At 41.4% G+C, this 288,358-nt stretch overlaps 3 protein-coding genes, 2 long non-coding RNA genes and 2 other non-coding genes across 26 annotated transcripts in view; 2 read left to right on the top strand and 5 right to left on the bottom strand.

The window, feature by feature from the left end:
- Positions 1-85,050: 85,050 nt before the first annotated feature.
- Positions 85,051-183,457, top strand: COL8A1 (collagen type VIII alpha 1 chain). Of its 3 annotated transcripts, none has more exons than XM_027799663.2 (5): positions 85,051-85,123; positions 100,705-100,837; positions 142,584-142,687; positions 177,756-178,071; positions 179,942-183,457. In XM_027799663.2, exons 4-5 carry the CDS (start codon positions 177,759-177,761, stop codon positions 181,846-181,848), a joined length of 2,220 nt encoding a protein of 739 aa, XP_027655464.2. In that variant the 5' UTR covers positions 85,051-85,123; positions 100,705-100,837; positions 142,584-142,687; positions 177,756-177,758; the 3' UTR covers positions 181,849-183,457. The 3 variants fall into 3 exon arrangements, with proteins under 3 accessions (XP_027655464.2, XP_055558005.1, XP_027655465.2); XM_027799664.2 differs by having other exon boundaries at positions 85,097-85,123; positions 100,711-100,837; XM_055702030.1 differs by lacking the exon at positions 100,705-100,837 and having other exon boundaries at positions 85,066-85,123.
- A 1,227-nt stretch (positions 183,458-184,684) lies between these two features.
- ST3GAL6 (ST3 beta-galactoside alpha-2,3-sialyltransferase 6) lies at positions 184,685-233,608 on the bottom strand. 17 transcript variants are annotated; one of them, XM_027799669.2, is made up of 12 exons: positions 233,548-233,608; positions 230,882-231,058; positions 210,985-211,084; positions 210,159-210,227; positions 208,849-208,926; positions 205,900-206,003; positions 204,501-204,564; positions 197,916-198,011; positions 195,671-195,857; positions 194,473-194,610; positions 190,824-190,976; positions 184,685-189,135 (listed from the first exon to the last, which is right to left on the bottom strand). In XM_027799669.2, the coding sequence occupies exons 3-12, from the start codon at positions 211,071-211,073 to the stop codon at positions 189,055-189,057; spliced, it is 1,059 nt and encodes a 352-aa protein (XP_027655470.1). In that variant the 5' UTR covers positions 211,074-211,084; positions 230,882-231,058; positions 233,548-233,608; the 3' UTR covers positions 184,685-189,054. The 17 variants fall into 17 exon arrangements, with proteins under 17 accessions (XP_027655470.1, XP_027655471.1, XP_027655468.1 ...); XM_027799670.2 differs by lacking the exon at positions 233,548-233,608 and adding an exon at positions 231,351-231,412; XM_027799667.2 differs by lacking the exon at positions 233,548-233,608 and adding an exon at positions 231,149-231,273.
- Positions 233,609-271,449: 37,841 nt separating this feature from the next.
- Positions 271,450-273,028, bottom strand: LOC129735358 (uncharacterized). The gene is made up of 2 exons (XR_008730906.1): positions 272,926-273,028; positions 271,450-271,864 (listed from the first exon to the last, which is right to left on the bottom strand). It is a non-coding gene; the product is annotated as an uncharacterized LOC129735358 (long non-coding RNA).
- Positions 273,029-273,097: 69 nt separating this feature from the next.
- CPOX (coproporphyrinogen oxidase) lies at positions 273,098-282,732 on the top strand. The gene is made up of 7 exons (XM_055702031.1): positions 273,098-273,557; positions 273,642-273,785; positions 274,421-274,531; positions 275,465-275,606; positions 277,928-278,146; positions 280,171-280,275; positions 282,198-282,732. Exons 1-7 carry the CDS (start codon positions 273,152-273,154, stop codon positions 282,283-282,285), a joined length of 1,215 nt encoding a protein of 404 aa, XP_055558006.1. The 5' UTR covers positions 273,098-273,151; the 3' UTR covers positions 282,286-282,732.
- Positions 280,282-288,358, bottom strand: part of LOC106630883 (uncharacterized) — an 11,510-nt gene continuing 3,433 nt past the window's right edge. Inside the window, exons 2-4 of one of the 2 annotated variants that reach the window (XR_003558427.2) lie at positions 287,521-287,597; positions 284,406-284,537; positions 280,282-281,600 (exon numbers count right to left, since the gene is read on the bottom strand). This is a non-coding gene — a long non-coding RNA (uncharacterized LOC106630883). The remainder of the gene's footprint in view (positions 281,601-284,405; positions 284,538-287,520; positions 287,598-288,358) is intronic. The other variant, XR_003558428.2, reaches the window with a different exon arrangement.
- Positions 283,497-283,570, bottom strand: TRNAI-AAU (transfer RNA isoleucine (anticodon AAU)). Its single transcript has one exon. It is a non-coding gene; the product is annotated as a tRNA-Ile (tRNA).
- Positions 283,913-283,984, bottom strand: TRNAD-GUC (transfer RNA aspartic acid (anticodon GUC)). Its single transcript has one exon. It is a non-coding gene; the product is annotated as a tRNA-Asp (tRNA).

Genomic DNA, 288,358 nt, shown 5'->3' on the forward strand with positions numbered 1-288,358 from the left:
AGAGTCCAAGGAACACTGCAATGGCAGCTAAATGCCCTCTGGGGAAGCACACACTGCAGAGCAAGCCCTGAGGTACCATGTCACACACTGCTGTGGGTTCTTTCTGTGTCAAGCCTCCCCAAGACAAGCATACATCCTTCACATAGATACTGTGTATTTTGATTTTCGTCCTGCATAAATTCTCAATATACAGTCAAGAAACCATGTATATGCATTACCCAAATTCTTATAGGCTATTTCATTTCTTGGGGGTAAAAAAAAACCAACAAAGCAACCACAATCTGAAATGGGGATTATTTGGTTTTTTAATGGTCTCTCCCTTTTCTCAGTGACTTCAGCTGGATTGAGGAAAAGGCTCGTTTTACAAGGTCAAGATTTTATGCTAACCTGTCAAACAAGGCGTAAATTATGTAAATGTTGTTCCACAGCAGCTGTGGAACTTCAGAAGCTGTTAATTCCAATAATGTCACTGTCTAAGACCTGGTCAAAACTTACAGATTGCCCACAGTGAAAGCCCATGGGAAACTCACACCAGAAGAGGGGCTGCTGGTACAGCAATGCTCTTTTCAAAACAGAATTGGGAGCCAGTAGGTTGACGGGATCTGTTCTTGACTTAAGACAAGTTTATTATTTTAAACTGCTTTTGAGAATTTCCCTGCATTTTAGATGGTAAAAATAGCAAGCTCTGCAAAGACACAATGTAAGAATTACAATAAATAACCCCTTTGTAAATCATTGGTCTTACTGTTCCTTCACAAGTCTAAAATCTGAAGAGAAATTTGCTTAGAGCTATGGTATCACTCACACTAATATCCAAAGCATTAGCAAAATAACTATGTTTGTGCGTTCATAAGTAATTTAGCCTTAGTCTGAGAAACCAGCTCTTGACTGCAAGAGGTTCAGGAAAAGGCGGTCAAAAAGTTACTGCCAAAGACTCACATGCAACAAATGCCCCTCTGTGTAAAAAGTGTACTAAGTAACAAAGCAATACTTTTCTGCTTTGGAAACTGTAATTTTCATGTAGCTATCAGTTCCTAAGAGATTATTACAGATTATCTTTGGCCCACTCAGTGAGACTAATAGTATGTGCCTGTGCCATCAGAAATGCCACTATAATAAAAGCTGTGCCTTGAACTGAAGTTACAAGCAAGCCAGGGTCTCTTCAAACTGCAAGGAAAGCACTGCTGTAGATTTCACAGTCATTGACACTGAACCTCACATAAAATATCACTGCATCCAGAAGGATTCTATAAAGAGGTTCACAAATCTCATTTGTACTGTGTATTTACAATTGCTGTATATGGTAAAGGTGTTAGGTGATGAAGATCCTGCAGTGAGATACTCTGCTGTTAGCTAAGTCAATCAGATAATGTCCTTCTAGCTCCTACACCAGAATGCACAAGTCCTTCTACAACCTTGTCAAGGCTTTTATGCAGCAGAAGTATTAGGAGCCAAGGACAGAAAAGCATTTGAAAAAAATGCTCAGGAGAAAACATAGCTGATGTGCTTCCCTGTGGTGAATCCAGTTGTATAACAACTTCTGAACACAACTGCCATGCCATTTCTGCATGCCAAGAAAGAACAGCAGAGTGGACACAGGTGGGCAAAGGAAGAACTAATAGACCTATTACTGTGCAGGTCACACATGCAAGAGCAAGGGATGTTGTTCTTGCCTTTTAGCAGGAGGAATAAGTGCAGCTCCCACTTCTGCTTCACTGACAGCAGTTAATGGGTATTATTCTTTATAGATTGCTTTGGTGTCTAGATGAGACACCCATGCAGAGCTCCAAGGAAATTTGTGCGTTCATAAGTAATTTAGCCTTAGTCTGAGAAACCAGCTCTTGACTGCAAGAGGTTCAGGAAAAGGCGGTCAAAAAGTTACTGCCAAAGACTCTTTGCCAAGTTACTTTGCCAAGGCAAACCCCTTATGCTTTGTCCTCCCTAGTGAGGACAAAGACAGTTATCACACTGCAGCGCTGGGATTATCATATGAGGTAGGAAGGCCTAGCTCAAGATCATGCTAATTGAGCAGGACCTGGAACAGAGAGGTAAGAAGAAAAAAAGAGGACCAGGGAAAAACTGGCCAGACTCAGGATTCATTGCTTCAACTTACTGAGTCTCATGTATTTGTAACTACACAATGGTGCCAACTAGACACCAGAATCAGAAGTACGAGGGGTGCGGCTGACTGCAGCCATCTGCAGACCCACAATTAAGTGCAAGTTCTCATACTTGCTACCAAAAGCATCCTGGTATAGCTTTAGTCTACACAGCTGCACCATCTTTCTTCTTCAGGCAGAGAAAGCAGACAAGTTACTTGATTCCTAAGAGCTACGAGGCATGTGAGAATCCAGTCCTAAATATTTTGATGACGCTCAGGCAATACGAAGAACCCCTAAAGTTAATTTAACTTATGTTGATTCTCTGTGGTCCTTCACTCTACCAAAGGAGAATTAAGTCCCCTAGGTAAACTAAGAATTAAGCCCACAGTGGCTCTGAATTGCTTCTGGTGTATTGGTTTTTGAAATCTTAGGAGGGCAAAGAATGTTCATGATCACTACTGGCAGGACTATAGGGCAAAACAGACTGAACAGTCCAGTACCTAGCAATATGGTGGATGAAGCTAGCTTTTTCTCCTATATCATATATTCAAGGCAAAAGGCAAACCTCTGAATGTATCAGCTGAAAGAAGAAAGAGTTTTAGGTCTGTATTATAAACAGTAAAAATATTCACAAAATATGTGAAGGAAAGTTATGATTATGCATGATTTTATACATCACATAAAAAACTTCAGATAAGTCTACTTCTTATTCAAAGGCAGAGCACAGGTAGCAAGCAACAAGAGGTAGTCAATACTTGTATCCAGACTTCAAACATGAATTGCCAAAATAATACCTGGGGAGCTTTCTTACCTCTTTCCCACCTCTCCTCTCAGAAAAACAATACATTCTCAACCTAATGTCAATGTTACTTACATCGAGGAATTTGAATCAAGTAGAAAATAAGTATTTTTAATGTCAACATCAGTAAAGATAGGTACTTTTCCGTTAAAAAATAGGTGCCTTGCAGTTTGTAAAGACTTACCAGTCGTTGCCTGGAGGACTATACTATGATGAGTTAACTTTATCACAGCTTGAGTGAAGCAAATCTAAGTCTAGTAGTTTCATGGGATTTGTCAGCTTTGCCAATATACTACAAATGTGATGCACTAAAGTGCTGCCAGAGCTATAGCCTTTTGTGTGAACGATTCACATTAAAAGGACCTGGAAACAAAGCTGCGTTTTGCTGCTGTATCTCTGACACCATTAAAGCCAGAGAAAAAGTGAGGGAGAATTTATTCCCAGGCTAAATGAGCTGGATGATTAGCTCCTTTGACTGCTGAAATCCCAAACCAACTCTTTGACTGAAACGCAACAAATTATTTGGAAGGGATCCTGGCTTGGAATCCAATTTCCCTCCTGGAATTACATGATACTGAAGAGATATCAGGAGTGGTAAAATTCTTTATGTTATGTGAGAAATCAACCCAAACATTTAGAAAATCTAAAATACTTTTCAGTCTGAGCTTCAGAAAGAAATTGATAAGAAAAAACTTTCACAGTTGCCCAGAGTATCAGTGGTTGATTAGACACCACTTGATAAGTCTGTGATTTAAAGAAAATCACAAACCTCTATAATTAATCAACTGGAAGAGGCCACTTAGGCAAAAGCAGAGAAGGTTACGTGCCCTTCTATTAAGCAAGAAAACAAAAGAAACCATCAGGATTTGGAGATGGATTTGGCCCTAGGTGCATACTGTAAACAGCAAGGAGGAAAACAGAAAGGAGGAGACAAACAGCATGGCAGAGCACCAGCTGTTTAGATTGCAGCTTGCCAGAAAGACAGGAGTGGAGCTACAGGCCAAGTAACTGCTTTTGTTCAAATCTGGTCCAATGAACACAATTTGTGTACATCTATGTATAAGCAGGATTGCATCAAATGTGTACCCTACCATCATCAGGTTGTTTCTTCCAAGTGGAAATAACGTGTAACAACTTTTTATTGCCTAATTTCTGGCATTTAAAATGAGATACCAACTTTCCTTACAAAAGGAAGTAACTCCGTTAATTCTCATTTTCCCTACAAGAAACCAATTGTAAGATTATATGGTTAGCTATTTGGTTAAATGCCTACATTATAAAAGGGGTATGAATTCAGACAGCTAACATGCTAATATATTACAGTCTGTACTGAGCATATGTAAAAGTGAAAATCCTCCTCAAAAGCCTGCAGATTACAGTCAGAGCAAGGCTGTTGAGCTCCGCCCCCAAAACAGTTTGCAAATAGTGATATCCACAGAGCTAGTAAAAGCTGTTAGCAAACATACCAAATTGCACCTAATTATCCTCCTACCAGGAGCAATTAAAGTGAGAACATAATAACAAACCAAAATCAGCCACTATATTTGACTGGAATACAAGCGAAAGGCATCACATCACACGACTAACAACTCACAGTAAGGGTAAATTTTCATGCATGCCACATAAAGCAAGCATTTGGAACTTGAGCGTGGCGAACACTATAAAAACCATATTCAGTAGCCGGTCTGTTGGAGCTTTGACCTGGAAATTAATGAGATGCAATAAAGGACCCTCAGTATCATTTTGCTGTCACTTTTTGGAGCCGGAACTGGGAATTGCTAACCAAGAGAAAGCCTGCCCCTTCAGATGACCATTGGGTTGCTCAAAATATAGTGTAATTATTTATAGGATAGCTTTCTTAGATGTTTGCAAAGTTCGGTATAGACCATTAAGAAACAGAGAATGCTTTAATTGCTATAGTGGTAGCTCTACTATAAAAGGGGCCAACCACTTATCACTAACACAGTGCCAAAAGGTAAGGATAAAAGGCGGTTGTGGCCAATTTTTGTGAAACAGAGTTATTGATAATGTGGAAGTGAAATGATGGAAAAGGCTTTCCCTGCTACTTCTTCTTCCACAGTGCTTTGAGATTCAAGTCTTCTTAGTTTCCTATATCGTGCTGTGCAGATGGGTTTGGGTTTTGTTGGGGTTTTTTTTGTTTATCCTCTTTCCATGTTCCCCAGAGAGAACAGAGAGGTAGACCTTCTCACCCACTATCAATGGATTCCCTCGACAATAACATTTTAAACAGGTATAATTTCTTTCAGATGTTGACTCTTCCTCATTTTTTCAGTTACAAAAGGCATATCCTGTTATGACTACATTCTACTTATTCTATCCTTTTCAACTTTCCCTAAACCTTCCTTTCTAGGGAAATTTTTAAACGTGTGTGTGGCAGGTTCTTTAATTCATTTTTAGCTGTAGCACAATATTATATTTGGCTGCCTGATTAAGACTAACATTTACATGACATTTAGGGCTCACTGTTTTCTAGACTGTCTGTCATGAGTTGATGGACGGCAAAAAAAAAAGGATGTGAAGTCTTGTATATTCATCTGGAAGGAAGGAGTGGGGACTGCTTGGATTGGAGGGGGGAAGAATCTGGGGCTTTGACAGCCCCATTCTCCTGCATGTGAATGTGTGTAGGAAAAACATCTGAAAAAAACTCACATTACCACCCTACACCCAGAGCCTTTATCATTTTAGATGAATACATCTTTCTTTAAAACTTTGGAGTATCTTCTAACATTTACAGATTAAAACAATATATTTAAGAACTGTGGCTGGGAATCACATTGAGTTTAAGGTATTCAAATCTCACCAAAATGGGCATTGGCACCCATTTCCCTTTGCAAATTTCAGTTTTCATTCACTCACTAACAGTACCTGCACACTACAACAAATCACATAAAAATTATTCCCTATAAACAAATTATTGCAGCCTCAAATTCTTCATGTTGTTTTAACAAATTATTGTATTTGATAGATGCTAATGTTAAAACAAAAAGGCAACGATGTATTTAAACACTATATTCTATGTGGACTTGTTAATTTGCAATCTGATTTTCCCGTAAGAAGTTGAGAACTGCTTCTGAACTGACCCACAGAAAGCTCTATGTGTTTGTGAAAGGATACTGTCTGGTATTCATTTTAGCAAGTTTCAAAGAGAAAAAAGGAGACAGAAGGAAAAGGGAGGGGGGAATGGGCTGGCATTTTATCTTATTCCTTGTAACAGACCTATAGCGTTCTGTGCTGAATAGATAAATCTGATTTAAAAGCAAAACCTGCCCAATGATTTTGAACTCTATGAGGAGTTAAATTCTTAGCCCATCTAGCTAGCTAGTTAAACCAATACCGAAACAGGCAAGAGAACTGATCTGGAGATAAGCAGGAATAGTCCTTACCTCTGCCTTTTCTTGGTTACTCAACTAGAGTGAGAGCAGAACAGCAGCAGGTTATGCAGCTTTATAGGACATGTACATGACTGACTTAGTATTTTGAGACTTAAAACTAACCCTGATCCATGCCAGATTGCCAGATGGACAAGATGGAAATAGCAAACAGGGTGGCCCTAATAGCTTGTCTTCTCCTTCACTTCCAGCATATCCCCATTGTGCTTTTTACCCAGGTACATTCTCCTTCAGATGGTAAGTTACGCCTAACCATTGCACTCAGAAATCTTTCCTGCTTGCCATACTGGAAGTTTTTTTTTTAACATGGATTCAGCTTATTTTGTCCTTTTGCAGAGCACAGGGAAGAACATGCAGATGTACACAAAAAAAAAAGATACACTCCTGCTGCAGTCACAACAAATCACCTTATCTTCCACCTCTGCCACTTTATGTCTGTTCAAATCTTCCATCTGAAAATGCGTATTACAATGACTTGCATGTGCAAGTATGTCAACTCAAAGCAACATGCACCCTTCCACACACTCTATGGAAAGTTTGATTCATGTGTATATAGTTCCAAATTAAAAAAAAAAAACAAACCAAACAACAACAAACTTTAAAAAAAAGTAATAGAGTAGGACACTCAAAAACTGGGAAATGTCAAAGGCAAGGTTAAGGTAGTCTAGTTCTGCACACGCATGATGACAGCATGCTTAGATATGTGATTCAGTCTTTTTTTCTTGGGACCATTACAGGGTCTTTGCCATATCTCCTCAATCTTCCTGCCTTCTGCCTCATCTTTCTCAGTAAGATCTCTTCCCAGCCTTTTCACTTTCCTTCTTTTCAGCTTTTTCAGGCTTGTCCTTTTCATTGTATATAATATATGACCTTATTTAGGTCAGCAATAAGCCTTCATCTATGCTTAGGCTGCAAATGAGAACAGCTGCTCTACTGCCACCGTGGGACACAACTAGTTTGGGTAGCAGTGTGATGCTGTTAGCGCTGCAGGTCCAGTCTCTTGATCTGACCCAGTAAATTGTGTTCAGTGGATACGAACCCTGACTTCCATGTGTTCCTGAGCCTTCTCCAGACTCAGAGACCTTCCTCACAAGAAATACAAGTTTTACTGATCTTTGGCTATGCTTTGTGGCAATGCAGACCTGTGAAATATGCTGGACTACATGAAGGGGAAATGTTTCCTAAGCATCAGTTCTCTTCCCCACAGTCATGTAAGACTATGATAGCCAAGGATGCAGAAAGTGTTAGCAGAGGTGTGTAACAACAATAAAGTTCCTTGTTCTAAAAAAAAAAAAAAAAAAAAAAAAAAAAGGTACCCTGAGTTGTTGTTGTAGTATTGATCTGCTTAGATCTGTGAAACAATTTTCTTTTGACAAATTTTCATTACATTATCTGTCCTAAAAATTGACCTACAGAACAGGGTTGCTCCCCCCCACCTCTTACACAGTATCTTATCTGTTTCCTGGCTAATGCTTTGACATTTATTTTGGAAGGAGACTCTAATTAGCGAATGGTGCAAGACTGAACTGTGTGAGTCACTCAGAGTTGCCAGGGAAAAATACCACGCTATGCAGACAAGTGGTATTCTGTGACTAGCACATGTGATATGTTGCAAGATACAGTATCTTCCTGCAAAGGAATAATGACTATGTGTTCTGTAAAGACTGAAAACTCCATGTGACAAAATGTCCCTCATGAAAATAATACACACTGAAGTTTGTTATCATAGCATAAGTCAGCGTTAAGTCAAAGCTTAAAAAAGAATTATTTTTTTTTCAGAGATGGATGCAGGAATTATAAAGACATTACAATCTTTTATACTAGCAAGAGCATCTGAAAACCAGTTCCCATATAAGCCCTATTTTTCTTTGATTTTCCTTAGAGTCTCTAACTATGTAATAGCTTAATATTAAAAAAAACTAAAATTTTTTATGTACCTCCATTGTTTAGCTTTGTACTGCCCTTGTCTCTTGCGCTGCTATTCTTCCTATGTTGTGTCAGGCCTTGCACTAAAATATGAGCTCTCTATGGAGGTGCATTTCTTCCTTGAACTTTGCATTGCATTGCATTAACTGCATTTGGAATACCCTCATGATATAAACTACATGCATACCCACACAAAAGGAAAAAAGGTTAAAATCATGTTAGTTATAATCCAGCACATTAAAAAACCACCAAGAAATGCCAGAATGAAGACTGATCAAGTGACACCAGCATGCCCCTAAAAAAGGGTAGTAATAATTTTCCAAAACATCTAAGAACTAATTGCTGAGAGCAAAGGAAAAGAAACACTTGGGACTCATGGGTTCAGAGCAGCATTCAGGAGAGCATTGTTTAGATAGACCATTTGATTCCTTAGGGCTTGTTTCCATCTCATTTCTTCTTGCACCTCCCTTCATGGCTTTCCTCTTATTCTAATGCTTCAAATCTTTGCTCCAGAGAATGAAAGACTCTAGAGATTCATGATGAACTTATGAAAAAAATCCGCAATGGAGAAAAACAATGCAGTTTTCCCTAATCTTGTTCTTGGAAACATCTGTACCATTTAATCTGAAACATTAAAACAAAAAATTCAGGCTAAGACATACATGGAAAATATCAGTATAAACAGTTCAAATTTGGCAAAGTTAACTCAAATGAAAATAGTCTTATAAAGGGATCTCTCAGGAAACCTTGAATTTAAGAGGAGAGCATTTAACAGCTTTGCATGTAATAAAAGACTATATAAAAACCAGTATAATGACTCTACATAACACACATCACAGCAATTTACAATGCATTTTTTGCGGATGGTATAGCTTTTCTAAACTCAATTTACATGCAAGTAAAAAAATAAAAGATTCTCCAGATGCAGAAAAAAACAGATTAGTAATGAATTAGTAATATGACAATAAAAAAATAAATGAATTAGTAATAAAGACAAATCTGATTAAAACCTCAGAAAACCCAAGACAACCATTACTTTAAAAAGTAAAGGAATTCAAGGAGCGAGTTGGTTTTTAATTACTGGCAGTAATCTGCACAAGTGAAAATTTCAGTCTAGAAGAAAATAATGCCACAAACTGGCAATGCACCAGCTGTGCTTGTCAGCTTAGAAGCATTTTATTGTCATTGAAAACCTACAAGTAGGACTCGCCAGCTCAAATGCTATTTCCATCAAACATGCAACTTCAAAATTTTCAGATACACAGATGACTAAAAATCTTCACAGTGAAATCACTTAGAAATGCATTAGGTATTAGGGGGAATGCATCTGCAACAAATGCCAGTATCTGTCACAGCTAAATGTTTCCTTATCTTTTTGTTTATGCACAAAAGAAGAAAATATTTAGAGCAGACAGAAGTATGAGCCCAGAACATGTGCCATGGGAAACCTAAACCTGAACACAGCCGAAGAATCATCCAGAAGGGACCAATCCAAAGAATCCCTCCATCACACAGTAGTTGAAGGGGAAAAACAGATGTGACTTACTGACATAAAAGAAGTCTACTGAGTGACCTGGGAGACACAAAGAATAGTGACACACCTTAAGGAAACCCCTGTGTTACAGGAATATTCCAGAAAATTTCTATTTTATTTCTAACACAGCCTCTGTTCTGGTACCCAGCACATAGCCTAAGCAGTGGGACATGCTGTCAAGCTAACTAGCACTGGGGAATTAAAGCACTGCGGAGATGCTCTTCATTCTTAAGACGGTAACACACCCTGCACGTTTGGCACGGCGAGCAGGTCACCCCAGACACACCATTTCTCCCTCTGCAGTTGCATGCAGGAGGCTCATAAGGAACTTCACTCTTCCATAGGGCACCAGCAGCAACAAAACCGAAGCAGTCTCTGCCTACCATCTGCTACCCTGGAATAGCAAAACATCACTGACCTGCTCCTCTCAAGAAAACAGCAATCCCTAAATCCCATCCCTGACAATTATTAGACTGGTTTGCTCATGGGAGAGCCATTTAGCCAAGGCACTACGATTTCTCTCACTACAGCTAAAGCAGATATAAAAATCCCAGATCAATCTCGCCTGAAGCCAGTAAGAATCTACTGGCCCCAGTTTAAGTAGTTCAGAGGAGTAATTCTTTACATGAGCAGCACTTGGACAACATCAAATGCCTGTCAGCTGCATCTATGTGGAGAGAGGTCCCTGAAAAAATTCAGTGCTGACCTGCTGAACAAAACTCTGAGCCTAAATGAGGGGAAATACATCTGCCAATATAAGCCCCGTAACAAACAGGTTAAGTGCAGACCCTTAAACCTGCTAGCCAGAGTTCCCTGCTGTTCTTCAGTATTGGTTAATTTTTGCTGTTTCCATACGCTATTTGGTTGGGAAATTAAAGGAAGGTAACAAAACAAGGAAGGTAAATTAATTTTCCTGTGTAAACTGTGCTCATTTGTTTATCTGTGCTGGCATCCAGGCATTCATCCAGCTCCCATATGATTCAGATCCACTGAATCTCCCAGAATGGGATCTGTAAGTAGATTCCCCACTGGACCAGGGAAGAGTCAGTGTTCCCATTTATTCAACAAATGCTGGTCTCTGTCAGAGCATGGAAGTCCTAGGGATCCAGTGGAATATACTTCCTTCAAATGGGTTCCTGAAAGTCTGTTTTTGTCATAAGTCTCTGGCAGTGCAACTTGGAAAATCCAAATCAAATTTCCTCTCACTTAATTCCTAACAAAAGCAAAAACCAAAGCCACTGTGAAGTCCAATAGAAAGTCGTCTTAACTCTCGTCAAGTGACAGGCTTTCCCCTCACCTTATCAAGTGTGTGAAGTTTCATTTTTATGAGATTCTTTTTCATCTTCACAGAAAAAAAATATGTCTGAAGTTATTGCTCATTTAATCACAGTACTTAATTTGCAGTAAGGTCATACATAGTGTCTTTCTTACAATTCCTGGAGAACCACACAGCTTTGAAGCAGAGACTGAAAGAGTATTAGTGTCTGTTTTCACTTATCCCATTCTAAAGTTCCTTTTTACTTAAGCTGTGGCTGGCTTGCTTGGCGTAAAACTTCCTACTCACAGTGCTCATCAGTGTTTTCAGCCAAATACTGAAGGTGGGGTACAGTTAGCAGGCTTGGCATCTGAGTAAGTACTCTAGGCTAAAAAGCAAAATTTAGCTACCAGTTTGGGGTCCATCTTTTTTTTTTTCCTCTCGTATTAAGACCAGACATTAGTCACTTTGTATGAGAAACTATTCATGTCCTTAAAGCTAAGCATGGTTTTGAGGAACCTGCTGTTTGGCACGTAAAATTTTTTTGCAATATGACTTTGTAAGACACATTTACACTGTATCGCCTCTACCTTTCCCTCAGCAACTCCTCTGGTCAGACCTCACAGAACAAAATGTGGAAGTTACCCAGGCAACAAAACCAATGAATTCAACCTCATATGTTTTATATGTGAACCAAAGAACATGTACGTGTGGTTGGATCCTGTGTTTGCATGGATCTCCACTGGAAACATAGTGGATGCGTACCTCTCAAATCCTTGTGGAAAAGGGAGGTTCAGATTAAAAAAAATGGGTACATGAGACTACACTCTAGGTCATTATACCACTGTGTTAGTTGTAGCACTTTCATTACTACCTTATGAGTGCTTTCAGGGAGACTACGTAATTTTTTGTGTCAATACTAAGCATGCTAAATTGAGTACTACAATGAATATTACTCTTAGTATCTGTTTATTTTCAGACTGTGAGCTTAGGGCCACGGCTGCAAAAGGTGAAAAGGAAACTTACAGACACTTATAGACACAGTAAACTGCACCACAATCTCAATACAGACAGCTTAAAAAAAAATCAGAATGTTGAAAGCAATGGCTTGAAATTAATAAATGGTTGCAGACCACAAAAGCTAGACATCCACCCTTACCATGGTGTTTTGGAAGAAGGCTCTTCAAGTGTGGCAAATTTAACAATTTACATTCCTGTTGAGATATAAGCATTCTAACATTTTATTTTTAAAATAAAACCATAGTTTGCTATCCTAAAACTTGTATTCTTAGTTTCACTGTTTTAAAAAGTACAAACCAGATTAGATGAAATGTATTTTTCATTTTGTTCTGCAATTAGATCTTACCAAAATTAACTAATTTCTAATACACCAAGCTGCTCTTTCTTGGATATGCTGCTGTCAGTTTCCCTTTTTCTTGAAAGTATTTTGGGAAAATATTATTTTTTGCAAATATTAAACACAATTGCAAAAAAGAATTTTTTATGGTTTGCAGGAAACACAAAACAAACTGAAAAAAATAATAAAACAAGACCTGAAGCATTGTCAGCTTTGTTTGCAAGATTTTTAAAAATAATTAAGTTTTATTTCCAAATATGTTGTCACTTTGTGTTAGAAGAATATTAAACTTTTAATTTCAAAATTTAAAAATAATTATTTTATAATTATCTTATATATTATATCTTAACTTATTAATCTGGAGTACCTTAATTAGCATTTTTTGGCAATAATAATATTTTTAAAAGTGATATCCTGAACTTTTTTAATGCGCCTTTGAGTAGTGTGTGAGACTGCATGTGCATAAAGGTGCGTTCTGCATAGCTGGTGTAAAGAATTACTCTGCATGAAAGCTATGCTGTTTATAGCACAGTTCCTCAGAGGAAGGCATTAACAAGAAAGCAGTTACCAATGATTCTCACAACTAGCACAGCCCTCGGTACCACTTGCAGGATACCTCGTGCAGCATCAGAATTCAAAAGCACTTAAATTTGCTTGTGGAAACAAATGAAAGCTCTGAATTGTGATTTATTTCTGCTTCACTCCAGCTTACATTGCTGAACATTTTACAGAAAGCAGGAGAACTAAACTGAGAGAAGCCTGAAATTATCGATACACAATCTGACCAAACCACGATTAGGGTGCTAATTTTGGTCTCCTTGCAGAAGTGAACGTAGTTCTGGTCTGATGATGTGTGCTGTGTATCTGTGCAGCCACTTCTGTGCCAGCTAACAGAGTATGCGCTCAGTACAGGACATCACGAAGAGCAGCAGGATGTGGCCATCACTTTCTTAGCACTGCTCCCTGACCAGTGCGTATACCTGAAAATCCGCCACTTTAGTGGACTTACTCCTCAGGCAGCCATTGCAGCTCTTAAACAGTATGGTAAACTCAGCAAAATCACAAAAGCTCTCTTATCTTTCTTTCAAGAAGGAGGTATTGTTTGTAAAGAGCAAAGAACGTTTCTAATGCTCAGTGTTGTGTGGCCTCATTGTGCATCTAAACCTAGACAGCTAAGAGACTTCATAGCAAAAGTATTTCCCATATTCTTTGTTGTAAGGTAGGACTTTTGCAACACTGTAGTAAGTATTGCAAGCCAGTGCTCTTTAACAGGCTACATACACAGTATGAAATCTGTATATCCCCACCTGCAGTTCACACACAGTGCTAATATCAGATTTAACCAGGGCAAATTGGAAAAGCCATTAAGCAATATAAAACAGTGACTACAATTTGAAATAGAGCTTCGTAAGACCCTAAAAAAGCACATACAATTATCAGGTTGTAAAAGAGACTGAAATGCAATTGGTGTTGATATTTCTTCTGAAATGGTAGGTTTATAGAAGTGCTTAAATGTGTGTTTGCTGGAAGGATCCCAAAAGGAGACAGCAGTGGAACAGAAGTCCCCCTTCCTTCCAATTTTTTTCTTATGCTCATCTACCCAATAGTGACTGGCCCCTAGCTTGTAGATGAGATGCATACTTTTTCATTGTAAATATTAAAAATTTGATAAGAAGAAAACGCAAGTTCTTTACCATACACAAACCGATTTTCCACTTAAAACTGATGAACAGATTAGCCAAGCTTCTTGGCAGATAAATATAATGGGATGATATACAGAGAGGTCTTCGATCATCTGATGGTTTAATGAAAGGCATGAGGTCATTCACAGCTATTAGACTGTCACTTAATTTAGCTCATCTGGTACATAAATTTCCACTGTATCCCTCTCTTGTGAATGCTGAAAAGGGATACAAAAGCTGAATTAGGAGTTCCCGCTGTTAGCACATAACTTTGTGGCCTTCTATAGTATTTTTGTAAAGAGTATAAAGTCTGTATCGTGTGCTCCGACCTCTCCTGTTGCAAACGGTAACATCTATTGCTACTTCTAAGTAGTTTAATCTGGGAAAGATAACACAGCACCAGTGCCTGTTCTGTCTTTTGATTATCTTCTCTTGAATTCTTGCCAGTGAACATACATAATGTGAAATCAATCAAACATATGGAAAGAAATAAGGGAAAACATCAGAAAAGCAGAGCACTTAAGTTCTAGATCTTAGTCTTTCCATCTGAACCTTGGTTGAAACCATAACAGATTAAAGCTATGCTACTGGCCTCTGCACTCAATTTGCTGTTATGTCTGAGGATATTTGAAGCAATAACCCAGTGTGGATGAGGTGTTGGTTTGGGGTGTGTTTTTTAAGGGGACTGACTTTTCAAACAGTGGTTTCAGACCCAGATCAAACCAAAGTATATTAACTTATATGCACTTTTCTCAGGATTCCCAAACCAGAAACGCAGATGCTGCAGTAACAACATGTATTTTTATGTTTCTACACAATGAGATGTAAGGGTAGAATAGTGTGTTCAGGCATTCAGAGATAACAGCAAGCGCTAGACTTCAAATCTGTCAGTTTTTCTGGCTTCCAATATAACACTCCTACACTATACAAGTACCTCTGTCTTTCTGCTTTCTCAAAGGCTGCCCTGTTAAATTCAGCACATTCAGGTCTCTTTCTGTATACTTAACGCTGGTACTCCAGGAGTCAGTCTCTCTCTGTGCATGTGTTGTCCTACACACCTATAGCCATGCCCATCATGATGGTTTGGGTAGATTCAACTATGTTGATGCCTGTACTTGTAATCAATTGCCCGGTTTTTTATCAAGGTAAGAAGACAATAACACTTAGACACACAAACTGCACGAATACAGTCTATCCATGATTTCTCGTACAGGATCTGAATGAATTTAGTGGAGGGTTTTTTTGATGGTGACAGCAGTGTTGCAAAGACCAGACTTGCTCAGTTCTCCCTGACCTTATCCATAGCACCTTGACTACTATGTGGAGACTACCTGACATATAGTTTGTCTGTGTATCCAGCAGGCATCTTCCTGATGTCTTCACGGATGACAGACAAGAAAAAGTCGATGTGGCCTTGATAAATTCCTGAGCTATATATCCTTTTCGGCAATTCTCATTTGCAAGTGGAAAAAACCATACCCTCAATTGATATACCACCATTCTCGATATTCTTAGCAGGCCACCCAATGGAAATCAATGAGGGTGGTTGAATAATCAAGCTCATTATTCCATTTTGTTCCTATTTTATGTGTGAACTGTTCTCACATACCCCCTTCCCTGACTGTGCCCCTTCCTCAGGATGGTAACTACAGCACTACATTCCACTGAGTGGGGAGTATAATAAGATGTCAATTTTCCAAATGCTTGCAACAACTCTTGCACATGGTCCTGGGACTGACAACAAGGAAACCGATTTAGTGATTTGTCAATGCTGACACATATGATAGGGCTACACAGAGTCACACAGAGTACTGATGTGCAGTCCCCTTGGAAAGGATTTAGTTAAGAGACCAAGGCGACAATGTCACCTGACTTAACAGTCTACAAGTATTGAAAGATATTTTTCCTTAAAACAAGGATATACGAACAAAAGTCTCCAAGGCACCTATCTTCCTGCACCCTCACTTCATGCCTGGCTCCTGTGGGCCAACAGCTACAAACATCAATTGGCCATCCAAATCTAATTTTATTTGTTTGGCGCATCTCTCTGATACCAACACTTTGTGAAACAACACACTTAAAAACTCAAACCTTGACTTGTTACTGATATTTTTTTTCTGATACAGCGTGCCCTTCCGCTGTCACTATCAACAGAAAGATCAGAGATACCATGTCCCTCAAAAGCCTAGTCTTTCCTCTTACACAAGACTTTTTGCCCCAAATTATTTGAATCCACTTTCAATCTCTTTTCTTTGAAACTAGTCTCTGAGCCACCCACTGCCCTTTGGACAGTGGCACTTATCCATTAACATGCTGAGAAAACTCTTCTTTTATTCATCTATAGCCTCCCTGATGCTGTTCTTCCACCTACTAAAGCCGTTGGCAAAACTCCAGATAACTTCAATGGAAGCGTAATCAGGTTGCTGATTGATAACTCCACTTCTTCCACCAAATTCCCACAGATACAGAGCTGGTAGCTGTGTAGGCCAGTTATTTTTCTCTATTGTATTATAAGAACACTGCAAAAGTATCGTAACTGTATAATGCTGTACGCGGCCCTAACACTATTTTTTGAATCTTACATGAAGTACTTGGCTTCTTCCATTTTTTTTCTTTTGATTTCAGGTTCACATGCCAACAACCACTTACTGAAATAAAAAGGACCGACTCTCCTGGCCAAATGAAAAAGTACATTCCTGATATGGCATCCAGTTGAGAACTTGAATAGGAAGTGATATACTCAACAGGCATTCTGTGTCTTCCTCCAACCCATCATCCCACCAATTTTCTGTTCTCTCAACACTCTCAGAGACTAAGCATCAGCAGTTCCTTCACAGGATAAGCTTAGTTCAAGATATTTTATTACTTTAACCATTTGTTTGTACCGGTGGTTGCTGAACGCAATGCTACAAAGGCATGGATGAAAAGAGAGGAAAAGATTTGAATACAATAAGCTGCCCTGAATGTCAGCCTAGAATAAGGGCTGAACTGTTGGGTTTTTTATAATTAGAGATTTATGAAGTGTCTCTGCATCCTTCTTAGTGCATTGCTTGGTTGCCTTTGTTTGTTTACCTAATTCTGTGTGGTTAATATCAGGTGCTGGTCTGCCCACCAGAACTTCCTTGTTGTTGGCCTCTGAAGTAACAGCCCCTTTCTGCAATTCTTCTCACTTTTCCTGCTGCAATAACAGGCACTCCTGATGAGACCAAATACAGCACTCCTTGCAGGAACATGTGTCTGTGATACACCTACAATGTCTAAGGGTCTTGCAGGCCTTTCTGAAAATTTCAGACATTTATCTTGCTATGATTGACAAACTTTGTTGAAAAGGGAAATTTTTTAAAGAGAGTCATATAGGCTCAAGATCAATAGGATATAATCAAAATGGCCATCAAAGTAAACTCTAGAAGTGAGCATAAGCCATGATAGTTAAGACCTGTGGTGTGAGCCTCCACCAGAACACAGAGACCTTGGATCAGAGAGTTCTCCTTGATCTGTTGTGGAGCCAGCCAGTCAAACAAGGGAAGTTTGACCACTCCCATCAGAATTTTGGTATGCCTTTAATCATCCCAAAGTGCATTAATTATGGAGACAAAAACCAAGTTTACTTGCCAAAATGTCATTATGGAAAACTTAAAATATGATGAAAGGTAGACTGACATTCCTGTAGACTTGCTTAATCACATCTAAGTATTTTATTTACCACTGAATTCCAATGAACGTGTTTTGATGTCAAGGGCACATTTTAATGGGAACTATCATCCAACCAATATTTGTGAATTTGCAATGTTGCGTAATTCTCACTGTTGGTTTTTATTAGTAACATCCTGTTGCAGAAGAGGCAACAGATCAGTCTGTGCTCTACTCATTTTCAACTTGGGCCAAAACTGTTTTCATTTATTCCATGTCCAAATGAAGTGAACTCTTTAGTCAGTCAGACAAGATACCATTACCACTCCCAGCACATCTGCCACATTTAAGTATAGTTACATAAAAACAAATGTTCCTTTTAATATATTATCATAAGTCAAAGAGAATTAAAACTACTTGGGGTTTATTATTTTTATTATATTAAAACTATTATCTTATATGGCTTTTTTCTTGCAAAATAATCACTGTAGGGCACAGTTTGGAGTTTGGAAGTAACAGCTACAAATGCTATCTGGAGTTCTAATAAAGCCCAGAAGTAAACAAACCCCAAATTAAAACAAACAAACAAAAACAAAAAAGGTCTTAATGATTTTAAGAAAATTCCAGCTGTGACAGACATTTTGTGTCTGGGGTTCATTTTCATACAGGACTCCATAGGAACCTTAGCAGACCTAAAGTCAGGGATCCTAGAGATTGTACACACAAGAGCTCTGTCATGGCCCACAAAGAAATCAAAAACCCACATGTCTTTCTTCTTCAGCTTCACTGCCAGCCAGCTTGGCATCCACAATAACTAAGCTTACCAAAAAGTCTGCAGGGATATATCTGCCAGGGATGTGGCACTGCAGTACAAGAGCAGCAAAACATTACATGTGTCTTTGTCAGACCCACAGTCTCTGTGAGACGTTCAGGTATCACATCTCAGTTTCTTTTCTTCGGAAGCCTTGATAATTCAAGCGCAAACCTCCTCAGGTTGACCGCATATCTTTTTTTGCCTGCTTAACATTAACAGAGCAAGATATGTTTTTAAAAATCTCACCATAATTCTTCTTGGCTTTTTCCATTGCACTATCCCAATCCCACAGGAGACCCAGAAAGAATCTTACCCTACAGTCATAACAGTAACAAAAATAATTACACTTTATCAGGACTTCTCCCTATGGGGAAAAATCCTTTTTTATGCATTCTTTGACACCGAAGTAAAACTTCCAGCTGCTTCAAGCAGCCCGGGAAGTCACTCCTGTTTTTGTAGAGAAAACTGGTGTTACTGAAAGGCTATAAAGAAAGCCCAAACAACAAATACAAAAGAGTGAGTGTGAGAGAAAGAGTAGTTTGACCAGTGAGAAAACATGTGATATAGCATTTGAAGCCAGAACTATTTTTCCCTCATGATAGAAGGGCACCAGCCACACTGTTACACTCAAGCAGTATCAATAGCAATGCCAAAGGATATGCGATAATGAGGAACAGGAATATGTGCTTTTCTGTGTTTCACAATGGGGCAAGAGTTTCCAAAACAAATGTTTCAAAGACAGAAATGCCCATGCAAACCACTGATGTATAACTCAGCATGCTGTGACAAATAACCATCTGGGAATTTGCTCTGCAGCGTTTATTTCTCTACAAGCTTTTTTATATTATAATCAAAACCTAAATTCAGATGCTTAAAATTTCCTTTAGAACTAGATAACTATCTTAATACAGCTGATTCCACAACACTGCACTGGGAGTGCCTTAGGAACTGTAATGGCAGCATCAGCTGAGCATCCTCACAGACTCTCACAGACTAAGTGATTTGGGACTGGAAAAGTTGTTTTGACTATAGTCCTTTGAGTCTCTCTGCTTGCTGTCTTTCTCTCCTTAACCCTAAGAAAGCCAGAAAAAATGGCAGAGATTGCTATTCAAGCAGAAAGGCAAAGATCCTGAACAGTGCAGTAATTAGTGTAGTGAAATCCCACTGTAGTATCTGCATGTTTCTAAAGCATTTTACAGCAGGGCTGCTACCTGTGAACTACAACATGGTGATTTTGCACAGCCATGGCTATGTAAGGAATCTTTTACTCATACAAATGTCACTCCATTACATCATGAAGGGAAAATTAATGGGGTATGTGAATGGCTGGGTAAGGGAAAGAAACAGCTGGACATCATGTGATGAGATGTAAAATGGCTGGACCACACTACTGTAGGCATAAAGTAGTTTCAACAGGACTACATCCTATCAACCTCTAAACCTCTGCCAGACACCACAAAGGAAATGAATCACATTTAAAAAAGTTAAAAACAAACCACACTCCTTGCAGCATTTTGATGCTCAGGAAGCTAATGACAGACTATTTCGTGTAAAATGGGGTCCCCCTGAATGATGTTAATGTGACATAAACCACTCTTAACACAGTACGATGATGGGCTTCAAGTAAAACTGAAAAACAGACATTACCACTCAGGGAAACATGGGAAAAGTACAAATACTAGCTAGTCCTGGAATGCTAAGAAATTGGCTACTCCGTTTCAGTAGTTCACAAATGTCCTGGTTTTGGCTGAGAGAGAGTTTATTTTCTTCTCAGTAGGTGGTACAATGCTGTGTTAGGATTCAGTATGAGAATAATGTTGGTAACACTTGGATGCGTTCAGTTGTTGCTAAGTAATGTTTATACTACATTAAAGACTTCTCAGTTTCTTAGGCCCTGCCAGCCAGATGGCTGGAGGGACACAAGAAATTGGGAGGAGATACAGCCAGGACAGCTGACCCAAACTAGCCAAAGGGATATTCTATACCACAGAACATCATGCTCAGTATATAAACCAGGGGGAGTTGGCCAGAGGCTGCTGATAGCTGCTTGGGGACTGGCTGGGCATTGGTCAGTGGGTGGTGAGCACTGTATTGTGCATCACTTGGGGATTTTTTCCCTTTTGGATTTTATTCCTCTCTCCCTATCTCTCCTTCTCATTACAATTATGATGATGATGATGATGTTATACTTTATTTATTGAATTGTTCTTACTTCAACCCGCGAGTTTTACTTTTCCCAAATCTCCTTCCCATCCCTCTGCACAGGGAGTGAGTGAGTGACTGGTGGTACTTAGTTACCCTCTGGGGTTAAACCATGACAACAAACTAATTGCAATGCATCATTAGAGAGGTGTGAAAGAGAGGAAAATCAAAACTACACAGAGGACCTACTATAAACAGTGAGTAAGCAGCAATGGTTTCCAGTATGATTTTATCAGCCTGCACCAATGAGGCCAAACATTGGTCTTCATTCAGATGTATTGACTATTCACAATGGACTATGAATTCAACCAAGTTAGCACTTTTCATCTGTTACAGGTTGTACAGGCCTTCACTGCCATGAAATACATTAGACAAACTAATTTTGACCTGTAATCTAGATCCAGTGTATTGAAATAACTACTGCTTTACATTTTCATTACTCCTACTGTGATGGTTGCTTGAGTCACATGGTTTCACCCTACTGCTTGAGCAGGTAACCCTTCCAAACAAACACATGTGAAAGTGGGATCTCAATGCTTCTGGTGAGAATTTTGATACACGTGTACATTCACAATTCAATATACTAATAGGGAACATTAACAGGGGGCATCATGACTTCTGTGTAAAATTTTGTGTTTTGTTTAAACAGATACTAAAAATATTTTTTGCACAGTCTGCCTGTTTCTACTTCTAATGAAATTTGGTTCCAATAGAAGTAGTAGGAATCACCAAATTAGAATCCCACTTACCAAACTATTTAAACACTCTCTAATCTTTTTCCAAATTCTTCTGTGATGTGCTTTCATCTTTCAGGAAATGAAAGAAGAAACAAAAATAGATTTATGAGCAGAGTTGCTATGTGAAAAAAATTGCTCACCTTTTTACTTAGTTAACAGAATGATCCTACATGAGCAAAACACGGTATTTTTCAAAATCATATGAAATAATTTGACTTTTTTTTAACATAGTCTGCTTAATTTCACTTTGACTACTTAATGTTGAAGCATTTTGAAAGATAAAGGAGTATAATCTTTAGCACCATGTTCTATAATAATGATATAAAACATTAATAGGAATGATGCTGAGTAATTATATAGCACAGTGTAACTTTTTTTTCAGAGAAAAAAAGAAAAAGTTAATAGGACATGGGGCATTTTATGGGAATGATGAGCTTCTTCAAATCAACCCAAAATCAAGTAGCTCTCTGTACATCATTGGGAAGTTACTACTGATTGCTGTTTCTTCGTGTATCCTCTTACTTCCACTCAAACTATAAATAGTCAGTAGGAATGAGCAAATAATTACTTCTCATTTGACAAGACATTTTAAAAATATTAGACTGAACCAATTTTTTTTTGTTTCCTTTCTTTACTTTAGAGGAAAAACTGGGGAAAATAAGTACTTTCCTGCACACAGGACATTCCATTTGAGCATTAACAGAATACTGCAACATACTGCAACAGTTGTACAAAAAGCAAAAAAAAAGCCAAAGCAAGAATACTCCTCCTTTAACTCAGAGCCTCAAAGCCCCCTCACTGGTTTTGTCCACATTCCTCAAGTCAAGTCATTCATCTCCGCTTATCTGTTCTTTATAAATGCCAAAATGTTAATTTGACCTACAAAAACCCTGTCATTTATTCATATTAGGCAGGAATAGAAAATTCAATTTCGATCTGACTTTTTAAATGTTGAGCTATTGAATGAAAAATCAGTTTTTATAAAATCAGTGCAGGAAATCTGGGTTGAAGTTAGTATTTTTATTTGACACGACCTAACTTTGTGAGGGTTTACACTGGGAATCTGTATGTACTACAAATGCATATACACTGTATTTGGAGAAGAGTGGAAAGACCATCTATCTACAAAGAATAACAAAATATTTCTACTTTCAACCATGAAGTTTTACACTTGCATCTCAATCTAAGAGAAATGTTTCCCATTTAGACAAGAAAATGCTTTTGGAATGATAAGGACAAAAGTTAGTTTCCTGAGTGACCAAAACTGAACTCGCAGTTGGACTGTTCAAAGTTTGCATTTTCTTCAATTGTAATTTTATAATCTCACAGGTTATAAATCATCATTAATGCGACAGTTTGGCTTTAGGTAAGTTTAGTTTACTATGTTGGCATGCTGTATTTGACTCAGGAGTTAAAATAAATTATAACAAAGCTCCAAATTCAAACAAGTTTCCCTCATATTATCAAATCTTAGCGTGTTTTTACAAATCTGCTTACCAGATTTAGAAGATCAGCTCTCTTGACTTCCCTTATGTTATTGTCTCCTCTGGAGTTCACACTTTGTTCATGCTCCTGGCATGAGTATTAGCAGGATATGATTTAAAGGTCTCACTCCTGTGAACTTACAAAGTCTTTGGAAAGGGCAAATAACACTCATATTTTCAGACTGGAGACTAGATTGAAGAGAGAAAATGAAATGCTGAAATACGTTATAGCAATGGATGTAAAGGTAAACCTGAACTTTACAACTTAGTGTTTGACACCCTTGTTGCACCAATGTGTTCTGCACCCTGTAACGCCACTTTTAGCAAAGTTCTGTTATCAAAGCTCCCTTCGGTGTTTTTTGTCAGCATAGGAGTAATTTCTAGGATCTGGATACTATTTTCCCTGTGCTCCCCAAATGAACTTCAAATTTCTGCCTCTGTCCAGAGGGCTGCAGTAACCTGCTCTATGTAAACAACGACCCATGTCCCATACCTCTCTATCAAGAAGACGCCTGACCTTATTCCCCTCTAAGCTATTTGCCTTTCTGTCTAGAGCTCCTTTTCTCCAGAAAAGGCTTTCTTCTGGCACCACTTCCCTTTCCCCAGCTTCAAGCCAGTACTAAGCTGAATACTGAGTTCAACGGCCTGTCAGCACTGTCAGAAAAGTCCAGGAGAGAGCTCCCACCCATGCTCCCCCTGTTCCCCTCCCTGAAAAATACACTTTTGTCTTGGGGCACTTGTCTCCCAAGCACAGGCTTATGACTCCAGGTGGCCTCATCTTGTAGTCAGCCAGTACTTCTTAGGGCTTTTTCACTGCAGTGGCCCTCTCGCTGTCTTACATTTGGTATGATAACCAGCAGAGGGGAAAAAAAGAAAGAGGAGGATCTTATCAAGGGAAAGGGGGGATCTTATCTGTATATATAAATACCTGAGGGGAGGAGATGATGGATCTAGGTGGAGCCAAACTTTTCTCAGAGGTACACACTGACAGAACAAGAGGGGATGCGTACAAACTGACATATGGAAAGTTCCATTTAAATGTTAAGAAAAATCTTTTTTTTTTTTTTCTTTTACTCTGTGGGTAGTCAGGCATTGGGAAAGGTGCCCAGAGATGCTGCAGAGTCTCCATACTTGGGTATATTCAAAACCCAAATGGATACAGCCCTAAGCAGCCTCTTCTAGCTCACCCACTTTGAACATACGGACCGGTCTAGAGACCTACAGAAAGGTTCAACCTCAGCTACTTGATGCCACTTCGTGATTCAGTGACAAAGATGGGTAGGAATGGATGCAGGTGCACCATCGGAAGGAGAGATGAGATCCACAATGAGAATGAATGAAAATAAAGATTTAAATTATGCAGGATGAAGGATAAAAATACACTTTAGGAAGCTGGAGAGAGAAAAAGGAGGCGATACAGAGGAAAAAAAGTGGAGAGAAGCATGGCAGGAGATCCTACCAGGCAAATCTAGAACGACAAGGTACCAATATTTATTTAATCATCTATGCCAGAGTTGCTGCTGAACTGGCATCTCAACATGGGAGGACTGTAAAGTTTTGTTTGGGCATTTCTTAAGCTACCAATCAGGGGGTAACAACCCAAACATCAGCTAGGCAGATGCTAAGGTACACCGTGAACTAATTTGTTAGTGTGAAATGTCTATAAACATGGAAGAAATGCCAAATTCCAGAAAGTAAAGAGATCTGTATGAGGTCTGAAAAAGACTGCACATGTTCTCACTCTTGCTTTCATCTGCTCTAACCCGTACTTCCCCATCTTACTCCTCTCCCTGCCAACTCTGACAAGTAGGTAACACTGCCACCTCAGTGCTTTCCTGTAGGGACAACACTCCATTCAGAAGGACAGGGATGCTCTGAGCCTACACAGCCGCTCTCTGCCTGGTACAGAGATGCTGACCCTTCCCTCCCAAGTTCCTTCCCTGAACATTCATTCATTACCTTGTTGTGTTACTGAAGTTTCATCTAAGTTTTGAAGCTCTAACACAGAGTTCCTCTTAGCCATCACCAAAGAAGCCTCCACCAACTTCTCTTCCCTCCCTAGCGGTTTCTGAAGTCACCAGTTTGTGAATGCTCAGACCAATCCAAGAAAAAGGTGGCATGTAAACAGATGAGAACATGTGTTTCCAAATGGGAAACGGGGTAATGCAGACAGTGAAATTAGTACAGCTAGGCCTGAGCTAGCAGCTGTGCTAAGAGAGGAGTGGGAGGGTTGCCAAGGTATTGGAAGGAGCTGACAAGGGAGTACAAGGTAAAACTCAGATACCAGATGATCGCTTTATTTCCCAGAAGCAGGCAGGCCTGGATTTTGATTTATTTCCCTTTAATGCAGCTAATGCGGATTTTTCTGTCTTCTAGTGGGTATTTGTTTAACTAAAAAAGCAGTTGTATGGGAATGATTTCCACTCTTGTTCACAACCAGCAGGACCAGAATGGCAAGTGGTTGCAGGGATGGGCTGAGAAGCATGGGAAGAATCAAAGGCAGCACCTGCCTGGTGAAATATTGTTTCTACTTTTTTGATTTCCATCCATATTTAAACAATTTTTTAAGGGCATGCTCATGGTACGCATGCTTTAGTCATTCAAAAACTAAGCCTAAAGCATAATTAGTTTCTGAGGGACTAATATCAGTACATCTCTAAACTGCCCCTAGAAACAAACAACTTTTCCCCTCTGAGCAAGCGCAGCATGAGAGAAGCATGGAATATAATATTTTCAGATACATAGACCCTTTTAGTTATATAGCTGGTCCTAAAGGGGTGCTTACTCAGTGACTGTTTAACATCTGATTACAGCATACACCTTACAGACTGTGGTTTCTACTTAGGTGACAGCCAGATAAATTATATACCACGCAGGAGAGCAAGACTTAGCATTTGCTTCGCAGCATTTTTCCTCTCTTGATATCAGAGAGCTCTTGGAAGGAGAGTAATGTCAAAACCCCGCTTTAAAGCAAGGAAAAATGAGGCAGCAATAAACTGAGCTATTGATGCACCTGAAATCAAAGAGCAAGCCAGAGTTAGTGTAAGCAGCAGGACCCAGATCTCCTGAGTCCCAGGTTGCACCCTCCCACACTTCCTTTGGCAGCTTAAATCTACTAACTACCCTACCTATGTTGCCGAGCACCACTCAGGGTTTGTAAGATTTTGATGGGTTAATTAGCACCAAAGAATTTTTTCTTCTGTGGTCTAGACATAGAAATATCCAGATTTTGTTTCCCTTGAAAGGCAGCCCATCCTGGAAACTACTCAATCACCCATTTCCATGTTTTTCTAGGGCCAGATGGGGCTAAACATGATTTGAAGGTTTTTTTCCTTTCCTTTCTTTAATATTTCTTTTCCTTTCTTTCACTGACTAGCAGCTTGTTTGTTTTCTTTTGAGGATGATGCCAACTATAAAATAAAAAATGCAGTTTCCAAGGTGGGGAAATTAGAGAATGATGAATTTGCTGTTGCCAAGAAGTAATAATTCCTGGACCTAACGAATAAGACTGAAAATAAAGAAAGGATTATTAAATGTTATATAATTTCAATAGTATAAAAGCAGAGAGAACTTTCAAGAGACTGCCCTAATTTATTTTTTTTTTAACACTCTGGAGACCACGGACCATACTGTTCACTTAATCATGCAGCTGTAAATACATGGTTCTGCCTACTCCACTTGAATTACCCCAGATATCTCTGGTGTAACAAAACAGGACCTCCCTTTCACCTTTCTCTCCTATGTGTACAAGCTTGCAGGCAAATACTATGTTGTAGGCCTAGGCCTCACCCGAGACTATGGAATTATATTTTAACTTTCCCAGAGGATAGGGGCTTCATGTTTGGACTTTTTTGCCTCTAAACTGAGCGATCTCCACATACTTCGAAATCGGGCTACATACCAACTCCAACCTAATTCTGAATGTTAATGTCACTGTTATTCTATTTATTTCTTAAAATTTAATTTTAAATTGCAAATACAATTTTAAAACACATTCCTGGAGTAGTTTTGCTAGTATACATACAATAAATACAAAACTGTAAGTTTGATAAAAGGTTTCACTAGCACGTATTTGCAATTATCTATGTGCAATTCTTCCCTGCTGTTCCCATTAGATGCAATGTTCCACACCCGTACTTACAAACTGTGTATGCCACACCACACAACCTCCTATTCTCTTCTTCCTACATTATAAGCCACCACCTGCCATAAACTGTTGTATTCCAGTTGTTTAAATTCTTCTACTTACAGGGACACTGTCAAATACATCCTACCCACCTATGGAGTCATTTTGCCAGTACTCAGAAAAGCACTTGGCCATCTGAACATCAAAGCTGGTTGATCAACACAATAGCATATAGCAGAGGTGCGTTGTGCTTTTTTTTTTTCTAAATCAGCGACACACTTGTTGACACAAACTGACCTCTGGATTTATTAAATTATTTTATTTTTTAAATTTTTTTAATGTCAAACTTAGGTTACTGCATAACATAATCACCTAATGTACTGTGAGAACCAAATTACTTCCAAGCATTACAATATGACTGTACAATGTCAGGATTCACTCCGGACAATAATGCCTTGGGCACTCCGCTCATATTTATTGGAGATAAACACTGTATTGTGTTTCTATTGAAAACAAGTTTGTGAATGCTGACACACAGTAGTGACATTTACATTCTTAATCAGGACTTGAAAAACCTGCTTTAATGGTAAAGTAAGTATCAATGTGATAAATTGTTATGCAAACTTACTATTTTTACCCCTAAAAAAGTAGGATAAATGTTCAGAAATGTAGTTAATTTTAGCCACATTAAGAACACTCCCTACTGATCTGCCAAGGCTTAATTCCAGTTCTTTGTTAGTATTACTGCCACAACTACAGTAGTGTAAAACTAAAGTAATGAAGTGTCAAATCAAGCCAAAGGGGTTACCCAGCAAGGAAAACCATGTAATTTTATGGTTCTGCATTCTGATTTCATTTGTCAAGACACCCCCAACCCCTTCCTTTCCAATTCCTCTCAAGACAGACTCACAGTCTGTCCTATCAAAAATACCTAATTAAAATGTAAAGGTCAAAGACCACTTGGAAATGGTGGGTATTTCAGATGATGAAATTTTTTATATCTCTGACTGTTGTCAGTGTGATCCATATATAACCTAGAAAACATGGATTACAATTTGGTTTTTCAGCTGCCTTGATGTTGATTATTTCATGTCTTTGCACCTCCCATCTTCTTCCCTCCTATCTTTTGTTTTGTTTACTGAGATTGCATTTCCACAGGCAAGAACACACAGCACTTAGCACACTGGGCTCCAACCTCATCACAGAATCACAGAACGGTCAGGTGGGAAGGGACCCCTGGAGATCACCCAGCCCAACCCCCTGCTACAGCAGGCTCTCCGCCATGTCCAGGTGGGTTCTGAATGTCTCCAGAGAAGGAGACTCCACAGCCTCTCTGGGCAGCCTGTCCCAGGGCTCCATCACCCTCAAGGCAAGGAAGCTCTTCCTCACATGCAGACGGAACTCCCTGTGCTGCAGTTTGTGCCCGTTGCCCCTTGTCCTGTTGCTGGGCTCCACTGAACAGAGCCTGGCCCCGTCCTCTTGGCACCCGCCCTTAAGATACTTGTAGACATTGATAAGATCCCCGCCCGCAGGCTAATCAGGCCCAGCCCTCTCAGTCTTCCCTCATGAGGGAGATGCTCCCATCCCCCCATCATCTTCGCAGCCCCCACTGGACCCTCCCCGCTGGACCCTGTCTCTCTTCAGCTGGGGAGCCCAGAACTGGACCCAGCACTCCAGATGCAGCCTCCCCAGGGCAGAGCAGAGGGGGAGGATCACCTCCCTCGACCTGCTGGCCACGCTCCTTCTTGTGCCCCCACCGGCCCCTTGGCCACGAGGGCACACTGCTGGCCCACAGGCAGCTTGGTGCCCACCAGCACTCCCAAGTCCTCCACAGAGCTGCCTCCCAGCAGGCCAGCCCCAGCCTGTACTGGTGCATGGGGCTGTCCCTCCCCAGGGGCAGGACCTTACGCTTGCCTCGGTTGAACTTCATGAGGTCCCTCCCTGCCCAACCCTCCAGCCTGCCCAGGTCTGGCTGAACGGCAGCGCAGCCTCTGGGGTATCCGCCGCTCCTCCCGGTTTTGCATCATCGGCAGACTTGCTGAGGGTACGCTCTGTCCCCTCACCCAGGTCATTGATGAGGAAGTTGAACAGAACCGGACCCAGCACTGACCCTGGGGAACCCCGCTAGCTACAGCCTCCAGCTCAACTCTGTGCCGCTGATCACAGCCCTCTGAGCTCTGCCATTCAGCCAGTTCTCAACCCACCTCGCTGTCCACTCATCTAACCCACCCTTCCTGAGCTTACCTGTGAGGGTGTTATGGGAGACCGTGCCAAAAGCCTTGCTGAGGTCAAGGTAGACAACACCCACCACCCTCCCCTCATCTACCCAGCCAGCCATTCCATCGCAGACGGCTGTTAGGTTGGTCAGGCATGATTTCCCCTTGGTGAATCCATGCTGACAGTTCCTGATGACCTTTTCCACCACACACTTTGAGATGACCTCGAGGATGAGCTGAACATCACCTTTCCAGGCATGGAGGTGAGGCTGACCAGCCTGTAGTTGCCTGGGTCCTCCTTCTTGCCCTTTTTGAAGGCTGGAGGGACACTGGCTTTCCTCCGGTCCTCAAGCACCTCTCCTGTCCACCGTGATGTCTCAGTGATGTTGGGAAGTGGCTTAGCAATAACATCTGCCAGCTCCCTCAGCACTGCGGGGTGCATCCCACCAGGGGCCAAGGATTTGTGGGTGTCGAGTTCCCTTAAGTGATCTCTAACCCGATCCTACTTGACCAAGGGAAAGTCTGCCTTTCTCCAGACTTCCTCTCTTGCATCCAGGGTCTGGGAAACCTGAGGGCCGGCCTTGGCAGTGAAAACTGAAGCAAAGGCAGCATTCAATAACTCTGCCTTCTCTGTGTCCTTCGTCACCAGGGCACCCACCTCATTCAGCAGCAGGCTCCCATTTTCCCTAGTCATCCTTTTCCTGCTGATGTACTTAAAGAGGCCAACGCTTCACTCATGTGTGAGCTTTGTCTGCTGGATTGGTACAAACAAGATCAAGGCTTTACTTATAGGTTCTGTTTCCTACCCTATTTAAGCTGATGTGCTTTTTGTATTTGTAGTTCAGAGGTGGTGTTCTATAGACACCTGAACAGCACCCTTCCTACCGTGAATAACTAACAAGCAGCAATAAAGTAACAGCTTATGTTACTATATATCCGCAGTGTTATAAACATTAATTCTCCAAAGGAAAAGCAGTATTTGCATTTCTGCTAGGATTTCCATTTCATGGTAAAAAAAAAAAAAAATAATCAGAAAAGTTAGTGCATTTCACGGGTAGCTGCTGACAGCAGAGGAATTTAAGCCTCCAGTATTAGTACCACCTCAGGCTCTCAAAGAGCCTATGCCTAGGCACAGCCTCTGCCTATCTTCCCTGAATGTGTTTACATAAGTCCTATTTCCTCTAATACCCTCCATGATGTCCAAAGCCATCTGAAGATTCCTCAAAACTGTCAGGAAGTAACAGGAGTGGTGCTGCTTCATAAAGGAAGGGGAGCCAGGAGCTGGAGTGGTAGAAAGGCAAGCAGGCATAGTCTCCTCACCAGGAAAGGGTGTAGTCCTATAGCATGCAAACAGGAGCAGAACAGGTCTGATGATAGCAGCCAGGTTCTGCCAAGAGCCCAGACTGCCAGACAAGTCCATTGTGATGAGGCAGGTCTGAGGTCAAGCCAGGATGTCAAGTGAGCAAGAGACATGGTCAGGCATGGGCATAGCTGTAATGCAACGCAGACAAGAACCAAGGGCAAAATCCTCAGCTTAAAAGCAGCTCCTGAGGAAAGCAGGCAAGACCTCGTCAAGGCTCTTCGATTCAAGACCAGCTGTGGACACTGCACTAGCAAAGTACGATGTACACAGATCCTGAGCCCAGGCAGACAAATGCACTGAAAAGATGAAGATGTGCTTAGGGCTCTGACCAAATCTGCCTGTTGCCACCCTAGGGATAATGCATGCTGTTGCTTGTTCAGGGCTGGCCTGGGAACAAATGGTCAGATTGTCAAAATGAATGCTTAGCCATTCCTGACCAACCAGGAGTGGGACATCCTGATCACACAGAGACTGAGAGACTAGAGATTTAGGAGAAGCACATGCTTCCTTGCATATCCCATCTCCTCCTTCAACATCAGAAGCCTGTCAACCTTTCAGGGCTTTGGCATAGGCAAAATAAGCAGCAAGTAAATGGGCTTTGCTCTCCTAAGTATTTTGCATATGTCTAGGGCCAGGTCTGCAGAGTTCCTCTTCCTTCTCTAGTCCATTCCCTGAAGCCATTCCCCAAGACTCCAAACCTAGCATCCATCTTCTGGTTCAGGAGCTCACAGTTTTGTTCCTTTAGATCTTCTTTCCTTACTCCTGCCCCCTGGACTAGGCACAGATAATTACTTTATCCCAGCTCCATCTCTGAATATAATTCATATTTGCCTCCTTGTTCAGTTCCCTATCTAGTCCCTTCTGCTGTCATGGCCCCCACTTTTAAGTGTCTCTTTCCCCCTTCATCTCCATTACCCTTATTCAGTCTCTTTTTCCCAGCAATCTCAATTCATATCTCAAAGAACATCTTACTACCAAATCTGCCTCCTCATTTGCAGCAGTTCTGCTCCAGTGTCCTTCTGCACCAGTGCTAACTTCTCCCTTCACATTTCACGTAACTGTTAGATGTCAGGTCTCTGTCCACTTCCCTGTTTCTGCCCTTGACTGAGTCACAAGTTCAGCCAGTTCTGTTCTCTCTGCCCTGCTATTCTTCCCCTCTTTGCTCTGAATCTTCTTCTCTTGTCCCCATACAGGTTCAACTCTCTGTTTGCCTTGCCCTTACCTAGATCAGACATAGCACACATCTGTAGTTGCAAAGAAAGTCCTGCCAAACCCCAAGGTGCAAAGTGGCCTGTATAGAGATAGATTTTGGGAACATTAAACTGTTGTGTTCAAGCAGGTCTTTTCAGAGCCCATGCAAAATGTGCGCTCTTAGAGGTTTATAACTTGAACATATGTGTTCAGCATTGAGTGGCACAACAGAAGTTATATTACTGACATGAAGCTTTTCCTCTCTGCTTTCAGCCTCATCACCCCAGAAAATGCTACATCTGTGCCTTAAGGCACTGGAGTTCTAGAGCTTTTCAAGGAAAAGTTTGCCACAGCTTTTTAGACATGGTCAGAACCAACATATTTTCCTATAGTCTTATTTTTGGAAATGGCTGAACGGAGTTTTCCAAAATAATCAGCCCTGGGCAGACAACTGACATGGAAATGTTTAGCCCAAACTGTGTACATTTGACAAAGCTGAAAAGCAAGGTTTTATTATGGGAAGAGTGGGGGCAGATAGACAGTGCTACCAACCACACATGTGACACCGACATGTTGACATCATTAATATCCATTTTAGCACAGGTTATCAAGTAATTTCCATGATAAACCCTTAACTTCATAAAATATTAGTCTTTTTGGCCAAAGTCTTTCATTCTTGGTATTTGACCAAAGACAAATTTTTTGAGAATGTTTGGAAAAAAAGAAAAAAAATCTACTGAGACACTTTCTGAGTTATGTGTGTGAGAAAGAAATGTACTGAACATTTTGCCCATTGTTAGAAAGTTTTTCCAGGACAGCTATTGAAGGATGGCTAAACAACAAACATGAAACTTGGTATTTGAATAGCCTGTAATGAGCAATACTTGTCTTGGATAAACTGGAAAGGAGGGGGAGGAGAGAGGGGGAAGATCACCACATATAGGTTGTCCCCCCAAAACCTGACAACTAGGGTGAGGGAATTTTCTGCAGTTTCAGAACTTCTGACCGTGTGTGAATCCACGTTTGCCTCTCCTCTGCCACTAAGTGAGAATGAACTCACACCCTCGGTTACTCTTCTGAATTCCAACTGATTCTCCACTGTTTAGGAAACTCCTGGATCCTGTATTTATAAATGGGTGATGATTATAAACGAGTTACTGTAGGTTGTGGTCCCTGAGGTGATGATTATAGCCGGAGGACAGATTCACCAGATACTCCCCAATCAGCCACCGAGAAGAGTATTTTCCATACACAAACAAACCAGTGCCTCACTCTCTGCTTGGCTGCTGTGAGTACTATGGACCTTAGCCATTCCTTCAAACTGTTGTTTTGTATTACTTTCTAACTACTTGTGGCTTTGTTAGGCCAGTGTTACTGGTTTTCCTTTATCTTTAAATCTCACCCCTGAGCCTTCTTTGGAACTGCCCACTTAACACAAATTAAAAACCAGTCTTATAAAATCTCTACTGTTTCACCCCCTTTGGGGCTCTTGCTGCTCCTGACATTATTTCAGACATAACCTGATGCCATTTTGAAGCATGAAATTTGGATTCCTAAGTCTGCCTTATTGTTTCATCTCCAGTGAGAACAAAAAAAACCCAGATAAGTCAATGCCATTTCTCTCAGTTCTGTGAGAAAAAACAAACAAACAAAAACACAAACAAAAACACAAACAAACCACACACTGCCTGCATCTTCAGTGGTTTTCTTCCGTTCTTTTAGCTAGCAGGTACTGTATAATAAATTGCTTTTTGTTCAATTTAGAAGAAATTTTGAGGGAGGTTACAAAATACAGTGGAAGAGGAATCTAGAAGACCAGGCTATATTCACTAACTATATTGGACTAACTATAGCATAGCTTGGACATCATTCTCTTAGTCAGGAGTTACACAGTTTTCATTTATCACCAAATATACAATCCAAGAAATAGCTGGGTAAAAATGCTGGAGCCTGTAGTGTGGGTAGACCTCAATGGTCCATTTCCCCTCTTCTGCATCTGTTCTTCCCTTTCCTTTTTCTTTCCTCACAGCGTAGAACATATGCCTTTACAGTATTCGGCCCTATGCAAAATCCTTGGCTTGCAGCACAAATGCAGATCAAAAAAATTGCAAGGAAAATTGCCTAGAGAGGGACTTGTAACTTTTTTTAGGTAGCAATCCCTCTGCCTGCCAGATACAGGTTATTCAACTCAGCATTTGCCACCACCTAAGTTCTTAAGGGCCACAGTCCACCATAGCTCATTTGAGTGGAATTGAGCACTTTCTTCTAGTTCTAGGACAGTCAGAGATCCAAGAAATTCAGATTATGAAATTTTATGGAGATAAGGTTAATTTTTCATCAGTTCTGGTTTGGTTCTATTTCAGAAGGAAGTTTTCCTGTACCTCAGAATCCTGTGCAACCAACTTTTTTCTGCAAAAGCAACCAGAATTTCAGCAGACTACCCAAAACAGTCTGTGGAAAACACTGTGACATTTGGAGAACATGTTTTCTGAAACAGATGCAGTGTGATCAAAGAGTAACTTAGCATGAGTTTGGGGCATGACTGGTAATATCCAAGTGTACACACAAATTTTCTGTATCACACAGCAGATGAAACAACTGTCACTGATGTGTGAGGGTGCGTATGTGGTTAAAAGTTACACTCCACTTTGGGAAGCCAGGTTCTAGGCTGCAGAAATGGGACAAATCTGGGATAAGCCACAGCTGACAGGAAGTTGTCTGTATGCTGTGTAAAACAATAAAGCTTCTAAGCCACACCACATCACACCACTTTGCATTCTCTGTGCTCTCCAAGTTTTCTGTGCTGCATATGTACGTATACTCACAGTATCAGGTGAATTTATCACAGGTAACTGTAGTCACTTAGGCATCTAGATTATGCTGATTGTATAGGCTTCCTCTGTAGTCAGTGAAGGGAGACAGACACCTCAGGGAAATTCACAGGAAAAGCAAAGATGTCAAAGGTAAGCAGAATTATTGCCTTCTGGAACTTTTGATCTTGCTGACTACACAAAAAGCCTATATAAGGAGCTAGACTAATTATCTGTATTGTAAGAGATCTCATATTAGCTGAAATAAATACTCCCCAGCATGCTGGCATGTACATAAACACACTATAGAAACCTTCTTGATAAATTTTCACTTAAATCTGTATCCTTGATGATCAGGATACATCCAGCTTTCTAATTCATTCTGAAAGACAACCATCACCCAATGATTTCTTTTTCCAGGAACATCTTTACTGTAGCTTAGAGTGGAATCAGACTAACAGTGAGCAGTAAGTGGCAGAAATATTTATTTTGGCTCCTAAATATGAAATTTAGCTCATTCAGCATTCAGAGATGTTGGCAGGAGAAATGGTATAGTGAAAGCTTTGATTTTTGAAGAGTGTCTGCCCTACCTGACACAATGGAAAATATTAAGGATTTTGCTTGTACCTACAAGCTTTGAGCAAGAATGCTGCTAAGTACAGAAATGATTTAATGGAATCTGAGCTGTGAATGTATGTAGTACCTGTATAATGACTGACATTGATAAAGAACACTACAGAGTAAGTACAAACAATTGCTTTTGCATGAAAAAATATATTGTCAATGACAGGATAGTACCTATGTCTCTGCCAGCTTAGTTCTCAGATTCACTGAGGCTTTTGCTGAAGACATTTCACTAAATATTTCTTTCTTACATCTTACCTGGCAAATACCAAAATAATATGAATACTCTCTATGAGACAAGCTCCCAGATTACAGTTGAATAATTCAGACACAAGGAAAAGATTCTGCTATGGTCACACCACCATCAGTGAAAGTCAGTGTTCTCAATTTCATGGCTGTGCATCTTGCAGAGAGCACTCTCCCCTTCTCTGCAGTGCTCCTATCAATGCCATTCATATGCTTGATTCAAAGTCTCATGGTTTTTTTTCTCTGCTACTATCATCCCTCACTACCCACATGACAGGGCCCCTTCTAGCTTCAGCACCTTCAGTTTGTCTTTGGACCTTTCCCTGAGCCTCACTGCCACTTTGTTCTCCCTTCCTTACATAGAGCTGCTGGTGGCAGCTTTGTCCCTTCACTGGGATGACCAGGTGGACTGCTCCCTTCCTGAGATTACTTCCAGATTACTGTGGAGGGCTTAACGTTTATAATTGTGCTCAGCCTCACTTACAGAATGCCTTCAGTTCTGTGGCAACCTGAATGCCACCAGTTATGAACCTCTGCCCTTTCGGACTGTGAAGACCTCGGAGATTTCTTTTGCCTTTGATGAGTTCCTTTCTACCTTTTAAGACGTAAAACCCACCTTGCTTACAATGACATAAAGATATTTTTTCTTCAAATGTTTGCCTTTGAAAAGCATCAAGTTTCTGCTGAGTAGCAGACCACATTTTCCAAAGTAGGATATTGCTCTCAGCACTAATTTTGCACAAAAGTATACATAGTACACATTGCAATATTGTATCATACTGTTTCAGGAACAGAGACTACACCATTTGTGGAACATCACAATACAACAGGTAATTGCTTTGTGGAAGAACAGAAAACATTTTCCAACTCCTTACCTACTCTGGCCTCCTAAGGTTGATCACACAAACCTGGATCAGGCTCCAGAAACAGAAGGTATATTACCGAAAGCAGCAGAGGATCAAGTAAACTGGACTCTGGGACAGCTGAAGGGCTTAAACAGCATCTTTATAAAGTCCTAAGCTGATAATAGGCTACTTATTTTTTTGTCAGATTTTTTCATTAAATAGGAGCTACACTGAAAGCTCTGCTGAGCAGTGGGGAGGCAGGAAGCACAGTTTGTGTAACAAGGAGCAGCACATGTTTTGTATTCAGACCTTTGCCTGACTCAACAGCAGTGCTGAATGGCCCTGCTGGGACCCACATCCAGAACTTTTTGGCCAGGAAGAATCGTTAGCAGAGTGGCAAGGTCTGCAAAGGTAAAGCAAAAGGGAACAGAGGGGGCTCTCAGAGACCCAGGAGTTTGCAGAGAAATATCCTGTGAAGGGAGAGGGTGAATTACCCACTTCCAAAGAACTGTACCGAGTGTTCAGGCTGAGGAAGGCTCAGAGAAGTAATGTAAACAGAACAGTGGAACTCTTTCGTAGATGGAAAATTAAGCTAATATCTCTCACTTTGGATCAAACCACATCCTATTTTCAGGATCGTTGAGCCTAGCCACATTAGACATGCATCTGGCCTACCGTGTTTTTCTGAGCCCAGTAGTACCATAGCAGACACACAGATGCTATTACATTCCAGTTTTCTACCATTAGGGACTGAAAAATTAGCATCACAGTATAGCCTAAAGTGTCCAGAGAGGGCTTAAAAGCACAAAAACGCTTTAAGTCTCAAACAGGCTTGATCTTTAATCACCTAGATACTTTAAATCCCACCCTAAAAGATATCGGGGACGCAGATCACAGACTGAGCAACTGCAAACTGTTTCTGCAGTTTTTATGCCTTCCCCACTTTGATTTATTTTTGAGAGTGAATACCAATGATATCTCACTTGAGTGGTTTTTTGTTTTGTTTTGTTTTTTTGACTAAAAGCAAAGAAGAAGCCTCTCCTCTGTAACAGATTGGGACCCACCCATGATAATTCCTGAATCCTAAGTATTGACTTGATGTGTTGTTCACTGTACAGAGATACTGAACCAATATAACAGCAGGACAATCAGGCTGGAAAATGGAGGTGAGGCTAGAATAACACTCTTCACCATGCACCTGAAAAATAAGGCAAGAACATTTTTTCTTTTTCTTTTTGATAAGAACCTGTAATAGACAAACTGGAGGGTTTTCTAAACAATTTTAATATTCTGCTTCTCTAATGTTATGTTTTGCCTATTCTTAGAATTAAACAGCGGTTTAGCTTAAACAGATTAGCCTCTGTTCCCACTCAGTCACAAATTTGCTAGTCCAAGGCAACAATAGTTACCAGAAATACATGACAGCCTGCTGGGTAAGCCCAACTTATTGACAGGTTGCTGTTCTGTGAGAAAACAAAAAAAGATGAAGGCATGAGGCCTTGTACATGCCTAGGGGGTTACTCACAGAGATCCAGAAGGGAACAGCTATGTCCCATCTCCTTGAACTTACCAAGCTTTTTGCACTCTGTAAGAGCAAACTGATGGCAAATTAAGTAGGAAGCACAGGAAACCTGATCCTTCATCAGCAAGTTTTTGTTACATGGCCAAAGTCCAAGAAGTAAGAGGAAATAACGGGGAAATCTACATATAAATACTTAAATCCCCTCACCTGTTACCCTATAAACTGACTTCAGAAGTCACAAGAAGTTGCTTGCATGAGTGAATCATGCTTCTGCTACTGATACACCAGCTTTTCCTGTCTTACATCAGACAAGGCCCTTCACAATCTAGGACTGCAGCTTTTTAAATCAGTTATTATTGTCCTAATATAAAACCTCATCTGTGCAAATCACAGAATCAGAGAATGGTTTGGGTTGGAAGGGACCTTAATGATCATCTAGTCCCAAGCCACCTGCCAGGGACAAGGACCCCTTCCCCCAGCCCTGGCTGCTCCCAGCCCTGTCCAGCCTGGCCTTGAGCCCTGCCAGGGATGGGGCACCCACAGCTGCTCTGGGCAGCCTCTGCTGCCAGCACCTCACCACCCCCACACTGAACCATTTCCTCCTCACAGCTGATCTAAATCTCTGCTCTTTCAGTTTAAAGCCACCACCCCTGGCCCTATCACTACATGCCCCTGTACAAAGCCCCTCTCCATCCTTCCTGTTGGCCCCTTCAGGTACTGGCAGGCTGGTAAGGTCTCCCTGGAGCCTTGTCTTCTCCAGGCTGAACCACCCCAACTCTCTCAGCCAGTCTCACAGGAGAAGTGCTCCAGCCCTCTGACCATCTTTATGGCCCCTCCTCTGGACTCGCTGCAACAGGTCCGTGTCCTTCTTAGGCTGGGGTCCCCAGAGCTGAACGCAGCACTCCAGGTGGGGCCTCACAAGAGCCAAGTACAGGGGGAGAATCCCCTCCCTCGACCCAACCTGCTGATCACGTTTCTTTTGACGCAGCCCGGGATTTGGTTGGCTTTCTGGGCTGCAAGCACACACTGCTGGGCCACGCTGAGCTTCTCGTCCACCAGCACCCCCAAGTCTTTCTCTTCAGGGCGGCTCTCAGTTCATTCTCTGCACAGCCTGTATTTGTGCTTGGGATTGCTGCCACCCACGTGCAGGACCTGGCACTTGGCCTTGTTGAACTTCATGAGGTTCGCACGGGCCCACCTCGCCAGCCTGTCAAGGTCCCTCTGGATGGCAGATGTACACATCTGCAAACAGCAGTTAGTTACTGCAGTCAGTTTTGCAAAATGGCGCATGAAGCTCCCTGCTTACTGCATTCAGTGATTCAGAACTGAACATAATCATTTGCAGAGTGTGCAAACACAGCCCATGCTATTCAAATTATGTGAAGTACTTACTTTCTCATATATTGCCCACAGTACCAGAGGGACTGGGCACAGAAACCAATATTCCTAGTGTGACTCAAGTGACACTTGCTAAATCTCTAGCAGTGGGTTTGCTTCTGTATTGTGAAAGCTAAAAATTTAGTAAACAGCTTTGATGCTGCCTGTGACACAACATAACTTGAATCTGTCTTTCAGGGCAATAATAGCTCTAAACAGCAACAGAAGCAAAAGACAGTAAAAGGTTATTTTTTTCCACTGTGCCTTTGATAAACACAAGCTAAAGCTCTGTTGAATAAAATGGAGGTAATATTTTTGTGTTTCAAAGCTGAATCACAATTGAAAAGGTTTCTAAGGAAATGAAGGAAAGAGGCCAGAAGAAAACTGTGTTTTCTTTTTTCCTTTAAATGGACAAGTTTTGAAGTGGTTATATAATATTTAAGTTACTGAATATGGAACATTACTCTGTTCAAAAGTAAATGATTCACATATGCAGAATGATTCAGCCAAATTTATATTCTGTGAATAGATGTTTATTTATGAAATTATACATGCTGTACAACCAAAATGAAGCAGGGACAGGCTATGACAGCTCTCCTAGGGTACCAAATCTTTCATGGAGCTACTAAACTGGCACATACATATTCACTATGTAGCTAAATTCACAGGAAGTAGACTAACAGACCAGAAACAAGCTTCTCACTTTCCTGCTTCATCTTCTGCAGGCCATGGAAAAACAAGGTGGACCTGCAGAGATGGTATACTAAAAAAGATTTTTTGAGACATTGTAGATACAGCAGAAGGAAAACAAAGAAATAGGATAAATGTTCAAGAGAGTCACCTTCTAGCTCAGCAGTTAGCAATCTGCGGGATCTGAGAGGGCAGCCTTCTAATTCAGACCAGAAGGAAAAGCAATGATTAACAACTTTAATAATGTTAATGTCAATACAAGTGGAACCTACATGAAGAGTTTCAAAAGAATGGCTTTCTAACCTGCTGGAAAGGTTGAATAAGTTTCTCAGTGTGAAAGCTCAAAAAAAAAAAAAAAAATCTTCGAATTTGGCTTCCATGTGTGTTTCTGTGAAACTTGAAGACAGAGCCACATATGAAAAATACATGAGCTGTACTGAAACTTACTGCACTTGAACTTTGCATTATATAATGTGTTAACTTACAATTTACCACTGTGTCTGCCTTAGGCATCTTCATACAGTCAACAAATAAAAAAGCTAATAAGCAAAGGAAGAATTCTATATTAAACAACTGAGTGTTACTATCTTTCAATCATTCTTTTTTCCTTTCCGTTTTCAGGTAAGAAAGCAGAGACTGTCAAAGTAATCTGCCTAGAGACAAAGAAAGAGTTGACATAAGGAAGTTAAAAGTTTGCTTATGGTAGAGCCTCATCCTGTTTAAGATGCTGATTCCTTCCTCACCCATACCCCTGTGAACCTGTATCCTCCCCTGAACTTCAGTCCTCCCACCTGTGAAATGTTAATGGTTGTAAGAGCCAGTCCAAAGGGATGCCTATTTATCTGTGTTATGGAAATATTTGTGTGGCCAGATGACAACCAAATGGGAAACAGAACTTGAGAGCCTTCATACTAACACTTGTTCTTGTTCTTGTAAGCCTGAGTACAGCAGCAGCACCAAAACTCACAGCTTTCCTAAAGCGTTTGTGAAATCATGTCAGTTTTAAAGAACCTGTAAACTTTAACACTGCACTAAAGCTTTTCTCTGCACTCTGAAAATCAGAGCTAAATATTACAGAAGGAAGACTAACATCAAAACACATGAGAGGTGGGGGATATATTTTGAAAGTTATATTTGTTCCTTCCGTTTTGCAGTTTGCCAGCCCCACCCTGGTAAAACAAATACAGAGATGCTGCTGAAGTATAGTATTTCCTATGTCCTTGACACTACTTGCAAATAATATGGTATTTACAAATCTAGGTAAGTGGTCATAACTTTATAATCTATTCTTCAAAGTTTTGAGACTCAGTAAGAGCCACAAAAAAAGACGAGTTATAGTATATGCAGCTGTTGAGACAGGCACGTGCACATTTATGTTTTGGTAAAAGCACTAGAAGCATTCTTCACTGTGACTGTGGTTTCTAATACTTGGACCAGTGTGACTTAAAAAGGGTGGATACATTCTGTTAAAAGTTTCCTGATAATATTTTTGCTTGTCTGTAAACAAGAACATAATAATTCTGCCTGAAAGCTGTGAAAGTTCTGAGTATCTGAAAGCAGCAGCTTGACAAGTTACAACAATTGCACCTTCAAATGAAAACCATCATCACCACCTTTGTTCTCATAACAAAAATCCTGTGGAAACAACAAGAGTCTATTTAAATCTACTGCTATAGAAATTACTGTTAGCCAAATAATTTGGTCATCATCACCTATGTTCTTCACATGGAATTTTGATTAAAGGATGTTTATAGTGTGTGAGTGCTTTAATGGGAAAAATTAGCATGTACAAATAAAAGTTTTTCTTTCTTTTTGGAGTACTGAGAGGAAGGAAATAATTTTTATAAACACCATACAGTGACAATTTAATGCATGATAAACATTTTTGTGCAGGGATACAAAAAATTCAGTGTTGCCAGTGGAAGGAAAATAATAATTTTCCAAAGTGCTCTTGGAATCTTGCACATATTTAGTGAGCTTGGTCCATCTGACACTTTACAAGCTTGGATAGCCTTCGTGTAGGTTTCTGTACACGTGAAATACTTCAGTTCTATTCCAAAAGGCTTCAGAGAAACAGGATCAATCTCCACAAAAGGGTGGGGGTTTCATTCTATTTCTCTAGACAGAGTAAGGCACATTCATCTGTTCCTAAAGTCTGAACTTACAGTCACATTTTTCACCTATGAGTCCTGACCTCTCTCACAGATAAATAATGTGATTCCCATTTTACAGCTGAGCCCACCGTAAGGCACAAAGAAACAACTTTCTCACAGTCCTATGGGGAGTCATTCTGACAGGTCCCCAGGAATTTGTTCAAGCTTCTAATCTTAGAAGAAAGTAACAAGAACATATATTAATAGCGCAGAGTACTAACAAGTCTCCTACCTATGAATGGTTACAAGAAAGATAACCCCAGCAATGAAAAGAATTTTGCAAACATTCCAGAGGAATCCACTGAACTAAAGAGAGCCTATATTCGACGCTGCATTACACATTTGCATCTGTGTTTGCCATCAAGTTCAAAATCATCAAAAGTCTGCGAAACTGAGTTGTTTTGCCACTACAATACCTCAGACATTTCTGGGAAGTTCAGATTTTTCTAAGAAATACAACAGAGTGCTTATCAGTCACTGTAAAACTAGTGCAAACTGAAACACGAGCCTGCAACATTCAGCAGAGCTTCTTCTCTCCCTCGGGGCCTTAGACCCAAATAGTGAAGTGAAACATAGATGTTTTACACATACATGATAGTATTTGGTAAAAATTATGAAAAGTGCATGTAAGCAATGGTCAAGGAATCGAGCTATTTACTTCAGCTTTTATGGTGACTAGCAAATAATAAAACAGATATAGAACATACATAAATATAGCAGCCTGATAAACTAGAGGCCACTCACCATGATTAGGATAAAATGCAATCAATTGCCATGAGAGCTGACAGAAGGACAAGGTTCCATTTCATGGCAGCCTTCTAGATTACTAAGTTAAAATTTGCTTCATATATAAAGCCAAGTGACGTTTCATAAAAAACAGACGTTATCAAAATGTCTTACTGCAACTCTGACAGGATTTGAAATTTTACTGTAATTTTTAAAATTTGACGTTCAGGTTTGTGTCCCCACTCCCGATCCCGAGCAGGCTGACCTGCGGCGGCACCGGGCTGTGAACCTGGCCGCCGCCCGCAGGCCCTCACGAAGCGCCACTCTTCCCCCCCAAAGCCTTCCCGGTGGAAACATTCACGGCTCTGCAGAGCATCCCTTCCTAGCCGCAGGGACGCATTTCGTCTGGCTGAGAACGTTCCTTCCCCAGCTCCGACGGCACAGCTGCCGCGAGAGACACGCAGCCCCGCCGCTGCCGCGCCACCAGCCCCTGCGACCGTCCCACGGGCACCCAGCCAGCGCGGGTGGCCAAGAGCCGCCGCCGCGCACGCCCGCCGCGCTGAGCGGGCCGCACGGCACGGCCTGCCCCGGGCGGGCCGCCCGCCGGCCACGGAAGGCGGCGCGGGAGCAGGGTAGCAAGGCCCGCGTTCCGCCGCCGCCCTGCCCGGGTCCCGGCCGGGCGCGGAGGCTCCCCGAGGGGTCCGCACCCGCGCCCACCCGCCGGCGGAGAGGGGCGGCGGCCGCCGAGCGCCCCGCGCCGCCTGCGGCCGGGGGAAGGCGCCACCTGGCGGGGCGGCACTGCCGCCTGGCGCGGGGCCCGGGGCCGGCGGCGTCGCAGCTCTGGGGGGGGCGGCCCCGCGCACCGCCGCCCGGCGCGCGCAGAACGGCGCCCCGCGCTGCTCGGCTTCGCCGCACCGCCCTCTGCGGGCAGGTGCTTCCGCCCGCGGCCCCTCGGCGGGCGGCCCGGTGGCAGCGGGGCGGCCGGGTGGCGCGGCCCCGTGCCCAGCCCGGTGCGGGGCAGGGTGAGACACGCCGAGCCTGCCTCACCCGCGCGGCCCCGGCGCAGCTCGGAGGCGCGGGCAGCCGCTAACGGCGGGGCGCCCTCCTTGCGCCCCGCTGGTGACCCAGCCTGCGCGGGGGCCACCCCAGGCCGCTGGCTGCCGACCGGCCAACGACTTCCAGACCAGCCGGGCCTTCCTCCGCCTCTCTCTTGCGCCCAGCCGCTGCTGCACTGCAGCCTAACAGATGCTCCACTACTGCACGTATAGGAAAGAAGGGTTTCCATTCCAGTGCCACCGCGTTATGTATCCGTACGCCACAGCCTCCTTTTTAGAGCCCTGCGCAGCCAACTGCTGTTAATAAGCTGGCAAGCCTGTCTGCAGTTGATGTTAAGTCAAAGTTAAGTCAGCATGCTTTGATTCCCCTAAAAGTAGTTGCAAACTTTTAATGACGAGCTGCTAAGCTCCGCTGAAACGGGGAAATGTTGAGGCTATGAAAGCATCAGAGGGGATGTTTATGCACTCAGGTGCGGACAAGTGTGAATTTGCTCTGCCTCCGTTTCCAAACGCCTGGATGTGCATGGCTCTAGAAGTGGCTGGGATGCACTAGCATGGGATCAGTGCCCACGCTAAAGCACGGGCATGCATCGGAATGTCTGCGAGTCTAAGCTGTCACCAGCCCCTGTAGCTTGGGGGTTGCATGAAGCTATAATCACTATGCAGATACACCCCAAAAACACTGTAACTTAGTTGTGGTTTTAAAACATGCACATTAGGGTTAAAATCCTGAGCCTTTTTATTTTGGTTACTGAAACAGCTACTAGCACTTGGGTGGAGGGGGGACGAGAAACAACCTTTGACCAAGTGGCTACACTTGTTTACACCATGAGAGTTCTACAGACCTTACTGATTATTCAGTTTGGACTCTTAACAAGAGGATGGGTCCCCAAGTTCTCATTTTACAGAAACCTGCAGGTAAGTGCATGGATCACTGCTTTATCTCCCCTCTTCTTCCCCATGTTCAACTTTGACTGGAATGAGTAATGTTTTAGTCTTTTTAACATTACTTTTGTCTGTCATGAAGCAAAAATTGTTGCTTACCGTGCAACAAGAATACCTAAACTGCCAGGACAGGTAACCTTCTTTAATGAATTTGTTTATCAGGATCAATTAAGGAAAGCCTTTCAGTTTTCTTCATTGGGTCTGGGAACCAGGCCCTAAACCATTAATCCAGCCAGAAATGAGTACATTTTAAAGTTAATTCTCACCGTGGTTAGGCCTTTGAGGGGTGGGTAAGGAAAGGTTAGAAATTATGAATATGAATTTGACCCCTCAACACCTCCCTCAAGTTTTGGTTTGGTTTTATCCCCCTTTTTATCTCTCAGAGAGCACAGTTCTAAGGGAGAAGAAATAGGAGACTACAAGAAGACGCACTTTGCTTATGCCATCCTGATAATGGCGTAAACCCATACGTAAACAATGAGGGTAGAAATTTTCTGTTCTCAGAGTTCAGGTTTTGCTGCTCTAAGGACAATGCATCCTCTCGTTTTACACAACAGCTTACACATTTGCAGGCTAAAGGAGCTGTATGTGCCAGAAGATGGCATTCTTTGGGAAACATGGTGCACAGGACAGCATGGGAACCAGGCTTTTCTTTCTCTGAGGATTCAGAACAGTTCTAGCTTTGTTGCTGATGGAAGAACAAAATAATTTCTCCCTTTAATACACACAAGGTAAATTTTGCCACATCCCAAGTGGCATGTATAAACTGTAATTATACAATAATCTGTTTTATTGTCTAAGTGAGACCATCACTTTAAAACAAAAACAACTGAAGTAGGTTTAAAATTTACAGTAGCCCCTAGGTCTACAAAACATAACGCCATCTGGGCCATAAGGTTTCCAAGAATACAGTTCAGAAAGCATATCTTAAAAAAGCATACGGTATAAGAATTAAGGGGAAGATTAATTAAGAGCAGGATATTCAGTACCTCTTTGCAACTATACATTTAATTCAAAGTTATGGGTTCAGTTAATCCACTACCTAGTAAGTATCAAATTTTCCCACTGTAGCATCAGCTTTGGACAGAGGAGCTTTCTGCCTGCCTGCCTTGCCATTCCCAGTGACATAGCAGCTTGTAAAATTCCAGGAACTTCTCACTCGCTCTCTGTGCTTTTATTTTTTTTTCGTCTCCCCAGTCTGAACATGTGCGCCAGATGCAATGATAGTTAAACAAAACCACCACATACACACAAAAAACCCCAAAAACAAACAAACAAAAAAACCCACCAAAGATAGGTCTAGCTAGATACAGTATTTCCCAGTGGCTTGTTTTCTAGTGGGTTATCCTTGCTGAAGTGAGTATGTAACGAACTGCTCACCAGTGGAAATTCCAGGGATAAATTCATACTGGAGATACTCAGCTCAATGTAGTTTGGGGCAACTATTGTGCAACAGTCAATCTAAACATTCACTTGAATGAAGAACTACTAAATTTACTTAATGGCTTTTTTTGTGTCTCATTTTCTTGTTATTCATGACAGTTCATAGGAACAAATGTGTGTGCAAGAGAACATTTGCAATAGTAAGGTTTTGTAGATGTTTACAATAAGGTCTACCTGCAATGGAAACATTCACATACCCACACTGAAAATTAATTTTAAGTTTGAGAGTTATCCAGTCAAGACCAAGAACCCATATTGTCTGGCAATGAACCTAATAGGAGACTAAAGAAACAAACTTTCACAGCTCTCTGAAGAAATGATTCAGAAGCAACTTAGAGGCTGGAAGGTACATACCCACCTGAACCACTCACTGAACCCTTCAGAATAACCAGTTCATCCTGAACCACATTTCTGTACTGCTAAGTTTGAGCAGTGGGTTGAGCGAAGTGACCAACCAGGGTTGAGTTGTGAAGGATATCTATCTGCCTGGAGATAATGTACATGATGGGAGGATGAAGCTGAAGGATGCCCCCAGCCTCCCCATTCATTGAAAAATTTAAGTAGGGGCATTGTCAGCAACCATGCTCCCCTAAAGGAAGTCGCTGAGGTGAGAAACAGACTGGAGACCACAACAGAAACAAAAGCTGGACTACAAAAGGGGAACAGGTAGGAACTGTCATGTAACTACTTTTCTGTGAGACCTGTCACTCATCCAAGGCTCAGAAGTATTTCTGTCAGATTCCTATGTGATGTATTTAACATCAGCTCTGCAGAATTGCCAAATCATATGATGAAACCATGGAAAACACAAGCTAAGGGAATAATCTCACATCAGTCCAAGCTGCATTTCAGGCTATTTCCATGCTCCGCTCCTCTTCTAGCATGCTTTTTTTTTGAACAGTTGTTTCTCAGTCTAAACCCATACGACCTTGATATGCTGGCCAGGAACTGATACGTTGTGTATCTGTAAGACGCATGCCTTGTAGCCCCTTATTCAAAGGGTGGTGTTTCATTAGCAACAGCTTAAAAATTGATTTAAACATTATGTTCATTGCCCACAAAACAAACACTTCTCACAAAGCCTTCTGTTCCCATTGAGGCTAAAAAATTCCATTGTATGCGTAATCTTTTACGAGTGCATTCTTTGAATACTTTATTTCTTAGAACTGTAACAGTTCTGTTTATAAAAAAGGAATGATACTGATAGCAATGTTAGGAACTTTCAGAAGGGACTATTTAGATCTTTAAATTTCCATATTAGTCCTGTTTCAAGAAAAATACAAAACAAAACAAAGAGCCTCAACTACATAGTTTAAATTCTTTAAGAAACAGTTTCACATGCCAAGCTAAGAGGACAGAAAAACCACTCTTTACCCCCTTGATCAGATCTTACAGCCCTCTGAGGACAGCTTTACATTGGAGCTTTTAATTGGGCACAGTTGCAAACTGGTCTATCACTACCAAATCAGATGTCCCAGGTTATCATGTTGGACTGGGATATTTGGAGAAGATAGCAAGGTGAGTGATGAGAGACCTGAGGAAGCACAGAGCTGACTGCTTTCTAAGTTGCACAGGGAGTGGGGGGGAAAAAGCCAAGGATCTTGTCTATGTCAGGATCTGTGTCCAAGAGACAGGTGAATGGGATGCCCATTGTCCTCCTCTTAATATCCAGGCACCTTTTAACATGGGTTGCTGCTACTGAAACAACTGCAGTGCAGTACTTCAGGACAAGACCTTGGAGACTATTCTGACCACATGAGTGCTGTTCAAAAACCCTTCCCACTGAATCCCCTCACTTCCAGCACTGTAGGAGTCCAGCAGGTGAGCAGCTGGTCTGATTTACAATTTCTTTTAACTTAGAAGAAACATTCCTCTTTTTAATCAACATCCTGTCTCTCAGTTTAATGAAGAATAATGTTAAACGCATATAGGTTTAACTGTTACAGTTACCAACTAATCAATCTCAAGTAAATATTCCTTTAGGGTATTATTCACACTGCCACGATGTCACGTGTTCCAAACAGGGCAGTGAGCCATGCCATGGGTGACCCATTTTAGTGGGCTTCGCTGTACTCCTAGTAACAGCTTTAGTCTTCCACAAATCTGCTGAAAAACAAGGACACATGGGAGCACAGGGATAATGTTCTGCTATGCTTTTTCTGCAGAGGTCATTATCCAGTGACTGAAAAGTATCATATCACTGGACACGTAGACATCTAATTTCAGAATTCAGTAATTCAATAACCAGGGCAGAGAAACAGATCTGTCTTAACATCCTTCTTTACAAAAATCTCTTCAATGCCTCAGTACAACTTGTCAGAATTAAGTGCAGATTTAAGAGTTCACTTCCCACAGAGGCATTGCACCAGATTAGAAAGAAGGAGGGGCATTAAAAGTTTTCAGTGCTCAAAGCCTCAGTTGTTACAGATCAGCACTTTGTGGCCATATTAAGAGATTTCTCTACTCTACCTGAGTTCCTTCTACAGCCTTGCTTTTTTAATACTTTCTTCGTACTTGCTGAGACACTGTTTTAAAGTCAAGCAGCAAAATATGCTGCCTTAAACCCTTGGAAAGAGCATGCTAGACAAGTACCCACGGTGACCTTGTAGCATAACATTTGAAGAGCTTTGCTAAAGTTGCAGCTTGGAAAATACAGGGGCCCCTTTTTGGCTAAAATGCAAATGTGTAAGTAATGGCAAAGTGAATACACCTTCCATAACAGAAAAGAAAAATAAGTCTTATGACCACTTGGTTCCCTTGATCTTCTTCAGCTCCGTCTCTAATCCTCACTCTACCTTCTGCTTCTTTCCACATCAAGCTAGCCAAAACAAGTTTATTCCAAGTTAGAAAAAAACACATCTGAATTAACAGCTGTATGACGCATATTGGTCTCATGTTAGAGGAAACAACTGAATTGTAGATCTAACAGCAAGGCACAGCCTTTTAATCTAAAGTTGCTTGATCTTTCTGTTTCCTTTAGCTGAGAGAATCTCACTTTGATGGTCTTTCTCTTGTCATTTTCCTGGTTCTCCTCTTATACTGCTTCTGTGGGAGGAAATCACTCCTTATTCCCAGCTCCTGTTAAGCTCAGTAGCAGCCCAGGTCTAGCCTATTTTCCCCCCTTTCACTTTGGTTCTTAGTCTGAATTTGAATGAGTAAGTTTGGTTTATTTGCAAAAGCACTTGCTTCTCTTTCCTCACATAAAACTAGTGCAAACAAAAACCATACCAGAATACATAAAGTACTTGGAATACATGAAGTAGCCCTTCAGACTCTAGGTGAGGTGCAGCTAAAGCCTCAAGTGCAGTGTATGAATGAGAGAGGAACTTGTAGAAACAGTCTGGAAGACAGCAACAAGAACAAGTGGAGATCTACGCAGCAAGACCTATCAGGAAAGACTGAGTAAGCCGAAACTGTTTTCTTCAGTGAAGACAAAAAAAAACCAAAGGGAGAAGCAATATTTCAATATGTAAAGGACTGCTGCAGAGTGGAGAGGATTCCACTGATTTTTATGTTCATGGGAAACAGCACAGGTAGAGGGACAGGCTATTTGTTGAGGGAAGGGAAAGGAACCATCTGGTTTAGCTGGTTTTCTGTGATTCCACCAGAACTTCATTCAACCTTGGCAAATTCTGCCCTTTTAACTACAGACACTCTCACTAGATTTAATGCAGGTTCTTTGATTCTATACTAGCAGTCGTCACTATTTTGAAACATCCATGTTGCTAATGCTCTGAACAGTGAGCCAGCTAACCCCATTTTACTGGATTAATTTTGATTTTAACTGTAGTTAAACTTCTCCTTCACTTTCAGGCATCTTCTCCACTCACTCTTTCCTTCCGAATACACTGGCTACGACTACTCTCCTGCAAGCTGGAAACCCAATTAAAAGGTTCAGTGAGGGTGACTATTCCAAATCTCTTGCAATCCTCACCTAGGAACCTTTGTATTCAATGTCTACACTGTATATTCTGGCCTGCTGTGCCAGCACTCCTAGAGGTAGCCAGGTTACTGTGCAGCATAAGTGACTATGTTAGGACAGTGCTACATCTTGGAAAAACAGGCATATGAACTTGGACTCATCTCTACGGCAATGCAACCACCTAACTTTGAACTGGCTTGAAGAACTGGAAGAGTAGTCTCATTACTGCCCACAACATATAACAGAGAGGTTATCAGAGTTTCAGCACCTTTGCTCCCATTCTTGAGCCATTTTCCTTAATGATTGCTTTAAGAACTTGCACGTTTAGCAATAAAAAGTAACATTTAGCACTTGCAGGGGCATGGCACCTGTTACCTGATGGTTTCAACTGTGAGACATGCTTTATAGCATGTCTATGTGCATAGAGAGAGCAAATGGTGACACATTAGTGATTCCACTAAGGCTGCATACTGGTTCCTTTACAGAACAGCTTGCACAAAACTGCAAAAAACCTAAATTCCTTAGGATTTCTGAAGAGTCTCAAAGAGTATTTTGTAACTGCAGGTTTTATGGGAGAAGTTACAGTTTCACTTTTATTTGGCATCTCTGGGTTTTCTTCCAGCCATTTGAAAATCAGGCAGCTATCAGCAATGTTTGAGATATATTTTAGAAAACAAAGAGAATGTGGTATCAGCAAACAGCTCCTTGCCCTTACAGGGGACAAAAACAACCAAAAGACCAGAAATCCTGCGTCTCTTTTAGTGGTACAGGCTGACCATATAGTGACCAGGGTGAACAGATCTTTCAAGAAGGTATTCTTTAACTCAGATGTAATGACAGGCATGAAGGAAGGGTCAGGGAACACAGTAAGAAAAAATAAAAAGCTTATTTTTCACCCAGTAATTATATGTCCAAAAGTAAATTAAATTTAGAAAGGGGAGGGGGGGGGGGGGAAAGGGCAGGGGGGCAACACATAACAAAGCTGTATTTTATATTAAATTTATTGAGTTACTTGGAGAATGCTATGAAAGCAAAATTGCTGCAATTTCCCAGAGCACTCCGGAAACTACAAATCTTTGTATAGGACAAACAGCTAACACCAGCAACCCTTCATTGACGAGAGCAGAGCTGACTAACTACTGCATTTTTACCCTTGTAAGTCTTGTGCCAACCTTGCACAGGGGATTCCTATCCAGTGAACTTAATCAGCTACACTGTAACTATTCTGTTATAGCTATTTCTGCATAACTCCCTCCTGTGGACACTTTATTCTGGAACAATTAGTAAGAGTAATTATTTCAAAATGAAGTCAGTTTTATTCCACAGCACAATGTCCACATGGGGGAGTTACACTGAAGTAAAGTTCTGCTATAGTGATGCTGGTCGATTTCCCCAGGTCAACAAGCCCTATGACTCTGATATAAAATTAATACAGGTGTCTCTTGAGATTAAAGTTTTGGAGTCCAAGAGAATAAAACTTCCAAACATAAGAGTATGGCTTCAAAAAACTGACCCTAGAAGGACCTATAACACACTAATTCACTGGTTTATTCATCATAACTCAAATTCTAATTGTGTGAAATGTAATAGAAGTAACTCTGGTAATAAGCAGTCATGGTCCCTGTCCCTGTCCCCCCACACACACTTTGGAATGTCTTTGCTAGGTACTAGAAAGCTCAGAGCAGCACCACCATAAATGTTCCTCTGGAAGATTTAATGTCAGTCTAAATGGGTGACAGGAGGGAAGGCTAACAGAGGATAGATAAATACTACATGAAGATGTATTAAAGCTTCAACAGCTGGTATGCCGTGCTACAGAAGTGCAGTGGCAGAAATTTAATGTCATAACATGTTGTAGTCAATTCATGATTGTCATAAAATCCTTAGAAGAATCTCAGAAGGAAGTATTAATCCTTGTTTCTACATTCCTACTCGTTCTGTACGATGAGCATGGGGATAAAGTAAGAAGAAGCATCTCTTCTAGGGCTTGGCCAAAGCATAAAAAGCATTCTTCTCTCTAAACTCAGAAGAGTAGAACAGCAGTATCCTAATTCTTTTAACTGAAACTTGCTGTAAAACAAAAAGGGCAGAGAGCAGGCTCTGGACTGTGTGCAAGTGCCATGTGCAACAATGGGGTGCAGGAGTTTCTGTGGCGCTCTCTTCATGTGTTAGACGACTCCTGAAGGCATCAGGAGTCCAGAAAGAGAACAGCCTCTGTTGTTCCCTCAAAGGCAGGTTGACTTTGCACTGTTCACAGACCTGAATCAAGCCAAAGGATTTACCTTATGAGGAAAAAAACCTATTCAGAATATTCTTCTTTAGTCACCACTCCACCCCCACAAAAAATATAAGTAATTCAGAGCTGTTTTTTTCTAAGCACATTCCAACTCACAAAGCCCTTTCTGGCAACTTTCCCACCAGACTTCGACATTCTACCCACACCCACCTCAGCAGTACAGCTGTTCAAAAAGACTGCAAACTTTTTCTTTAATAATGGAAAAATTACTTTCTTTCATTCTCAAAAGTTATTTGTTACTTGAGCTGAACCTTATTAAACGGGTTCATAGACAAGCAGAGACAAGAAGAAGTTTTCCTCCTCCACCTAGCCACAAACAGAAGTTTGGGGAAATCTGAGGCCCTATGATATGACGCTACAGCAGAGAGGTTTTAACCAACATACATACAGCTGTCTGCAGTTTTGTATCTATAAAATAACTTTAAATGACAGCTGCAACAAACTCACACATGCAAGAAAATGGCATTCAGTTTAAAATCGCATACAGCAAAAACATCTGATGTAGTGATACAACATATGCAGGTTTCCTTTGTAAGATTCATTTCATCAAATTCCTGCAGTTTTTCTCTGGTTTGAAAAAAAGATGCACCTTAGCCTTAGAAACAGTGTGATGGTGTAAAGGATACTTCATTTGCAGAAGCTGCAGTAGTGATGCCAGTAAGTCTTACTGCTGTTTTGTAACACTGAAGACAAGTTACGTCTACAGACACTGAGTGAAACTTTCACTAGAGCCAAATGGCTTCATAAGAGATTATCGTAAACAGGTTGTGAAATTGAAGAGATTTCTATGAAAACATTTGAAAAGTGTTCAAGGACTGTATATATGAAGTCAATCTTGATCAATTCAACAAAGCTGTCAAAATAATTTATACAGTGGAAGATGCATACAAGAATATTTGCCATGACTTTCATCCTTACATAACACAAACTTACAGGCACTTAAAAGCACCACACAGAATGTGTCTACCCAATAGGTGCGGATTGACCCAACCTCATTGTGCTCATGCTCTGTCCCAGTCCCTGTCTGAAATCCAAATACCCTTCAAAAATTGTGCTGTATACCATAATTTGGGGTGGGGTGGGAGGGTTGCCCCATAAAAATAAAATACAAAACAGTATAAAGCAAGTCATCTAAAAAAGAAGAATATTCTTCTGTAGAGGAATGAAGGCAATGGGTTCAATACTATTGATAATATGCAGATGTGGCCTTGCCTCGAGGCAGTGGGTTGATTGACATGGACGATGCGCAGCCTGCAAAGTGGTTAAATAGCTCTGAGGAGTGTAGGAGAGGGAGGCTGGATGGAGGAGAAGCCCTGAAAAGGAAGAACCCCAAAGTGGCAGAGAGAAGCAGCAGTGTGACCTGGCCTCTGGAGGATGGAAAAACAGCATGGACAGTAGAATCTGACCAACAGCAAAGCTTTTGTTGCAGCTTGCTAGTTTTGCTTGTGCTGCAGCAATTGGTGCCCTGTGTGAGGCAAACTGATTTGGACTCAAAGTGTGACATTCTTCCTTCCATCATTTCCTACAGAAGCCTACCACCTCAAACCTACATTTCTTGCTCATGAATGCATCTACAGAAATACTAAGTAAAGCAACATTTTATTGGTAATTCTTATAAATCTTTGAGCGGTTGTGCGGTGCTCTGCCGTTTTCTGGTACTACTATCTGATAGACCATTTCCTACCTTATCTCCCAGTAGGGATGGTATAATGGCTGCAAAGCAAAATAGATCAACAGCTGAAAGTTTATTCTTATGTGGGTCTGGCTTCTTCTTATTTGACTCTAAGTACAGAATTCTGATTTTGTTTAGCACCATTATTTCTTCTGACATATCTAACCTGAAGAATATTGCCAGCATGTTTTGGATCATACAGAGAAAGCAGATCAGACAACACATTTCTGACATACTTTAACACATGCTATCAGCCTTAGATGCAAAACATGTACCTATGAAAGCCTTTGCTGACAGAGATTCTATTTGGCTCCATGTGGGGAAAGGAATTACAGCAATCACAATAAAATCTGCTGATTTGCTATCTTATTAATATGTTTGCAAGCTGCTTAAATAACTCACAGATTAAATGTATAGGCTTTTTCCCAAAAAGGAAATAAAACAGGCAGAGAACACCCTTGATTTTCTCCTTTACCTTCAATTTGACACTCAAGAGGGTTCTACGTGGATTTTCTGACTCTTAACCTCTATAATGTTGAGCCCCTGTGTAAGAATGTAAGGATGCTGAAGTAGAGTTCTTGATTACTGAGGACTTTGTAATCAAAGTTACTAATCTCCTCAAAGTGTTTTAAATAGTTGAACATCCATCAAGCAATACAATGAAAGTCCAGACGACACAGAGAAAGCAAAAAGAGCAGGGTAGCAATTTCATCCCTTAGGGATGTAAACCTAAGACTGTTTAGGGTGCCAACCTAAGAGATGAAAATGTAGCTAATGATTTTCACTGCTTCTTTCAAATTGTCCAAATCCAAATATGATCATGGAGTTCAAGAGCCTTAGGGCAGCAAGGAGGGTGCACAGCAAGATCACTACTCTAGACTTCAGGAGAGCTGACTTTGGCCTCTTCAGGGATCTGCTTAGCAGAGCACCATGCAATAAAGCCCTGGAGGGAAGAGGCACCCCAGAAAGCTGGTCAATATTCAAGGATCACCTCCTTCAAGCTCAGGAGTGATGTATCCCAACAAAGAGGAAGTCAGATAAAAACACTAGGAGACTCACATGGGTTAACAAGGAGTTCCTGGACAAAATCAAACCAAAAAGGAAGCCTACAGTGGGTGGAAGCAAGGACAGGTAGCCTGGGAAGAGTACACAGAAAGTGAGCAGCCAGGGACCAGGTTAGGAAAGCTAAAGCCCTGATAGAATTAAATATAGTCAGGGACATCAAGGTCAACAAAAAAAGTTTCTATAGGTACGTCAGTGTGGAAGAGAAGACAGGGGAAAACATGGGCCGTTTCCAGAAGGAAATGGGAAACCTGGCTACCTGGGACACAGAGACGGCTGAGGTACTCAATGACTTTTCTGCTTCAGTCTTCATTGGCAAAGGCTCCAGCCATACCACCCAGGCGGCAGAAGGCAAAGGTAGGGAGTGGAGAATGAAGAACTACCAACTGTAGGAGAAGATGAGATTTGAGACCAGCTAAGGAACCTGAAGGTGGGCAAGTCCATGGAACCTGGCAAGGTGCGTCTGTAGTTCCTGAGGGAACTGGTGGGCTAAGTGGCTAAGGCACCATCTATCATAATTGAGAAGTCATGGCAATCTGGCAAAGTTCCCACTGACTGGAAAGGGGGAAATGTAACCCCCATTTTTTAAAAGGGATAAAAAAGGAAATAAGGAAGACCCAGGAAACTACAGGCTGGTCAGTCTCACCTCTGTGCCCAGCAAGATCATGGTGCAGATCCTCCTCAAAACTATGCTGAGGGACATGGAAGATAAGGAGGTGATTGGGGACAGCAAATATGGCTTCACTACAGGCAAGTCATGCCTGACAAATTTGGTGGCCTTCTACATCTGGTGTTACAGCACTGGCATGTGAGGGAAGAGCAACTGATGTAATCTCCCTGGACTTGCGCAAAGCATTTGACACAGTCCCACATGACATCCTTGTCTCTAAAATGAGGAGACACGGAATGGATGGGCTACTCAGTGGATAAGTAATTGGCTGAATGCTTGCACTCAAAGAGTTACAGTCAGTGGCTCAATGTCCAAGTGGAGACCAGTGATGAGTGGCATACTTCAGGGGTCAGTACTGGAACCAGCGCTGTTTAACATCTTTTGTCAGCAAGATGGACAGCGGGATTGAGTGCACCCTCAGCAAGTCTGCTGATGACGCCAAGCTGTGTGGTGCGGTCAACATGCCGGAGGGAAGGGATGCCATCCAGAGGGACCTTGACAGGCTGGCGAGGTAGGCCTGTGCGAACCTCATGAAGTTCAACAAGGCCAAGTGCCAGGTCCTGCACGTGGGTGGCAGCAATCCCAAGCACAAATACAGGCTGTGCAGAGAATGAACTGAGAGCCGCCCTGAAGAGAAAGACTTGGGGGTGCTGGTGGACGAGAAGCTCAGCGTGGCCCAGCAGTGTGCGCTTGCAGCCCAGAAAGCCAACCAAATCCCGGGCTGCGTCAAAAGAAACGTGATCAGCAGGTTGGGTCGAGGGAGGGGATTCTCCCCCTGTACTTGGCTCTTGTGAGGCCCCACCTGGAGTGCTGCGTTCAGCTCTGGGGACCCCAGCCTAAGAAGGACACGGACCTGTTGCAGCAAGTCCAGAGGAGGGGCCATAAAGATGGTCAGAGGGCTGGAGCACCTCTCCTGTGAGACTGGCTGAGAGAGTTGGGGTGGTTCAGCCTGGAGAAGACAAGGCTCCAGGGAGACCTTACCAGCCTGCCAGTACCTGAAGGGGCCAACAGGAAGGATGGAGAGGGGCTTTGTACAGGGGCATGTAGTGATAGGGCCAGGGGTGGTGGCTTTAAACTGAAAGAGCAGAGATTTAGATCAGGTGTGAGGAGGAAATGGTTCAGTGTGGGGGCGGTGAGGTGCTGGCAGCAGAAGCTGCCCAGAGCAGCTGTGGGTGCCCCATCCCTGGCAGGGCTCAAGGCCAGGCTGGACAGGGCTGGGAGCAGCCAGGGCTGGGGGAAGGGGTCCTTGTCCCTGGCAGGTGGCTTGGGACTAGATGATCATTAAGGTCCCTTCCAACCCAAACCATTCTCTGATTCTGTGGTATCTCAGAATCACCAATTTCATCAAATAATAAAGATTTGTGACCTCTGCAAGAAGAAAACTTTAAGGCCAAAAGAGGTGAAATCAAAGTTCCTTCCATGACAACAGATTTGATTTCTTTCACAAATGGTTACACTTCATATGTTTCCATTATCGCTTTGCATGCATTTCCTTAAATAGGCAGATTTTAATTCCTCCAAAACTTCACTTCAGTGAATATATCCTTCAAAATAAAGAGAAAAAGCGCCAGCAAGTTTTGGAATCTAGGATTCCCACAGACACAAAACACTTGCTACCTTAAATGTGAAGAAAAAAAAGGAGAAAATTGTTAAGTGAAATTCAAAATGACTTGCACTGGCAAAGGGACCATGGCAGATCCAGTATATAGTTATAAAGACAAAATTAAAGAAAATAAAGTTGCCCAGAATATTCACTGAAATTCCCTCCAGAGCAAATGACAGTATTCAAACATATACTATGTTTTCTATTTCCCTATGCTGTTAATTCCTTATCCCTGACAGTCCTGTGAAGATAAATAAACAGCAGTACAGATTACTGAGCATTTTTAAATGGTAAATAAGAGCATGAACAGCATAAAGCAAGGAGGCTGTCCTGCCACCTCTCACAGGTAGACAGTCTTGCCTTTGCCCATATTCTCTGCACAAACAAAGCTGATCTGATATTCATGAATTCAGTTCTACTTACTAGAAGATCAAGACAATCTGCATTTCTAAAACGTTTCACCACCTGAATTTAAGTCACTTGCAGGTTGTCATCTGTACAGACAAAATTGAGAAGAATTCAAGTAAAAGAGCTGCATGTCAGGTGCCGCATGATAATGAAAGACACTTCAGCTTCCACGTGACAGCTAAAGGGCAGCAGGAGTTCCAAACTTGCTTTGGGTAAAATTTCTCTCTTTTCCATTCACAGGCAAAGCTCGGAGTAGAAAGGCATTTGTAGAGGTTTGAAAAATCTATGGCCACCTCTTGCCCTGTGCCTGATGAGAGCTGCAGCTTTTTTCACACAAACTGGTTCTTAGTCTGCGCATGTCACAGACTAGTGGTTGTGCCTTAGACTCCCAGAGATAAGGTACCCACCTACCTTCTGCAGTGCAGAATAGCAGCATTATGGATTTTACATTGGTTTAATAATCAAGATTGAATTTAACAACTTTTTAACAATGGTACAAATCATGTCAAAGGCAGAGGTTTGCTTCAATAATGTATTTTTTAACATGTAACAAAATTCTAAGGTTATTGATTCCAGTATCCAGAATACAAGGAAATACACCATTTTCGGTACAAAGTCAAAGAAAAACACTGCCAAAGAAAAATGCCAGAACCCCTTCCTTTCCTCTCAGGATGGAGAGAGAAGAAAATTTCAATCATCTTTATTCAGAATTTAATGCTAGCTTGTATTCCTTTCAGGCCCTGGTACCATACTTCCCTCTTGGCAGAGGGTGCCTACCAGTCAAACCCAGTATGACTGCTGGTATGAGCAAATGGTCCTGGGATTGCTTCAGAAGTTTTGGAGATCGTGACTTTCATACAGCAAGCTAGCAAACAGTAAGAACTGCTGTGGTTATTGTCATTGGTGAACTTCCCTGGGAAAACAGCATGTTAGAGAATCACTGAACAATTGAAATCAGTAACTCAAGTTGTCAGGCTTTGTTACCAACCACCCCAAATTAGTGGGAATCATTCCATTCCCATCTGTCATCACAGCAAGTAAGAACTTCCAATGCAATCTTTAATTTCTAGGAAAGATCTTTATCATAATAATATCATAATAATTTACAAGTAGGACTTTCTGGATCAGAGACTCCAGGCATCCCTTGCAAATCTTTTCGGTCCTCAGCACACTGGACTAAATTATAGGTGAAGTAATAGAGGCAGAAACGGCCAGGTTATCCTGCATAAAGGAAAGACTTGAGCAAGTATTTTGAATTGATCACAAGTGATAAGGTAAGAATCCAATCTCAAAAATTACTGCATTACAGAGCACCATAAAGGGCATGAAAAATCTGTGCGATTGTCCATGATGCTACCAGATCAAGAACTTTGTTTTCAGAAGGTCCCACTACAATTTTTTTCCTCACAAATATTGGAAGCTTAGGCTACCTTAACATTCACCCACTGATCCTATGAGAAGTATGTGTTTAAAGTTTCATGGCGCAAGACCTGACCTGTGGTGATGAAAGGTATAATGTTGGTTCAAGGGACAGAAAAACCACTGAAATGCTCCACCTGCACTGATTTCAATGACAAGGGCACTCAGGCCTTGGCAACAGGTACTCTGCACATAAAAGTATTTCCTGCCATATGGATTTTAATTATAAATGTTTGATTTATTAGCATTTAAATAATTCTTCAAGAAGAAAAGTTACCTTCAAAAGGAAAATGAAACAATGAAGAGAAGGGAGTTTCACAGATCGAAACAGCAGCTGTATGCAAAACGAAGAAGGAAAACAGAAGCCAGAGAATTTTCTTCTGGGATCACAATCCCTCCCTGGAATTTGATCCAAGAATCCATATCACCTACATGTCAGTGGGGATCTGCAGATCTGCAGGGACTTCAGTGGGAAGTTACAGAAATAAAAGGATCCTCTTGCAGGAACAGGCTGGAGGCTAGGAGAGCTCCCATGATACTCATATATCTAATTAAGAACAGCAGATTGGAAGGGACTCTTGGGTCACTGAGTTCAGTCCCTTGTTTTTGCAGGCAGCCATGCCATATAATCTTTTTCATATGCCGCTCAGGCTCTGCTTATAATCAATTAGAGTTTTTTGATTTGGGGGCTGGGTTTTTTTGCTCCTAGTACTCTTAGTAGAAAGTTGTCACAGATTCTCATTTCTTTTAGAATTATACACATTCTAAAATCTGAATACCTGTACACAGTTGGATTTACCCATCTGTTCTTGTGTCAGCATTTCCCTTAGCTTAAATAGCATTTATTTTTCTAATATATTTATAGACTACAATCATATCCCTTTGTTTTGCCTGACTATGCTGGCTAAACTTTCTTATTCTCCCTTATAGTATCCTTCCAACCCCAGACAATCTAAGCATGTTTTTTTACACCTGTTCCTTTTTGATTTAAAATTTCTTAAGTAACAGGTAATCTGGCTGTACCCAGTATTCCTGATGAAAACCATCAGCAACAATATTCACCCAGCAGTGTTTTTGGAAATACCTTGACTGAAGTAGCATAATGCATTTAAGCCCATTTCTGTCAGACACACGAAATGGAAATTTCTGAAACAGTCCCACTGACTTCAATGGGTGAGCCCTGTCTGCTTTCTGTTTTCCAATATCCAGACGTCATTTTCCAGTAAAAATATCATTTTCCCAACATCAAAAATCTGGATAGTAACAAAAGCTAGCAATATGTATTTGAAAATACTTGTGAAATTAAAAGCAGTAGTACTTGTAAGCAGTATTGGTAAGAGAGTTTTCTGAGAATGCCTGTTAAGTTGGTTGAATTAAAAAGCAACAACAGTATTTTCAAATTATTTGAGGAATAAATTATTTGACCAGCTTTGATAACAATATATACAGAATATTTAGCACAAATACATTTTTTTTAAAACCCACTGTAGCTCACATGAAAGAATTCAGATCTATCTCATTGCTGGATGCTGTATTTGGCATGAATTCCAAATTTGCAACAGGGTGGAGGATTTGATCAAAAGATCCAGAAAATTTATGTGGGTATCCAAAGCCAATCTGTTTGGCAAAACATACAGATGATGTTTCCCTCATAGTGCTTCAGTATTTTGGAGTGCTTCAGTATTTTGGAATACTTGCAATATCAAAGAAAAAGTTTGTATTCAGTATACTGGAAGCAGCAAGTCAAAAATGTATTTTCTGTAGGAATGAGTAAGCATAGAAGACACAGAATTTGAGGCTGCAAAGAATATTTTTAGTACACTAATGGTATAAATTCTGGAATTCAAAAATTGTGCCTCCATCTGCCACACTGTCCACTCTTTCACAAGTGACAGCTAATACTTTGTACCAACTTGATACCTCCCGAAGTGACATGGTACCTTCCTGATTCTTCTGAAAACTATGCTCTCTGGAGTATGTCCTAAACTGGGGCGTCTCAAAGCACTAATAACACCAGAAGAAGTTGGTAAGCATGCTTAATACCTTCATGTAGAAGGAAATACCTTCATTTATTAATCAACCATTATTTCCTAGTCAAGAACAGTACAAGAATAATCCAGCTACAGAATGCTGGTAATGATGAATTCTCATTTATAAGAATTTTTCCTTTTTAACAAGCAGCAACCTACAGGGTTGGACTTAATTGATTTCTAACATTTTTATGGACAACTTATGCTTCCAGAGTAATGGCACTAATCATACTGTAAATCAGAACTGGTCCTGTATTTAATAAATATGCTTGCAAAAAGCTTTGAACACTTTTTAAAGACACATTCTTAAGCTGGAAGTGTCCCCACATTTCCTTCTTGGACAGTCACCCTATCTAATCAACAGGCAGGATTAAAAGCTCCACACTTTCTTCTAAAATCAAGCTGGTATTTAGTATTGGTGCAGTTGCCAATGTTAACTAACATTTCTGTCAGCTGTGGGGAGTCTTTGCTTAACTGGAGTGATGCTCTCTTGATCCTGGAAAAGTGCTGAGGTAAATTAGCTGTCGAGATAAAACAGACATGCTTTCAACAAAGAGGGGTTGACAGTTTCTGATCTTAGAATATCTTTTCACTTCAATTACCAATACTGCAAGACATCAATTTTGTATTTTGTTTTCCAACATGGAAAAGGAAGGATATGTAGACATATGGCTACTGTCAAATATCAGACAATTTAAAAAAATCATACAAAGAAACCCATTTGAATGCAATTACTGAATGTCATATGAAATTCCCAGTATCATCTGCAACCAAGTCTATTCCTTCTCTAAAGACTTCCTCTGAAGTGTGGCTGAACCAGGAGGATTAGGAAGGAGGCAGCCTACTGCCTTTGTCCTGGTTGTCGGTGTGTCTCAGCAGAGCTTTGATTTAAAGCAAGCCAGCTCTAACCCCAGCTTTCAGGCACTGGGCAGTAAACGCAGAACGAATAGTTTCAGCTACAGCTTATCCAGGAACTCAGGAGGAATTAGTTATGCTGTCAGTGAAAACTGTTCAAGCCAAACAAATTTAATTTTTCGTCTGTATTTGAATGCAGACATGCACAAACTTGGCACACACAAGGCACAGGAAGTGTATGTTATTTCACAAATTTATCGTCGGCAGTAGCAGCAAGGTACTCCTAAATGTAATTTGTGGGTACATTAAATACACTCCAGTATTTTCATCAGAACTTGACGGAAAGGTAGGATGATATAAAAGCAATAAGCAGTAGCCTAAGCCTTCTCCCCCTCCTTGAAGTCTGATTGCAGTGGGATCAGAGTTAAGCCAGTGCATGGCGTAGTTGAAATCTGTCCTAAGATTCAGATCTGTCTGGACTACTGCTGTGTTAGTCATGGATCTCTTGGGCTCCCTTCTTTCCCCCTCTTCCATGCCCATCCCATCAGACCTCATGTTACCAGATGCTCCTGCTTTTAAGACAGTCCTCTGAGGTCTACTCGCTTTTCCACAGTCATGAGTCTTACTGTAATCAAACCCTCCAAACCCAGTAGAACAGAATTGATTCTCTGGGAGGCCAAACAATACTCCTGAATTTTCCTGGTACCCTGAAGCAAGCACCAGAGCCCAGCAAAGTAACAATTTTCTTCCCAAAGGAACTGGCCAAGGAAGGGAAACCCAAGTCCCACAACATGTGAGAAGAATCAAAAGCCTGTAGTAATTGTACTATGGGAGGAAGAGAGGAAGGAGGGAAGGAGGAGCAAACCACTTCCTAGCATGACAGGATGATCAGAGGTACGCAGTAGGGAGAAGGGAGGGCTTGATGCTCAGATAAGATGCTCTAGTTACAAAACATAGTCAAACTAAGTCTCTGAGTGGGTCTATCCATTTGTATATACATCTCTGCATTAAAGTAGCATCAGTTTAGCACAACTATGCAGTGGAAACTATGCTGCACTGCAATAATACACATGGAAAGCCACTTAGCTTTATAGTCACTTGGGCCAAGTGTGCCAGTTCCTAATCAGAAATAAATAGGCCCATTTTGCATGGGGGATTGTGCATGAATTTCACGTATTAACAGGTCATATCTCACACTTCATAAGGTTGTAAAATAATGTTACTAGTTTTTTCCCTTTAGGGTGCGATGATATTTTAATTAAAGAAAAAAATAATTTTCATTCTATTTATGTAATTTTTTGTTTAGTGGTAGACTGAGTATCATTAAACAAAGAACCAAATTATTCTCAGACCAAAAATAATGAACTAGGACTTCCTTTTTGATGAAAATCACCTTCTGTTGCCAAATGCTTCACATCTGAAATAATGACTTAAATCTTGGCCACCCTTACTATGTAAGTCTTTTCTCATAACCTCTTCACAGAGTATTTCCAATCAATCCATTTACTCTATTAAAACTTCATGTGTAATTGTGAGCCCAGATATTTGATGTTGGGCTATGGAGAAACTGGAGCATAACCAGAGCCACAAAATTCAAGGTCTTGTTCTGGACTCTCTAGAAACTCATTGTGAGGGTGCATTTGAATTCAGGGTTTTGGTTTGGCAACCCCTTCCTTTTTTCTTTTTTTTGTAAATCAGTTGTCTTGCGTGGTTTATTTTAAAGTCATTTTGCTCCTTTTATTTTTGTAGGCACAGGGTAAAGCAAAATGGAAATTAAATACTGTCAGAAATAATGAAGGATGCAATCAAACACTGTCAGGAGAAAAAAATGAAGCAACTGTGTTTCAACATAATACAGCCAGGCTTTCTCTTTCCTTTCATATTTAAACTGAAAATACTTGTTGGTTGGATAGTTCTGTTAATGTCAGTTACCAGAAACAGCTGAGTACTGCATGCAGTAAAGTAATTAATGTAAAGTAAAGCTGACTTCCATGCAAAACAACCAGCAAAACCCATATTCCACTTAAGCTCTTAGAACAGGACTTTGGTAAAATTCAAAGAGTACATGTTTGTGGGAATCTTTTAATAGCTGTCTAATTTCTTTTAAAAAAAAACAAACAGGAAAAAATATCAAAATCCTATTGTATTTCCTTTCCCATTTATAATCTAACTACTATATGAGCTTCAACTTCAGACAGATGAACAGCCAAGCTAGGGTCAGCAACTGTAGGTAGCATCATTGCAGTAATAAAAACATGGTCAATCATAGAGGTATTAACTTGAAAGAGATCACTATCAGGGAGCTCTCACACTGATCTAAGAACTGCTGATCAAGGCTGTACAGATACCTTTTGCAATTGCTACAATTGTGAAAGTTACAGCATGACAATATAAACCAATGTATGTCTTCAGGTTTTAGCAAAACAAAAGGGATGATATATTTCTTTTTATTTTTGTTTTGGTCTAATCAAAGGAGCTTTTTAAATTACAATGGTTTTGAAAACACACTTCCAAATATTTAGCTGGGGTTTTGCTGTCTGAAATGCCTTGTTTCAAAGTGTTTGATTTGCAAACCTTCAGAAATAAGAGGCTACCATATCTATGTCACTTTTCCTTAGGGACTTATTTTGACCAGAAAACTTTACCTATACTAACATGTATCTATGACGTTTTCTTTCACAGGTTTTGTGAGCAAAGTTCTTTCACAGGTTGTGAGCAGATTTTAAAGTCTCTGCTATCAGAGAAAGGATAAATGGTGGTAGCATACACTGAAGAAGAAATTTTGAAAGACAGAAGAACTAGATTCCTATGTGTCATTTATGCATTTAAAGAAACTACCTCACTCATACCATATCCTACTCGATTTCTAATACTGGGATTAAACAGGTAATTGCACCAAGATGTTTGCCCAGTTCTGTTTCAAACTTACTCATTCCTTTCTGTAGACACTGTATCAAAGCGTCAACATTTAGATCCAAAAGCCATACAAGAGTGCTTCGATGAAAGGATTCCACTTTATGACTTGGCAAGTCACTTGCCTCTGTCCACATTTCTGTTTAATGGGGCAAATATTTGCTTTCTTGCATCACACCCAGGGTCTGAATAGGCACTTTGGGTCTGCATAGGCACTTTGGGTCTGCAGCACCAAACTGAGAAGTGGAAAACTGTCAGAGCAATTAGATGCCTTTGGCAGATTTTAAAGTCTCTGCTATCAGAGAAAGGATAAATGGTGGTAGCATACACTGAAGAAGAAATTTTGAAAGACAGAAGAACTAGATTCCTATGTGTCATTTATGCATTTAAAGAAACTACCTCACTCATACCATGCCCTACTCGATTTCTAAATCTAAACCTGGGATTAAACAGGTAATTGCACTGTATTTTGTTAAGTGTAACCATCTCACAGCAAAACTGAAGGGTAGTTATACTCATTGTTACCACATGCCTTTTACTTTCTTGGACAAAACTGGTTTGTCTAACAAAAAGAGACTCATGCTATTACTTTTTTTGGTTTCAATTACCTGCTGCTTCCCTCCATGGCTACCAGCATTTAGCTGAATACACAGCACTTTATCTTTGGCTTCATTCACTGAAAAGACACTGAAGTGAAAGATACCAATTACTTTTTGCTGTAACTGACATGACCCCTACTTCAAGCTAGATTTCTAAAAACATTTTGTGCTCCCTCTGCACTGAGGAGACAACTTACATGGAGGCTCTGTAAATGTTACCCAGTAAAACCGAGGTGATAATTTGTTTTCATTAGTAGGATTTTAAAAAGAAATCAACTGGGTTTAGAGCACAAACCCCACTGACTGTCACTGGAATTTAGACAAAAATGCATTTTGGGAGAATTCCACCTAGAAAGATTTTTCTGCTATGCTACAGAGTAATTATGATATTTTTTTTGGGGGGTGGGAGTGGAGGGCCAGGGTGGGCGGCACCACGACGGATGTGATTTGGGCATTCAAGCAAACAGATGAACAAAAGCCCCAGGAGATTTTTAAAGAAAGCAAGCTTCTTTTGGAATAGCTATTCTGAATAATTAGTTATTTATTTGAAAGGGTTTGAATATAATGTTCAAAATACATAATTTAAATGTGTTTCCTTCTAGTTCTAAGAAAACAAATGCCTGCATCACAACACCCACCAAATTAGCCCACCAGACATGGCAGGGACTGCTTATGTTTTCCCTTCCTGGAGAGGCTGTTGCACAATTGGGGTAATGCATACAGGAAGCATTTCCGTCAGCATCTGCCTCTTTGCTGGCAGAAAACCCCCAATGCCCTACTGCTGTTTTCAGCTGAGTACATTCCAGTGTGGGTTCTGCAGCATCCCACAGTGGTACCTTACAACGGCTGAAAGCTCCCCCAGGAAGATACTCAGATCTGTGAAATATGTCATCATGCCTGCTTGTAATCAGTTTTCAGGTAAGTGACAGGCCCTGATCCACTTCATTACCTCTTTGGGGAAAAAAACCAAACAAAACCAACAACAACAAAAAACGACAAAACCCCCAACAAACTTAGAAATTAACCCCATTAGCATCACTTGCTATCCATGTTTTGTGAGGTTTCGATGAATCTTGCAAGTCACCAACATCATATGGCTGACTTAGCAGAAAAAAACCCCAACAACACAACTCTGGCTTGTTTAACATTTTAATTTCTCTGTTAAAAAGGGAAAAGATATTTATGCCCAAATTAGGACACTGCTGAATCTAAAGATAACATCTGTGGGAAATTCAAGCAGAAAGTAGCACGTGTCTGTCAGAAAATGAGTGACTTGTAATAGATTTTTTTAGCAGAAGCTCAGACACACTTTATACATTTTAATAGGACACTTATTTAAACATGCAATAAATTACTCTAAACAACAATACATGTACACCCCTTCTTAGCTAATGGAATCTTGTTTGTAATCAGCAGGTTTACGTCCTCTCTACCCTCTTCGCACTATCATTTTCATTATTTGAGTCTACTGATTGCTTACATATGTGAAAAAACTATTGTAAGTATGAGGGCCACATTACTCATTTCCATGTTTTACACTTTACACATGCAACAGTCTGACACTGTAATGCTGCTGCTGAGTATTTACTTGTGCAGTTTCTCAAAATAGCATGCTCTGATAGACAGCAGGGCTTGTCTATCTTTCCTTCCACAAGTGGTAAAGGGCTACAGATTCCATTCCTGCAACGCTACAGGTCATAGGAAATCTAACCCTAAAAGGCAAAGAGAACTCAAGCAAAGAAACTTTGCATCCACTGCTCACCCTTGGATCTTTCAAAACCAAAGCTTCCATGTGAAATTTGGCAACTGACCCAACGGATGACTTTATCCCTATTTTTAAGGTTACCATTGGTGATATGCAGGGACTATACATAGTCCAGTGACATGCACCTTCATCACCATCTAGTATTTTGTTAACAGAAATCTCTAAATGCTGGCTCTCTTATTTCAATCCTTCCTCTTATCCTTCCACAACTAAAAGAAAACAGTGGCTGGGATGTAGGTGTTTTACTTTATTCTGTAGCAAATCTCTAACAAAGAGTGCAATTGCTGTGTTCTTAGCTATTTAGATTACTAAATTTGTCAAGATTTTGAACTTCCCAGGAGACGGCTTGTTTCACATTACATTTTTTTGTACAAGGCAAAGAATGAAGAGGACTTGATCTAGATTGAGGAATCTAGGCATTATTGTAAAATCAAAAACCAAAACATAACTCTCACCTTTGCCACAGGCACATACCAAGCCTGAAGATGCAGCTATTATAACAGCTGCAACCTATGCCCACTGAGGGCTTTGAATTTGATGGTTTTGAGTTTTGACAGATGGCCAAAGTAGTGACCAAAACACTGGAATGAAAGGGTTACACCACCCTATGCTGTTTACTGGACCAGCTGCTCTTCCCATGTGAGTAAACAGCAATGAGGCCAGCAAGCCTTGAACAGTGCCACTTCCTTCCACCAGAGACCTTGGGAAGGAGTCCTGTGAATGGTCTGGGGATGGAGCATTGCCAGAATTTGGTTGGGACGAAGTCTTACATATCACTAAGGTCTTTCTATGTGATATTCCTACATACTGTATGTATACAAACAACTAGACAGAAGAAAATCTACAGCAGACATATAAAAATCAGAATTTGGTTTGAATGCAATTATTAGTCCTAAGTGCTAAATAAACATTATCATATATCATTCTGTTTTTATCATGATAAGCCTGGTAATCTTTTCCCTCTCTCAATAGATACCCTTTCAGTCTTTTTTTTAAAGAAACATTTCTTGCCTGAAGTTCTCGTGTTTGGTCTGTAGCCAGAGGAAATTATTTTGGGAAAGTGTGAGTCCAGTTGGACAAGACATCCCTGGGAAACCGAACTGGAAAAAAAAGAGGTGTTGTCACTTGTCACTTCAGAAGAAAGATTGCTTTCCCTCCTCCTTTTCTTGCAGACAGGCATATCCTCAAAATCTGGGCTAGAAGACAAACTCTAATAATTACCTTTTTTATTATGTAAGAATGCACAGGATTTTCTCTCCTAAGACAAAGCACAACTTTTGGAGATAATCACCAAACAATCAAGACTACAACTTAGCCATCACATAGAGCTTAGCACCTATCATGGCACTCCTGTATATATAATTTGGTATTAACATGACAAGATGTTTTCACTCAGAGAGGGTTTACTATGCATCGGGAAACAGCCTGCATCAATACCCAGCTATCAAGATGACAAAAACTGCCCAAAGACATCTTCCACATTTATCACTATATTGCAATTCTATCACACAGGAGAAAGAAGTTCCACGATTTGTCCAACTCATTTAAAAAAAAACAACAAGGTGAGAGGAATTACATGTCCCTGAAAACTATTTGCAATTCCCCAGACTAAACACAAGCCTTATATCACATCTTTGCCCCTATCACATGTAGCCTAGAGTTTCAGCTACAGTCACATACAAGGTAATTCAAATTTACCTTGACTGTGCAAGATAACAGCTTTCAAGAACCATCTAAAGATTTAAGTACCACTCAGTCCTCTCCAGGGTTTTATAAACACTATGTCTGGAGGCTATTTTAGACCAACATGGAAAAAAAAGTGTGTAACATTTATAGTTCTTACCTAAAAGACACAGCATGGCCTTTTCTGCAAGAAGGATGATCTTGACGCCTTCTCTTGGCAGCACCTCTGGCATTCAGACAGGAGAAGGTTCTATTTTCCCTCTAGCCATTTACAGCAGTTTGTTATACTGGGGCTAGGAAATTGCAGCTCAGCATAGATGAGGGAATCAGGTTTTCATAGAAATAGACAGGAAGAACCTGTCCAACATCATAATCTCTGACATGAAAGGGATTTACAGTGCAGGCAAGGAAAGCTGAAGGTACAAGACAGACACAAGCTACCTTACTCCTTCTACCCTTTTTCCTACACATGACAAAAGGATAAAACAAAGACCATTTCCTGAGGTATTTTCCTAATTACAGGCCTACATCCTCCCATGGTGAAGGGGCCCACAGGTGCCAAACCAAGCAAGCCAATACAGCTGGGAAACAAGCATGGCAAGGCTGCCCTGTTATCCCAAATGTCCCCACCAACTGGTACACATGGTTCTGTCCAGAGCAAGGCTCAGTGAGAAGCCAGGATACACTCAGAGAAGTGTAAAGCACTGTTTATTCTGTAACTGTGCCACAATATTACATCATCACCCTTACTAATAATATTATTTTGCCCCTAAATATCATTCCCTCACAAGCTCAATTTTGTGGTTCAGACTCAGCAGTGAGCATCCATATCTAGGTGTTACTGCACTACAGCTGTGATAGAAGCTCTGCAAATGCCCCAAACAGTCAGAAGGCCCAAGTAATTTTTTCTCTCATAAATACTCATTGGTTTAACTATATTTTCAGTGACATTGTCATTAGTGTGACAATTCCATAAACACATTTTTAAGATTCCTGCCAGGGATTTTCTTATGCTAAGTGGTTGCATGTGTGTATTTGTGTGTATATTTGTTTTTATAATAAACTTTCCGGTGCACTGTTCTTTCCGACTGCCTGATGGTCCGGAATGACTGCCCTGCACAGAGTTGTCTCCTCTATGAGCCTTTTCAGTAGCACTCAAAATTATGTCTGGATGACTTAATTGCCCCAATGCTTGTTTTGTCAGCTAGTGCCCTACCCTAATCAGGCCTCCATATGCATCACTGTGTACAAACATAAACTTCAGGCTGAAGTCAGAATACATGGCACAGGCCATTTCACAAGCCTGCAATTATGGATGCAAACAGGTACCCTGCACTTTGGTTCACAGACCAGGATATTTCACCCAGACAGCAGTGGGTATTGGGCAAGGCCCACAGATTTTGTCTAGAAAAAAGACAGCCTAGAGAGGGTATAGTAGTGGTCCAAAAAATCATGACTTTTACAGGGAAATTATGACTGTTCATTGTCTCTTCCGCACAAGAACTATGGGGCCATAGTTGTTCAAATTAAAATCCTTTGGGTAGCTCTGTCAAGAAAAGTTAAAAGCATTTGGGAAAACCAAAGTCTGTTTCAAACACACATGCATGGATGCATGGTGTGCTAGAAGCCACCTGGAGAAAACTGATAAAAGTTTCTGTCAGTCATAACAGTAGAAATGCTTTCTTACAGGTTTTTTTTACTGAGTGGGATGAGTAGGACTCCAAGCAACAGGTGGCATTACAGAATTAGACTCAAGCCTCTAACAGATACAAAAACTTGACTTTGGAGAAAGAGTTTGAAAATGGCTTATCAGGTAGGAAGACTGCACAGCACAGAAAAATGTATGAGAAAGTTATGAGAGAAAGCTGGAGGAAGCAATAGCCATATTTGGGATCAGTTAAAAACAAGAATGGCAAAAACCATCTTATTGCCTCATGTACATCTTGAAAATAGTTGGGCAAAAATCATCAGATTATGATGAGCAAGCATTGAGTTCACACAAGAAAAACCAGGAAGGCCCCTCATCCCAGATGTTCTGCTCATTGACAGACTGAGCAGGTAGTCCAGTAAGATATCTGGAAGGTCGCTACAGCAGTTAAAGCTCCCTTGTACACCTGGGCATGTACAAGTAGATCTGGCCCACATCTCCAAAGTCATCTACAGAGAGACTTTTTTCCCCTCTCTTTTCCCCCATTTAACCACTATTTCAAACATTTTAGGAACTTAGTTCAGATTGTGCTCCATTGTTGTCCAAAAATAATTCAAACACAATGCAAAAACAAAAACAAAAACAACAAAAACTTTTGAACATTCACTGCAGTTACTGGCAAGGGATCATTCTTAAAACACTTGAAGTAGGTGGTGTTGTAACAGCAAACAATGTTTTCTTTGTGTTCTCAGGTAGCACAAAATATCTTTGTGATGTGTGTCAGAGAGAAAAAAGCAGTAATAATGGGAGGAAGAGAGAAGAGGAGAAGGAAGATAAAGAACAAGAAAAAAAACTAATAGCTGGACAGACCATTGGAATTAACAGCCTTTTCCCTAGCATTTATTCAGCTCTCTCTTCACTGCAGATTCTAGAATTATCATTGCTTCCATTTCTGTGTGTTTATTCCCCACCTTCCTCTCCCTGTATTTTGTATGAAAAATTCTTCCACTTTAAGAAGAACTGTTAAAGAAGTAACTGACCTAGTCTTTTAAAAGATCTAGAACTGTGACTTTCAGTCACAGTCCCCATCACATGGTCAGTAATAAGCTAGATTTGCCTGTTGGTGGTCCTGAAACGCATACAGCATGCAACATTCTCCCCTTTGCCCCCCTTTATTCCCTCTGCAGAGGCACCTTCTGGATGCTGCGGAGCAGGTTCAGTCTCACAGAATTTGACATGCAGCCTCCTCTGTATGTCCTGCATGTCTCCCTTAGCCCACAATGATTCTTCTGAACCCCTGCAGCATAGAAGAACATTCCACCACCACGGAGAGAAAATGGAAAACACATGCGCAGCTCAAATCCCTCAACAATTCTTCATTGCTTATTTTACTGTACCTACACTCATTTAATTTGCTAGCTATTTTCTTGTATGTACCACCTCTCCCTAATAAAATGACAAAGAATCAGTTGTAAGTCAATAGAAAACTGAATTGCAGACACAACTGAAACTTCAAATATACTTCCAAATACCCTAAGTTTGAACATGGATTGAGTTACATACTCCAGAGTCATAAATCGAAATTTATGACATAAATAAAGGTGCAGCAAATTTTACTTTTTCAAAAATGTTTTCCTTGCTAATGTTTGATTACCTTGCTACTGAGCAAGGAACAGACAAACCATCTGATAGTTCAATTAAACAAAAAAACTGGCTAACTTACATTGCTCTGAGATCTCTACAGTCACACACAGGCACACAGTAGCTCTAAGTTGCAGCAGTTTATCATTTATTCTACTAAATGGGAGTACTGGGTGATGTTTCAGAAACAAATGCAGCAAATATTTTTTTAATTGTTTACTACCTGCTGATACTGATCCCGAATACCCATTTTACAGCTGGATTTCTCACAATTTGGATATTAAGATCATACATGAAAACCATAGTTTTGCAGTATTCCACTCATCCACTGGAAGTCTTCACATTTAAGACACAAGACTCATACATCAAGCCTGCTTTCTTCTCTTATTAAAAGCAGCAATGTGCCATCATTAAACTCAAAGTTATTATCTAGAAGTCTAGTAATTTTCTCTCATAACATCTATCCTATTAATTTGCCATGAATATTAATCAGATTTGGGGGAGACGGTGAAATTGTTTCAGGAAGAGGAAGGAAACGGTAAGGGAGGAGAGAGAGCCACTTAGAAATTGCAACAATATTTTTTTTTGCTTCCCAGTTTTCCGGAATTTAGCAGATTCCTGTGACACTGAAAGACAATTGTAAGTAGGCCAATGTTTCTGAAGTATCTTAAGATAAAATCTGGAAAAGATGTTCAGCATATATTTTCTTTTTCCAAGCAACACATAACCCTTTATTAACAGTTCTACCAACAAGGACCAAGAAATAAAGACATAGCAGACTGGAAACATTAGCAGAAAATAACCATATTATTTTTAACAAAATTAATGCAAGCTAGTACTAGGAGGGGAAAATAATCTGAAACATACAGATTGAATACACAGGAAAACCTGGAAACAGTAATCCTGAATGATTCACAAGTGAAAATAAATACTGAGAGTGCTTGGACTGTTCATGGGAATAATTTAGCCCCTAAAAGGTTCAGAATCAGTCACTGAACAGACTATCAGCATTCAAAATTATTTAAGTACCTTTTTATGTGTGCATATTCCACTTTATGGACCGCACACAAAGTTTTCATAGTCACAATGGCCTTAAGTACCTGCTATTCAAAGCATGCAATCAGTAATTTAAAGTGTTTGATACCGATTCTCACACTGTCTGGGTAACTCCCAGTGCAAAACAGAAGTTGGCTGTACAAATGTTCCAATGTAAACAGACTAGTTGAGATCCTTCTGCAAATAAAAAATTTATATGATGGCAAACTCTGCTCTTTGTTGATCCAAATTTTGTCTTTTTATTTGTTTGACTCTTTGCCATGCTTCTGAAGGCTGTTAACATTTCCCCTAAATTTCCTCTTTCAACTAAACAACCCAAGCTCTCCTACATTTCCTTGTAAGAAGTCACAGATCTTTGATCATTCTTCTTGGTGTATTCTGATTTCCCTGTTATTTGTACACACATTTTTAGAAGCAGGGTGCCTGAAGCGGACCCTTGTCAGCACTGTGGAGAATATGAGTATTTGCTTATGTAGGTGGACACCTTTTTGCAGAAATTGTCATGCTCTAAAAGCATTGTATGTTATGTGAACAAACAAATGTGAACAGAGAGAAGGTGATACTCCAAATATCCAGACAGTGAAAGCCAGAACTGATCTTTTTTCAGTTTAAAGAAAATAATTTTCTTTCTCTGAATATCCATAACCTATGCTTTTATTTTATTCAACCTGTATTGTTAAGCACCAGCTGAATGACAATTAACGAATAATTGATCAAAAGGAATGCACTGAACCCATTTCACCACTATGATCGTATCAGTCAATGCCAGTTTCATTGGAAGCTGTTCAACTAAACTTTAAATGCTCCACCTAAAGAATAGGAGGGTGTTTTAATACTTGGGGAGGTAAATTACAAGCTCTGAGCCACCTCTCTAATGACTCACTATTAAGCCATTTTGCATAAACCCAGTACAGGACGGCTGCGTATGTATATGCATACATGAAATACACACACACAGAGCCCCGAATGCTAAATCAAACAGTTACACAGAGACAATACTCAAAACCACATATTTGTCCTTATAAAAAGTCACAGATTCTTTCCTCACACATATAATCATGTATTCTCAATTATCTTCAGAAATGTGGAAAATATCATGCCATGAAATGTTATTTGGGAGCACTGAGAAAGTTAAATGTTTGTACTCGGTAAATGCCCTTGATCCTCCTTCTGTAGCCAGTGTGCACAGCGCATATATTTTACAATGCCAGGTTTAAACAGAACTGCATTCCCATTTTACTTACTAACCAATCTACAGATTGTAACTGGTTCTCAAGCCTTGTTTTTAAGTAAATAAATTAACACATATGCTGGAATTTTCTCCACCAGTCAGTCACACTTGGGATACACCGTTCTCTTTCCTAAAGATCCTAAGTTCAGTCAAACAAGAAAAAAAATCTCTTGAGGACCCTCCTATTCCCTGCTTCTCACAAGTCTGGAAAAAAAATATGTTGAAGTAACATGAGCTCAGATTTGCACATAAGGACTTCTGTTTTGACTGACAAGAAAATTATATAGACATATTGATGTTAGGCTTTTTTGACAGAATTACTGCAGAATCTAAATATTACACAACAATTCTGACTGGATAAATTTTACTTACAGAGAATATATTGGTACAGCACACTGCCTCTCCAAGATTTGCCCTTTTACTAGTTTGTTGTTTGGGTTTTTTTATGTGAGAGTGCCATAAATTAGTTAGCAAAGTTTAGAAAACATTTAGCAACTTCAGCATCTAGGCCAAGACCTGATGTAGGGCCCTTATTTACCAAAGAAAAAGAAAGAAAAAGGTGCAAGGTGCTCTCTAAAAAGAAAAAAAATAATAAAAATCAGCCAGCTCTCAAGTACAGTCATATTTGAATCCTCAAGTTGTCATCTTGGAAAGCTATGAAATTTTTTTTAAAAGTTTTGACAAAAATAATAGGATCAGCAAATTTCTTGAGTGTAATTGACATTGGCTCTGTCTTCTCTCTGTAGATTATTCCATAGTGCAAAGCTTTGATTGAGTCTCCTTCTCTATTTCTCATGAACTTCACCCTGAAGTTTGCTGTTCCAGAATCATAAAGTTGGCCTACAGAGACATGAATGGAAAGTCCTGATGAAAACTGCTCCTCATCACAATGAGGCCTTGAACTGAACAACATGAAAAAACAAAATAAAATCTGGGTTTTGCTGTTACCACACAGTGGTAATTGCTGTTACTGTACTACTTCACTACCTGCAGTATAGAGGGATGAAAAATAAAAGTGTTTTTTACTGGCCAGAGGAACTGAGTTTGAGAGCCAGAAGTGGAATAGAAAGCACAAGACAAAAAAACTGTAATAAATTTTAAAACAACCTTAAGCAAATTGTGCAAAACCAAAACTCTCTTTTAAAAAAAAAAACAAACAACAAAAAACAGTGTGTTACCTAGCCTTCAAGTTGCCACTTCATCCCAGTTTCATTTCTTTAGTCCATAATTACAGAAACACTAAAAAAATTAATTTCCTTCAGACAACCTGACTATAATTTCAAAATATATTTGAACCCTCCAGCATGGAAACAGTATGACAATGTCTGTGTAGTCTTTCAGCAGGGTGGCTTATCTTCTGAGATGCAAATATCAGAACAGCTCAGCACAAGGCTACTCTGCTGTGATTTTCTCACTTTCATAAAACTAAAAAAACATATTAATATGAAAATTCTCTTAAAGAAAAATTCTGGAGAAAATCAGTTGATGTTGCCAAATCATTAACAAAGTACATGTGACAATGTCCTCCTCAACCAAAACCACACATAGAAGTCTGAGAAAAGCTGCAGTCATGGTATTTCCTCTGACACCAGAGAAGCAGAGAGAATCCTGTGAGAAAGCTATTCCCATTGTTCCTGAATCAGATGGTATAAATAAGTATCTCCGACTTCAGTTGAGTATCCAAACAAAAAACCGAACAAGGACTTACCCACAGAATTTATCTGGAATAGCCAGATAAGGTTCATCAGGCAAAACGGTGATAAACAATGGCACAAACACATAAATGCAACACAGCAAGTCTGTCAGCATTTTACATGAAATTCCTCTTGCCTGAATGGTTCTCTGTTCAGAGTTAGCTCACCTTTGCTGCATGGCAAGAATATGCAGATATGAGTTGCCAAAACAGCAGCTGACTTGCCAAACAGTCGACTTCCTTCTATAGTCAACTGTGTACTTCTGATGGTTCATTCCTAAAAATCTCTGTGAAGAACTGCTCTAGAATTGTTGCTGAGAAGCCTAACAGCTACAGAGAGCTGATTCTATTCACTTAGAAAAACAAAACAAAACACAACACACCAAAAAAAAAAAAAAAACAATGAAAAATGAACAAATACAAAGTTTCTTTAATTCACATAAACTTCATCCAAGGTCTATGGGACAAAATGATTTTGGCTTAGTGCTTATTCTGATGTTAACAGCAACATATAAACATTGAACTGCTTGGGAAAAAGTAACACTTGGATACTCCATCTAGTCCAGCGTAAATAGAAATAAATGCTTTAAGATATGAAGTGCCTTTGCATTTGGATGGAGCAGAAAGGCTTTCACATAACATGCTATGGTGAGAATTGAAGCTTCAGTAGTTCAGCCTGCCTTTTCTTGTTGCAACTGCAGGAATGGCAGATCCTAGCTAGAAGAGTTCTTGCACTTCTCTAAAATAAACAACCCTGAACTGAGCATTCACAGAAATAAAACAATGTCAAGTTCTCTGTGATTTTAAAAAATTATAACATTGAGTTCTGACATGGAAATGGGCTTATAAGCAGTCTGATAAACAGTCTAAAAGTATTCTAGTGCAAGAATGCCACATTGCTAATTAGTGACTTAGAGCGTAAGTCTACACATCTCCCATAGCAGAACGTAGGGTCTGTACTAGATGCACCACTCTCCTTCTCCGGTAGTGGAAGCACAGTGCTATTACAAAGTTAATACAGTTCTGGATACTTCATCCCCCTGAAACTAATAATTGGTCTGTACTAGGAGAAGAATTCTCTAATTAATCACACACTATATTCTTTTATTTTACAAAAGCTCCTCTTAATATCTAGACCAAAGGGGGATCAGAGATGAGGAAAACAGGAAAATCCTTTCAGCAGGTTGGTTGGTAGATTGCCACTGAGACTCCAAGAGACAAAAACAAGTGAAAAACAAGCTTACCATTATCATCTTAAATGCAAAAGGTCTTTGTTAATTAAGTGGTGAACTTTCTTGTTATTAGTTTATCTAGCATTACTAAATGCATTACAGTGCATTAATAATGAAGGCTATCTAAAGCTTTGGATAGAATAAAAAAAAAAAAGTCAACATTGATCTAACTCATCCAGTTTTAACATGAGCAGGGGGACACCCTGAGAATGTATCCATTATGAAAAATGAGACAAGTTAACAAAAAAACAAAGAAATTATTATAAACCTCAAAGAGTTGCCTTAACTGAATTTCTACAGTGAGGAACAGGCCTTTGTCAAGAATATAACATAGAAGTGATAATTTTCTACTCATTCTTTCAAAGTAATTTTCTGAACGTTCACAAGAAAAGAGCTTTTTCCAGATGAGACACCATGGGAAAAAAGATCGAAGTATCAATTTGGGACTGCATGCAGAAATGCTGATGTGTCATGAAAGATTCATTTTTTATTCCTTTTCCTGGAGAACACAGTGGCAAGCAAAGTTCTTAATAATAAACCAATATGTTTAAAAAGCTTAATGCCACTGAAATTTACTTGATGTTGTATCTGTTCACCAGTAATGCCAGAAAACCTCTTCATCTGTAACCAGAACTTCTTTTGATCTAGCTGCTGCCGGGTAGAAATGATTTCAGGAGACTTCCATGAAAGATCAGAGACAGAAGCTGGACAGAGCACTCAAAAGTCTTCATTATGCATCATGCTAATGTGAACTGAGAGGACTCGTTTCCAGAGTTAAGTGCTCTTCCAGAAGTTGGGGGGTGGGGGTGGGGGGGTGGGCATGGAGGAGAGAGCAAGACAAGATAAAAATAACTGAATCAATGAGACGCAACAGTACCGAGCTGTCAGGCTCTTTCCTACACACTCCATAGGCCACGCTCTGATCTATTACAGCAAAGTAAGAAGATTGTGTGTTTTAGGTGTTCTCTTCAAAGTCTCCACATGTCCATTTCCATAATAATTCAAGGCAATTTTGAGTTTAAAAAAAATCTCAGTCATTACACTTTAAAGATAATTTTGCCAATGACCAAATATGCAATAAAACTACTTTTTCCACAATCCTGAAAAAAACAAACATTATTATGTTTAGGATCAATTTCCTATGGCGTAGTGATTTTCTCATAATACCAGACAGTTTGAACATTAGTGAAGATAAATAATTTAATTCTGCCTCTATACAGCTTTTTTGTGCAGAAGGCAAAAGAATTTAGTAATGATGTAAGTAAGGTAGCAAAACCTGTGTATTATGTGTAAATTGATTAATTGTGGAGTTACAAAGTGAGCAATACCTGTGAAATAAGGCGTAAGACCTGTGTGGTAGAAATGGATTAGAAAACATGAACATTTTTATTCAAATTCTGTTTCACTCTCTTTTTAACTTCATTGTCACGGGGCCAAATATTTCCTTTGATCAGAAATATATTTTCCCAAGGATGCTATATTTCATTTGAAACAGAGCACAAATTATCTTTCTAAACTAAAAAACACAATATAAACTTCTGGCAGAGAGATTTAAAAGAATATATATTACAGCCAAAATGTGTGCCACTTGGCTTCATTAAGTAAACTTTCAGGAAACTTACTTAGAAGAAAAATACTCAAAAGCACACACAGAACGCATACTACTGCCACCAAGCACATTCTAGTGGAACTGAAGACAAGTCTTATTTAATTCTCAGTGATACATTAAAAGTTAAGACTTCCATGTGTTACCTTGGTTATTTTTCAGAAATGCACAAACACTACTAGATTTGAATACAAGGGTATTTTATCAACTTTGATCATCCCTTGGGCCAATATCACAGTCTCTTAAATGTGGATGAACTGAAACCCTGCTAACTCAGCTAACCTAAACACTTGTACAGTATCACTCAAGTGAAAATTTAGTATTTTTTGTAAAATAACACAGGACCACAGGGTAATTAGGGAACTCAGAAGATCTCTCATCACATTAACTCTCTGCTTGAAAGAGGGTCAGCCATGAGGTCAGAGTAAGCTGTCCAAGGCTTTATCCATTTGGTAACCAAAAGCCTCCAAGGATCGAGCCTGCACAGCCTCACCAGACAACCAGCTCCACTGCCTGTTTGTTCTTGCAGGGAAAAAGTTCCTCCTTATATCCAGACACAATCTCCCTTCTTTCAACGTAGGCCTGTTGTCTGTTGTCCTCCCACCACCGTGAAGAGCCCAACTCCTATCTTCTTAATAACCTCTCCACAGGTACTAGAGGCTGCTGTTTGTTAGGTCCCCCCAACAAACTGTTGTCCAGGCTGAACAAGCCTGGTTCCTGCAGCCTCCCCTCAAAATGTAAGTGCTGCAGCCCCAAAGACAATCCTGAAGGCCCTCCACTTGAACTCACTCCAGTTCAGAGATGTCTTTCTTGCACTGGCAGGCTCAACATGGGACATAGTCTTCTAAATATGGCCTAGTAAGTGCTGAGTAGAGGGGGATAATCACTTTCCTCAGGCTGCCGGCTATGCTCCCATTATTAGAGTCCAAGACATTGTTTTCCTTTGCTGCCACAGCCTACTGTAGGCTCACATTGTTTGCTGTCTAGCAAGATTCTCCCATTGCCCATTGTTTTTAGCAGAACTGCTTCCCCAGCCAGTAAGTTCCTAGTCTTTATATGTTCGATTTGGCTTATGTTGTGTCATACACCTTCTAGAAAAACAGCCAGTTTTTAACACTGCCAAGAGTCACCTGTTAAAAGTATGTATTTTTTTCCCGTTTTGATGTGGTAAGTATCAACATCAGCTAGTGAATCCTAGCAGAAGCTCCAGAGTGACACACACATATAGGAATTCAGTAAATATAGGCGATAAATGATACAATTGTAGTCTGGATTTATTGATCTAATACTAGCAGCTTTAGACTGCATTCCCTTTTAATTAGTGGACACAACACTAAAAAGAGTCAGCACAGCCAAGATGCACACAAAATGGCATTACTTATGGCTACAATATTTTCTATATAAATTCTTTTTGGGGTTGTTTTTTGTTTATTTGTTTGTTAATTCTGCCTCTATCAGGTTGTGCGCTAAAGAATGAACCTTGTCATACAGGAGGAAACATTGATTGGAAAAGATACGTAGGCACGTATCTTTTACATGTGCTCCCTTCAAATGTATATTCAGGACTTGGTGTATGCTTACCTAGAATGCGAGATCTGCACGTTCAAAATGTATCCTGATTTTGTATCTTGCATTGGACTGGCATATAGTGGTTTTGAAGCCAGACCACAGCTCTACTCTGTGGATGCAAATCTGAAAGGCAGTATCAGACAAGATTCTCGGTATCATGCAGACAAAACAAACTTAACTGAGCTGGCACTTTGAAAACTGTTCACTTTCTCCCCTTACTCTCCCCTCTAGGTTTGTGAATCTTTACTGTAAAACCAAACAATGCTCTATAAAAAATGCAACACTGTCACATTCGATTCTTCAGAAGGCAAATTTGCTGCAAGGACTTTGGATAAAACTTACAGTGATGGGAAGCATGCGGAAGACAGAATGTTGCCTAAAACCATAGGTTAATAAAATATACTACTGGTCAAATGGAGAAATTGTTTGTGTCTTCGGTCCTACAGTCAAACAAGATGAAAAATACAATATATTTAAATGAGGGTTGTGTAGGTTAACAGAAATTTACCTGTAGGCTGTTCAGAATATTTTTCTATTAACAAGCGTCACAGCAAAGCTCTGAAATGTCTTGTTCTTTCTTTAATTATGGCATTTAAAAAATTGTAGCTGAAATTTGGAAGTGTTAACTTTTACCTCATGAGGTTGCCATTACCTTTATTATCCCACTTTACATTAGGAGATCTTCACCTAATTCTGTCTGGTTTGCGTTTAAAAAAATGTTGACACCTTGATCTTGATAGCTAATTTTCTGCCACCACCATGCTATCTAACGGTTTGGGCACCCTCCTTCTTTGACAATGTCACCAAATAGCATGTAGCCACCTACCTGAGCTGTTGTTGCTGTGATGCTACATAAATCATCATTTATTTGCAAAGGTTTATCCTCCCAGTCTATCCAGGGTGATTCTTTCTGCATCGACCACCAACATTAGCTCAGTTACATTCAAGGCAAACTGGGAGTAATACCGAATTCCTTTATGAAACAAATTATAGGATTTTGTCTTAGGTCATTTTAAAAGACCTAGAGTAAAATGCCTGTCGTTTGTACAGCTATAATTTTAACCTGTGTTTTAAGGATGGTGCCACCTCTGTTGATAATTGTTCTTTGTCATACACTTTGTATGCTGAATCAAATTTAATTTCATAGAAGACTCACTGAAAAGCAAATATGCATGGTTCCCACAAGTGTGGTAAAACAATCTATCCAAGTCTAAGATACTTTCATGAAGTTGATTCCCTTACTAATAGTTCTATTCTATGCTACAGGTGTAGCCTTGCCATCAAGTAAAGTAAATACCTGATTCAGATTTTGGAAAGCACTGGTTGAAAGCACAAGCTGCCTCAAACAGTTCTTAGAAGTTCATGGCAAACCAATCTGGATGTTTTGGGGCAAGAATGGAGCAAGAGAGCTAGAGCACTGAAGTATCTCTTGAAAGAGTAACTTTATTCTTAAAAGGTAGATGGAAACTGAAAGATTGGACATCGCTTCTAGCCATAGGAACATGACAACCCTTCCCGCCACGTGTCCACATTGAGTTCATTGATCAGCCTGGCAGTATGCCCTGAAATCCAGACCATCATGTGACAACCTAAATCAAATTTCCCACGAATATTGTGGCAAAGTTTTCATCTACTAAAAATCTCTTTAGGGAAGATAAGTGATGAGGTAACTAGAAAATCACAGGTTATGCCTCATGCTCTAGTCTCATAAGGTAATCTTCCATATAATTGCATCATGGTGGTGTTTTAATGATCATTAATATAGGTCCAACACTTTATATCTGTTTTATGTGTTCATAGGTTTATTTAACACTTGTACAGTGCTTTAAGATTCCCTAAAGAAAAGAACTAAAGGAAAACTTCTTACATTCTTCTCTTCTAGAAGTATAAAAAGGTAAGGCTATCCTTGAGTCTGCAGTACAGCAGGATGCATATTCAGTGCACACAACCAATGGAGTATGGAGGAGTTACACTGAGCTGGCTTGAGTAAGCAAAATCAATCAATAATTAATTTTTAAAAAAATAAACATACAGCTAGTCCTCTACATTTAAACTGCTGTTCCCAAGAGAAAAAGAGCTTGATTTTAGGAGGTACTGAGTTTATAGAACTACCCACTGAATTTAAAAGGGACCTGCAGAAATCTCAGCAATTTTGAGATGGTAAGAACAGTTTAAACATCACATAAGGTGGTGGGTACCTGTTTACACTAACTGATGAAAATCTTGACCTAGATTTCTCTAAGTACAAAACTGTCTGATTGTTTAGACATTAGCTGAGCAGAATTCTGCTTTATGTACATAACTGAACCAGTTGAACCATTAAAAGGTGCCATAACTGAACTAATTACATGAACCTATTGCAGTAACTTGTACTCTTGCTTTCCCTATTCCCATGTTACCATTACTTCATGTAGCCTTCCTAAAAGTAAACTGTAATCTCTTCAGAGCAGAAACTCATGTCTTAATGAGAACGGTAAAAACACATTGAGTGCTACATAAATAATAAAATAATATGACTTTTTTTCACCATTTAGTTGCAATAATGTAGAAATTGCCCTATCCAACTGCACCCTGATACCTATAAGAAACATTAGCAATTTAACCAGTCCTTTTCAGCATTACAGCAATAAATTTCAGAGGCCACATCACCAAGGTTATGCAGTTACTTCTGCCATATAACACCAACACCCAGGTTGATGGGTGCTTGATTTCTAAGCCTTTTTCTAAAAAGAAAAAAAAAAAACCAGTTGTGTGCAACCAAGTATGTTCTGATCAACACAGCCATTCAGTACTACTTTTTTTCTTTTTAATTTAAAAACACTCATTATAGTCAAGAGGGAAGAAGAAAGGTAAGGAAGTGAATGTTACTCTGAGTCCATCTTAAGACTTAATTAGCATTCCCAAAATAAATATCTTAAGACTTGAGATCTGCTTACACTGATCATAGCATATATATTCAGATCTCCAAATAGACACAACAGCCTAACACGGACAGCAAATTCAGGGCATTGATGGAAGTTCCCAGGTTCTATAAGCATCTTATATCTCTTTATCCAGTGACCAGTTTGGCCTTTTAGTGTAAAAATCACTATATTATAGCTCATCTCCACCAGCTTCACTACAAACTTGCTTATCTCAGCTCTGTAAACTCAGGTTCTCATTCGTATTTCTGCCTGGTCCTCCCCTGGATTTTACATCAGGGTTTGCCTCTAGCCTCTCCCTTGATTTCACACTACTGTCCCCCTTTCCTGTTCTATCCTGCTGGCTTTCTCCACTCACCAATATTACAATACAACACAGGTTTTACTCCTGTATTATGGTAAATAATACAGGCCCAGAAGCCTCATGCAGGGACATGTGCAAATACTGAATTAGTTTATTCCAGATGGGTACAACTGTCTGTTCCACCTGCAGGAGCCAGTGTCTGAACACAGTGCCACGCATTCTTCTGTGCCCTGAAAGGAATGAATGAGTTAAAATGAACAATGAATAATTTTAACAGAAACCACCAGGAATGCATATTCCTACTGGTTTGTCTTTTTGGCTACATTTGGCTTTTGAGAATACCAGTTGGGAAAATTGTTTAGAACTCAGACACAGGGAACAATAAAACTGCTCTAAACTAAACTGCTAGTAAGTCAGTGTGTAGATGAACATGTTACAGCTGCGTCAAGGAAAAACTGGGTAGCTCAGTGCAACAGAAACTTAGTAGGATTCCGGAGCTGAGATCTTGTAGACATTTGGAATATAAAGGAAGTTCAATCCCTGAGTAAACAGACAACTACAGTGATCAAGGGGCTGGTTCTTCATAGCTATCCCTTCCTAGAAACAGAAACTGCAGCCTTTCTGATAACTACTTTGCATTATTATCTCACTCTTGAAAAAACCCTTCCAAAAGACAAAGTCAGACCTAGTAGCATTATATGTGTAACTGGAATTATTCAGAGATTCAGATCCAGAGAAAGAAATACAGTAGAAAATCTGTAGTTAACTAAATGTTTAAAAAAAAAAAACCAACAAATTAATCCAACACTGTTTCTCCTGTAAACGCCACCCACCTTGCTTTTTCTCCCTCTCTCTGCCCCAAAGAGCAAACCCCCACTCTACAATGCCTTCTTGAAGGCTGTCTGTATGCAATCCTCACTGCCCACCTACCGTAGGGAGCAGCTCCTCCCACCTGCACATAAAAGCCAAGTGCATGCTACCAGCAGCAGATCAGAGCACTTCCTCAGTCCTCCACTGCTTTGAGCTACTGATCTTCTCTCCTTGGATCTTGTATACTCAAGGTAAGATTACTGCTACTTCAGGTTTCTGTTCTAACCAGATATTGTGAGAAAGTCTTACTGTGAACTCCAGCACTGCCTTGTTGGGTGGTGCTGGCTTCCCCCCCTTCCCCCTCCCCCCCTTTTTTTTTCAGATGTAGTGTCATCTGACATTTAAGTTAGTAACAGTCTGTTGTTTTAGCAATGAAATAAAAACAGATCTTGCTGGGAAACACTGTGTGGCTGGGAAAAGGTCTTGTCTCCATTTCAGACTGATTTTGAAGAGATTAGTATACCCAGACCATTTCTAACAATTTATTATCCCTCTTACTCCTTAGTCTCCCTCTGTCCAAAGTTATCAAAAAACTACACTCTAAAGCTTCCTTAAATTCTGTTTGAGGAAAAAAAAATGCTTAGTGCCAATTTAAGGGAGGAATATTTTTTTTTTAACTATTATTACTAGCCAGATTGAGCCAGTCTTGGGACTGATGTGCATCTTCACAGGTTTCACTGCCTTTAAAAACATGTGATGGAACTTAAGTCCTCACAGAAGCACAGCAGTAAGGCTGATGGAATTCACTATCTGGTACCAAATATGCTTGAAGTACACATTTCACGAGCAAAGTTCTGTTTCTTGGAACAACAGACCTTGTGTCTTTTTGAAATTTCTAGATCAGCTCAAATTATATTTTAACTACAGTTTGCTTACATAGACATTTCTAATGCTAGAGGAAGGAATAGTTAAAAGCCTCAGAGACAGCTACTGAACAGTTGAAAAAGTAGTTTCAAAATCGTATTTGTACTCCCCTCTATTAATCTATCCATCCCCACAAAGATTAATCTATTAGTGACTAGTACCAGCCTCTCATGTTGTGTGAGTGCACTTTTAACACACAGTCACCTGTTTAAAGAAACTCCATCATAGAAATCTTAATCCTAGAATGCCTCTCTCCAGTGCTCAGAGAGGAGGGAAAGCATGAACTACCAAAAGCAGTGAATGCCACCTATAAATGGCTTGTTTGTACTCTATGTAATACATTCTGCAGTTAGAGATTGATATTTTCTTCTTGATAGCCAAAAAATTCTCTTTCAAAATTGACTGTCTTGTTCTTTCCCCAAATAAAGTCTTTTCTAAAAAAAAATTATGTCCACATATAGCTGTTCTCACATTAGCTGCAACATTTTAAGCTATAGCAGTGTATAACAAAAGCAGAAGTCTGTTCAAAGTTCCCTTCTCTGCATACTGTATCTAAGATTCTTCCTGTATTTTACATGTTATCTATTGTAACTAATGGGAAAAGAAAACACTGCCTTCAGCTATTTGCCTAGAAGATTACATAAGTATCTTTAAAAAAAAAAAAACAACCAAAATTAAACAAATGGAACTATTCAAAAACAAAGCACAGTGCTTTCCATAGTAGGCTTACAGTAGCACTATTTTTACATCCAGGTAATCCATATAAATTGCCCATAGAAGACAGGAATAGAGCCCAATGGTTTTCCTCATAACTAGCATTCTATCTCTGAGCTACAAAATTTCACTCCTCTAGTTAACACCTGATTTTTACAGCACACCTCCCTTCCCTCTCCAAAAACTCCCCTCTTGTAAAACACAGACCTGTGATTTTAGGTGTAATGCATACAGAATTTAGGCCTACAGTCTGGAAGTAAAGCCTCATTGTTCACACAAAATTTTACTCTTTATAGATCAAAATTTCTAATAGAGCAACTTTCAAGGAAAAAAATATTTTTAAAAATGTATTTGCCACTGGAAATGTGTATATAGCAAAATACCTTTTATTAAAGCCTTCTATGAAATGTAATGTTTTGCCATTTGAAAAATGGATTGCAGGACATATTAAGAAAACACTATTCAAAGGAATGTGTCTAATTTACATCAGAATCTCCTCTAAGCAACTTCTCTTAAGCTGAGTAGATAATTCAGCTTCGCATCTCTTTGCAGTAGGGGATGAAGGGAAACTGTACCCAGCAGGTCTCCAAGAGAACTAAGAACTCTAGGAAGGCATTTATGGACTTCTGTGCTGATCTGAAACTCCTTTTTCACAAGAATCACAACATACTGATACTAACATAAAAATACTGTCATTTTAAAAGAGTGCTATAACCACAACTTTAAAAAAAAAAAAGTGAATCAGTGGGAGAACAAGGAATTCAGATTTTTTGCATAACGACCACAATATTTTAAAATAACAGCATAAAGGCAAAGAGACTGTATTAATTGTTCAGCCACAGACAACTTAAGTGTGAAGCAGCCATGCTCAGCTATTTCTCCTGGCAGCTGTGCTTAGGTTTCTTAGGTGTTCATTTAGGGCACTAATGCCACTTAGGCCACTAGTCTAACTTCCACTGCTGTCAACAGTGTTAGACTAGATACCCAGAAACACAGGAAAACACATCACTGACTGCTGACCACATAGGTCTGCCAGTACCACTGCTTGTGAGACATTCTGATCTCCATGAAATTATTTTTACACACCTCTCTGCCAGGTGGAGATACGTTTTCCTCTGGCCATGCTGATACAGAATATATGGACTGTTTTGCTTATGACCACAGTGAAAATTCATGGTAGAGAGTCAGATTTAGCTCTTCTGGGTTCCAGTCCAGCACTTCAGTCCCGTGCTCCATTTGTATTCAGCCTTGTAAAGTCAACCCCTCTGCAACTGATCTGTTTTTGCATGACTCTTTAAAGCTGAACAGCAGGGAGAATTCCAGTGACAAATCTTGAGACAGGTAATTCACTCCTAACATTTTAAAATTTCCTGTGAAACCCTTTACAAACCCCTTAACAGGATTTGCAAATCATTCTTGGAGGGGGTAAATGAATAAAAAATAACCAAATGACCACTTCTTTCTTACCCTCTGCGGTTAAAGAAGACCAACCCACCCTTGGAAAGATGAACAAGCAGAGATCCACTGTCATGATGGGCAACATCTTACTCTAAGAATTCAGTCTTGGCAACTCAGCAGCAGTAGAGAGCTCTATGAGAAGCCCATGGTGCTTAAGCAAAATTATTCAAGTGGATCTTGTATGGCACACAGAATATATTCTTCCTTTCTTTTCTACATTCACTATCATGTGCCATCTCTAGAAATGTATAGGACATAGTTTCATACCCATTAAAACAAACAAATGAAAAACAAAACAAAAAACCCACCAGCTTAGCCCTATCCCTTTAATTTATAACCCTAGAGCTAATTTATGGGGGTAGAGACTTAATTGCTCCGTGGACTGTATTTATATTAAAAAAAACCCAAACAACAAACCATTCTGATGCTTGATTTCTAGAGTAATTGCCCTAGCAATGGAGGCCTTGCATCTAATTTTTTTAAATTCAAAATTACTAGTAAGCATGCATCACTTATAAAGTAGTGAATGAGTGAAAGGGAACTGGAGGATTAGCAGGAGTGTTAAGGGCTAGAAGAACCATTAATAGTCATTTCACTATCTGCCATAGAAGGTAGGACAATTTTCATACATCCATGAGCACATCTTCAAGGCAGAATTTTCTGCCCACTTATTCTATACCTTGCTACATATCTCAGGGGAAGAAAGATTAGGTTTTATCCCTGAAGCTTAAATATATTCCTATATTTTCCCTTACTTTTTTTGCCTTCCAATTATTCCAAGCTGTGGGTACTTTCCTTCTACAGGGAGATAATTTTTAATTTTCACAAGTGTTCTTATTTCTAAAAGAGTAATGGTTCAACGGAGTTACTGTAGGGAGGAACAAGAAAAGACAAAAATGTTAGAGGTGGCTTGTTCTGTCTGATTAAAACCAACAGATATCAGTATTAAACTGTACAAAAGTTTTTCTTTTGTCACTTATACTTTGTAGAGTTTTGTGCAAGTAATCTTGCCTTTTTGTGGCTTTCCCTCCAGAAAGTGAGATCTATTCTTTATGCTAACAGAATTCTCCTCCAGCAAAAGTTGTGGCGCCCTCTATGTTTAAAAAGATGATGATGAGTCCTGGTTCTGAAGCCTTTTGTGGGTCTTGTGGAATAACTGTGCCTATTTGCCGTACGCATCAGTAAACAATTCTGCTTGGTCTCCCAGTACTCCTGAAAGGTTGGATGTGTTTCTGTAATTGTCTTGATGTGTAATGAATGTTATGTCTCATAATTGCACTGCAGGGGATTAATACCACTATGCAGTCTAGGGACATCTTTTGATGATTATGGACTTGCATGAAGAAGTTTTATTTTATAGCAAAAGCAAGATGAATGTAAGTCTGTTACTTCTTCAATGGCAGGTGAAACTGTAGAGGGGTGACATGTAATGGACTTTTTTCAAAAGGGAGTGAGACTTAGTGCCCTCTCTTGGTTAGAAAAAATATATATAGAACAGCACTCTGAGACTGTTTATCAGTTCCCTCTGCTGGCTACAAAGCCCACAGCCAGATGAGCAGCTGTGTTTGCGGAGGCGAAGGTCTTAAGTTCTATTCCCAGCGCTGTGTGCATGTGGTAAACTGATGACTGTGGTGTCTGTGCACGTATGTGGACATCATTCTTTATAGGGTCTCATCAACAACCACACTGAGTTCAACATGAGGGCACTCAAAAATAATATGGAGTTCCTGGGAGGTATCCACTTAGGATTTGAGAAGCATGCTAGCAACTATGCCATTCATAATACTTCACAGCTAAAGCATCCTTCTGTTACGCATCATATGCACACCTTGCTTTTTCCATCTTTCCAAAAAAAGTGTGTGTGTGTTCATTATACTGAGTTTAGAGACATCTGGCCACTTAGCAGAAACATTCTTGGCAATCCCAAATTATAACACTTCAGAATATAGCTTCTGAGAACTCCACATTTGCAAAAAAGAAATAAATAGTACCAACAAGAACACTCCAACCTATTAAAGAAAAAAAACACCCAATCAAACCAAACAGAAGAAGAGCCTAACTAGTTCTTTTCCGTTCTTATAGGGAAAGGCCTATATAAGCTGGTTATACAACCATAGAAACGGGTCATACAATTTATGCAGTTGCTCTGAAATAAAGTTGAGATGAAAAAATATACTGCGAACTTCAGAAATAGTTTCTGGTTTAAATAAATATCCATAGCACTAAAAATCATGAACTCCTGAGTCAGCTATGCCAGCTCATGTCAGCTCCTAGGAATCTATCACAGCAACATACAGGTAGGATACACTTAATGTATCCTATTAAAAGGAGAATGAGTCAAAACGAACAGCTTGACACACTAGATATCAAAGATATATTAAAAGCCAGATTTTTGAAACATCTGCAGCACATGTTTCCTGCTAACTAAAAAAGCAACCACACTTTCCAGACCAACATACTGCTGCATTTTTTCTGAAAGGAAAGTAAGAAGTGGACAGTAACACACTGTAAACTTCCATAGGGAACTCCAAGCAAAGCATTTGACCATTTTTGCAATTGAAAAATCCAGAGAGCAAAGTTAAGTTTCTATCAAAACCCACTGTTACGATGTGAAACAACACTATATATATGTGTATATATATCTCTCTCTAAAATACATTACAGGCCCTGAAATGGAGATGCTTACACTGCCTCTCATTTACTCAACATAATTTTCAAAGGCACAGAATGGAAGGTGGCAGAGCTCCAGAGACACTCAAACCAAATACAGTCAGCTTAGCACTGAAGAAATCTAGCAGTCAAGTCTGCTTATGCCAGCACACGACTTACCTCTGTTCTGCCCTTCCACTCATCCCGCCATGTGTGGAGCTCCAGTGAATGCAGAGTATCAGAAGAGGGTCTTTTATGTGGCTCAGAGACCAGAAATTCTCCTTCAGCTTGCATTAAAAAAAAAAAAGAAAGAAAAGAAAATATTCAGTTATTTCCCAGCATTTCTTTGTAAATGACTTAGTTGATCTTAGCCCAACTCGCAGCTGATGGACATTAACATAAAACACACAACTGGGACCCTTATTGGCAAATCTTAGTAAAAGGTCAAGAGGTAGTTACTTCAGGTCAAAGTTGAGCAATAAAAGCAGGCTTATGAGGAAAGTTTATGTTGCCAGCATTGATACATCTGTCACCTGCACTATAGATAAAAAGCAAATAAGCAGTTAATCAATAACATCCCACAAGCACTAGCATTCACACATCATGTATTTTAGAAAGTGAAGGAAAAAAGAAAACTCAGTACTTATTTCCTTTCAGTCAGTGGCTTGAATTGAATTTACCATAGTAGCACATCATATTGTTCCCTGCAGAAAAATGCAAAGCTTAGGCCTTTAGGAGTAAGTCTCTTGTGCTTTACTGGTTCCAAAAATGTCAGTGCTTGTCAAAGTGTTTTTGAAATAAAACCAAAACCATGTTAATAAAATGAACTTTCCAAGACAATGCTGGCCAAAACTGATTCTTAGATTTCTTTTCAGTAATAAACTGCCTCTGTGGTTGCTGAGTTGATAGGGAGAAGGATTTAAAGGGCCAAAGCCAAGTTCTGGTTAACTCAAAGATGGTAAAAAAAGCTCTCAAACAGAGCACAAGCCCTCCAATAAATGGAAACACTTTTGCCAAGGGTGGGCAGAGCTTAGCAAAATCCAGCTGTGCTTTCAAAAATGGCTGTAATCATTATTAGGCTTCCACTTGAATGTATTCCAAGACTGGAATACTTGTGGGTACAATTTGTGATATGATGCTGTAGATTACTGGACAATACTCAACGCATTAATGCAGAATTCACAGGCTGAGTGTTAGCTCACAAGAGCTACCCTGCCTATTTATTAAGTAGTAACTCCCTACATGAATTAACAAGGCAACAACTGGAAGGATTCCGTCCCATCTTATCCCAGCCTTCTTGGATGAATAGCTCCAAAAATATGCTGCAGTGAAGGATGGAGGCGTTCATGATGAACTGAGTTCCTACTGTGCATGCAAGCTGCATGCAAGTCTGGGCAGGGAGATCTCAGAATTGTTTTGCTGTGTGTACATATAGGTAGAGACACAGCAGGAGTTTCTGTCCCCCACAGAAGAGGTGCAGCAGCTGGTTGTTCTGTGCCTGTTACAGGAATTCCTGCTCTCCTCCAGTTCCACCCACCATAGATCATTTTAGAAGTTCTGTGCAGTACAGTCCAAGCTGCTACTGCAAGTGTGGTTTCTTAGTTCTTATACTTAGGAACTCCTACATTACCTTTTAGAGATCTGGGCATAATTTACTGTGTCAGGAAACATGGAAAAGATTTTAGGACTGTTCCCTTGCATTACAAGCTGCAGCTAAAAACACTGCTTGTATTATCCTGGAAATAAAGAAAACTCTATGTTTTAAACTCCAAGACTGATACTTTATTAGATTCATTTGCAGCAGTAAATTTTTTATTTTTGTAGTGCTATAAAATTATCAGACGGCTTTTAAGTTGTCTAATTTAAAGGAAATCCACTCATCTCAGCTGGCTTTTGCAATGTCACCTTCATTGCACTTTGGGTTTAGATTGCTCTTAAGCAACCGATTGCAAGTACTCGGTATCTGAAATCCAAATTACCGATTAGTTTTGGCATGTGATTTTTTATGGTATATCTCTGTTCCACAGTCAGGGCAAGATAGCTCTTAGATTCAAATCTCAAGTGCCAAACCTGTCTTTCACCGAGTTCAGAATTCACTTGCAATGACTATATTATTCTTTTGAAACACCCTATTTTCAACGTGTCATCTGTCACTTACGCTGAACGCTCTCAAGACCTCAATACAAAAGGACTGTGAAACTGAAGCAAAACAAATTCAATTTGTGACTGCTCAGAGTAATTTTCTCTGCTACATGCCTTCAACTTTCTAGTCTTTACCTCGTGAAAACAAGTATTTAAAAAATAAGTGGTAAGAAACCTACTATATTTTCAATGCTCCATTCATCAAGCGTATTTTGAAAGCTGGAAGCGTAGCTTGCTGGATACTCGCACATAGAGCCTTCCCCTCCAAAAGGAGGAGCGCCTGCCCCGGGGGCGAGCGGCTCCTCGGCGCCCGCCGGGCCCGGGCCAGCCCCAGTGGCGGCCGAGACACGGCACCGGGACAGCAGCCCTCCGTCCCAGCACCTCCCCGCCGCCACCAGGGCCGGGGCCCAGAAAGTCTTCTGCATCCTCAGCTGCGTGGAAGGCTTTGAGGCTTCAGGAGAACGTGAGGCGTTGTACCTGAGGCCCACAGGCTGTCGAGATAGCAGGGGTTCGTGTCCGCGGATTCAATTCAGCGACAATCTAGTTGAACAATGTCACACTCTAATTTAAAAAAATAAGCCACAAAAAAGGCAAACCCCCAATTATTGTTTAAAACACTGTAACGGAAGTAGCCGATAAGCACTTGCATCCAACAACGCCTGCACGGCAGCGCATCAGCCCCGGGGCACCGTGGGAGCTCCGCCCGGCGGCCGTTACCCGCCAAAAACGGTGGCGGCGCGCGCGCGTCCCCGGGCCGCGTTGGGGCCGCCGTAGCCCTGAGGGAAGGCGCCATCGCCCCGCGGGGCGTCGGCAGCTCGCCGTCGCCGGGCTGCGGGCACGGCGCGCCCCTGGCGTTGGGGTGCCGCCTCCCGCCTCGTGCCGTCGCCCACGGTACTGGGCGGCTCTGGCGTTAGCGCCATGTCTGCACATAGGCCGGGCGGAGATTGATGTGGCGATTGCACCTCCCATTCCCAGCGGAGATTGGAGGGTTGAGGCGAGCGGAAACTGCCCACAGTCCGGTCGGCTGAGGTGCTTTTATGGAAACACAATGTGTTTGAGGTTTCTTCGGTTTCAGAGATACAGCCTGGGGGCTTTGCTTCTGTGTGCCAGCCCTCGGTGCCCCTTTGAGAAGGATCTGGGTAGCATTAGCTCGCACAGATGCGGACAGTGCTGGAAGGCCAAAAATGAGGGGGGCGGGGGGGGCTCCACTCTTAGCTGGAAAGAAAATGTCGAGTCATGTGAGGAGGCTGCTCGGAAAGAAGGAAGGCTGCTCCAGCACACACCACAGGAGCTGCAGGACCTTTCAGATTTCCCCATCTGGATGCAAAATTGAGGCCACTGTAAGTTAGAAAGAAAAAGAGAGAAACGTACATTTTGAAGTTTAGGGTCTTTGGACTTAAAACTAAAAAAAAAAAAAAAAAAAACCTGCAAAAAGAACTGCTGTATATGGGTATCTAGTATAACGAGAATAACTGGTCTTGTAAAGTTAAAATTCTAAACCACCCCCAGTCCCCCCAAAATACCACATGCTTTGGTAGGATGTGACGAAAAAATTATGAAACTACTGTACTCAACAGGCAGAGAGTTCAGAAGGCAAACAGCTGAATGGAACAGCTTTACCATTTCTTTCCAATGTATTCTCTCCACCCTGTTTTGTTTAGCACAAAGGTTTTTCAGGGTGAGTCTTTTTGATCTATTTGTTACATTGCCTAGCATGGCAGAGCCCTGAGTCATGATCAAGGGTTTAAGACAAAGAGCAGCAGCAGCTCCTGAACCTGAAGGCTTGTAAATTGTACATGGAGCGAAGTTGATTCCTGGACTCCTGCTGTAGTCCCTTTAACACACTCTTGCTTACACAGATGATTGGTATGTCTGGAAAGATATTATACTACAAATGCTTCACCTCCCTCTCCTGGCTGCAGAAGCATCCAAGAACATCACATACAGTAGATTAATGAATGTATCCTTACAAGCACCCTGGCAACATCACTCTCATTTTAGAGGAAGTGGAGGCACAAAGAAAGTTGCTGGTGTAGCATTTCAAGAGATTGCTCCTGGCCAGATTCTCAAGTGTCTTTCCATGACGGGGGCTAGTTGGAGAGCTTGGTTCCCATCTGGGCACCTCAATGAGAACCAGATTTTCATGAGTGCTCAGCACCCAGTAGCTCTCGCAGTGGCACTCACAGACAAATTTTCTGAAAGGTTCCTTTGATCGTCTGTCTGCTGCTGCCTCAGTGGAAGCAGAGAGCTTCTGAAAAATCTGATCCTGTTTGTGGGTGGTGATCACTTTTCAAAATTCTTGCTTAAGTGACCTGGCCAAGGATGCAGACAAAAATCTGAGCAGAGCCCACTTTGCTTAATCCCTAGGCCAGTGATTTAACCACAGACATATCCTTCCATCTTCAGCAAAGAAAGAATAGACACTATTTGGGGCAGGAATCAAAATGCCAAATAACTGCCAGTACCCACACCTGCCAAGAAAAATGCCCGGATACTTGTGGGCAACCCAGACAGCCACATTTTGGTACTTTCCTGAGAAAAGATTATTTCTAGTAGCAGTGCCAGAGTCTGGCAACCTGGATTATGCTCTTTCCAGATGTACCTATTTCTTTCTGGGCTAAAACCCTTCTGAACGTGCCCTCACACAGGCACACCCTCCCCACTCTTCCAAAAAAAGAACAGCTATCCAAACACTGTACTGTCTCCATTATCATTAGAGCGCCAGGCATGTTTGGGCAAGACAGCACTATTTTGTGTAATGATTAAGAAGCAGTGGTCGTGTCAGTGAAGATTCTTGTTTTCATTGAATATTTCATTCATTTCTGAACATAAGCAACCACTTAGCTGCAGTTGTGCTAGATGCAGAGGAGGAAACACATGCTATTCTTGGCCGGACTTCACCTCTGTGGGAAGCAGCAGCCTCCTTACAGCAGCCTCTGTAGGCTGCATGATTTAGCTACATTAGAGATTGTCCTGAACCTCAAGCAAGGACCTGCCTCCAGATTCTGAGTACCTGAAAGTGTGAACATGTGCAAAACCTCCCAAACCCAGACTGGATCCTGTGTTTTATGCTCTGTTTGTTGAGGTCCATTTGCAAACAACCGTTTCCAAAGCCATGAGCTCAAGGCTAGCTTAGGAATTCCCCTCCAAGTTGACCATATCCATTCAGCTGCCACTCGAGATGCTGCTCTCTGTGTCACGCAGCATCAATTTGTTGGACTGCCTATCACAGGACTCCATCTTGGAGTCAAGCTTTCATTAAGTGTTCTCTGTCTCACCTCTTCCCTCAGCTTTCAGACCACCTCCTGAGTCATCTGAGTCTGGTAATAGAAAGAGAAGGCATCCAAGTCACTAGTGTGTTTTAAGGGAGCGTAGATATCTCATGAAAACTACTGAATGAAAATGTTTACAGAAAAATGGTTTTGTAAAACAGCTCAGACTAAGCTGTTTGTGAGGGTTAAGATCAAGCTATATAAGCCAAAAAAGGCAGCTGTGTCTTTTCTAGCTACAGCTAGGAACAGCTAAGTATACTGGACAAATTTTGGAGCTGGTGGGGATGTGTGTGTAGATACTCTTCTAACAGAGGATTACACCTAGAAGCAAGTGTGAACTTTTGGTTTCTGCTCCTGCAGGTTGTTTATGCAGACAGTTAAGTGCACATGCTTTAACATTCCTAAAAATTTACAGGGAATATCACTTGAGGAACTTGGATTATGATTACTAATTTTGTGGGCCTTCATGTTTTTGTCAGCAAATTTATAACTACAACTTTCCACTTCTTCCATCATTCAGATTATTTTTTTAAATTTTTAATTCTTCTCCTATCCTTGGAAAAAGACAACACATTTCTGAGGAAAAGCTGGGTTTTACCAAGGTCAAGAAGTCTGTCTTGGGCGTCCCCTCTGAACTCAAAAACTGGCAACAGTACAGAAGGTCTTAGTTTGGAGAGTAGTAAAGATGATCAGGGGACAGCCTGCTGGTAAAAGTCTGGAAGATGTGATGCTAGAGCAGGCATATCAGAAAGGCCCTATGGGAAAGGCTGGAGGATTTAACAGTCCATCCTGATGTGCCTTTGAAGCAGAGCAAACTGGTATTCCAGCGCTGGCAGGAAAGGGTGACAACATTAATAAAGGTTGATTGACCTTTCTACACAATTGGTTTACTCTGGAACCAAGGTCTTCTGTTGTGGGGCTGTTACATTTTCCTTCTAGGCCTAGATACCCTAGCACTAACTTTTCCACCTGGTCTTAAGTGTAGTTTGGGGCTTGTGTCTTTGATATTAATTAACAAGGTAGCACAGAGACTTCAAGGTCTCATACTTACAGGTCTCATACTTAAAGTATCTCATACTTAAAGTATCTCATAATGAGATACCGTTACTCTGGGAAGGTTATGTTTCTGTCTAATTTTCTCTAGAAATGCACTCCAAGAAATGAGAGATGTTTCCTTTTACAACTAATGCTTGTATTTCCACCAAAGAGCCATAGTTTTGAATTGACATGTTCTTTGAAAAAGTTTTGCCTAAAAATTCCTGCTTGTTTCTTTGGGAAATAATTGGAATCACTTATTAAGTAATCACGTAAAAGTGGGGGAAAAAAATCCACATTCAGGAAAGGACAGTCAACTTTCCCATATCTCATTCTTCTCTTTGTGCCCATGAAAATTGTTACTTGGAATCACTGCCTACTGACATAGCTGTTGTAAGAACTCGGGTCTCATTCTTAACCCAGACAAGCGTTAGAGAAAACTGTTCTCTGGAAGCTACACAGTTCAGCCTCCCTAAACGGAGAAGTTTTCCAGCCTTCATAGATTCATCCATGACAAAGCAAAACACCTCCAAGCCTGACTGATTTTACACAGCAAAATAAATCACTTTTAAAGTGTTTAAATGTCATTGTGAAAGTGAAGAGATGAAATGTGCTGTATATCATCTCTACAAAACCAGAAGTAGTTGTATTATAAATAAACAGAGTTTGCTTGGTATTAGGGACATAGGAAATTCCATTCAAGAACAGACAAATGGCACATCTTGTCTGGTATCCTGCATCTGGCACAGGCCTATAACAGATGCTTAAAATACTTGGCTTTCTTGGTCCCACAGTCTCCCCTGTTCCACCTACCACCAATGCTAAAAATCAGACAGTTTTCCTAACCTCTGGTGGGAGTCTCTTTCCTGCTGACTTGGCCAGGGGAATACATATTTGCCCTGTGTGATACTTTGTACACCGGCTGGTACCTAATTTGCCTGAACTGTGCTTCTGACTTTATCAGAACATATATGGTATTACTGCCTGTATTGCCTGCGTAGCCAAACAAAGCAGCACAAAGGTGAGGACTATGCTTGGCTCCAGAGAAAGGGGAAAGCAAACTCCTCACCCTCACTTGCACATAGCCAGCAATTGTGCCTACCAGTAGCCTATTACTAATCAGCTGCCTTCTTCCTGTCGAGGCACTGCCACCTAATTGCTCCCTACTACTCAACGACATATATCTTGGTGTGGCTTTCTTAGTAACTTTTATAGTTTAATGCATGATGACTGAAAATTAAATTATTTTATTGTCTATCGAGCAGAGTTCACTTTTGTCATTTCAGAGGTTGTCAAAACACGGTTCATCTATCCAGCAGGTCACATAACACTTCTTTAGTTGCCTGGTGCTTCTAGCCATTGTCAATAGAGTGATATGCCTGCACCCAACGAAACTGACTATGGCACTCTCCGTTACTAGAAATGTACTTCCCACAGACTATGTCCCTTTGTTTTCTATAATCTCATTCATAACCAATATTAAATTCAATGGCACACAATTGGTTAAGGGCCTCTAAAACAAAGACAAATGAAAAATCCAAACCTTTCCATTTGAAAAGTTAAAGATTAGAAAACGCCTTTGTATTAATTACATTACACCCTCTTTGTGTTCTCCTGTGAAATATAACAGTATTTTTAAAAGGCTAAAGAGAACTTACAACTATAGGTAACTACCATATAAGGTCCTTCCACATGTCATCTTACAGAAACAACAGAAAGAGAAGGGCAGCTATAGAAATTATGACACCACATGTCTAAGATATTGTTAAAAAAATTAATTTGAAGGAAAAAAAACCTAAGTGTCCTTTAGTTTGAGCATATCATTCAGTTGCTGAACACTGGTCTTAGGGAATGACCTAATAAATCATTACATATCAATAAGGAAAAACTGAATCCTGATGGCGTGCCTGGGTTGTTGGGTATAGTTTCAGATGTCAGCTTTCTCCGTGCTTAAGGATTTTCTGATTTTGGTTCCATCCTACTGAATATAGCATTCACCGTCAAAGATCCAAATCTAGAGCAGACCTTCAATCTAGCTGCCCCAAATTTGTATCCACAAAGAACAAGACTTTGCAGTATTAATCTTTTTGAAAGGATGGACACACATCAAAGCTACTGCAGTACCAAGTAGAAGTTTGCATCCTTTAACACCTTCCAAATCGACCATACATTCAGTGATGGCCAGGCTCAATATTAGAAGGAGCTCTGTGACTTTCTGCACTTCTCTCATGTTGTAAAAGAGGAATGACTTTCAGAATATCTGTCTTCTTTCAGTCAGGAACAGAACTAGAGGTTTTTCAAGGCACACAAATGAGTCAGCCACTTGTTCCAAATAAATGGAAATGGTGTTCCAAGTTTCCTAGACAGCTTTAAAAACTGCACAGGACAATTCAGCTGTTTAATATATTGTGTTCCACACTTCACAGTTAAGAGGACACAAGATCACATGCTTTTTGTTCCAGATATGTTGTTTTACCCACAGCAGTCCAAAGCCATTTAATTTTGTCTCTCTCCTTGACATACACGCTGCTCTTCTTGCTTTTACTGTTCCCAAGAACAAGAGTAGCACTTCAGAGTAAAGAGCAGCAGCTGAGGTTTCCAGACTGCTGCAGGTACTAAATAATACTAAGTGTCTTAAATGTCCATGATTGCACTTGCCTATTCGTGTAATGAGGGTGTTAATATTTTGGTTTCCGAGGAGGAATGTTGTAAACCTTAATTAATCTATATCAGTGACAAAAAAAGGCATGAGTTACAACTTTAACTGTACAGTAAAATAGAACATCTATGTGGATAAATAATTATAAGGAGATATATATAACTATAAACATAATTTCTTTACTGCAAACCTTGCCTTAACAAGAAACTTAACTCCTTCCTCCCTCAAGAAAACTGAATACACTGACTCATGTCTTTGTTTAAGTGTCATGGTAAATTTGTTCTTTTATAACATGTAGTAGTTCAGCTTTGAACTTTTGATTTTTGGAAAAGGCAGAGCGGAAAAATGTTTTCATGGGAGAGGAGTGCACATTCCAGAACTGTCGACTGTTACTCGTTTATGGGGGGAGGAAAAAAACTACTTAGGTTTTAGGCTTTAGTTGATGCAATTTGTCGTTGTCTGGTATTTTGTGATAAACCAAAGAGTTTACACTGTACAGTGAAATATTTCAGTTTGCTCTCTCATCTTTCCAGCTTTTGCTTGTTCAAAACTCTGAACAAGTTTGAAATTGAATGCCACTGGGGAGAGAAAAATTAGCTTTGTCTGAATAGAAATAGTGATTCATTATAATACAAAGTAGTCCAAGGAGAAAATAACTCACAGTTTACTGTGAATTATAGAGCTACACACAAGCATAATGTGCAGTTGCAGACAATATTACTCATAAAAATAAAACAAAAGAAAATGTGAGCTCTTCATGGTGTCTTCTAATGTGAACAACAGTTTTAAACACAATTTTCCTGTGCCGTTTCACGTTTATTTAATGTATTAACATTTGATTATGTCAAAAATATTAGAACAGGAAAACAAATTAAACTTTATGTAGCTTATTTATTCAAGTAAAGTAAAAAATACTTCTCTGCTGTCCTGCATATTTTGAAGAGTATTATGAACATGCTTTCTTCCCTTCTCTTTCTAGAAAGAGAAGAAAACACAGATTGTCAGAATCCTTCAGATTTGATCCCTCGCACTGTTAAGATCTCTTCATTACTGGATGTCAAGTCTGAATATCAGCACCAGTACATTGAAGTATACTCTCCCATTAAGCTGAGGTAATTTTCTTCCTAATGATTCAATTGTTTAAAGCATTTACAAAAGATGCCCTCCCACCTCCCTATTCCCTACCAATAAAGACAGTTCTGGGAAGAACATTATATGGCACAGTATACCATCAGTTGATGTGAAAGACATGAAAACTGATGATTTGCTAACAGGCAGGGAGGTTCAGGCCCCATTTATTAATACAAATTTAGCAAGAGCACATTAGTTAAGCTTACCACACTGAACTGGGTTTGGAAAGCGATTGCAAGTGTCAGCTCCTTTCCTTTCATAAAGGGAATAGTGACATGATAGATGCAACATCCTAGATTCATGGCCTCTTAAAAGGCTACTGTATAACTATTATGGATATGTCAGAGACTGCATTTTTGCTGCATTGGCATTAAGAGCTAAAGTCATTGAGGACAGAGAGCATAATTAATGAAAAAGTCTAATGCTGAAACAATGCAATTAACAAGTCTTTCAAAGTTTCATTTCCTGGGGGAAATTATGGCCATTGAAAAGGATATATCTTGTCATGTATCTTGACAAAGGCTAGAAACTACATGAAAATACCAGCCCAAAGCCAGAGATGAGGAGAGAACTTCTCCATTCACAGATCCAAAAGATGTCAGGGTATTATTCTGGGAGAGGGAGGCTTTGCCAAGGATATCAACTGCTTTTCAGACACACAGTGGTATAAGTTTCTACTTAGTGGGATGGGCATCCATATAGTGAATTATTTCATAAATATTATTCACTCAGCATGAAAAACTGCATTTATGAATATCTAACAGTCATTGGTTAATAGTGTCATGTTTTCCCTCAAGTACAGAACTGCACCCAGTGCAGGCCTTATGTGGTCACAGTATGTTATAGGAATGGGCAACTTAGGATTCAGACAGGAAGGCAGTCAATTGCAGAAATGTATTAAAAAAAAAAAAAGAGCAGATGGCTCTGAGGCTGACCACTGGCCCGTAAGTATGTGGATATGCAATTAACTTCAGAACTAAGATACACAGAAAATTCTCAGAAAGTTTTCTTCCCTCACACGTCTTTAATATATCCCCTTCTTTCCTAGTGTATCATAATCAAGATACTGTCAGTTTTCTATCCATCACCCTAATAGAATTGTACAACTTTCAGAGCATATTAACATGAATCTTAAAGAAGCTGCATTTTTTGATTTGTAGCTTCCTTTTCTCCCCAATCAAAAAAAAAAGCTTCTAGAAACACACACCCATTTCTGAATCAGTAAAACACAGTTAATGTAAAGAAGCAATTGCTTTAGATAAGATTTAGGTGGGTTATCACATAAATATCATTGCAGACAAGAGGAGAGGAAAAGAAGAGAAAATACAGCAGTAGGTGCACAGGAAGATCAGCCAGAGGATGGACGTCTTCTTATTAGTATACCTAACAAAGCTGCCTCAGGCTCTGCATTTGCTTTCAAAGTAATGGAATTCTGTTACAAGACAGCAACCAACATAGCACATAATTCTTTGAGGTCATTTAAAGCCTGCCTGTTAAATAAACATTACTCTGATTTCCACCCCCTGCCCCAAGCATTCATAATATTTCCTGTATACTTCCAGCAATTTTTGTCCTATCTGTCTTCTAAACTATCATTTTGAACCACTGAGAAATTGCCTAAGACCAGAACTCAGTTTTCAATACCTTTCTCTTATTAATATTTCTGAAGTTACATTTCAGCTTCTGATCAAGGTTTGCTGCAACAGTTTCTCTTTTGATGCAAGTCCGCTGTATGGTACCTTGGATTTCAGCTAGAATGCATAGTATGTCATGTGAACAGTAAAAAACAATATAACTCAACTTCCCCAAAGTAAGTTGAATCAGGAGTTTTAAGGATAATCAAAACCATATTATTACGAGCAAGCAGAGCCAGTAAGTCGTTGAAGCTATATAAATATATTCATACCCACATTGTACTTCATTATCAAAAGAATCTCGCACCAGGAACACAAAAATTCTTGCTGTGGAATACTGAATAATTGTGGAACAAATAAATGTAAGAATACAGTGATCTTTGCATCAGAAGTGCATTGCAAAAGAGATCCCAGTAAAACAAGCTGAATCCTCAGACTTTCATAAACCTTTTATGACTTTCTTAGCAGACATTATTAGAAAATTCAAAGGACTTTATACAGAGCACTGTTATTTACAGAACTATTTATTGCTTATATTCTTTAAGTGAAACTTATGTATGATTTCATATGCAAATACAGGCAAGCATGCAAGGGCATATATGTTTTTTAGCAAAGTCTGTCACTAAGTATTTTGGACCCACTTACAGTCTTCAGTAATACCAATAGATAGGTCACAGACAACTTGATATTTTACGTCGTTATTCTACATGTGAAAATATATCTATGAAAGTGTAGTATTATATTTCTTATAGATGTTATTTATGTGCATGTGCCTTTACAGGACTTATGCCTAAACCTAACCTGGATTTAGACTGCCACCACTGACAGCGGAGTATCAATTTCTGTATGTTTCCTCTCTTTGAAGTTTTTTTTTCCTTTTTTTTTTTTTAATTCTTTTCACTGCTAACTACACAAGCAGATTGATCAATATAAGTGGAAGTTACCTGAACAGCAGCCAACATGGAACACAGTCAATAGCAGTGATTCATGGCATTTTTTACAGTTTGTTATGTTTTTTTTATGTTCAGAGCCCATATAGGCAAGAAAATATTTCCCATACTGTGAGATGGAAATATTGTTCATCTCTTTGTAGAACAGAAAGCTGAGAAATGAAATTGAAGTGGTTTAGTCAAAACTGAATGCTTTCCTCACCTCAGAGAGGTAGCACTGCGCAGTTCAGCCAAATTGTGGCTACCTGAAAAAAGGGAAGAATGTGATCACATATGCCTGAAAACACACATTTTTAAGTTGTCCTAAGCACAGTGTAGGCACAGCTAATCTGAATGATTTCACTATGCTGAATTATTTCCCACGTTCCTTTGTTGCTCCTGTAATTTCAAAAAATGCAGAAACTGGGAAGTCATATGATCCGTAGGAAAGAGAATATTATGGTTTCTAAGAAAAATATTTATTACCAAGCAAGCTATTTTGATTTATTAAATGATAGCTTCCCATCATAGTGGGTTTTGATATGGTGCTTAAAACCACAACGGTTGTATGAAGTCAGGACCTTATTTATTTAAAGGGATCCACTAGTGTTTTTCTTAATTGAAATATCAGTTCACAACAATGCCAGGTCCATAGAAGCTCATCCAGGAATAAACTCTTGAAAAATTATTTTTTTCCAAGAGTGTCCATTAAGCCAATGCAGACAGTGTCTCACTGCTAGTCTTCTAACATTAGATTTATAGGATGTTATAATTAACAACAGGTGATGGGCAGCACTACATGCACAGCAAGCAAAGTGAAAAGACTGGCAGCTCAAAAGCCACTTGTGAATCATCAAAATTTTTCCCCGGATAAATTCAGAAGTAATCCTTATAGGTTTTCTGGCAATTATTTTTTTGGTGGTTTTTTTTAATTTTTTTTTTTTTCTTTTTAATTCCACACCACCACCCCCTTTCTCCTTTCATGTCAAAGATTAGGGACCATCTTTCTGTTTACAGTTGTGTATCTTTTCAACTTCTATGTTTATCTATCTATAAAATGACACAAATTATGCCTCCCTCACGACTTCTTTAAGGATTACAGACAAGTCCACACAGAAAATTTTAAAATTATGCAGATTTTTAAGACACTTGCGTCTCCGTTATTCCAGCACTCTCAAACTCACATTCTGGACAAATAACACAAAGGAAAAGGTTCAAAACGTGTACAGCCTCCACATCAATGTTAAGAAAAGCAGTTCTTCAGCTTAGAACTGAAAAGGAGGGAGAAAGACTCTGAAAAACATGAATCAGCAAAACAAAAATATGTCCCAAATGAATTTTCATTTGCATAGTTAAACAAATACCAGTCTTTTTATTTATTTCTTCTTTTGTGAGAATATAAGTTAGGCAAGGTATGTTGGGAAAGGTAGTGGTTTTGTTTAACTAAGTGAAGAAGGACTTGTATCCCAAATCTACCGATAGATCTAACTTTTATGAATTATTTCCAATGTAGTAACCTGATGTGATCATGATATTAATGAGTTAATTACATGTCATAACATAATGATTATAACAAAGGAGTAATGTTTTTTTTAAATGAAAAAACACCTCTGTTTTGGATAATTGGCTACATATCCTCATTGACTTTAGTAAATATTTTAAATGCATTAACTGGTAGGAAGATACAAATAGGAACGTTAAAAAAAATAATCAGTATTTATACTATAGAAAGTATTGGAGATTGTTCATAGATACATTCCACAGTCTTACCAATATAGGTCCCTGAGCTCCTTTGCAAATAACTCTGATACATGAAATTAATTTGTACTAAAGCCCTTTTAGGGTGTTTCTTCCCTCCTTTTATCCACCCCACCCCAAAATACAGTTGAATTCATAACCTTGAAGGTCTTGGCATTACTATATTAGAGAGCAATGAATACTATTCTAGCTTTGTGTTACCAGGCCACCAGCAGGAACACATGGTGATAAAGGTTTCAGTTCTCTACAATGTTGTTCATGTTAATTTTTTCCTGAGCTTATGGGATTACGGTAGGCATGGATTGGATATTAGCACCTGAGAGAACCTAGGCTGTGACCACACTATATAGGTTTGCATATCCTAACACATACACATGCACTTCCATAATGGAAAGTGATCAGTTTTAATGCCTGTCCTTTGGCTGTGATTGTACAATTTGACTACTGGTCTCAAATCCACCAGTGAACATTAAGCTGTATGTTTACTCAGCACAACCCAAACCAGTACTAACTTCTTAGATTACACTGTATTAACTTTATTGTCAATGGGAGCCTCAACCGACTTTGTTAAACTGCTTTATCGTATAGTGGTTACTATGAAGTGAGATGTTTGCAATGGTGAATTTATCCTGCTTGTTGCAGCGTTTATGCTTTGTTAAAATTCACATAGCAGTGCTTATCTATAGCTGAGACACAAAATTGCCCAGGAGAGCACTTTTTACTCTGGGTAATTAATCAGAGGTGGTGGGAAATTTTTCTTAGTGTTCTTGATAATCTCTAGGGCACCATCCAACTGTGAAGTTTTGGCCTCACTGAAGTGGAAAGCAAGTTTCATCAGTAACTAGAATAGGCCAAGACATTTCTCACAAAGCACTTAATGACCTGGTGTCATCTGGCAAAGTTTCTCTGTGCAGTCTATTTTCGGATCTGGAGAAATAGTTAATTTCTATTAAATATTTCAAATGCATACATAACAAGCCCCATGTTTTGGTAATCATAGGCACATTTTAAGCAAGGTTCTACACATTTCTTAGGGTAAATTCAAATTCCTTTTTAAATAATTTGAATCGAATCTCAAGTAAAGTCTCTCAGCTCAGAGAACTTGAAATCACATCCTCAATAGGAAATTTGTGGGTTTGCATGGGCAGGGAGAAAATACATAAGACTGTAAAAATGCTTGGGGATTCAAGCACATAGCTAGAAACAGCCTGAAGACTTCCACTTTGTAGAATAAGGCTAGCTTCAATGATAATTTTTTTGTTTAAACAAAAAAATAAATACTCCCTTCCATCAGACAGCCACATTTAGAGATGTTACTCATAATAATAATAACTTATTAAAAACCTTCATCCAATAACATTTTATTTTTATAGTGGCTAGGCACAGATTTTAAAATTTGTATATGTAGAGACCAGGTGGAGGTGTGTTTTTTCTTACTGAATTGCTTCAGGATAGTTAAACTTTTGCTGCACAAAAATAGTCGGAATTCTAAAAAGACTGAAAGTATTTCCAATTCAAAAGAGGAATCCTCCTCAACCTAAAGAACTATTCAAATATTCAAGCACAAAATAGAGCCAGGTTTCTTAGGAAAAGTTCAGTGATTTAGATAAATGTTAAACCAGGTTGAAACCAACTCAGCAATTTTATTTCCTCTATTCAGCTCTTTCAGTTATTAATACTGAGTCAAAAAGATGAATTAGCACTTACTTCACAGTTTTATCAACTGTTCATTAGTTTAGCCATCCTTGTTCTAGAAACAATATTTTCCCCAGCTACATCTAGATAAAACAACATTAATTTAAGAGATATAAAATGTACAAAATAATTGAATCATGGAAAGTTATGGCATATGGAACAAAATCTTACAGGCTAAATTAAGATTTGACTGATTTTTCATTTAAGTGTTGCTACAACATACAAACTGCTGAACACAGATATTGATGGAGAGGTTTACCCAAACTCACAAAGAGCTGCAAGCTTCCTGTTCCTTTTTTTGATTGACCCCTGGCTCACAGTAAACTTGTCTTGATTAAGAACATACTGTGTTATTGTTGAATGCTCTTGTTTTGAGTGCATCATACTAGTTTCACTGTAGCAAGAGCTAACTGAATGCTTCTTTTCTAAAATTACTTAATAGTATTATGAATTCTAGCATGGACATTTCAAAAGATTCATTTCTCATTGTGATGACTAACTCATGTTGTCCATAATAGATTCACAAAGGGATTAGCAATTTCATGAGTTTAGTGAAAGTAACTGGCTCTCAGCATTAATTGCAGCCTTGAAAGTCTGTCATAAACAAGTCATTGTAACACCTCGGATTTGAAAGAGAACCCTTAACAGGTAGATGCTTAGATGGATGTAGTTTCTTAATATTGTTTTTTCTACAGGAAATTAATGCTGGTATTTTGCTTTTAGACTGAGATATCTTACTAATTGAGTAATTTATAAAACAAGACATTTGTGGGGTCAAGTTAACATGTGTGTCGAGAAGGTCTACATTTCAATGCAAGACTTGGATGCAGGATTTGTACCTACATTAGTCAGGCAGATAACTTTCACTGAATACCTCCACTGAACAGGAGTCAGGCCGCCCACTGCTTGTGTAAGTCTGAATACAAGTTTTGTGTGCCTCAATTCCTATTTTTTGAAAACACACTGATGAGACACTCCTTAACATAGGAGTTTGGATGATAAACTGATTACTCTTTGTGAAGTAATGACATGCTGAAGACTGCTTAGCAATACTCAGTGAACTCAAGTATAGAGCTATATGAATTCTGTCCTAAAGAACTTACAATCTTACTGCTTAACTGTAAGAGACATTCACATTGCTTACCTGATCTGTTTATATGTCCTGTGATGCTGATTCAAAGCAGCTACAGGAATCTCCGTCAGTGGAGTGACTGTAGAGTCTTTTAAGACCTTCCGCACTGGGGACAGAATTAAGTATCTGCTGATATTTCATCTTTGATTTGTAAAACTGAATTATTTATGCAAGTGTACATGTGTACACATGTGCATGTACACATGCTTACATATAAATAAGATAGGTTTCTGTTTGGGGAAAAGTGCAGTAAAACATTTCAAGTAAAATCAAGCCATATAGAAACAATACAAACTATGCTGTATTTGGTCTATAGGAGTAAGGGATATGAAAGACAAAGGGTCTTTGCACAACGCAAAATCCATAAAATGTACAATTCAGCAAAAGTATCCTCTATGTTTCTGTTCCCATATTAAATGAATGAATACTTCGAAGTCTGCTAAAGACATAGGTGGTGAATGCTTGCCTTTAACAAACTGTGCTGATGCTAACTCACATTCATAGAAATATTGGGACACTTGCTGTCATTGTATTAGGAAATATCCATGGTAGTGAGGGAATGAAGGAATTCTCAACATCAAGGCTTGTCAAAGATTATTATCTAAACTTTACAGGTTTACTTGTAGAGAATTACTAATACCAGACCACCAAAACCTAAGTATAACTGCCCCCAAAACTCTGCAGGCATACACTGTAGAAACCAGCCGTGACATTATTCATATTTGTCTAAGCTTAGCTCTATACCTAGCATGTCACAATTCTGGAAAGTAGAACAAGTTACAGGAAAAGTCAGAATTTGTTGAGCCTCAGGACTGAGGGATGAAAAGTAATAATTATTAATATTATTTCTTTTAAAAGAAATTATTCCCAATTTAGAATAGTTTGGAAATTAGTAAGAAAAAGAGCAGCTAGAGAGATCTGGATTATTCATAGACTTTGACAAGTTAAAGATGTAAATAATAAGATCATCCAGGCCATTTTCCTGCCAGTGCAGTATTGTTCCCTGTAGTACATTTTCTAGTGCTTAGTTTTTGAAGACCCTTGAGAAAGGAGATTCGAGCCTTTCCTTTAGACACATCCTGGCACACACTGTCAAGGAGGCTTTTCCTCCCTCTCTTCAGCCAAGCATTTCCTGTCTTTTCTTATTTCGTGTTCCACTCAACAGTTCTTACTCCACGGTGTCAGGGCCTTCAGGAATCCAGAGGGGAAATTCTGCTGACAGGCACAGATATTCCAAGAATAGGATATTCCGAAGTATCAAAATCTATAGGAATTTTAGGAGAACATTCTGGTAGCCTCCTTTTGTTTACTGCTCTTTGTGTGCCAGATGGGAAGAATGCATCTGAAATGTGCTTAGCCACCTTTGAACATTTTTAATATGATAATTCTTCAGTATGAACTTTGGAGAGAGTATCTGTTTAAACCAAAGCTTGACTGCCTCAAATCAGGTTAGAAGGACTGCTAAAAGAACATGCTGCAATGAACAATGAGTTCACCATGTACCACGTTAATAGTGATTTGTCCCTTCAAATAAGTGGATATAAGAAAGTGGCCTGAAGAAAGAGCAGAAAAATATGGAGATGTTCTTGAGCCGGTGGTGACTGAATACAAAACTAACCATCTGTGCTGTACGAATGTACTCAGGACAGCATCACATATAGGTACGATATTCACGTGCAACAATTACAGTCATGCTATAGATCCAGTAGCCCACACCAACTCACTCCAAGCAGTTCTGTTATTGACAGTAGTTGTGGGATAATATCTATTATCATTGAGCAGGCTGTGTGCATCATTAAATCCTAACGTGTGTTTGCGAAGAGATCCCTCTGCAGTTCCTGCAAAAGCTGTGGTTCATAAGGAGCCACAGGCCAAATATGACCTGAGTGTTTTCAGACATCTAAAGACTCAGGAATTTAAGTGTGGTTTGCTAAGTGGAAGTGTTAACCTTGTTGTATTGAGTTATATAGCCTTCTAACATAAGCAGTCCAAGTCTGCTACCTTGATGAAAACATTGTACTATAGGCCATGATAAATACCATTCTTGAAGTAGAAGTTTAGCTTTATCTTGAAGAGGCCTAGCCAGAGCACTCAGGAAAATTTTCTTAGAAGAACAACAAATGTTAAGTATCTTTTTGTTTTTCTGATTTGAGCAGGTGAACTTCTTAGTCATTGGTCTTGCAAAACAGTTCGCAGCGGGGAAGGATTAAGTTTCCATTACCTAATTCAAAAGACTGGCCAAATATAAAGCAAAAATGATTAAGGAATTTGGTTGTAAATCTGTCTCTTTGAAGGGATAGAAATATTCTTGGATATGTCCCTTTTTTTGACACATTTATACTGATTACAAATCAAAGGGTAAAGCCGGAGTATTATTTCCTCCAAACTCCTTCAGACCCGATTTGTTCTAGTACTGTCTCTAACAGTACAGAATTCTTTGACAGCAAAGGAACTGTCTTTTTTAATGTAGTTGTTCTTGAAGGTGTTTAAAGCATCCAGAAGAGAAAAGGAAATAGTTCTATGAGTTTGTGTAAATCTGGAAACTATCTATAACTTGTAACTTATACAAGACAATGTAGTTTTAATAAATCTTTTCCTTCTCCTATAGAAAAAAAGTACAGCAAGAAGAGGTGCATCAGTACTTTATTTCAATTAAAAATCAGAGAGCTAAATCAGTGTCTTCCTTTTCCTTTATATTTTATTGTAACTGTCTTGGGTGCTGCTTACTTCCATCAGCATTAATTTGAGGAGCAGAAGCTAATAATTGGGAGGAAAGACAAGCAAACCTGGATTGAAAAACTGTGCTAAAGATTAGATCTCCATATACTTCAATTAAGTAACCTCAAGAACATTCAAAAAGGAGAAAAGGAGACCAGAAGTCCTGTGACATGCAAGATGTTTGTCCTGAACTACAGAAAACTGGATGATCATCAGTTGACAGCCAATGTATATTTTTCAGGCTCATGTGTCTTTAAAAGAAGGACTTTTTTATTTGTGACACAATTAGAAAAATATAGACTGTTGCTTTTAGGAGAGTGAAAAAGCATTCAGAGTATTTAGCAGTGCCAAACATAAAAGCATTCACAGGTTAGCAACACAGTAATTACTGGTTACACCAGCAGACAGTGCTTCCCGCTTTCAGCAAAGCACTCCCTGGGAAGAGGCAGTAAAGGCCCATTGGGCACATCCGTCCTGCTTCACCTGGTGGTAAATTCAGGCTTTCCATGAATTCTTTCCCACAAAACTGTGGAAAGGCAATGCCTGGGAAGGCACCAGAAAACTTGTCCCATTTGAGTGGGGTGACCTTCATACATGCCACAGAGTGTTTCTGACTGCAAATGGTAAGGTCTCCTAAACCAAGTTTTAATCTACACCCTGACAGGCAGTCAAGTAAAGAACAACCATACACTTCCAGTAAAAGTTATGTTTATAGATAGGACTGCAGTTTGGGCAAGCCTCTTGCTAGAGCTTGAGGTGGCTTTAGGGTGAAGACAGCACAATAATACTGCAAGGTCTTTTAAGATCTATTCAGTATTCTCTATCTGCAACACTTCGTCATAAGTTTAAAAGAAAAAATACTTTCTATTGTATCAACAGTCACAGCAACTGGGAAAAATATAAAAAGAATACCCTCTTCCTTAGAGCTATGCATGTAAGTTACCTTCCATAATATTTCTATCTATTCAAATACAGTCAATCAGAAAACTTATTAAGAGAAGCACAATTCCCCTGAAAAGTCAGAGGGAGGAGAAATCAGATTTGAAGGCTTTTTCTCCTCTCTAAGCACCAAAACAGTAGATATTTGTCTGAGCTTGTGCAAGGTGCATAAAATTGGAAAGAAGAGGATTTTTAGATGCTTACACCACTCCTATCCACAAAAAGCAAAAGCTTCTTTTTTCCTAGTTTTAGTCCCTTCAGCTCACAGAAATCAAGTAACTCCTGTATCTGCTCATTTAGGAATTCCTCATCAGAAAAAAAGAAAAAGAAGTAAAAAACCCCACCAAGAACCAGACACTACATCCCCAAACACACCCTAAGTTTGGTAGGTATAAAACAGAGATATGGGTAAGCAATATAACACTGCTTACAGCTAGCTCATTTGCACCCTAGCACACCAAAATAGATGAAGCCTGTATAATGAGCAAACCCATCAACTCTTCGAACACAGGAAGAACGTTTTCTTGAGGTACATTTCCTGGTGTCCTATAGGAGAGGGATGGCACTTCCTCCTCTAGTTGTGACAGATAAATCCATAGCCTAAGCTTCTACTTTGATAAAGGCAGAGGGAAAAAAAGCTAAGTCCAAGTTCCCATGAATAAGTACATCAAGCATCTTAACATATACTTTACAACAGCTTCCAAGTTCACTGATGACATTGCCTGGTGAAGACAATGAAAAGAAGTAAATACAACAAACTGTATTTTGGTTGTAATTATTTTTTTTCACCTCTAAAATAACTTCTTTATAATGCAATTATGCTGTTCCTGGAGGGACCCACCACAGAGCCAGATTATGAGCTGGTTCGTTCCCTTTCCAGCCAGCAAAAGAATCTCTATTCACCAGCCAGAACAATTGCAAGCCAAGTGCCCTCTAATTCAGTTGTGAGCAACTTCAGGAACTTCATGATTCTCTATTCACACGTGTGCAAACCACCTTTAATGAGCCTTGGGGATTTTACAGAGCCTTGGGGACTGAACAGAGCAATTGAAAAACCTCATAGGCTCAGCAGCTGTTAGTATGTGCCTGCCAACAGAAGTCAGCTTGACATAAACCATTTCCCTTAAAGCTTCAGTTGATATTCCATGCCATTTATTTCATAGCCGCTGCCTTATCCCAGCTCCTTTAGCTGCTCTACATCATGGAAAAAAAATCACTAAAAGTGCAGTTTGTGGCAAGCAGGAGAGGCTATGAAAGCTGGTGGAAGCCTCACTGTTGTTTGTGCTGTCCATTGCAGCACCAGCTCAGCCCAAAGAGCTTCATCAGGTATTTTAGTAACGCTGCTAAGACCACAGCTTTCCCAGCTCTATACACAGCAACACAAACCACCGTCAGTCTTTGGATGTAAGATGACTGATGACAGCACCTAACTGTGAGGAGCAGAGGGCAGATTTTGATTCTGGAGGTCATAGCCAAGTCCTCTAACAAAAAATTCCAGTGACTTTTTAACTCCCATACAAAGCAAACATAGTATTACTTGCTAATAACACCTGGTCTCACTTCTCTGTCAGATCTGACACAAAAGCTCTGCCAGCCACCTAACAGTTGCTAAAACAAACAGGCAGTGCAATTAGTGAGTACTGTTTCCACTTCTGCACCACTCCCCATTCATGCTGTCAAGACAGTTTCTCCAAGTAGCTTTTTTGACAGAGAAAGACCTCAATTTTGTATTGGCTTTCATTAATTTACCAAAGCTTACACAGTAATGTTGTCCAGTGATTTTGACACGAGTGATATTATTTATCTTACCCCTATCAGTCTCTACAGAATAATTTCCCCAGATGCCAGTGTGTTTGATAGCATGATGCTCAGACTCCATCTTTGTATGGTCTGTTTGACATGCACATGCCATTTGAATGTTAATCAGGAAGGCATATTTATCAGATACACTGCTTTCTCTTCTTTAGGAATATTTTGAGATGTGAATTCTCTAAGAAGCATAAAGCATACAGACCTGAACTCCAAAACCATTCTCAGCTTTATTTTTTTCCTTCCCTTGTAAACTATCTTGGATTTATCCTATGATTTCATGTCAAAAGTTTTATAGCTGTCATGTATTTTGGAGATACGATATATGGTTTCTTAAAAAAGGTTCCCACCTCCATGGTAAGGTCTATGAATATTTCAAATGAACCATTTCTCTTAAACTGTGTAAATTTATATGTAATAGTCCATGCTTGTTTTATTAGTTTGGTAGAGGAACTCAGATTCTGCTTTTCTTATGAGCATCTAATGGAAAGATTCCAATGCAAAAACAAGCTAAAGCAGCAACAAGAAAGCTTTATTATTTTGTAATTTATTTCCTGCAGTTAACTCCTTAACTGATTTATCTGATTTCTGACTGATTTCATAGGTCAGTGGACTTGCCAACACATTTTTGCTTTGAGTCACTTCCTTGCCAGACACACACACAAACCTTCAAAAAGGGAACAAGCTTGTCTTTCTACCTCCATGCTGAAAGACAGGGCAGGAAATAATTCTAAGAGGCAACAAAAGGAGCATACGTACTTTCTGTGGACACATGTATTATATTCCATGAAGGAGATAATTCAATGCATGAAATTCTAGAAAATATTTCAAAACCAATAATACTTGACTCTTCAGTCATGGATCAATGCTTCCTTATGGCACTTTAAATATACAAGAAAGCAGCATTTGAGCTAAAGGGCTTTATATTCTAAACTAGATCCTCTGCTCCTTTATCAGATGCCAGTGTGATTCACAAACCTTGCCCTGTTACAACCCACCCTTGAAAGTGAGAACAAGTCTTTTTGCATTTAAAACAAAGTACCCTGTTGTTGGAAGAAGGGTTCGCTGGAGTCAAGAAGACGCTCAATATGAGTTATGCATCTTGCTCAACTTTATTAGACTATTTATATAGAACCGATACACATGCATATTCGTAAAGCAGAAATATAATTGGTTAGTAGTCTCTAAACACGCGTGGTTCTCACATCCCTAATTATCATGACTAAAATAAGCATTCTATCCATGTAGCTAATTGTGTTGCTATGCTTCAGCCTTGTAGTTTGTTACTCCTTATTTTCCCATACCGCTCCCTATCTTTCTTGGCCCTGCACCTGCTTTCCCAGCAGCTGTAGCTTGTTACAGCCACGGCCTGTTGGCACAACATAATTACTTGGTCTCAGGATTCAAGAATAGCTCAAGGCTACCTTTCTTGTTAACTTCAGCACAGCAACTTCAGTACAGTTCTGATTACAGGCCTATTCTGATACCAGGCCTGGATTGTGCAGATCTTCAGAGCTGCTTCTGCAGCCATTCTTCTACACCCTGTTACCAGATACTCAGGTAATTTCCTTTTATAAATGTAGCCAAAAATATGACAGTGAAGCTGCCACTGTGACAAGTGCTTCCCGAGAGGAGGCAAAGGTCGTCTTCATAACGTGATAGGTACAGATTAGACAATGGCTTTCACATCATTTGTTGGGGCACCATTCACAGTCTTCTATGGATATGAACCTTTGAAAATGTGAGCATTTATTTCTTTCTATGCAGACTTCATTTTGCTGTGTTCATAAACCAGACTGGCTTATTGGCATCTGTAAGATCTTAAATTTATTAAAGGATAAATCTATGGTGAGTTTAAATGCTAACTCAATTAGGGTGTTGATACAGGGTCTTTGCACAATGTTTCTGAGATGAAGTTTGAAGTAAAACCCAGACATGTTTTGTTTTGTACTGCAAAGACTGTAGTGCAGTTAGGAAACACTTCATTCAGTTAGTCACATCTTGGAAAAGAAAAAGATAAATGGCTAAAAATGCAATAACAGTAGGATATCAGGAAATAAACACTAAATGAGCTAACAGACTACTTTGTAGTCCTACTTGCAATCACTTCTAGTCCATGTTTAGGATGTTTCTTCAACTACCCAACTGAAAAGGAAAAAAAAATACAATCACTTCTTTTGATGTCATTACATCCATAACAAAGGCAATAACCAACAGAATTAATTTGTGTTGCTGCCCTGTATTCAGCTGAGTAAGGCTACAGAGGCTGAGACTCCAGAAAGGCAGGCATTTGCTATATCAGCCTCTAGCTGATCAGTAGCCCTTATTATTAACTTTATTTCAAATCTCAGGTTTCCTTGCAAACAGAATGAACACTTACCGGTGCTTTAGTCTTGGAAGATAGGTAGCATTATACCAGCTTCCCCTGGTATGAAACTTGAAAAGATCTAATTCCCTACAGTATGCTCATGCTTATGTACTTAGAGTAGCAGAAGTGGAGAAAATAAGCACCAACAATTCTGGTATCATTATACATCTACAGTGGTTTTATTTGTGCAGATGTAATCATTACACATTCGTACATAAGCACCAGAGGAAAAAGGAGAAAAGGTTGTAATAAGTCATGAAATGCAATTCATTTGTCAAAATTAAGGCCCTTGATGGGTTCAAAATCCTTCCCTTGAGATTCTAACTTTTCATTTCATCTCTACATTTTGGCCAGGGTAAGAATGGTATAGGAAGTCACAGTCCAATGCCTCTGTAAAGCAGAGGAGTAGGCTAGGTTCTACAAGTAATTTACTGGCAGTTTGGCTCTAAATGTCTCTTGTTCCCCTAAATAGATTCCTACAGTTGAAAGATTTTGAGTTAGGACTTCATCATTTGTCACAAGAAACACAGCTTTACTTCTCTCCTCTACGTCAAGGCAGGGATTTCCTACCTTGTAGGGGCTGAAGTCAGAAACAGGACCAAAATAATCCTTACCTGAAGCAACCTTTTCTAAAAATGTATTAATAGAACAGCTGTTTGCTGCATCCATGGCATTTGGAAGCATATACTGTCACCTTCTCAAAGTCACTAGGAATTTATTTTGAAGCAGAAGCAAAGGGAAGGATATCCAGCAAGTCATCTGATTTATTGCAGTAACCCTCTTATATATGCAGTGTTAAAGAGATCGTATCATTGGCTGTAGAAATGCTAAGTATTTCAATTGCATGGAAAGATTTAAAGGAATAAGTGATACACATATGCTTTTGTAATTACATCAATGTTAAAAAAAACATTTTTTAAGAAGTGCTAAATCACTGCATAGCATATGCAAACTGAACCAAGAGCTTACTTTAGAGAGAAAAGTGAAAAGATATATCTTCCAGGCTAAATAGCAAAAGTTTTGGTATCTCTGAAGATCTGAATGCTTTTACATGTAGGTGTGATTCAAAACAGTATACACACATTTCCAACAGCAAGATCTGTAATTCCTCACCATCCTACCAAAAATGCTAAAGGAGGCTGATAGTTTGTATACTAGGCTGAGCCTGCGTGTTCACTGGTGCCAGATACCATTCCTAGTGTTTTCAGCCTTCTACATGGATTGCAGAACTTCATATCCAAGAAGTCCCTAATGTATGGTGTAGACAAAGTCACACACAGGACTTACCTTTTTTTTATAGAAAACGTTTATCTCAGTATGATGCTTCCTTATCTGTCCACCTATTCTCCCCCCTCCCCTGAATAACTTTTGAGCTTGCTGGGCAATTTGAAACTCATCTTGAAAGTAGTCTAGAGTCTGAAAGAAAATTACATCCTTGCACAAGTTCCTGAAAAATCAGTGGGCAAGCAGTGGGTAGAGACACAACTTGGCATCCTCACAAAGGGAAAGGCAGGCAAGAGTCTGCTCTTAGTCATTCAGTTTGGCCTCAGGAAAGTAAAGAATGCAAATCCAGAAGAAATCAAAATTTGTTGGGTTTGCTGCTCACATAGCAACTTGGACAATCCAGTTGGGTGATACAGTAAAGGAACCATTTGGGATGCAGTCCTCCTTCCTCATTATCAATTGAGGTAGGAGGAGAAGCTCAGTGAAGATACAGTGAGGCAATACAGTTTAGGAGGTTGCTCTTACATTCTTCTGTGACACCAGGTCTACCGAACATCGGTTGGTTTGTTAGTTTGGTCATTTTTTGTGGTGTGGTTTGTTTGAATTTTTGGGGGTTTTCTGTGAGTTTGTTGTTTTTTTTAACTGCCACAGGACAGTTACATGGTCCAGAATAATGGATCCTTCTTTAGGGAGTATGTGTTTTATAGGCTATTGCTCAGGGACCCAGTTTAGGCTAGTTATATGGAATAGCAATGGTAAACACATAATTCAGTTTTTGCAAGCATTCCACTTGAGGGTGAAATTCAGGGCAAAAGAATTATAATTAACTACATCACTTTTCATTTCCCTAACTTGTCACGCCAGGATTCTCTTGCTGGGTAACTCAGACTACAGCTGTTGGGATGCCACCTAAAGGTAACTTCTGTTAACAAAGCAGACTTTTTTCTGGTTATATTCTAGACCGAGCAAAGGAGAGGTGGAAAGAGGAATTAGGAATAGGTTGCTTTTGAGGGAAAATACTCTAGAAATTGTCTAGTTTGAAAAAGCAGAGATAGGATTTCATATTCCACTTTGAACTATCTTTTGCTAACATCATTGGCTCAGACTGGCTTATAGTTTTTAGCCACACGGAGGTTACATTGGTTTTGAGCTTGACAGAGGAATTCAGCAGCCTCAGTCCACTAGTTAACCAAGTTTTGACTCAGGTTTCATCTTTCCTCGAGTAAAAGGATGCAGTGACCTACAGCAACTCATGATCTTTGGGGAGAGGAGAAGTGTTCAAAGCTGTTCAGATGATCTGAATGCGTATTTCTAAAACTTTTCCTATAGGTCTATTACATTCTGTGTAAACATTATGACAAAATATGAATCCTGATCATAAAAGCTCCTAGCTATAAAAAGGTGAAAGATAGCCTTTTTCCCTTCATATATACTAGATGGTTATCTCCAACTGTTGATAAAGTGTTTGTAATCAAAGTTTGTAATTAAATTTGATTTAAGTAGGGTTCAGTCTTCAGTGTGTTCACTGTTAGTAATTTCTGATATTTGGCATTCTAAATATAAGCTGTTGTTATGGCATACATTTATTTCAAAGATATTTTCTGAACTCGGTAAGCGAATGCTTAGCCTGTCATTTGAAGGGCCAGAAGTTACCATTACAGGTTTAAAAGACTGCTTTCAGCTTGATTCAGCTGGAACTGGCTGCTACAAAGAACATGTCCACCAAACACATTTGTTGTTTAGAACTTGAGCAAAGAAGCCTAAAGACAGTCGAAGAATTCAGATCAACTTTTCTGGAATGTATGGCGTGTTTTTTTTCCTAGTATTTGACTGTTCTGTCAACCAGTCTAAGTCAGATATGGGGGTAGGGGGAGGAGAAAACATATCAAACTATTCAGAGACACAGACTTACCATACCAGTGTAGCTGAACGAAAAAATAGGTTGTCATGTTAAGAATACCACTGAACGTGGCATAGCCAACATATACACCACACTGTTGCTATTATGCTGAAATACCCTCGTTCCTGCCTAGCTTTCCTTCCAATGCACTGTCTGCATCCAGCATCCTGTCTCACTGGTATATGCACCCCACTGAATTGGTTAGGGGGAATGGTGAGTATTCAAATATTCTTAATTATTTGTTCTGCAGTGCACATACTAGCACCAGATCCTTCCACTGCTCACTCATCTCAGCAATGAGATTCAGCTAGTTTTCTATATGTAAAGTCCTTTGAATATTGTCCCCATCCTCACCATAGCAAATCAGGGACACATGTTGCCTGGGTACAAGTCTAATGTTAAGATAAAATGGAAATTTTTTTGTGGACAGAGAATAGCCTGATCCTTTGCCTTTTTAAAAGCAGAATGAGTCCTTTCCACTGCTCAGTTTTCCTCTTGCACAACCTTCCACTTAGTAACACATTCTAATCTGCAAGACAACTTTAAGCACTTTGGATTTGGAGTGAACCAGATGGCAGAAAAACCGAGCAACTATCATTCTGGGCTACACATATCCCACTGAAAGGAAAATAGATGCCAGTATCATGCCATTGTCCAGCAAGGTGACTGTGTACTAAATTTACGTGAAAGAACAGGTGAAGGAATCATTGCTCTGTTGCCAAAGAAAGACTTGTGAGAAAAGTGCTGTACAAGTAGTAGAAACCTGAAAATCTATCATGCAATCTACTATATTTACCCCTATTAAAATACCAGAGTCTATGTTGTTGGTTTTTTAATTCAGTTCCACTCATACATCTCAGGGATGAAGCAAAATGAGCTAGTAACAGAATGCCTTATAAAGTAAGTAACTTTAAAATGTTAAAGTCCGCACATGGAAATAAGCAATTGCCAGAGAGTTTTGTTACACTGCAGGAAGAAGATGAAGTGGTCTTCAAACTGTCATAAGCAGTATTGCCTCTTACAGCAATACATACCTTTTCTTTTAAGACAACGTCAGAGTCCCTTCTGTCTTACCTTTGTATGTACATACCTTAGAATCTAAACTACATCCGCTGCAGGCATATTTCAAACTTCATAATTTTCAAACATTTGTTATAAGTCCTTATGCTTTTAACTAAAATATGAAAAACATCTACATAGGGACTAGTTTACTGACAGATAGATTTTGCCTTCAGGTAACACTTTTATTTTTTCAAAAAAAGGAGCTTGCTTAAGATGAACAGTCAGGTACAGACACATTTCACAACATTCACAAGTGCTTTACCACCTGAGGTTATTTTCAAGAATGTTATCTCGGTCCATACAGCAATAGTAAGAAGATGAAAACCAGAAACAGGGAACTATGCTCTTTAAACTAACTCTTCAAAAATAGAGGCACCATAATTATGAATTTTTTATTCCTTATCACAGTATATGCCATTATTAAACTCAAATGAGAAAAGGAAGGAGTCGGGCAGCATCAAATCAAGGCATTTCAAGAGTCTTTGGTGCAATATGGCTCTCCATGTTTTGTAAATGCACCTCTATAGCCCAGAAAAAAATGGGAAACACCAGGCAGATTACTTTGCACATAGGTTGGTAAAAGAGACACCTTGGAATAGGAACACAAGCTGCTTGTCTTCCCAACCCTGAGAAGAGACAGATGCAGCAACTAAGTCCAATAGGTTTAGCTCCCTGTGCTCCATCTTCTGCTGTCACCTGCTGAGGTGGAACTGGTAACGTTTGTGAAGCTGAGATGTCATCAAAATCTATAAAGCTGTTGATCATTTTCAAAGCTACTATTTTAACATCTTCAAAAACTATTGCATTTGGGTAACATTTAGTTCATATTTTTCAAGGTTATTTCAAGCCTTCCTGAAATAAGAGGTTCATAAACAGATTAACTAAACAAGATTCTAATGTAATCCCCCAATTCCAGGAAACTGGGAGCTAAGCAGTACCTTTGTAACACCTCTGCCTTCATTTTATGAACAGGGTAGGGAAAATGCATACGCATGTATAGTATAGAGAACAGGAAAGTTGGCAAATTAATTCAGAAATGGTTAAATGCTTTTCCTGTCACCCTCCTCCCCCCAAAAAAAAATTCCAGAACTTTTTAGGGGCCTAAAGATAAGAACTTTTTAGGGGCCTAAAGATAGAGAAAAAGCAGGGGGGGTTAACTGTCAACACTTTTAAAAACAGAAAATAATTCCAAATAACTTCGAAGATATTTTTAAATTCAAGCAAATATTTTTTATTCCCTTTTATTCATACACATCTAAGTCCCTAGTAACTAAAGAAGCTAATTTTATAGGCACAAAGATACAGTATATCCCCAAATATTAAAATCTTTCCTCAGCATTTGTTTTCCAAACTGTGGTATGGCAGAAAATGTTATCAGCATGAAATTTTAAAGCCGTTTTTATATATGTGCACTGATTATTACTTTTCCCCCAGAAGAATTACACATAAACAACAAATACAACTCCCTTTTAAAAGCCTTAGCATTCCTTCTGTTTCAGAAACCAATATTTCCATTCTCACTGTCTCCTTTAGAATGACAGAAAAGAGGTGGGGAAAAGAAGGTATTAAAAAAATATAACGGAATGAAGACCACTTAGCAGTTGAAAGGAGGAGTGCAGCAAGCTGCAGCCAGTTCCAAAATGTCCCCTCCAGGGCTGTAGCTGTGTAGCTTCTTGGCTTTACCAATAACAGAGACAGCGCCACAAAAAAGCATAGCAGAGGAAAAATAGTTGTTATTACAGTCTTGTCAATTTTTAGATATGGTATTGTTCACTACGAGCTAGATGACCTTAAAAGACTATAAGATTTTTGCACTTAGAAACAGAAAAGCAACAAAAAGAATGCAAATCTTTTAGATTAAAACATACATAGAAATACAAGCACATAGTACCAAACTAATCTCACTGCATCAAGCTTCTGAATCGCTTTAACAACCCAGAGACAAAGATAACCTACCACAGAAAATCAGCTGTGGGAAGTGTTAAGTGAGACCAGGGGTACCTTATTACAAAGGCTCAGGTTCGCAATGAAGGAGTTGGCAAGTGTTTCCTATCACCGCAAATCTGTAAGTTTCTTCCTGCATCTTTGTTTTTCATGGGCTGTTTTTGTTATTACATTCAGTACGAGGAACAAATTTTCAGTGTTCTTCAAATGCTGTACAAGTTCTAAGTCATTAAATACTTCTAAATCTAGTTAATAACTAAATAAGCTTCAGTAAACTCCTGGAAAATAGCTGAAAATTATCTCTTAAGACAAAACTGAGGGAAGTTAGGCCTAATTCCATGGAGGAGTCAGGGCACTCGCACATAGAGAAATGACTGGCAGGTCAGCTAGGAAACAAACTTCCAGTGCATTGGCTAGTTTGTGGTATGTGGCCATACACAAACACTACTAAAGGCAAGATGCATTCTCTCTCAGCAAAAATAAGGAATTATTTTGATTTTATTTTTGAAAGATAGGAGTAGATAAATGTATTTGCATGGTCATTGTGAATAAAAGTCTCAGGTTATCTTACAAAAAGTTGACCATTTGCCTATCAGAGAATAAAATGAGGCTTAGCTGCAACATGCATGCTTTTGATTGAAACTGCAATCCTGAAAACCACCACTGAGCTTCTGTAAAGCATGGGAGGACCTGAACTTCATAGATGTCTTACTTCTAGAACTTTTTCCTGTGATGGGGCCACTAGGAGACTAGTGATGCTTGAAGTTTGAAGTTGAAAGAAAATAAGAACCTACAAAAATAGGAACCTATGTCTCAAGAAAGACTGTTCCAAGGTGTTTATTCCTACTTTGTGACTCTTGAGAGGATGTTCCTTTCAGGTAACACAAGTAATACAATGTTGCAGGAAAGTATCAAAAAAGAAATTAAAACCTATCCAAGAAGAAAGGCAAACCTCAAAATCTGAATGAAATAACATTTTGTAATGAACATTTTCCCATCCTTACTCTCATATGCTTAGAATGTGCTTGAATCTTGGAAATTAGTCACATGAACTTTGCATTTCTCACATTGAAAAATCCTGGCCTCTGATGGCTTCAGATGTGAAAACTGACGCCAAGCCCTCCATTCCACGTAGCATTGCTTCTTCCATAATGACTCAACAGCAGTTTGTTGCTTAATGCTGTTCCATAGTACACTTAATCCAGACCTGACCTTTTAAAACTGACCCATGTACATTCTACTTCTGGCACAGTTTGATTGGTGAAGAGATGACCCCATGCGCATACGGGTATTAATGGTTTGCTTTAGGTTTCCATGGAATCACCGCAGACAGGTTTTGGGTTTTGTTGTGGGGTTTTTTTTCTTTTCATTAGCCAGTCAAGGAAGAGTAAGGTGAAGAAATGAAGTAATTCTCATGCTGATTAATCTGTTTGCACCAACCTTGTTCACACAACAGCTGGGGTCCTAAAACAAGAAGTCTTCCAGATCAGCAGGCCTAAGGAGGGGGCACTGCCAGTCACTCCTGCCACAACAAATGAACTCATGCATGGAGGACTCATGTCCTTTTGCATGAACTCATTCCTGATGAGTGATTAGTGCCTACAATTTCCTCTGAAGACAGAATGAAAAATACCTGCAAGACGAACTAGTCTTATCTACATATAATATGTCCATAAAGTATTACCATTCACATCATCAGATCATTAATATATCCTAAACATTCACCTTACTTGTATGCGTATGATAGAAACTCTGTAGCTGGGTGCTGTAACATCTAGTCCCTAACCCTAACACATAAATACTGAGTGCCTGAACTAAGGTGCTTTAATCTACACTTAGCCACAAAATGCTGAGCAACAACAATTCTTTCTCCAAGTCTCTAAGATCAGTGCCTCATAAAAGATGCCAGGGTTTAGGCAATGACATTTGGAAAATGTAGGTCAAAGCTCCTTGGTTAACTCCAGGTATCTTGTTAAAGGATTTTGTAAAGATGAAGCAAACAAGCAGTCATTGTGTGGGCTGAAGACCAGCACTGTTTGAGATACACACAAAAGAGCATGTTGATTAAAAGGACATGATATCAATTCAACATTAGCTTGAGGTTGCTGAGAGAAGTCCAGCTGCTTGCTGGTAAATGCAAAGGCACCCATAGCTGGTTTCTTGCTTCTGTGTGTTATTGTTTTAAACATGATAAGTTTTATTCTTCCCAATCCAGGGGTTAAATATCCAAACTCTTTTGTACCATACCTCAGGGCTCAAATAATCCATTTCCCAACATGATAGGCAGTACTGTGAATAATGGAAGAGTTTTTAGAAGAATTGTTAGAAAAGCAAAAGGCCCAGACACTTTTAACTGTACCCTAGTTACTTGAAATTTGACACTTTTCTTTGTCTTTTGCAGCAAATGGTTCTTTCCTTCAAAAAATTTTTAGGCATTATTCTGGAAAAAGCAGAGATACCCTTTTACCCATCATAACTTCAACTAGTTTTTTAGCTCAAGACAGTATTTTCTGTTGGCTGATCTCCATAATTCATGACTATGTGCTGCAACCTTGGTAACAGTGATAATTAATCTGATTGCATTTGTAAAACAGAGAGTTATGTTCACAGAGTTCCTTAACAATCATTTATTTAGGTTGGTTTCACATCTAAAATTGTAACATTTTTCATTTGAACAATCAATGATAATTTATTAAGTTGATTTCCATTTTTGTTTTTGCAATCAGTCCTTCCCAGTTTGTGGGCACACATTTAGCTGCTTCAAATGCCACACATATCAGATGAATGGAGTACACATTCAAAGGAGAGTGACTTTAGATGTTTGGCTTTCCAAGTGTCCAACCAGAGACAGAGCAGCAAGGCCAACCTTCACCAGGTGCTGACCACCCATTTCTAAGAAGAAGATTGCCTTAAAGTGTCTCAAATTGAGGATTAGACAGTTTTCAAAACTTAGGCATGTTGTCAGCATTTGTATCAGGTGTAACATGAGATTTAGTGTTAAAAAAAATCATAAGGAAAATGAGACAAAAATGTTCACTGTTTTTAAAAACCAGGTTGCAATTTTCTGTTTGTGACAGCATCATTGATGGGTCTGGAATTTACAGCACACTACAGCCACTAATAAAATAAAGGACTGAAGTCTTAATCAGACAAAATCATTTTTTTCTTCCTGATTTAAGCTGGAGAAAGAGGAATAGAATCATCTATAACATATGAGCAAAATTATCTTTAAATAGAGTGTTTAAAAATGTTTCCATCAGGCATCATCAGATGGGTCTTTAAATGAAAGCCAAGTATTAAAATGGCATCCATTTTAAGTCTTGCATTCCAAGAGAGAAAATATGAGGCAGATAAGTTAGTCTGTGTTGACATGTAAAGTATATCGCTCCCATTAGAAGGGCTGATGCAGATCTAAATGACCCAAAAGATGCTCCATGGCTCAAGTGAATACCAAATAACAGAAGCGTAAATGAATTTGAACATTGATAATTCAATTGTAGTCATTGCACTTCTGAATTAATCTGTATGTACGCTTCAACTAGACAGAAAACACCTGGAAAAGCTCTGCTAAGAGGGCTTGATTCTTTGACAGCTTTGGAAGATGGCCTGTATAAACAGAGAAGCAAGAAAGAGAGATATTGTCCTTTTTTTTCACTACAGCGTTGTTTTTATGATTGCTTCCGAAAGCCCAACTTTACAATTAGAGAGCCCTTATTACAAGAACAGCATATAATTACATGCTTGGTGTTTCCAGTATATGCTTTATAATTTTCAGCATTCTTCACTCCAACTCATGCTGGTTTTCTTTCGTGTTTACACCTCACTCTTCCCTGAAAGCTCTCAAATTAAAATTTTTGCACACACAAAAGCTTTACTCCTCAGCTATTAATCTCATATATGATATCACTTCCTTGTGTTGTTTATAAGCAAGAAGATTATTTAAAAATATCCTGTATCTGTGCAATTTAAGTGAATTGAAAAAAATAATTTAATCTTTATTTAGACAAAATAATTAGAAATCAACATGATGTCACACCAAGACTGATTTCAGTAGTAACAACGATAACTAATTAACTTCAGTCTGCTTAACAATGCTGTTTACATTCTTCCTGCCTCTCCTTAAAGCTGATTATTTCAAAACTCAAGGGATTTCTTTTATGCACATCTGCAAATTCAGTGTCAGTTCCAGATTCACATTTTGGTGGTGAATCAAGCTGGCCTCAATTCACCCAATGAGAGGCCACTTTTTACCAGACAAACAGATTGAGGTGACTTAATACTTATGGGGTTTAACTGACATATTTATTTGCTTTCATCATTTTTTTCACTTCTAATGAATCAAACATATTACTACACACTGTTGACAAATTGAAGATGATAGGAGAGAGCAGATGAGATAGACATTAACAACTTTAAACCAAGGATGCCCAGCTTAACTCCCTAATATCTGACACCACTAGCTCTTCAAAGGGAAGCTTTAATTTTTTTGAAAGGATTGGGAGAGAACTAAGGTTTAAGGATTTTATTTTGATTTAAACTAAATTCATGGGAAATTAGGCATGAAAATATTCCAAATTACTGCACCTTCAAAATTACATGTCTTGGTAGCATACATATTGTTACTTAATTTACAGGTTATCTATATGTATTCTCTCTATATAAATGTTGATAATGAAAATCTGATCAGCGTATCAACAAATAAGGAATTTACTCAAAATCTTGGAAAATGAAAAAGCTGAGATCTTTTTGCAGGTATACTAATCTGATACATATATGCAGTCGTTTACACACATTTTATATTAAACATTAAGTTTGAGTCAGCTTTTTAGTATGGAACTGAACAATACAAAAAAAAAGATAATTTATTACTTAGTTCTAGTTGTGACCTAAGCCAAGTTATGAAATTAAATATGAATTGACATAAATTGGATTTTTTCCACCATGTGGGAATGAGATTGGGCTGCTAACATCTCTGCACAAAAAGATACTTGCCTTTACGCAGGGCTGAGCAACGAGTCATGAGACCTAAAGCTTGGCACTGCCAGTGACTTGCTGGGAACCTTCAGGCAAACAATTCCTTCCGTTTTCCTTTGTTTTCCTAACTCTAAAATGGTAGTAACAAAATTTATTCATACTTACCCTAGAAAGTCTTGTGTCTGTAAGCTAATGGTTCTTCAGCTGTAAACACCATAAGTACAAAATTAGCTGTGATAGGCACTTCATTTTGTTGATAATAGTGACATCATTTCATTGTCTCCAGCTTTGGTACCTCAGCATGCTCCCAAACAAAGTGATACCTACCTCCAACTGTTTATAAATAGTGACTGGAAAACAGCAGTCTTACCTGCTAATGGTCCTTTCAGTGGGCTGTTTCCTTCTTTTGTTGTTACACTGTCAGTTCACAGGCTTTTCCACAGACTGAGCAGAAATGAGACTGGGCTGCTAATATCTCTGAGCAAAATTATGCTTGTTTCTACACAGAGCTGAGCAATAACAACTCATGAAACCTAAAGACTGCTCTTGTACCTCTTGCTCATGCTGGGTTAGACTGATCACTCCCCAAGTTCTTTCATGAGAGGCACTGAGATTAATTAATTATCAAATAATTGCTCAGGCTGAGAGGAGTGACAGCATCCATGTGTAGGATACAAAATGTAGGATACAAAAATGCAAAACACTAAGCAGATCACTTAGGCCAAATAGGGATAATCTCCTCATGTCACTCTCTAATACTTTTTGCAGAAACGGCTCTTTTTACCTTCAGGCATGAGGCTTCCAATATTTTCCTTGAGAGATTCCAAATTTTTGTCTTCTTGCCCCATCACTCTGTCCCTTTCTTTTCTTTTTCTCTTAGACTGGTCCAGATGTTTTTTGCAGCATTCTTCTCTACATTGCTTTTTAGCCAAATGTGTCCTTTAGATTCCATGATAATCTTTTGGCTTGGTAAGTGTCCTTTTTGTTCGTCTTTGCCTTTGGATCTACCTTCACTTCCACTGCATAGGCCACAGAATCCTATGTATGTTCTCACCTTTCCTACCTTTACAGAGACCATACTGCCTTTTTCCTTGATCTAACACCTTGTTGTTGCAACATAACAAGATACTTGAGATAGGTAGGAGAACAGACCATGTCAATTTATCCTACAGGACAGATACCCTGCGCTCTGTAAAATACACTGCACATCCTTTGAGTCTCCTGACCAAACATCTTGAAGATGTGTTTTTGCAAAATTGCATTGTCACTGATACCAAGAGTGAATGCTGTAGCATGTCAGTTCAAAGAAATATCTTAAAAGATTAGCAGTAGCTTCTGGGAGCTCTAACCCCAAGAGTTATCATAGCATGGGAAAATCAATAGATTTTTTCAATAGCTTCCTAAGAGATGGATGAGATGAGATGAGATGAGATGGCTGGTCTGTCCCTTCTAAAAGCCCTGTTTACCAAAGATTTTCAATTTAGTAGGCTGCAGTTCAGTGTAAATCTCAATATCTGCCATAAAGATACAGTGTAAGCAACACTGATAAGTTTTTGCTGGAAAGGGAGACTTACTTAAAATTTTGTAGAATGCTTTGTTGGTCATGTAGAGCAAAGAATTTTCTGCTGATATAATTTTGTGCGGTGAAAAATGTCAGAGGACTAGTTCAAACTCAGGCACAAACATTTCTGCTGAGAAAGCAACAGCTGCCTCAGAGCCACTGAACAATGAGGTCTGCTTTGAAGAGCTAATGCAAGTTTTTTTGCTCTGCAACAGAGCAAACCTTGAATTCTGATTTTTTTTTCAAACATTCTTTCATGAGTTTAGCCTGGTTTTGCACAACCTTTTCAGAATTAAGCACCCTACCAGACCATTGCCAACAAAGGTTGCTTAATTCCTTGGTAAAGGGGGAGTCTTGTTATTTAAATAAAGTAGCTACTGTAGTAGATTTGCAGATATGTTAAGAGGATCTAGAGACAGAATTAGGCAGAAAATACTATAAAGCAGGAAAAAATCTTAACAGTGTACTCATTGAAACTTAAAAGACATTATGACATGTGATGTGATTGCATCAGATATAAGCAGGTGGAACTGTGTTACCTGTACATGCAATGTAATGCATGTTGCTTGAAGTTACACTTCCCTTTAAGTCACCTTTTAAAACCTGACTGTCCACCACCACCACCGATTACATTAAGGGAAGAAAACAGAAGCAACAGGGTTCTTCTGTCCCCTTTTATGGTCTGCAAAACACCATACTATGTTTCCCTGAGCACCAGAAGATTACCCACAACCTTTTATCTGAAAGTGAATTCATCTGCCATACATTCGCTGTGATGGCGCAGCAGCTGCTGCATTCCTGAGCAATCACAGCAACACAGATTATCTTGTCTAGCACTTCCTTGTGGTGATGGGATCACTTGACAGCAATCATTCTGGAAGAAATTTTCAAAGTTCATTCAGTTCCCATTCCTCACATGAACACAAGCTTTCATTCTCCTTTAATCATCAAAATGGAAGTACTTTATAAGTGCTATGGTAGTGCCTGGTCACTGTGAGTTCCTCCAAACCCAGGATTTTCACAGAAGTAGAGCAGATACTGTAGTTTCTCCAGCATCTCTCCATCTTCAACTAGAAAGAAAGAGAGAACCTAAAGGCCATAGTCATGCACAGAAGGTATTGACAGTTTTAACTGAGTCCTGAAGCACCAGGAGGGGGAATCCTTGCTGCTGACTCTTCTGCAGGGAGTTGCGTGACTCTTCCACCTGAACCTTTCAGGCTTGTATTCTCAAGGGCAGACTTTTTTTTTTTTTTCCAGGGTGTAAATTACACAGCAAAGCAACCAGACACTCTTCTGCAAGGAGCATAAAGGGACAGCTCAATAGTGCTTTCTCGTTGGTTTTCTTGTCTGTGGTTCATAGTATGTTATAGCGGATTGGCTGCCTGTTGGCTGACTGCATGGCTTAAAACAATGGTGTCAGGCTCTTGTCCAGGCTTTGCATAAAAGCCTCACAGGTGTCTGTGTTGAGCTAATGATATATACAGTGGAAGCACACAACCAGTCTAAATTTTTTCAGCTTGTGGAAGTTCATCTGTCAGACCAGCCTCTCGAACAAGCACTCTGTGATTTTACTGGAAAAAATTGCTTCAACAGAAACATTCTCTCAGTGCACTCAAAAACCTGCATGCAAATTTGCTTCCTTTAGAGAATAAGCATGGGTGTTTTAGCAGACTCAGCTACAGAGGTTTTATTGGCAGGTCATTAAAAGCTTCAAACTTTTTGATATAATTTCCAAGAAAAAAAAATGTGGACACTTGCGGGGGACTGATAATACTAAAATGCAGAGGAACAAAGAGACACTGGGCAAAATACACAAGCAAAAACCAGAGCTGGTTCTCCTCAGAGCTTGCTACTGATCTCCATCAAAGCCCATGGATTTGCATAAATGTGAAGAGGAGTCGACAATTTATTTACTGCATGAAGTAAATGCATAGGAATTCTTTCTACCCCCCAGATTCTTGAGCAATGTCACACCACTAGAAGTTACAGACCATCTAAGCATTGAAAAGTGTTTTTCACCAACCACCAATGCCACCGAATGGTCTGTTTTATGACTTTTCTGTGGGCTGATATAAAACTCTGCAATCAATCAGTTTTTAAAGCAAGGTGTGATCTATCTGTTTTCTTCTACTAGGTATTTAGTATGGTAATTATATCCCTTTGGTATCTCAGCATCTTCATTATTTGACATTATGGACAACTTCCTGTGTATAAAAGTTTCATAAACTACCCATAACCTTGTAGATACACATATAAATCATTAATCATTGTAAGAAAAATTCTGGCATGTTTGAAGTCACTGGTGAAACTTCGCTTGACTTCAACAAGGATCAGAGTTCACCTCTCCCTCTGCAATGTGTCTAGCAGGTGCCATTGCCTTTAATGCCAACTGTCAGCAGGTGTCTTTGCTAGTAGTTCCAAATAACAGCATTTGCTTTATTGTCCAGCATATTGAAAAATTATTTTCTGCTGGCACACATGGAGCTTTCAGTCCAAGGTGGAGGTTATGACATCTGCCCAAATGAGACTGCATGCTGCTGGAATGAATTCCCGGCTCCATTCCAGACTCTAGCTCTCTGTTCTTTAATGGCTTTGGAGCTAATAGAATCATAAATTGAAGCTGATTTGTATTCTCTATGGCCAAAGAGTTGAAATAAAGCCTTAAGACGGGTGGATCTTCGAAAACACCCTGCCAATTAGAACTATTGTTTATGCCATTGAGCTTCTCATTTGGTGAACTGTCCAATACTGCATTTCATCTAGTAGATTTCTATACTGGCACGTTGCAAACATGTGAGAAAATCACCTGGGTATAGAAATAATAATACTAATAAATATTTTGGACCTCTAGTGCAGCTTTCAAGCCAAGAGCTTTAAATAACTTCACATGTTAATTAAGCTCTTCCAGCTTCCACTACGAGGTAGGTAAATGTTAATATAATCATTTTGCAGATGGAGAGACGTTAGCACAGAGCTGTTAAAAGATTTGCCTGCTGACTGATACAACGTCTATGAAAGGCGGATCCTTTATCAAACAGAACTGATTTTCATGTGCTTTTAAGCTGCTGAAGATAAGCTGACCACATATCTTTACAGGTTCTGCTGAAGTTACCCGTATCTTTTTTTTCCAGTCTTACAATAGGATCTACCATGTAGGTGATACATGGATTCTTAAAACCATCACATTTCACATCCTCTGCTAGAGACATTGATGTTCACTGAACTGGTGACCTCCACAAGTATTCATACATCTGATTAATGAAGATTTTGTCTTTTGGAAGAAGCAACCCCCAGGGATATCTTTATATCTTTCTTCAAATAAGTGCTCATTTTAGAAGAGTACAAGATTAATTTTCTTTTGTAACTTTTGGGAGTCAAAGCGTATCTAATTTTCACCATCTTTTGTCAGAGTCCTCCCATTACATTCAGAAATTTTATGTTCCTTTCTCCAATAAAAATTCACCTGGAAACAGTGATATAAAAATAGGATGTTAATAGCTGTGGAATTCTGTTGCTAGTTTTGATCTCTAACAGTTTTATCTGTCAGTCAGATTTGCAGTTTGACCCATCTTCCTTCATCAGACCTCATCCTATTCAAGTCCAATTTTAAATTAAAACATATCTTTTGTTTTACTGCTATCATAACTAAATAAGGTATCTACTAAACCTGCCAGCTATCCTGCCAAGACTTGAGATATCTTTTTAATGTTTACCAAACCTAAAACTTACCCCAGTTAGCCCTGTAGTATTATTGTCTAATAAGTTAAAGGCATTAACCAGCTGCTGTGGAAGGTAAGTCGTTTTATATTTTTGTTTGCATTCATCAGTTTTTGAAGGAAGAAAGGTATTTTTCCAGTTTCTAAAAGCCAAAGATTCTGTTTAACTCCATGCTTCCATGTAGGTTTAGACTACCACTTCTGAACATGGTATCTGAGGTCATCCCACATGAAATCAACAATAATATTTAAGTCCCTAGGAATTCCTCATCTCCCTATGACTTGGACACCAGTGAAGGTATTTAAGTCTGTTAAATTCTCAATAGTTTAAGCCATGGAAACAGAGGACAGATTTATTTTCTACCACATGTAACATCTAAATTATCTGCAGGTAATGGTAGATCCATCTGGGAAGTTACAACTGAATAGATCACTTCGACTTTGGTGTCACTCTGATGTCATCTGGAAGAAAAGTGGAACTTACCTAGAAAATGGTTTTATAACTGACATAGCATGTGATTTCAAATGAATTCAGATTAAAATACCAGGGATAAAAGAAAGAGAAGTTAACTCCTGGAGTCAGTCTCCCATATGCAAGCAAATTTTATTTTAGTACCTTTTAGTACTAATGGCAGTGTGAACTCCAGAACAGAGTTCTGTTGCCATATTCAGATAGCTACAGTACAGATAACACTTTGGGTGTAACCAATACATTCCACTATCAAAATCCTTCTTGCCACCTCCAGAAAAGGCTGCCATTAGACTGAATTCTACATTTATGAAAATATAAAATGAAATCAATGAACTAACATCATTATGAACTTGTTCTCAGTTAATCTAAAGTGATACATCTGATTTATGTTTGATATTGTTTCCATTCTGCTGGCCAGAATGTTGCTGGTGTCTTAGAATCCATACTTTCCACACACATTCATAATTTCAGAAGTTTTAGGATTATGATTAGAAACATTCTTATCACCAAAATCATTCTGTGCAACTCAGAAAAGGTATCTTTCCTTAGAATTAGCATTAGTACGTTTTTATTCTTCACAGAATGTTCTCAGGAATTCTTCAAAGCCTGGACTCCTGTGGCTTTTTATAGCTGAATTATTTCCAGAATCTCTGCTTAGCTATATTCCCATCCAAATGTTCTTTCTGTCTGTAGGACTTCAGCTAAGCCAAAGTACTTACTGTATTTTGTGGTGCTTCTGCTGTCTCTTGTATAAATTTGAGAAAATCTTTAAATGCTTCTTTTAAAGTCATTAGTTAATGTTCTCATTTTTACGAGCCCATTTTATTAATTAAATATATTCAGTGGCATTTGAAATGTTTTATTTCATTACTCATGCATGACATCTGAGCATCATTTCTGACTTGTCATACACCTCACCTTGTAACTGCTGTCTCTTGAAAGCCTTTAATTTGCGTAGCAGTAGAGGTGGGAGTTTAGTACAGTCACATGTATAAATACCACCTCTATAATCACATCAAATGATGAAATTTTGGAATAGAAATTCCAAGCATGGTAGAGACAAAGTGTGTACTGTACCTTTTAATTAGCTAATGACATTCATAAGATAAAAATAATTCATTCTGTCCTTGAAGGAGTGCAGGCTGTGCTGTCTGGGGTTAGAGAGGCAAGGGGCAGGGAAACATGAGATCTGGCTGAGATCACAGGACATATCCCAAGTGAAACACCGTTCAGGTAGGATGTGTCATAATTTCTTCAAACACACAAGCAGTGTTTGTGCTGCTGGTCCTGGATAAGGCTTCACACTCCTGTAGAAAGGAAGGCTGACCCATGGACTGAGGCACTACCCTGAGGCAGGGAATACTTCCTTCCTGTGCCCCACATCTCTTACACACTTCCTGACCAACCTTGGGGAGAGGGTTTAGCCTCATTCCAGCTACAAAATGGGAGCAGTACCTCTTCCCTACCTCACAAGGTACTGTGGAGATAAATATGTGAATATTTAGGTACTACTGTAATGATCACCAAATAAGCCACTGGCATAAGCTCATCATGTACTATATTAGCATGGAGAGGAATTCTCCTGCTTGCATGTAATGGGAAACTCCTAAAATCTTGCCTTAAAAGGAATGGACAACAAACTGCATGAATCCCTAAGGGGGATTTGCAGTCATGCTTTGCAGTCCACAGAAGCATTTTACTTCCAAGGGTGGCATTTTGAACATACTCTCATTACTTTTGCTGCTATAAACCTGAAAGCATTTTACTTTATGATGAAATATACAAATATATTATTTCTACGTTTTTATTAATAAAAGTAGGCCATGTTCCTTTTTGTTCCCTCATCCCAACCTAAGTAGACACACATCTGTTTGAGTATGTTTAATTGTTTTGATTTTACTTAAGAGAAAAAGTATGGCAAAAAAAGGAAACCACGGTTTTCTACAATTGAAATTTTGCTCTCTGCTAAGTATAGGGGCATTTCTACCAGTTTGATTTAAGCCCCTGATTCAGCAAAGAAACTAATAATGTACATAACTCAATGTATAACACTTAATTACTCTCAAAAATAAATGAGATACATGTTTAATTACTTTAGTAACTCAGTGTTCTAGAGACTTGAACAGAAAAGTTTTGCCTTTTCTTTATGATGTGAAATTCTATAACGCTAACATAGAAACTGTTTGGCAATTTCCTCTCCTTTAAGCTTTTTCCATTTGCCAAAGATCAGAGATGCAGAGTGTCCATTCAGTTTTCTGAGCTTCAGCAATGGAGTATAGAATTTACTTTTGTTTGTTTGTTCATTTCTGCCCATGCAGAATATGCAGATGATGGTCAAGTTTGTTCTCTGCTCTGATATTTCATCATGATTATATTTATGGTATTTAGAACAATTCTTTCAAATATATTATCCAGAAGTTAGCATAGTCCTTACAGCTATCACTTAGCTTTTTAAGGTGAATTACATAAAAGGATGTGATGTGGTTCAGGGAGTTCAGCCAAACAAATAAACAATGCAGCAAGAATTGGCTGGTGCCAATCAGGGTAAGGAACACTATCTATACCTGGGGTAAATAGAGACATTTGTCAATGCACACTATGCTAGCAAGTTATGTGTTCTGACTTTTTATTAGATTATATCAAAAATGTGCATTTCACTTCACTTTTCTTTATAAAATAAGACTTCGCTGATAAAAATTCCAGGATGGATAAAGAATAGGTTTGTTGAGATTGGCAGTAGTAAGGAACTGGAAAGTTTACTTTTCTATTTTTTTGCTTTGGTTTGGTTTTAAAAGGCATACATAAATAACCTGACTTAAATTACACCATGCCCTTAATACCTACTGTTTCCTTTTACAGGTACCTCTTCTAGAAATAGCTAGTCTTGGCTGGCATTAGCAAATCTTTGTATGTATTAATTAGAATTGGGAAAAATTTTAAGACAGAAATTCAGTAGTCTTAACAGAGTTTAGATTTCATCATAAATTTAAAATTCTGTCCAAGTTCATGGTGTAGAAACATAACAGAGAGAAACATGCAGTGCTACATAATTCTGTCCTGAAGGCCTGGCGAAATTTCTGTCTGGACCAATAATACCTCCCTATAATCTTCTTGGCACTTGGAGGCCTAGTATTTAATTGCAGTTCAGCATGCTCCTACAAACCTTTTCTGGGGAGGTGGTTTTGTAGGAATTGCTTTGGCTGAAAAGCCTGAGAAGCTTATCACAGTTATAAGCCACTTTTAACAAGAAACACATCTTGTGATAGTTCCCATATCACTACAGAAATGGCTTGCCATTACCCAGTGTCTATGTTTACCTCAAGGCAAATATCTCACATGTGGCCTGGCAAACAAAAACTAATCCACTGAATTTTCGTGAGATAAACAAAGTACAACAACTATACCTATTTGCAAGCTCCTTGCAATCACACCCCAATAGACTCCAGTAGCCTAATCCTAAAGAACCAAGTTACTGACGTTCGATGGATGATAGGAAATGTGCTTTATACCTATAGAACAAATCCAAAGTATTGCACAAATTAAGAAGGCAGAAAAATTCCACAGGCATGATAAAGTAAATTAAAAATGGAGAAAAAGGAGAACTTGCTTTTATTGGCTTAAGGGAACACCATTACTACTCAAAGCGTTGTGCCGGTTCCTATTGTTTAGCCACCATTTCTCTGAATAAAGTCCACAGGAATTGTCTGGTCAACACTACCCATTTAATTCTTGAATCTTCATCCCTCATCTTTTCTGTGCTTTGCCATACATTTTCTGTTCACTTGCCATGGTTAAACTCTCCTACACAGAATGAAAAAGTGGCATAAACCCAGCCCAGCCCAGCATCATATGCACTGTGACAGCTACTTTTGTTATCCTGTGCGGAAAAGAGACTTTGATGGGGAGTGAGTGGGAACAGGGCCCCTGCTAGCAGCTGGAAGAACAAACAAGCGGAGCTAATACTTACCTACCTAATCCACTGTCATGATAAGAAACACAGCTCAGCTCCAGTCCTATAGAGTAATTGTACAGTCTACAGCACATGTACAGTGACACTGAAGTTACTGTAGTCAGGGGAATACATGTCTCATCCCTCCCCACTTAAGTATTTGCTGAACTGGGGCTTGGCAGGCTGAAGTGTCTGTCAGGTATGTACTGAAGCACCCGTTGTGCAGCCAAGGAAGAACACTCATAGTGCCTTTGGACAGAGGTCCCTGCCTGCCTCTTTCAGACACCAAGAGGAGCACATCCTTTCCCAAGGCTTGAGGGTGCTGACAAGCTCATGTGAGATGCTTACCATCTTCCTGACTTGAGTTCTCTGTTGGATACTAGGTCAAGAAGAGGGAATGAAAAAAGAGAGTACTTACATCTCAGGAAACAGAATACCTAGTTCACCCGGTGGTAACCCAAATTACAGACAATGTTACCTGATCAACATCAGATAGAGTGGTAAATGTTTCTTCTTATGTCTAATAGTGAGTGGTAACGTACGAGGAATGTACCCAATGTGACCGATCTTTTTATTGTCCTCTAAATAGGAAGCAAGATAGTGCTTTGTATACAGCCTCAGTTAGCCATATGCACTAGAATAGTAAAGTACCTGTAAAAGGCTATCGGAATGATTCTTTTCAAAGACAGAATATACAAGATTTTTTTAGCAACACAGAAATAGGGTAAAAAGCTAATGGGAGTACTATCTGAATGATTCTGAATTTACTATGCTGGAAAAAAAAAAGACAAGAAGATGTCATGACATCCCTCCCTTCTGTTTTTATTATCAGTCACTTTTAGAAACTTGGCACACCATTTCTGAAACAACTGTGGCAAACTCAATTTTTTTTTAGTTTGGGTTGTTTGTTTTGGTTTTTTTTTTGTGAAGGAATATAAAAAATGTTTTTACCTAGTGTTACTTGAAGTTTTGGTTATGATTCAAGCATCTCAAAATACTGAGACTAGTTACAACATTGTGTGCTGCCAGCATTTGCAGTACAAAACTCTGTGTTTTTCTCACACTTATTTGAAAAAAGAACATTTTGCACCTCAGTAGATAGTTGTGGGTTTGAATCATAAAACATTAAGGGTTTTGATCTGTTCTGATTCCTACCCCTTGTGTCTCATTTTTCTCGTGGCTTAGAACAAAATATTAATGTGACTCATCTGTCATAAGTAATTTTCATATTCTCTACCCTCTATTTTGGTGTGTGACTAGAGGAAAGCTGTAGTTAGGTAAACGTATTTGTGTGTTTTGCATAAAGGAGGATGGAATCATAGGTACTTCAAGAAAAAAAAGAACAATGTCAGGAGAAATGAATGAATTATAAATTGTAATTAAATGTAATAAATACTTTAAAACATGCTATTTCAATTTACTATTTCTTAGCTTTAAATATCACAGCTGTCATCCCAGGAACATTGGAAAAGGAAATAAGAAATGGGGAAAAATATAATTCTGAGTTTATGGACTGGCTTGTCCAAAGAGAGTCCCAATTTTGATACTGGAATGTTTACAAGGACACTAATTATGCTTGGAAAGCTGGTATTTGAAATTGCAAATGTCAGTTCCAGGATGTCAATGTTTTCTGGTACAATTTATTAAATCCTATGTAGTGTGCTCCTTTCAAAAGATGTAATTATGTGTACACATTCCTGTGACTTTTCTCCAAAGCAGCCTTCTACTCCACAATAGTTCTCTCTGACAAAAAAATTTAAAATTCCCTGGAAAATAACACAAACTAGGAGTACAACCGTCATTTTGCTACAGAGGTATTTGCAGCAATTTACCAGATTCCTCTTTTCTCCCTCAAACACTAGACTGAAATATTTTACTAAGTAGATCCAGTTCAGTGCAAAACTAATTCCACAGAAGTCATTTGTATTTGGGCTCAATATTGAATCAGCAGGACTTAAGTTTATACTTAAAATAGAGGTTATATTCATGTGACTACTTAAATAAACCAGGGGTCATGCTGTTTCTGTGTTAAGGGAGAGAACACAGTGATTTTTCTGCCTTCCTTTCTGCACCTGAATTGCACACAGAAAACATTGTTTTTCACACCCAGTTAATACCTGCAGGCAGCAGACTGGGAGTGGGAGGAGAGTGCATGCCACTTTAGAATATGTGAAAATTTAGTATACAGAAAATAAATTCTCCCTTCTACATTCAGCTACAGCTTTGCACTAAGTAATTCTTAAAAGCAGAGTGATGAAATGAAACTCTACCAATCAGGAAATCTAAAGCTTAACTTTCCTCTTAGGAATAGTTTCTCTCATCCTCCTCTCTTTCATATTCCCTCCCTCCCTTACTTCTCCAGGAAGCCGCCTTAGGCTTATTTTCTCCATAACAAAAAAGACTGCCTTCTATTGCTTCATGTTCCCCAACATTATGGCTTTAGACTTGGAACTTCTCCAAATAGTCCTAATATATATCAGGATCTCCATGTGATTGAGTAACACAGAGGAGAAAAGGAAATCTTTCATGAGATTATTTTTTCAGGTTAAAAAAAAATAAAATCGCACCGTTACAGGTTTTCAGTTCTGAAAGTAGTTAAATGGAAGAATGCACATGAAGTGATTGGTCTCAGGACATGAAGAGCTGGATAGTAGTAGTGAAGGTGGTAGTAATATTTAATAATAATGATAATAATTAATGATAGTAATAGTAATAGTAATAATACTAATGTATTAGTGTTAAAGAGAACAACATTTCAAAGTGGCTAGGAGTTCCTCTCAGAAAAGTCAGTAGGACCCTGCTGGATGATTTACAGGAAGCAGAATTTGGCTTTTTTATTGGTTACACTGTGTGGCAAACCAAACTCTCAGTGCTGGCCAAGGGCATCCTTGGAGCTGGCAAGGCAAGCAGGGGTAGTGGCAGTGTTTGGGACAGGGAAAGGCATGTCAGAGGGAAAGGTGGGGACTGTGTCAGTGATGTTGTATAGGCTTTTTGAGAACTGAGGTGATTGTGGGTGGGAAGGTTGTGAGGGGACAGGGCACTTTTCCTGCTTCTACAGTTGTCCCTTATCCTTGGGACCACTTCTTTTCCTTCCTTCCCCTTCTCCCCAGAGGCAGGACACCCAGAGACCTTCCCTTCACTTTCACTGTCTCCATCATCACCATCTACACATTTTTCTGTACCTTCTTGATTGTTTGGAGGGACAGGAACTAGGACAGGACCAGGGCAGAAAGCCAGAGGAGTCCTGCTGCCACTTGGAGGTAGAAGGGGCAGATGTGATTGCTGCTGCTGTACTGGGGCCCTCTGGTACACACTGGCACTGCTTTACCCTCTCTCTAATCCCACAAAGGCAGTAACAGCAGCATGGATGGTACAAACAGGAGGCAGGAATGAGCTGTTTGGTTGAAATGCCTAATCCCTCTCTTCTTAGGCACAGGCAAAGTAGCTTGCCAACCCCTTCAGTCTGGCAGCTCTCCATTTTACTAACTGTTCAAAGCTACTTCTGACTTTCCTTCATCCACACAAGAAGCAGAGCCAAAGCCCCAAACCCAAACTCCTGCAAGCTGTAGAGAAGTTTTGTATCCAGAGCTGAACTGTGTAGCCTAGAGCCATCTCTAAAAGTGTGGAATGGGTGTAGATGTGTTCTGAATTACTGACTCATTGTTTGAAGGAGAAGGACTGTTTGGTGGGATAAATAAAAAAAAAGCTACTCTTCGTAAAACTAGGAAGCAAATGGCAATGAGTGCATAATGCATTGGCAATTTCTGCTCTCCAGGCTTTAGAATCCTCTCAGAAAGGTTTCAAATCCACATTTCTTTGTGCAGCTCAGATGAATTGGACAAAAGCAATTGCAAATAATGAAATAATCTTTCCTACTGGCTCCCCAGGTGGCAGTGCATCTGATAAACTGCACCACAAGCTGAACAGGCGTCCACTTGTGAGATGGGGGGAGTCAAGAGAAAATCAACATGGATTGTCTACCAAAGCAAAGGGTCGATTGGCGGCCAGTGCTAGATCTGGTATTGCCAGAGAACTGAGCTGGCAATCATTACAGAAAATGTAAAAAATAAGTTTGACACCAGAGGCCAGTAAACTTTTTTGTCACTAATCTAATCCATAATCTAAACCAAAGGGCCTGGAAAAGCAGCCAGTTACTTTCTGCAAGGGCTCTGATCTTCATGTGGCAGCTCTCAGAGCCCATGCTGGGGCTGGATAGGCAGCTGGAGCCACCTGAAATGTAGAAAGATTCCAGCCAGCAACCAGAAGTTCAAGGGCTGGTTGGCAACAATGTGCTCTGGAGGTACCTGGGCTGATGTTCTGAGATCTCCTTTCTGGCAGAAAATGCTCCTCTGTCTACAAGGTTCAAGCTGCTTTTGTGAAAAAGTACTGTTTTGACCAAAATGTAATTCATTCTTTTGTCAGATTTGAAAGAGGAAGACCTTACAGTAGCCTAGGTGTGGCATTCAGATGAAAGAGAGGGTAGCAGGCATGTTTCAAATGGGCTTGAATAAATCTGAGGTAAAAGTCAAGCTACTCACAGATTTCCTTGTGAAATCAGTGCTCCTTTTTGGCTCTCTTCCCTCTCCAAATGCTTCCTCCCTCTAGGGTTACCATAGTCTTGTGGTGGTCAGACCACCCTGGGGCTCCCTGGGGCCCACTGGGTCCTGGGGTACACAGCACTGCTGAAGCTCAGCTGTGCAGAGGTTAGGAGCCACTACTCTTGAGTTTGCATTTTGCCCTGGCTGATAAAATGCTTAAAGTAAATGGAGAGATACCTTTGGGTGTGTTTGGCTTTCTGGAGTTACTCTGACTGGGTAACCAGTGGCTCTGGAGAGTAAAAACACAGACAAGGAAGATCCTAGGCCAAATACCTCAGTTTTCACCACAAAGCCAATCAGCACATGAAGGGCATTACCCTGCTTATCAAAGAGCTGTTTTTCTAGTAGCCTGTGGGTTCACGTGGGCTGGACACTGAGCAGCAAATGGAGTGTGTTGTCAGCAGCTGAAGTGGGGGCTCTGCAGGGAGGTGCTGGGTCCTCCCCTAGCTCTGATCTAGCAAAGCACTGAAGTATGTGCTCACACTCCAGCTGGAGCACAGGTCTCCAGAATTCACCATCTAGGTCGGACTTCATCACACTGAAGCCGTATCTCAATGACAGCTGAGCCCACCAAATCGCAGGGACTCTTTCCAGTCATGTCAGTGAGATTTGGGTCAGGTGAAGCACATATGACTTGGTACTTCATGAGAGTGATTCACCTATAAAATAGATAAGCATATTTTATGTTTATATAGGACATTAGCATTGCCTGTGGCTCTCTTGTTAGCATCCTCACACTCTGAGTGCAGTCATGCTTGGGACTTTGTACGGCAGTTCTAAGCACATCGTGTCAATCCGAGCCTCTTGGGAACTAATGACTTTATGTTGCACATTGCATAAAAAGATTTATATGTACATCTTCATGGGGTAACACACATGGTTAGTTGTTGATGAGATGAAGTAAAAGTTTTTCAGCTGTCCTTCAGACTGGTAATTTTATTCCTAGATATCTGAAAAAGCTATGCAGTGTCTCTGCAAAAGGGTAGGAACAAGGCTCAAGGCACTTTTGTTGAAATCCAAACCCATATTTTCATTTAGAGAATAATTATTACAGGATTGCCAACAAAAATACCGAACGTTATGATTTTTAGTCCATATTCAAACTGCTACATCAGTTTTCACAAGCATGAGCAACTGAAAAAGCTACTCAAAGTGAATGAGTTGCCAGGTTTTCATACTTCTGAACAGTAAACCTTCAGTAAGAAGCCTGAATATGGAGTTAAAAGTCTATGTCAAGCCACTAGATTTGAAAATATAGGCCAATATTCCTTAATATTTCTGAAAAAAAGTTTGAGTGTGCTCATACATTTCTTACAAGCTTTCTTTTCCCCTTTTCTTTTTCAAGGGACCAACTTAAAATCAACAAAGTACCAACAGGCCTATCAGGAAATCTAGGTCTCTTAAAGTGAAAAGCAAACAGCCTGTCCTGCCCTTTCCTGAAATCTAAATGTAAGTAGATCCAGCTTTGAAAAACTAAATGAGTTATACATCATGCCAAAAACAAAGCACAAAGGCTTAAAATTGAAGTTGTCTTAAAGCTAGTGTCTACACAGTATTTGATAAGTTATTCAAGTGTTTGCTATACACCAAAGGTTTTGAATTTTGACAAAAAAAATATATGGTACATAAATCTGATGATCATCCTTAGCAGCATTTCATTTTTTTCCCTAGATAATTAAAATCTACCCTTTCAGTCATTCTCCATTGTTTAATAGGAGAGAACAGATAATTTTGGCATTTCATGTTTGTTTAAAGAATCTTGTTTTAAATCTGTTTTTATGGTAAGGAATGAGTAAGGACAGGTTTCATTAAAAAAGAAATGTCAAAAAGCATTATATCCTGGGAATAGAGTGAACCATGATATTGATGTCATTTTGATATTGATCCAAAATGCTTAGGTACACGTGTCTGCTTCCATATGTATGCACATGTGAAAATAAAAAGCAGTAACATGCACTAGGAAATCCATGTTTAATGCAATGTTTAGTTTAGCTCAATAATAGGAAGAATATGTTAAACATCATTCTGAGTCTTAATGGAAAAGTTCCTGACAACTAGACATTAGCTCATCGTATCCACAGTCATCCTATGACTATTGTTTGTTATCAAGTGTGACTTTTGGAAAAAAAAATGCATTATTGCTTAACAAGCTGCATTGCAGTAGTGTCCTGCACACTGTTTTTGTTTCTAGATAGCTAATTAAAAGAATCCACATGTCAAGAATTAATCACGCAAATTCCTCAGACTTTCTGAACATCTTTTAAGGAGGATGAATGCTACATTCAATTGTGTTTCTCTCTTGCAGAGAAATCCTACACAATTTGTCTAAAATGAAAGCAGTAGACTCACATAAACATGACTTTACAAACACTCGTCTGGAGCATGAGCCCTGGCAAGAGAGACCCCACTCTGCAAACCCACTGAATTTCTCCAGGCACTGGGGTGGACTGGTGCAGTGCCAGGGTATTACGATCTCTGGCAGTGTCCGCTGCTGGAGCTGTCCCTGGTAACCATTTCACCCGGCATCGGCTGCTGTGACCTGCCCTATGTCAGGTGTTATAAAAGTCTGAGTAAAAACAAGGAAATAAATAAAAAATTGTATAGCCCAAGGCTCCAGCCCACAAAATATTAATAGAGACTAAAACACTCCCCAGCTAGTATTTACATTCTCCCAGGGCATCCATAAGAAAGTTTTAGAGCCCAATCCACCTAGCAATAAAACATCCATCCAAGAATGGCAGTGGACTTTGATAACTCAGCTGCAAAGTTTCTATGTCAGTTGATGAAAAGACTGTATAAGAACACTGCTTTTTTTTCTTTGCAATTTCTTCAAACCTTTTAATAATGATCTTGTGTTATATAATATAGATAAATTCAGTATACACATGTTCAGTATTACAGAGTCCTTTACCTACAGCAGGTGAAACAGTAATATGAGCTATTAAACATACTTACTAGAGAGAAAAAAGCAACAGTTCAGCTAAGCATTACAAATTAGCACCTGCTACTTTTCATGCATGGCAGAATTGCTTTGAGGAAAACACTGCCCTCAAAAATTCACAAGTATCAAGGAATAGAGAAGTAAGGGAGAAAAAAGCCTGAAAAAAAGGGTTGAAAGTTCTGGAAAATGTTACTTCCTTTTCTTTTTAATCTATTCCAGTGAATAGAGAAGAATTTCAGCAAAACATTCAGGTCTGAATAGAAATATCCCTCAAATTAAAAGGAAACAAAGCCCTTTATCTGTAGCAAGGATACAGAAAATTTTCAGACTTGAGCATCAACTGGCAGATAGACTTGAAAGGCATTTGGGTCCAATAGAAGTCCTGAGCTGCTACCAAAATCAACAGTCTAATTGTCTCAGCTGAAACTGGGACTTAGCTTTTGGGTTTCCTGTAACTAAATCTTGCCACAAACAGCTCTGCTAAGTTTTTTCTCTAATAAAATAAAATACAGCAAAATTTAAATAAATACAAGAGACAATGAAGATGAGTATGTAGTTCCCAACCTAAGGCAGGGAGCAGATGTTAGAGAAAACTTGTGAAGATATCAAAATAGAACTTGTCAGATTTAGAACTTGTCAGTTCTAAATGGTTGATGTGACAGTTCCTTAAAGATAAACAATCAAACATCTGAAAGTAATTGCTAGACTAAAAGATTTAAGTTTATTTTATTTAAGCAATAAGGTATTTAAAAAATGTACTCAATGTCTAGCTTGCTTCAAATTGCTTTGGTTTTCTACACAGTGTCATGGTAGTCACTACCCACCCAAATGTGGTATTTTAATATTTTTAAACTGAAAAATGACAATTGAAATGAAGAAAGCAAAACTATTCAGAAAGGTTATCAGAACGCACATTTAACTTCAGACACTTTTTAATCTAATCAGAAAACAGAACAAAAAAAATGTGCTGAATTCAGAGACACTGAGTCAGGTGATAAAGTTATACAATTTTATGTAGGTTTACTGAGGTTGTATCTCAAAATCAAATTAAAACTAAGCAACTGAAAGTAATATTTCAGTTTATATAGTCCAATACTTTTTCTGTCTATCCCTTTTCCTGTTGAACTCTCTTTTATGCCTTTCAGTGTACAAACTTCTTTAACATAGTCATCTTCTCAGTCCTCAGTTTCCTCCACATTTTCTTGTGGTTTATGTTCCTTCATTCAATCCCTGATTATCTGATAATAAGGATTAGTTTACCAGTCTGCCTTTTCCCTGTCTCTGGTTTGGGGAGCTGGAGGTACTAGGTGATTTTTAATGGAACTTAAACCTCAAATTACTCACGTGTTTATGGAAGTGTTACCTTACATTTCCAGGACCATTGATTTTAAACAGGAGTCAGTTGCTGGACTCCTGTAGTCACACATGAAAACCTAGCTTCAGATTCCTCTCAGCAGCTCAGGATGGGAAGAAATTAAATGGGAGTTACAAAAGAAAAAGCCTTTCCAAACATAACAGTGTTATTCAATAGCTTAGAAATTTACTTCTCCTTTCCTGTTGGTGAATGTGGTTTCGTTAACTAATCCAAGCTTTATTGTGAATAAACCCAATGGTTGCTTTTGTCTGTGTTTTGAAGAAGAGGGGCTTGTTTAGGGCTTTAGTAGAGATAATTGACACATAAGCTCTAGTACAGAAGAACACAGAAAAAGGAGATTAACTTGCCTCCACAGATCATTAGAATTGAGGATATTCCATGGATACCTCCTGCTTGCTGTTAGTAACTATGATGACAAGTTTATGATTCCAGGCTGTGCAAAGCACAGACCTGAAGGACCTGCTACTCATTCAATTCTTTGTTTCCCTGTTTAAATCCTCCTGTTTATATGATGAAGCATACAGTTTATTAACAGATATCTCATTAGCAGCAACAACATAGAGCATATAGCTGTGGTCATCTCTTTGCAATCATTTTCCACACATTTTCTGTAGCTTTCATGCTCAGGGAAAAGTAGCACTAAGTGAATAGTCTTCCTTCAAAAGCCTCGATTACATAATTTATCAACACAATGGTTCCTAGTGAACTCACAGAGTTCCTTTAGGAAATATAGTGCAGGAATCTCTCTGGAAATGTTGCCTTTCAAGACAATTTTCTAGATCCTGAAGAGTTCAGGCACAGAACTCTATTAATACCTTTGTCTTGTAAAGTTAGGGAATGCTACCACAGAATGAAATTAAACTCGAAATACAGTCAGAAGAATTACCCAGCTAATAATGATAGTTCAGCAAAAATATTTGTTACGTAATTCAACCTATTTAGTTGCAAAGGAGTTCAGTGCAGTTGTTTATTTAAGTAACAGGTTAAGGATATCCTTTTTCAGTTGAAAAAGTTATGCAAATACTGTTGAATATTAACAGTTCAGAGTAGTTTTGCATAGGAACAGTTTCATAGAATCACAGAACAGTTCAGGTTGGAAGGCATCTCTGAAGGTTATCTTGTCCAACCCTCTGTTCAAGCAGGGACACAGACCAGTTGCCCAGGACCATGTCCACATGGTTTTTGAATTATCTCCAAGGATGGAGACTCCATAGCCTCCCTGGGCAACCTGTGCCAGCGCTCACTCACCCTCACTTTTCTACTCAATCTACTCACTCTCACAATTTCTACTTTATACAGCTGAACTTTCCCCTGTACTTGTTCACTACAGGAGTCTAGCTCATGGTTTACAAGGGCTGGATGAATGCTGGAGCACAATGCTGAAGTCAGGGATATTTTAGTTGAGAAGCTGATGCAGTAGTTTACTGAATCCATTTTTGGACAATTTACTCTGTCATCACCTGTGTATTCCTGATGTAAATGGGGAATGGTGCGAACAGGATCAGCTATGCAGCAGCATAGTGTCCGTGCACAATGTGGGAATGTGAGGCATGCCAGCTGATGGCAAAGCTAAGGCTTTCTGAAGAATACTTGCTTTGGGTGCAAACAGCATATGTCATGCTACTTTGCTTGCATTACAGCTATTTTTAAACAATCCACAACATGGAGACTTAGTATTTTGAACCTGCAAAAGGTCTGGAATGTGTGCAGGTCGTTCTTCCTCCGGTGCAGTGTTTGTAAAGCTGTCCCTAGACACATGACAGACTGGAAAGGCAAAGAAAAGGCAACAGCATGGAGCCTGTGCTGACAGTGTAAATAGAAATTTGAGTTTAGCGGACAAAGTTCACAGTTTGCAGTGAAAGGTTATAAGGATTTCAAGCATTTTTGGTATTTTGTCTCTGCTGTCTGCACAGTATCAAACAAATAAAAAATCCCTGATAGACAGCTTCCAGTTCTCGATACTTGGCATCCCTGCTCAGCCTGAAGGAACATGGGAGCTATGTATTTGGCGTTCTATGATTATTTGAGGACACACCATAATAACAAAGCTTTAACACTTACTCAGCTCCAGCTTGCCTGGTATTTTTTCATGTGACATTTGATAAGCTAAAAGGCTTACCCAGCTTCAATTAAGACAAGTGGCCTACAGTTTTCTTGTCAAAATGCAGTATTGAATTTAGCATGATGAAGGAGGGTCCTAAAATGCTAATGCTTAACAGCTTATGTTTCTCTTTTCCCAACCAACATACAGTCACATTAAAATATCAAATGCTTATGAGAAATCTCCTACAGTCTGTAGTTGAGCTAAAGGAGACTTTGAGGAGTCTGACTTTTTTATTATTATTATTTTAATTATAATTTTTGCCTGCAGTGAATTCATTCTATCCTCTGGATATTATTATAACATCTCCTTTAGGAAAGGTTTAGTTCTAGCCTCTGCAACACAGACAATGACATTTTTATTCCCTGTACTCAAGTAAATTTAAACCAAGTGGAGACTGTTTTCCTGGAGGTATGTAACCTCAGAAATCCAAAAAAGAGGTTTTATTACCTGTGTACCTAAGAAGTGAATGCAACCACTGCTTTTTGTGAAATAACTACTTCCAGTATACAAGCCTCTACTGCTGAACCAACAAACAAGAAAAAGCCTTTTGTATTAATCTTACCTTTCGGTGCGTCTCTCCTGGGCTCAGAATATTCAGAGATATCTTAGGAGGTGAATGGGATTAAATAGTAAAGATAGAACAGTAGGTGAGCCAGGTATTGGCTAGATTTTTTGCAGAGTGTATTCTTTCAATGTTCCAGATGAGATTTGTCTTTGTGTTCCTAGCTTTCCAACCCCTGGTGTATTTCAGCACGATCATATATTAGGAGTTCGTTGTGTATACTATAAGTGCCACACGAGCCCGTGTTGTGCCTATAGGTGCTGAGAGGTACCTAGTGAGATTTCCCTGTAACTCCCATTGGCATACCTGACAATGCCATGGGGGATCTATTTCCAGTCTTAGATGCTTGGATACTTTGCACACCTTGTCCTTCAAGCTCAGCCAGAATACCTGTTCCAGCTGCTGTGTAACACATTCCTTCATGTCCTTCTTAAGAAAGATATTTTTGTATCCTGAGATACAAAACATATTTTGTTGTTCGGCCCCTTCATTAAATTTTCTTTACTGTACCTGAAACCTGATGTCCAGCCTACCTGGCTTAAAAGTGTAGTAGTTATTTGCACAAATATTCAGTGGTTGTGAAGAGCTGAAGATAGAAGGTCTCTCCAGACAATCCTTCTTTGAATTCCTTCTCCTTTTAATTTCCTCTCTCCCCTCACTTTTTACCTAGACATGGACAGTTTTGCTCTGAGGTTTAGTAGTGCTGAATGTAGCAGAAGAGATGCATGAGTGTACATGTTACCTCCTACCATGGTCAGGTGGAGAAGTGCAAACACCATGTCACATGCAATTAAACCTAGCCAGGAACGAATATGATCCCTGAAGGGGAGCTATAACTGCATAGGAACTGCAGGCGCACAAAATTAATTCCCTTTCTTCCCTAAATGTAGAAGAATGAAGATCAAAGGGTGGGTGCCCACCATTTTCTACCTACCAGCAGAAAAATCTGCAGGTTTTGATGTGTTCAGAGCAAAGCACATTCCAACATGATGCACTTCTAGGATAGTTAGAAAACAAAAGTCCCTTGTCTTTTGACAAACAAGAGGTACTGTTTGAAAACCTTAAACGCAAACTAAAAGACTGGAAGCCAGAAAGGACTGAAAGAAAAGGTATTTGCTCACCGTGTAGCTTATATCATATTTGCCCTGGCCAATAGCAGGAATACACTGTTTGTAACAAGCTGTCTGTTAAATGTGGGAGAAGAGAGGACCCTCCTCATTCAAAGACGCAGGTGAGCACAGTGTTTTAAGATAAGGCTTTACCTTTAGCAGAAAGAAATGTCTTTATCATGAGATGAGAGTTCTCATCAACACGGGTAGTAGCACCTATATAAAGGACACCTATGTGAACACGATTTTGTTACTTTGCTTTTTTTAAAAAAATGCAAGCAGAGTGTTGGGCCAGTGCCTGTGCTGAGTGGATGGTGCACGCCACCTACAGGGCAGCTTCAGTAGCGAGAAGTGTCTGCTCTCGAGGATTTCCCGTGATAACCCTATAGTATCCATACTGACCAAAAGTTGCTCCGACAGACATTTGAATGGGCCATAGTCACTATTTAAATATATCGATAAGAAGCACTTGATCTTCAGATGCACTGCTACACCGTTTGACATAAAGTGTGCTTCATTTTATAAATACACTTGCTAACGATCCATTTTTCATCCTAGTTACAAATAAGGATACATAAACATCTAATTCTCTTTTGATTATTGCCAAAAATGAGCTACACTGACTGTTTCTGGAATTAGAAAAATTATATAAGATTGTTTTTAAATATAAAGCCCATTTTGTCTACCAAAGACAGCAGTAGGGAATCTGATAAAAACAAAGCTTACAAAGCCACAAGTGCTCGTAGGAGCCGACTATCCCTGCATTACCCAGTGCAGTGTTTGCATTAAGCCTAGCTGAATACCAGTGTGTGGCTTTGGTGCTAAAGAGAAAAACGTCTTAGGTTATAGCTGTAGAAGTAGTACCTTTCCCTTAGGAGTAGCAGTATTTCCTTTATATAACTGCAAGTACCAGCCTTTCCACTGCTTTCAGAGGCTCCTTTTCAGCTGTTTTTTTCAGTCATTAGCACTACCTAGTCATTAAGTCATAACAGGTGAGCTCCAAAAGCAGGTTACAGCCTGAGCAGCTGAGCCCGAAGGCGGGGGCCATAGAGGGTGGTAGAAGTCCTTCTCCCAGTCCCCTAGCAGCAAAGGGCTAATCCACAGGGGCTGGAGCAGTCCCTGGGACAGCAGGCCCCAGGCTGGCTTGCTCTGCCACACTGGGAGAGGGTGGAAGTAAAGGCACCAGCAACTGAATGGATGAAGACACAAGGATGGCAGCATCCCTTCCCCACCCAGCTCATCACTGGAAACAGCGTATGGCAGGATGGCAGTGCATGCAGAAGACATGGCCTTCCCCATGCGTTTTACCCCAGTCATGCCCTGTTTTGTTTTCTTTCTTCCTTCAGCAAGCTGGGCTGCTTACAGCATGACAGGGACTTATGTGATTAAAACTGAAATGAAACCAAACAATTGCTCCAGACATTATTATGCTTTTTTCTCTTTTTAATGGACTAATCTGCAGCAGGCTCGAGCAATTTTTGGTCAGTGCTTCTTTACCCTCTTCACCTCCTTCTCCCCAAGACTTTTACAGTCTCACCAAATGCTGTACTTGAAAGCTGGCAGTAAGGAAGGTTCCTCCACTGTTTCTCAGGAGACGGACTAGCTACAAACAAGAAGCAGTTGTTATATCTGCTCCACCATGGTATTCCAATTGTACACTGGGACAATGCCATTGACACAAAGGAAGATTCTTCTAAAGTTCTGATTCTTTTTCTACTTGGAGATGAGTATCAGAGCCTAAAACTTTATTCCTTTCTCAAAATGTATAGGGTTGTTGTAACATTTCCTTCCAGTAAGATCCATTTCTTACAGGCTTTAGCTTGGTTTGGGTTTGTTTTGTTTTAAGTGAAGCATGCACTTTTCTAGGACTGAAGTATTTCTGGAAAAGACAGTTGCTCTGGTGGTTTTAAAACTGGAGTGAAGTAGATACCTGACAGAAGCAAGCAATTTCAGGTGGCTCCAAAACTGACAAAATGTTGATGTAATCCAGGATAAAGAATAATGTCAAGATGAAATGTGTCATCCCTTTAATTTTAGATTACTAGTCTATCTCATAATGGCATCACAGACAGCGAAGGCAAATGGTCTTGAAAGCTGTTGTAATTAAAGGCCTAGGGAGGATGCTTGTATGGGGGTTAAAACAGAGTTAATGTATCGCATTTACTCTGACCAAGCAGTGAATTCAGAAGCAGCAATAGCACACAGAACTTAAGTAATACAGTGTGGATTTAAGAAAAACTGGGGATAGTGCCTACAGTTTCATATTAACTGCAACTACAGTTCTAATTTGCATGGATGAAGTAGAATAACTGACGTGAATAATTGCTTTAGACACTATGATATATAAAAAAGCAAAGCCAGGAAAAAAAAGCATGCAAAATATGGCACCTAGCATGAAAAAAAAAAAGCAGCTCCAGTCCTGGGGACCTCAAAGACAAATCCATCTGGTTTTACTTAAGCAGACGATGGCAGGGTGGGGGTGGGGTGTCCTGTTTTAATTTCTTTTTTGGCCTCCGCTATATTGTTTATCTTGAGTGATCATCTTCTTGACAAGTATATTTTCAGGAAACTATTCTTTAGGGTCTCATAGCTCTGAAGAGAGCCTGAATAAATGCATCTGCTTATCAAGACTGACTTGTGGTCTCTGTGTGGCTTTATTTAAAGTTAAAAGGTTCAGTGAGACCTGTAAACAATCAACTGCAGGAACTGGAGACTGTGAGAAACAACGTAGTACATATAACTGCCACCAAAAATTTCTTCTCTTCATAAATTAGTGTGTTACACATTCATGAGCATGAGAAAGATAAGACTGATGACTTAGTATAGTCCTCACCAAAATGATCAACGTACTTATTACAGCATCATTAAGAGCTAAGGCGTTCCAGATCCATTTTGCAAATGAAGAACTGAAGAAGATACAGCAAAGCATGGCAATACCTATACAGCAGTCCCAGAAGCATCTACAATGTTTTGCAGAGGTATCAAAGATTTAACTTTAAACCAGGTATCATGGGTATCACTAGCCAGTCAGGCTGCACCATCTTGATGCTCACCACAGGGTGGCTTGCCAAGTTATTTCTGTTTCTGCACTGTAGACTTTGACTGGAGTCCTGAAGTCCAGATGTGTCCTAAATGAGATGTGTGAGCTGCGGGACCTTAAGACACTACAAGAAACTCCACTGCCTGTTGGTTTCCTTCTCTTCATTGCTCCTTTCCTTCTCCAGTAAAAATTATAATGCTCAAGGTGGAAGAAACTTGTGAGCAGGGGTTAGAACATGTAAAATAACAAAAAAGGAAAAGAGGTAGGAACTCGGAAGTGAGCAAGCAATACATACACGTGCAGAGAGGGAGTAAGGATGGTGGAGCAGGCCTGCCTTTTCCCTAGGAATGAAAAAACCAGTGCTGTAAGAACTTGCCTGAGGTCATAGAGATAGTTTTGAACAACTTCACACACATGCTTAAAAATCTCTAGTTCTTTTAAAACTTGAGCCTGCTGCTTGAGTGATGGTGTCCAGATGTACCAGATCAGGACTTGCAACCAGAATTTTGCCACCCCCTTACCAATGTGAGTAAGCAGACAGGATCCAAGTCCAACGCAGGAGTTTATCTTAGAGCCAGGGGCCAAGCCATTATTTAACTCAGCAGTACCAGACAGTTTATAATTTGCCTTTGGCCTTTTTCAGAGATACTAGTGTGTCTAAGTCTGTTCTTAGGAATTCATTGGGAAAAGCATAAGCCAGACATTTCCTTAGTTCTCTAGGGGCAGCATGTCCTCATAGGAGGCAGGAATATTATTTCACAATTATCATTGCCTAACTCCCTCCCCCTCTGGCACTGTAGAAAAGAAAGAATATCTTATGAGAACAGTAAACATTCAGCATGTGCCTGTTTCACCATTCTGATTTAGAGCATCAGCCCCACATTCAGAGATAGCAACTGTGGAAGTCTGTGTTATATCTGCAGTAAAAAATGATGGCTTTTCTGGACCTGGATACTGCCATCTCAGTTCATTTCCAATGTGCATGCTTTGGCAGCACACAGCTGAGCAAGGCCATAGATGTGCATTTTAAAATGTGGTAACCTTCAAGTTGTGTTTTTCTTGAGAATCATCTATATTTTAATTACAAGAAAAAAAAAAAGATGGCACCACTGAATTCCTTTACAAAACAATTCAGTTTAGGATTATTAATTTTAGTCAGTGAGGCATCATCACCAAGAGTGAACAAGACTGAACAATGAGTAAGTTTAAAATGTCTTTGTAATGAATTTAACACATTTGGAAGCCCAGGGTCCTCCCATACTTTTTTTTGCACCAATTTTCTGTGGTTGGACAAAGATCAAACATAATAGTGTGTGTAGCCAGCACACAGTATATGTGATCACATTGGTTAAATTATAAAAAAGGCTAATATCTAACTTGTCCATGTCATGTTATTTGGCAAAACTAATGATACAATTAAATGGATTAAAATATCAAAAACATATGTATTCTCTTAGGTTTATACTTTGTTTCCCATTTACAAAATAATGCTTTTGTTAGAGAATAAAATTCAGTGAGCTTCATATGTACTGGTGGAGTTCTGCAACCCAATTATTTCTTCATCATAATGGCAAAAGCAACTCCAGCAACAAATAATCTAGAAGATTTATAGACCTGATTGCAGTGCTGACACTTGGCCTATAGAGCTCCAAAGCAGGCCAAAAAGAAGTAGCCTTTTCCACAGGTATGAAGCATGTTGCCTGATAGCATTAGCAAAGCCATGGTGAAGGGTATGAGCAGAACATTTACAGCCCTCCTTCTAGCTGAGCTAAGGAATCTTTGAAGAATTCTATGTTGATTACATGAGTGTTTAAAGCAAACTTCTGCAGGAAATGGGATCCACATGCATGTTTTCTCAGGAGTTCCTTGTAAAACAATAGTCAAGTCTGAACATAAGTGTGTCCTTTTAATTTAATAGATAGGTTTACTTTACAGGTTCTTCCTTCATACCCCAGCTGCCTGTAGGACTGTGCATCAACAGAGACATCCAAAGCCTGCTTTCATTTAATTAAATGGGATCTTTGTCGCCAGTTAAAAAAAAAAGATATATATATGAAATAATGTCTGTTCTCATGACATCTCCAGCCCAATTTCCAGGAAGAATTTGGGATAGTTTTGAATAGATGAAAAGAATGATAAGAAAAACATTTATTTTAAAAAAAATAAAAGGAAAGCAACACGCCCACTTATCTTCCAACTCTTCCATCTTTGGAAATTTTCCTTTGAGCTCAAAGGGGCTAGGCAAATAAAGCTGTTCATCTGTGATATCCCATTAAATGTAATCATTAGCAAGATAAGATGCAGTAAAATGGACTCCATAACAATCACTGCAGTCCACTTCAAGCCAGATACATTTAACCACTGTGATCATTTCTACACCAGAATATCAATATCAATAAAATGAACACAGAAAAGTTAGGACTCAGTGATACTGGCTATTCTGCTTATAAATAGGAATTACCTCCACTACATTCAAAATATCACTACAACTGAGGACAGAATCTGGGCCAGCACTGGATACCTGTTTACTTAGCTACACAACAGCAGGCCAGGGTTTGAGTATGTTTCAGCTAATACAAACCAAAGCAATTCTAATTTTACTGCCTGAAAATGGGAATTTCATAGATCTAAGTTGACATTCATTCCTTGCCAAAATGTTTTGCACTGGCACTTAATGTTGGAAAGATCAATTTTTCCTACTGCCAGGAACTGAATAAAACTCAGCCAAATTCTTCAGTTCTTAATTGAGCAAAATTCTTGTTGTAGTTTTGCTTGATTAAGAAAAACAGGCTATAGTCTACTGCATGGATATATGTCTGGATATATGGATATATATGTCTGGGTATATACAGGTTGAGATCCATTTAAAAGTATTTAACAACTAGCAAACTTTATACAGGTTATAGTTCTCATTAAGAATTAATGAGATTATCTATATATGTCATATTGCCTGTCTGCACAAGTGACCAGTTCCCCAGCTGTTGAATTTCACAAGCTTCTCATGTTGCTACTTGTCACATGGAAGTGGTTAATTGAGTCACTTGAGAAAAATCTGTTCCAGATCATGTCAGGTTTTTCTTTACAACTGTGGAGGTCTGAATTACTGAACTCTAGGAAATACTTTTTTTTTTTTTTTTTTTTTTTTTACTTTAAACATTTGGTATTTACCAGTGTAATTGATGCACAGGAACTAAGGGGACACAAGTTTTTCAAAGTTACAGTCACTACTGCATATAGTTTTCCATCATGTCCATTCATATTTCTGCATTTTATCTGTGTCACAGATCCTCCCAAGGAGAATTACTAGGCCTTTGTAGTCAGGACAATTCGTAAAATATTAAACTTCAACAGTCATTTTTAGCCTGAGGCAGCCAAGGGAAAACTAGCCAGGAAAATTCTTCAACAATATTGTGTTAATAATTTTGTATTTCCAAATGAAAAATAAGTAGGTTTTTCTTCTCCTCCATAACAGTTATCACTGCATTATGAATGCCACAGGAGTGTTGTATGGTCACAATATACTGATGACTGCAAATGAAGGAAAGCACAAACCTCTCCCTTTCCTCTGGATGATTTGTCATGGCTTAGTCCTTTGAAGATGAGTTCATTTCAGGTGTCACATTTAATCAAGATGAAGACTTATTTCCAAACCAAATACATAATGTCATGTAATCATTATTACAATATCAAAAAAGTAAATAATTTTCAATGGACACTCTGCATCATTTGGGGAATAGATATATGTACAATAAAGGACAAAACAAGGTATAGCTATTAATGATAGAAGAAAGATAAAATAAGAAGGAATTCAGGAAGAGGAGAGGCATGGGTAGAATTTAACAGCAGTTCTCAATGGTGCTTTATGAGATTTGTATACACATTAGGAGATAATCCAGTCTAGAGCCTAGATAGGCAAGAAAAACAGAATTGCCAAAAGAAGAGAGGTACTGAGGTGGGTTTTGTAAAATTTCTTGGTGATTTTGATTACTGGTGCTGCCTTTTAGGTTGAAAAGAAGAAAAATAGGAGAGTGATAGTTTTTTCCTATAGTTAATATTTGAAACTAATACATCCAAATCTGCATTTAAAAGCAATGGCATTGTCGTGTGGCAGTAGTCTGTACATTTTGCCCACTATGTCTTAAAAGGAGAGATGAAAACTCTCCATAAGTTTGCCTTACTTCCCCTCTCTGAAATGTTACTTTCAAAAACCTGTAATGAAAATAGTATCTAATGGAAGAGCAAACATGAATGACATAGAATTGCAGAGATTATAAAAGCTCTTAGACTTCTGTCTAGTACTGTCACTGCTGATTTATTATTAAAGCTTAAATCAATGAAGATGGAAGAAATTGGATTACCCATCAATTTCAAGCAGACAGCTGCTAAATCTCTGGTACCTCATTTAATTCCTTCACACGTTCCCCTCTGTTCATAGCCCAGCTTTCCTCCAAGTGCTTCTTCCTTTGCCTGCTATTAAGCTTCTGTGTTCTGGGGTCCTGTCAGTCAGCAGCGTGAAACAAAAATTACACCACCACAAGCTGCTCATATAGACACAGTAATACCAGCAAAGTTGACTTGGGAGTTTTTAATTTCTTTATTTTAATTCTTACTATATAATTTCTATGCACATGCTTATGTGTGTGTGTACGGGCAGGGCTTACTATCCCAGCACATTGCTCAGAGTTGCTGGTATGGCTGCTTCTCAGCTAGAAGCACTTTGCCATTTAGTATTCCTTTAGCAGTAAAGCGCTCTGACTCATAACAAAAATTGCACCCTGTGTCCAGTAGGCACTGGCTCAAAGTATTCCTCAAAGGTTTTTGGAGCTCACAAAGCTGCAAACACATCTTTTGAAAACATTAGTCCCTGGATGACTTTCCTAGCACAACTTGGAAGTACAGTCTTTTAAAGACCTTGTTTCTACAGGATCTAGGCAGCCTTGTTATTTAATTTATTGAGAATTTTGCACAATTTTCAGGGAATAAGGCTCAGACCTGAAAAATAATCATCTCAAACCCTGAGCCTGTGGGTTATAATTACATACAACAGATAATCTCTTTCCTTAACATGGTTAAAGAAGCCTTCCACAAAGCACATCAGAAACATTTCTATTAAGAATACATGATTTCCACTGACATCTGAAAATCCAAGCAGGTTTCTTGACCTAACACAGAATTAACTTAGAATTAATGTAGGTGTCCCTCACAGTCAAACAAAAGAGAGTTAGTGTAAGCATCGCTGATAGCCATTCTGCTGTTTGGAGAAACAACTCCTCCTTCCTTGCTAGAGGAATACCTGCCTATTTTTTATTTGGTTAAGCCATGGCATATAGGTAGCCATGAACCTTTGGCTCTGATGTTCAGCAGTAAGAATCTGGTGGACAAAGTTTGTGGGGAAGCATATGATTTCATTTAAGTGCATTAATTCTTCTAATACCAGATTTTGTAAAGTTTGTCACTGTTGTCTTAACTGCATCATCCTGGGAATAGCCAGCACTTGACTACTCCTTTGCATAGATACAAGAAATTTTAAAAATACATCTCTGCTTCAAAAAAATCCAGATTTTGAAGCCAGAAAGGAGGACTGGGCAGGAAAACTGAGGTGTTCATTAGTTGATCAACAATACAAGATATAGAAGCTTTCAGATCCTAATCCATGAGGGGATGTTTGCATCTGGCCCCATAATGGAGCCCATGCCTGAACTCCATGCCTGTGCAAGGGGAGGTAAGTGCCTCAGGGGGATTTGCAAAAATCACTGTTTGGGGAGCTGCCTAAGCCAACCAAATAGGAAAAGCTGAAGTAGTTCATCCTAAATCTTAGATCTCTCAGGGGTTTAAGTGCCTTCTGGTGAGTGAAGTACCCAGGTGCGTCCCTCCACTCTCAGCCCACAGCCCACAATCCCCTTTTGAAGGCAGGTGCCAAATTTTTCTTTCAGACCCTGAGCAGCAGTCAGCAGCTCAAGCACCATCTTACTCAGGCTACTGAAGAGGGGTCTAATTCCTTCCTTTAGCAAAGGGCATTGAAGTGTGCATTTCCTACGTACTAGGCATGCCAGACCCAGCAAGCTACAGGCATCAGCTGGCAGGAGGTGGGTGGGAGCTAGCACAGGTCACAGCAGACACAAGGAGGCCTGGGCAGGAGGAAAGCCACAAGAAACCTTGCCTAAAAGCTTGCAAGGTGTCAGCAGGTGAAGGGAGCCTCAGGTCCACTAAGTGCACCACTCAGGTGCACTAAGGAAGGTTTGTGCACCAGGACCAAGCAGCATTTGAGGACTTCAGTGGCCTGCCAGCTCAGGCAACAGCTAATCAGTCTCTGATCAGGGATATGGATTTTGATTATGGACTGAAGTGCTTTAATTTCCCCCTCCAGTCCTACTTCCTTGTGTGTTTCCAGGCCCATGTCTGCCTTGGCCGGTGTCCCCCTTTCATCCAGTTTACCAGCTGGGTAGTAACAGATTTATCAGCCTGTCCTCCGTCCTGGCTGCTGTGCTGATGAAATGCAAGTACCAGCTCCCACCGCAGACATTTTATAATAGTTAGACAGAAGAGCTGAGCAGCTTTATAGACCATGTTTTTGCTAGTCCCACAGTTACCAGTAATCACAGGTCCATATGGCTGCACTGAACATTTCATATTGTTTCTCAGAGTAGAGTTGAGATACTTACGTGAGTAATCAACAGTATTTGCTGTGCAGTACTTGGCTTTGCTTTCCTTTGCCCTTGGTTGTGTTATTCCAAGGTGACAGATATAGTAATTTAAACTCCTTTAAACCATACATTGGGTTGCATATTGGGAATTATTTCTGCCTCATGGCATCTCTGGAGTTTAAATTACTGTAAATTTTCATGGATCCAGGGTAAGGGTGGGGTGGGGTGGGGTGGGGGTGTGTGTGCATGTGTTTGAGAAGTATTCTTTTTCTTTACTGTGCTTTTGAGAGATGTGGCAAATGTTTAAGTATTCAATGAATCAAACCTACAGGGAGTATTTCACAACTAAGGTTGAAAGTTTTTTTGGTGGTGTCATGCTACCCTTATTTCTGCACTTGCCAAGTGGAGAGAGTGGCATCTGTGTAGGCCTGCACATGTTACACATTAACAAGTAACAATGATTTCAGTCTGACTCTCTGCCCACTGACTAGTCAAATGGTTATGTGTTGAAGTGGACTTCAGTAAGAAGCATTTCTTACCTGCTGCACAAGAGGAGAAGACAGAAGGTCTTTATGGGCAGATCTGTCTGGCATGACACATGGATGCGTGTGTGCAGTTCAGCCACAGTGGCACTGTAGAGGAGTATGCTACAGTTTTTGGTGGTGATTGCACCAAAGTGCCACATTACAAAGAGAAGTACACTGGTAAATCCACTGTCAACTATCTAGCAACTTCCAACTTCATGTCTGCCCATAGATACTACCCAGAGAACAAAGGGTCTTTTATAAAAATTAAAAGCCCAGCTTTGAAACCATTTTAACAAAATGAGTGTTTAGCTGTGGTTATTGTCATCTTAGTATTTATCATGAAAAAGAGCATACAAAATAAAATTTACCCATTTAGGAAATATGATTGTCAGATAATATTTGCTTGATTTTTGTGAATGGAATGGTGTCAGGTCATGACTAAGATCAGCACATCCTAAAAAATATGATGATATCTGCAATATTTTATAATAAAATAGGAAAATAACTATTGCTAAATAATTTTAAAACATCCTCCTGATTTCTGTCTGGGTGGAGTAGCCTAGCATATTTAACCTTCTACGGCAAGATTATTTCTTCCACTGAGCAAAGGTAGGAAAAGTATGCAAAGGGCAGAAATCTTTTTAATGGCAAATATCCTTCCAATAAAAATTGTATGAGAGACAGGAGTTTTTTTCAAGAAAAATATTTTACGGACATTTGTTATTGTTTTCCTGTCTCCCTTGGACTGGGACTTTGGGGTTCCAAGGAGCTGCGCAGTTAGAACACAGCAAATAAAAATAAGGGAGGGAGAAGCAACTCTTTCTCTCAAAAGGCTCAACAAAGCACAGTGAATGGAAATATTGTAAGTGGTAACAATGCACCTCCAAAATGGACCTTCCAAAGCCTTTTGCTTTTTTATGTATATATATTAATAAAACAGTCATGAAGCAGCATGAGGACAAGAGGCGAAGAAAACACATTTTTTATGCCATCAAAGTGAGAAGAGGATCAGATATGCTATGCCATGCCACTTTCAGAAAAAGACAATCAAGCAAATTTTATGGCAAGAAGGCAATGTGTAAGGCCACAGGATTGCAACAGGAGTCACAGAGAACAGTAAATTGTTTCAAGTTAAGATCAGGCCAAGTACTTCAGAGTCCTGCACAGATTTCTTGCTTTATAGTTCAAGAACTCCCTGGATTGTTAAAGTAAACATTGTCTGGGTTGCAAAGCTAGGGTACGATCACTATGAAGGGGCACATGAAATAAAGTTTCTCTATAACAAAATTACTTCAGCCAAAGAATCTGTGCACCCAGAATTAGACTCTTGTTCCTAATGAGATTTCACGCTCTTGATGCCTTGTTAGGGGTTAATGGCTCCCATCTAGATCACTGTAAAGCATTTAATCAGTATGTGTGCAGTGCTAAAGAAAGGAGGGAAGAGGAGGGGAAATACAGTTCTAACCTCAAGAGAAGTCCCTGCTTCATCACTGATAATAAAGAGGCTAAAACTTTTCCCTGGCTCCTCAGGTTTGGGACTGAGCATAGCTTAGCTAGTCTGAAAAGTCAAGCCTACACAAATATGCATCTGTAGACACCTGTATTGCTTTACGTAATGTTTAATCTAATAAAAAAATAAGTGACCTTCCCTGCGACTTCTGTAACAATCAGTCATTTTCATTACCAAGAGCACTTTTATAGTCAGCATTTTCCTTTCTATTGCTGCTTTGAAAGTGTTTAATAAAAATACATACTTTGTGTCTTGCAGATGTTAAGGAATGGGATTTTTGCATGCACATCTAAGCTTTCCTAAAGGCATAGAGATATACTAATTCACACACTGCTGTCCTTCAAAGCAGTCTTCCCAGACACATGAAAGAAAACCCTAAGCCAGGCTGTATTAGAATAAAATATATATAGCCTGAGTTGATCTTTTGTGTCTCTTTAGGACCCAATGCACCTTCACAAAGAATATATTTTATTTTTTCTTTTAATACAATACATTGATTAATTAAATGAGGAACCAAGAGTTCTCTGAGCAGTAAAACTGGTAGATGTCCTTCAGAATAAGACTTTCTGCCACTTCTGAGTATTTGGGTGAAGATTCAGAATACATTTGATTTTATTAATTGCCACCAAAAGGGTCAGTCTTCTTCACTCACTTTTGTCTACTCCAATACATTTGACAGGATGGAGCATTTCACTGATTAATAAGCTTAACACCTAACTGTGCAGATTATTCACTTGTCATTTAGAGTCAATTGCTAGCGTGTGGCTCATTCACAAAGCTGTAGCTGGCTGAACCAAGAGGTAGTAAAATGGAAATATTGTACACTTTCACCAGTGAGTATAATTCATAGCAACACTGCTAGAGGCACTGCTTTGGATTAAAGTAGTAAAAAGCTGTGATATGCTTTGCAAACCATAGTAACATGCAAACAATTGTACCATGAAAATTTGGGAGGCTTCTACTGCACACAGCCAGCACAACCTATCTCAGGGCAGAGTAAGGCCAAGAGTGATGAGTGAGAGTGACAGCTGAGAAGGGAGGTTTCCACAAAAAGCTTGTAGTTCCCCATCCACACTGTTCTGCAATGAGTAATCACCATGGTTCATTATCAACACCCTGAGGTTCAGTCCACTGGATAGAGCACTTCAGCCCTTCAGCACCTCCAGTTGTTTGTCTTTGCATTTATTTTGGGGTAGGGGACTGGCATAGGGGACTGGCAGTAGATGTGAAGTGGTTTCGCCATAACAATCCCCAAACTAACAATGCCCCCAGGAGATGTTCGGTTGGCTATAAAAACACTTCCGTGACAACCAGCCTCGATGCCAGTGGGCTGCATGCAGAAAACCTGATAGAGTTAGATCTGGTAAGGCAGATTCCTTGGACAGTGTCAGTGCTTGCGCCCCACAGTGAGCTCCTGCAGTGCCTGGTAGCACCACGGCTTCAGAGAAGGAGCCTCAGTTCAGTTCCCACGTTGAACAAACAATCTGTGCTTGGACTTATCAGCCGCCAGTCCTGGGCTCCACGCCAGGAGGGCGATTACGTGCCGATAAGCGAGGAGGCAGCTCTAGGCTTTGATCGCTTTGTGTGTTCCACATTATCAGGTCCGGGTTTATGTGCCTCGTACAGCCAATCACTGAATGGGGAGTTAGTGGCAGTCGCTTAAGTGTCTCCATCAAAGCTGCCTGCTACCAAGACTGTAGGCAAACTGCCCAAAAGAGAGCACTGGGCAGAGGATTCAAGCGCATGGTGTATGGCAGAGAACAGGAAAATGTATTCAAAGGGAGGTATTTGTTAAATCCTACCTATAATTAATTCTAATCCCATAATTGAAGTCGCATGCTTTTCTGCAAACATTCCCCCACGTTGGTCCTTCCTCCCCACTCCGAGGTCAGACACTGCTTAGTGCAAACAAGTACATCCCACCACGCAAGACAGCAGCATCCCCAGGGACTGCGGTCACCCAGCCAACAATGCCCAGCATGCTGATCCTTGTCACGGCTCCCCACCGTCTGACTGCAAGTGGCTTTCAGGCATTTTCCAGCAAACAGCTTCTGGGCCAGATCTTCAAAGACACGCAAGAGACTAACTCCCCTGGAAATCAATTACTAGTGCCAGGCATCTGAATACCATCATAAATCGTGAGCTTTGTGTTGGGTCGGCAGATCCCTGTGCCTGGGAGTTAGGGGTTGTGGAGATGCCAATCTAATCATGCCCAGATTTGCAGAGAAGGAAGGAGATGCCTACCCAGGCCCATGTAGGTAGGCTTGCAGCAGACCGGGCATGAGGAGAAGACTAAAGGCAATATAATTATGTCTGCATGGCCTAATTTCTCCTTCTCATCATGGCTGCTTCCAGCCTCAGGATGTGTGTTTTCACATATGTGCACACATGAATACCTGCACACAGGCAATTATTTTCATATATATGTGGATTCAGGCACGCATGCGAATTAAACTGTTTGGAAGTAAGAAATGGGGAAAGTCCAAGGGTGCCATTTTCATCCAGAGAGGTGTGTGACCATGCAGACTGAGCACTTGCACGAATGTATTTGCAAAAAGATTGGAGCAGAAGCAGCTGCTTTGTCTTTGGATTAACAGAGATCTCCCCAGGCATTGCAAGAAAAGATAGTATAATTACCACTGAAGCCAAAGATAGCATATAGATGATTATCAGTTTTTAAGATTAAGCCATTTATTTAGATGTTTTCACACTTCTCTAAGAAAGCAACTCTAGGCACCATTCTGAATTTAAAAAAAATATAGTTGTGCACCACATGTTGAATATTCCCCATTAGCAACAGGTTTATGCATGTGTGCATTTTAAAATGTTTATTATGACAATCCTTGTTATGACTGTCTTAGATTTAGTAAATACCACATGATAATCAGACACAGTTGTTAGACCTTGAGCAAAATATGATTTAATTTAATTTTAACATATTGAATAATAGCTGTTTCTTGGTAAACTAAACTGAACACAGACACTCAGCACTACTTAGTTTCCTTGGAGGGGACAGTGAAAAGGAGGGAGGGGAAAGAAAAAAAACAACCAACCCCAATCTCTGTGGGAAAGTTGCATGAGAGGCAAGGCAGGATTACATTTACCATAAATCCTGCTTTCCTCCCTACTGAACACATGGGCACTTACAGACCCTTTAGCAAGGTAAACTCTTCACCTACTCAAGAAACAGGTATTGCCTTCAATGAAGCCGTAGGGACTGTTAAAAGTAAAATCATGTGGGACCCCAAAACAGCTTGGGCTGAAGTCAAGCACAGAGCAACTGTCTCAGCATAGCTAAGCCCTCGCAGAGAGGCTGTGCTCTCCCTTACCATCCTCCTGCTCTTTACTGCTGAAAATAAGATTAAATCAGCGTAGCTAGTCTTAATTTGTGTTATGAAACTGGTTAGCTTTCGGAGGAAATTTGTGCGAAGTTGCATTTGGTTGCCTTTACTCCCTGTTTTTATGTGGAGTACGATGGAACTTTCAAAAAGAACCCCCCCCAACTGTGTTTAATTTGTTTGATTGCAAATATAAAAACATCTGTCCAAATTACACAAAACCTTGTTTGGCACAGAAAGGCAGAAGAGTGCTTTATATTCAAGTGGTAATGTGTGCATTAAGTGGCACCCTAAGCTCTGAGCAGATACAGAATTCTTCGGCAAGCAGAAGGTTGCTGGTTTTTCCTGCCCTGAAAACATGAGTTCCCACAAAAATTCAGTCTCTGTGCAGTACAAGGTATCCTCAGATCCTTTCAGAAAGTATGCACTGACTGACAAGTTAGACCTCAAAGGAGTTTAATGATCCAGAGGTTAATGTAAGCAGAGATTAAACTTTGAAACAGTGTCTTTGAAAACTGTGGACAACAACATGCTGGGAAGAGCACTGCTCAAGTCACCTATGCATTACAGCACTGCTGCTGAGAATAACCAACATTTGCTTGACTTTTCACATCTAAGCACATAGTCCCCACTTGAAGCCATGCCAGTTATTCACTGGTGTTGAGCAACTAGAGGAACTAAGGCCTTGAGCTGCTCTTCTCATTTTGTGCTAGAATTTCTTAGAAGCAAGGTAGCTGGCTAACAGGATTCATTTACAAATGCCCCCCAAATTTATATGCCCAGAGTGATTAATGGTTTTCAGGTGTTGGGGACCTTAGCAAAAATATGTGTAGGAGGTGGGGCATGTGCACATGCTTGCATGTATAACGCAGCAGTTTAAGGGAACCATGTGATACAGAACAGGAATGCTATAGGTTATTTTTACCAAAGTAACACTAAAAATGAAAACAGGAAAAAAAAAGCTATTGCCCTGTGAAGACTTTGTAGCTTTCTCTTACAAGTCTTTCTTTGATGACACATGAGCTGCCATGTAGTTCTGCCTGCAAGCTGGGGGACAGCCAGGGAACGCCCCATGGAGGGCTACTGTGTATCCAACCCACCAGCTCGCTGCAACACAGTGGTGTTACTCCTGATGCATAGTAACATGTTATTTGCCATTTCCATTGCATTATGCTGTCCCTGCATGTCTTTATATGACAATGAGAGACTTCAGTGAGGGTTATAATGTTCCCATGGGGCTGGACCCTCCCCCCGCAAGCACAGACAACCCTGTATATGCCATTGTAGGTGATGTGTGGAATTAGACTCTATAACTCGAAAGTTATAAAGTAGGTATGTTTATTGCACTTAGATGCACGGGGGATCGCTCCTCCACAAGCGTGCATGCCCGAAGTGACAAGTGACGAACCATCTCACATTTATACAATAAAACAAATGAATATTCAATTAACGCCTATACATATTCGTTACCTAAACCCCGCTTCGTATGTTAATTAGCTTATCAGTCCTTTGCCTGGAATGTGGTGGTCTTGCAGGTTTGTAGGTGATTCATGTTCTTGTGACCATCTGATCATCTCCTTGCGTCTCCAGCAAGGAGCGGTCTTCTCCAGCAAGGAGACTTAGCACTCACTCCCTCTAGATAGCATTGGAATATCTCTCATCCTTTTCTCATTCTTTTTTTTAATAGCCCCTTTGTTAGAGGAAGAAGGGTAGGTGTCTCCCCATCTCCCCTTTGTTAGAGGAAGAAGGGCAGGCATCTCCTCAAAACTGTAGGCGTCTTTTCAAAGCTGTGTGCCTATGTGACCAGACACCGCACCCATGACTAGTCACCATACCCACATTCCTTGAGCAGACATATACAATCACAATCGTTGTCCATTTTCCCCATTTCACACTATTTCTCCATATCAATCCCCCCTTTTCTATCAAACTAAGTAAATTCTTTTACTTAAGCAGTCTTCCCGAATGATATAAAGTACATACATAAGCGTTACCCTTTTAAACATTCTCCAAACCCACAAATATAACATAATGGTTAGTATTAAGGAAATTCCTAAACTGATCAATAAGATCACAATGGGGTGTACCATAGTGTTAAGAATTCCTGTTGCAGAAGGTGACCAGCCAAAGAGAGTATTCCACCAATTATGGTTTCCATCCTGTTCTACCTTTTTAAAACTTTCTTGATCCCCTCTACATCATGATGGATCGTAAGAAGAGTTTCGTGTCCCTTTTCTTTGGTTTCTTCCAGTATACGTTGTAAATCTGCATGTTTTAATAGTTCTTTTATACTACTTATATTTAGTCCTATGGGGGTAGGAATTATCACCTGTGATAGGGTAAAGTTAGATGTAAAATTACAGATACAGTAATTTGGATATTGTGCAGTCTCCTTTACCTCCCCATCTATGGTTATTGTGTTACACTTAGTTCTCAAACACGCACATCCCTTCCCTGCATATATAATTACTGTTTTCAAGTTTGCATTTGGTCGGGCCTCGAAATGACATATTTTCTGATCTGTATCTAAACAAGTATCCTGAGCTATTATAGTATTGCTTTCACAGAGGAAGCCCTGCTGCTCTTGCATAATAGAAGATTCTAAATCTACTGTTTGCCACTTGTTGCCTGTCTTTCTGGCCCATGTTCTATGTTCAAAAGGATATAGGAACACCCCATTATGGTTAATTCCAAGGGCTACAATGGGGTGTATGGTAATTATTACTGCATTATGTATGGTTAATACAAAAGCTGTGATTGTGTGTGTGTTGGGGTCGTAGGTAAAGTTCACCATACTCCACCATGACTGGAGTTTTCTTTCTACCTCCGTAGCATTGTCCCAAACCATCTTTCGAATTTCCGTAGGAAATATGCCTTCCTCTCCTTCTCTTATTATGGATGCAGCTATTGATTGCATCCACATTTGGGCTTGGATACAACTTAGAGCCGGGGCGACGTCGTCCTGTAAACCACCTAACACCTTAGTGATAAGCTGATGATCTTCCATGTTTGTTCCCACCTGGGGAGTACCTTCGATATCAACCATTGGTGTGCCCCTAATGCTAATAATGAAGATTTTAGTGGTTGTTGTAGTTTTGATAGATCGGCCGTGGTGGCGGCTAGTTTATCCATTATCACCTCTGAATCCATGGAATTTAATACTCCGAGTCCTGTTCCCAACATTCCAGTTACATCTCTCACTATTCTGTTTTGATAAATATTTCCCCTTTTTCTTAGCCAAGTTGTCCATCCCTCATAAGAGGTCCGTAAGAAGAGGGAACAGGATGGCTTAACATCAGAAACATTGACTTGTATTTGTAACTCTATTCTTTTAAGAGACCATTCTGGGTTAAACAACATTTGTTGCTGACCTGTATTTTTGATTACATATGGTCCAATTGTATAAATTTTTGGATTTGGTTTAGTTAATTTAAGATCAAGCGTTAATGGGGTTGTTGTAACTGTGGTGGTGGTAGGAACAGTGGTTAGCAGGATTGTTATTTTAATCTTATAAGTCAGAGCTGTTCTTGGGGATTCCTTTCCTAGGCATATTATAAAGATGGGCTCGGTTAAGGTAAAATTGTGCCAACATTCCCGTGAATTAAAGCACATGGTTGTATTTAGAAGGGTAAATTCCTTATTTACCTTTCTGACATTAATTAGGGTGTCTCCCGAAATCTTGGTGTTATCCTTTTCATTCTATGTTTGACACCCTACTTTTATCCTATCTCCTAATTTTCCCCATAATCAGTTGACTTTGTGTACATCCTCCCGGTCCCATTGATTCCTTTGGTACACCTCATTTTCAGAAAAAACCACCATAGCTAGTTTCGTCTTTGAGTCCACCTTTCCCATTATTCCAGTGTGTTTTTTCTGGGCATGATTCCAAGGCCAGTTATCAAGCTCTTGGTTGTAGGCAAGAGAGAGGGTACAAAAAACCACAAATGGTTTAAACCCACTATTGATCACTTTAAGAATCTAAACATTCCTCATATATACATATAAAATCTGTTTTGATCAAAATATCTTTGTTTGAGTTGGGGCTTACTGATAACAAGTTGGGCAAGACTGGCCACTGGCTCAGTCCCAGACTCTTTTGTTCTATATTGTTTGTTGTGGTGCCCTTCCCATATGGTGGATCTACAACCGCTCAGGTTCACTTACTTGCCACCCACATTGTTCCCATTTGTCCGAGTAAATTTGAGTTTCAGTTCTTTTTTATCTGGGGTTACTTTCCACGAAGTTGCAGGGGCTTTCTTAATCCGGGTATGGTGAATCCAAGAATTCTGCCCCTCAACCTTGATTGCAGTGTAGGTGGTGAGTAGGACTTGAAAAGGTCCGGTCCACTGTGCTTCCAGGGTTTTATCTGCAAAACACTTAACGTATACATAGTCCCCTGGTTGTATATCGTGAACAGGTCCATCCAGACCCCTACTACGTGTTCCCATCACATGCTTCTCAATTCTTATTAATTGTTTGTTTAGTGCCACCATATAGGAAGTCATTGTTTCTTCACCAACCTGTGAAGACATCCCCTTTTGTACCCCATAGGGTCGTCCATATAAAATTTCAAATGGGCTAAGCCCCTCTTTTGCTCTGGTCTAGTTCGAATTCGTGTAAGAGCTAATGGCAAAGACTGGGGCCAAGTTAGATTTGTTTCTTGGTCTAACTTGACAATCTGTTGTTTGATTAGATGATTCATCTTTTCCACCTGGCCACTCGATTGTGGTCGGTATGGGGTATGTAATTGCCAATCTATTCCTAGATGGTGGCTGATCTGTTGTACTATTCTGGACACAAAATGTGGTCCTCTATCCGAGGACATTACCGCTGGGACTCCAAACCTAGGTATTATCTCTTGGAGTAGTATTTTGGTCACTTCCCAGGTTTTAGCAGTTCTGCACAGGAAGGTTTCTGGCCAACCTGAAAAGGCATCTGTTAGTACCAATATCGATACCCCCCTTTTCAAGGAAGTTCCGAGAAATCGATCTGCCAATGTTGCCCTGGAACATTTCCTCTACTAATGTTCCCTAGTTTTATTTTATTTGCTGTATTGGGATTGTTGCGTAAACACATTTCACATTGCTGAGTCACCTGTTTTATTACAGTATACAAGTTTCGCCCTATCAATTTCTGATTTAGACTTTTATATAAAGCATCAGCTCCCCAATGCGTCTTATTAATAATAGGGCTGTGGTCCATATTAAATTGGATGGTACCACTATACGACCATCCTTCAAATAAGTCCACTTATTTATTTTTATTTTATCATTCATGTCCTGAATTACCTTTAAGTTTTCTTTAGAATAGTTTGGCTCTTGATCTGTACTTACAGTTTGGATTTTATCGTTTGGTATTAAGGATAATTCCTCCTTTCCTACCTCCTCTGTTACTCGTCTGGACTCATGGTCGGCCAGGCGGTTTCCAATTTCCAAATCAGTGCCTCTATGGGCCACCTTATGTTCTTCCTTCCTGGATGACCCTCTTATAACAGAGGGGGCCATTCCTCACATCAAGGTCTGGCATGGCATATGTTCCCACCGCTCAACGCCTACTGGGTTGCAGCCAACAGTGGAGCTCAAGATTCTTCTTGGTGGCAAACACCGAGGCCAACCCAGTCTTGCCCTTGACTATGGTAGGAGGCACCTGACCAACCTTATTCCTTGCACTTCGTTGTCAATGCAGTTTCATCTGCACATCCCATAACAAGTCACTGTCATGGCAAAACACACAGATTTACATTAGTAGAACTACTACAGAGTGTATTTTATTGCACTTTTTCTGCCAATATCCCCACAGCCTTGCTGACCAAGGGATATTGTTTTTATCTGAACTGAGCAAGCCTCCCCCTTATCATTTTACTGTAACAGGTAAAGCATTTTTCACCTTTCCTGGAATTTATTTTCAGATACACCTGGTTAAAAATTTCTTTTACTTCAGGGAGGTCCTCTTTTCCTCTTTTCTGTTGAATTAAAGATAAGCTCAATATTTCAATTACTTGATCATTTTTAACTTTTAGTTTCATTTCTCCTTCTTTAAAGTCTAGATGTTCTAATAAATCTCATCCCAACAAAGATTTTGGTGAATTTGGCATTCTTATTTGTTTTTTTAGTTTGTACTTTAAAGGTTTCAGGATGTTTTCCTGGTGGCCAGCAGCTCCCACAACTTTAACAATTTTTTTTTTTTTTTTTTTTTTTTACTGAAGTTTAACAAGTAAGTTGGTTTTGTATTCACTAAAATTCCACCTCATACCCATTCCCTGCCCTAAAAGGGGCCGTTACTGGTCCTGTTGTACTGCAAATGCTGCAGCAATTGGGGTGACATTGTCAGGTCCTTCTGCTCAATTGTCAGCAATAGCAACCCCTCCTCCTTACCAGCAGAAGGGTTCGGGGCAGGAGATGCTCTTCCTGCTCTGCAGGTTACACAAGCCTGCCTCTGCAGCAGCACTTCTGTTTTAACTCTTTCTTACCCTGAATGCAAATCTGCTACTTGTTGCTTTAAGTCTGTGTTCTTACATATCATGCCTTTGCAGGCAAACAGAAAACATCCTGCCATGCATCCCAGCATGATTCAGTCGCACCTTCGAGGGGGTACGGGGGTTTGTACAAACTCACCCCAATACTTCAACACTTTCACAAGGTCTTTGATTCTCCACCCACCCCCATCTCAGGTTTTACATACATCAGTACAAGTTTTTATATCTTACAACATGTCTCATTCTGGTTGCTCCACAGAAGGAACCGCAACCTGAGCTTTTAAACACAAAAATTTCAACAAGAACATCTTTCTAGTTTAGGTCTCAGTTTTTTCCTATCCTTTTCTAGAGCCACAATCAAAGATCAGGTGATGTTAATCCCACACTCTTTCTAGTGCTAGTACCATAGGATCCCGAGGGGGTACTAATCCACAGTCCTTTTGCCACTCAGGTTTGTCCTGGAGGACGAAGAACATGTCTGCATATGATACTTCGTCCCATTTTCCTTCTCTTCTCAGAAACAACATTAATTGCAGGAGAGTGTTATAATCTAACGTTCCTCCCTCCTGAGGCCATTTCGCATCACTCCCCAATTTATACAAAGGCCACCACTGATTACAATATTTAATCCATTTCCTTCTATTTTTGGTACCACCCTGTCCTACGATATCCCTCCAATGTTTTAATATACAGCCCAAGGGCGATTTTTCACAGGGCTTACTCCTTCCGTTTCCTATTTTGCAATTTTAATTACTTTGTTTTTCTCCGGCCGCCTTAGCCACCCAAGGTCGGAAACGCGGATAGAGCTCCTTACTCGCTTTGCACTCAAACGCGCGTCTCAAGCACTCTTGCACTCACACTCAGTCAAAATAATTAAGCTATACACGGAAAATCAAAATGCGCATCTCAATCACACCATTCACACTTTCCGGGCAGCCCTCACACAAGCAGTATGTTATACGGTACCGTGCACTTACATACAACTTTTAGGAACACTAACAGTTCACAAAGTATGCATTTCAATGAACAATTGCCAAAAAACAAACAACAAACAAAAAGCCAATTTTTCCTGGTCTTAAGCAGAGTGTTAAGTTTTCCGGTATTTGCCACGAATTACCAGATTATTATTTTTCAACACACATTTCATAACTCCGAGTTTTGAACATGTAACAAGACAACACATAGAACAAACAAGACACAGAGCGCTATTTCAGTTGTTACATTCTAGGAACTCCCCAATTCTTAAGACAACCTAAAGGAAGTTTCTAGCTTCCTCTTTTTCCTACGCAAAAGTTTCCCTTTTACTTCTGCTGTGAGGTCCCTCTTGTTCCTGTGAGATTCCGCCTTATTCCGTCCCGCCCCCCGCTTTCCGTCATGAGGCCTCCGGGCTTTTAGGAATGGCAGTAACCTCGGGTTGGCAATACAGTCAAAGTTACCCCAAAAATAGCCGTGTTCCTAACCACTTTTGATCTTGAGTCAAAGACATCCTAGAAATTTTAGCTTTTTAGCATCAAATATTTTTTAGTAGTCCTCTTCTGGGCACAAAATCTCCAGAGTCATTAGGATTTTTATTTTGCAAGTTTTGCAGCACGCATTTTCCATGTGGAAAGCTGAGTGTTAGCAAGACCATCCCCTCAGCACTGACGTGCGGAATTAGACTCTATAACTCGAAAGTTATAAAGTAGGTATGTTTATTGCACGCAGATGCACGGGGGGGATCGCTCCTCCACAAGCGTGCATACCCGAAGTGAGGAACCATCTCACATTTAGACAATAAAACAAATGAATATTCAATTAACGCCTATACATATTCGTTACCTAAACCAGCTTACTCTCGCTTCCTATGTTAATTAGCTTATCAGTCCTTTGCCTGGAATGTGGTGGTCTTGCAGGTTTGTAGGTGATTCATGTTCTTGTGACCATCCGATCTTCTTCAGCAAGGAGACTTAGCACTTTCTCCCTCTAGACAGCATTGGAATATCTCTCATCCTTTTCTCATTCTTTTTTTTAATAGCCCCTTTGTTAGAGGAAGAAGGGCAGGCATCTCCTCAAAACTGTAGGCGTCTCCTCAAGGCTGTGTGCCTATGTGACCAGACACCACACCCATAGCTAGTCACCATACCCACATTCCTTGAGCAGACATATACAATCACAATCGATGCCCATTTCACACTATTTCTCCATATCACCACAGTAGGGAACAGGTCGCTGCAGCTTTAGGCATCCTCCTGTGGAGGGGACCCCAGGGCAGAAGGGTTCAGGTCACTGAGGTCTACTCATGCCTTATGCCTCTTCAGGAAACACAGCAGTTCGAAAGCAACACATGATAAAAGCTCATAGGCCTAGTCTCTGGGTGAGTAACTTAGATTCTGAGACATGGATAAATTTCAGTTAGCCCCAAATTTGGTTGCAGAGTGATTACTTCCCTGTAAGAACTGATAAATCAAGGTCTGGTTTCCACCCTTTGCAAGACCACCTATGATTTCAAGTCCCATATGGATGGGCATCACTCTTTCCATACATTCTTTACACAATTAGGCTAAACCAGCCATTATTTCTTCACATCAATTTAAGAATTAGGACTGCTGGTACATTTTGTTTTGTCTTCAGTTTCTACTGACAAATGCAAATAGCCAAGGAAGGTCCTTCCTAGTTTTCTCAGGAGAACAGCTCTACCAAAAAGGTTATTGAGAAATGTTCTCACTTGAGCTTTGCCTGTGTTTTTTCAGGGACTCTTTCACCCACAGAGCTAACCACATGCATTCACACACAAGCAGCTGAACACTGTGGTTTAGGATAATGTTCCTTTACCCTCAAGTGGCTTGCCCCACCCAAGGTAAAGCAGAATGTTTATTGTCTCTTAATCTGAATGACTGGTACAAAATGACTTATACATATGAAGGCACTGTTACTTCGCTTCCATCTTCCCTCAGACATTCAAACAGTTAAGGTAAAACTTTGCTTTCTTTAAGCCTTTGGCTTCTCTAAAGGTGCATGCATGCACTGATTTACCTGCCATAAATAGCAGACACATTCCCATTGCTTTCTGACAGAAACCCAGGAAAATCCCATTCCAAAGCCAGTTTATTGCTCCGCTAACAGACACCTTTGAAAGCACATCGGATCACATTACATGAATGTATGTGGAGATGATGCCTAAATTGCTGGGATTTGAGTGAAGGGTGTGAGGTCTTACACTTTGGCTGCATCTTCAGCATAGATTTTTCTCCTCTTCATTCTGGTATTTTCCTTAGGTCCTGTCATCGCTGGGAAAATCTGCTTTCACTGTTAATAAGCTCTGGAGGACCTGTTCAACATTTAGAATCTATATGCTTCTTTTAAAAACCAAGAGCAAGATTTTCAGTAGCTTTTAGGCATTTAAAGATACTGGTAGCTTTCTAGTAAGGTCTTTAAACAACAAGAGCTGTGCACCCTGGCATTCAGAAACAAGCTGCAGGGCAGCAAAAACGACCTTCAATTCCTGTCAGTACACAAAAACCTTTCAGAGAAGCTAAGTAGGATGAGACAGGCAACAAGCTGAAACACTGAAGGACTCTTCCAGGCATCCCTCACGCTTCAGGGCAGGTTTGCCTCATAGTGACGGTATCTGATAGTAATAACCCATCCAGACCTACTGCTGGGATGCAGTGAGCAGTAGGAGTCACACACACAACTCTACCACATTTCTCATCAGGACTAATTTTGTCTGATCCTTCCTTTGGGACCAGGGGGAGAGACAAGCTGTATGGATGGCACCAAACACAGGCCGCTTCCCAGGTATCTGTGGCAGATCCCAAGACCCAGACAGCTCACATGAGGCCACGAGGGAGGCTCTCACCTCCTCCCACAAAGATGTTGGCCAAGTCCCCCATGTAGCTCGAGGTTATACAGTAAATAAACCTCCACATTCCACCTCAGCTAGTTACAGGCACTAGCCCCAGCCAAAATCGATAGATGAGGAGCAATTTGTCATTTCCAGGCCACACTGTTTTGGTTATGATAGGTCAAAAAACACTAAAGGGAACACAGATGTAGTGACACCACCTCATTTCCTGGAGCCTTCCTATCTCTAGAAGTCTTACCTGATCTCCCTCAAAGTTTACACACACACAAAAAAAAAACCATGGTGTGTGCTGCATAGTCACGCCTGTTAAACCACAGGTGCATTGCATGGCACTTGGCAGGGCCGAGGGAGCTTGGCACAAGTAGCAGGAGATTGAGTTCAGCCTGCAGGCAGGCTGGTGTCTCCCTCTAGGAATTTTTTTTCAATTATTTCAAATAGCTCCCACTCACACACAAAGCCCATGTTTTGTAACAAAAACAAGGAGGAAGATCAGATCCAAAGGAATTTTACCTATTTCCCTCGCAATTTATTCCACTGAAGTTCTCTTTAAAAAACAAAACAAAACAAAACAAAAAAACCCCCACCAAAACCAAAAACAAAACCTGGCCACCAGAAAAACAAAGTGGCCAAGAAACTAATTTAATAAACTCACTCTTCAAAATCCACCCTGCCCTTCATACTTGTACGTTTCAACAACAGTCCTAAATCATGCAATATCTTCTAATATTTTTTAAAAGGTGTCACTACATTTCTCTCTTCATACAGGCAATGCTTTTCACTGGGGAGAGATGCACAGAATGCTGCAAATTTTCCAGTAGCTGGGATTTTCTCTGCAGAGGCAGGTGTTACCTTACTCTGCTAGAGAAAGCCAAAGCTGCAGCCAGTAACTTGTTACAGAACAGAAAGGCCAACAGAGACAAGAGTGGGGATACACACACGCACACGTGTGCGCACACACACACACAGAGGTTGCTTAGGGTCCACGTACCCAGATTAAGCTGTAGCAGGTTAATAAATTACCATGTCCCAGCAGAGCCACAGTAGCTGATCACACACAGGCTGTCCTCACAGTCCAGTGCCACTGAGCTTTAAGCAGTAATACCGCATCCTAAGGCCCTAATACTTTAGCTCACAGCAAAGCAGCCAGTCGTGGGCTAAAAGCCACATTAAACTTGCTGGATATGAAGCATTCGCTGAAATGCTTTGCTGAACAAGGATGAGTGACTGTGCTTGTCCTTTAGCTACACTTAAAAACTCCTGTACATCTTGGCTTTGGTTTTCTTTGCCACATGGCAGCTGGTTGCATCCAAGACCTTAAATTCCTGGGACAGAAAGTGACTGCAGAAACGCAGCTGTGCAACATATGCTCCATCTAGTGTTTATTCACTAGTATTCCATTTTCTTAAACGGTTTGTTTTGCTGTTAACACATAGTTCCATCTTTTTTGTAGTTCATTTGTCTGTTTAGGATCATTATGGAAAATATCAACCTCCCGCTGGTTGTTTCAACTCGCAATTTTGATTTAGTCTCCACTTACACCTTCAGATAATACACTAATTTCCATTGAGAGATTAGATTTCAGACAGCAAAATAGAGAAATGTTTTGAAAAGAGCAGTGAGCATTTCTCCAGGTGCTTTGCTAAAGCAAAGTGCATGGAGAACTTCAAGTAGGAGTAAACCATAACAACTAAATGACACCCAATATTATCACCTGGTCAATAACCTTCATGTCAGCACAGACCAGCCAGGGAAGCAGATTCTCTGGAACGGCCCATGCCAGCCGCCCGCTGCTCAAGCTGAGCGGTACAGTGGCGCCTGAGGAAAACGTGTCACGACGCTGGGGTGTGACACCTGTGGTGCCGCTGACCCTTGAGCCTGGCAAGTTTCACAGCTGCCTGCAGCCCATGCACACCCTCTGCCCACGGGTCCCTCTGAGTGCAAAGTCCCACCCTCCCAAATTATTTTGAGACCTATTTTGGATGCTATGCAGCATTAGAGGAGGCAAGCAGAGCTGCTTGCTGCCCCCTTCTCTAGAAATGCATTTCCTCCCCCAACCCCACCTACCTACCTCTCACATGTCCCTGTGGCTCTGAGTGGCAAAAGAGTGCCAGGAGGCAGGAGTTGCCTACCAGGCTTGGCTGTAGGACAAACTGCAAAATACCTGAATACAGGGAGAGTCCCCTTGTTACCTCCGACTGCCCCCAAATCTGCATTCATTTAGGGAGTTCCCAGTTCTTGGGACAAGATGACCCAAGCTTATATTTTGATAAGGAAGAAAAAACAACCCTGTTCTGTTGTGTTAGCAGGACTGCTGAGGCACTGGGATGGGCTGCCTCGGGAGGGGACAGGATCTGCAGCAGGGGAGGCCTTTAGAAAATGGTTGAACATCTCTGGAACAAGACTTGGATTAGCTGATAATGCTGGAGGCAGCGATGGCCCTGACACTCTCTAGGTGGCCCAGTTCTTCTAGGTGAGCGGATCAGAGCCCAGCTAAGAGCAGAGCTGGCAAAGAGCTGCTACAGAAATGGAGAGTCCCTCGACTCTGCAGCCACGGGGCACAATCCTCAGCACAGATTTAAGGTGCAGAGGCTGAGCTTTCATTGCTATGGTGTTGATAATTTAGCTTCCTTGGGCAGTAAGCCTTTAAGAGCTCCCCACATGCTCCTGCCTGCTCTCCCCCCTGTGCTGGAGCTTGCAGCAGAGCTCTCCAAACCTTGTGTCGTGGCACTGACACAAGCAAGAAAGTGGCAAATTGCAGCTCTGGGATGGGAGGGAGCAGGTCCCTGTATGGAGAAACTGCAGAGGCCATTGCCCAGGGTGTGCCAAGTAGTATAAAACTAAATGTGTATAAGGACATTTGCTATAATAGTACTATTTAAAGAGCTGCTAATAAACCAGATACAGCCCTGCTGCAGGATGTCCTCCAGGGCAACACACAAATGAGAACCAGTTTGCTGCAGAAAATGAGACCAGGTTCACCCTGATGGGAAACACACAACGTGAAAATACATTTTCTACCAACTGTGGGGTTTGTTGTATTTTTTGCAGGTGATGGCTGTGCTGCTCTTCCCTGTGCAGCTGCTGGCAGCGGCTCTCACCATTTACCTAGAGCTGGTGAGGTCTGCTCAAGGTGGCGTCTACTATGGGATCAAGCAGTTGCCACCCCAGGTGCCCCAGTACCAACCCCTCGGACAACAAGTACCTCACATGCCCCTCGGCAAAGAAGGCATCCCAATGCAGCACATGGGCAAGGAGATGCCCCACATGCAGTATGGGAAAGAGTACCCCCATCTGCCTCAGTACATGAAGGAGGTCCCGCAGATGCCTCTGCTTGGCAAGGACATGGCTCCCAAGAAAGAGAAAGGTAGGTTTGGCATGTCCCTCACCACCCCTACATGGACCCACCTGGTGCCCCACAGCACTGTTTGCCGGGGGGGGACTGGAGATGGGGAGCAGGCTGCTGCAGGCTGGGCATAACACCCATGTGCCCGAAGTACTGGCCAGGCTGGTACCTGGCCACAGGTGGACAAAATGGGCTCATGTGAGCTGTAGGGCAGCCCAGGGTCACCAGGGCAAGGCCACAGTCATCCCCTGGGCCGCAGCACGGCCTCCAAGCAGCCCTACCTGTGACGAGCCTCCAGCACCCGGGGCTGGCCCCAGGTTTGTTTGGGTGCTTGTGCCAGGCTAGGAGAAACCTCATAATCCCAACTGCATGCAGAAAACCCTCTGATGGAGTCTCAAATGGTGGCCCAGGTAGATGAGCCAGGGTCCTGCCCAGAGGTGCTCCCACTCTCACTGCAGTGACTGGACATGAAAAAAGAGCTAAGAGCCCCAAGATATGAATTTACAGGAATATCACCATTTTGTCCAGACCCTGAGAGTTAAAGGTTTGCAGATAAAAACATAGAATTGCTCTTCTGACTCTGCAATACTCTTTTTGTACATTATTTATGGGCATAATAGAGGCACTGAAGGTACGGGGCATTACTGCACGAGTCCGCACATACAAGCAGTTTCAGTATGCAGTCAAGAAAATATGGACAATATTAGGATATTCAAGAAAACAACAAAAAAATGTCCAAAAAACAAAGCGTAACCAGGAACACCCAGTGTCATAAAATACTTGTGGGGACAGTGAGTGTCTGTGCGACTTCAGGCAAGCTGGTTAACTGTTTGTCTTATTGAGGGTTCAGCATAACCACAGGCTCCACTGGCTTCAGAGGGAAATGGAAGATTTCAGGGCCTACATTTGGAGTGTCTGAACAAGCACAACTGCTTTTACTACAGCCAACCTGTCTAGCAAGCAAAGGTTTTCTACATGCGTAAAACAGATGTGCAGAGAAGGAGGGTTCCTGCCTCCTAAAGAACAGTTAATTCTTTTGCCCTGAAACCATATCTCTCCCCCGTCCCCCAAACTTCTCACTTCTCTTTCCATTTTAGAGCTGTAGAGAAGCAGATTTGCCACTTAACACAAAGCACCTGCAACTTGAAAAGCAACCACCCCCGGGCACAACCACTCTCATGCGGCAACTCCCTCACCCTGACCTGCAATGCTAAGTGGTCACATACACAAAAATGTGGGTTTGGACAATAAAAACATTTTTGTGAAGTGTTTAGAAGAGCTCTAACTAGACAGGGCTATGCCAAAAACCTGTGGGAGCCTAGCAACACTGGGTAAGGCTGTAGGTTTCCAGTAATGATGGGAACCAAAGCCTTGGTGAAAATGCCATCACATCTGTGTACAAACTTCTTATTGAGCCAATCATTAATTGATCTTGCTAGTGCAAGCCCCTCCAACAAAAGCACTTTTATACCAGAACTCCTCCTACAGCACAAAGCAGCTTCTGTTTCCTGCAAAAACTCTTAAAAGTAGATTACAGCAATATGGGACAAAAAGCAGATTTTGCTGGTTGATTGTATAGGTGGAAAACACTAGCAAAGTGCAAGTAGCTTTTGCATAGCAAAAAATAAGCAAATATGGTGCAAAATAATTATTTTGTGGAAGTAGAAACATGCACACAAGTTTTGGGTACACAAAATCTTCTCCGTTCCAAACACCAGCCTGTAAGTCACAGCCACCTCTGCCTCCTGCCTGCCACATAACCAAGAGGCACCATAACAAGCACACTCTGGTCAGAACAACCTTTGTATTTCTCAAAGGATGTGGCTGCAATCACCTTTTGTCTCTCCCCCTCCTCTTTTTCTTTTTTCTTTTTCTCTTCTTCCCAACCCAGAAATGCCCATGCGTAGTCTGAGGGGCGAGCAAGGTCCCCCTGGTGAGCCTGGACCAAGAGGGCCGCCGGGGCCACCAGGATTACCGGGTCATGGTGTGCCCGGAGCCAAAGGAAAACCAGGCCCACAAGGATATCCAGGAATTGGGAAGCCAGGTTTGCCAGGGATGCCGGGGAAACCAGGGGTCATGGGCCCCCCGGGGCCAAGAGGGGAGATGGGGCCGAAGGGGGAGGTCGGTCCTATGGGGATACCTGGGCCACAAGGACCACCGGGGCCTCACGGGCTGCCAGGCATAGGGAAAGCAGGTGCTCCGGGGCTGCAGGGACAGCCAGGGCCGAAGGGTGAGCCCGGGATGAAGGGGCCCCCGGGAGCCCCCGGGATCCCAGGGCCAAAAGGGGAGAAGGGCATCGGGATCCCGGGTCTGCCAGGACTGAAGGGCCCGCCTGGGCTACCCGGTCCCCCCGGCCCCGTGGGACTGCCGGGGGTCGGCAAGCCGGGCATGGTCGGCTTCCCAGGCCCGCAGGGACCCCTGGGCAAACCTGGGCCCCCGGGAGAGCTGGGACTGCAGGGGCCCCCGGGGGCCCCCGGGATCCAAGGCCCTCCTGGCCTGCCCGGCGTCGGCAAACCCGGCCAGGACGGCATCCCCGGCCAGCCAGGCTTCCCGGGCGGTAAAGGGGAGCAGGGCCTACCGGGCCTGCCGGGGCCCCCTGGCCTCCCTGGCGTGGGGAAGCCAGGCTTCCCTGGCCCCAAGGGTGAGCGTGGTGTGGGTGGCCTGCCTGGCCCCCTGGGGCCGAAGGGTGAGAAGGGGCACGCTGGGCCACCTGGCATGGGGGGTCCGCCGGGGGAGCCGGGTCAGCCGGGACTGCCGGGCATCATGGGCCCCCCGGGGGCTGCTGGCTTCCCAGGACCCAAAGGAGAGGGTGGTGCCGTGGGGCCACCGGGACCTGTCGGCCCCAAGGGCGAACCCGGCCTGCAGGGCTTTCCGGGAAAGCCGGGCTTTCCTGGGGAAGTGGGGGCCCCCGGGCTGCGCGGGCTGCCAGGCCCCACTGGGCCCAAGGGGGAGGCCGGACATAAAGGCTTGCCAGGGATGCCAGGCGTCCCAGGGCTGGTGGGGCCGAAGGGTGAGCCGGGGCTCCCTGGCGCCCAGGGGCTTCAGGGCCCTTCGGGCATCCCAGGCATCGCAGGACCCAGCGGTCCCATCGGCCCCCCAGGACTGCCAGGGGCGAAGGGGGAGCCCGGCCTGCCTGGACCCCCTGGCTTCCCCGGTGTGGGCAAGCCTGGTGCCGTGGGGCTGCAGGGACCCCCAGGGAAGCCCGGGGCACTGGGTCCCCCTGGCCAGCCGGGGCTCCAGGGGCCACCCGGCCCCCCTGGGCCCCCAGGTCCCCCAGTCATCATCCCACCCACTCCACCGGCCGTGGGACAGTACATGCCTGAGGTGGGGCCAGGGATCGATGGCGTCAAGCCCCCCTACGGCTACATGGGCAAGAAGGGCAAGGCTGGCGGCGCCATCTATGAGATGCCTGCGTTCACAGCAGAGCTCCTCACCCCCTTCCCCCGGGTTGGGGTGCCCGTGAAGTTTGACAAGCTCCTCTACAACGGCCGGCAGAACTACAACCCCCAGACAGGGATCTTCACCTGCGAAATCCCCGGTGTCTACTACTTTGCCTACCACGTCCACTGTAAAGGGGCCAGCGTCTGGGTGGCATTGTTCAAGAACAACGAGCCGCTGATGTACACCTACGATGAGTACAAGAAGGGCTTTCTGGACCAGGCTTCAGGCAGCGCCGTTGTCCAGCTGATGCACGGAGACAAGGTTTATGTTCAAATGCCATCTGAGCAGGCTGCAGGACTCTATGCCGGGCAGTACGTTCATTCATCTTTTTCAGGATATTTATTGTATCCCATGTAAAACAAAAACCAGACACACACACACACACAATCAAAACCTTTCTTCTCTGCTTCAAACTTTTATACCATGAAAGATGCATTTTATGACAGTTTTGGACCATCTTGTACAAAAAAAATAAATTACAAAGTTTAACGGTATGCACAGCTAGTTATAAAAAAAAAAAAAAAAGTGAGGTGAACATATCTAAAGATGTGTATCCGGTTCATAAACAGTCGTTTTGCACCCAAGGGGTAGATATTAGCTGTACATTATATATTTCTGTGATGCCATGCTTACTTCATTTCCTTCACAATAATTCAATACTAAGGTTCAAATCAGTGTACATCACTCATTCCTGCTGCATATTTGACTGTTGCATTGATCATAGTTATGAGATGAAATCCAGTGACTTAAACCAGAGTAGGTCAGTCTCAAATTACATGGAAAAACTTGAGTGGCTTTGTATTTGTTTGGGTGGGTTTTTCTTTGGTTTTTTTGACTGACAAGCAAAGGTTCTCTTAGCTGGAGATCTTTATTTCCCTCCCCCCCTTTAAAAATATTCCTGCAGGTGTGCGTTCTTCCTGTACAACTTATTTATGATGGAAAAGGAGCACTGATTGTGTAACTATTCCCTGCCAGGCTTCTCCAGCAGTCACTGGACCCAGAAGGTGGCTGCTGACTCCAGCAGGCACAGGGTTCACCTCCAAATGCCACAGCACTCTGAAAAGTCTCCATCTGCATTTGTGAGGTTGAAGTAGAGGTAGATCAGAGACAAAAATGATGGGCTCCGCTTTTCCTTTGTGCCACATGATTGAGATGTTTTGGCCAACACATGGCATTACAGCAAGGTGGTATAAATCTGCTTGGATTTCTGTGTTCGTGCTAAGAACCTGCATCTGTTTGGCTTGTCAGAAGAGGCATCTATTCTGCCACTCAGCAAAAGTTAAATCAGTTTACTCTTCAATGACTAGGCAAAGCAGAAGTAGCTCTATTTGCTAATTAACTAATTTGTTGTTCGAGATCAACCAGCAAGACTGATCATACAGATTTATCCGAGAATGTCATTTTATATAAATGCCAATTTCCAATCCTTATTTATGTGTTACCAATTCTCAAGGAGAACCTGCAGGCCTCAATCTTTCCTCTACATGAGGAAAGCAACTTCTCTGCAAGAGTTGTCTGTTCATCAATGGTGCTAATCTCAGCTCAAACGTATTCATTCGCAAAGGGCACTGTACTTTGCTGTGGTTCCCTGTGCGGTGCTGCACATCACACACTGTTATGCTAGTTGAAAGAGTTCAATACTCACCACTTCTTCAATGCCTTTAGCTAACGCTACTGCTTTTTGATTCAAAAATGAACTAGATTTTTCATGCAGAACTAAGATTGGATTTAACTGGCATTACCATTATTTAAATGCAGAGTTTAATGCAGTCTAACATTGACTAAGGACTCCAGTGATATAATGTGGTGCTTTATCTCAGAAATGTTATGGAACGGTGGCAGGAACAGACAGACAGTTTACCAGGCAGTGGTGACTTCAGTATGTTCCAGAATGTATGAGATGTCAAAAGCAAATAATTTTGTATTTAAAATTTTTGTACTGATTTGAAAAAAATACCTTATTAAATATCCTAAAAAACAACAAAACCTGTCTTCGTTCAGCAGAACTGCAGGAAGGAACATTCAACCCACTGAATTCATGTATCGGACCACGAGGACTCACAGAAACCAGACAGCCTGATGTGAAAACGGAAAAGCAAAAATAAAAGAAGAAGAAAGGAAAGGGGGGTCAGGAGAGAGATCCCCTTTTCTCTAGATCCCCTTTACTGGCAAAACCTGCCCTAAGCCACTGGCATGCACACGCTGCCCCAGCAGCGTCACATTTAGTGGGAGTGTGGCTGGGGAGGATGCGCAGAACGTGGGGCTCCTGCAGCGGTGGGCGCCTGCTCAGCACAAGCCAAGGCAGGACTGCAGCTTGACAAGGCAGAGGGGCAGCGCGTGGGAAGCCAAGAAATCAGACATCACAGAGGCGCGCTGCAAAGGGGTTGTGCTCGCCTACAAAGTCAGAGCTGGCTGCCCAGGCTGGGAGATGCACACCACCTCCCTGGCTGTCTCTGTGATCTGAAAACAGCCTTTCTCATTCCTCCCCCTTTTTTCACCTGCAGCAAAAACCTAGTGTGAAAGCTGCACGTAATTGTCACTGATCTACATCACTATTCAACTGTGGCTCCATAGTGGGGTGTAAATTATAACTCACAGTGTGGATCCCCCCCATCTCACCTCACAGGCATTTCGTCCAAGCTGCCAAACTCCTACAGTCAACACTAGAATAAATGCATTGCATACCTACTTGCATCAGGTAGTCGCTCTCGAGATCTCTTAAGACTCCCTGAAGCCGCTGACTAAGCAGCTCCCCACTTCCCAGCTTCTCATTTTTACTGCACAAAGAGAACACCAAAACATGAGCAAAGTCTCACAATTGACATCCCTCACTTCCTATGTAAAGTCTTCTGTCATACACCATCTTCTTCATCAAATATATTTTATTTTAGCATTCCCCTGAAAGTCCCCAATAAGACAGGCATGAAAAATTAACCATGAAAAACCTGATCTTAACCCACCAAAACTATGTCCCAGCTTTGCTTTGACTCAGCCTAGAGTAAACTCCACCTGCAGTACAGCTCAGCCTAATTATTTTCTGTTAAGCACCAAAGTTTATTCTGAAATTCAATACTGAATCTGACAACACTGAGTGTACTTTACACACCATTAACTATGGGGCGGGGTGGGGCTGGGCATGCTCCCCCCCCACCCCAGCACTGACACTGCAAAAAATAAGCCTGAGGACACAGTCTTTAACACAATTTATTCACAGGAATATAATCTCTTTTCATTTGTAGCATTCAAAATTTCACTTGAAACAACTGTAAGAATGTTTTCAAAATACAGCTGGCACTTTAAAGGCATATAAAACTTAAGACAAATGGCAAATAAAATATGCATTTACCAATCCCAAAACCAGACGTTAACTTCCTACATCCTTAAAATTCAGACTCCACTTAAAAGTTAAGGTATTTATACTACCTCCCAGGGCATTGTTAAAACGGAAAATGTGACATAGGAAACAAGAGGTACCACACACTAATTATTACTGTTTCTATACCACCACCAATACAGTCACTGAAAGTATCATTTAGTAGCATCTCTTAAGCACTCTCAGATTCCTATTTAGTGCAACAGTCTGTGACCTTCTGAGTCGTATGTTAGTGCTTCCCTTAGTTATTATAGCAGAGGGAAAAGTAATTTCCCCAACCGAAAAACAAACAAGAAAACCCCGTCAGAAGTCAGAGCCAAACAGAGCTTTCAGCTGATGCATGTCATCCTGCCTGTTCTGTGCATACTGTGGTACCTTAGAGGCGGGTCTTTCTGGTGGTGCAGCATTTTGAAAGGGGCAGCAGATAAAAATGCAGGAGCACCTTTGCTGTAAGATGCTGCTGTCTTGAAATTCACCAGGCTGCTGGAGAACAGGACAGGGGAAGAAGGGATGAGATCACCTGACTTTGCAATTGATACAGGAAAAATATTGACTGGAGACACTGGGTACCTATATAGTTACACCATTACCAGACATGGAAATAAAGATGGCAGCACCCTGGGATTCAAAATCGGCAGCTTCACTACTGCTGTGATTAAAAAAATTGGGTAGCTTTTAAAGGGAAGTTTAAGTGTAGATTTCACTTTCAGGAATGGCAGAAACCGAAAAAGAAAATCTTAATAGCAGCTCACTCTCAGAAAAGAGATCTAAGTATCTGGAGTTTGCATTATTGCTTTTTTCAGAAAGTCCCAAGGCAAGTCTTTGGTATTGCAAAACACCTGTGAAAATGTGTGCCCAGACAGAATGGACACCAATCTGTGGGCTGATCACTGAAAATCATACTACCTGCAGGTATTCTTGCCTGCATGAAGTTAGTGTAAAAGCAATACCGGTCCTTAAAGCAGAGAACTGGAAATGACTGTGTGAAGCAAGTGATGAAGCAGAATCCTACTAAAACATTGAGGGGGGTGGGGGAGGGAATGAATCACTTGGGTCGCTGCTTATTATTGAAGAGAAAAGCGACGGACCTGCAAGCCATGCTTTCAAGAAAAAAACAAAAAAAAACCAAAACAAGTAGTGCCCGAGGTTCAGCCCTTGGCTCAGTCCCAAGTGAACAGGTCAGCTCTAAATGTTACTCAGTCACCCTGGGACAGTAACCTTGGCATATACGGACTTAACATCCCTGCAGAAGCACATAGGTGGGGGGAAAATACCCCTGAGAATACCACTTAATTTCAGAAACAAGTCAGCCATCAGGGAAGCTTATTAAGAAGAAATAAAAACGTGCAGCCAATAGGTATAAATGCTTGTAGATAGCATATTAAATGCACTAAGAATACCAAACATGTTATATAGATTTAAAAAATATCTTGGGGATCTTAAAGAGACTAAAAAAGCTGATGTGGTAGGAAAAAAAAAAAGAAAAAAAGAGAATAAAGGAGTCCATTTTAAGTAAAAGGACTTCAGGGGGCATAATTTATTTCCTGTGAAACCCTTTTTCCAATTATTTTGTTTAGATTCTAACCGTAGCAGAATAAACCGACTCCCCCCTCCCCCCAGTAAAAGCAGAAAACCTCCTAGGAAAATTAGAAGGAATCAGTTTAGGTTAGTGGGAAGAGTATCTCTGGAGAGAAAATAACTACATCCTCTAAAGCAGAGCTCCCTATTGTCCTCCTGCCACCAAGGACAGGGGTGGAGAAGCAGAGGGAAGCAGCCTGCACCATTCACAAGAACCAGGCACTGTGAGGACAGGGCAAATTCAACGGATTTCCTGGAAAAAAGTCCTCACGGCCAGCACATTGTGACACGTTAAGGGATGCAGCTGGACCTGTAGTGGCAGCCCATGGCAGAGCCGGGGGGCTGGGTCTGGGAGCTACCACAGAGTTCCGAGGGGGAAGCAGCAGCCCTCCACTTCTGCCTGGCTCTGCTCTCAACAGAGTCTGAGATCTACCAAGCACTTAGACACAAAGAAAGCTCGGCTGACACTGCAACCTGTGCGGAAAGCCTTATCTCAGCTTTTTTTTCACGTGGAATTACTATTATCAGTAGTTTAAATCACTGCAGGTCTGGGGCTGCAGAATCACGAACAAACCTTTTTAATTAACAGAAACAATGAGAAATATATGCTGGTAGAAACAAAGACAGTAGTGTCACTGTTTACTGACCCAAAACCCCACCTGTCCAAATTCAGATTTTTAAGCAAAGGCCTCAGAAATGTACATGGTTAAAAAAACCAAACAAACAAAAAAAACCAGAAAAAAGATAAAAAAGGAAGCGCAAATAACTGAGTCAGAGCCCTTTCTGCCACCTGGTGAAGAAATTGTGGTTTCCTCCATTTCCACCACCAGAGCCACCTGCTCTGGTGCCCCAGGACCCCCCTTCCCCCCCAGTCGTCGCCCCAGCACCCGCCAGCCACCCCGTGCACCACTGGACAAGGGGCCACCCCCTGAGCATCACCTGTGGCAGCCAGGCCCAAGGGACATGCGTCCAGCTGGCAGGACACCGTGGCACAGCCTGTCTCTTGCTAGAGACACATTGGGGTCCTTCCCCACCCCCTGCCATAGATTTTTATGACATCCGGAATTATTTCAGGTATGTCCAATCTGCTTGAAACAGACCAAGGCTCAGGAGTCACTAGGTGAAGACCCAAGCTTCCTCCCCTTCAGCTGTGGCTCCCCTCCAAACCACACTGCCCTCACTAACTCCCAAATGGCTGAGCCAAGGAGCTAAAGACAGGGATGAGAACTACAGGAAGGTGTTTTTTTTTAAATACCTATTGCACTCCACAAGAGAAATAGGAAAGAAAAAAAGATGACTCTCTGGTCACTTCAATGCTTATTCCTCTACGTTGCTGCAGCAAAGAAACTGCGTTCAGTACTCTTGTAATCCTCAGCTTCTGAAAACACAAATACCATGCTCTTGACCTGCTAGAGGTTTGTATTCATATTGTAATTGTTTGCACTGCTTCTAAAGGTATTAAAACTCTCCATATATTTTTTTTAAAAAGCAGCAAAGGTTTTTCTACCAACTTGAAATTCTTTTTTTTTTTTTTTTTTTAGGGGACTTATTTGTACTTTGTTTAGGTGTGATTAAGATAACCGCAAGATCTTCAAGCAAATCTGCCACAAGAAAGAAAAACATATATACGCACGCCCTATGAGAGAATTGGAACAGTGTATTAGTAGCTGTTCTTTGACAGTAGTCAAGGGTGTTCCCAGGCAGATTTATTCAACAGGCTCGTCTAAGACAAACTGATACAGGAAACACAGAAGTCCCATTAAATGTTTCAATTAAAATCCCGAGTAAGTTCCCTCACGTTTCTGTTGTGGTTTGGGGGAAGCAGCTGACAGGCAGATAGTTAGGACAACTCTTCAGTCTTCATACTCCCTCTTTTCTAAGTCACGTCACCAACTGTAAAATTTACTGGGCACACAGCACAGGGAGCATGATTTTCCATAAACTGGGTACAACACGAGCATTGTCAGCATCAGCATCTCCCCAAGTCAGACCAAAGGGTCTTCACCTTTGGCAAAGGCAGACAGCAGTTCCAAGTCAATGGCCAGTGCAGAAGCTGTGGCTTCTTTGCCGAAGATGGATGTCCCCTCCTCAGCAGCAGGGCAGGCCAAAACCTGTACACTCTCTGTGTTCCCCCCTCTCCCAAGCACACGGTAACAATTTATAGGCATCGTTTTAAAGTCATTTTCATACTATAGGACAGACATTCAAGACTCAATACCCATCTACTAATTAAACTCTGGTTGCCTCAGTCTCTTGACAGTGTAACTCTTTTGGAGGACAACATCAGAAACAAAAGTATTCCAGACAAGTAATCATTTGGAAAGAGTTCTTGCTGATAAATAAGTGATGTGCATCACATTTTTATATATTCCCAATACTTTCAGCTGAACGTTCCATGGTTTTGCCATTATTAAATAGCTTCACAGAAAATGTTAACTTATTTGCAGTAGTCACCCTCAGGCTTAGAAGAAGCTTCTGCCTTGGTGAGGTTTCTGTGCTCCTTTTAAAGAGTAAACAGTTATGCTGCACTTAAAATAAAAAAACATCATATAAAAATAAAATTTTTCAACTCTTGAAAATAGTGATTGTTCTTCTTATTTTCCATTCAGCTTTCACGTCAAATTGACCACAAAGTTCTTGTCTATAAGCTTCTTCAGAAATTTCTGCTCAGCATTGATGTTGTGGTATTCATTCTAAAAAGATGTGAGGGAATAATAAAAACAAATAATTCAAATTACTATGAGAAGCATCACTTGATTGTTCTTACCTTTTAATTACCTGTAATACTTGGAAGTGCTAAGAGTAGGAAAGCTCTGGGGAAAAGACTTCTTAGCAAATACTGTAGCACAATCTCCCAAGGAAACAGGTGAGTGACTTGCTCAAAACTAGATTAGAGTTTCCATTAGGACACAAACCAAAAGGGATAATCCTTCAGTGGCAAGAATGGGTGAGATGTGGTCTCACAGAAGTCGTTCCATAACCACTTCCCCCAACTCCTCCCAGTGCTTAGTGGTAACAGCTGCGTAACTACACTTACAGCACAAGCCATCAGAAAATGACTAATTCTCAAAGCTCAGTGCCAGTTCTTGAAAAGCAGATGTCAGGTATTTGTTAATCAGACGCATTTTGACAATCGGTTTCAACAAGCCAAAACCAACCCATCTTCTGTACTGTATCCAGATCCTGGATACACAAGAGACCACTGAGGTTAGTGGTGGACAGCACAAGGGAAGTTTACTGACAATCTTAGACACTGAATCCAGTCAATTAAACTTAATATAATATATATGTATAATCTGTTATGCAGCATTTGAAGTGTAATGTTTGCAACTTCATGCCAGTAAAGAATTGATGATAAGGTTTTTGTTTAGTTGATTTTTAAAATTCCAAGATTTTAGGAAACTTACGGATGTCTATTCAACTAGTGATCAACCTTATCCAAGCTTGGTATAAATTGCAAAAAAGCACAGGCAGACAGGAGCCCCAAAACGAAGGTGAGTTCAATGCCAGAGGGAAATTTTCTCAGAGCCAGCAGGCACCTAGGAGCCCTCAGAGAGACATGAGGCGCTCCTATGGGATTGGTCCTGTCCTTCCCCTTCAGGAAAGGGAGGGGAGAGAAAATGCCCCCACACACACTGGGCACGCACACGGAAGAGAAAACTGTTCACACTGAGGTAAAGGTCTGAGATTGAGTTGCTCCGAGTACAGAGCTGAAGACAAGAGCTGAGGCATGTAAGAAAACGGAGATGTGGCTGTAGCAAAGCAGGAGGGAGCAGAAGGCATCCCTGATCCCAGCCTCCTGCTCTCCCTCTCCTGGCGAGTGGCAGATTTGCCCCTCCTGGAAGCAGTTCTTTCTCTTCCTAACCCCCTCCAAGAGCTGCTTTCCTTTTCTGCTTTCAATTTCTGAAATTCAGTTCTTATCCTAACTGCAAGTTTGTAGGTCTTAACTCCTTCCATTTCCTTTTGCTCTTCGTTCTCTAAGTTTGGCAGCTATGACAAACTGCGCAAGTAGGTGCCAAGGAAAAAAAAAGAATGCAAACAAGAACAAAGCTATTAGTGTTCTGACAGTGCTAGCAAATACACCACTATGAAAAAGAGCTGCGCAGCCTAAGGCTAATGCCAGCAAAGCAAAACAGAACATACAGATGGGTGTATCTCACAGAGACGTTGCAGAATATGGTGCAGCATAAGGAATGTCATTGTCCACATTTTTAAGAAACATAAAGCAGAGATGAAAAGATTCAAGCAGTGTTAACCCATGAGCACCTGATCCGGGAGAAGACAGGAGGCTTTAGTGACCTGCAGCACACAACTATCTATATTGACTTGTCTTCCCCAGTTACCAGCTATATTCCTCTCAGCAGAAACAAGCGTTTCTCACCTGCATCATCTGAGACATCGTGTCATTGCCATAGTAGTGCAAAGAACTGTTTCTGTCAGTGAAGTCGTACTTGAAGCCTGCCAGGTGAACTTCATGGCATATGTGAAATGCTAGTGTAATGGCAATTAGCCCCGTTGTTGGATGCTTGGGTTTCTAAAACAAAACACAAAAGAATACACATACAGAAAAAACTGGCAGCTTGACGAGAACAGCAAACCCAATAGTGAAAACAGCAGAAATCAGGCAGTTTGGCTCTTCTACAGATGTTTGGTTTTGTAGTTTGATCCCCTCGTGTCTCATAAGGAGCAAGGTAATGCCCGCAGGTTTTCTGTGACTGCGGTGTCTGCCCTGTTAGCCTTGCCTGGGATTCTCTTGTTTCTAGTGAGAGCTGAGCCCACACCGTAGCCCTTCCCTCTGCATAGGCATCAGGAAGGTCTCCCCATTACTCTGCTTAGCAACCTACTTTCATGAAACTGGTCAGGCTTCAATATATCGGGGGCCATTTCACCCCATCAGATTTGACTGAACTATCGGATGTGTTCAGAAATGTCTCGTCTGGATCTCCATCATCAAACAGAACAACATGATATGCCTCAAATCTTTGTAACATCAAACTAAAAAAGAACGAATGCTACATAAATTTAGTTGCGTTTGAACTTTTTTCAAAGCAGGGAAGCTCCTGCTTATTTCCATTAGAAGAAAAGAAACTAGATGAAATTGCTTATTCCTCCCTACAGTGAGATAGCTCAGAGGTAAATGCTATGTAAAATACCAAGAGCAGGTCATAAACAGGTTTTAACTGGGAAAAATCAAGAGCACCTAAGTGAAAATAAGCATTTCTTACAAGAGCACAGAACAACTCACTGCAACCACCTACCCTGTCTTGTGACAAAGTAGGTGACTGTTAGCACCAGCAGTGGCTACAATGATCGGGGAAGCACATGAAGCACAGTTTGCAGAGAGAAGTGAATTTCATAAGACCAACAGATGAAGCTGTGGGGAAAAAGAGCGTCCCCAAAAATGAACAAAACCTTCCGGCACTAATGCCCTTCTTAGCTAAAACAAGAATTTTCTCAGAGACCAAGTGAACTACACACTTTTAGTAGCTCTGATCAAACTTCAAACTGAGCACAAAATCACATGCCTTCTTGAACTCTTACCCAAGGATCAGGTTCATTTGCCTCTGGAAATGAAGCAGGCAAAGCAGTACTGGACAGCTCTCTACACACCGAAGGCAGATGCACTTGGTGATACAGAAAAATACTTCTTTGTATCATATGATAAAGGAACAAATCCCCAGCAAATAGTTACCAATGTCAGGTCTGTAAGACTAATAAAAGTCACAGAACTGAACTATCGCCTTTTACGTAGAATTTTTTTGAACCTTTATACAACTCTGAGTACTCTAGAAATAACACCGGCTTACAACGCACACTACTGCCCAGGGCTCTTGCCAGTTAGCAAAATAACTTTCTGTCCTGGGAACCCAATACCATCAACTTAGTGATGACTCTGTTGCAAATCATGGCAGGAATGCTACAGGTCAGGATTAGTGCTATTTTGAAATATCAGGGATATCACAGGTTGCAACTAGCTCTGTTTACCTTTGGCTATCAAAGTTCACCTCAAAAGAATATACTCAAAAAAAGCAACGCTATTTTAAAAATATATTATCACGCTAGCACCCAACAACATCCAGATATCCTCTGGCCTGTAATGAAAACCTGCTCAGCCATTCGCATTTAACGGGAACAGGCACAGACACGGAAGACTCTGCAGCACCTTCTGCCCTGGGTGCTGCTGGGGCAGGGGCAGCGCACCCGACTGCGAGGCAGCTCCTCCTGGCTCTGCCCGCCACCACCGCGCTGCCGACAAAGCCACAGGAAGGCTCGCTGGGGAACGTGGAACTGGCCGAATGAAAGCGGCAGAGACGGCAGAGAAAGCAACCACGGTCTTCAGTGTCTCCTGCAGGCAGAGGGGGCTGGAGCACAGGGCAGCGGAGGCAGCCCCAGCCCCACCGGGGACAAGCTACGGGGCAGAGGGCTGAGGGGCAGGGGGCTCCCCGAGCGGGTCCTGCCAGCGGGAACCCCCGGGGCACAGCCTGCAGCTTAGCCGAGCTGTACCGGGCACGGCCTGCACTGCTGCCCAGATGGGGGACAGCATGCCCGAGCCTGACCGTGGCTGCCACCAGGGACGATGGGCTGCAAAACCCCTGGGGCAGAGCAAGTGGGACTGGGAGGTGGTGGCAGGGGACTCCCAGCACAAACACACTCTGCCCCCAGCTCCGGGTAGGGGTGCCCAGCACACGGCAGAGGAGCGGTGGGCACACAGGCTGCCCAGAGCCACGGGGGGCCTGTGCCTTTGCACCAGTTCCAGGGCACTGTGCCCATCTCTGGCTCATTATTGATGGTGCTGGTCTTACCTTTACTCCCACTGAGAGGGGAGCACAAGGCAAGACAGGAGGTATTTCTGGAGCCATGGAGACCACAGATGTTCTGTGGCCCTTCAGGAGACAGTCAGACGCCCAACTGCTATGCTACTTTCTTCCCACCCTTGCACCCTTGGCTGAAGGGCTGGAATGCCACAGAGCCCTGGCAAGCACACAGCCAAACTGAGTATTCCAATTTGGGAGTTCGCACAGGAGTAAAAAGCCACCTATATGCTCAAAAAGAAAGGGGTAAAAAAAAACCAAACCCCAAAACAGACACAAAACCTCTCAAATGCACAAACCCCTTAACTCCCTCAAATATTCGAAAGATTAAGCCAGAAAAAAAGTTGTGGCAGATACTCCACAGTGACTGTCAAACACTTTCATACGTGTCAGTTGTGGCTGATCCCCACAAAGCAGTTCTGCGCAACTATGTGACCCCAGGGAACCATACTGGTGCTAAACAGCACCCGGTGAGCCCTGACTGCACAAGGGAGGTCTCCAGCCTGAAGCCTTACCTTTCATCAGAAACATTCTTCAGTCATAAACTGACAGTTAGAATGTATTTTTATGTCCAAATTGTCGGTTAACTCACTATGATGCTTGGCATCAAACCAGTAAGCACAAGAATGCTGCTAGACATATGTCATTAGTGCAGGGCTGGAACATCCTGTATCCTCCCCAGTCCCTACCACCCCCAGCACAGTGAAACTGCAGCAGCATTAGCATTATAGGTTGGTGGTGGTTTTTGTTTGGTGTGGGGGTATTTTTTGTTTCAGGGTTTGTTGTTGGGTTTTTTTGGGGGGGGCAGGGGGTGTATGTCTTTTGGTTTGTTGATTTGTGTTGCATTTTTTGGTTGTCTTTTTTTAAGAAAAACTGTAACACATGCTATATTTAATAATTCAAGACTCCTTAATATTTCTAGAGGCTCTTTGGATCTGCCATGTTCCAATTTCACAACGTTACATCTGTCCGCTTAAAGTCTCATTTAATACTAATTATAGAATCTATAAAAATAAAAAGAGACTTTGGCCATACAAGGCTACACACACTCTTTCCAGATTCCATTTTCCCATCTCTTTTGAGCACCATCTAAATGCAAACTGCTGTAATGTGAACCTAAAAGATGTCCTAACACAGTCCACTATAATAAAGAGATAATTACCTCTAAGTACACGTTTGGTTGTACAAAACTAAAAGGCATAGAAGAAAAAAGCCTACCTCCTTCTTGGGAAACCTTATTGGGAAACGAAGCCATTCATAAGCCGCTTTTCTGGTGATGCTGGGATCAAGGATCCTGATTTGACCAGACCTGTAAATCATGTTCAGAGCTGGTTTCTTCCAAAAGCCTTTAGCACTCTGTAACAGGCAAGTAAACATACATTTTTAATGGCAATAAACAGTTGATTTTGGTTTTGTAGCAACTCTCAGAGTAAAAAAATCTAAGGACAGGAGATTGAGGAAGATGTTCAGCCAAAATGTGTGCCAAATTGTGCTCCTGCAATAGGATAATCCACTGCAGTAGCAGAAGTTGGGGCTGGCTGGCTGGGAAACAGCTTTGCAGAAAGATCCCCGAGGGACACCCCACACAGCAGCAGCCTGCCCCGGAGGCAAGCACGCACTCACTGTGCCCTTGGCCACCAGAGCACAGGGAACAGGTAGACAGAAATTATTACTGACTGTTTTGTATTGTGTCTTTCTGCAATCTCACAAATACTGTTTCAGGCTCCCCCCTGTGCAAGAGAGTATCAAATCAGGGCAAGTTCAGCAGAAGGCCACTACAACAGACAAGGGGCCAGAGCACACAGCCAGCAAGAAGGGTCTGAGGAGACTGGCTTTGTTCAGCCCGTCTTCAGGTGTCTAGGAGGGGTTTACAAAAAGAGACAGCACCAGCCTCTGAGAAAGACACACAGTGAAAGGATGAGAAGTTCTTTCCTGTGAGGGTGGTGCAGCACTACAACAGAGGCTGTAGAAATATCCTTGGAAATACTCAAAATTTGCCTGGGTGATGCCCTGAGAACCTGGTATGGCTTTGAATTTGGCCCTGCTTTCTTTCAACAAGGTTTTGGACTAAAGATCTCCAAGGCAGAGGTCCATTGCAACATTATTCCATAATTCCAGTAAAAATACAGGATGAAATAATCCGGGAAACAGCCGGAGCATGCACATCAGAATATGGAACCGTGCTATGAAAAGGATAAAAAGGTATTTCCAGGAGGAAAACTGCTTTGGGGTGAGGAACTGATGAAACGTGTGTGAGAGAGGACAGAAGCATTTACAGGAAAGGGACACCAAGCAGACTAACTAGGAGATCCAGTGCTCCCCACAGCTAGGAGAGCTAAGGTTAAAAGCAGAACAGGTATTTCACATGAGAGGTATGTGGAAAGCTGAGCCAAAGCGCATGAATCATTGAACTCACTATTTTCTGACCACCTAGTATCTCCCAAAGCCATTTCAAGTCACGTGGTTTGAAGACAATGAGAACAACAGTTGTATTAGGGTCATAGTGGATTGGATCAGAGAAGATGGATTCCGGGTAAGAAAGGCGAAAAGTCGTCCTCCGCCCAACATCCTCTTCGTACCCTATAACAGGGCCATTATTCATTCTGCAGGGGACAGAGACACAGAGATGGCAGTGACCACCGCACCCATGCCTGTCCTGCACGGTGCTTAGCACACACATTAGTCTGCGGGACAGGGGCGTTTAATGCCCCAGCACTTACTTATCACATTATATAGCAGATGAGCAATTATCAGGTGCACTCACCCTCTTAACTCAGAGGGATCAAGCACATATGGGAACTTGGCCAAGGTTTGGCTCAAACACAGAAACTGGAGAAGACCAAGATTACCTGGCTTGGAAAATTACCCATCGCTCCATTCATGCTGCTAGATTATCCAAGCCATACAGGAGGCAATTAAAAAATGTTTTAATACTCTTCACTGTCTACAGCATACATGAATAGGGATCATGACTGTGTACCTGATTCTGACACATTGCTGTGTTTGCTTTTTGTTTGTTTGTGCGGGGTGGTGGTTCAGTCATGCTACCCACCCCACCCCCACCCCCCTTTTTTTTTTTTAAGTATTGCTTGCACAGCTGACACTGCTTTGGTATGCAAGATTAATAACCAGTGAGCAGGTGAGTCAGGTCTGTCTGTTCTGAGGTGTTAAGAGGGGCTGTGTTTAAGTCTCTATTTTGGAGTTTTTGCTTGGTAGGTGTGCTGCATATTCTTCAGAGAATTCAGGCAGTCTCTGTATCTCCATTCCTGCCAATGTGACTGACTGCTTAGCATAGGAGTCATGCTGCTTTTCATGCAGGGAGTATTTCCAAGTTTCATCAGAAGTTGTCATTAAGTACAGAATGCAAACACCACCTCTTTGTTCATTCACAGTAAACAAATGTATACTGTATTTCTGAAACAGTTTTGAATTTAGAGCCATCTTTAAATTCTGTGACATCAGTCTACATGCAGATTTCCATTTAAAGAAGAGTAGACAGATCTACAAAGAGCCCAAATACTTGAAATAGGTTACAAATAATCCATGGAGCTTCTTTGCATCATCACACTACAGTCAAAGTAAGTGCAACATGGGGGTTTTTTGGCAAAGCACAAAGCTGCCAGGCAAGTAAAGTTTTCCAAGAACAGGGGTAGTATCTTCCTATAGTTAAGTTTATGAGAAGAGCTACAACTGAAGAATTGCATGTATTCATTTCCACCTCATCAGTACATTTTCAAATGCATGTCAAACCCCAGGCTTTGTATACAACTTTTTATGGTAGAGCTTTAAGACTGAAACATTATTACTAAAATGAGCATTAGGATTGATGACAAAGTAACAAAAATGAGATTTTGTTCAATGACATGTTGAAGCAGACAAATGGCAGCTCAAAGGTTTTAGTGAAAGAGGGTTCAGTCACAGTATCTGACTGGGTACCTAACAGGCAGAAGGGCTGTTTAATCATTTACCATCTCAGTTCCTGCAAAGAAGAAACTAATTTATCATCTTCTTAATGTGCAGAAAATTCTGATTAGCCAAATAGTCCATTTTCAGTTTGTTTGGCATTTGAGCTTCCCCCCTCCCTTTGCCTCTTCCTCCCTGAGCACTTCCTCAGTTTCCTCTAGTCCAGATATGCCTCTTCTTCAGATCCCAGCACCCTCTGCTAGGTTAAGGCATCTCAAACTTCCAATATGAACTAAGATGCTTGAGAAAGAGGCAGGCATCACCACCAGCCTCCAGCAGACACATACCTTAAGATGGACTTCCCAGCATAAGCTTTATCTTCAATCCACCCCAAGCAACCCACGTGCCAGCACAGAGGTGGTGTGGAAGGTAAAGACAGGCCTGCCTGGGACGCTGGCTCACAGCAAGGGCAGTCCAGGGCTCCAGCCTGCCACACGCTTGGACCCACCCCGATAGCAGCATCTCATACGTGTGTACCTGTACATGAGGCGGGCTGACACCCAGTGATCATTCCTCCCCTGTATCAACCCGTCTGTGTAATAACAACACACTGATCCATTTTTCCCAAAATTTTTTAAATGAAGGCTGCGACAGAATAAGTAAAACATTTTCATTTGTATAATAACTGAACTCCAAAGCTATTGGCTGACAGCAAAAGTTTAATTCTTTCCATGTATACAAAATGAGATAGCATTTACCTTATTATCACGTCATACGAGTCAATCTTCTCTCCTAACGTCTTATTTCGAAGCACTCCTCCATTACCGACCACAACACACCGTCGACAGGCAATACTGTGGAACAAACAGAACTTGTAATATGCACAACTTCCCCTATTTTATACTGTTATTAATGATATATTTGCATTTAGCTGGCTTATTTACTAACTGCGGTGCTGTATCTTTTACACTGCTTGGCCCTTACACAGCAGTCTCAATCCTGTATCACACACTAAGGCTGCTTTCAAAAAAAAAGGAGCTGCATTATTTCAGGGACTGCTAAAGTCTGGAAATGGCTTCTCTCATGTAAAACTGTTTTCATACAGGTCCTCTTTCTGGTGGTTTGCTGTTGAAGATCATCTAACCAGCTGGTGATGTGGGTGCCATTAGAGAAATTATCTTCTACAAAGCTTCAATCTTATCCCAGTCTGGGGGTACGCAACGAGGATAGAGTACATCTGGAAAAACTAACTCAAATTAAGGGGCTTCTGCAATATTGCACAACTCCACAGCTCTAAAGATCTGAAACATAAGCTAAAGCAGCAAGATCTATTTTCACAATTTACCTCAGAGGCCTCCGAATTATACCTGTGAGAAACCTTAGCCCAATGACACATGATGGTTCTTCAAATGAATATAATCATGTTGATTTTTCTCCCACTTAAAAAGTGCTGTCTAAACATGTTTAAACACGTGAAGTGCATGCTGTTATGACATACAGAAGGACATGCCTGATTAAAAGTTGCATTCTCATATGATTAGATTCATATTAGAAAGCATTAAGTATATAAAAGTGAGCTACAAATTAATCTTATACTACATCCAATCAAAATAGTAATTCCTTTGAATTTAGAATATATTTAGAGTTAAAAAGCACTCAAAGAAGATATTATGCAAATGCTAAACTTATGAAATTCTAATGGTAAGATTTTCCAAGTTATCCCAGATTTTCTAAGTTTATCATTTGCTCTCTACTACTTTATTTGAAGGCTAGTAAAATGTGTGCTTTGCTTAAAAAGAAAAAAAAAAAAAAAAAGACAGGCACAGACAGGCTTTTTACTCAAGAAATTTTGGGAAGGTTTACATCCAATGTATAAGATTGCAAATTCCCCCTTACAGAAAACAAGCACATCATTTTTAATTGTAAAAATGCTTCTTTATTTAGAGCAAAGCCTTGTTGCCACAGGAATGTTGGCAAAATAAAAATGCTAGTATTTTCGTCATACGCAAACAGGCTCACAGATTACTGAGGATAAGCCACCTCCCAGTGTGCACTCCCACAGAGTTCTTCAAATAAGAAAAAGGCTCGATGTCATTTCTTAATGTAGGAGACCCCAGGACTGCATCCCAAAGAATACTACAATCTGTGTTAAATGCCCAGTGTAGCAGTTTATGCAGACTAATCAATATCTCGCTCCTCACACAGTCCAACCTGTTTTTTCAGCCAAGAGTTATTATTCAACATCAACGAAAGCAGCCTGTTCTAGCCACGACTGACCAACACCTCAATGTACAAAGGAGTTCCCTGTATTTCCTGCAGAACTGTCAATGCAGCTATGCTGTACTGCGTGGGGGATAGGGGCTTCAACACAACTCTGAAAACCTGCTTACAGAAAAGGTGAAGTGAGAATAAATGGCAATGTAAAAAGCACTGCATTTCAAACGAGATGCTGGGATGGCACCTTCTCACCAGCTGCTCTAGGGGCACATCTACAGAGGGAGCAGCCTTTAAAAATGTTTATATATGTGTGTATATATATATCTGTATAAGAATAGTGCTGCTAAATGCAGCAACTCTGGGAGGGGTGACATAGAGCTAGCACACCTTTCTCTAGCGTTTCCTGAGCAGCTTAGTAGAAGCCAAGCATTCATAAAAAGATTTCCAGCTAATGCCACAGAACCACATGACAACACCTCAGAGATCAGAAGAGTGAAAACCTGTTACATCTTCCTGCCCTCAGTATGCCCATTCCCTCTACGGCCATAAAACCCTTCCCTCTCTACTCCAGGACTGCTTCAGTCTATTCATTTTCAAATTAATTTTTCAACCTCGTTTTAAGATATCCTGAGACAGCAGAGTGATGAACATATGTGCCTCTTGCAAAATCTGCAGTGGGAGGAAGGGAGCAGAAGTTACCCTTTTCCTGAATTACAGTTCATTACTCTCAAACTGTATCACTGAGCTCAGAGCAAGATCCTGCACTACAGAGAAGCAACAGCAAGGAGAAACAGGAAGGAAAAAGGCAAACTGAACAAAAACATGATCAGTAAATGATGAAGGTGGAATCAAGGGGGCGGGGCGGGGGGGGGGCGGGGCGGGAGGGGAGTGCAGAATTAGTACTTGGTTGTATCACATTTTCCTGTTGTTTACATGCCTCTGAGTCACTGAAAGCTTCAGTCACCTCAGATCTCTGAATTCTCCATCACGGACACAGCTAGGTAACTGAGGTACAAACCTCATCACCACAATACAAATCTTGGGCTGCTACCCATACTCCAACTCCTGGTGGTACCTCCTAGCTAGAGCATCCATCCCTGATGTTTGCTGGACACCCTGGTTTGGCAGTGACTGATGCACCATGCACAAACACTCATTACTTGGTATGAATCTCCAAAAATGATGTTAAATCCATTACAAGTGATTTGTATTCTTCTGACCAAAATGTTACTTTGAGGAGGCACTGCCTGTTCTGTCCCCTGTAGATGAACTTCAACTGATTCCTTACTACATACCTTCCAGTTTTTAGCAGAAGCTGATTTCAGAAGTTTCTTCACTATATCAAACCCTAACTACTGAAGTAATGCCTTCCACTCTGATATAAAACTGAAGAGCTCTTTGGTTTCTCCTCTCTGCACTCTGCAGTTGTGATGTTGCAGGACACACTCCAGGCAGGGGCAGCAAAATAAAACATTACTTTAGAGAAGGGCAGCTGAGGTTCATGCAGCTACAGAAGGCTAGGTAGCTGCTCTCCACATCACATCTGAACTCCTCCTTCCCTCTTACAGACAGAAGCAGACCAGATCTCGGTTCATGGCCGAGTTGAGCAATACTACTTGGATGGAAAAAATGAGTGAAATTTGAAGTTTAAGCTTTCAAACTCCACTGCCCTTAATGACATGCATACTCAAAACCAAAGTTGGCAGCTGACTTCAAATAACTACTAAAACATCTAACATTGGTATGTGAGCTTTTTAAATGGATAAAGTCCACAAGCAGATCAAATACTCATGATGAACTGTACATTAATACAGTCATAAATACAGTCAAACAAACTGGATCAGCTTTTAATCTCTGTCAATCTCAGGAAGTTGAAGTGGGCCAACTCAAACAGGAAGTCTGGCACAAGTGTGCCATTTCTGAACCGCCACCTCCCTTCACCCGTGCTCCCTCCCCCCATTCAAGTGTGTCCCATTATAATCACAGGTCTACATACACAGTAGCACAGATTCCACCAACAGGGATAAGTGAGGAGGAAAACTGTTTATGCTAGAGTAAAAACCAGAACATAATATCATAGGAAACAGACATATGAAATGGAGATAAAGAGTATGTAGCAAGGCTGGACTGTATTCAATGTTATTTAAACAAGCTGACCTGACCTGTACTTACCATAGATTGCAGAAATCAACACACTGGTTTTCAGCAGACTGTTACTTCCAGGTATTTTACCAACCCCACTTGTTAGAAGTTTCCTTTTTCTTAATGTTTTCATATTAAAACCCTAAACACTCACGCTTTCTCCAAGTCAATAAATTGGCAAGAAGAGAAATAAATTCAGATGTCCTTAACCAACATAAGGTGCTGTAAGTGAAACATAACAGACTGAAAAGTCTGGAGGTCTGGCTTACAAGCACCAGCACAATACCAATGAAAGTGAAAAATATTAAGACCTCAGCTGCAATAACTGCTATAACAATGGTTTGAGTGACTAAGGGATTGCATTTAGGTGTTAGAGATCTGCTTAAGAGTATAAATCAATCCCGATGCAAACTGCATAGTAACTGATCTCCAGTATCTAAATGCAAACCCTTTAGTCACTCAAACCATTGCCCTATTCACATGGTGTACAAGAGCCTCTTAATCTCAAAGGCAGGGATTAGTTTACATATTTTGTTTATATTGTTAATGCCGAAAGAAACATTTTCTTAGTCTGTAAAAGAGAAAAAAACTTGTTAAATGAAAATGCAGCCTTTAAAGGTCAAAAGGCTTGCATCCTCCACATTCCACTGAAATACTGTTTCTCTGGAAGTGTCGAAAGAAGATCTCAACCTCAACTCCTTTAACACACCCCCGCATAGTCAGTTGAGGAATGCAAATTATTTCCTTTGAGGTTATTTGGTAAAAGGAAGATGCAGAGGTCACATTTTGTTGACTCAGGATTGTGTAAATTCATTGATGAGAATCTACTGCTGTTGAGCTTAAGAGTCCTGAGAGTGCCCAACAAGTAACCATGAGGATACCAATAGAGCAGGTGTTCAGAGGTTACTCTGGATAGCCTCAGCATGGAAAACCCTTCTCCTCTGGGCTGTTTCACTGAAGTTAGTGACACTGTTCACTTCCAAACAGTTTTGGAGAATGTAGACCTTTAGACAGTGAGAACCCCATCTAATTGTGGGAAATGGCTCTGTTCAGAAAAAAATCCTTTGTGGCTCACTATGTACACTTTTACCTAAGCTGTACACAAATACAGCTTATATGAGCATATTTGTTAGGATACTTTATACAGCAGGTTCCCCCACTCTGCCCCAGGAAAAGTTTATAGGGAAATTCAGTTTGCCTTCTGCCAAGAAGGCCAAATTAGGCAGCAGCTTTACAGAGCTGCCTAATAATTCTGTATTACTGGAGAATGTTGTTAGGATTGTTTCCCAAAGTGTTTCACATGTAAAACCCACTGTCTCTCAGTTAAATGCATATCTAAAAGCTCTCTTCCTTCCTACAGTGATTGACACCCTAACAGTGCTATACACAAAATCTGATGGATCCAGAAAGAATACTGTATGAAGTCATTGTACATTTGATTTGTTTATACTACTGCCTATTAAACAGTAATGGTTCTCATTTTGCTTCAGTACTACTGAAGTACATTACTTTTTTGAAAATGAGACGTACTTCCCAGAACCACTGCACATATCTGTATCTCAGAGAGCCTACATTCAAAGTATAAATATACCAATTATCTTACCTTTGATCTAGAACGACTGACATTGCCATTTAAAAGCTACTACGCTGTACTGCAAGCATCTCTACTTTATAGCCAAAATTATTGTAGTGCTGAACTTGTGACTTTCGTGTTTGACATTCTCCTTCAAACTCCAGACAAAAGACTAGCCTTTGTCAGCCAATTCTGCATAAATTTCCCCAATTATCACACTCCTGACAGCAAAGAGTGGTTTTGCTTTTTTTTCCCCCTCTCTCTTCTTAACAGAAAACCTGAACATCCTAGAAATAGATACTAAACACTGGGAAAGGAAGTACAGTAGGGAAAAGAAAACTGGGTACTAAGAGATAATCCTTCAGCTTGAACGCAAATTATTTTGTTCATATTCCACCCAAGGATAAAACATGATCCTGGCATTTGGCTTGAAGCCAGTCTTCTGTTTGATTAAAAAGTGAAACCAAGGAATGGAAGTAATGCTGAGGTTGGCTTTAAACTTATTAAGAAGTCCACATACTAAACATGATATGGCAGGTTGTCAGCCCGTTTTCTGGACTGTAAGTCTAAGAAGTCACTTGCATTGTTTAGTAAACACAGGATTTCAGTATACTTGCCAACCCAGGTATGCTACCTCCTAAAAAAACCTCCCAAAACCAAAGAAAAGAACCAAACCAAAACAAACCCCAACAACAACCACACGCACATGCGCACAGAAAGACCCTCCAAAACCAAACAAAAAAAATCTCAGCAGAAGTGGATTCTAACCACTGGATTAAGCAGGGGAACCTAATGCATGGGAAGAGAGTTGTCTAATGCATGTGCCGCACCCTAGTTACTCACACAATGCCAGGAACAGCCTTTCCTGGCTGCCTGCGTCTCCCCCATTCCCAGGAAAAGGAAGCTGAGCATACACACAAACCAGGGTGTGCAGCAGGCCCATGGATGCGGTGGCACACGGATATACCTAAGATTTCTTCTGTGTAGAAACAGTCATTGGTTTGCATCTGCTTACTGCATACATTTTCTAGCTTACACTAATGACTTCGAAAGAGTCATTTTTACATTTACATCATATTCAGTTTTTAAGGGGTGGCTTAACTTTCCTCAAGTATAGAAAGATACTGCAGTCCCATCTCCCTGTATTCAGCTAGTGAACTCCTAATGCACTTGCAAAAAGAAATCTGTAGGTTTAAGCTCCCTCACAGAGAAATTATTCTTGAACGCTGATGCTACATACATTTAAAACCAAACTTACTTAAATCTTGGAATCAGCTACATATTGCTTGGACACTGACAGATCTGCATCTTGGCTAACTTGACCAATTTCAAGATAATGCCACTGAAATTCCTTTTCAGATAGGTATTAAAAATGCAATGAACAGAAACATTAGCAAACAAACGATCTCACCTGTCATCTTCATTGGAAAGTCCACAGTTCTGTAGTCTTGAAAGGGCTAAACGAAAAAATTGCTCTAGAAAGAAAAAGTGAAGAAAGATTAATGAAAACGTTCAGTGCTTTCCAATATAAAAATACACCTGCCACCCTGACTACAGCATTTTCAGACACAGTTAGTTTTATGCACTGTGCATTAAAAACATCCAAGTAAGGACACCAATTTAGGGCCCCAGGTTAATCACTGATGCCAAAGAAATTCAGGTTTATCAGAGCTCCACTCTGGGAAGCTTTTCCTGCACCAACACTCCATTGCTGGAAAACAGCATGGAATTTGTATTAAAAAAAATAGTAAGTTTTAGTTATAGTAAATAAGCATTGGAAGAGTTTAAGACCTGCATCCTAATTGACTGTTTTTTCTTCTACCCATCTTCAGCTCAAACAGAAGCAGCCTTGACCCAAGAGGAGAGGCTGCACAGCCAGAGACAGTAAGAGCATCACGTATCTTGGGCAAAGACACCAAACCAGCCTGTGCTCACTGGCAAAGCTGGGCAGAGGCACCTTCCCAGCCCTCCCTTGGTTGGCAGGTGCCTGCTGGACACTTGATGTGCCTCTAACTGAGAAAGGGACTCAGTTCATTCCCAAATGTATTTTTCCCCACCTCAGCTCCAGAGGTGCAGGAAAATACACCATCCTTGTTATACTGATGGAGGACAAGTGGAGAGTCTAAAGCCCAGATCTGCAGGGTACTAGGAAGGTGCACTGTTCAGCGTTAGAAACTCTTAAGACCTGAGACTTTCCAAAAGTGCAACTAAGACCCTTAGGGTCTCCAGCCCCATCTACTCTGCCCTGACCAACACAGGCACCAGGCATAAGCAAGCCAACACACTGTATAGGTACAGCAGCCGTGCAACAGCAGGAATACCCCCTGCAGCCCCAGTGACTCCTTCTTGGTGGGAGAAGCTAGTCCAGTAAAAAGAAAATTTTGCTGATTTAACTGCCCCAACCCAGGGACTTCTGCCTCAATAGGACTAGATCCCAACTGGCTTTACGTGTGTTGAACGAACCCCATCACACTGACCCAGCTAATATTCCACCTAGCAAAGCACTAGCTAGGTACCTTTAGTGCTCCAGCCCACATACAAACGGAAGGAAGCTGAATAAGGTCCACTCTTCCTCACTCCCACCTTTTTGGAGCTTCTCTGCTAAGAGGGGCAAACCCAACACAGTGTTTTATTTGTTAAAACCAGAAAGGTGCCAGGTCAGAGGGACTAAACGAAACCACTACATCACCACCAGATACCCCCAAAAGGATTGGCATTGGTAAACATGAAAGACCAGGGCCTGAGATTCAGGTGGCTTTACAAACTGTTTAGGTATTTGTTTAAAACCAAGGCACACAGAGAAGACAAACCTGCTCGCTTTATTCCATAAGGCAGTTCAAACTTATCGCTCCCGTGGAACTCAGCCACTCTGATAAAATCGTTAGCACACAGGAATGGGTATATTTTGTCAACACTAAATGAAAGGAAAAAGTAAGATGTTTTAAAAATCCACATGACTTATTTAAATAAGCCAATAATTCATGCAATTGCATTTTAAATAAAAAAGCTTTCTTTAGCCTACTTCAAGTATTATCAATTTTTAAAAGAAGAAAATTCATGAACACACGAAAAGAAAGCAGATGACAGAAAAGGGGAAGATTTTATTATGGAAAATATGGGTAGAGAGTGAGATAGAAGAATTTCTCTGCTAGTGTAAGTTTGAGTCACCAAAATCACATGACTGAAAGCTTACACCATGAGACAGCATATTTAAGAGAATATATAACCCAGGAAGATAACATAACAGAGGCAAGGAAAATTAAGAGTTATTATATAAGGCAATTTAATAAATAAGAATGGGATATGAAACAAGATGTTTTAACCTGAAAATACCACCTCTTGAGGACATCAGCTTATTTGATATGCGCTCCCATTCAAACAAGGTGTTTTATGGCCGTGCTGACATTAGTAAGTAGTCTGGGGCAACATACAGCAAAATGGTATGGAGTTCTCATGCACACATTACACACATCTCAGGCAGTTTGGTTTGGTTTTGGTGGGGTGGGGGGGATGTGTTGGGTTTTTTTGTGGGGTTTTGTTTGTTTGTTTGTTTGTTTTAACCCTAGACTAACTCTAGTAGGGTCCCGAAGATTGAGCACCCCTCAGCAGCTGTAGCACATCAGGTGTGCTCCTGCAGCGCATCTTCTGGCTTAGCTAGAAGTCGGGTGTCTGAAAGGAGCCCAGCGCACAGGCTACCCTGTGATGAGAAGCATGGCACGTGGGGATCACAAGCAGGTGTGCCCCAACAGCACATCCCTCCTGCAGTCTAGGACACGACAGCATTACACCTTATAAGCATCAAGATAGAAAGAATGGGTCACTTTCCAAAAGTAACCGCAGACAAGGGCTACCTCACAGCAGGGAAGGGACTGTTACGACAAATGAATGACCCGTAGACGCAGTCCCCTCACATGCTACCATGCCCTCAGCTTCACCTTGGAGTTACGAGGACACACACTCACTGAACTGGTTAACTTTGTAGCAATTCTGCATACTAGCTTCCATATTAAAATGTTAACACAGAAGTATACAGTCAGAGTGAGAAAACCTAGTATTGATCACAAATACCCACAGCTAGCACCTGACTTGTTTTTCCACTAAGAATATTAACAGCTGTTAAAAAATCAAAACACCACAGCCCACACACCAAGAACTGGGCCATAGATTAACTAAGCAAGACCAGCTAACTTTGAGAGACTGAACTCCCATATTAAGTTTAATAACTTGCCTTGCTGTTCAGAAGCAGCTGGTAAGTTTAGACATAATAAATAATTTACCTACTGTAAAGAGACTTTTAATTCTAGCTCTTATAGCTCTGGCTCCTTTCCAATAATTAATTCTGCAGGTTAGAAATCCTTTCAGCCTCCCCAGGCTCTTATTGAAGTGCACAGACCAGATATTCAGCTCACACAAATTATCCCTATAAAGGAGCTATGGAAAAATAAGAGACCGCTCTAGCTCTGCACCTACCTTCTTCTCACAGTGCAGCCAAGTCCCTTCCCACCCCCTTCCTTGCTCTGTCCAAGAGCCATCCTGCAGTGCCTGACAGCCTGGGCATGCTCCACAGGCAAGGGAACTAACCAGTTCTAACTAACCAGACTAACCTGGACCACGCTGGGCCAGGCAGCTAACCAAAGCTCAGACTACAGGACTGCTTTGGGGAGGACTAACTGGACACCCTTCCATGTTCTTTAAAACAATAACAGCACTGAATCAAAGCCATGTTTTCTTGTATGCAAGAAGGACAACAGAAAGAAAAAAAAAAGAAAGAAAGAAACAATGGTGTCTTTGCTCAGAGCTTTAAGCCAGGACTCTCTCTAAACATCTTCCCAAGGTTTCTCAGGGCCACACTCAATGTTCACTCAGGTAAATACAAAGCCAACAACACAGCCTGTCTGCTCCTGGTCCTGTAGCATTTCCTACATCTCTCATTTAAAACTTGTGCTTCTAATAACAAAAACTTTCAGTATTTCCTCACAAACCCCTTGGATGCACTTTTGTGACCAGACACCTCCTTTGTTTTGTGTTGAAGCTCTTCCTTTTTTCACCTGATTGCTCATTTACAAAGGAAGCTTCCTGTGAGAACCTTAAAGCAGAGGACACCTACACACAATTCAACAACACTATCAGAGGAAAGAAAGCATGAATAACTGCAAATTTAATCAGAATTAAATTTCCTTAAAATTAAAATTCCATTGAAGGGAGAGAATCTTAGGTCATTAAAGACTGAAATATGCGAAAATTCATCCAATACTCCGCTTTCCAAATAAAATGAAGATATTTTCAAAACGTCTCTGGTCCCTAGCTGCTACAGAAACACTTGGCTACCAAAAATCTTAATCTTTTTAAGTCCAGGTTCTTAACAGCAGAATGACCAAGTTTCGGTCTTGGAAACGCAGGTTTCTTTTACAGGAAAAGCAGGGGGAAATAGGAATTGCAGAAGGAATTAAGGCTTTTATTTCAATAATTAGAATAGTTTTACTGTTACTAGCTACAGTATCTGAACAGGAAGCATTTATTTATTCAGTACATACACCAGCGTGTTGAGCTAATTGTGTGGTACTGCTCAGCTGCTGGTCAGTGGCAAGCTAAATATTTGGTTTTGCTATAACCAGGAAGGCAGCAACGAACCCAAGCCCAAAAGCTGTACTGCCAGAGGCAAATCAAAATGTGAAATAGTCCAGAAATATAAATAGCCCATTTCTACCTCAATTTGTACAGCCTTTCCTCCTCCACCTCCCTCCCCAGCAAAGACTCACCCCACTAAAGATTCAAATGCTGGTTTCAGGACACAAGTACCCAGTGCATTCCTTCTCTCCACAGCTGTAGGTGGCAGCCTGCAAAAGGAGAATTTCAAAGAAATAGCAAGAACAGGAATGGAGGAGTAGCAGAAACAAGGCAGGGAAACCTGGACAAGCCAAATTAGTCAAAGCTGACTACTGAGTTAACACCACACAAAATTTTTGTAATCGCCTCTGTATTATAAACATGGATCTTTCTCATTGTGGTACAGTTATTTTTATTAGTAAAAGCTTCCATCTCACAGTGCTGCTTCAAGGGGTCTACAGCCTCCCTTGCACAGCAATTGTCAATGCAGCCAAAGCCAGAGGTGAGATCTCAGGCCCACCTGCAGAGAAGCAGGACACCTGGGCTGAGTCACCCCTGCAGCCGTACCAGATAGCATCACCAGCGCTCCTCAGGTGGGAGTCTTGTTTGGAGAGGGGAACAGACAGCACCACATAGGGCACTTCAAGGAAAATAAGACTGCTTGGGGATAAACTCTTACTCTCATCATAAGGTGTACACTTCTAAGCACATACCTGCCTTGGCGATAGAGCCCCATTAATAACATCATATGAAGCCCAGAAGGGAAGGTAAAGTTCAGTATAAGCAATGCGTGCACCTGGGCTGCATTAAGAACAGGAGAACGAAACTGCCACATTAGAACCACAAGCCAAACAGACCATCAAGGTTAACTGCTTTTGGTAACCTCAAGTCGTCACATGGATACTGACACTGAGAAAGCATCTCGTGAGATGTATCAGCTAGCCAGCTCATTGCTTTCCAGCATCAGCCTCACAGAAGGCATTTCCCAGGATGGCTTCAGAGAACAGAGGCCTGCTTTTAAGTTTTAGCATAGGCACTCATCAGGTCCCACAAACCTAACTGCAGAAACTTACCAGTACAACATCTGCTTACATGTACACTTGCACATTGCAAGTGAACCGCACCTCTGCTAATTTTATTCAAGTATAAGTCAGAATTGTAAAAATTTGGAAGCTGTAAATAAATGTCCATCCAACAATTCATTGCTTGTTACAGTCACTGTAAGTAGCTATAAATATTAACCAAACACTGGAAACATGACGTGGACAAATTCCTTTCTGCCAGACATGTTACAATTGTGTTCTGAACAGAAACAGCCAATGGACACAGCTGAACAATAATCAATTGCACAGGGAGCCTATAGACAAAGGCTATGGATTTTAGTCTCAATCCCTCCCACATGCCCAAAAACCAGCCAACCAAACAAAAGCCCCACCAAAAAACACTCAACTCCTGAACTTACTGGGTAACTCCACTAGTCTCATAGGAAGGAGGAGCCCTCACAGAGGAAGTCTGTCCATAAAAGCTAATCCTGCAAAAAGGGAAATGTCACAACACTGTGGTTTCCTATAAACAGAAACCACAACAGAAAGCCATTTGTATCAATTGTACGTTATAAGACAAGTAGAGGCACATCAGTGACTACTTTTAAAAGCTATTGCTATTATCATAATAACATAAACACACTGGTTCATCCTGGTCACAGCTGTGCAAAGGCCAATGGAAACTCTACTTCTCTGATAAGCACCCTGAATCTTAGGTCCCAAGCCACCTGTCCCGTGCAGCCTGGAGACACCAAATGCACACTTCGCACAAGGTTGCCACTGGGACTCAACAAATTTCAGTTTTTGAAAAGGTGTCCACTACACCTGCAGTTATTCCCACATGTGGAGCAGGTCTCTCCCGTATCATTTATCAGGCATCTAAAGGAACGTGCTAACGCTAAACAGATGTGGGGTGGGAGGAGATATGGACACATGACACACACAAGTAAGATACCTCTCCTCACCTGAACACCTGTTTTCATGAAACTCAGAGGGGCTTCCTTTCTCTGAGGTCCTGACCTCTCTATGCAACCAGGCTCAAACAGACTATTAGGTTTAAAAGTGAAATGAGAGAAGGGGTGACAGGACAGAACAATCACATTCATTCCCTCACAGTACAAAAATATAACCCCAAACACACAGAGTAGTTGATTACTAGTAAACAGCTGTTCAGCAACTCACAACCACATTTTTCATGCAGCCAGGAGGATGTTTGCACTATAAATGCACAAAGCATCGCCATACCAATAGAGGTTATTTCTCCACAGATTTCCGTGCAGTATACCATACATAACAGCAGCAGCCAAGATAAAAAACAGAAGAATTCGTTTCATGACTGGTAGACCTGAAATGTAAGAAAAACAAAACAAGAAATTTAAATCCCAGTTATGCTATTAAACATTAACTCCTATAAAGCATCCTGAAACCTAAGAAAGGAAGTCATCATTATTACAATCATTCTCCACTACCACAAATTTGATAGGGGATCACTCCAGTCTGATTTCTCACACAAAGCCCCAGTGCCAGGAGCTGAACACTGCTTTGCATCTACCACATATGTATACTCTGCACAGAAGCACTGACAGGGGCTCAGTCTAGGTTCTCTGTTACAGACACAGGAGGAAGATGGGCTCTTCCAGAAGCATGTCGGAGTAGGAGCTCCTTTCTGTCCACTGGCAGCCCAAGGAAACCAGCCTCTTTGGTCAGAAAATGGCTTTTACAGGTACCTGTGCTTCTCCTCTTTCTTGCACCACCCACTATCAGTTTCCATAATTATACAGTTAAACAAGCATTGGCACTTTGCAGGAGGCAGATAGGCTGATGCCAATGAAGGAGAATGGGGTATGAGCTGCCACAAATTGCTACTAGCTTTTTTAGGATCACAAATATTCTTGAAGTCTGGTATTGGACATTTAAAGCATCACTGAAGCTGTCTGCTTACACCCTCATCTCCTGCGCAGTCTCCAGCTCCTGACACAAGCTAGGCTTCATTGCTACAGTGACAGAAAAATGCTATTTTCAAACATCACTAAATCAGGAAGACGAGTTAGGACCCAATCTGTGGAATCTGTTAATTATGGAGAAATAGCAGAAAAAGCGTTCATTTTTCAAATAGAGTTTTCATTTCATTGCACAGTCTAGTAAAAGAAAACCAGAGAAATATCAGAAGCTCATGTATCCAGCAAGACACACTGGGGAAAAAGCAAGTTCTGCATTGCTCACATCTAACACACTGAGCTGCCCTTTCAGCAGCTATGAATGAACTGTTGTTGCTTAATCTTGTGAAAGTCCAAAATAGCCATTCTGGCCACAAGTTACTGTGGAAATTTACTCACGAGCTATAATCCTTCTATTAGTTCCACTTCTACCCCCATGGTAAGGAGTTCAGTACACACAATGCACAAACACCTACTTGCACATCTATATTTTAAAGTGAAGGTAACAAAGAACTGTCCATCAAAACCAAGCCACATCCAAACATACTGCTGCTTTTTCCAAAAGCAGAGCCTTCGGCTTTAGGTTTGGGGTTTTTCTTTTTAATTTTCTTTTTTTAAACTCCATGTAGCTTTTCAGAATATTTAGAGTTGCTGTTATTTCAAACTTGCGTTAAACTGCCTTAAAGCAATAAAACTCAAGGTCGCAATAAAACCGAAGGTAGATGTTGTCCAAGTGATTTATGCTTTATGTTAGTAACGTCCCAATATCATACCTTATTTAAGGCCAAGAAACTACTAGAGCACACTGCATTTTGTCAGCAGAAACTGAGAAGCAAACTACTGCCACTCACATAGCTTCACCCCTCAAGACATACCTAACAGTGAACTATTTGTTACAATGACTTGAATGCAACAAGCCATGACCTATTTATTTCCCAACCCTCCATATCCTTCGCAGGCGTTTGTCGGGTCACAGATGGGGTTTTATAACAGCATCTACCACAAAGCCACCTAACAAACAAGCTACAACCTATCAACCTTCAGTGTATCCTCCAGGCTGTCCTGCTCTGTGCTGGATGAAATACTCATAGGCTGCCCCTGTTCCAATTCCAACCTTTCATCCCTGGTCAGGAAGTAACACTGCTCCCTTTACAGCTCCAGCTCCCTTGTCTCTTCCTTCAACAGTCAATGCAAATTTTTGCCAACAGTTACCCTCAACTTCTAGAGCAAACCCCAACTTTTTTACAATAATTTTGCGACAATCTTTCCCTACAACTACAAGAACATTACAAGAAAACCTACCTACCGGGTTTAGCCAAGTGTCATTAACAGAAATTGGCTCATCACCTTGTGTGCCACCACACAGCACATACAGGACAGCCAGGGGATCTGGCCCAGCCAGCACAGGTTTATGAAAGGCAGGTCCTGCTTGACTAACCTGATCTCCTTCTGCAACAAGGGGGCCCACTCAGTGGGCGAGGGAAAGGCTGTGGATGTCGTATACCTAAACCTCAGTAAAACCTTTGACACCATCTCCCACAGTGTTCTCCTGGAGAACCTGGTTGCTCATGGCTGGGACGGGTGTACCCTTCGCTGGGTAAAGACCTGGATGGATGGCTGCACCGAAAGAGTGGTGCTGAATGGTGTCACATCCTGCTGGTGCCAGGCACACGAGGTGTTCCCCAGGGCACGGTGCTGGGGCCAGTTCTGGTTAACATCTTTATCAATGATTGCAACAAGGAGACTGAGTGTACGCTCAGTGAGTCTGCAGACACCACCAGGCTGGGGGGGGGAGTTCTGACCTACTGGAGGGCAGAAAGGCTCTGCAGAGGGAGTTGGGCAAGCTGGACTGATGGGCTGAGGCCAACTGTATGAGGTTCAACGGGGCTCAGTGCCAGGCCTGCAGCTGGGTCACAACAAACAACCCCACACAGCACTACAGGCTGGGGGAAGAGTGGCTGGAAAGCTGCCTGGTGGAAGAGGACCTGGGGGTGTTGGTCAACAGCTGGCTGAACATGAGCTGGCCGTGTGGCCAAGAAGGCCTACGGCATCCTGGCTTGTATCCAAAATCATGTGGCCAGCAGGACTAGCAAAGGGATTGTCCCCCTGTACTCTGCCCTGGTGAGGCTGCACCTCTGAGACTGTTCAGTTTTAGGCCTCTCACCACAAGAAAGACATCAAGGTGCTGGAGCGTGTCCAGAGAAGGGCAACGGAGCTGGTGAAGGGGCTGGGGCACAAGTCTTGTGAAGTGCGGTTGAGGAAACTGGGGTTGTTTAGCCTGAAGAAAAGGAGGCTGAGGGAGGACCTCACTGCTCTTTACAATTACCTTGAAAGGAGGTTGTGGACAGGTGGGGGTCGGTCTCTTCTCCCAGATAAGAAGCAATAGAACAAGAGGAAATGGCCTCACGTCGTGCTAGGGGAGGTTTAGTTTGGATATTAGGAAGAATGTCTTCACTGAAAAGGTGGTCAAGCATTGGAACAGGCTGTCCAGGGTGGTGGTTGAATCATCATCCCTGGAAGTGTTTAAAAAAACATGTAAATGTAGGGATTCGAGTAAATCCTGCTTGAACGAGTATTGTGTTTAGGGACATGGTTTAGTGGTGGACTTGGTAGTGCTACGTTAATAGTTGGACTTTATGATCTTAATGATCAAAGCCTAAACAATTCTAGCATTTACTTGAAAAAGATGCTGCACTCTTTGGGGTGGGTTTTTTTTTTCCCCTTTCATTATCAGTATTTTTATCCCTCTGCTGCTGTGCAAAGGTTTGCTAAAATATCCCACTAAAGTGGAAATCAGCTGTTTATTTTTTACTCCCTAATTCAATCAATGCAAACTTCAGTTAAACAACCAAACATAAAGAACCAGCTCTTCAGATAAAGTTGCTAAATTAACAACTGATGAAATTGCCGATTTGATGACTTCAGTGTAAAAGAGAACCTTGCTGAAGTCAGGCCAAGCTACAAAACAGAGAAAAGACAAGGCAAAGGGTCTTTGGGCAAAAGTCCTATAAACAGTCTTTAAAAACAAAAATATTATTCATAGCAGTATTAGTCACAGAGTAAAAAAGTTCTGTTTGTATAGTATTTACAAATATATTCATACAACCTGCAAAACATTCATTAGAACAAGAGAATATAAGTCTACATCATTCTTCAAACAGGATCACAAGAAACCTGTAACAACTTTCAGTATCTTACATAGGACATTCAACCTGGCACACACATCAGAAGGTAGGAGCTGGGGTGGACCCAAACCCATCATTAAGGGTCTACTTAGCTCTCAGGAACATAAAGTGATCTTTAATTATCTAAGAATCTTCTCACCATCCCATCCCCCAGCGCCTGGCTCCATTCAGTGCTTTGATGTTCTGCAGTCAAGAAAGACTGTCGTTTTAGCAAATATCTTAACCTGGTTTAGTAAACTAAACCATTGCCTTAAGGAACAAATTATTCTGGGTGTATATTTAATGATGACAGCATTTTCCAGCTCTCCCTTCCTATTTTAAAATAGCTGAGTGTTATAGAAAGTTAATCAAAAGAAAACAAACTTACACAACACACATATTGCACTAGAAAATTCCCATTGTCAGAGATGCAAGAAAATAGGTAATTGAGGAGACACAGTTCAGATGTAAAATGACAGTCCCATTCCATCTTATTTATCACAACACAAGACCCAGCATCATGACTTAAACCCAACCACCTGACTGACAGAGATCATGGTGCCCTTAGGTCAGTCAGTGATAAGCAAAACAAGAAGGACAAAGCTGGAACTTAACTATTCAATTCCCTCCTCTTTCCAAAAAGCCTACAGTGATCCACACAATGAAAGGGGCTAGGAACCCAACATGCCAGTGACCAGCGTTCAAGCTGTTGGCTGGTCAGTTTTCTGAAAGCAAGCAAGCAATGGGATGCTTAAGTGTTGTAAAAAGATTGGCGTGCTGTTTTTAATAGCAATCTAAGCTAAATTCTTCTGTCCAACTTCACAGTCCTACCAAAGCTGAGCTACAATTACAGAATTAGACCAGACTGACTCTGTTATGGTATTAAGAGATCTCAGAGGTCAGCCTGCATCTCCTATGGACAGATAGATCCACCTCAGCTCCCACCAACCCACCACAGAGACACATTTGGGTATATGAAAAATTAGCTATATGAGCCCAGAGGCTAATTTTTGTTCCCTTGGTGGAAGTGGGGAACCCAGATCCTTGTCAGGCTGAGCTGCATCTTCACTTACCATTAGCCTTTATTCTGCTACTTCAGTAAGTGTGGTATTCAATATGAGCCACTATCTCAGAGTCTCTGTTTATCTTTCAGTTTAAATATACAGTTGATGCAGCCATGCCACAGAATAAAATAATCACACAGGAAAATACAGCTGTTGGGATGGGTGATCACACCACCACACTACGAGCAACTTTTTCATATTGTTTATAAGCCTTCCTTTTGCTTTCTTGCTTAAAATTAGGTTGTTAATAATACAATGCAAGAGGCTTTTCCATCTGTCCTGCTTATTTTGTAAAGCACCTTTGACTATTAAACAATAAATATTTAAGTAAAAAGTGGCTACTACTAAATGAAATACTACTCATCATAAACCAATCTTAGCTACATACCTAGTCTTGGGACAGTTTGACTTCTTGCTGCTGCAGTTAGCTGACAGCATGAAAATTTCAGCTCACTCAGACCTTCAGTTCCTAGCTCTTACTAGTTGTGGGGGAGGAAGGAAAGTGAGCTTGAAAGCTTTGAGTGGACCTTGAAAATTAAAGGGACAGTAGAAAAAGCAAATAAAAACTTACTAAGAAGTTTAAAAAGAAATATCAGGCTTCTTAAGATGTAGTCAGTATTTTGTGGGTTTTGGGTGTGATCACCAGTCCTGCTGCACTGTGTCCTTTGGTCAGGATGTAGTGCATGCCTGGTGGATAAACTATGCAAGAAAAGGGACAACCAAAGAGGAAGCTCCCTCATGCCATTATTTGTCTCAAGCTGCCAGAACATGATCACATTATAGCACATGCACAGATATTTCTTCTGCCAAATCTATTTGGGCACTATTCATCATTAACTCTTCCAGTTCTCACTCTTAAGTACATGCAATAGTTCATTTATTCTCCCCCTCTTCAGGAAGGAAACACTGCAGACAATACAATAGCACCACAGCAGTCTGACTCAGCCACTTCAGTGCCTTTCCTCATACATTCAAGGTTTTTTTCATAATTTCCAACGCTCCTTTTGATTTTAATCAGGAAACAGAAGTCCTCAGAAATACTAACTTTAAATGAGGACAGTAGATATATTGGATCATCCTAACAAAGTAGCCCTGAATCAAAACTACATTTCTAACTCTCCGACAACACTGACTTGTTTTTGAAGTGGTAAGTTTAACAACATCTTAACTGGAATCGCTAACATGCCCTGTCCCCCACCAAACCAAAACAGTTATTGCTGTTCCCCAAGGCCGGCACAAACCATGACACCAAAAAACCACAGTATTACTGTGTCAAAACATGATTGGGGACTTCCACCATCCCACCACGTGTATGATCTTTACCAGCAGTTAAAAGATTTTTCTGCTCTAGAAGATCAGATTCTTTCAGGCTTTCTGCCCTAATCTCTTTCAACAACAAGGGGATAAGCAGTACAGAAAGAGTTTGCTGACTGACAGCTGGAGCCTTCCTCCCTCCAAGAGCACACCAGACTAGCTATTTGCTTCCACAGCATCCTGATAACTGACAAAAGACTATGTTCTTCCAGAGATAGCTTCTCTTTGTTAAGGAAGGTTTCCAGTGTTTCCCCTAACACCTCCCCCTTCTCCAACTACTACAGAAGACCTGAAAAGCAATACCAAGATAATCTTTTATTCAAGTACTCAACAGCAAGCAATGAGGTCCAGAAGATTTAGTATCACAGCAGTAGCTGTGATAGTGTTTAGTAGATTTAGTCAGCCCTTGTTCTTTAGTAGCTACTACAGCCAGAAACACAGCCTCTGCAGACACTAATCTACTGGGGAGAGATGCTGTCTAGAGCTATGTCCAACTTGACCTGTTGTGTGGCTGCATACCAATTCAGGACAGGCTGAAAGAGTTAAGAGACTGGGTTTAGGGCCTTAAGTGCTCCCTCCCTTTCATCATCCTGCTAATGGTGAAACGTATTCTGTACCACAAGAGACAGCAACACATTTGTTCTGTGGACAATTCATGTTTATTTTACTCCATTTTTGTCTTTCAAGTATAGACACCAGTATTTTGCTCTTCACCAGAACATGCCCACCAGCTGGGTCAAGCAAGGACGAAGAACAACTTAATCAGTATTTTTCATCGCAATCACAATTTCAGTCCAAAAATCTTCAAGGAGATCTCCGCATCACTTTCCCTCTTGTGTGACTCTCCAAGCTCAGAAACTCTTCTCAGACAGGCATATCCTTCAGCTAAAAGGTATCGATTCAAAATAATAATAATAATAATATCAAAGCCCAGTGAGATCTATTGTAGTAATTTTCACCCCCTGCAATCTCAATTTACCTAGAGAGGACAGCTGGTGGAAGACGAAGGTTAGCTCCCTTCCAGAAGGCTGCAGGCAGGCCCAGGAACAAGTACGGTTTATGCTTGTGTCTTGGGCATAACAGACAGTGTAGCACCTACACCCCCTCCAAGTCTTGTCTCCAGTCCCATGCTCTCACCTCATTCCCATTGCTACCTTTAAATGCAAGAAATTGGGTACAGCAGCTTGCTCCAGCCAAACCTAAGCCCTCCAAGATCTCAGGCAAGATGTGAAACACACAGGTTTGTAACCTTCCAGGAAGGCATGCCATCAATAGAGAGTTTGGCAAAAGCTACAAAAGGCCTGCAGGTACTGACTTACTCTTACAGTCTTATCACCATGTTCAGACTCTTGTTCTTACCTCCTTTTTATCTAGAGCACTATCATCTATTCAGTGGTGTAACTCCTTTTTCACTGCTCTTCCTTCCCTCTGCCTGAGTACACAGGAGCTTTTACATGTCCCCCACTGTGGGGGCAGGAACAGAAAAAGCGGAGGGGGGGGAAGATAGGTTGCATGCACTCAGACCATTTCTTGGATAGCAAGACGACACATGTACAAGCCTAGGTCAGGTTACTAACGCTTACTGAAACAGCTCCCCTTTTGGCTGCAAAGAAGTTCTGTGATCCTGTTCTCAGACATACTGCAATCAATGACCTGTGCTGTTCCACAGAGATACCACTTTTGGGCCTACAAATACAAAATTTAATGTCACTTACACTGACACCAAATACTAGATCCACAGATGAAAAACAGGAATACAAAGCATCCACCAGTGCATCCTGCCAGAAAACCCTGATGAGCAAAACACAATGGAGCACAGGCATTAGGTATCACTGAAATGGCCCTCAAATAGGAGCAGTATTTGGTGCAACTGTCTGATACTGAGTTAATTAGCCCTACTGAGAGGCAGAAACACATTACCTCCAGCTTAGGGCTATCACAGGGTTGCTACACCACCCTCAAGATCAGAGTTAACACTGATTATATTTACATACGCTCAGATTACTAGAGTGCAATGTGGATCCCTGGAGCCAGCTCAAGGCGACAACATGCTCTATTGCATGGTGTAGATATACACAACTACATGTGTAAGAGACAGGTGGTTTGATACTTCTCAGCTGGTGAATGTTGGTTTTAGTTATTTCCCCTCCAAGACAGAAAAAAAATGATCCCTAATGTTCCAAAATGGTTTGGGGCTCATTCCAACAATAGATACACAGCTAAACACTACCAACTTGAGTTTAAAAGTCAGCCCTGGGTAGATTCAAATCCAACATGGGTTTTGAGGGGAAGAGGAGAAATAATTACTGGATTCACATCTAAGTAGTGCTTTCTAAGTATCACAGATTTCCAGAAACCTTGTCTATAATTACAATCAAGAATAACACCAAGTCCACAGTCTCATCTTCTTGCCCACTTTTGTGCCTTGAGATGAGGACTAGAAGGAACTGGTCAATTTATGCAAAGGTGCACAGAAATTCAGAACAGACGTTTCCATATGCTTTCCTTGCACTGTCCCTCCACAAGCCTCCCCATACAAGTTGCTTTTGTTTGTTTTTTTTTACTTTCTTCCTGCTGTGCACTTGAACACAGATCAGCAGTTACTGCCATGCCCAACAGCCACAGCGATGCAGTGTAGTACAAGAACAACTACTTTGGGTTTGGTCAGAAGCTAACTTGTGCATGCAAAGCCCAAAGCAGGTATGAGCCAAGCATAGATAGCTCTGCTTCCTGAACTCCCAAAGCTTTAATCAAAGCAAACACCATAAATTCAGCTCTAACTATGCTTTTTTTTAATTGCTAAAAAAAATAATCACAAATTCAGTAACACAGCCTTAGTTGAAACATTTCTTTCAGCCCAGTTGTACTCTTCCTGATTAATCTTTAAAGCTTTAGCCAGCTTAAGTTAGGCTGCTGTTTGTATATTATACATCATAGGTATCAGTACAATACATGACAGAACAAAATACACAGAGAACAGGTACTATAAATCCACACAGCTCCTCCTGCACACGGTGGTCATTCTCAGCCTATGCTCTCCCTCTCCTTTCAGCTCTTCTTCCAGAAAGACTGGAATATAAACAAGTCATGCAGTGTGTTCTGGGGGGTCAGAGTTCAAGCAATTTTTTCCTCATACCCTGATTTGCATAACTGAAAAGGCTTCTGTCAACTTGATCTACTCTTCTTGAAGGAAGAGAGCATCATGATTTTGAGTGGTTTTGCTTGTTCACCTCCTTTTAGACAAAGATGACACACTACACAATGCTCAGCAAAACAGAAAATTATTAATAGGAAGACATACTACCCACTACAACACCAGTATACTCATGCACACCCACTGTTTTTTGTCCATGAGTGCCTACAGAGTGAGAGGCTTGTGGTCAAACACGCAATCCTTCTTGGGTTTCCCAGAGAGAGAGAGAAAGAAAAAAAAAAAAAAGGAAAAAAGGGCAGGGAGAAAAGGCTGGAAATAGCCAAATTATCCTGGTTTCAGAACAACTGAGTTCCAAACCGTATCAGCACACCAGTTTCCCACCCCCACCCCCAACCCAGAAACCACAATCAACCTAAATAAATAAAAGATCCAACCAGAGAATTTTATTTGTATTATACACACATTTGCTAGAGCATTAAGGCTCACCTTAAAACAAGGCACACTTTGTCTTCTAATAATGTCTAGGATATCTAAAACATCCAGCTCTGGCTGATTTACAGCTAGCAATTTAAACCTCAACTCTCACAAAAATGGCTGGGAATTAAAAAACTAAATCTACCAGTCAGCTCGGGGAAAACAAATAATCTCAACCCTAGGCTAAAATAAGTCACCAAAAAAACCCCACTCACAAGCAAAGTCAGAGCTCTCAAGGGCAGCGGGAATAATGTTTCCTTGTTTAAAAAAAACCATATATATATATAACTGAGGGCTAATTTACTTGTTTCACTACCAGCACATGGAGAATTAAATGCTCCCCATCTACATCAACAGTAAGCCCCAAGTAAATCCGACTAATTTCTCGCTTAGTCATAGCAACATAAATACTGATCTGTACTGGTGTCAGAATCTGTCCCTAAATAGACACGGGATCTTTTTATGACTAATTTTCACAGCAGGATTTGCAAGCCCCAGTCATGATTAAGAGTCCAAATATGCATGGACTGCCATCATCTGATGCCACAGCTCTTTTTACTGGAATTTTTAGTCCCCATATTTTAAAAAGCAAGAAGTTACATTACGCAGGTTTGTGTGGATTAAGAGGCTCAGCAAATAGCTGTGAACGTGCTCCTACTAGCATACAAAACTGAACAGTTTAATTTTCATTTAAATAACATGCAAAGCACCTCTGCCGTCAGAGCCCCAAACATATTATGTTCACTGATTTTTGCTGTATTGCTCCCTATCTTACTCTAGCTACTTTAAAAAAAAAACCAAACCACCCCCCAAAAAAAACACCCAGCTGTTTGAGATTGAATTGCAGAATCTGCTGTTGTGGTAAATTCTATTTGCTGCAATGTATGTGCGCCAGAGAGCTCTGGGATTCTCAGGAATGCAGCAAAATGAGTCCATGAAAAGTGTAAAGCTAAATTAATTTAAGGAGGAAGGAAAATGGAGATAAGTGGTAGCACTTACCCCACACTACTGCTCTTGGAAGTCTTCCAGGGCAGCTAACTTGCCAGCCCTGGAGAAAGCTGCAGGACACTAGCAGTGTGAGCAGCTTCTCTGATAATGTTAATGCCTTATGTTTCCAGCACTCTCAAATCAGCATTGCAATGAATACATTCACATTGCCTTTGGATCTTGAAAATTAATCAGAATACACACTTTAACTGGTAACTACTATAAGCAAGCTAAAGCCAAACTGCCAGTGCCAAACTTGAAAAGCCCGACTACTGTTAAGTATTACAACTATTTTCAAAAGTCTTCTTTATATGTAGCATTGTTTTCTTAGCACCAAAGCTCAAAAAAATATTATTTACAACAACAAAAAACCCATAAGAAGAAAAGCTCTAATAAGCAACTTCATAACGTTTTGTGGACGTGAAGTGTTTCTGAGCTAACAAAGAACCGTTGTACAGGTTACAGCAAAGCCTGTAGCTGATCCCCTAAAGGCTTTTAGTGCTGTGTTTCATTTCTTAAATGTGAATACAGGAAAAGCTACCTACATAAAATATCCAAACAGTACTTATCCTGAGGATTGAGAGCTATGAGGCATACCATAGTTACGAAATGTAGTCCTGAAGAACATTTAACACAGCAAGTCCTAACTGACATCTTTTCTGAATGGGAAAGGTTGCCAGTAAGTCTACATGTGTTTGTGTTTTAAAAACAAAAAGTTATTTGTAAAGCAATGAGCTTTCCAAGGGGAACAAAGATGTATCTGACTTCAGCATTCAGAGCATCATTAACTGTGTGTTTCCTTAGACAAAGCTGAAATCAGACTCACAACAATAAAAACCCAGGACAAAGCAGCAAACTAGAAGACCCAAAGCCAGAACTGGAATTTGTCACAGAGCAACTGTTAGTTGCTGTTAAGGGAACTCAGCTCCTTGTGGAAAAGCATGCATAAGTTTATTTACATACTTCTGTGTATACAGAGATACAAAGTGACACTACAACAGCCCATATTGCAGTGCTAACTTTTAGTGGGTATCCATCCAGTAGCAGAGTTCACAGCCCTGAATTATGCACCTTGGCTTCCTTACCTATACATGATGAAAACTAATTATCTTTGATGGTAATCTTCAATTGCCATCTGTCTGGGAGGAAAGCTGCCTAAGTGAGTCAGTAGGGAATGCTGGGAGAGATTATAGGCTTTCCTCAGTACTACAGAGACACTCATTGAGAGCTTTCAGACCTCAGTCCTCACACAAGGTTGAACGTTTACAAACCATTTCCTTCCCCAAAAATGAAAGCTGATGTATCACTGTTTTGGGGGTTTTATTAGTTTGGTTTATTTTGAAACGGACAGTCATGGCTAAAACCGAGAGGAGTCAAAGGTGCATTTCACCCCACCCACACATCATTTCTCATGGTCTCACAGCCCTTCTGCTGGGGTTGCCCTGTAGCAGCTGTGATGCACAGCTGAGAGCCAGGAGTCACCAAGCAGCTGGGCAGCCTTGCTGCCAGGGGCAGGCTGCAGACACGCAGCCCTGTCCCTGCTGCAGGATGGCTTCGCACAGTGCCTTCTGCTGCCAGCGTATCATCAGCACCCTCCATCAGTTTCATCTGTTCATTTCTTAAACAAAGCCTGGTTTGCTGTAGGTAAAATACTATTTTTGCTGTTCAATCCTCAGTTTCAACAGTCCTTAACTGCTAAAGCAAAATGAACAGGGGTTTCTTTAGGACTGCAGTATCTTTACACAGATTAGCCATCCTCCCCTACCTGATCCTTGCAGAAGGTCAGATTTGCCCAGGGCTAGATGTTCAGGTGTCTCCTCCGAAGGTAAAATTAACAAGCAAGCCCCGAGACAACAACAGAGCTCACCTCCCCATGAGTCACAGCAGGGTGATGGGCTTTTGTGGCACAGATCTGCTCTTCCACAGCCAAGCTAGCCCACGCTGCAGCAGGGATAAAACATGCAGTCTGACACTTGAACTTCAGCATAAAACTGGTAGTCCTCTAGAGCAAGATACACTGTAAGCAAGTTCTGGTGTGTCCCTACTGACATCTTTTCCTTGCTACCCTGACCACACCAAATCCAGCTCAGCCTCTGGCATCACCGTGTCCTATCAGATTCTATTCATGCCGCAAATGATGCAGAACTCCGTTAGAGCATGAAATGCAGTACAGTAAAAGGCTTTTTGTTCTATTGCATGTGGTTTTAGCATGAAATGAGATTTAGACAAACACATCCTGCATGCATGTGTGCATATCCGTTCTCTCCTTCCCTGTAGAACTTTTTTTAATCCCTTTGGCCAAGTTCAGTCAAATTTGACAGGAGATTAGGAACTTAACAAATTGAGACGTCCGTAAGTTTTGCAAAAATAAACAGGCAGCTGGGTAACACAAAGAAACCCCATAAGCTCATCTTTAATCAAAGATCAGAAAGTCCACATGCAGAAAGACATCAGAAACCTGGTCTCATTATATCGGCTTGTCACACAACTGTGTAGCAGAGTTACTGCAAGAGCCTCTGGCCATTAAAAAAAGTGCTAAAATTTTGAAGTCTTGCACAAACATTTAAGTGTCCGAATTTTCCAAAACAGTTGTCTGAAGTTAAACATTATAGATATCCTTTTCAGTCACTTACTAGATAGTCTTAGCTGACTTCAGTCACCCAGCTTCAAAAAGTCAGACATAAGCCAGTATGTATTATAGGAAATATTCTCCATACAATCTCAAGTGACGTGCGTATTCTATTTCACTTCACTATTCTTTCCAAAAATCTCTGAAAAACATTCTCAGATTAGAGATCTTTAAACTAATACAAAACCTAAGATTTGAGGCTAAGCTACCTAAGAATCAATGTCTCAAGTTGAAAACAAATTATGGTGTGCCATTAGCACAGAAGAAAGAATTGAAACAGCTATTCCATTCAAACTGCTCCAATGAAAATGAAATAACAGTATTTACTTAGTATATTTTGCAAGAAAGGGCAGTCAGTCTTGAGAAATTGCACAAATGGTATCTAACCAGTACTTTAACCATCTGGCTACTCAAACCCCAGTTTACACACCGGGCCTGTGCTCCACTGCGCAAGGTGAGCAAGACAGGCACAAGAAGCGCTCTGCTATGTCAGACCAATCTAGCCCACTAGTCTGTCTCCAGCAGTGACAGAAGGAGATGCTGTTTAGGGACAGCACATTTTGTTGTTCATTCCCTTTGTCCACACACTTCACTTGCAGCACCTACAACTGTTCAGCATAGGAGTCAGAGGATAACATCCCTGTCTACCCCTTCTAGCACCCTTTTTATGGGTCTGCCAGCACCCACGCTTTGGCACCTGGGCAGAGAAAAGGACAGGAAACCAATCAATTGAGACTGAAGTGATACTGCTAGATCAGAGCTGCTGAGCCACAGGGCACTTCGCCACACAGTCCTGAGGCCCGTGACTTCTTGGGAATGGGGAATTAAAACTGCCACGGGTGGTTATAAAATTGAGGAGGGGGGCAAGCAAGTGGGGAGAAGGATAAGTTTACATACCCTTCCAGATTCTCAGCTGAAGCAAGTAACAGTCACACTGTCTCATTAAATATTGCAAAACATTTAGGCAGGCAGAACTAGCTGTAGTTTTCCCTTAACTGTTTCCAGCAGAACCCATGCTTTTCCCAGCAAACCAAATGAGAATGCAGTAACTTGTCTACACAAGGGTCACGATCAAGACTAGCTACCACATGCTAGCAAGCCTTGTACATGTTCAATACGGACAAATCCTAACTTGCTCTGGCACTTCATCAAGTGGATTTAATATTACGGCTCCATTTAATCTTGTGCAAATGTTGCGTTCAAACAAACCCTATTATAGGGTACCTCACATCTATACCACTAACCCTCCTCCTGATCTCAATCCTGTACGTTGACTTCAGACTACCTGAAGCACCGTTAAGATTGAGGTGATAGTGTTTGCAGGGTGCTCAGGCACAATACTGGTGCAGGATGTATACAGGCAGGTTCAAGAACTTCAAAAGAAACAGGAAATACCTATTTTGACCTCCAAAAGATTAATAAGATTGTGGTTTCATTCAGCAACAATAGCTCTTAAGCAGCAAGCACCTTCTTCTCTCCTCACTGCAGAGAAGAAAACCCCCAAGTTCCTTCCCCACACTGTCCCTTGTGTTACACAAGGGTGCTTGTATACTGCTAACAGATCATTTCTGCCACACAGTTCATCGTGTAGCCAAAAACCTGTGTCAGCATAACACACCTGCAAAAGCTAGCTGCCCAGGAGAGAGCTACACCAACCAACAATTAGATTGGAAAAAAGAAAACGAATAATGGCAAAAACACAACTTCAATTCCTTCTTTACCCTAGGAAAGGGACTCCTCCCCCATCCCATATGCAATCTCATTTGTATTTTATACACACACATTTTGCATTGACTATTAAATGGCCATTACCTATGCATATTCTCTCTGCCTGCCCTGCTAAGGCTCCAAGTAAGCCAGTGATGTGCCCCTCACCATCATCATTTCACTGCTGGCCAAAGGACTCTGAAAAGCAGTAGTGAAAGAAAGCAACAGACAGCTACTGCTATGCTGCAAAGTAACAGTCTGCAGATCCAGTTTAACAAAGAGCTTTGCAGCAGCTGCTCCTTATTTTAGTGTTTCCAACCTGTACTCACAAGGGCTAGAAACTGGAAAAAAGGGAGCTGAAGAGTCCATAGAAGTCTAAGCCTGCTAGCCACCCACCTCACAAATGAAGTTTCCTACAGACTAGTGGCCTAAAAGAAAGCACTATTCCTGCTAAGGGAATAGAAACTTGCACTGTAAATCAACAGGTGTTAAGAGCAGTTTCGGTGATTAAGTCTGAACTTCATTTCATTCCTGTCTCTCTTAAAACCAGTTTCTTCATTACCCTGTTCCTGTCCTCCTAACAGGAAGGAGGATCAGCTTTGTGGCTCCTCAAGCTTTCCAGCCTTCCCTTCCTAACCAGAGGAAGTGGGGACTATTTGAGCTTTTGCCTTGCTCCTCCTGGCTCCACACGGATGCTGGAATGTAAAGAATAGCTCTAGCAGCTCCACTGCTGCTGCCAGGGCTGGGAGCAGATGCAACGCAGAACAGTTACACACAAACTTTGGATGTTATCCCAGGGAACACAAAATTTGCTCACTCTGTTGCAGTACTGTCAAGTGTTTTCCTTTTGAGATATCAAGGCTTAACTTTTGTCTTCAAGACCAAAGGAGGACTGACTTTGAACACTGACGAGTGACCCCACCAGAAGAAAATGAACTTTAAAAAGGATGTGATGTTTTAAGTACAGAACGTAAGAAGCACTACCACAAACTATTTTACCACATTCTGCACCTGCATTTGTTCAAAGCATTTTTCAACAGGTAGCAATACCGCATGCAAGCCACATGTTCCCTATTTTTGCTTCATAGCATGCACTAGCTAACGCTGCCCATCACTTTTCAGCTTTTCAACCTTTCTGTACAAATAGCAGTTACTGATATCAGTGATTAATACACTGAACTGCAAAGTGAGAACAGATTAATTTCCACACACTACTGAAAGGCGACTTGCAAAAGAAACAGCTTGCATGTTACATTTTCCTCCTGACCTCAATACACATCAAGAAAAGATGAGGTTTTAGGTTCTTCTCTAGCAGGAGGATGGAAAGAAAGATTAAATGCTTCAGGAAGTTACCAGACCAAATGAAAACCTCCCTTGAAGACTATGAATAGGTACAGAAGAAGCCATACATAACACAGCAAAAGTAGAAGAAACTGGAATAATGGGGGAGGTTCAGAGGGATTTTATTCAGCTACAGAGCTCTTGGTCTTTTGAGTTGATAGCAGTAGAAAATAGAGACTGAAAAGAAAATGTCCTGTACACTCACTTACTGCATGAATTTCTTTCCCAATTATTTACTAGCTTCTCTATAAGGCTAGAGAAATTGATGAACAAATTATTGAAATGAATGACAAATGAGTTGCCACAAGCTTGATAAATTAAACTCTTCAAACACAGAGCACACATTTCAACCAATTTAACTAAAACAGTGCAAACATCTGGAAGAAAAGACGTCTGTAAAAAGAGGTATTTTGAGTAATCTTGATCCCATTCCTAAAAATGCACTTAACTAGGGAGCCACAGTGGAGTATCTTGCATCATACACTCAGTAAAAACAACTGTTCATGCTTATAAGTAATACAACCTTAAAGTACAAAAACAAAGATCCTGTGCTACAGCTTAAGCTATACCATGGAGGAAAAAAATGAGAGCCTTTTCTCACAAGCTCCTTTGAGTCAATGGTGTGGATTGCCTCACAGAGACTCAGTGGTCTTGCAAGTTCTATTGTCAAATGACCCATCTGACTGCACCCTCTCCAGCAGCATATCAAGCAACACACAAGATTACCCAAAAGCTACATATCAGCCAAAGCAGGTTCTTCTTGGGAAGACGGATCAAACCTTTACTGAAAGGCACTAATCATGGTGTGCCCAGAAACTAACAACAAAAACAAGCCTGGGACAAAATAAAAGCATTCATGGCACAAAGCAGCTATCACAAGAAAAACTATTCCCCCTCCCTACCATCTTCTATCAATAATGATCACACAAGGAAGAAAACAATCATTCAAAATCCTCTAAAACCCTCTGCTTGTAGGCTTTCGAAGGTCTGAAGAAGTGGTGACAGAGAAGCCCCTCAAGCGCTTGGCACTGTGAATAAGCCCCATCACCATGCCAGCTGCTGTATTTCCCTCCTCAGTGAGGCAACTCCCCTGCATAATTGCTAAAGCCATTATTTAGCAGCATGCACAGTACGTTATCAAAATAACTTCTCACCAACCACCTTGTCTAGCCAAAAGACCACAATATCTCCTTCCCCACTTGTTTATGACTTAGGGCTTGGGCACTTACGATCTTCCTGCCAGCTTTCAGGTTTTGCTGTCCTGCCTACACACTCCACAGCTGCTCCCACAGCACTTCCCCAGATGGCAAACGCTTCCAGAGAAACTTTCCTCCTAGTTTTGAACAGAGGGGTATTTGGACACTGGGACTCTCATGAGTCTCAGGAGAGGATGCATACATCCCACAGGCAGGAGGTGTCTCCTATAGCCAAGACGCCCTTCCGGGAAACCATGGGACTTACCTACCTTTAATAGTGCTGCTTCAAGAAACAGCTGTAAACTTAAAGAGTAACTTAATTGACTCTGCTTCAGCTCAGCAGATGCACAGGCATACTAAAGAATCAGGTACCATGTCAAGCTGGAAAGAAAGATCTGTAGATTTATTTCGTGCAGGTGGGAAGAAAAACAAGGATACAACTGGTGCAATCTAACATATGGAAGGAAAGTTACTTTCGTTTCAGAAATACCACTTTTGCGACCTAATTAGACAGGAATATTTCATATCCAGAAATAGATGGGTAGGCAGCCTCGCTCCATGAACATCTCCTTTCCCTTACAGCCCTCCCTGAATTTTATTTTTCAAGTTGAGGAGCGACCAGTCTAGCACCATCACATTCGCCACAACAGAAGATACATTTTTTTTTTTTTTTTTTTTTTTACACATAACATTTTCACACAGTTCAGCTGCAACAGAATTGTTAGATTAAAACAAGTAATCTCATCCCATCGCAAATTTCACCCTTTATAAACAGTTCTTCAGCCACGCTGTATGTAAGAATACCTCGGCACAAAGCAGGTGAAGAAGAGAGAGACACCGCACCGACCGAACCTCGACAGAGCGCTTCAGCCGGGTAACCGGGGCGCGACAGCCATAAATCCTCCCAACAGAGCGGCTGTTCATCTCGCTGGAAGCTTTGATTTGAGAAAGGACAGCGGGACCGACCTCACGGCTTGCAATAACCAGAAGAAGCACCACCCCCACCGGCAAAGAACAGCCCAAGGACTTTCAGAAAAGCAGAGAACATACACGTTCCAAGGTTTGTTTCTTCCGATAAAGCACCAGTCATGCGCTCGCACAGCTTAAGGCCGAGCACAGCCACGGAGCCGCTGCTCCCTCCGCCGCGCCGAGGCACGCCCCAGGCAGCCCTGGCGCCGCCGCCCCGCAACGAGCCCGCCCGTGGGACCGCCGCACCCCGGCGGCTTCGCCGGCGCCACGAATCTCCGCTAGCGCCTCGCCGCCGCCCCCACCCCCCACCCCCGCCCGGCCCGCCGCGCCTCGCCTCGGGCCCAGGCCGGCCCCGGCTGCTGCCCCCACCCAGCAGCGGGGCTGCGCCGGGAGGCCGCCGAAAGCCGAGCAGCTCCGCCACCCCGCCAGCGCCGATAGGGGAGCGGGGCCGTCCCCCCCGCCTACCTTGACGGGCGGCGGCGCCCGGCAGACCCACCGGACCGCCCCCGCGGCGCGGCCACCTCCTCCCGCGCTCCCAGGCGCGGCCAGGCCCCGCCCCCGCCCCCCAGGGGCCCCGCTGCGGCCGGGGGCGAGCGGCGGCCCTGCATGCGGCCCCGGGCGGCGGCGGCTCCGCCCGGCCTCTCCGCCGGCGCACGCGGCATCAGGCGCATCTCCGCGCCGCGGGCCGGGCGGGCAGCCGCGCCGCAGCCCCTGTCACTTCATCCCCGCCGGTACCCGCGTCTCCACTCGCCGCGATACCAGCTTTTACCAGGAAGTTCCCAGGAACCTCTGGGAAAGCTCTGGGACATCTCGTCTCACCGGCTCGCAAGCCCATTAAATACCGTATTCTCTTCAAAGGAGCTTGAGGCAGGCTCCATTCCTCTGGAAACGCAATTAGCTCCCTGAATGCTTTCACCGAGGAACACGCCGATGTACGGGACCGGCCAGCTCTGCCTCTGAGCGTGCGGCGATTTACATGGTATAGCGATACTGTCGCAGCCGCTGCCACCGGTACCTGCCCGAAGGAGGTTTTGGAACGGAAGCGTGCGGAGGCTCCACGAGGCCAGCTAGGAGCTCCGCGGCCGAAACCGTGCAATAGCGCGGCGGGAGAGGGCGGCGCGGGAGCAGGCGGCGCGGGGTCCCCCTGGGCCCATGCAACAGCTTACAGAGCCAGCTGCGCTCCTCGGAGCGGGGATGCTCACTTACCAGCTGTCAGCAGAGCGGGTATTTTATGTCTAAGTTATCAGTGACAAGAGGATGGAACGTGTCGCTTCTTACTCGGACCGTCCTGGCCGCTGTTGGCAGCCTCTCAGCAACCTCATCCTTATCCCGCAGTGGCGTTTGCAGTAAGAAGAGGGAGGGCTTGTTTCAGCTCAGCCCCGTCTGCAAGAGTAAAAATAAAAGGCAGCGTTGAGTTTTGCGTTGAAGCAGAGATGTTACTTGAGTCTGCCGAAATTCCTCCTCGTTTTATACCAAAGCCTTCCGGGGGGAGGAGAGACTGACATGAAGAAAGAAAGCTAAAGCGCTGCTCCGTGTGTCGAGTCCCCCGTGTCCCCCCCCCCCAACGAGTATATCTTCTTTTCTCTGAATGAATGTCAGCAGGGGCCGCAGCCGCTGTTCCTTCTGCTGCCCTCCCCCGTCCCCCCCCGGGCCGGCGGTTCGCCGAGCGCCGAACCTTCTCCGCGCCCGCCCGACAGCCAGGGTGCGGCGAGCCGCGCCCGCCGCTGCATCAGCCCTTCCCGCCCCGCCTGCACTCCACAGCCTCCGGGAATTAGCAGCTAATTAGCAAACTGATTGTCACCTATGGTAGGAAACCAAGCAGCCTGAAAGGCACAGCAGTTATTTCAGGTGCGGGACTCATGGCCCCTTCCAGGAAGCTCCGGTGAGAGCCGTCGGGGGAGGAACTACCCCCTGAGAGCCGCTGGCAGGGCAAAGCGCAGCCCTGTCCTGCGCGACCATCCCAGGAGCCAGGGGGCTCCTGGAAAACCTGCTTTCTATAGCAGAGCATCAAACCGCGCGGCACCGAGCATTGCTTTTTGAAAATAATAAGGAGTTTTGCCAGTGATAAAAGAGGATGCAAAAACCGGCTTTGTCTGGAATCGTGTGCTGCACCAGTGTTGTAATTTGCCCAGAGCAGTTTATCATGCAAGAAGAAAACTGAGGGTTTGTTAATAATTTAATTGTCCTCTACTGTTTCAAACATTATGACCCTGATCACTTCTAATCCAAAACTTTTCTATGTGATGCTTCAGGGAGCTTGCAGGATGTTTTTAGCATTGTATCAGAACAGGATGCTTCCCTTATTCGAAGAGCAGCTCCTATTTTTCGTGGCTGTCGCTAGGAATGACCAGAGGTGGAGTCTGTTCTCAGCAGCAGTTTTATGCAGCCTGTAATTATTACATTAACATGTAATAAAAATAACATGTTAAAAGCAGGGAAATTTTGTCTCTTCTTAAGGGACTATCCCACCCTGTAGCCTGCTGAGATGGCCTTCAGTGTGTTCTGGGCTGGGAACCAAAGTTCAGTCCTCTGTAATTTGACTTCACTTGAGCTGAAAATACCTTTGTACTTTTGCTCCCTTCTCCCAAGAGGTTCCTCAGGCCTTTGTCCTTCACATCCTGGCCTTTACAAAACCAAGCTGCTTCAAAGTGTATATAGCTAAATTGTCTACCTTCTAAACTAATTTTTGCTGTACCTTTTTCCTGTGTCTCTTCTGTACCTACCCTTCAATTCACTGAAGTATTATAGGCACAAAACCAATAAAAAATAAATAATTTTGCACAATTGCAAAAAACAAGTTGCACAATGAAGGGGTCGGAAGTTAGGAAATACCAGAAGACGGGTTGACTTCACATCAATCCCCTTGCTCATATGTTTCAGGACAGTCTTAAATTACGTATTTCAATATTATTTTGTTCTCCCCTTGCTTTATTTTGCAAAACCCTGCCTTTGTTAGGATACAGGATGGACTTACTCTTGGGATGTGCCAGACTTTTTCAGAACAAGATGCTGGGACAATTCACTGCAGAGGAGCATAGGAAACTTTGAGGAAGTGGATGCTGTTCCTCCTTCTGTTCCAGACAGGATGTGTGTGCTGCAGCTGCATGTGTGTAAGTTTATGGGTGTGAGCTAATTTCACACTAGCTAACCTGGGTATTGATAACAGTCTAGCATGGATCTTTGGGCAGGCTGAAAAACATCGCAGTGAAGAACATGAATGTGCTGTTACAAGGGCTGAGCCACTTGCCAAGAGAAGCCAACTCGAGTTACTGACACACCTGTGAAGCTAGTTAGACATATGCAATGTACCTATGGTGATATTACGTGATGACTTAGAAGCAGCCATTTGATTTTACAGCTGGCTGCAAGTTATGTGCTTGTTGCTTTTTTGGGAGTCTTACAAGGCATCCAACTAGGAAGAGCTGAGCTTTCACATTTGCAGCCAAACTCCATAGGAGATGGAGTGCTGTGAACAGAGGACCTGTTGCTCACAGTTTTATCCTCTTGCATTAAAGGCAGCATGTATAAGAAATACAAAGAATTGTATCTAAGATATCTGAATACATCTCTACCTTGAATAAATCACAAAATCCCGAGTTCTAACTACATTGGATCTCAAGTTCTAACTACATTGGTCAAGTAACATAATAATCTAATTTGTAACAATGTAATTTCATTTCAGCCTCTTCCAGCAACTGTAACTGTCCCAAGACCAGCAACAGAATGAAAGCTGGTGTTTGTTGTCATCTAAATATGTTGAACTAAATTCAAGGATTCAAATGGCAATTTGAACAATTAATATAGTACCAAAAAAAAATTAGTTCCTAGGAGTTTTCCAAATGATCTGCATAAGCAAGAAGTTAATAACTCACCTGCAACAGATGCATGTATTTGGCAGAAAGTATAAGGAATCACTTCTCTGGGATATAGTCTATTGCACACAAATGGTATCAGTGATGATTTGACAACAATGAGTAGACTTCAGAATGCTTTGGAAAAGGATGACTAACAGGAAGTCAAATGAATGCTGTGCAAGCACAAACAATGGATGTGACCAAAAAGTCAACAGATACTTTTTCTTTTTTTTTACTATTTCAATTCAAAATTAACTCTCCTGAGACACAAATCTCCCCAAACCAAACATAAAAGCCACAGAAACCTTGAAATGCAAAGCAATAACTAGAATAAATCCAAATAAAATGTAGTCATATTTTAGTTCCAGGAAAATCTGTGTACCTCCTGAGTCACTAAACTAAGAAAATGTGGCCAGACCCTACCCCAGCTTGCAAAACCAGAGAAAACCAAAGAGAACAATTACAGGAGATGGAAGGAAAAACTGCTGAACAGGGGAAAAGCAAAATTGTGGAGAACATGGAATAAACAGAATGGAAAGTTGCAGCATCATGAAAGTGATTTCCTCCCTAGCAATCCAGTAGGCAAGATGACTAATCAGGCTCTGTGTATGCAATTCATCTCTGGTCCTAGAATTAAAATGTGACATAACTGCCACCCTTTATTAATTACCTTAGGAGATGAGTGCATTTATAGAAATACAAACTGTCACAACATCCCTTCACTCATTTTCTAGCTTTACTACCTGCCATCACAGTCTGATCCTAACCTTTATGTCATGCCATGAGAACAGCCCCAAGTCCCATACATGCTCAGATCTCTGCTACTGAGCTCCAAAACTTGTCTCAGCACAACTCTGTTTCATAGAGTTTCTCTCTGTCCCCTTGTCCCAGATGCTGGGGGCTCTGAGCTCGCCACTGCTATAGTAAGCACCAGTCCTCACCTAGCTTGTTTGGTTACTGATTTGTGGTTGCATGGTATTTCTTCTGGAGACTCTTTGCCAGGAGACAACTTGCTAAAAAGCCTGTCGCAAGAGCTTTAAAAAAATCCAGTTAGTTCCTGTAGGACATCTCATCAGAACCCACAGCATTTGTCATGAGTTCACAGCATGCAACCTGCACCTAGTTCAAGGTCACTTTTTCACAACCTGGTCAACCAAAGAACTACATTAGGCTGTGACTGCTCTCATGGTCCCTAGGAACTGCTTTTTGTGGGAAGTACGGAGTGCTTTCTCCTGCCCCAGGCTGTGCAGTGCTCCTGTACTTCATCTGGGAGAGAGGACACAATCAAACAAAACATATGATGACCAGAAACACCATGGAGGTAACCCAGGTAAGGCTGAGACAGCCTCCCTGCCAGCCAATCCAATGTTATCTGAAGTGGTGAGCTCATTAGGAAGCACTATTTGCCAACCAAAGTGAAGCCCTCAGGGCATGTATCTATACATAATAGCATCAGTAAACGAAATACATTATCCAATAGGCACCAAACATCTTTGTGCTTCACTAGGCATGGACAAAAGGATGGAATAGGTCAAGACACACCCACTTGAAGAGCATTGTGAGCAAAACAGCAGGAAGGAGAAGGGGAAAGGGTTTGCGAAATTGAGGAAAACGTGTCCTGAGCAGGTAGTGGTTTGCACTAGATCAAGAGGAACATTTAATTACAGATTCCTCCCCTCCACTTTTGCCTTGTTTCTTTAAAATACGCTGTCATGTGGAACTCAAGGTAAGTTTTCCACTTGTGCCCCCATCCTTCCAGTGGATGCCAGTATACTGGCATGACTCCACCTCTACATGTGTCCAAGAGTAACCCAAACTGAAGTTGCACAGCACTGAAAGCAGCCCTTCCCACAAGGAAAGAGGACAAGAGCTGATGCTGCCTTCCCTGACAGGAGACAAACCTCTCAAGATCCAGTTCTTCCACCCATCTGACAGGGATGTGGGAGTCCCCTCCCTGTAGCTCAGGGGGACACAGTGACTGCTGTTCACAGAGGATGCTGGCTGTGGCATCTGGCATGAGGGAAGACTGGGAGAAGGAGAGAGGTGAGGTGGTGTACAGAGGGAGTAACGACCCGGGTGGGTGGCAGGGGTGGTGGGAGACCCTCATTTGCAGTCACAGCCCCAGTGCCAAATGCAGATGGGCTCTGAGCTCAGAGAGAACAAGAAGTCCTTGAACCTGTGGCTCTGGGTCCCTACCCACTCAGCCTCATGTGCTCAAATGACTGAGATAAGCTACTTTTGGAAGATTAAATACCTGTCCTTTTATGATAGCTCAGTCATTCCTACAATACCATGCCAAGACTCACTGCTCCTTGTCTCCTTTCCAAGGAGAGGCCAGCATGCAAAATGCCTTTGCCATTTTAAGCACAGCTTAGTGCCCAGTTGCTTTCTCTGTGCACTTTATGAAAAAGACCTCCCTGTTTTTCGCACTGGCTCCCCATTGCAAAGCCTATCTTTCTGGCCTCCAGGCCCCCAAGTTTCTGTGTGGTGTACTGCTGCCATCACCTGTACAGCTGAGTCATTATTACAAATGTTAAGGCAGCTGCTGCAAGTAGCTCTCAGATCTATAGCCTTTCAGCTTCAAACTTCTGGCCCACTTCTTTGGCCGGTGTTAACTGGCCTGGATTCCTTTACTGGTTTGCAGCAGCCAAAGATCTGGAAACAGGTGCACAGGTTTTCCTGCAAGTACTCCTCAGGCTGGGTCTATGCTTGAAAATACAATGTAGCAAGACAGGACACAACACAGAGCTATAAAAGTGATACAAATAGCTACCATTAGATTGCCAGGAAGGAGGGTGAGAAGGCTAGGTGAGCCACTGTAAGTCAGGAATGGTGTGGCAGAAGCCACTAGAAGCCTTGTCATAAGTGAACAGCAGGCTAATTTCAAGGAGACAGACATGGGCCGAGAAGAAGTGCTTTGCGTGTTTCTTACATTTCAGAGTTCAAGCTGCACTCAGTCTTGGCTGTAGGTTCAACACCTGGGAAAATTTTTGCTGCGTTTCTTCCCATGACTGACTTACCAGGTAAAGACCATTGCTGCAGGCATGGCCACTTGCAAGGTGCGAAGAATCCAGTAGGTACCCGTATGAAATAGGGCTGTTGGCATGGGAGAGGGAATTCTTCCTTCACAGCGCTCCAGGCTGAGCAGAGCAGCCCTGCAGCAGGAAAGGCTGGCTTGGTCTCTGTGGCTTCGGAGAGCAATAGCTCATACAGCAGACTTTTCTTTTTTACAGCTCAACTCCTGTTCCAAATGGGAGCCAGACCTAACCCATGTGACTATGATCAATAGGCCAATATCCAAGCTGTGATATCCTAGTACAATACTCCTTCTATTTCAGCGTTTAGCCATTTCATCCAGACAAGTGGAAAACATCAAGCGATCTTTGCAGTTTATCAAAAAATAAGCCACCTGTCACTGAACTCACCATAATTTAATTCATCATAAAATTCTCCATAGCGTGTGACCGGGAAGCTCCGCTTCCAGCAGCCCAGACCACCTGCTCACAGTCTTTGTTTTTCAGGGGTTGGTTGGTTTTGATTTGGACACCCCATTGAAACCTGACCTTTCTTGTCTGCAGCTAAAATATAATGGTGCAAGAAGAGGTCTGTCACTGAAATGTTATTACAGAAACACTACTGGGAACTAAGCCATGGTCAGCTTTAACTCCCCAGATACTATTTGGGAAACAAATGATTCTAATAATAAACTCAGGCCCAGCTAGCCATGTGTGCAATAGCTGCCAGATTTCTTCTCAATAGTCATTGAGACAAAAAAAGACAACCCCAAATTACTAAGTGATGAAAACAAGACCTGGCTTCGGCTGAGACAAAGTTAATTTTCTTCTTAGTATCTGGTGCAGTGCTGCATTTGTGATTTGGTGTGAGAACAATGTTGACAGCACACTGATGTTTGCAGCCATTGCTGGGTGATGTTTATACTAAGTCAAGGACTTTTCCATTTCTCAGGCCCTGCCAGCCAGAGGGCTGGGGGGGTATGGGGAATTGGGAGGGGACACAGCCAGGACAGCTGATCCCAATGGCTAAAGGGATATTCCATACCATATGACATCATGCTGAGGATATATAAGCTGGGGGAAGAAGAAGGAGCAGGGACATTTGGCGTTATGGTATTTGTCTTCCCAAGTAACAGTTACGCATGATGAAGCCCCGCTTTCCTGGGGATGGCTGAGCACCTGCCTACCAACGGGAAGCAATGAATAAATTCCGTGTTTTGCTTTGCTTGTGTGTGGGGCTTTTGCTTTACCTATTAAACTGTCTTTATCTCAACCCACGAGTTTTCTCACTTTTACTCTTCTCATCCTCTCCCACATCCGACTGCAGAGGGAGGGAGTGAATGGCTGTGTGGGGCTTGGTTACCAGCCTGGGTTAAACCATGACATCTTTCCCCTTCTTCCCTTAAAAGCATGGAAGGACTAAGTCAGAATACCTACAAACACAAAACCCCAAGGTTTTTTGTAACTGGCCAATGCTCATAGTGAACTAGCAGAAAGGAGGCTGCCAACTTACACCTTCTTTTACAGAAGTATGACTAGAATGAAGTAACTTTCAGTTATGTTACTCTTTCCCTGGCACAACTGATGCTTGTATCATCACTCATGCTTTTGAGCTGGTCGTTGAACTTGGTATGACCATGTGGAAGTGGAAGTGTCTGTTTTCCCCACCAAGCAAGTGAAGCCCAGCTGTCATAGCAACACAAGCGGCAAACCAGATGTTGCCCTTCAGTTATTAGATAAATCTTGATTTCATGTCATTGAAACAACTTTTATTTAAATCCATACAGCTGAGAGCAGAACCTACCTCATTGCCTATTTAACAGATTTTCCATATTTTTCTCTTGAGGATTCTTTCCCTTTTCTACTCTAACCTGAGGCTGTTCTTCCAAAAGAGGTTCATCCACTGCTGTGTCTGCTTGCGAAGAGGCAGTGTTTCAGCAGGTGTGGCAGCTAACAGTCCGCTTTCTGAACAGGTTTTCTTCCATCTAAAATGCCTGAGAAGTGGGTGATTAATAAAACCTTCATACCAACTTAATTATCACTTGCCACTAGATCTTACCTGATATTTTTACACTGCACTTCTTAAATTTATCAAAGTGTCTTTTGGTGTTAAGAAGTCTCCTCAAAGTACATGCAACTGAATGCTGTAACGTGCCACTCTCCGAGAGGAAACTTTTTGCTTTTTAAGAACAACAAAGGAGATTTGTTTCCCATCTTCAAAACACACGGCCAGTTGTGCCTTGAACCAAGACACCAAACTGCTACCACATGAACGATGAGATATATCTTGATTTTTTAGGTCTTTCAGACCAGTAGGCAAACACAGAGGAAGAAGACTAGGCTACATGAAGGGAAAGAAAAAGGGTAGCTTAAAAACAAAAATATTGAACTTTTTTTGAACATTGCACACAGGTTTACTTAGTTTTTTCCACAAATGCTATCTGGGTTTTGACAGTAATTTCTACCTACATCCAAAGTTTCTGAAAAAAAAAAAAGTTTGAGCCAACACTGCAGTTCAGTTCAGACACATCATGTTCCAGATCTGTCTTTGACTGCTGGGATCTACAGGTCCTGTGGACAACTGTCAGATGACTGAAAGCATTTCAGAGTTTAGGAATAAGAAGATCAGGGCAAGCTGTAGCTATAAAACAGAGGAAGCGGATCAGTTTTAAGCCAGTGCAGATCTGATGTCAATGTGAGACACCAAGAGGCAGAAAATCCGTGAGAAGATTTGTATCAGCTGCATCTGAGTCCTCAGTCAGTCACTGCTGGTGACATTCCCTGGGATGTTCAGCCATCAGTACGCAAACTGCTTGCTTTTCCTCATCTACAATTACAGTTGTTAGTGAACTTTCAAGAAATACATTTTAAATCAAAGAAAATAGGCACTTCTCCCTTGGGATCCTGCTTGAACTCTCCCTGGTTTACTCCTTGAGCTCCTCAGAAGTTCAGCAGACAGACTTTGGGAAGTGCTTGTGGTGTCATGGCCCACAGAGCCTACTAAGCAGATTCCCCCTCCCCAAACCAGGAATATCAGGAGCCCTGCAGATTCTGGCAGCCCTCTCAGGAAGGAGTGTCCAAGATTTTCAGATTACCTGCCCCAAAAGTCTAGAAACTGGAGAATCACAGATGCTTCTCTCCCTCACCTGCCATCCCACTAAGCAGGCTGAAAGGGAACAAAGCTCCAGCTTCTGTGACAGATCCAGGGGCTTTTGAATAGGGAAGCCTGCACTTCCTTAATCTTCCTCAGTTCTAATTTGTTGAAATTAGCAAACTAGCATTTTTCAGATTGCTATTCTGTGCAGAGCTTAGCAATTGTCTTTCACCGCGGTTTGGAATGAAAACAGAATTGCTGATTTTCAAAGTCGTCTGTGATGAGAATTTACCATTCTCTTATCTTGCCTCTGGTTTGGGAAGTGTCAGAATTGTCTTTGGAAAGGCAGATAGGCAAATACAAGTCTGAACAAGAGGGAATTAATAATCATCTGCAGATACTACAGTGGCTAGTTTGAAGAAGAAAAGCCACTGACAAGTTAAAAAAATACACATTTCCAAAAATGGCTCTAACTTTTGCCATGAGAATAAGAGATATAAAGGAAAAAACAATATTAAAACTACAGTGAAAAAAATAATATGTGGAGACTTGCAAAAGTATATCTAGTATGACAACTGTTACAGCTGGTTTCATTTTAATACTTCAGCACATTTTTAGGGATCAGTTTTACGGAAAATGCTGAAGATTTAATGTTTGGCTGTTGACCTGATTAAACTGAGCAAAACCATCTTTCCCTAAACAACAGGGGGAAAAAAAAACCCAACCCCCTACTACCTTTGACTAGGAAATAATTTCTTAAACTCAAATACCATACACTGGAATTCAACAGAAAGCCTGAATCAGATTATCTTCCAGCATCTTTAAGATTATGTATATCCACAGTCCTCAGAGGCAATAAAGAAATGGCCAACCTGATTTAAATACTGGGCAAACAAACAGAATGCAGATCTGACCATCCTGATGTTTGTCTGTGGTCTAAAACAATTCTAGTCCCATGCATGTGTTTACATTCTATACTATGAACTTCAAACAACGTTCTTCCCGCCCCCCCCCATGCCACGCCCCACCACCCCCCACCCCCCCCCCCGAAAGCAAAAAAATTTAGTATGAAAAGTGCTCCACTTTGGAGTAAGTAAGCACCCATTTGATTAGTATATGATAGGCATGCCTGCTGAAAAGGAACAGAAAATGCAACTGCCAATGTAACAAAGAGAAATAAAGACTGATTGGTATCCAGTCCATGGACTTTTCTTCCCCCCCTAGTCAACAAATCAATTCCGATTGTTATTAGTTCTTACTTTCAGCTAAACACACTACTTTTTTTGGCAAAATTGGTACAGGTTTCACCTATGCAGGATGGTCAAACACATTTACTAATACTTGGGTTGATGGGTGTGCTTTGTCAACTATAGGGAAAAAAATGTTCATGATATACCTGTGTTAAAAAAACTAAAACAACCACCAAAAAGCAACAAAACAAACAAACAAAAATCTTATTCATACTTACAATACATGTTTTCTACTGTTTGTTTACATGCCTGGAGGCTCAGCTGCACCTAATGATTTATCTTGCTATGAGTTTTATCCTTGAACCCAACATGGTCAATTGTCAATATCAAATCTGCCAATAATTTATTTTGTAAAAAGCAAAAGACCCAAGCATAATTATTACAAATAATAGCACTAATAATAATAAAAGTGTAGACTAATGAAATATGCTAGATAAGTTTATCTGTTTGTCCTGTTCTTCAGTTGCCTACAAGCAAATCTTGATACTGTAAATTTGCTCATTTTTAATTACTGCTGTAATTCTGTAGGAAAAACTACAGGTAGATTTGTAGCACTTTGGTTCAACATTTGTTTTATTTAGCTCATATGAATATGAACACTAAAAAACAAACAAAACCCTAAAAAACCAAGGGAGGCTAGAGTTTTGTTTAAAAATGGACCTTGACTGTTTATTATAATGTAACAGTTGCAGGTTAGGTCACTCAGGATAACACGAGAAACACTTTGTGGTGTGCAAGCGGGCTTGGTACCTGTTGGGATGGGGAGGTGAAAAGCAGCAAGAGGGAGCTCCCCAGTGAAACTTTGAATCAGGAAAGGACATAACTCAGGTTTTCAAGAACTGCCAAACAATTGTAGAAACGTGTTCCTGGGGTAACCTAAGAAGTGTCTGTCACATGCAAAGTTCTGTTCGTTCCCTGAGAAGGAAATAACTGGAATACATGTTAATGTAAGTAGCTACAAAAAGTCAAGTTTTCATTGCTTCAGTTACTCAAGGAGTACAGAGGTGCAGTAATGATTCCTACAAAGAAAAATGCCTTCAGGAAACAAGAGCAGTCTGGTCTATGGCGCTTGACCCAGCTGGCTTCTAATACCAATGGTGAGAATCCATAAACTTTTGAATGCCATTTCCATAGCACTAGCCACTTTTATTGTGTTTCTTAGCACGTGCCCCCACACACGCCTCCACGGGAAAGGAGGAACTGCCATGAACTGAAAAAAAACAGAGTTTGTTTCTCTAGTGCAGCCTTGGTGCACTGGCTACCCAGCGCAGTTTCACAACCCAGGTATTTATGTTTGAACCTGGGTCTTCCAGTAACACCTGTGAATGGCAAACTAACCGAGGCAAAACTGACATTAGATCTGAAACTCAAGTTAACAGTCGTGGAGAAGAGTTAACATTCTCCCTCCACCTGTGGAGCAGAAGCTCTGAAGGTTTCTACCCAGTAAGTAGCCACCTTTAAGAAAGTTACAGCTACCCAGAAAAGCCTTAAACTTCTTGATCTGTCTTACCTACTGGATCATACTTCAGCTTTCTGTAATAAAACCACAGGACACAGTCAACTATACACACATAAGCAACCACATGCATATACCCACTATTCCCTCTCCTCCCTTCATTATGGCCATTTTGGATTTTAAATCAGATCTCTTGATTAAGATACAGCCAGTATGCCACAAATTCCTTAGCAGTTGAAGACAAAACCAATAGATAAGCCTAAAGCTATTCTAGGCCAGCATTTCCACAAACAAAGAGCTATACTCACTATGGCACCAATTTGTTCCGATTTGTGATGTCTGTATTTACCCATACATGAGTTGCAACCCACCTCTTATCTTGGGTGACTATTTTCCATGGGGATGACTTTTCAGTAGTTCTGTTCTCTTTCATACCCTCTTGCCAAGCTCTCTTCTCTGTGTTCTGCTCTAAAGCATGCCCATTCCAATACTTTCATTTCTTTCTCCTCAGGCATGTTATTCTTCAGTATCCTCCACCCCACGCCACAAAAAGAATAGCACGTGTACAAAAGGCTTCTCTCCCTCCTCAGTCCTCCCTTTACCACCCATGTCTGTAATTGCTGTCCAGTTCTTCAGCCACTTGATAAGAGATTCCCCTGATCCTAGGATCTGCCCTTCCAAAAAAGCCCCTTGAAAAGCTAGCCCTGTATGGTACCATACCCACTGCTCTTCGTTCTTAACCTGGTGTCTCAGTTTGTCCAAAGTCTTCTGGCTCCAATCTTGGAAAATGTCTGAAGAAAAACAAAAACTTTCAACAAAACTCTTCCACTAATATCAGTCACATTTTTTTAATATCTCTTTTATTTGAACTTTACTATTCCTGTTTATGTGGTACTGAATCCACAACACACTTATTCTTTGTCTCTACTTAGACTAAAATGAGATATTACTTATGTGATGGATACACCTGTTGTAATGACAGTCAGTGACAGACCTACAGTATAACATTTTCAGCACCTGTAGCTCCAGCTCTGACTATTTTAAAAAACAGTTCAACTGAGCTGCTTTTAAAACCAGATAGGAGTTTTAGAAATTTTTCTTTTTGCATCAGTCCTTCATGCAGATCATCTCCCTGTTCCCACAACAATTGTCAGCACTTTATGCACTACAGCTGTGCTATATATAACTAAATACTGTACTGGAAGACGGCATTTATGCCTCCATTAAGAGGTACCACTGCTGTGGCACCAGGGCAGCCAAAGCAATGTTCATACTAATGGTTAGCACTCACTAAAGATTTCTTGCAAGGAATTTATCAAAGGACAAATTTTCCACTCGGTTTACAGACATGCATGAAACTGAAAATACCTCCAGAACTAAAAGCTGCTCTTCCAGCTTCAGTCAACAAATTGTTGAGTGTAACCATTTTCTTCTAGTACTCTCACCAACGTAGCTGGAAATGAGTATCCAGTTTTTCATAAATAGCTCCAACATCCTCCTTGACTTCTAAGAACCCTTGATAAGGGCTCAACCTGTCATCATAGTCAGGAACAATGCTAGCAGGCACTTTTATGCCTCTAACAATCTCTGAGAATCAAATAAGAAATACAAAAGAGGATACAAAGGAGAAAACCTAAAGAATTCCAAAAATGCTTTTGTGGTATGATGTAGAATCTATGAGCCTGATGTAAACCACTGAAAGCCTCTTGAAATTACAAGTGGACTAAGCATTAGGCTTAACCCATTTGTAAAAAATTAGAAGACAAAAAGGTACAAAGAATAAAGCCTTTAATAAATCTTTAAAGAATAATTCATCTGGGCTGAAAGATGGGAAAACAGATGACAACAAAGCCCTTGACATCAGTCACACACACAGCAATTTCATCCAATGCTTCTTTGATGACCTTGATGAATGTGCCTTGTAATAAAATGAAAGCATCAATATTGCATTATGATTTTGTCTCAGTGTAGCTGGCAGCTGAGGGAGGGTGCCTACAGTCTCATTCCTGTTAAAATCAGTGTCCCAGTAGCTCCCATATTCAGCACTTGGGTTCACATCACATAACAGCCTCCGAGCACAGGGGCTGGATTATTTTTTTTGACAAAACAAAATTGGAAGATGTTGATAAACTCAACTTGAGTGCTCCGGCTGCTAAAGGGCCGTCAGTCCATGGGACCTGACTAGAGCCAGTCCAAATTAACCACCTTAAAAAAAGCATATAGTGTAGACATTGGATCTTCAGCACTGTTTGTCTCCACAAATCAGCTCCTATGGTGCTGTGCTACTTACCAACGTAAACATAGCCATAATCACCTTGAGGTAAGATAGATCCATATATGCACAGGTATGCAAGCACTGCCTCCACAACCTCCTCTCAGTGAAGAGGACAAGGCCTCATCATCAAAAAGTGTTTGGAGCTCTTTGGGTTCGATTAATTAATTTAATTCATTTAATTCCCTTTTACCTGGAAGGTGATTTTCACTAAAACAGTGAAAATTTGTGACCAGCAAGGCTTGTACAGACTAGCACTCCTGTGAGTCAGCAAGTAGAAAACTTGGGTTGCTGTGCCCCTCTGTAAACACTTCTAGATGGAAGAAAAAAGAAGCGTATTACAGTACCATGCTCTTCTTTTCCTTACCAGATAAAATCTCCTACTAATTTCATAAGCATTTCCTTCCGCTGCTTCATAGGCTTTGTTTTAAAATGGTGGGAACAAATGCCCTTTTCTGAGTTAAGGCATAAATAGAGGGCAGCACAAAAAGAAGGCTTTGAGTGTTCAAACGCAATTATCCCATGCAAGTTTGAGAAATATAGTCAAGTATCACATATGAAAATCCTTTAAAAATCCTTTAGAGCTATATAATTTTAATTATTTTTAAATTATTTTTTAATTATTATTATTATTATTTTGCTGTTTTATTTCTCATTGTTGCTTCCAAAGCTTCATCAAGGTTAGCAGCCTTGGGAATTTTCCACAGGGTCCCTTCCAACTTCAGGTTTCATTTATTTATGGTATCCTGTAATACTACTCAGAATGTTTCTAGTCAGTGAAACATAAGCACCAATAAGTCATTTTATCCATACAATATTCCCAAAGATACTTTGCTATTATGAAGTATTTCATGATAATGTTAGACATTCTGCAGTAGACATTGAATAAGTCAGAAAGATTGCCAGCTCCCGAATCAGTGGCCCAAACACATCTCCTCTAACTGTAACATTTGAAGTCTTATAAATACTACCAAACACAGCATTGCTCCTGCAAAAAATGGAAAACTTACCTTTAGGCAGCAAGCTGTTCCCACAGCCAATGACTGAGAAGAAAATCTGTCTTTGCACAATTGTTCCAATGTTGGGGTTTTTTCTGGCATTCTTTCCACTCTCATCAGTGTAACTTTCCTCATGGCCTGAATGGGAAAGGATGAATACTTTATGATAAACAGTCATTTCTTCACCTTCAGAATCTCGACAATGATCCTCATACTCCACAGAAAAGGAGAGCTGGCTAAAAAATTAGGTCTACCCTCTGACTTGATTGCACAGACTTAGCTAGAGTAGCTACCCATGTAGGCTGACAATCTCAAATTGAATTAACAACAGATAATAGACTGAATCAGCTTCAGCTGTTAATGATTTAGGAAAGAAAAGGTACCTGCACCAATTAGTAAAGTGATTGAGTCAAACTGATGCAGCTGTCTTGATCATCTTCCTCTTGTTTTTTTAATTCTGCATTATTTAAGAGGGACCCCAACACAGGATTTTTCCTGGAAAATACAGTTAAAACAATGTTCTTCATCTACTCAAAATGCTTTTCTAATTAAAATAAATAAAACAATTAAAATAAAAACTAAAAAAAAAGTACATGTGGTGATCACCTGGAAAAGGTCATGATAAGGTAGAATAACAGAAATAGGGAGGCATAAAAACTGTTATACTTAAAGCCTAACACTGCTTGGGAAAGCCTGCTTTTGTGTGATTTCATTAATTGGGTTTATGCACTTGCTACACTGTGTTAGCCAGACTGCTGGTGAAAACATTTCATTTCCTTCAGATCTAGGCACTTTCCAGTCTGTCTGGGTCAATAAGAACTGAATAATGGCAAAGCTAGAAGGAGGACAACTAGGTGAGTTCAACATGTCTGGGTTAAAGTGGTTTCCTGTTTGGGACCTCACAGCATTATAATAAGCACACATACAACAAAAATAAATGTATGGTTCTACATAGCTTCTCTATCATACCAAATTGTTTCACATATTACCATATATTATGCTATGATCATATAGGTGCAGCACATACCAACATACTAGGGTTAGAGTACACCAGTGAGAAAATTGGTCTGGTAGTAGAGTAGAAAAAACAGAGTGAATGGAGGTGAGCTGGAGGACAAAGGCAGTGATAGGATGAGATACAGGAGAGGGAGAAAAAGATGATAAAGAGGACGAAAATGTGCATGAACTGAAGATGTATTAGAAGAGTAAGACTGAACTAAGAAAGAAAACAGCAAGATGCTCCAGATTTTCCCTGATAATAATGCTTTCTCCCTGAATGCTTAGAAAAATAATAAGCACATCACCCAAATGATTACTATAGCCAGAACTCTCAGTCCGATTTGCACACCTAAACAACTCTCTTTTTTCACTTGTGAAAAATGTACCTGGGATACAGGTTGTTTTCTGCTGGCGTTAGAAGTAATTGCTACCTGTTGCTTACTCTTCCTATTGCAGGGGACAGATTACGCCACAAAAGGCTCAGCAGTCAGTAAGGTCTCAGTGTCACTTGGATTGTTTATGTGATTCAGCGTCATGTATCAATGAATGGTCCCAGATTAGGCTACGTTTAGGAGTGTATACGTCCTCAGGCTTAGACCTGAATTCTGCTTATCAAAAGGGAGAGCTGAGCCCTACACAACTGAAAACTTGCAGACATGAGCCCCATATATCTGAATACTTGCGGACACAGCCACAGACTGGTTATGAAACAGTAGCATAGGCTCAAAAATAGAAAGCCTCCTCTCTCTCACACACACACACATGTTTTTTCCTGGCTTATGCAAACACATAGGCACAAATAAACTGAAAAGTGGCCAGGAGATCTTGCTTTCTAATCCCTGCTCTGCAGGGACTCTGATGTGACCTCAAGAAATTTATGTCACCCTGATTTCAGGTCTCCCCAGCCATAAAACTAGCCTTCTTTATCTTGTTAGCTGCTTTTCTAATTACTATCTCTTTCCTTTTATCTGTAAGGAATTGAAGCAATTTAGACTCCTTAACATACCCTTCAAAAAAAAAACCCCAAACCCAACAACCCAAAACCTGACATGCAACCCCCAAAATCAAGGGGGACCTTAACTCAGGTTAAGAAAGCCATCAAGCCAGCATAACTTGGGCTGGCTGCAGTAGTTAAAGTTTATAGACAAGACCATAGTCAAACAAAAGAGGCTTACTCCAAGTTCTACCTGGAATTGCTGTCTTCACTGTTATTTTAGCTGGGTGCCAACGTAAATTCATCATATGCCACTTTCTGGTGTCTAAATGTATCTTCTATCCTTTGTGTAATGATAAGAAGTGATAAATGATGCAGGCACACAAAGTTCACTTCAGTAAGGAGAAGTAAGGTAAGTTATATTTTGCATTTTGATCTTGAGGATTGTAGCTTTTGGGATACACTGAAGCCACCAAAGAGATTCTGGAATCAATTCGCTCAGACTCATGATGTTTTTAACAACATCATGAATGTCACTGTTCACAGAGGATAAGCCATCAAGATTAGATTAAAAAGAGGATGGTTACATACTGTAGTACTTTATGGTTTTCAGCAGCATTCACTCCTAATCTTCCAAGTCATGGAAGTGCCTGAATCATGACTGGTATTTTGCAAGCCCTGCTTTGACACACATTGTAGCCCTACCTGCACCATGCCCACTCCCCCACCCCCAAATGTAGGCAATTCATTAAGGAAGCTTTCATTCACATACAAGCATGCTGCTTTAAGATGTGTTTTATCCCCGCATGCTGCAAAATGCAATCTCCCTATGGCTATAAAGAAGATTCACTATCATTCCTTGAGAATACAGCAAAAGGAAGGTCTATTCATAGTTTTAGGAAGAGTTACTGGAAATAACATCTTTCCCCAGTGCTGAAAAGCAATTTAAAGGGATAATAATGCTACCCCACGTTGCTAAATAATGTAATATCTGGTATTCCCTTCTGAAGGCTAACTCATGCAATCACATGACCACACACGACCTTCAACTCCCTTGATAAAAGCCATCTTTCATCATCCGGGCTGAAGATCTGAAGCTGAAAAATCTGAACCCCTGGGCAAGATGGCAAAGAGAGAAGAACCCCAAGTTATTATGTATTTTAAGCAAGTCTTGTGACTTTGAGTCTTCTTCAAATGGATGGCTTGGACAATGTTGCATCTCCTAATCTTCCCTTTGCTTTCATGATAATCTCAGTGCCGAAGTAAAAATTTTACTTAACAGGCAATATAATTTTAAGAGAATTGTGTGGAAAAGATTATACTTTCCAGCATGTTTGCATAGGACGTGGCAGTAGGAGGCCTTGTTTCCAATTGCACACTGCGGAGTTGTAAATGCCATTTGAGCAAACAAAACAATCAGGCACTGCATCAAAATCTTTTTTCTGCCTTCTTGTTTTTATTTTACTTCACGGGGAGCTGCTGTGTATAGAACAGAATAACTACTGCAATGGAAGGCCTGCTGCTCAAAAAATGAAGGGCGAGGTCTAGAGACTCTGGATTTCTACATTCACCTTTGCAAGATTTGAAACTTGGTTGCTTCTAATCTCATCAGAGCCACACTACATCCCTTAGTTATGACCACTGTTGATATCTAGTGAATTGTGTAGCTCATAAGACACTCAGTTCCAGACTCTTATAATATTGCACACTGCATAAATGCAGAACAGGAAGACAGGCTGAGCCCCTACAGTGCTTACCACCTAATGACTCATACAGTCATTTTTGGAAACTCTGCTTGAAAAACATTATGCTAGTTTTCAGAAATCCCAAGGGGAAGTAGCTTTCAGCAGTAAGAACCAGGGTTACAGGTCCTCAGCATCCTTCAAGGCAAGGCTCAAGAAGTTAACAAATTCTAAGACCCTGCGGCCAGCATTTCTAGTTGGCAATGTTTTTTTTTCTAATAGGCATATGATCAGCCAACAGGAAGCTAAGCTGTTTTAATAGGGCCCAGCACATAACAGCAAATCTCCCAGCTACTGAATCTCACAGCACTAGCAAACGTCCTGAAAATGTTGGTAGTTGTCCTTCTGCTCATCAGAATGTAATGTGAAGCAGGACTCACCTACATTCTTCAAAGGGTTCATTAATCATTGCTCAATGTTTTACAGTGAGTATGATTTGACCGGTATGCCTCAAGAATGCTAATAAGAAAATTTCTTCTCAACTAAAGCACCCCATGTAGGCTGTTATATTAAAACAACAGTAAACATGAACAACACAAAAAAATACTAAAAAAGCACAAAGCAGCATGAGTTCCAAACTCCTGCTATTTAATTTCATGCCAGCACTAAACAGTGCAACAATATGCTAAAAGTTAGGGGGAAGGCTTTTTACCAAATCTGCACAACATAATGTAAGAAGCAGAGAGTATCATTACAGTCATTTCTTAAGGGGAAGATGGGTAATTACCACAATGCCCCAGGGGGCTAAAAAGTACATCAATGAACCTAAAGTCTTGAAATCCTATTCAGTGCCTAATACAGTTCTGTTTTGGCAAAACTCCACTGGAGTCTACTAGAACATCTGTTCAGCTGAAAGACAAGTTTAACACAAGCAAAGCAGCTATGTTATCCCTCTCTTCCTTCAGTAAGGCTCTCCCCCTTATTTGCAAAAGGAGTTTTGGGCTCTGCTCTCCCTGGAACGTTCCATGCTGAGTCTGGAAACTACTGGAGGCTTTGAATTCAGTTTTTTCATTTGCCCTTTTTCTTTCTTTCATTTAGGACTCCGAGCCTATCTAAGATTGTGCTCCAAGGCTTATTTTTATTTCATTTTTCATCTTGTATATATAGTACATAGAAAAGAGGCCAGCATTTCTTGTTTAAATGCTGGGTATTTTGCTTCCAATTTCAGTGAAGCTAATTATTCAGTACGTTTAGTGGGTCTACGTTAGCCTCAGATGTCTCATGTACTCAACTATTTCCGCATTTTAATTGCTTGTATTACGATGCCAACATAAAAATCTGCAGTACAGGCATCTGAAATAGCTGTCCTCCGCAGTCGATACTCCTTCACAGGTGCTCAGCAAACATGGCAATTGAAGAATTGGAGTTTACATGAGGGTCTAAATGCCTTGCCAGAGAGTCTTTGGAAGGTATGCTTTTTCAGCACATGTACATAACTTGCTTTCATATACTTTAAGTTAAACATCCAAGGCTTTGAAACCAGAGGTCACAAAGCAAAATAACTGCTGTATAGAAATAGCTGACTAGGCTGTCATCAGTAACATACATTTTTTGACACTGACAAGTGGGAAGCCTCCATTTTCTTCCCTCTGTCAATGCTACTACTGCTTTGTCACTTCTCTAACACTAACTAGTTACCCTGTGGTATTGTTTTAACAAAAGGTCACGTCGATCTTCAACAGAAAAAAAGTCATTAAGTATACAGTTAACAAGAAAGAAGTATCTCAAGGTTTCCTTTGATGAAAGTAACTAGTGATTTATAACTAAAAAGGAAGAGGAGCTTATGTTTAGAAAGCAGTGCCATCATTTCTTTAAGCAACTGCAACACTGCCAGCAACATTTCCCTGAATACTGTCCAGCTTACTCTGAAAAATGTGCAGTGGTTTTAAGAAGCCTTGTGCCTCCAAAGATTTCCAGAACCTCTATCTACCTTTCTGACAAGAGAGGCGGAGTGTGCATTGCTCCTCCATGTATTTGATCTGTCACCTTCCCTGTAGTTTCAGTGTTCTTTCAAACACTTTCATCTGAACAGAGCTGCAAACAGAATCAAGATAACAAGCTAGATGCTGTCTCATGTTTAGATTTATCAGAACTTAAGTAACAAGTGGAAAATAAGTCCTATTTTCTGTTTGTAGCTGCAATTCTGTACGCGATACAGGACATGGTTTCTAACAAATATGGTACAAATGCAACAGCGTATAAGGGTCTTTTAAGCACCCTAAGAAGTCAATCAGCTTTGCAAGGTAAGACATGCAGCCACGGGTGAGTTCCAGCTAGCAGGCATAATACCCCCCAGGATAAGAAAAGGCAAAAAAGATCAGCACAAAAGCATCTTTGAGGTCAACACTTCCTCCTCCCCACCCTTTCCTGCAACCACAGAAAAGTGTAACTGTCTGATACAAAGGAGAAAAGAGTTTTTCAGCCACCCCATATTCTTGACAGAAAGTGAGAGATGGATTCTGTGATGTTTGTGCCTGAGTTAGTACAGTTGTGGAGTGGGAGACACTGAAGTACAGCATCACCCACTATTTGGCATTGATGCTAAGCAACACGCCAATAAAATCCTGTTACCAGCTTTATGTAACTACATTATTTTTCATTTGCACCATCACAGTGTCAATGGACCCGCATGGGGTAAGCACTGAAAAAAATCCAGAGACTGAAGCTCAGACTCCTCTTATTTTAAAGCAATAGCCAATAAGTGGACATCTGTGTACCTTTGGTATTCTGTAGGATGTGTATTTTGGGTAAGGTACTGGTAATATCTAATTATTAAGGTAATATCTAAATATTAAGGTAATCTGGAATATCTAATTTAAATCTCCAACTAATTTTAAGGTCAGTTCTTCAACGAAGCATAAGTAAGAATATAAAGAGTGACAAAATTCAAATGTATTACTGAATAAATCATTGGTGTTTCTACCTCTTGAAGAAGTGACCGGAGCACTGCCTAGAAGGTGTGAGAATGTCAGATACTCCCCTGTAGACCCTGGAAAAGCAGTCATGTGGGACAGGGGAACAGGAAAAGAGAGAAAAGAAGGAAAATGTGTCAAAGTCAACATGTTTGATGTAAGATGAAAATTTTCCAGTATCAACTAAATAAAGAGTTTATAATTTTCCCTTCTCTCTAGTGGAGAGCTTATACCCACAGAAGTACCCTAGTACAACAATTTCATCAGAAATGGCTAAAGATTCACTCCCTAAAGGTAAATGGGACTTTCACCTTGACAAATAAAGCAAGTATTGAGTTGCATGTAATTCTCAAAGGAGGGTTGACATATATACAACAAGACCTTACAGTTCTCCAACTGGTTCTCCTTGGAACTCTTTGTATAGTCAAGGATTTATTTATACAAATGTGTAAAATAAACCTTCTTACAGCAAATTCAACAAAAACTGCAATCTTTGAAGCGTGGTCTTGGTTGCATTAGAGAATCTGAAGCATTCCCTTTGTGTTCTGCAAGTTGCTTCCAACACACAGACAAAACAGAAGTTGGGCTGTGGAGCGCAGGTACCAGCCTGAGCTGGACATGAGACAGGTAAGTACTGTTAGCTCCATAAAAGAAAAGCTCAATATATTGACAAGATAGTCACCTTCACTTACTTTCTTGAATTGTCATCAGGCATCAAAGAGTGCATGTTTTAGTACTGGGAACTAATTTGAATGGACACTTAATAAGTAAGACACTTATTAGAAGTTGCCCTTTTAATTTGCTTTTTTCAAAGTAATTATCCATATTGACATGCCGTTTTGCTCCTACAGAAGCATAGAGCAGGGGCACTGCTTTTACTGTGAACCTTCTTTTTTCTGTTTCTGGCAAGCATACTAGATTTTGTAATTTAATATTCCTGTCAAAAGCACTGAAAACATTTGAGATGATCCTCACGGGATTAAGGACAAACTGTGGATTACATTCTTGGCATTGGACTACACTAGAAGCCTGCATTTTTCTTGCTGTTCCTGAATATCTGTGAGCTAACCGAATATGACCATGGCAGAATTAAAAGTAACTTGATGTTTTACTTTCTCTTCTCAAACCATCCCAGGACCTAATGCACTGCTGCTCTTAGTTTAGGTAATGTGTTTAGGCTGAGTGGATGTGTTTATGCTCATTAACTCTGCATATTAACAAAGTGAGAACAAGTTGTGGTGTGGCTGAGGAAATTACTTTTACTTTTTTCTTCTGCACACTAGAAAATGTGTACTTGGCCATGAATCTGCTCCTGTTTATCATATGTAGGGCGTCAATAACATAAGGACAGCCATAGTGAATCAGATCAAATTTATAAAAAGCCAGGCTTCTTCCTCTGACAGTGGCCAATAATGGGTACTTAGGGAAAGAGTACAAAAAACAGGGCAAGACTGACTCTTCCTCTAATACACCCTCGTGAGATCTGGTAATTTGCTGTTCAGAGAGAGGCAGAGCCAGAGGCTGGTTTTGCTGTGCATTTAAAAGGCTTTCTATGATTTTCCTCAGTTCCTTGTTGAGCCCATTTATACTCCTGGTCTCTGTAGTGCCCTGTGCCCATCAGTCTCATAGTTTATTTCTACTGTGCTATGTAAGAAGAACTTGCCCCTGGCTGATTTAAGCCTGCTGCCTACTAATTTCAATAGGCACTCTGAACTTCTTAACCCGTGATAGAATAATCCCCTCCATAACCACCTGCAGACCATAAGTTGAATACCAGGTCATCAGTAGTAGAACCACTATCTCCACTACCTGTCCCGGTGGGGCAAGGGCCAGATTTAGAAGTACAGAAGGAGATATAGAGGCAAAACAAGGATCATCTAAGTTTTGTTTTGCTGCTGCTATATCCACAAATTACAGGGAAAACTTTCAGAAAAAAGTACATTCAATCTCAACAGTTTCTGAACTAACTAAATGATAACAAAAGCCTTCGGAGTCTTTCTAGATCTCCCTTGCAGAATAAGACCAGGGTTTTGTACTTTAAACAAAGAAACTGCTCAAGCTAATGAATGCCAGCTGTTAGAGTTCACCTCCCAGTACTTCCAGGAATGGCTGGGAAACATGCTAGCTCAGAGATTTTTCAAGATCCAAAGGCCTCAGCACTGAAAAAGTCAATCAAATATATCAAACTGCTTGAATACAAGCTGTAACTTGCTAACTGAGTTTATAGAGAACTTGTCAAAAATTTATACAAGATACAAATTATACAGCATAAAAAATTATACAAGTAAGCAAAACTTGAAACATAAACAACTGTTGAACAGTTTGTCTTTTACAAAAGTGCGATTGAAATAACTGAGCTATAGACAGCGCATACAAAACATTGACATTAAGTTAGCAAGAAATCAGTCAGTTTAAAAATTACAATAATTTAAGAACCTTGCTTATTTCCTATATTGTAAGATTATCCTTCAACAAAGGTGTATGTTCTCCAAAATCCTCATGCTCTCCTGAAGCCCTCAGAGTCATCTGGTATATAATACTGCTGTAATCCTGTGACAAGACTGCCCTGAAAATGTAACAGAAATGAGTCAATGTGTTTTTAGAGCAGTATCTTCCACAATCCCACAGACTAATAGAGAGTATAAACATTGATATATGTTTTTGATTTATCTAGAGAAATGCTACAGCAGTATTAAAAATAGCTCACTTTTCTGTTACATTGGACGGTTCAAAAAGTGCTCCGCAAGTTTACAGGACTTGATGCACAGTTCTTGGACAGGCTAATGTTGTATGTCCAATATCCCTTCCTTTGCTTCTTAGAGCTAAATATAAAACGAGAAAGAAATGGATCACAGCTGTAGAGAAGGGTCACACAGATACCAGTGGGAGGCAATGGAACAACTGTTCAGCTAGAGCAACAGACCTGTATCTTCCACTTTCCCCAGTTAAACAGGCTACATCTGTTAACATAGAGATCATAAAACCACAGATGTATTAAAGCCCAGTTTTTAAATGCATTTTGATACCGTGCAACTAAACCTGAACACCTAAGAGACAGCATATCTTAAGAGTCAACAAAGGTAGGTAGGGCCCTGTGTCCCATGGCTTTCACATGATCCCTTGTTCTGAAAATAAAAGCCATCCGCCTACTTTTTCCTTTGATAGGTGAAAACAAGAGAACTTCTCAAAAGCCTCTTATTAAGAAATATAGAGGGAGAAATTCTGTTCTCCAGGAAGCAGGCACAGTGCTGCTGTGGCTGGTCAGTATCTCACATTAATGGAGAATGAGCAAGTCCAGAAGAGTGGAAAAGTTTGAAACTTGTGGGAGAGGAAAAGTTGCAGACGTTTTCCACATATAAGAATAGAAAACAGCTCTCCTGTGAAAGGCAGACTTGGGACAACAACCCTAAGGACTTACGCTTCTACAAGAAAGAGGGCCCTTGGGGAAAACCAGTGATGAGCATGTGATAGTCTAGCCAGGGACTTCAAAGGCAGTTTTGAAGAACAGGGAAAGCCAGGCACTGGGTCAGGGCTCTGGGGTTTATTACACTGAGAAAGAATGAAAAAAAAATACCACCCAGAAGGGGAAGATAATGCAGTGCTGAGATGCAGTATTGTTTGGGACATTCTGTTTCATTTAAGAGCTGAAAAGACAATAAAATCCCACAGAAGTCATGATGAGGCACGCTCTGGCAAGAAAGGAGAGTTATATAAATAGACAAAAAAGGAAGTCTGATGCTAAGATGGTGCAACCGCCCTACAATGTCCTACACCTTATCAGCATTCTTCAGATCTCTAGTAAGGAGTCGTACAGAGGAAGTTCATAGCAGACACTAGTATCAGGAAGAAATTGATTCTGTGGCTTTCAATACATTGGCTTGCTCCTCAAATCTATTTCAGTCCTTGCAAGCCACACTGTACCCAACAGGGCTCCCGTGGAGTAGTTTGGCCCACGTGGGCAAACTTTTTAAAACCACTAGTGGTACCCAAACTAATTGTCACAAACTGCCCCAGAAACTTCAGCTCTCTGCCCTTGCTGTCCAGTCTCCCCCAAAGCACCTCATCTGCACGGGGGCTGCTCCACTTCACTCCAGCCCAGTCCCCAGAGCTCCTGCTCGTAGACTCGCCTCTGCAGTCCTCAGCCTTACCTCCAGCGTGATTATTTCTGCTCTGGTGACATTGTCCCATCTACAGAGCTAGACCAATGTGAGATGAAAGATTAAGAAACTCCAGCAACAAAGGAAGTGAAAGTTGTGATTCAACAGATGGTGATTCCTCTTGGGCAAGACTAAAATCACAGTGTGGCCAAGACATTTATTGGCTGGACATTTAGGGTGCTCTTTTTCAAACCATACACAAGAACAGCCAGTAACAAAACATTGGTCTTTGGTCCTCAGGGTTTTGAGAGAAGAAAATATTGCTCAAGACAGTGGGTTAATTTAGAAATCCACTAACCTGCTGATGAAGATCTGCAGTGTTTCACTAGTGAAACACATGCATTTCACAGGTAAGCAATGTGTTCCTGACACATACTTTACACATGGCAACAATGGCCACCATACAAGGAGCTAGTGGGCTAGGATTCTCTACCTTGGTGGAGAGACACCTTTGGAAGGCCTGATGGCCTTCACTGTCTCTTCAGATATGCAAGAGTGAGGAGCCATCAATGAAGCAAAGAGAAGCTGGGTTCTAGACAAGACCTACAGACCACAGTGTTCCTTGCTAGAGGATTTTCTAGCTGCAGAAAATTCTCAAGGTAGACTGAACAAGCATTTAGATGAGAGATCTATTGATAGTCACTAAGTAGATAAATCACACCAGGTTCAGGAAATCCCTAAAGTGAAAGCACACACAGTCTGGGAGAGAATCCAGCATGTATCATGCCTCACTCTCCTGCTTCCCTGGCGCCTGGTTTTGGATTTGGCTTGCTTTTAGTCAGCCAGCTCAGTTTGTACATGGTATAACACTACCAATCTGTTCTTGTGCATATTGCAAGGGTTGAACCATCCCCTAAGCACCATTCCTGTCCTGGTGGATGTGGCAAGTTCCACTGGCCCACTCCTAACCATGCTTCTTGAGCAGTCAAAGCACTTCTACAAGAACCAGATCCTCTTGCTGAGTTTCTCACAATTCTGCTCTGAGAGGATCTCCCACCTGCTCTCCCACCACCTCTTACTGCAGCTGCAGCTCTCTTTTGGCAGCCCTATGACCACGCATCAAGGTCCAACAGGGCATGCATAGACAATTGGAGGCTGAGGGATTTCTAGACTGTTGAAAAGCCTGGACAAGGCTTGCTTCTCCACACACTGACCAACCTTCTCAGTGACAGTGGCTCCTCCTCCTGGAAAAGACTCCATGGCTAACAGTCCTAATGGCCTGAGCAGGGCCAGGCAGACATGTCCTGAGCCCAGCAGACCCATCAGTGCAGTCACCATGGAGCCATTGCAGCCACTCCACTGTCATAGAATCATAGAATCATTTAGGCTAGAAAAGATCTTTAAGATCACCAATTCCAACTGTTAACCCAGGACTGCCAAGTCCACCACTAAACCATGTCCCTAAGCACCACATCTACATGTTTTTTTAAACACTTCCAGGGATGATGATTCAACCACCACCCTGGACAGCCTGTTCCAATGCTTGACCACCTTTTCAGTGAAGACATTCTTCCTAATATCCAAACTAAACCTCCCCTAGCATGACGTGAGGCCATTTCCTCTTGTTCTATTGCTTCTTATCTGGGAGAAGAGACCGACCCCCACCTGTCCACAACCTCCTTTCAAGGTAATTGTAAAGAGCAGTGAGGTCCTCCCTCAGCCTCCTTTTCTTCAGGCTAAACAACCCCAGTTTCCTCAACCGCACTTCACAAGACTTGTGCCCCAGCCCCTTCACCAGCTCCGTTGCCCTTCTCTGGACACGCTCCAGCACCTTGATGTCTTTCTTGTGGTGAGAGGCCTAAAACTGAACAGTCTCAGAGGTGCAGCCTCACCAGGGCAGAGTACAGGGGGACAATCCCTTTGCTAGTCCTGCTGGCCACATGATTTTGGATACAAGCCAGGATGCCGTAGGCCTTCTTGGCCACACGGCCAGCTCATGTTCAGCCAGCTGTTGACCAACACCCCCAGGTCCTCTTCCACCAGGCAGCTTTCCAGCTGCTCTTCCTCCAGCCTGTAGTGCTGTGTGGGGTTGTTTGTTGTGACCCAGCTGCAGGCCTGGCACTGAGCCCCGTTGAACCTCATACAGTTGGCCTCAGCCCATCAGTCCAGCTTGCCCAGCTCCCTCTGCAGAGCCTTTCTGCCCTCCAGTAGGTCAGAACTCCCCCCCCCCCCCAGCCTGGTGGTGTCTGCAGACTCACTGAGCGTACACTCATCCCCTTGTCCAGATTGTCAATAAAGATATTAAACAACACCAAGTCCTAGGGAACAAATGTGCTCCTGTTCCCATGGAGCACATGTGCTTCCCTGCCTGCTGGCCTGGGCAGCTGTGAGGTAGACAGGGATTTCCTGAGCTTAGACCAGCTGCTTCCCAGAAGCACCCTTTCACACACTGAGCTCGGGGCAAACCATTATAGGTGAGCTTGGGGCCACTGTTGGAGATGGGGAACAGGCAGATGCTTGGTCTGACCCAGTCTGATCATTTGTACACATGTTACTTTAAAGGCACAGACCTCACTGACACTCAGGGTCATGCATGTGGAGTGCTGATTGCACCAAAAGTGCCTTTGGATCCTTAAGAATTTAAGTGTTTTGAAGATGGAAGAAATATCAATGAATAACCTTACAATCCAACCAGGTTTCTATGCCAAGGTAACAGATCTCCTTACACCCTAACCCTGTTCTGCATTTTGTATCCACCCTGTAGAAGAAGAATGACTACTTTTGGTTTAAACCAATGGAGAAAATCAGGTCTGATAGTTAGATCTTGTCACTGAATAACGGCTACTGCAAAACCTGAATTATACCTTCCATGAACTAACAGGATGAGGAAAAAGTATCTCTTACTTGATAGCACTTAATATAGTAAGCAGGCCTTACTATCAGTTTTCTGGAAGCAATGCAGGAAAACCAGTTTATCTTCTTTTTCATGAAACTCTTGCCTGACATCCCTGCAGTAAGGGTAAGATTAAGAAGGTGCATTAAGCCTACAGTTCCACCAGATGGCAAACCAGTCCCCCAGCACCAGGTTAAAAATGCCACAGCCAGGAACCATCATGAGTCCCAAACTGCCAGCTTCTAAATTACTCCCAACATTCCTCTTGTGTACTGTCCCTGATTCTTACACTGGTCATCCTCCTTGTCAGCGAGGGTGAGCACAGCTCCTTTTTCCATGGAAACTGCTTTCCTGTTCTAAAGCTCTCTGCTGATTCTCCACGTATGCATCACAACCCTCCCTGCCACTAGTCTTCCTGCTAATGTTGTTTTGGGTGGTGGCACTGGTACAGCCACTTCTTCTGTAAGATTTGTATTTTAATAACTGTAAGTATTAAAAAACCTGCTGAATACTATGGGATGTTAACTTATACATGCCTTACAGAAGTCCGATCAAGTGCAGATTGTGACGTACTCCAATTTAAAAAAATGTTGAAATCTGCAGCAAGCTGTACAAAACAGATGTAAACAATTACACAGGTACTGGTGTGAGTGTGATTTAGTCCAGTTGAATAAAGATGAACTAGGACCTAATGACATAGCTTTCATCCTGCCATCATGTCTTACACCAGGAAAGGTTATGGACACACAAGATATTAAGACAGCACTGCAGGTCTTTTAATCTGAGTTGCTGCAGCTACCACAGCAAAAACATTTAGCATCTCCCTCTTGCAAGAGAGGGAAAGATCTTATTTTACACATGATAACATGGGCAGTGCTTTCTGACACCCTTAGAATCAAGGCTTCTTGATGGGCATTACTGAACTTAAAGGACCATAAGCTTGTGATTTTAGATCTGCAAGTTCAAAGTTCAGTTCTGTAGTTATGCAGGAGCATTTCAAAGACTAAGTCTCTGGAGCTCTGTAGAGCTGCCCAGTCAGTAGTTTCAACCATGCTATCACAGTGTAATCTGTTACTCAAAAACAGCTGCAGAAACAAGTCTCTTAAGACTTGTAAGCTAACTCAGCTGCTCCTTTAACTTAATCATAAACAACATACTGATTTTTCCAGGGAAGACAGAAGGGTGTGTAGTTTGTCTTCTGGATGGACTTTCGTAACAGCAAACACTACATTTAGTCTGTATAAACAGCTACAGTGGCTACAAGAAAAGAGAGTTATGACACTAGGGCAGGGGAGTAGCACATTTGACCTGGATCTCAGTACAAGAAAATAGGGAATCCACTTCAACAGATCACTTCTGCCCGTTCTCCTCTCCCAGGCTTCCAAGGAAAGACATCATAGTTTGGTTTTTTAGCCCTGACAAAGCCACATATGCAACAGCTATGGTTTTGGAAAATTCCTGACATTCTATGAAGACTGTGTAATGTAATAGCAAATCTGAAGGCAGAGATGAAGGAAGAGCACAGAGGAAGCAGGGAAACCACAGACATACTTCTCATCACAGGGAAGACTGTATACCTGACCTGGAATACCAGTGCATTTCCAGAGGAGGCTGCATGCAGCACATTCTGGGGCCTGATTGTTAGTGCCAGCCTCTCTAGCAGACTCACTCCTTGGGCAATGCTACATTTCACTTTTCCTGTTCTCTTATTAACTTCGTAAAGGTGGTAAAGCATTAGAGGAAGAAAGGCTTTCCTAAGGCATTTTGCAACTTCTTTTACCTTCCAGGAGGTAGCCTGAAGCAATTTCAGCACAGAAGCTTCTTGTTCTGTAGTTACCCTTTCCCTCCTTCATACACCCAGGACAATCAATCCTGCATTAAAAAAAAAAAAAAAAAAAAAAAAAGGAAAAATGGAGTTCCTATGAACCTGCCATCCAGACAAATTACTGAGATACCCAGACAAATTACTCAGTTTTCATGTTTCTCTTAGAACCTTCTCATCACCTACTGTTTCAGCTCAGTCCTCAAAGCTTTTACTTCTCTCTGACACATACTGAAATACTAACTTAATTCAACTTATACTGTCAAGCAAAACCTGTGAGCCACCTCTGATAAACAAGACTACTTGTCCAACTTTGCAAGCCCTCAGCATCACTCTGAAGTCACAATCAAGGCTTTGTGTGATAAACTGGATGAGATTGGCTCTTTTAACTTTAGAAGTAACGTAAGTGCCAACTTGATGGGAAATTTGCCTGTTCTCAAGGAATTTTTTTCTTCCAATTTTCTGCATTAAGTGCTCAAAACAAAAGTATCAAACAGCCTCTGTGAAAGCATTGTGCCTGTCTCAGTCTGAACCAGACCTCAGAATATGCAGTGTCTCTTGTTCATTTGTTGATACCCTCTTTGTGCATAAATTCTCATTAAGATAAAAAAAGAAAAACAAGGTAGACGGCATCTAAATACAAGCAGCAGAGAAGTTTCAGAGCTCTTTTCAAAGTACAGGTAAAACAACAACAAAAAAAGAAAGAAAATTAGCAATATTATTTTCTTCATTGGAGGTCCTTACAAAAAACTGTAGATAGGAGTCCAGTTCCTCCAATCTTCTTGAAATCACTGTAGTGCTCCACCCTTCTCTAGAACCATACTCATTTGCATGAGTAGAGGTTTTGGCTACAAGGCAAATCTAAATGGCTTCAGTCTCATTGAAAACAAAACTCACCGCAAGACCCTCACTACTACAACACATACAGGTATGAAAATGGATGAACCACTAAGTTGACGTGCAGAATTAGACTCTATAACTCGAAAGTTATAAAGTAGGTATGTTTATTGCGCTTAGATGCACGGGGGATCGCTCCTCCACAAGCGTAACAAATGAATATTCAATTAACGCCTATACATATTCGTTACCTAAACCCGCTTACTCTCGCTTCCTATGTTAATTAGCTTATCAGTCCTTTGCCTGGAATGTGGTGGTCTTGCAGGTTTGTAGGCGATTCATGTTCTTGTAACCATCCGATCATCTCCTTCCGTCTCCAGCAAGGAGCGGTCTTCTCCAGCAAGGAGACTTAGCACTCACTCCCTCTAGATAGCATTGGAATATCTCTCATCCTTTTCTCATTCTTTTTTAAATAGCCCCTTTGTCAGAGGAAGAAGGGTAGGTGTCTCCTCAAAGCTGTGTGACTATGTGACCATACACCACACCCATGACCAGTCACCATACCCACATTTCTTGAGCAGACATACAATCACGATCAATGTCCATTGTCCCCATTTCACACTATTTCTCCATATCAAAGTGATACGATATTCAAAATCATCCCATCATGTAAATGTTCAGTCAGAATTTAAAAATTGACATGGAGATTTCAAAGCAAGTCAAGAGCTTGGAACTTCTCCTAGCCCACTAAAAAAGGGTAAGGTACGTGTCCTCATATTCAATTCTTGTTCAAGGAAATGCAAGAATCAGTTCCAGGTTTTCATTTTGGCTTTGAGCTCTGAGTGCCTTTTTTCCTCTTCCTTTTGCACTTCCAACGAAGCAGAAGAGCACAGAAATGCAACAGCACACACACAAGCTGAAAGCCCCCACCCTTCTTACCAACACTATGCACTGAAATTGCAGATCAAAATGTAAGCTGTCATTTTATTGCCTCTTATCACTGTTGAGTTGTTGAGCATATCTCAACATCAGTATGTGCATCATCAGTATGTGCTCCTATTCTCAGTACTGTAAAGAGAGGTAAGCTGAAATAATGTGGTAAGGCACCACATTCAGTTCAAATACTGAAAAGGAAGCTTGAGTTACTCTCTATAATGGTATTTTTACTGGCCAGCAGAATTTGGTTGTACACGCATAAACAGGGCTACAAAAATCTCTCCCTGTGCAAGGTGCCATTTTTGAAGTCCTGTCTGCTAACTGCACCTTCCCCACTGCTGCAAAGGGAAAGTATATGGCATTTGGCTGAAGTTTCAACCTTGAAGTGTTGTTAGAGAAGAAGCCCTTGCAAGGAGTTATTGTGAGGGATTCAGCACAGAAATAGTAGGAGCGTTTTACACTCACTCCTCCTCACCGCCACGAGGGACTGCAGCCTAACCATGCTTCAGTGTCCAGCTGGAGAAATCCTAGTCTGTAAAGCAGTCGTGCCTCTAAGATTCAGCAGCAAGAGCAAGATGCTGACCTGACAATGTGGTTGCAGCAAAGGAAATTCTTACTAGATACAAGATAAAATTCTTCCCGGTGGAGGTCGTGGAGTGCTGAGGTAGGAGCCCAGGCACAACCAGGGATGAGGTTTTCCAAATGCAGCCAAACAAGCAAAGCCCTGCACAACTTCATCCAGGCTGGGCATGGTGAAGCCCTGGGGTTGGACACCCCATTGTTATAAATTGAGACCACAATAGATCATAATCCAATTAAAATTTTTATTAATTATAGCAAGTAGAATATGAGCAAAACCAGCGCTGGACGACAGGGGAGTCTGCGCTCCGCCAACTGCTGTCCTGAGCAGTTCAAACAGTCCCTTTTTATACCTTTTTTTTTTACTTCTGTGTTCATGAAGTAGTGGAGGTGTTGACCCTTCATTCATATGCACAAGTGGCATCCTGGACACCTGGCGGTTATCTTATCTTTCACAAGCGGCATCCTGGACACCTGGCGGTTATCTTATCTTTTGTTGCCTAATCTTTACATTGGGCTTAACATAAATCTTAATAAACAATACCCTAGTCCATAGTTTCTTACAATCCCCCCTTTTTTTTTTTTTTCTTTTTATCCATTATTGTTTATTAGACGCTGCTTTCATTCTCGGCACTGCAAACAAACCTTTTTCCACAATCCCAACATTTATCATAACACTCACAAGGTAATACCTCACAATTACAATAGGCATAGTTCTCACGTGGCATAACGCATTCACAACAATCTTCATCCTCATTAATAGATACACTCTTATATTTTGCCCTAGACCTCGTAGTTAAAATAAGCAATTTAGCTATGTCAAACCATTCTCTAATAAAGTGTAGCGTAATATACAAGGCCCAAATATAAGTCCCAGAATCAACATAATAAGTGGTCCTGCTAAAGCAGACAACAAAGTGGTTAGCCAAGGTGAGATATTAAACCAGTTTTCATACCATGACCTGCCCGCCTCACGATCTTTCTTACGTTGATCTAACCTTTTCCGGAGTTCAGACATGGTGTCCTGGACTACTCCAGTCCTGGGGAAGTTCGGCCATTGTTGCTTTAGTGTCCCATTGTTCTGGTTCTTTTCTCCACAGTTTGTTCCTCCTCTGCCTTGCCCGTCGACTAGGTTGCTTCGAGCCACGGGGTGTACCATCTTCTCGGCAGGAAGGGAATTCTTCAGGAGAACGGCTGCTTCGGGCTTTCTGCCTGTTTACATAGGCTTCCCACTTTGCAGCTTTAATTGCCACCCACATTGTTCCCATTTGTCCGAGTAAATTTGAGTTTCAGTTCTTTTTTATCTGGGGTTACTTTCCACGAAGTTGCAGGGGCTTTCTTAATCCGGGTATGGTGAATCCAAGAATTCTGCCCCTCAACCTTGATTGCAGTGTAGGTGGTGAGTAGGACTTGAAAAGGTCCGGTCCACTGTGCTTCCAGGGTTTTAACTGCAAAACACTTAATGTATACATAGTCTCCTGGTTGTATATCGTGAACAGGTCCATCCAGACACCTACTGCGTGTTCCCATCACATGCTTCTCAATTCTTATTAATTGTTTGTTTAGTGCCACCATATAGGAAGTCATTGTTTCTTCACCAACCTGTGAAGACATCCCCTTTTGTACCCCATAGGGTCGTCCATATAAAATTTCAAATGGGCTAAGCCCCTCTTTTGCTCTGGTCTAGTTCGAATTCATGTAAGAGCTAATGGCAAAGACTGGGGCCAAGTTAGATTTGTTTCTTGGTCTAACTTGACAATCTGTTGTTTGATTAGATGATTCATCTTTTCCACCTGGCCACTCGATTGTGGTCGGTATGGGGTATGTAATTGCCAATCTATTCCTAGATGGTGGCTGATCTGTTGTACTATTCTGGACACAAAATGTGGTCCTCTATCCAACGACATTACTGCTGGGACTCCAAACCTAGGTATTATCTCTTGGAGTAGTATTTTGGTCACTTCCCGGGCTTTAGCAGTTCTGCACGGGAAGGCTTCTGGCTAACCTGAAAAGGTATCTGCTAGTACCAACAAATATCGATACCCCCCTTTTCAAGGAAGTTCCGAGAAATCGATCTGCCAATGTTGCCCTAGAACATTCCCTCTGCTAATGTTCCCTAGTTTTATTTTATTTGCTGTATTGGGATTATTGTGTAAACACATTTCACATTGCTGAGTCACCTGTTTTATTACAGTATACAAGTTTCGCCCTATCAATTTCTGATTTAGACTTTTATATAAAGTATCAGCTCCCCAATGCGTCTTATTAATAATAGGGCTGTGGTCCATATTAAATTGGATGGTACCACTATACAACCATCCCTTAAATAAGTCCATTTACTTAATTTTATTTTATAATTCATGTCCTGAATTACCTTTAAGTTTTCTTTAGAATAGTTTGGCTCTTGATCTGTACTTACAGTTTGGATTTTATCGTTTGGTATTAAGGATAATTCCTCCTTTCCTACCTCCTCTGTTACTCGTCTGGCCTCATGGTCGGCCAGGCAGTTTCCAATTTCCAAATCAGTGCCTCTATGGGCCACCTTATGTTCTTCCTTCCTGGATGACCCTCTTATAACAGAGGGGGCCATTCCTCACATCAAGGTCTGGCATGGCATATGTTCCCACCGCTCAACGCCTACTGGGTTGCAGCCAGCAGCGGAGCTCAAGATTCTTCTTGGTGGCAAACACCGAGGCCAACCCAGTCTTGCCCTTGACTATGGTAGGAGGCACCTGACCAACCTTATTCCTTGTACTTCATTGTCAATGCAGTTTCATCTGCACATCCCATAACAAGTCACTGTCATGGCAAAACACACAGATTTACATTAGTAGAACTACTACAGAGTGTATTTTATTTCACTTCACTTTTTCTGCCAATATCCCCACAGCCTTGCTGACCAAGGGATATTGTTTTTATCTGAACTGGGCAAGCCTCCCCCTTATCATTTTTACTGTAACAGGTAAAGCATTTTTCACCTTTCCTGGAATTTATTTTCAGATACACCTGGTTAAAAATTTCTTTTACTTCAGGGAGGTCCTCTTTTCCTCTTTTCTGTTGAATTAAAGATAAGCTCAATATTTCAATTACTTGATCGTATTTAACTTTTAATTTCATTTCCCCTTCTTTAAACGTCTAGATGTTCTAATAAATCTCATGCCAACAAAGATTTTAGTGAATTTGGCGTTCTTATTTGGTTTTTTTGGTTTTTTTTTTTTTTTTTACTTTGTACTTTAAAGGTTTCAGGATGTTTTCCTGGTGGCCAGCAGCTCCCACAACTGTAACAAATTTATTTATTTATTTATTTATTTATTTTTTACTGAAGTTTAAGTTGGTTTTGTATTCACTGAAATTCCACCTCATACCCATTCCCTGCCCTAGAGGGGCCGTTAACGGTCCTGTTGTACTGCAAATGCTGCAGCAATTGGGGTGACATTCAGATCCTTCTGCTCAATCGTCAGCAACAGCAACCCCCTCCTCCTCCCCAGCAGAAGGGTTCCGGGCAGGAGATGCTCTTCCTGCTCTGCAGGTTACACAAGCCTGCCTCTGCAGCAGCACTTCTGTTTTAACTCTTTCTTACCCTGAATGCAAATCTGCTACTTGTTGCTTTAAGTCTGTGTTATTACATATCAGGCCTTCGCAGGCAAACAGAAAACATCCTGCCATGCATCCCAGCATGATTCAGTCGCACCTTCGAGGGGGTACGGGGGTTTGTACAAACTCACCCCAACACTTACACACACACACACGCCTCAGGTTTTACATACATCAGTACAAGTTTTTATATCTTACAGCGTGTTTCATTCTGGTTGCTCCACAGAAGGAACCGCAACCTGAACTTTTTAACACAAAAATTTCAACAAGAATATCTTTCTAGTTTAGGTCTCAGTTTTTTCCTATCCTTTTCTAGAGCCACAATCAAAGATCAGGTGATGTTAATCCCACACTCTTTCTAGTGCTAGTACCATAGGATCCCGAGGGGGTACTAATCCACAGTCCTTTTGCCACTCAGGTTTGTCCTGGAGGATGAAGAACATGTCTGCATATGATACTTCGTCCCATTTTCCTTCTCTTCTCAGAAACAACATTAATTGCAGGAGAGTGTTATAATCTAACGTTCCTCCCTCCTGAGGCCATTTCGCATCACTCCCCAATTTATACAAAGGCCACCACTGATTACAATATTTAACCAATTTCCTTCTATTTTCGGTACCACCATGTCCTAAAATATCACTCCAATGTTTTAATATACAACCCAAGGGCGATTTTTCACAGGGCTTACTCCTTCCATTTCCCATTTTGCAATTTTAATTACTTTGGGTTTTTTTTCTTTTTTTTTTTTTTTTTTTTTTCGGCCGCCTTAGCCACCCAAGGTCAGAAACGCGGATAGAGCTTCTTACTCGTTTTGCACTCAAACGCCTGTCTCAAGCACTCTTGCACTCACACTCAGTCAAAATAATTAAGCTATACACGGAAAATCAAAATGCGCATCTCAATCACACCATTCACACTCTCCGGGCAGCCCGCAGTCACACAAGCAGTATGTTATACGGTACCGTGCACTTATGTACAAACTCTTAGGAACACTAACAGTTCACAAAGTATGCATTTCAATGAACAATTGTCAAAAACCAAACAATAAACAAAAACCAATTTTTCCTGGTCTTAAGCAGAGTGTTAAGTTTTCCGCTATTTGCCACGAATTACCAGAATGTTAATATTTTTCAACATACATTTCATAACTCCGAGTTTTGAACATATAACAAGACAACACATAGAACAAACAAGACACAGAGCGCTATTTCAGTTGTTACATTCCAGGAACTCCCCAATTCTTAAAACAACCTAAAGGAAGTTTTTAGCTTCCTCTTTTTTTTGTATGTTAATTAGCTTATCAGTCCTTTGCCTGGAATGTGGTGGTCTTGCAGGTTTGTAGGTGATTCATGTCCTTGTGACCATCCGATCTTCTTCAGCAAGGAGACTTAGCACTCCCTCCCTCTAGATAGCATTGGAATATCTCTCATCCTTTTCTCATTCTCTTTTAAACAGCCCCTTTGTTAGAGAAAGAGGGGCAGGCGTCTCCTCAAAACTGTAGTTGTCTCCTCAGAGCTGTGTGCCTATGTGACCAGACATCGCACCCATGACCAGTCACCATACCCACATTCCTTGAGCAGACATATACAATCACAATCGATGTCCATTGTCGCCATTTCACACTATTTCTCCATATCACTGTTAGCTCTTGATTTTTTATTTTAATTTCTAATTGCAATTCAACAATTAAATCTCGTCCTAACAGATTAAATTCTGCTTCAGGGACGAGCAAGAGTTCACCCATTCCAAATTTATTTTCAGTTTCGAATACCACATTTTTGATTTTGCTTACTTTAAAGGGTTCTCCTTTTGCCCCAATTACTTGTACTTTTTCAGGGGAAACTTTACATCCCTCAGGTATTTGCTTAATAGTTGATTTTTCAGCCCCAGTGTCTACTAAAAAGGTGAACTCTTGTTTATGGGGACCTATTTTTAATTTTATCAAGGGCTCATGATGACTCCGGTCCCCTAAGATATAGAGCCCCTGACTCTCCTATTTGCCACAAACTGAGTTTTTAGGAGCGCTTACCCTAAAGGGTCGTCTGGATTTACCCCAGAGTACAGCTGAAGGGCTTTCCCCTCAGTCGTTCCAGCCACTCAGTAGGGCTTTCATCTTTCTTTTGCATTTCATTAAATGCTTTATTGATATTCTGGCCACGGGGTACTGCTTCCCTAATCCCCTGAATTACTATAGTTCTCAGGTACTGCATATGAGTTCTATGCACTGGATCCTGATTATCCCAATTAGGTCTTTGGAGTGGCCATTTAATATCTGCTTGGGGTTCCTAGCCATGCTGAGCATCCCACAGTCTCATTCCTGCTCGTCATCATATCTCTTTCCTCGGTAGTAAATAATTGACCAAGGATAGATTACATCTCATCCCAAGTATAAAGGTTTGGTCCAAAAAAATTGATTTAATCTTTCTGCCACTCCGAGTGGGCCCTCAATTAAGTTTCCCATCTCAATTCTTTTAAAATCTCGTAGGTCAGCCGAGTTTAGGGGTACGGAAATATATCCGATCACAGGTTGAGGTCCCCCCATGGGTATTTCCCTTAGGGGGTACATCTGAGCTGCCCCTTTCTGACTTCTAGTTATGCGTCTAGGAAGAGGGGGAGACCCTTGTTCCGACTCTGGTGGGGGAGTGGGCGCTCTGGGGACCTCTGCGGGAGCAGGAGGAGGAATGTAAGGACGGGGGGTTAGAAGGGTTTCGTCCAACTCTTCCTGCTTTTTCTTTTGTTTAGTTTTTATTTCATTCAGTGGGTAAAGTCTAGCTCCCGTTCTTTCTAGCCACACTTCCGCATATCGACTCTCCTCCGGGTTAAGGGGTTTTTTATTATTAACCCAGAGGTTTAATTGCTGTCTTACCCAATCTTCTTCTGACCCATAGACTGGCCAAAAGACATTTTTAGAAATTTTCTTCCCTCCCCATATCTTAGTACAATATTCTATCATCTTCTGCTTATCTTTCCCTAGAGTTCCAGGGAAATATCTCCAATTGTCTAAGATATATGCCAGAGGGGTATTCTTAGGTACAATGGGTACCCTTCCCATGGGAGTCGAAGGCTTGCTGCCCTTCGCCCCCATCTTCTGGAATATCCACAAACATACACTCACTCGTTATATTCCAGGAAACCCAATCCCGCCCGAACGGCAAACCCGCGAACAAATTCGCAATATACTTACGCGTCCTGCGTCTTCGTCCGGACTCCCGTGCACAGAATTTTTATGGGATTTTACCGGTTTCTCCTTTGCTCATTATTCTAGAATTTAGGTTCGTCGGTAAGGTTGGAGTAAGCTGTTGGTCGCGGGGCCGCGAAATGTCGCGGGGCGCCTCCCCGGAGGACCAAAGCCCACCGTTCCTTATCCGAGTCACGGCACCAGAATTGTTATAAATTGAGACCACAATAGATCATAATCCAATTAAAATTTTTATTAATTATAGCAAGTAGAATATGAGCAAAAACAGCGCTGGACGACAGGGGAGTCTGCGCTCCGCCAACTGCTGTCCTGAGCAGTTCAAACAGTCCCTTTTTATACCTTTTTTTTTTACTTTCGTGTTCATGAAGTAGTGGAGGTGTTGACCCTTCATTCATATGCACAAGCGGCATCCTGGACACCTGGCGGTTATCTTATCTTTTGTTGCCTAATCTTTACATTGGGCTTAACATAAATCTTAATAAACAATACCCTAGTCCATAGTTTCTTACACCATCCAGCTGAATTACTAGATGTTACCTATCAAAGTTTGCACTCAACCTAATAAGAAAAAAAAATAATTAAATGCTCATCAGCATGAATGCATTTTACATGTCTTTTGGCCTCAGCATTTATTTATTTTTTCCATTATAGTAGTGTCTAAGAAACATACTCAAAAAGGAGAGCTTTACTACTGTAAGTAGTTATCACGAAAATGTTTAGGTAAATTCGGTGGACACAATTCAAGAAGAAACCGAGCTATCACAGCTAGCCCTAGATAAAGAACCCTGGGAAGAGCTGCTTAGTGCAACCATATTTAGCAGGCTTACCACAGCCTCTAAGATGGTAGCGCCCTTGTCCCTGAGCCACTGACCTCTCCTGCAAATAACACACTCCTTCCCTCAGTCCTCCTCCAGCAGTTCAGGTTTCCTGGCTCATCAGGGATCCTGTCCTCCAGCTGACGGCAGAGAAAAGCCCAGCTCAGAGGTTTCCTCCTGTTCTTACTTGCACAGCTTCAGCGGCTTCACAGCATCCTCTGCTGCCAAAGTGTAGAATCAGATCAGAAATGAGCAAATAGACTAAGTCTTCGAGTGAACATTATCACTTTATACAAGACCTCCCCTCCCTCACTCCAAATTGCCCTACAATGAAAGAAAGGGGGAAAAAAAGGGAAAAAAAAAAAGAAAAAGACAGATAGCGAAGCCCTGATCCATATCAGGGACAAAACTCCTTGCCTTCCACAGAGCCACCCTTGAAACTGATCTCCTCTTGTGATTTAAAGAACAAAGTCAAAATTTCTTAGTGACTAAGTATCCTTTATTGGCACCGCTGGATGCATGGGGGATCCTTCCGCCTAACGTGCATGTCTAAAGTAACTAACTATCTTATATTTATACCATAAAACAATGACTATTCAATTAACGCCTATACATAGTCATTACCTAAACCCACCTACTCTCGCTTCGTATGTTAATTAGCTTATCAGTCCTTTGCCTGCGCAAATTCTTCCAAGAATTGTGGGCAGGGGTCCTTGGGACGTGAGCGGTTGTCTTTGGGAGGAAGGCCGTAGGTCTTCCTCAAGGTGTACTTTTCACCTTTTGCCAAAAAACGCTGAGCTGGCTGTTTTCAATCAGCTCTTGCTATCTGTCTTTCCTCCTTGGGTGTTAAGATGCCGACAGATAACAGGATGTGCACAGCCTCACAAGGTGTCTGCAGACACACAATACACAGGGGATGAATGCCGACAGGTAGACAGGTAACAGGATGTCAACAGCCTCACAAGGTGTCAGGCGAATAACAGGATAGCATTACAATATGTTGACAAACACAATACACATTGAGGATGTCATTATTCTATCCTACAGTGAATTCATACAATATCACTTGGGTACTACAGGTGCAAACCAGTCGTGAAATGCCAGAAGCTCACCGTTTCCAAGGAACAAACGGTCCCATACCACAGTACAAACTTTGCAGGGCTAGGCTTTTGAGGTAGCAGTTGTTTTTCTCAGCCTAACCCTCATATGGGTCCTCAACAAATGACAGGTTTAGTAAGTGTCATTACTCATTAGAAAATAATAGTACACTTATTTAAAAAAATAAAACATTAGTAAATCAGCTGTTTGATTTGAAAGAAAACTTTCATAGCTAGGTTCAGCATGGTACCATCACCAACAGCTGCACTGTCACATATATGTTTGCTTGAGGAAAATTGTCATTTTATTTGCTTGCTAAAGTCTTTTGTCATTGTGCTAGTTTGTTTGCTGTGCTGTCCCATTGTTTATACAGGCAAAGTCAAGGCAGCTGAGAAAACAGAAATAATTTTAGTGGGTCTGGTGCTAAAGTCAGCACCAAGGAAATCAAACTCTAAACTGTAAGTTGGTGCTGGCAGTACCTTTCAACATCTGGCTCTACATAACCCTTCTCCTTGTTACTCCAAATTCTTACTTTATCAGGAAAGAAAATGTGCTTCAACTTCAGAAAGAACAAAGGCAGCGTAAGCATACGCCCTCTCAAATCCATGGGAAATACTCCCATTGCACGAAACTGGTGGTCCCACAAACCAGACACTTTCTAGAAAGCCATTACTGCAGGTGTAAAACACAGGCGAGGAACTCCGCACAGGTTACAGGATAGCTCAAGAAAACGCATCCTGACTCCAATCAGTGCCGCGCCTAGCCCCGTACAAGCCCTGGCTCACCCCTGGGACACCGCAGCCTCCAGCGGCTGACCCGGCCGACCGGGTCACCCCACGCCGCCCGCCGACATACCTTACGGGCGGAAGGACAGCAGCCCCTCCCCCAGCGCCGGGCTGCCGCGCCGCTCCCAGCCGCGGCACCCACACCGGCCGGGCAGCGGCGCCAGACCCGCGGCCACCCGCGCCAGCCAGCCCGGACGCGCCCGCCCGCACAGACACCCACGTGCACCCGCGTACAGACCCACGTACTTGTGCGCTGCCCGCCCCGCCCCGCCGGCCCTGCGGCGCTGGTGCCCGTAATGGCGGCGGCTGTGCAGCTGCTCCGCAGGGTCCTCCGCGGCTCGCCTGCCCTCCTCGCCGCTGCAGGGCGGCGGGCGCTTGGTTTCTCGCCGCCGTGGGTGGCGGCAGGCCGCGGGGGGCGGCGGGCCGCGCTGGCGGCGGCGGGAGCGCTGGGCGGGCTGGGGCTGGGGCTGTGGCGGCAAGCCGCGATGGCGGCGTCCGAGGAGGACGAGGAGGACGAGGAGCTGCGGCAGCGGTTCATGGCGCCGCCGGTGAGCGGGCTCCGGGAGCTGCGGCGGCGGCGGCGGGAGCTGCGGAGCCGCATGGAGCTGCTCATCATGGAGACGCAAGGGGAGGTGTGCCGCGCCCTGGCCGCGCTGGACCCCGGCGCCGCCTTCGCTGTCGATACCTGGGAGAGGAAGGAAGGTACGGGGGGCGGCGGTGGTCGCCCCAGGTACGGGCAGCCCGGGGGGCGGCGGCCCCGGCTCGGGCTGACCTTGGCGTTGGCAGGCGGGGGCGGCATCAGCTGCGTGCTGCAGGACGGCGAGGTCTTCGAGAAGGCGGGTGTCAACGTGTCCGTCGTGTTCGGGCTCCTGTCCGAGGAGGCGGCGCGGCAGATGCGGAGCCGGGGGAAGGCTCTGAAGGCCCGGGACGGTAAGGTGTGCGCCGGGGAGGGGGTCTGGGGCCGCGGCGCGGGCTCCGGTGGCAGCGGCCGCCCTCGGAGCGGGCGGCGGGAGGGCTCTAAGCGGACGCCCGGCCGGCGGCCCCCGTACCCCTGCCGCAGGTACCGCGGCGCCTCTGCCGCCGGCTCGCTGCTTTCAGCGACGTACCGGAGGCGGCAAGCTGTTCGTCAGTGAGGACCTGCAGCTCCGCAGGGAAACGTGGTGGGCACTGTGCACCAAGGAGGTGGAGGGAGAGAGCCAGAAACACCAGAAGGCTGAAGAGGATTCAACCCCCGTTTGTGCCGCACGGGGCAACTGGGAGGACTGAGGGTGGTGGAAAGCCTTAGCAGTGCCTTATGTTTTAAGTGGTCTTCATCTGATGGGTGCGCTAACATATGGTCGCATTTTAGGACAAACACCAAAAAAAGCATTTAATTAAGTGCATAGAAGTGGGAAAATGAGAAGTAAATTGCACAACGGTTAATAATTATGGTGACTCAACGTGAGAGCTTCTTGTAGTGGAACAGTAACTTGAAACCTAAGGAAAAACAATGATGTTCTTTAAATGGTAATAAATTGAGTTATTTGAAAAACTGAAGGTTTTTTTCTGTTCACCTTTTTTTCTAGGGAAGCTGCCTTTTTGTGCCATGGGTGTGAGCTCTGTTATCCATCCAAAGAACCCTCACGTTCCAACAATGCACTTCAACTACAGATACTTTGAAATTGAAGAAGCAGATGGTAAGAATTTTAATTGAATGATGTACTATGAAATGTATGGCTCCACAAGAAGGAAGCATGAACGCATGGCTAGAATAAGAGGTTAAGAACTAGTCCAGGTTTGTTCCCAGCTGTGCAGCACCGGATCTCAATCTCTGTGCCTTTTGTTTGCGCATTTGCAAAATGAGTGTGCATCTGGGGGAGTAAAGGAGTTTGCAGTTTACTTTTTGCAGAGTACACCAGGGGTTTCAGATTTAACTTAAAATGTAGTAGGTTATGAATATATGGAAAACATACTCAAAGAAGCAATTCTAGAATTTAGTAGAAGAAAGGTCTGTGAAGGACTGATAAGCATTCTGGGCAGGACATACCTTTGTCTCAGCAGCTGGGGGGATGTACTGTCAGAAACATTGCTCTCCTAAGTGCAGTGTGCCTTTTTTCCCTAAGTGTCTGCAACTGTCAGAAGTGGGACTTCAGGCTAGATAGTCAAATGCCGAGAGGCCATCTGTACCTTGTGACAGCATTATGTACTGTCAGAAGCTCAATTTTCTTTCAGTTAATTTGCCAGAGCATTACGGATCATTTCTAGTCAATTACTTCCCTGGATTTAATAATTATGTTCCCTTTATTTGGCATGCACTGAAATTTTTCTGGATTCTTGAATAGTTGCTAGCCCATCTTGTGAAATTGATATCCTGTAGTCAGTGTCAGCCATCTAAAATACTGAAAAATGGTTTTCACTGCTTTGGAATTTGTTTCACGTTTTCCTGAAGTCACTGGTCGTTGCACTACCTCAAACTCAGATTTTTCATGATTGAGGTTTAGGGGACACCACTGAATAATGATTTTGTTTTGTATTGTGAAAGTAGTTGTTAGTTCTTGGTGAAGCACTAGCAACATACTGCTGTTTTGATGTTTAAAAGAAAAGTGTTGCTGCTTGCCTCTCTCCTACAGGAACTAAGCAGTGGTGGTTTGGTGGTGGGACTGACCTCACTCCAACTTACTTGAATGAAGAGGATGCTGTTCATTTTCACAAGACTCTGAAAGAAGCCTGTGACAAGCATGATCTGAAGCTGTACCCCAAGTACAAGAAATGGTATGTTCTCCCCACATGCTCTTGGATTCCTTTTGTGGGAGCAGAAGGCAGCACTGGATATTGCCAATTAAGTGTACTCTAGGAAGAGTAGGTTCTGCTGCCTTTTGAAAGGTATCAGCAAACCCTAATGAAAATCAGCAGATGTGTACTAGGACAAAATGTAGTATAAAACAATCTCTTATTTAGATGCCTGAGTTTTTCAAATCAGACGGTCGACAACTAAGATCCTGTCTATAGCTGGAATAAAAACCAAGCTGACTCTACAAGATTTTGTAAGTCACAGACTTCACTAGGCAACTTAAAAATTCCTTTTAGCCTCTGCTGTTACGACTAGGACAAGACTTTTGCCCCATGGACTTGCACAAATTCTGCTTACAGCGAACTCATGGTAAATGTGTGTGACTTTAGTGTGAGCTTTTGGGCCAGCGCTGCAGTTCTGAAAATCCCACTCTAGATTTCTGCCTTTAGTATGACCTTCATGACTATTTTTTTTTTCTTTGCCAGGTAGGTAAAGGAGCTTGTCCTTAATGTAGAAGCTTCATAATTTTGATGGAGCTGTACTTTTCTTCCAGTGACACGTTCACTAAGATTTCAACAGCATATTCTCTGAAGATGCAAACTTTGAGTGCTCTTGAGCTGAGACATACAAGCAATGAGGTCCTTCACTGTTCAGCTGGGGCTTGCTGCTCTGTGTCTGATAATCCTATCTGCTAAGAGTTGTGGTATCCAGGAAGGAGGGGTTACCCTTCTGTAAGCTACCACGTCTTGTCTGAGGACAGGAGATAAAGTGAGTGTTGTAACTCAGGTGGCAACCACTTAGTAGAGAAGCACATCTTACAACCTTAAGACTACAGTCTTGCTTTCTGAGGAATTTCTGCATGGTAGTTCCGAGAGTCTGCCTTAATGGTCAAGTTGTTTGCAGCTTGAGTAGGCTAGCAGTGCTAGCTGCAGGGCGTTAGAGAGAAGGATGCCTGTTCATAGTCTGAGGGTAGCTCAGGGGAGGACTAACTGTATCGCATGGACAAAGGCAGTTTTCTCAACCCCAGTGTGTTTTCTGTAAGCAGCAGCTATGTGTAAGGGCATGCAGTTCTCACTGCTGAAGCAGGGTGAATCTCCTCTGTGCATCTAATAATTAGCATTGCCCCTTTCCCCACCCTTCTCAAACATAAAAGCTCATTAATGTTTACCATGTTGTCTTCCTGATTTGTAAGGCTTTTGTCTTTTGCATTTCTGACTCAGCCTTTTTTCGTAACTCTTTCCACTGCCATAAAATAAAAGCTGATCATCCCAGTCAATAAAAAAATAGCTTAGGTTATCTGTTACATATCCATGTCTCTCCTGCTATGGCCATGGGATGTCTATTGCTTGAGAACAGCGACTGTGGATGTATGTATGTATGGAAAACTAGTCCTAAAGGGCAGCAAGGTTTCCTTGCTCTTGATGATTTCTGCTTCCTGCTTCTCTTCCATTTCTTGTAGATGTGAAGACTTGCAAAGCATGGCTGCCCAAGCAAGCAACTATAAGCAAGATAGGGTGTCAGTACAATGAATTGGCTAATTTATAGTAATTGCACAGCTACATACTCCCAGTAAATACAAAAGAGATTAACTGCCTCCCTGTTGTAGGATAGACTGCACTTACTCCTTCTTAAACTTCAACTGAGCTATGAAAAGCCACTGCTTGGAATGACTCCATCTTCCAAATTTAACTAATAAAAAGACTTTTTCCAAGGAAGGCTGTCTCACTTTTTGATTTTTTCCTTAAGTGACAGTGGTGTTCTTATCTGGTCACGGGTTTTTAGATTCTTTTTAGTTTGATGCAGAAAATCAGTTCTTTTACTAGAACAGCAAAAAGCATAGAGATTCTCTTCCAAGTTTGTGTTCATCTGAAAGCTGTACAAATAATTTGGGATCTGTGTATAATTCTGGGAGTGAAATCTAGAAGGAGTCCTTAGGGTGAATTTTTGAAATCAGGTGCCCCTTATTGGCATAGGTAGAGGACTAGAGATTGGATCACTCCACATGGAAGCATCTGCCATGGTGTTTGAGTGGTATGTGTTCAGTGACTGTGTGGTGATACGTAGCTTTGCAGAGACTGTTTAATCAGAGCTTCTACTCTAAATGAATGCAGGAGTGCTTTCCAGGTGGTTCTGTACTATCCTGGCTCTCAGCAGTCAGTAAAATAGGGCACCTGGCACTGCAGGGACTGACTTCTTGTCAATATTTCACTAGTGCTGCCCTGTGCCATATAGCTGTTTGGAGTTCTGTTCATTTCTTTGAATATTGTGGACCATGTTAATAACCATCTGCCATTTCTTCTAGGTGCGATGACTACTTCTATATCAAGCACCGTGGCGAGCGAAGAGGGATTGGAGGCATATTCTTTGATGATGTGGACTCTCCCTCCAAGGAGGAAGCGTTTCAGTTTGTGAAGAGTTGTGCCAAAGCTGTCGTGCCTTGTTACATTCCCATTGTGAAAAGGCACTTCCGTGACTCCTTCACACCAGAAGAAAAGCTATGGCAGCAGCTTCGGAGAGGACGGTGAGTACTAAGGAGCAAAAGAATACATGAGGTGGATTACGCTGGAAAGAAAAAAATGAGCTAGTACTTCGTGGTTGTTGGTTTACATCCTGTTGTGGTGTGGGCTATGTTTGTGGGAGTGGTCTAAAGCTCGCCAGAGAATTTCAGCATTTTTGTGTACAGAAGTAATTTTGAAATCCAATGCTAGATTGCCAAGGAGGGTGCAAAGAAGGCACTACCACACCCTCTTCTGTGTCTCCCACTCTCCCGTGTTGCAGCACAAGCAACCCATACAAAATGCCAGTTTCTCTCCAACTCCTTCAAAATCCAAGAGAGGCTGCTGCTTTGTAACCGGCAAAGGGGGGAGTGTGTGCTAGGCATCCTGGGTCCTGCCCTCTCCTGCAGCCCAATGATACGGGATATAAGGCTGCCCTGTGACATGCGTGTAAAGGTGATGGAGTCATGCTTCCTATTCAGTAATGAAGCTAAACCCCAGGAAGTCATGAAATAACTGTACCCAAGAGTACTTGCAGCTTCTTACGTACATATTTATGCCATCTTCTCTTGGCATTGAAATGAAGACATGGTGAACTCTTTGTAAAGGAATGAAGGTACAGAGGGGTTTTGTTATTTTGGCATGGTCCAAAGTCACTGAAATGTAAAATATTTAGGAGGATGCTTATTATTAACATGAACAACTGTAAATTCTGCAAAAGCTTAAGCACATCGGTAGATACAGTTGTACTCCTTTCTCTATGTCCTGCGATTGTGTAAGCATATGGAGAAATGAGAATACACATGCCTTGTGCAGAATAAGGGCGTCTTTGGTTTCTGCCTCTTCAGCAGAGAAATCTGTGGGAGTGGCATAGAAAGGGTGTAAGCATTCAAGTTTATATCACGGGCCTGCAGCAGTTACTCAAATTAGTATATATGCTTAATTTGTTGGGACAGTTCCTGGGAGCGCTGGGCTTTCAGGATCCAGTCTGTGGGTATATCCTGGTTTTGGCTGGGATAGAGCTTATTTTCTTCTTAGTAGCTGGTGCAGTATTGTGGGGTGCCAAGCCTCCCCCCAGTTTATATACAGAGCGTGATGTCCCATGGTGTGGAATACCTCTTTGGCTAGTTCAGGTCAGCTGTCCTGGCTGTTACCCTCCCCAGTTTCTTGTGCCTTTCCAGCCTTCTCGCTGGCAAGGCCTGAGAAACTAAAAAGTCCTTGACTTAGTATAAACATTGCCAAGCAACATCTGAAAACATCGGTGTGTTATCAACATTGTTCTCACACCAAATCCAAACCACAGCACTGCACCAACTAGTAAGAAAATTAACTCTGTCCCAGCTGAAACCAGGAGAGTAAAGCTCTCCATTTCCGCAAATAGGTAAGAGCTCCTCCCTTTCTGTTACCTCTGTTAAAGTACTAGTACCTCAGTACTGGTTGGTAAGATAACACCTGCTCAGTTGTCACTGCTCTGTTCCTATGCAGAAAACTGTCTATTCTAGCACTTACAAGTCCTAGCCAGTACTCTGAAGCTGTTTGGCTTCTGCTGCTTTCCAGATCTCCCCAAGAAACAGAAGATCTTGTCCTGACCCTGCTGCTTATGTGTCCTGCAGCACGAAGGACTGCACCGCAGAGTTTTTCCTGTGGTCCTTTCCAGTTCCTTTAAGGCTCCTTTTAATGTCTGACACCACCACGCAAAAGAGGACTAGCATAACCAAGCTAAACTTGGTGTCAAGCTTGCCAGCAGGGTTGAGGCCTGGGAGAAGTAAGCTAGTATAGCACCATGCAGAATGCTCTCCTTTGAAGTTTGCCTGCCCTAGCCTGTTAGCTAAGGCCGTTACTTCCTGTGCCTTGGGGAGCAGCAAAGTCACACATGCATTCCTATGCAAGGGGATGCTAGAGAAGAGTTGGCCTCAAAACAGGGTTCATTCTGACACCCATCACAGCAGAAAGACATGCTGGTTTTGTTTGATGTCTGCTAGCTGAAGAAGGCACAACCAACTTCTGATAATAACCTTGTTTTTCTGTTGAATGTCTTCTCTTCCTATAGGTATGTAGAGTTCAACTTGGTTTATGACAGAGGTACAAAGTTTGGCCTTCTAACACCAGGATCAAGAATTGAAAGCATTCTTATGTCTCTGCCACTAACTGCAAGGTAAGGGCATAGTTACGTGGAGTTGCAAGTAGGCACTGTTCCTATTAGAATACTTTATATAAGATTAAATCAAAGGTCTGTCCTGGTGCCCAGTCTCTCAACAGTGGTTAGTTTGTGCCTGATACAAGAACTGGCCAAATACATGCAGATACTTCTCTGGTCTGCTATACTCATTCAGTTGCCAGTCATGTGTGACCTAGACATTTCTGGAAAAAAAGAAGAAAAAAAAAAGTGGTATGTTTTTTGTGCTTAGTACTACTTGATAGATTTCCCCACCTCGCTCCACGGGGTTTTGTTTAGTACCTTTTTTCTAAACCATGTGAGCCTCTGGCAGTCCTGACAAGCCTGTGGTATGGAGTTCCAGCTTAACTGTGTGTTGTATGAAAAAGTGCCTCTTTGTTTTCTACTTGCACCTGATGACCTCATTTGACTTTCCAGTGAGTAACCAGATTTTCTTCCTGTTCATTTTCTTCCTAACAGTTCTTATTTTACAGGCTTCTGGTTTTTTAATTGTCAGTTTTCCAGGCTGACAAGTCCTGCCCTTTCTAATCTTTGTACAGTAGCTGTTCCATACCTTTGATCACATTTGCCAGTTTCTCTGGGCTTAAATTTTCCATGCCCTTTCTGAACTGGGGATAAGGAACAGACAACGTAAGCTACATATGTGTATCCAAGATGCAGATGTGCTACAGCAGCATAATAATGTTTCAGTTGATTATTCCTTTCATAATCCTAATATGCTGTTTGCTGGTTTTGACTGTTTTGACTGCTGCTACGCATTGAGCTGGCTTTTCCATGGAACTGTTACGATGCCAGGATCTTTTCTGGGCAATGAAAGTTAACTTGACCTCTCAGTGTGTATGTAACTTTTTCTGAGTGCATCACTTCAGATCAATCAACAGTGAATTTCACCTGCTGTTCCACTGCTCAGTTGCTTGGCTCAATAGTAACTCTTTTCAATTTCCTTTTTAGGTTTCAACCTATCTTGCTTAATCTTGCAATATCAGCAAACTCTGACATTTACAGTTTACTCCCATTTTTAGGGTGCTTTTGGATATGCTGAGTAGCACAGGCTCTATTAGGAATTTCATAAACTTCATTGGTGACCTCTGTCCACTAGGAAAACTGACCTTTGCCTGGTACCCGTTAACCATGAAGGCAGTCCCATTCTCGCCATACAGCTTCATCCCACTGCCAACACTAGATGTGTTCCTGGCCTGGTGGTATAGCACAGTCCTACCTTTTGATTTCATTGCTGCGGTGATTGGGCTTTCCTTGTTTTCATCAGCATAAACAACTCACTTCACAGCATGAATGGATCCTTCCTGGGGAAGAAAAATGGAAAAACATTGTACCTATCCCTTTGTGACTGCTGACACTTTTCTTCCTCTGTGATGCCTCTTCTAAGTGTCTTTTCAACAAAAAGCGGCCTCTCATCATCTTTGTTTTTAAAACCAAGATTCAGCAAGGACTTGTAGGGCTGCCAGCCCAGCTTCTGGAAAAACGAGGTCTTATGTCCTCATGGTCAGAATTGTCTGGGTTCCTTTTTTGCTTGTCTTCCTTGTGAACTAGCATGTCCTGAGACTGCTGAAAGATCTCGGTAAATAAATGTGCATGCATTGTGGGGTAGGGGGCAATGCTCTTTCCTTTTTTTTGGTTTTTTTTTTTGGTTTTTTGTTTTTTGTTCTTCCAGCCTTTCCAGAAGTTGGGAAGAAGACTGAGTTAACATTTCTTCTGTCTATTCTGGTGTTATTATTTGTTCTTACTGGGAACTTAATGATTTGTAGTCATATCTGTCACCTGATCTGGGAGTATCAACTGTGTATGTAGCTTTGCATTGTCAGAAATAGTGATTAAAGTCCAAACACAGCCTGGTGCCAGAGAGGTGGCAGTCTTGAGTGATTTTTCCCCTCTTGCTGCAGGTGGGAATACATGCACAGCCCTCCACAGAGCTCGAAAGAAGCAGAAATCCTGGAGGTTCTGCGCAATCCCAAAGACTGGGTGCATTGACATGGAATGTGAACAAGATGGATTGCTTACACTGAGCCATTATGAAAGAACAGGAACGCCTGCAAACCAGCTTGTTCGAACTGCTGTTGCATGGTGTTTCAGTATAGCTATTTATACTCTTACCTGGTGCCTTAATAATGCTGTAGACTTGTTGTAACTTGTAAATATGTGAACTCATTCTTTTAAGATTGATCAGCTAATGTTGTCACCCCCTGTTGATATGCTGCCTTGTGAAGGACTGGCGATACCCTTGCAGGACTACTGTGCATGCTCTTAAGAACTTCCTCAACTGATGTGTTTGACTGTAAAACTGCAAACTACTGTGTTCTCCCAGTGAATTGAAAGCATTATCTGTGCCTAAATCGGGTTGCTTACTCTTTGAACATGTCGGGATGTTTCAGAAATATTTTTTTAAAGAATAAAGGGAACATTGGGCATGATTTTAAACCTGTTTTCAGGAAGTTGTGAAAAAGGTGGTACTTAATTGCATGTGTTTTGATGCTATCCACACTGACTTCAGCAGGGGAGAATGTTTTAAGATGTGCTGCAGTAGCATGATTTAAGTGACCAGTAATTGGGAGATTCTGGGTTGGGGTCCTGGTCTCACCTGGTAAGTGTGCAGGACTGGCTGTCTATTTTGAGGAAAAAGTCTTTCAGTGTTGTGCATCTCAGCTGTGATCAAGACAGGTCAGGAAGAGATCAGGAAGCTCTTGGCTGTTGTCCAAATAGCACTTCACACTGCTCCCAGCACTGAGTGAGCTGATTTTATTCCTCTCATGGGGAAAAGGAAAGGCGGTGGTCCCCTTTCTCCCTCACTCTGAGTACTGTACTACCATTACCTCCCTCCTCATTGGGGGGTCAAACCCCAGTCTCCAACATGACTGGCAGGGATACTCACCACTATACTAGCAAGGTGTGATGCAGAAATGGGTCTGCCTTTGCACTATGACATCATATGATATCACCTCTGACAGGTTTCTGGTCTGTGGGTGGTGGCTGTCCCAGTGCCTGTGCAGGTACCCCACTAGGCTGGGCTCACATTTTCTGCTCTCTGATCACCAAAATCAAGGTTCCTCTTGGGGACTACTGCGTTCATTTCGTCTTATGCCCCTTCTTCTAAAACATAATTACAATAATAAAAACCCCAAACCATTCAGTAAAAGCTGGCAATCTTCCGTCCAAGGGGGGGAATGGGGAAAATGAAACACCACTGGCCCGTACGGGGATCGAACCCGCGACCTTGGCGTTATTAGCACCACGCTCTAACCAACTGAGCTAACCGGCCCATGCGTAGCATATTTTGCACATGCGTACAGTTCACGCCCTCCTAAGAACACACCGTGGGTGCAACTGCTGCTAGTAGCTGCACCCACAGCATTACCGCGCCCGCTATTTTTAAAGACCACATCAGCGCGTCGTTTCAAGGACCTCTGGCAGAGCAGCATGGGAATTAACCTGGCTGACGAGAATTGCTAAAAGGGAGACTTTCAGAACTGTCATTTTTCTCTGCCCGTCCGTAGAAGCCATTTCCCAACGGCTCGGCGCACCTGCACACGGCACAGGGGCCTCCCTGCATGCTGAAGCAAGAGCGCTCCCCGGCCAGGGGTAAAAGACAACGCAACGCCTTCTCCCCGTCGGGGAATCGAACCCCGGTCTCCCGCGTGACAGGCGGGGATACTCACCACTATACTAACGAGGAGTAGGATGCAGATAGGTGTCTGTAGCCCAGCCCCAACAGCCACCCGCGCGACCCCTGTCTGTCCTCGGTGCCACGGTGCTGTGAGTAGAGTGGTGATACAGGGCCCCAGCACCCCCAAATCAACCGCTCTGACCTGGCCAGGGAGCAGCGGGAGGGACGTGCCGTGAACCAGGGGAGTAGCCCGGGTGTGCAGCTGGTGTGCGTGCACACACCGTTCTGTGAACCTCAAGGCTCCCCCTGAAACTGCACAACTCACAAAGGGAAGACAGGCTCACTTCCTAAACCTATGATGAGCCCTGTTTTCTGCTGTGGTGAAACCACCTGTCCTCAGAGGAAAGTGTGAACCGTTCACCAGCTGGAAAGCCACTTCTAAAATCAAAGCATTAAGTAAAAAAAAATGCAGGAAATACTTAAGAAATACCTGGGAGTCAGCAAAAAAGTTGTAGAGGAGGGGGACATCACCAAATTCCAAGCCCTTTGCTTCTGCAAAGCCTTTGCTTAGTACAAGTGCTAATCAGAGTTCAGGCATCTTCTCGTTTGCCACTAACAACACCTGTCATAAAATACATTAATAAAAAGAACCTATCAGGAAGAAAAAAAAAAAGTAACAGCTGCACAGAGGAAGCATATAAATGTATCATAATGCAAGAGCTTTCTCAAAACCAGGTAACATTTAACACAGACATTCCTGCACTCTCCACAAAAGATTGCAAAGCTGCCACTAGAAGATTCACAAACACATGGTATGAGGAGACAGTCATAGATCTGGTTTAAGAAAGTCTGGAGTTACAAAGAAATAGGACAGGAGACATCTGACTGAGAAAAGAACAGAAAGACTCAGATGTGCATGAAGAAGAAATAAACAGAAACCTACAAGATAAAGGCTTCCAAGCAGAAAAAGCAGAAATTATTAATGAGACACAGGGGCTTAAAAAATACATATTTTTTTTCCAGGCAGTCCACTGAAAATAATTACCTACTTAGCTACAGACCTGGAAGAATCTGCAAAAAGCCACGTATGGAGAAAAGCAAACCTGACGTGAGCCAAATTCAATAGGCAGTGTTTTCCTTTTGTGGCCCCTCAGCAGCATTGCTAGGTCACTGACACTGTGGGACTCCAAGAATGTAGGTCTTCATCCATCAAAGTGATAACAGTCCTCAGGAAGCCAATCAAAAGATTCTTGGAAATAGTACTGAAGAAATACAACCACTCCAGACGCCAGATGAAGAGTACCTGTCATAAGCAGAATAGCTTACGAGAAGGGCTTCTTCAAGTACATCAGCAGGAAAAGGATGACTAGGGAAAATGGGAGCCTGCTGCTGAATGAGGTGGGTGCCCTGGTGACGAAGGACACAGAGAAGGCAGAGTTATTGAATGCTGCCTTTGCTTCAGTTTTCACTGCCAAGGCCGGCCCTCAGGTTTCCCAGACCCTGGATGCAAGAGAGGAAGTCTGGAGAAAGGCAGACTTTCCCTTGGTCAAGTAGGATCGGGTTAGAGATCACTTAAGGGAACTCGACACCCACAAATCCTTGGCCCCTGGTGGGATGCACCCCGCAGTGCTGAGGGAGCTGGCAGATGTTATTGCTAAGCCACTTCCCAACATCACTGAGACATCACGGTGGACAGGAGAGGTGCTTGAGGACCGGAGGAAAGCCAGTGTCCCTCCAGCCTTCAAAAAGGGCAAGAAGGAGGACCCAGGCAACTACAGGCTGGTCAGCCTCACCTCCATGCCTGGAAAGGTGATGTTCAGCTCATCCTCGAGGTCATCTCAAAGTGTGTGGTGGAAAAGGTCATCAGGAACTGTCAGCATGGATTCACCAAGGGGAAATCATGCCTGACCAACCTAACAGCCGTCTGCGATGGAATGGCTGGCTGGGTAGATGAGGGGAGGGTGGTGGGTGTTGTCTACCTTGACCTCAGCAAGGCTTTTGGCACGGTCTCCCATAACACCCTCACAGGTAAGCTCAGGAAGGGTGGGTTAGATGAGTGGACAGCGAGGTGGGTTGAGAACTGGCTGAATGGCAGAGCTCAGAGGGCTGTGATCAGCGGCACAGAGTTGAGCTGGAGGCTGTAGCTAGCGGGGTTCCCCAGGGTCAGTGCTGGGTCCGGTTCTGTTCAACTTCCTCATCAATGACCTGGGTGAGGGGACAGAGCGTACCCTCAGCAAGTCTGCCGATGATGCAAAACCGGGAGGAGCGGCGGATACCCCAGAGGCTGCGCTGCCGTTCAGCCAGACCTGGGCAGGCTGGAGGGTTGGGCAGGGAGGGACCTCATGAAGTTCAACCGAGGCAAGCGTAAGGTCCTGCCCCTGGGGAGGGACAGCCCCATGCACCAGTACAGGCTGGGGCTGGCCTGCTGGGAGGCAGCTCTGTGGAGGACTTGGGAGTGCTGGTGGGCACCAAGCTGCCTGTGGGCCAGCAGTGTGCCCTCGTGGCCAAGGGGCCGGTGGGGGCACAAGAAGGAACGTGGCCAGCAGGTCGAGGGAGGTGATCCTCCCCCTCTGCTCTGCCCTGGGGAGGCTGCATCTGGAGTGCTGGGTCCAGTTCTGGGCTCCCCAGCTGAAGAGAGACAGGGTCCAGCGGGGAGGGTCCAGTGGGGGCTGCGAAGATGATGGGGGGATGGGAGCATCTCCCTCATGAGGGAAGACTGAGAGGGCTGGGCCTGATTAGCCTGGAGAAGACCGAGCGGGGATCTTATCAATGTCTACAAGTATCTTAAGGGCGGGTGCCAAGAGGACGGGGCCAGGCTCTGTTCAGTGGTGCCCAGCAACAGGACAAGGGGCAACGGGCACAAACTGCAGCACAGGGAGTTCCGTCTGCATGTGAGGAAGAGCTTCCTTGCCTTGAGGGTGATGGAGCCCTGGGACAGGCTGCCCAGAGAGGCTGTGGAGTCTCCATCTCTGGAGACATTCAGAACCCACCTGGACGTGGCTCTGTGCAGCCTGCTCGAGGAGAGCCTGCTGTAGCAGAGGCTTGGGCTGGGTGATCTCCAGGGGTCCCTTCCCACCTAACCATTCTGTGGTTCAGTGAATATAAATTTTAAACTCTAGTCTGCCTCATGCTCTCTTGCAAACACACACTTCTAAAGGATTTTGTTAGAATTTTAAGATCCAGAAACATCATAACAGAAAGCACTAGTCAGAGAGGAGAGAAGCTGTAAGGTCTACTTTTGTTTCTGCTACTGTAAGTAAACTCATCTCACTGTAATCTAATTTCAGAATAATGAATTAATTAAATGCCAAGCACAGAACAGCATAATTCTACACTTCTGCATCCTTTTGTGCCGATGCTGACAGCCAAATAAGTTTGAACAATTGGATTTGTCACAGTGAATTTTTGTGCATATTCTGTTGGTTCTTGACTTTCAAATGCAACAGTAAAATAAGTGAAAGCACATCGTTCTGGTAATATCAGCTGCAGAAACAGGGAGGTGAAAGAAAGGTAAGAGAAAGCAAAAAATTGTATGTTAGCATCAAGCATGTTTTTTTTCACAACAATTAAGTTCCATGAAGGGGAGAGGTGAGAATCCATTGTACCTTTCAAGGACAAGAGCATTTTCAGAAATCCCTGAGCCACATCTTCCTTCAATAGATTTTTATGATGCGCTTCTGAACTGTTGAAGAACATCCAGGGGAGAATCTGTATCACCTACGGCTCTGCTTCCATTTTCCATAGTAAAACATAAACTCTTTACCATAGTACACTAGGCCAAAAACTGTCAAGGTTCACAGGATGATCTGCATGCGGACAGGACACCGCTGCCTCACAGTCAAACCACTGCTGCTCAGGACTTTTGGGGCAGATGAATAAGAACAGTAATATTTTCAGTATATAATTTTAATCAGATGCCTTGAGCTTGTCCAAATCCTCCTTGACATTTAAGAAATACAGCCATAAAATAATTTGTCCTTTTAAAAACAAGAACAAACAAAAACCCAAACAAAAATACCCCACAGTGACACCCACAAGGTTAAGAAACACTTAGATAACTGGCAATGGTGGATTTAAATTATGTCCTACTAACAAATGCCATTAAATGAAAACATAAAGACAGTCTGAGTTTCCCAAAAGTTTTGAGGAATTTAAGTACATCAAAGACCAAACAAAGTAGCAGCTTTGCCCCTTAGTGCTGAGACAGACAGGATGGGTCACCTTTCTTAGGACCAGGATTAATCCTAGACTTATCTGTAAAGCAGTGGCTTGCTCTCTAGCCTCTCTTTGTCTTGCACTGAGCCTGGAACACTCTCGAGGGCTGTGCACTAAAAAAGAAACTTGACCACCAAAGATATGCTGAGCTAACTGGAACACCAGCCAGGGTGATTCCCACCACAGGGGTATCAACATTAACAACCTAACTGAGAACTGCTGGGATGA

The sequence above is a fragment of the Falco cherrug genome, chromosome 2 (assembly GCF_023634085.1).
Source record: "Falco cherrug isolate bFalChe1 chromosome 2, bFalChe1.pri, whole genome shotgun sequence".
In the NCBI taxonomy this organism is placed as follows: domain Eukaryota; kingdom Metazoa; phylum Chordata; class Aves; order Falconiformes; family Falconidae; genus Falco; species Falco cherrug.

What these genes read in the sequence shown, in the direction of transcription:
- ST3GAL6 (XM_027799665.2), bottom strand. Translation starts at nt 229,796, where the DNA reads ATGACTGGTGCTTTATCGGAAGAAACAAACCTTGGAACGT. An exon ending in GAGACTAGTGGAGTTACCCA is followed by an intron (nt 208,927 to 210,158) that starts GTAAGTTCAGGA and finishes CTCCTTTTGCAG; the next exon opens with GCTGCCACCTACAGCTGTGG. An exon ending in TAAGGTTTCCCAAGAAGGAG is followed by an intron (nt 190,977 to 194,472) that starts GTAGGCTTTTTT and finishes GTTTTGTTTTAG; the next exon opens with AAACCCAAGCATCCAACAAC.
- CPOX (XM_055702031.1), top strand. Translation starts at nt 273,152, where the DNA reads ATGGCGGCGGCTGTGCAGCTGCTCCGCAGGGTCCTCCGCGGCTCGCCT. An exon ending in TACCTGGGAGAGGAAGGAAG is followed by an intron (nt 273,558 to 273,641) that starts GTACGGGGGGCG and finishes TGGCGTTGGCAG; the next exon opens with GCGGGGGCGGCATCAGCTGC. An exon ending in TCTCTGCCACTAACTGCAAG is followed by an intron (nt 280,276 to 282,197) that starts GTAAGGGCATAG and finishes CTCTTGCTGCAG; the next exon opens with GTGGGAATACATGCACAGCC.
- COL8A1 (XM_027799663.2), top strand. Translation starts at nt 177,759, where the DNA reads ATGGCTGTGCTGCTCTTCCCTGTGCAGCTGCTGGCAGCGGCTCTCACC. An exon ending in GGCTCCCAAGAAAGAGAAAG is followed by an intron (nt 178,072 to 179,941) that starts GTAGGTTTGGCA and finishes TTCCCAACCCAG; the next exon opens with AAATGCCCATGCGTAGTCTG.